The 288,358-nt window shown below is 42.3% G+C and overlaps 3 protein-coding genes and 2 long non-coding RNA genes across 9 annotated transcripts; 1 reads left to right on the top strand and 4 right to left on the bottom strand.

The window, feature by feature from the left end:
* Nucleotides 1-2,133: 2,133 nt before the first annotated feature.
* WDR36 (WD repeat domain 36) lies at nucleotides 2,134-35,171 on the bottom strand. The gene is made up of 23 exons (XM_083702312.1): nucleotides 34,910-35,171; nucleotides 31,540-31,567; nucleotides 30,908-31,008; nucleotides 30,243-30,360; nucleotides 30,008-30,140; nucleotides 28,206-28,260; nucleotides 26,043-26,175; nucleotides 25,424-25,599; nucleotides 24,389-24,509; nucleotides 23,303-23,368; nucleotides 22,810-22,893; nucleotides 20,988-21,142; nucleotides 20,026-20,140; nucleotides 18,478-18,643; nucleotides 17,258-17,366; nucleotides 15,381-15,460; nucleotides 11,900-12,007; nucleotides 10,959-11,056; nucleotides 7,772-7,914; nucleotides 7,342-7,461; nucleotides 5,919-6,000; nucleotides 4,154-4,341; nucleotides 2,134-3,149 (listed from the first exon to the last, which is right to left on the bottom strand). Exons 1-23 carry the CDS (start codon nucleotides 35,072-35,074, stop codon nucleotides 3,000-3,002), a joined length of 2,694 nt encoding a protein of 897 aa, XP_083558438.1. The 5' UTR covers nucleotides 35,075-35,171; the 3' UTR covers nucleotides 2,134-2,999.
* Nucleotides 35,172-38,137: 2,966 nt separating this feature from the next.
* Nucleotides 38,138-42,662, bottom strand: LOC310827266. The gene is made up of 2 exons (XR_014556266.1): nucleotides 42,355-42,662; nucleotides 38,138-38,877 (listed from the first exon to the last, which is right to left on the bottom strand). It is a non-coding gene; the product is annotated as an uncharacterized lncRNA (long non-coding RNA).
* A 23,939-nt stretch (nucleotides 42,663-66,601) lies between these two features.
* SLC25A46 (solute carrier family 25 member 46) lies at nucleotides 66,602-81,776 on the bottom strand. The gene is made up of 8 exons (XM_083702422.1): nucleotides 81,412-81,776; nucleotides 79,649-79,691; nucleotides 75,415-75,472; nucleotides 74,736-74,813; nucleotides 74,392-74,492; nucleotides 71,616-71,672; nucleotides 70,170-70,227; nucleotides 66,602-67,947 (listed from the first exon to the last, which is right to left on the bottom strand). Exons 1-8 carry the CDS (start codon nucleotides 81,647-81,649, stop codon nucleotides 67,369-67,371), a joined length of 1,212 nt encoding a protein of 403 aa, XP_083558548.1. The 5' UTR covers nucleotides 81,650-81,776; the 3' UTR covers nucleotides 66,602-67,368.
* Nucleotides 81,777-85,069: 3,293 nt separating this feature from the next.
* TMEM232 (transmembrane protein 232) lies at nucleotides 85,070-226,908 on the top strand. 5 transcript variants are annotated; one of them, XM_083702324.1, is made up of 15 exons: nucleotides 85,123-85,193; nucleotides 92,865-92,939; nucleotides 97,613-97,760; nucleotides 99,588-99,699; nucleotides 102,531-102,636; nucleotides 114,139-114,296; nucleotides 118,979-119,078; nucleotides 123,625-123,794; nucleotides 128,359-128,537; nucleotides 138,568-138,691; nucleotides 139,184-139,403; nucleotides 158,219-158,397; nucleotides 174,142-174,389; nucleotides 220,326-220,419; nucleotides 225,963-226,908. In XM_083702324.1, exons 3-15 carry the CDS (start codon nucleotides 97,627-97,629, stop codon nucleotides 226,218-226,220), a joined length of 2,082 nt encoding a protein of 693 aa, XP_083558450.1. In that variant the 5' UTR covers nucleotides 85,123-85,193; nucleotides 92,865-92,939; nucleotides 97,613-97,626; the 3' UTR covers nucleotides 226,221-226,908. The 5 variants fall into 5 exon arrangements, with proteins under 5 accessions (XP_083558448.1, XP_083558452.1, XP_083558451.1 ...); XM_083702322.1 differs by lacking the exon at nucleotides 92,865-92,939 and having other exon boundaries at nucleotides 85,070-85,193; XM_083702326.1 differs by lacking the exon at nucleotides 92,865-92,939 and having other exon boundaries at nucleotides 85,070-85,193; nucleotides 119,033-119,078.
* On the bottom strand, nucleotides 94,739-95,905 carry LOC310826987. The gene is made up of 2 exons (XR_014556096.1): nucleotides 95,611-95,905; nucleotides 94,739-95,061 (listed from the first exon to the last, which is right to left on the bottom strand). It is a non-coding gene; the product is annotated as an uncharacterized lncRNA (long non-coding RNA).
* Nucleotides 226,909-288,358: the final 61,450 nt, after the last annotated feature.

Raw genomic sequence — 288,358 nt, forward strand, 5'->3', positions numbered from 1 at the left:
TTTACCTCGATGAGCAAGCTTTTCTGCTTTCTCTAGTCTTTAATTGACAACGCTTCAAAGATTCCTTTTGTTCGATGGCGGTGCATTCTGGGATTCAGGGCAACGTTTTGTTTAGATTTATATTCCACCTTTCATCTTTTGTGATCCCAGAGTGGGTAACCATTTAAAAAGCTATAGCTAAAGAAAATAATTTACCATTAAGAGACATAAAGTAATACAGCAGCCAATGACAAAAGTATCTCCAGCAACATTACTCCCCACAACAATAAAAATGTTTTTAACTGGCATCAAAAGAGGGCCAAAGATGATGCAAATCATATTTTAGAACCCTCCATTACACATTATGGCTAAAGAGCAGAAAAAAGTGAAGCCCAGAGAAAGCAGCCATTTAAAATGCCCAAATCAATTGCTAGGTAAAACCAAATCACAAATTATTTCATTTTCTACATGGTTGGTGGAATTTTCAGATTTTTACACCAACTGCTTCACCCATCATGCAATACCAAACCATCGCTAAGCATGCAGGCTCCAAGAGAGACCATTGTGGCCACTTTGCTCCTTTCTCAATTGTGCTACTGATGTGCTGCACTAAATCAAAGTATGGCTTAGTGTGTGGACTAAATCTGGGCTCACGGTTTAGTTTTCCCAAATCGTGAGTCATAAACCACAGGACAAACCTTGGCTACTGCTCACAATTAGTCTGGAGAGAGCTGAACCACAAGGTTGGGCTAGAGTGAAACACTAAGCCAAGTGATGCAGGGCTATCCATCCCCACCCCCAAAAAACATATACTGATGCCAATGTTATTTTTATGTTCAAAAGTCACTCTGGGCATGCCAACCTATGCCTTGAGATGATCAGGCTGTCTTTCAGGATTTACAAATGTTTTTGCATCCCTGCCTAGACACAGTATTATGAACTGGCAACCAAGTGAAAAAAACAACCAAAATATTATTTCCCTGAAGGGAAATACCACATTATGGTTTTTATAAATACCTTATTAGGTTCAGATCTGGTTAACTGCAATAGCAATTTCCCCCCTTTTTGTAATGTATACATTATCCTTTTGTTTGTTCTATTTTGGTTTCTACATGGCTACTATTTCTTGTTTCTTCTTCTTCGTGTCTTCTCTGTGCACTTGCAATTTTGTACTTTTTATAAAGAATATAAAATTAAAAAACCAAAATATCATTTTCCTGAGCCATTCATCCCTTGGACAAGATTTCACATATTTCTTCATAAAATGTTGAGTAGGACCACCAACACGCGTTGAGCATTGAAGCTGCTGTGCTCCTGATGTTTATCACTGACATATAGTTGAACACAGGACACTGAACCAAAATTGTAGCTAAAAGGATAGTCTACGAAAGTCTTGGCACTTCAACTGTAACAAAATGGCACAAAATGTAACAATTTCTAGTTACGAGTTTCACAAAGGCCTATTTCCAAGTTACTATTCTGAAGGTAAAGTATTAAAATAATGGCCCTCACCACGTACTTCCTAGAACAAGTGCCTAAATATGATTAAAGTTTATTCAAAGAATTATGCACAAGTTTTTCTTCTTTATTCAACATTCGTCTTATCAGCTTACTACAATTTGTAACCATTGGCTTAGATCCAAACTTGGTCCAGTTTAGAAAACAGCCCTTGAAATTAAGCCTTGACTAACAAGACCCATTTATTTCCAGGTTCTATTCACAAGCATGACAATCCAATTTGTTAGGTGCAAAAAGATCTAAAGACATTTGATCAAAGTTTGTGGCTACTCTAATCTGGTTAGTATTGGCCCTGCCTGAGAAGGCTCTTCCCATGGTGTCTGGATTATAATCAGTGCTTAAACTTAGGGAAAATGCCCTGGGCTCCACACTTTTAAGGACCCCCCCAAATCTTGCACAAAATCCTGTCTGCCTTGCCATTAAATGTTAAATGCAGCAAAAGTTGTTTTTCCACTGTAAATAAAATTCTGTGTAATTCTAGAGCTGGGTTTTCAATATTGTTTCCAAACAGTATTTTTGTATTACTAAATCAATATCCAGTGAAAAGTTTAAAAAGGCAAAGTACCTTCCATGGTTGAAATTCTAATGGCCTTTTTAGTTTGTGAATAATGGACTGAATTAGTAAACACACAAGAATAATAAGAATAATAATTTTATTATTCGTACCCTGCCCATCAGAATGGGTTGCCTCAGCCACTCTGGGTGGCTTCCAACAAATATAAAAACAAAACAAAACATCGAACATTAAAAACTTCCCCCGTACAGGGCTGCCTTCAGATGTCTTTTAAAAGTTGCAGTTATTTAGCTCCCAGACATCTGTTGGGAGGGTGTTTCCACAGGGTGGGTGCCACTACTGAGAAGGTCCTCTGCCTAGTTCCCAGTAACCTAACTTCTTGCAATTATGTAACATTTAATTGAAACTTGCATAATATAGCTTACATGGCAAGTTTATGCTGCATTCTGTGATGTCTACAATTCATGAAAACATCCAAATTGGTTTAAGGTGATATACAACATTATATTTGTTAGTCATTAAAGAAATTTAAATTTTGCAGCTATTGCAGACATCTGTTCAATATACGAAAAGTGTTTTTCAGCACACAGAATTTTGCATCTTTACCATTTTTATTATCCTACTCTTACATGGTCTACCGCTAGGTAGTGACTAGGACCACACCTGTGCAGCATCAATGTTCCCAAATAATTCACCAGACATCACCTCTTAAAATTTATTTAGATTTATAACTGCATATTGAGTGTTTTACCATATTGAATATAACTTAATTTTTGACAGGGAACTTTACTGTTTCAGCAGTCATTTACACAATAATAAAAGCACACTTTATCTGTGAAGGTAGCACAGATTCGTGTTTGAATTTGTACAAAATAAAGTTATCAAGTCAAGCTGTACAGTTACCTTTTTGAAACTTAAGAGAGAAAATATCCATTATTAAACTTGATTTGTACATTAAACTGGGCATTCTTATAGAACAAAAGGAATGTTACAACAAAGCAGTCTTCATGTAATTTAAAATGCAAAGGCTTTGGTTGAAAAGAGTCTGTAAATGCACCCAAATTTCTTCAAGCTGGGGTGACAGTCTGGATAGTTCTGCCAGCAGATCTGGTTCTGATGAAAGGATTTTTAAGTGCAACTGAAATGGAAGCATAAAATGAATTACATAAATACATGAATCAAATTTGATGGAACTCATTTCTTAAATGTCTTGATTAGTGTGTTAAACCACCACATCACTTTTTTATTAGTTAATAAAAGTTGGGAAATATCCACCATAACACGATGCCAATGTTTCACAAACTGATCAAAGTTTTTTAAAAAAATTCCTTCCAGTAGCACCTTAAAGGTAAAGGTACCATTAGATCCAGTCATGACCGACTCTGGGATTGCAGCACTCATCTTGCTTTACTGGCTGAGGGAGCCGGCGTACAGCTTCTGGGTCATGTGGCCAGCATGACTAAGCCACTTCTGGTGTACCAGACCAGCGCACGGAAATGCTCCCGCCAGAGCAGTACCTATTTATCTACTTGCACTTTGACGTGCTTTCGAACTGCTAGGTTGGCAGGAGCAGGGACCGAGCAACGGGAGCTCACCCCGTCGCGGGGATTCGAACCGCCGACCTTCTGATCGGAAAGTCCCAGGCTCTGTGGTTTAACCCACAGCGCCACCCGCGTCCCTAAGTAGCACCTTAGAGACCAACTAAGTTTGTTATTGGTATGAGCTTTCGTGTGCATGCACACTTCTTCAGACGAAAGCTCATACCATGCACAGGAAAGCTCATACCAATAACAAACTTAGTTGGTCTCTAAGGTGCTGCTGGAAGGAATTTTGTTTGTTTCTTTGTTTGTTTCGACTACGGCAGACCAACACGGCTACCTACCTGTGATCAAAGTAAGTAACTCACATTAATAACTCCCCTCAGATGAGCACTGTAAGGCCAAGAAGGGCTATCACACAGCAATAATGAAAGTTTCAGCAGGGGGAAATGCTATTGCAAAAAGGAACGGATGCTGTCAATCATTCTTTATTCAGTGCCGTGTGTCTCCCCCCCCCCCAGCGCATTCAAATTGGGGGCTTCTACGGTAAGCAAACTGTGCTGCACAGAATGTCACTAGCAATTGTATCAAATGATACACTTACCTTCAGAAACAACGCAAGGTATGCCTGAGCCAGTTCAAAGTCACATTTTGTAGTCAGCATGGCCTCAATCATTCTAAGGAAGCTTTGCATCACCCTAACAGAGCCACCGCCATCGGGGGACAAGCCTCTCAGTTCCGCCTCTGTGTTAGATGGCCCCATGTCCTTCAGAATACGGAGTGGAGATTTATCTGTCAAAACAGGAAGAGTATGGCTACAAGTTCTAGAAAGTGTTACAGAAATGGGGTGGGGGGGTATGTGTGCGTGTGTGTATCTATATATCTATATCTATATCTATATCTATCTACCTATCTATCTATCTATCTATCATCATCTATCTATCTATGTTTTAAACAGTTATCTTATACCCTGCACCATTCAACAATTTGGTCATAGTCCAAATCGTTCATTGGTTGCTGCCACAAGTTGGAGATTGTCAGTGGCTATTTGGCGTGTTATTGGTGGCTGCGGCAAGGGCTGGGATTGATTGGCTGTTGCTGCACAATATGGAAAAACAATGGAGAAACTAGCCCGTTAAACATCTGGCTAGTTCAGATGACAACCTTGAGCTAGGTTAAGAGCTTTGAGAACTTAAAGAAGGAAAGTCACTTGATCCAGGGACAGCCCACATATATATATTGGCCTATTCCAACCTCTTTTTCTTAATGGTGACTGCTCCTGCTCAGCCTGCACAGAATAAAAAGCAACTGGGTTCCAGAAATCCATTCCGATTGTGCAGATAAAAAAATATATCTGATACAATTCTACAGGATGGGGTATTAGTGTGTGAAAACAGTCCAGATCCAATGATCTCAAGATGGTGGAGACAGCCCAGGCATTTTCTCTTGGTTGCAAGTGGTCAAAAGCCAAGTGCAAAATGAGCCTGGGACCAAGCTGATTTCAAACACTGGTCAGAACAGTAGTAGTGGAGTAGTTCCAAATTGATCACTGACCAAAGAATCTTGGTTTGCAAACTGCCCTAAATAAAAAAGTTTTATGAATTTATTCTCTGCCATGTCATAGTAACCTGGGTTTTCCTTCCTATCTGGCTTTCTTGATTAACCCTTTAAAACCAGAGCACTTTACACATTCCAGTTCCCTGCTATTGCTTGCCTGCATTTTTTATAAAAGGCCTTCAGCTAACCTTTCATCAGGGCAGATGTTCTGACATAAACAATGTCAGATCTATACAATGGAATTCTGATATGCCCTAAAGGAATTTCCTAAAGGACTGAATGCTTCAAAAAGTCGAATTATTGTGAAATTGGCTCTGGGGTATGCTAGGTGTGTATTGCTTTGAAAGACTTCTGTAACTAGCTCGACTGTTACCACAATTAACAGGTCAACTCTTTCCCAAGGCATCCCAGGAACCGATGATTTAATAAGGATCAAAAGCATAGTAGCAGCACCATCACAACTTAATGGGAGTAATGGGGGTTAAGAGGACACAAGACATTTAACCTTTTCCTAATGTGTAATACCGAGTTCAACTATTGGGAGAATTTGTAAAGCTGATGTCCCCTTAGGGGAATGCTCTTTTAAAGAAGCTAGAGTGTTCTACACACACTGTACCATACTGAAACTGCATCCCCCAACAAGCCAAGATAAGGTATCCTTTCTCCCAATATCTATTTTGAAGACACGTTATTCCAGCCTTAAGAAGCCCAATTCACTACCACTACAATATATGGAGAAAAAGGAAATAAAGTACACCTTCTCCCTCCACCTTGTCAGGATGCAAATTTATTAATTTCATAGTATAACTTACAGTCACTGTTTATCAGAGCTTCTTCAAGCTTCAGGTAGAACTCAGATTTTTGTGCCAGCACTCCAAGGTTTACTACTTTTGACTGAAACATAAAAAAAAGGTTGTCAATTGAATTGCATGAGAGACAACTTTTACAAATATATGTAGATGAAATTTTAAATGTAACACCCTTACGAGAATTAAAAGGGGGGATTTTGAATGTTGAATTAATTTAGTTCTGTACTCTAACTTACAATGCCATATTGAAGAATGGCATAATTAGGAGGAATCTCACCCAGTAAGATGAATATCCTTACACAGGCACTTCTCCTTTGAAGACATGCATTTAAGGTGCTGCTTTTGACCTTTAAAGCCCTTCACGGCCTAGGACCCTCGTACCTACGGGACCGCCTCTCCTGGTATGCCCCACGGAGAGCCTAGCAACACCCTAGTGGTCCCAGGCCCTAAGGAAGTTAGATTGGCTTCAACCAGAGCCAGGGCCTTTTCAACTCTGGCTCCGGCCTGGTGGAACGCTCTGCCTCATGAGACCAGGGCCCTGCAGGATCTGATTTCTTTCCGCAGGGCCTGTAAGACAGAGTGGTTCCGCCTGGCCTTTGGCTTGGAGCCCATTTGATTCCCTCCTCCTCTCTTTTTCCCCCCCTTTCTTTTCCTTCTCCTCCTGCGACGAGGCTACATTTTAATATTTTAATGTTTCAATATTTTAATGTTGTATTTTATTTTTGTTTTTAAGTTGTAATCATTCATCTTGTTTTTATTATTGCTTGTAAGCCGCTCTGAGCCCGGCCTTGGCTGGGGAGGGCGGGGTACAAATAAAATTATTATTATTATTATTATTATTATTATTATTATTATTATTATTACATGCATGCACATGGCAAAACATGCATCACATAAAAACAATGGAAGAAAGGGCATCTGGAGAAATCAAAACAAGGATTTCTACGAGGACTCTTCAGAAAGCTAAAGACATATGAGGACTAGAGCTTAATCTATGTAATATTCAACAATGTATTTAGGATTAAATCTCAGTGAGAAAGCGGTCTTAGATATGACAGAACAGCAAGTTCTTTCTATATATGATGAAGCTGCCCAATATTTAAGTACCAGTTTCAAGTATTAGATTGCAGATAATTATCTACATCATCACTTTAATACCCAGTAATTGTGCAGTTGAGGTGCCAAAACTCTGTGCTTTTATCAAAGATGTTGTAAGTGGGAATAGAGAATCGAAGGGGGGAAAATGTTATAAAATACAGTAGGACCAAGATCAGTTACTGCAATTCACCAGTGATTTAGCACCCATTACATAAGAAATTACTTCCAAGAGGCAGTCATAAATCCAGAGAGAGAGAGAGAGAGAGAGAGAGAGAGAGAGAGAGAAGTACTACATGCAGATGTTTTGTATCATCAGCTTTCTCTTTACCTGTTGTCCACCATTTTCATGTTCAATGGAAGCATATTGTGGTATGAGGCCAGGAATTGTGGGGATGAAGAACGGTGCAGATTTTGGGGCTTTTGGTGGCTCTTTGGGTTTGTTCTTTTGCTGTGGATGGGAGATTTTATATCATCAGACAATTTCCATATTCACACCGTAACCCTAAGAACACCAAATGTATTAACTTTCTATCTGTGAAAGCGTTAGAATCTCAGCTGGTGTGTTAAATCTAGGTTGACTATGTGTAAAATAGTTCTGATATTTGTATACTCTACAAACAACCTAGATGTTATCCCAAACTATGAAGACATTTTGTCAAGTCTTTGTTGCATTCAACATAACACAACCACGTAATATGTAAAATGAGAGCAACAGGTCCTGGTCATAAACCTTTTAAAAAATAGCATGAACGTGCTACCTTTATAATATCAAGATTGAGGAGGTTCTTCCATCTAGATTTTGGCAACATAGAAAGGGTCACTAATGCTTCTCCCAGCTGTTCTGGAGAATCGTATTCTATCATCTCATCACTTATTTCTTCTTCTTCTGTGACATCTACATCTTTAAAAATGGTAACAGACAGGGGGGGAAAGTTTAGCAACGTTGGGAAATGTTCGAATGACAGTAGATCCTGAATGACATTCAGATAAACACAGCTGGTTAATTACACAAGCATATTGGGATGATATTAGATTCTGGTAGGCAGCCGTGTTGGTCTGATGCAGTCGAAATATAGAAAAAAATTGTCCAGTAGCACCTTAGAGACCAACTAAGTTTATTCTTGGTATAAGCTTTCGTGTGCATGCACAAAATTGCAGTGTATCTGAAGAAGTGTGCATGCACATGAAAGCTTATACCAAGGTCTACTGGACAGTTTTATATATATATATCTATGTATATATATCTATGTATATCTATGTATGCATATATATATATATATGCATACATAGATATACATAGATATATATACATAGATATATATATATAAAATATATATATCGATTGAGATATGATAATGATAAATCTGTGAAGTGAAGAAAATAAAACAGAAACAATTCAGATACAGTTGAACATAACAAGATGAACACAGCCAGAGGAGGCACATTCCTGTAGCATAAATGGAAAGCCATGCTTGAAATTCCTCACAATGGATGGTGCCTCCTTGGCTAAGGGTTTCATACCTGCAATATGTATCTGGTTGTCTAACTAACTTTTCTCCTACCCCCAATCTGTCAAAGTTGGCCTTTCAGAGGCCAAGGAGATAAGGATCGGGTCTTCTTGTAAGAAAAGGTTGATCCCCTCTCTTTAAGAGGCACAAGTTATTCAATTTTACAAGAACTAGAATGCATATGTGGGGGCCGGCAAAGGGTATCTCATCTGATTTAGCTGCTAAATCTTAGCTGTGGGAGCTCCCCCAGTGCTCTGAACGACACAGAATCGGCAGCAACGAATACGTCATTTTCATGCCTCTTTTGAAAGGTATTACTCACAGAACATACAGGTGCCAATCTGCTTCAGGGAATGAATCAAAAGTAGTGCCTACACTTGAATCTGCAGGATAGATAGGAAACTGGATTGCTTCCAGTTTCATTACATATTTTGTTTGTGTCATTTTCTCACCATTACACAAAGTCAGATGATTCAGGAGAAATCATCTAAGTTATCGGAATGCTGACTGCACCATCAGCAACTGGAAGCACTGCCAGACATCTGCATGGACTCTAGACACCAGTGTCTCACCAGTGTCTCGCCTAATGCATGGGAACGCCTCTTGCAGAATGTAGTTTCTGTAGTGTTTTGTACCAAATAAATATCTAAATGTGGCTCATTTTGTCCATATGTTAGAAATATACTTAAAAGCAGGGCCTGGATCGCTGCAAGACTGAAGTGCTGAGTTGACAGATCCTCTGACTAGTGGAAGGGAAGCCCCGTAAGTTTGCACTCTTAGCATGCTCTTGGATCTGCAGCTGGGCCTGGAAAAACAGCCTGTGACAGGTTCAAAAATACCCTCTGCTAACATCAGCAGCTGAGGACTGTGTCGTCGTTTTCTTTTATCTGATCTGAAAGCTTACACACATAACTGCTTAAGACTAGATTACTGCAATGCACTCTCAGAGGAGGCTGGCCTTCGTGGCTGTGAGCTGGTACAGCTGGCTAGCTCAGTTGGTTAGAGCGTGGTGCTAACAATGCAAGGTTGCAAGTTCGATCTCTGGGTGGGACAGCTATGTATTCCTGCATTGCGGGGGTTGGACTAGATGATCCTCAGGATCCCATCCAACTCTATGGGTCCCTGATTCTATGTTCTGCTTATGAGCTTCCCATAAACATCTGGCTGGCCACTTTGGGAATCCGGGTGCTCAGCCAGATAAGCCTTTGGTATGATTCAACAGGGCTGCCTGCCATAGAATGGACACCAAACATACAGTACATCAGTGTTGATGCCAGCTCTCCATCATCTTCCTAACACAATCCCATGCATGGTTTTAATCTAACAGCTGGAACCTTCATGGTTCAGACGATGCCTGTTATCATAATCGACAAGAGTAAATGAGAGCACCACCTTGACTGCATCTCTGCCAAATTCCAAGACAAGTTCCTTTCTCTAGACGGTTGCCTATATAGCCTAACATAAAATATATATACTGCTGTTTCTCTGTGTTGATTTTCAGGTTGTAGGCCTGTCCTATATTCTGTGAAGTGCCAACTGATGGCTATATTATATTCGGGCTGGCCTTTTGACAGTCGAGGCTGAGAAGATGTGGACCAATCAATTTTATAGCACATTTTACTTGGCTATTTTCAACTCGTTTGTTTCAAATTATTATCTGCCCCATCCTAGTTGATGGAGAAAGATAAGGCATAATGAAGCAGATAATACTTCACAAGTTATTGTGATTTTTTAAAAATATTGGATCAGATAGTTGCTGTTAATTTCTGATATGTTTTATCATGTTTTTATGTGTGCTGGAAACCGCCCAGAGTGGCTGGGGAAACCCAACCAGATGGGCAGGGTATAATTTTTTTTAAAAATATATATATATTATTTATCATGATGCTACTCACTATCTGGAGTGAAAGGTCTTTAGATAAAGAGGTCACCAAACAAATCGCATCATGCACTCTGTGAAATTGGCTCTATGCAGGTTGGAACACCCCCCCCCCCCCCAGAACAGAACATATGGGGAGGGCTTGATATACTGACATGCTTGCAAACAGAATGTTAAACATAGCATGACATTAGATCCCACCCACGGCTTCAAATATATGGTCATTAGTACGGACAACTGGTTACACACTCTAGGCAGGGGGTGAGGAACCAGTGGTTCTCCAGATGTTGCTGGATGCCAAGTCCCATCAGCCTCTGCAGTCCTGGCGGCTGGTCAAGACTGGTGGGAGTTGTAGTCTAGCAGCATCTAGGAAGCCATAGGATTTTCAAGTTGAACAATATGTCAGAACACAAGGGAGCGTAGAATCTTTCGCAAATTCAACTTTGCACTGGCCTAGGAGCAGTATGCAAGCCGTTACTTTGCGATTACACAAACAAGAGATTCAGAAAAAGTACACTAACGGCCAAAAAAACCCTCAGCGACTCCCTTCTCTAGTACCTTGAGCTGGACATGTTCCAGGAAGCGTTACTACAGAAGGCTCATAATCCGGTGGAAGCGGACGCAAAGAGACAAGTGAATACAGCGAACGGTTAGACCTGTAAAATCCAAGATGGAAGACATTGTTATTTTGGCTTGGGGGTGGGGGCAGAGAAGAAAGAAAGCACACCATGTTCTTTTTGGGTCTATCTGCTATAACTATGAGCGATTAATGTAAGCTATAGAACTAAGTTGTTAAGAGTGAGAGATGGCAGACCAGAAAGAGAACATTTTCAAGTTAAATGCAATCGTCATACTGATATTTATGTAGAATATAATGCAAATGTTGATTAATATAACAGCTTTTTCTATGTTGTAAAATATTAATTTATGTATACTGTATTTATTATGTATTTAGCTATTTGGTATGATTACTGTTTTCGATTTAATGTAGTTTAAATTAAAGTTTTTTGGGTTTTTTTAAGAACTAAATTGTTCGCAGTCCTAAGAATATTGACTGGGATCCAAAGAACAACTACTACCCCGATGCCCCTAATAACGTTTTGAGCTTACTTTCTGGACAGCAGAGCCCCACCATGTCATAAGGCAAGCTGGTTTTGAAGATAAATACAATTTCAGAACCGTTTTTTACATAGGATAAAAGATTACAGTTTAAAAGTGGAGGAGGGAAAATCTTACTTGATGTAAAGCAAGTTCAACTGACATAAACAGAACGCGCTTCCAAGCAAACGTGTCTAGAATTTCATTATATTAGGAAAACAGTCCCAGTACACTTAACTGATTGGGAGGCAGGGGCAGTCACAGAGGAATTTTCCAAAGGGCAGAACTTGCACCTTTTACGCAAGTGCCATGGAACAATGCAGCAATAGAAATGGGCAGTCTGATGTCTTATAGTTCTGCTCTAAAAATGGACGTGCTCAGAAGACCACTGGAAGACTTACCACAGGTAAATTCCAAGATCATCTACATGGGAAGAAGCTAAGAAGTCCCCCGTAGGAGACATAGTAATGCTTACTGCTGCTGAATCTAGTAGGAAACAGTCGACAAGGCTGCAAAGAGAAAAACAATTCATCACATAACAGATGATATACAGTTCAAGTTACCAGTTATTAAATGCATGAAACCACTACCAGTCATTATATTATTAGTCTTCTTATTCTGCTTTTCAGACAAATATATAGTCTTCCCAAAGACGTTCACTTCAACGTTTTAAAAAAGAAGACAGGGCAAGTTCTTGTGTTCAGGATTACAAACCAGGGGGTGGGGGGGGGGGAGAAGCTATATTAGGGAGCAAGAGTGTGGGGGAAAGGGAGAGATGGGAAATCAATTTGAAAATGTCAGAATAAAGGGGCATTTAAATCTAGCTGGGCCAGGTTTGATCTGATGCTGGTGATCTCGCTTGGACAGAGGTGAGGCAACTGATCCAGCAGCCCTTAGTGCTCTGCATGATATCAGGTGCCAGAACATTATTCCCTTCAGTTTCCCAGACAGTTGGAGCAGAGCGTTCAGAGGATTAGATTTAAGAAACATGGACATCTACAAAAAACATACAAGGATTAACACATATGGTCTTTTTTAAGTACAACTGGGTTGACGGTCCTACATCACGGTTAACAAAACAAAAATAAAATATAATGGTTAAATTCAAAACCCTGTAAAAATGACTTATAACTTCAAAAAAAAAAGTTATCCGGTGTTTCTCTTTTCTTTTGCTTTTATACAATGCTTTAATTTAGCTACAAGCATCCCCATAGTTTTTACTCATTGTGGGGATAGTTTGTAATGTTTGATTTTTAGCATACAGAAATCAATCTGTAGTGTTTGTGATGAATCACAATTCGTTCCCTTATGTTCCCAATAGACTAAACTGGCCATGTAATGTGATGACAAAAATATTGGGTGGGGGGGGGAATACTGGGTGGCATTCAACGCAGGAGACTTTTATCTCCTCTTCCCTGCAGCTCCCCAGGGAAATCACCTCTGTACGGTTGGGGGACCCCCTGGAGCATGTTTTGGGGACACAGAGGAGGAGAATATTGCAGGAGCAGAGTTCTGCCCATGGAGCATTGGATACACTGGGTCTAGTGGAGCCTCATAACTCAACTTTATCAGACGTGCATTGCCCATTATGAGTAGGATGAACACAGGACTGCATGACTGGCAGCTACAACTTTTATTGCTTGGCAGGGGGTTGGACTCGATGGCCCTAGTGGTCTCTTCCAACTCAATGATTTTATGATTCTAACTGTATTCCAGACAATCTAGAACCAAAGCTACCCCTTTACCCTTTGTCGCTATGGCAGATGCCTCAAAGGAAGAAAACAAAGAACCGACTGTTGTAAGACCAAATGAAAGCAAATCATAGTAAAACAGTTTAAAGTGTGTCCACTTGGTGGGCACGCACGCCCAATCTGTCAACTCAAAAAGTGTGCAATTGCGGTCAAGAATCAAATCTGCAACTGCTCATCAATCCTATTCTTCCTGCAAATCGGCTAAAGTTCCGTTTGAACTTTAAAACATCTATCCTTTTTCATTCCTGCCCTAGTTAGCCACAGAGCATCAAATACAAGGGTGAAGGGAGAACCAACTCAGACTGGACTCTTCAGCAGGGAGACACACACAATAAATCTGAATGAAAGCTACACTGGAAGTCCAAGTACAGGTAAATTAAAAAAAACACTGCAATGTGTGTGTGGTTGTGTGCTCTGGATATTATTATTTTATTTAATTTATGAAATGCCTTTTACATATGTCTCAAGGCAATGTACTGTGAAGGCATAAGAAACCTTAAATGTTAGTCCAATTATGTCATGCTAGTTAACATAATTGGTTTAGTATTGCAGTACATTCCTATTGACCAAACTGCGGGAGGCAGTGGAGGACAGAGGTGCCTGGCGTTCTCTGGTCCATGGGGTCACGAAGAGTCGGACACGACTAAACAACAACAACACATTCCTATTAAAATTGAAGTGCTATCAAACTAAATCAAGAGTTGCATCATCAGACCGTATAGTTTCAATGTATGCATAAGGAAATGGAAAAACAAGTACATTATGTACTAATCTGCATATGGACAACTCCTCTGACGTATGAGAACCATTTTGTCATTTCCATTTGACATCCATACTGCTATCTGGAAAACGTTATGATAACAAGAAACTCTGAGACTTTTTTGGTGGGGCAATGTTGCAACATTTAAATGTCAGTGCATTCTAAGGTGAATGAGAAGAAACACAAGTTCAAACAAGGCAGCCTGACATAAAAAGTAATGGCTCAGATGGCTAATTACTTCAAAGAAATCTGACAAGTCTAGGTTATGCTCATAGGCAAGATTTCAAAAAGGCAACAACACAGGAAATTTGAAATGGAAATGGGATTTAATACATCTGACAGAGGAAATTAAAGGAATACGAGACATGAGAAATTACACAATCTTGGGGCACCTAAACTGGGATTGCCAAGTAGACAAGAGAAACCATTTTAACGCAAATGCTTCATTCGACTGAAGTCTGTCCTGTTCCAGTAAAAAGGATGGAGACGCATTACAGGTTGTATACAGAAGAACTACAAAAACTAGTCAAAGACTACTAGCCATTAAATCTAAGCCATTTAAAAAGTCAAAGACTACTAGCCATCATCTAAGCCATTAAAAATTCACTTTCAATTAAAGAAAGGGATTTTAAAAATGAAACATGTATTAGTTAGCATGATTAAAGTCAAGTTCTGCTGAAATTCAGGGGCTGGCCCTTCTAACTTTAGTTAGAACCTTTACCATATAACATAAGACATAATATTCTGTTTGGTCGAGTGGGCTGGGTGCCCCTTCTCCTCCCCGCACTCGGAGCCTACACGTGATTAGCATCATGATAGAATTTTTCTTCTGAAAGGGGGCACTGTATTACATCTAGGTGCCACTTCCCTACAGCAGATGAAGCACTGGTGGGTGGGGAGTCCCCAGCTCACATGACTTCTCTTGCAAACTGCATCAGTCATTGCAAGAACCATTTTCTATTAAAAATAAAAATTTAAGGAACTCAAGCCCTCATCTTCCTATGAAGCAAAGAAGTGCCTCAATATATTGCCAGCTGAGACTGGAAACTGAGTATGACAAGATATCATTCTTGTGTACTTTTGGAAGGCCGATTCAACCCTCAGGCATAAAGGCAATAAAACACAAATGAAGATATTTGCAAGTAGACCAGTTCATTTCTGCTCTTGCTTATTATGTATTTTGTGTTTTCATTTTCTATTTTTATGTTGTGAACCACCCAGTGATCTTTGGATGAAGGCTGCTATACAAATTTAATACATAGTAAGAATAAGATAGAAAGGTGTGTTTTAAAACTGATTGTGCTCTTTTGTCAGTACACACATGTAACATATCAAAGTAGCAGTTTCTCTGCAATCTCTAAATTTACTTACCACCCAGATGGCAGATCCCAGGTTCTAATGGTGCAGTCCATAGCTGCCGTTATTAGCCAGCGGCCATCAGAACTGAAAGCCTACAAAAAAATATGATTTCTCTTTTGAGTAACAGCTGCACAGATTCCCCTGACAATGTTAGTAGGATATTTGGATGAATGGGTCAAGCGTAAGGAGCTAATATGGAATTTATCACTTGTTGCTAGTACAGTGGTACCTCGGGTTAAGAACTTAATTTGTTCCGGAGGTCCGTTCTTAACCTGAAACTGTTCTTAACCTGAAGCACCACTTTAGCTAATGGGGCCTCCTGCTGCCGCCGCACTGCCAGAGCACGATTTTTGTTCTCATCCTGAAGCAAAGTTCTTAAGCCGAGGTACTATTTCTGGGTTAGTGGAGTTTGTAACCTGAAGCGTCTGTAACCTGAAGTGTATGTAACCCAAGGTACCACTGTATGCTTGTTGTGTTGCAAAAATGTAATAATAAAGCCACCAGCAGCAGGGAAAGAAAGCCTGGCAAAAAAGCGAAGTTGGCACAAAGAATTAATATGGCTGAAATATGGTAAAAAAGAGAGAAAACTTGAATATAAATGGAAGCCCTTAATTGAATTCATGAAGACTAGATACAATATGATACAGTCATACCTCGGGTTACAGGTGCTTCAGGTTGCGCCAAAAGTACCAGAACGGGTTACTTCCGGGTTTTGGCAGGCGTACATGTGCAGAAGCGCCAAATCGCAACCCGCGCGTGTGCAGACATGGCGCTGCAGGTTGCGAACGTGCCTCCCACACGGATCACGTTCACAACCCAAGCGTCCACTGTATTGATTACAACCATTTATCTATGCAGTATATTAATGTGTTATAATTTTTGGATTTATAATATTGGTATTTGTAGCTGCATGATACCCACAAACTTACACACATATATATGGTGTTACAGGAACAGGTATTTACTTGATATATCCTTGCAATCATTGTATTTTATATTTTATAAATTATAATGAATATTTTTAAAAAATACAGTGATGCCCCGCAAGACGAACGCCTCGCAAGACGGAAAACCCGCTAGACGAAAGGGTTTTCCGTTTTGGAGGCGCTTCGCAAAACGAATTTCCCTATGGGCTTGCTTCGCAAGACGAAAATGTCTTGCGAGTTCCTGCGGGTTTTTTTCCCTTTCCCCCCCTTTTCCTAAGCTGCTTATCAGCTGATCCGCTGATAAGCCGCTTAACAGCTGATCGCTAATAGCGCTAATCCGCTAAGCTGTCAATGGGCTTGCTTCGCAAGACGAAAAAACCGCTATACGAAGAGCCTCATGGAACGGATTAATTTCGTCTTGCGAGGCACCACTGTAATTGGGATGATACTCTAGCTACACTAGCAACAAAAAAGCATTTCGAAGTTGAGTTGTTGAAACATTGGATATATTCAAAGCTGAAGAATACTTAGGAAAATGTTTAAGTTAGCACATAGTAACTGTATCCATTCACATCATTTATTACAATTCATATTCCTGTTCTTCTTTTAGAAAGCTCAGTGTCTTCCATGGGACTCCCAGTGGTCTTCCATTCAGGTCCACATGCCCTTAGCTTTACTCTTGCTAAAGGATTAGGCGACCCCAAATCAACTGACCCACATACAAGAATATGCATTTGTTTCGGCACAAACCTCAAAGATCTAACATGATGATAGGCAACATGGTACCCTGTTGATACTGTGGGCTGCAACTTCCATTCTCCCTAACCATTCGCTATGTTGCCTGGGGATGATGGGAATTACAGTCTACAAAATCTGGAGGTCACTACGTTGCCTGCCCAATGTAGATGAACTCTGGCGGTATGTAACCTCTACGCAATTGATAGTAAATAGATACAAACTTACCAGGTCATTTATCTGGCCTTGGTGCCCTGAAAACTTCCTCACGATTTTTCGTGTTTCTATATCCAGGACGCTGATGGTGAAGTCATCCGTAACAATTCCCAGAATGCAACTGGTAAAATCAAGAAGAATATAAAGTAGAATATCAAACACATGTTAAGGAAGAGGCAAAAAAATCCCTTCTTTGTTATTGATATTCTTGGAACACAAACTTCAGGGGAAACTCTCAATAGATGTTTAAGGCTACCCTAAATGTTTTGACAGGGGAAAGGAAAGGCAAAAGCTGGATATGAGCAGGGCATAATGAGCAAAATGGACACGTGACTCTAGTGGGTTGGATGTGTAAAGGGTAAGAACCAAATTACAACAATAATTTTGATATTTTCATCAGTTAAGATTATTCCAGTTATTTATTTGTTGCTTTTTACAAAGTAGCATAGGGAGAAATAAAAACAATGGAACATAAGGCAAAATACTAAGCACTGAATGCATACAGACAATGAAAATGGGACCCTTTCTCTTAAGGAAAGGCCACAGTAAAGATTTTAAGGCAGGAGTGGCTCCAGATCCAGCCTGCCAAGCCAATGCCAGTTGTCTGCCAGCCCCTGGCAGACTCAGGCACCTCTTCACTTTGCAAACGTGTCTCCTCTTCTTCTGGCATCACTGTTAGGTCTTACAGGCCAGTGGGGCGGGGACAGGGAAGGAAGGAGCACACTCTCCTGCTCATGACTGGCAAGATCTCCTAATAGCAGTGCCATGCCAGCGGGAAAAGAGCCATCTCTGAAAGATAAGCTGCATCACAGCAAAGGAAATGGTTCTATTTATCACCTGTGTGCATGTGGTGTGTGTGCATGGATGTCTGGTCTGGATGTCTGGGTTGTTGTGTATTGTATCTGCATGCATGCATATGCTTGTGTGAATGACTAACCTTCAATGCAGCCCTTGGACCAGAAAAGGTTAGCCACCCTCTTTCTAAAGCCTTCTTGAATGTCAAAACTGAAGAGGCCAAGTGAATTTTAATTGGAAGGGAGGCCTGCAGCTGCAGGGCCACCCTCAAGAAGACCCTGTTTAAATGAAGAAACTAGGGAGGCGGCACGTATTTCAGAAATTAGGAGGGGTAAAATTATTTTAGTACAACTGTGTTCTGCAAATATGAATAATGAAAATATCACCGCTGAAGTAAGAGAACTTATTAAAAACAATATATCTTGAAATAATCCCACCTGTCTCTATGAAGCAACATTTTACTTGGAGAAGAAGGGAGGTTAATAGAGTGAACAAATTTTGTGCTCTTGAAGTTCCAGAACTTGATCAATCCTTCACTTCCTGCTGTGGTTGTCAGCTGGTTTAATCCATCCACGGCTACTCCTCTTATGGAGCCTTCATGAGCTTTAATTGCAGAGAAAAAGAGTCAATTAATAGTCCACCACCTTAATTTCGCGTCTTCCAACTATTTGTCATTATAAATTTACATACAGATCCTTAGCACAGCTCACAATCTAAGCACAATATAACATCCTTCAGGAATAGATAGATACCATACCACGGTTAATCATATTCACTTTCTGTCATATTTTTCCTGTAGTGCAGTACATTGTGTCCACCGTGGAACTGAGATCCAGAGTAAAGCTTCCTTCCTCATTCTGCATGGCTAAACCATGCCACCAAATGCACACGGGACACACTATCTTATGAAATTGGAACCCCAAATTTGTTAATGCAAAGACGACTTAACAACTCACTGTGCATGCAGAAGGCAGGCATGTGTATCAGAAGCATCTCCCTACTCCAGCGTGAAGTAACAATATGCACCTTTGTTATTGCTGGTTTATTGCCATCATAATATACAGGCCTGCAATGATCCATCTAGTTGTTGTCTGATCATAGCAGGGTTATTTAACCTGTGGGCCTCCAAATTTTGCTAAACTACAACTTGCTCCATCCTTGACCAGTGGCCATAAGAGTTGGGGCTGATGAGAGTTGGAGTTCAACAGTATCTGGAAGGTGACAGGATACCCACCCCTGAGCTAAGGTCAGTGTTGTGCTAAAGCTTCCTGCCTCTTCTCTGCAGCACATCAAATCCAAAGGCTCAATTTAATCTGCTGGCAACATTCATACATTTGAAAATGCAGCAGGAAATTTGTCACACAGTATGTGCCGAAGAGGGCTCATTGGCTTATGCTCACCCCCTGCCATACAAAATAAAGACAGCTGGACATGTTCTCCTACATCCCTATATGCATATGCTTTCCTCATGTACAAGCGCATTCCCAATCACATGGCAAATACTACAAATGATGTTCAGCGTAGGTGTGCGCAAACACAAGCCAGCACATCCCATTCTCTGTATAGCAGTAATAGCCATATTGTTACAGGAGAGCATTCTGAGGGTGTATTTCCGATCCAGAGTCTCAACAACACTGAAACTGTTGTTAAGAGGGTAAACTCCAATGCAGCTGTCCGCTCATGGAACAGCTTTTGATTCAGCTGAGGCACCCACTAATTTAAGATATGGGGAGGGAAATTTCACTGACACCCTGCCTCTCACTTATGTGATCTTCCAAACTGTTGTATAGGGTCCTCCAGCCTTCTAGAGCAGACTTTTGGTGGCCACAGAGTGTTGCAGCAGAGAGAAGGGATTGACAAAAATCTCTGCCTTCCCCCCATTTTTGTACATTAGCAGATGCCTTGGCTGGATCAAAAGACATTCTGCAACAGAAAAGGCAGCACTGGATTTCAACCAGAATGTTTTCTAAGTGCCCAATTTTCACCTTTTTCTTTGCCATAACGCCCTCTGTGAATGCCAGACTGCATGTTGTATACATCCACATGTCCTGTTGAAAGTCCAATTACAGCAAAGTTTCCGCAGGAACTGATATCTACTGCCTTTTGGGGAAAGAGAAAGAAACAAGTTTTTTTATAGAAGCAAATATTTGAAATCTTACTTCCAATATTTGTGATTAACAATGCCAGCTTCTTAACTGTTTAAACAAACACCATTCAATACAATCTGATTCTACTTTCAAAAAAGTACTGAGATGTTCAGATAAATAATAATTCTTGCTATTATTGTGATTTAGAATACAGTGGAGCCTTGGTGTCCGAACTTAATCCATTCCGGAAGACCGTTTCGGCTTCTGAAAAGTTCAAAAACCAAGGATCAATGGGCTGGCTGCAAAGTCAATGGGAAAAAATGAGCTGTAGTTAAGCCAGGCTCCCTGGTGTGCACGAAGACCAGAAAGAGAACCCTTCTTGTCAGTTAATACTTGCTTTCTTTGTATTTATGTACTTAAACCTAGATTGCTTTTTTCCTTGTAATACCGAATTTAACAATCAAACAGCAGCAAATTGTTGATTTTTGTCATTTCTGAATTTACTGACATGCTCTCTGTATTTCGTATGCTTGCATTTTGACATTTTGGATGTTTCCTGTAAGCCGCTTTGTGGAAAAGTGGCATATAAGTACACTCAACCAACCAACCAACCAACCAACCAACCAACCACAGACATACCTAACTGCCCTCCAATTAAGCCCTAAAGTCTTAGGTAAACAATAATGGGCCCTTTCAGTGATGGCTCTCTGGTTTATTAAATATATTATTGCTTTTAACAACAACATCAACCTATCTTGGTTATGTCATTCTGAATTATGAGCGGGTTTTTCTGTACACTTAAAAAACAACAATAGAACTATATCCTTCAATCAGTTTTTTTTTTTTAAAAAAACCCTTACTGTTGCATATACACCAAGAGGTCTATTTTTGCTGAAGTCTTGTGGCGTCAGTTTATGAATTCCCATTGACCCTTTCTGATAATTCCAGGTAGTACAGGTTACAAATCCTTGATGGCAAGCAATGATCCCATCCCAGTCACTTTGACGGGCCACCTCTGTAACACAATCAAAATAGGTTAAAAGGCACAACTCTTAATCAAGAAGCAACTGTCCCATGGAAAAATGGCTTTGAACACATTTTATAACAATTGTTTAGCAGTTGTTTAATTTAATACAGTGGTACCTCGGGTTAAGTACTTAATTCGTTCCGGAGGTCCGTACTTAACCTGAAACTGTTCTTAACCTGAAGCACCACTTTAGCTAATGGGGCCTCCTGCTGCCGCCGCGCCACCAGAGCACGATTTCTGTTCTCACCCTGAAGCAAAGTTCTTAACTTGAAGCACTATTTCTGGGTTAGCGGAGTCTGTAACCTGAAGCGTATGTAACCCGAGGTACCACTATACAGTACAAGGGTTCCATGTCTGCCATTATCCTAACTGTAAAGAGTCCGCCCAGCACAAGGAAGTCCGTCAAACGATGGAAGTTGCTCCCCAGGAGGCCACCAACTATGGATGGCTTTAAAGGAGGACTGTACAAATTCATGGTGGACTAGCCAGGACGACTATGCTCTATCCCCTGCAGCTAGAGGCAGCAATGCTTCTGAATACCAATTGCTGGAAACCACATGGGGGGGGGAGTGCATGAGTGCTCTGCTCCCTAGTTTCCCACGGGCATCTGCTTCGCCCCTGTAAGAGCAGCATGCTGGACCAGATGGGCCACTGGACTGATTCAGCCGGCCCTTCTTATGGGAAACTACCCACTTAACGTTGAACAGAATAAATATTGTAAGAACAACCTATAGTAGTAGTAGTAGTAGTAGTAGTAGTAATAATAATATTAATATTTTTTATTTATACCCCGCCCTCCCCAGCCAAGGCCAGGCTCAGGGCAGCTAACAAGCAATAATAAAAACAAGTTGAATGAATACAACTTAAAAACAAGATTAAAATACAAGATTAAAATATTGAAACATTAAAATATTAAAATGCAGCCTCATCACAGGAGGAGAAAGGAAAAAGAAAAAAGAGGGGGAGGGAATAAAATTGGCTCCAAGCCAAAGGCCAGGTGGAACAACTCTGTCTTACAGGCCCTGCGGAAAGAAATCAGATCCCGCAGGGCCCTGGTCTCATGAGGTACAGCGTTCCACCAGGCCAGAGGAACTTGTTGCACTGAGAGTAGAAAAAACAACTTAAGAGCAGCGCTGTGGAATCAGACTAGTAGTCTGTGCAGTCCAGTGTCCGGCTTCCAACATCTAATTGCAGCACACTGCCACTAAGTCTAGAAGTCCCATTTCATTGTCATAGCCAACAGCCCTAGATAGTTCCGCCCTCCGTGAATTGGTCTATGCTGCTTTGAATGTGAGGTCAGCCAGCACCCATCACAACACAACGTGGCAGCAAAAATATACAAATAGGCCGATAGGAATTGCACTGTAGATTTCTGTACATAGCCATTATTAGAGGAGCCTTTCATTTTCAATCTCTTCTCTATAATCACCTCCAACATGGGATTTGACCTTTTCAACCCAACTGCACAGTGAGTTAGTGTTTTCACTGAGCCATCCACCAATTACTTTTCTGGATAGTCACAGCCACTTTGGTTCTAGATTTACTTGGAATCTCATCAGCCACGTAAGATGCTATTCAATGGGGGCAGGGGAAGGGGGGGGAAGACTTGATGTCGTATTACCTCATTCATTCAAGACAAGCGAAGAATTACGCACCTGTAGCAAATGTTGTAATAGGTGGAAGAGCCATTGTATCATACCGGAGTCCTTTCCTTTTTGATTTCTTTTTATTTATGGAACCTTCAAGAGATGAGAAACATGACACAAATGTACGGCAGGCACTGACAGTTTGAACATATTAAGTCTTAGGGAAGGCTGTTTCCTAACTCTGCCACGACACCACCCAATACTACGTCAAAAGAAAAATTACACTGAAATTAGGATCAGGTGTTAAGTTTCAAAAGCACAAACAAACAATAATTATCATAAGAAATCTCACTCATTTCAATAGAACTTTCTTTACAGAATATTATTTCCTCTGGTTCAGGATTGTTTACCAGTCACTAAACAACAAGAGTCTGAGCACAACGAAGAGCAGCTAGAAAATGGGTGAACTGAGCAGCTACACAATATTTTAGCTCTCATACAGGTTCAATACACCAAAATACCTTCACAGACATTTGATTATGCATTGCGTAGTCCCACTCACCGCGTCCTAAGCTTTTATTAAATCGCTCATGCACCGTGGAAAATGATTGCAAGGTACTATCTTGTCCTACAGGAGAACATAAAAATAATAATGTAGGTATACCTATGCATCAGTTCATTTTAGGCAACTTTTAAATGTAAACCGTTATAGAAATTGTTGGAGAAAACCTTGCTTTTGCATCCAACGTCTCACTACTGACTTGCCTCCCCCTCCTCTCTTCTCTGGAGGATCGTCTAACCCTTCTGAGTATATTTTTTTGGGGAGGAGATGGGCTGCAGAGGAGAGGGAGGAATTCATTCCGCCAGCAGTGTGTCCTATTGGTTAATAACCAATCAACAAAGCTTGAAATTATCTCCTAATGCAGTGTTAAATTACATGGGCCCACTACTTACACAATGGTTCAGTTCCGGGGGTCTGAACACAAAGGCAAAATCGCACAAAGTCAGGAACGCCCCCCCCTCCCCCCGCAGGCGGAGAGCTGCTTACTAGGGTCTGCGAAGGTCGTGGGAGGGTCCTGAGTGTGAGTAGGGTGCCTTCCTTACTGGCCTCTGGGATGCTCCCAAAGCTTACACACCTCTTTCCCAGAGGCTGGTAAGGAAGGTGTGACTATGCTTACTGGACTTTGGCGAGTTGGTATGAGGGTTCTGGGATGCTTGTAAGAGAGGAATATATAGCTGGGTGTGCTGGTGCTGGTGGGGAAATAAATAAATGAAAGATCAGAGAATGGTGGGTTTCCATGGCTCGCTCTTTCTTTCTTTCTTTCTTTATTCATTCATTCATTCATTCCCCCCTGCACAATGTTCTAATCACATTAAGTATTGCATGCACAACTTGTGGGCTTATTGTATTACGTTATTTTGGACAGGGGCCAACTTTTACAAGAAAACCAAGACTTCAATTTGAAATCGAAAAAGGTAAAACTATGTTCAAGATCCAACCTGCATACTGGACCAAAACCAAACAAGTCAGAGATAAATTGGCTGGCCTATGACTAATCCTTAATCACGAGAAACTGAACTTCACATGACTTGATCCAAAAACAGTATTACTCATTTCAACATAACTGGAAGCTGGTAGAATTCCTACCGGCACTGAGAATTTGCTGCCCATTTTGCCCATGATATCTGATTTTTGTTGGAGGTGCACTGTGGCCCATTCGGAATCTCAGCAATCTACCACTTCCTCCAGGGCCATCAAAGATCCATACCTATTCAACAAGTAAACAAACACAAGAAAACAAGTGTAAAGGAAAGCAAGACTTGAAAATAAGCTTGAAGCAAAATAAATGCACAGTAATAAACCAATAAAGTAGTAATATTCAGAAGCTCTGTATGTGGCCACACTCATGTTTCATTCAAGGACATACAAAACCTTCTCCGTTATTTTTGCAAATTATAGATACTTCATGCTTCCAAATACCTGATTTTAGCAAAGAAGTATTTCCTAACGTAAGTACTTGGATCCTAATCTTTGTGTTTTTTATAAGAACAGGGAACAATGCACACTAAGTGATTTTTAAAATTTTATCCAAGAGCACAAATATGCCTTTTCTTGTTAAAAGAAAACTTGTAAAAAGACTGTTCTAGATTGGGGAGAGAAGGAGGAAGTGATTTAACGGTACATGATTGCTCATTCAAATCCTCAACCAGATTAGTGACAGTTATATCGCTAGTAATGACTGGCTTAGCAGAACTGTGCAGATTGCCTGCTGTTTCTCAACAAATGAAATCTAATTATGCAACAACGAACATAAGAGGGCATCTTACAGAAGCACCATAATGCTCTACCCGGAACAGTTTTGCACAACTACACAATATTTTTGTTCCCAAGAACAAAAAGAAGGAGTATACATTGTGTTTCTAGGTGCATGAATTAAGTAATTAAGTATTCTATGTATATGTTTAAATCTACGTTTGGTTTTTGCTCCTATTTATTTAATAATTATTCGCTTAGATTTATACTGTTATGCTATTTATTCAGATGTTTTGCTTATGCTGGTCTATGACCGTAATAAAATAAAGTACTTGACTAGGTGCATGAATCATCTTAGGATCATCAGAAAGGTGCAGGGGAAATCACTTTGGAAACGGAATATTAATTAGTTAAAGCCATATAACTTACCCTTATTGCATTGTCCGAACCATTGGTAATAAGAAGTGGTTCCCCTTGGACAAATGTCATACCCGAAATTGCTGTAGAATGGGCACCTCTCATCTGGCCCTGAAGTTTCTTTTCTTCTAGATCCCACAACCCAATATGCCCAACAGGACTTCCAGCAGCCATAACTGGGTGTCCATCTGATCACATGCAGAAAATAAACAAAACATAAATACAGATACCTTAAATCAAAACAAGTAAGACTGAAGAGCATACAACTGGGAAAGAAAGCCAACTAACATTAAAATAGATTGGGAGAGGGTGGAGAGGGTGAGTGATTAAATCACTCACGCCACAATTTTCCTGTTCAGACATAACAATAAACTATCGTTTGATTAGACCAGAAAAATTTCCATAAAAACTGTGCATGCAAGGGGAGAATAGAACGTTCAGAATCTGTGATCTTCAAGCCATCGACTGGAGGACTGTCTAAATGCAACTACAGCAAGACCAATTACCTGTACATTTCAGTCCTGGCCTTATGATAGCTTGCAACAGGTGACAAGTAGCTTATACTTAAATTTGTATTTCAACTTAAGGCTTTAACTCATGTCTGAGGTTTCTAATAAGTGCTGAAGTGTACCTGTACGGAATGATATCGCTGTTATGGGACCCCAGTCTTGTTGAAATTTCATCAGCGTTTCATCAAATTTAATATTGTGCACTACGATGTAACCAGACACAAGACCTACTGCAATGACATCCACTGCTGGGGCCTGCAAAGAAAGTTGTATTATTAAACAACAGCAACTTTTGATATTTTGCAACTGAGCATAAATAACCTATTAAGATTGGTAAGATTGGTAATGGTAAGATTCCATTAGAAACTTTTCCTGGGCACACCTGAATGAAATCACCAAGTTCTGAGTAAGCACACAAGTTCATTCTAATGAGGCTTTTGTTACTTTTTAGACAAGAATGAGCTTGCTGCATCAAATACATGCTTTTTCCAATTTCAAAGCTTGTTTACTGTCATGCATTTTTATTATTGCATACTGAATAGAATGAGATGCATTTAATCATTATTCCATGGCGTTATTTCCCAGTCATCTTCTAATATTTCCAAAATGGAAGGAGCCTCAGAGTTCAGACTAGGTGAGATGCCATCTCCAAGATCTTGCCTGTTTCCTTCCAGCTCCACAGAAGCAGCAAGAGAGGCTATTGGAGACTTCGGGTGATACAGTAGGTTTGGTCAGCTTTCATCAAAATGTTGCCATTGTGGAGGAGGGGCAAACAAATTAGTTCTACACATTTTTACACCTACTTACAGCTTTATTTGGAGTGTGCTTCACCATCTGAAGCCAGGGCAAAAGAAACTGCGGAAGCTGTAGACTAATACTCTATAATAATACTCTCTTTAGTAAACTTTCACTTGGATTCAATGGTGATCTGTGCACATACGCTGTACTCGTTTGGAGCGTGGGGGGGGGGAGAGATTTAATTTGATTCCCCCTCCCAACTACAGCCCACCACTCCAGAGGGTCGTTCAGAGGTCTTGATCCATGAGCATAAGTTTGCTTGTTTCATATGATTCAACCCTCTACCTCTAACTTAACACATTCTTTGATTATAACAGGCCACAGAACTTACTGTATTAACACTAAAGCCCAGTTTCCAACACCTTGCAAGCCTTTGAGCAAACCTTATTGTCGTTCGTATCAAATACATGAATGCACAGCAAGGGAACATACATTCAGGGCCACACCACTCACAGAACACATAATATTTTAATTACAACTCTTCCACCTAAGAGTGGACGTTTGGATGAAATCAAATTTTGGATGCATATATTTAGCACTAACCTCACTGGGGCTTACTTCCAAACAAGTGTGCTTAAGGATTACAGCCTTGCGTAAAACCTACTAGTATATAATTTGGGACACTGACATCATTCTAATTATGTTCAAATAGAAGTGTTTAGAAGAAGAGCACAAGTAATGAGCTCCATACTGGTTGAATTCTTAAAAAAAACACCCAGCTACAATACATGGTCTCAAGATTACTACATTTTAAGAATATGTGATTTGTGGACCATGGTTTAACAGTCTAAACCCAAACATACTGCATTAATTTAAAAAAATCCATTAAATGGAACAGAACTTACTTCTAGATGTGTAGACTGAAGCCTGCATGTGATCGTTCCATTGCTATTCTAGTGCTAATTTTTAGCATAGACTTTTTGAATGAATTTCAGGTTCGCAAGAGCTAGGCTCATTTATTTAAAGACAAATCCCCTGCATATATATTATTTTTGCAACGCCACTAGCAATATAATACATCCCAAGTATACAGTGTTTTCAAGAATACTGACATGTACATTGACTTTGCTTACTGAAGTCTGTCATTCAGAATCCTGCAAAAGTAGTAGTAGATCTGCTAATATGAACTAGAAATTAAGGGACAGGCTTAGCATTGTGGGCAATACCTATTTGATCTAGCAGTGAACATTAATAAAGCAATCTGAAAATAACTATCAAGGAACAGTATATAATTGTGGCTGGGTTGAAACCAGAGATGAGCCTGCAGAAGGTAATTGAAGCTGCCACTCACATAAGGTGTTTTCACTTGATTTTCCATCACCTTCCCCCTCGGTCCAAACTATTTAGCAGGGTTCCCCAAACCTAGGAAAAGCCTTTTTAGAAGGGCAGACTGGCAGGAAGAGGAGGTGCCAGGAAACTCATTTTTTGCCCACCACCTTCTGCAGACTGATCTCTGGATCCAACCCTCTATATATTCACACACTTACCTGTTGAAGGACTGTCACTCCTGCTCCCCAGCCAGGAAATGTATATAAAAGTTTGCTTTGGTGGGGGGGAGAGAAAGAGGTTAGTGAATTTTAATGCCACGAAACAAAACTACATCAGAATGGATGTTAAACACAAAACCAGCATTTGCAGAAAAAAATTCTTAAAACTTCTGGGATGCTATTTATTGGGGTGGGGAGGAATACTACTAGCATTGTCTTAGGTCCCAAGAACTAAAAGCAGGAGGAAACTCCACTCATGCAAAGTGCCTCTGCCCAATCTTAGCCAATTCCCACTTCCCCAGGATCCCTCTGTCCTCATAGCATTTCTTTCAGGAGAGCTCCTTTCTGGTAGAGACCCAGGAGCCTGCATTGGGAAACAAGGGAGAGGAAAGCTACGGCGGTTCAATCTTCTCACAGTTAGAATCATAGAATCATAGATTCATAGAGTTGGAAGAGACCACAAGGGCCATCGAGTCCAACCCCCTGCCAAGCAGGAAACACCATCAGAGCACTCCTGACATATGGTTGTCAAGCCTCTGCTTAAAGACCTTCAAAGAAGGAGACTCCACCACACTCCTTGGCAGCAAATTCCACTGTCAAACATCTCTTACTGTCAGGAAGTTCTTCCTAATGTTTAGGTGGAATCTTCTTTCTTGAAGTTTGTAACCATTGCTCCGTGTCCGCTTCTCTGGAGCAGCAGAAAACAACCTTTCTCTCTCCTCTATGTGACATCCTTTTATATATTTGAACATGGCTATCATATCACCCCTTAACCTCCTCTTCTCCAGGCTAAACATGCCCAGCTCCCTTAGCCGTTCCTCATAAGGCATCGTTTCCAGGCCTTTGACCATTTTGGTTGCCCTCCTCTGGACACGTTCCAGTTTGTCAGGGTCCTTCTTGAACTGTGGTGCCCAGAACTGGACACAGTACTCCAGGTGAGGTCTGACCAGAGCAGAATACAGTGGCACTATTACTTCCCTTGATCTAGATGCAATACTCCTATTGATACAGCCCAGAATTGCATTGGCTTTTTTAGCTGCCGCGTCACACTGTTGGCTCATGTCAAGTTTGTGGTCAACCAAGACTCCTAGATCCTTTTCACATGTACTGCTCTCAAGCCAGGTGTCACCCATCTTGTATTTGTGCCTCTCATTTTTTTTGCCCAAGTGCAATACTTTACATTTCTCCCTGTTAAAATTCATCTTGTTTGTTTTGGCCCAGTTCTCTAATCTGTCAAGGTCGTTTTGAAGTGTGATCCTGTCCTCTGGGGTGTTAGCCACCCATCCCAGTTTGGTGTCATCTGCAAATTTGATCAGGATGCCCTTGAGTTCTCAGGGCCATTGTCTCTATGCAAAGACACCCCTAAGACAATACTCATCAATGTCACCAATAGGTGCATAGTGCACGTCTCATTTAAATAAAACTAAACAAGGAAAATTGTGCTCGTGACTTTGGCCCATATTTTTAGATCAAACCCTTCTACTGTCTTAGAAACATAACAAAATTCATGGTCACTTCAAATATTCTCAGTTATTTCCTATGTAATTTGAACAGGCTCGTTGCTAAACAAGTCCTTCAGTATAGCTTTAGTTTGAGAACCACTAGCATGTGATTGTTTCACTTATGGCCATATTTACAATTTAGTCTGTTAGAATCAAACAACACTGGAAAATTGTCCCCCTCCAATCCATCAGCGCTCTGCATTAATTCCACATTTTACGGGAGTAAATGACTGATAACCAGGCTAATACATTTGTAATTTGGGTCAGGAAGTTGGGTGGGGGAGAGAGACATGTTCTTACTTGGATTTTACATTCCACAACTGTAGATTTCCTTGTTCACTACCAAGAAGAATTTTGTTCAAATAGGTACTTGGGTGCATAATTGCAGAAACAGCAAACACTGTCTTATCAAAATTCATCTGCAAGTATTCTTCTGCAGGAGAAAGAAGAGCATTAGCTGCCATATATGCTACAAATATGTTTTAAAAATTTATTTCTCTGAAAAGTTATTACTTTAAAAAGGGTCAAATATTACCTTCTGACTGTACATCCCAAATAATGAGAATGTTATCACGATCAACAGATATCAAATGATCCCCAAATGGCAGTATAAGGTGAACATCTGCTCTGTGACCTTTGTAAGTGTGAACCACCTGCAATTCAAAGTATCTCAGTTATTTCCTTAGAGGTATGAAATCATATCTGGACACGAAGTGCCTTCAGCACTATTTAGCACAGGTATAGGAAGCCCGCGGCCCTCCAGATGTTATTACTTCAACTCTGATCAGTTCCAGCCAGAGTGAGGGATGAAAGGAGAGGCACAGGTTTCTTGACATTGATTAGGTGGAAAGGCAGAATACAAGCATAACATACAGCCCAAACTAGATTCAAGTCGTAATATGACCCATACAACATCCCAGCTGTACCAATTTCAGAATTAATATTTTAAACAATTCCAAACGTAAACCAGATATTGACTGTAACATCATACTAAGGTTTCAGAGCAACTCCAGCCCACCTTTGGCAAATCACCCATACATTAATAGTACAGCACCCATATCCTGAATACAAATGTATACTCAAAAGCAAGTTCTATAGAATTCTGTGAACTACTCCCAGGTTTGTGGATACAGGTTTGCAGCCTAAACACTTTCAGGATCAGATACAAATTGGTATATCTTGCATAATAATTATACAAACCTCTTTGTTCCGAGCAAAAGCATGGAGAAGACTGCCACAAGATGCAAAGACCAACATTCTGTCGGCTGCCAAACAGGTAATGTCCTGTGGCAAAGCATTGCCTAAAAGATAAGGGAAACAAAAAGAGCAAGCTCTGTCAATTTTAAAGTACATACAGTAAAGAAGACACATTGTGATGGATTGATAATTTCCCTCAACGTTGCAGTATACTGAATATCAATTGCTACTAGAAATACACACACAAAATGTTGACACATGCTTAGAACTAAAACACACAATTTACTGTGTGCTCCATCAGTAAGAATGACCAGAAGGCACATTCATTTGAATGCTCTAAGATAAACAGGACTTAAAACACAAAGATTACTTGGACACAAGTTCCTCCAGTGCATGGTGGAAGGGCAAGAAGTTTTAATTTATTATTATTACTCCCAAGTAGAGTCAGGTAAGAGATTTTCTGCCTCAGATGTCCAATTAAACTTGGGTACAAAACACCCCATTTTGTAGTGGATTTTACAACTTTTAGCACAATTTTTGTACATAAACAGTATTCACCGCAACTTACAATTTGTAAAGAAAGATACAAAACTAAACCGCATATTAAATGCACATACATAGAACAATATACTTACTAACAGCAACTAAGCCTAGTCTCTTCACCTGCAATAAAAGCATAATATTTTTTAGAAAAATAGTTCAGTATTACAATTATTAGACAAGCTATAAATGTTTCTGGAGAAAGAGACTAATGTGCATGGAAGATGGGCATAGTTATTCATGAAATAACTGCTGTAGTTAGAAAAGTTATAATAGTAATGGAACTGGCCTCTTGTTAAATCTGTGGAAAAACACCCCTTTAATGAAATTCAGCTGCACTCTTTCAGATTTACACGCGCCATGATATGAAAACATTTTATGTTACACAACAGCTGCAGTCCCATTCATTTTGGAAAGGATGTGAAAATGAGGATTATCTTGAGTGATATAGAATAAATTATTTTGTATAGCTGCAAGTCAAATGTTATGCAACAGCACAAGCCCCACTCCTTCCGTAAAGGATGTGAAAATGAGGATTATATTGAGCAGCACAACAACAAAAATCCAAGTCACATTTCTCGCTTCCTTTCTCAGTAATGTATTTATGTTCCCAGTCCCACTCCTTCCTCTTCATTTAGAAATTACAGCCAATTTGGAAGTTCATCAAGTTGCTATGAATGAATTAATCTTTATTTGCGTCAGCCATCGGCCATAGCAATAAAAGAACAATGCAATATACAAAGAACAGAAATAAAAGTCAATTATATAAAACACACATTATGGTCCTGAATCAACAGTGAAAGAGTGGACCTTATTTTGATTGCCCTAGCTAAAAACCTTGCAACCTTTGCTGTCATCTGCTCATCTTGATCTGCCAAAAGAAAGGACACTGCGGCAGTGGTTGGGCGACCCAGAATGAACAATAAAAGAGGGGTGATAATCTCATTCTTCAAGTCTTTATAAAAAGTGCAAGTGCCACTGATTCAGTACTGCCATCTCCAAAGGGACATAAGCGTTTTTCATGTGGAATCTGTTGGAATCGTTCCACAAGAACTGCCGAGGGCTATATTTTGGAATTGCTAGGTTATGCAGATAGGGTGCCCGAAAGTCGAAATGGGAAGGTGGAAAATAGTCATACCATGGGCAAAATTTCCTTACTGTGGCCAAGTTGTTCTGACACTTGATATCATTAGGCACTGACAGATTAGACTGTTTGCTTTACTAAAACCCAAGGTGAGCGAGTAGCTATTGTGGTGATAAACCACAAGAGTGAAGTTTTTGACAGACAATTTTAGACCAGGCACTCTTGTGACAATCTTGTAGCACTAGGGATATTAGACGGGGGATTTTAGTGTCCTATGCCAGATCCGTAATTCTACCGATGGAAGATTAGCTTCTAGGCCAGGGGTCAGCAAACTTTCTGCAGGGGGCCAGTCCACTGTCCCTCAGACCTTGTGGGGGGCCGGACTATACTGGGGGGGGGGGAATGAACGAATTCCTATGTCCCACAAATAACCCAGAGATGCATTTTAAACAAAAGGACACATTCTACTCATGTAAAAAAAAAAAAAAAGCTGATTCCTGGACCATCCGCGGGCCAGATTTAGAAGGTGATTGGGCTGGATCTAGCTCCCAGGCCTTAGTTTGCCTACCCATGCTCTAGGCGCAATGATGCATTTGGGACACAGGGTGGAACAGAAAAAAATTGCCTTAAGAACTTTTGATTGGACAGCTTCCGTAGAACCAAGGTAAGTGCCAGTCCAATTCTGAGCCCCATATAATAAATGTGCTAGGGGTTTAGCTTGGAACACTTCAAGGACTGTTTGCTCCTTTTGTGTGGAAAAAACGTGTCAGAATTTTGGTCTCTTTCTTTTGTACATTTCTGGTTGCTAATGAAGAATGGCATGATATAACAGCCTTTCACTATGGTTTGTCCTTTATTAAGAGGTATGCAGCATCCAAACATGGAGGTTCCGTGTAGCCATAACCACTTTCACACTTTTCTCCTTTATGATTTTGTCTAACCTTCCATAAAGTTGTCAGCTGAACGACACCATGCTTTGAGCGGACTACTACAAGTAGAACAAAACCCTTTCACGCCTGGGATGCTGAACCACGAAGCTCATTTATAGCATAGCATTGGGTGACCTTAGGTCACACGCAGCTGCTTCGTGTAGCCTACCTTACAAGGCTGTCATGAAGGTAAAACGGGGAGGGGGAAGAACCGTGAGAAGCCACCTCAAGCTTCTTAAGTGGAAAGGTATGATGCAAATATTTTATTTTTAAAAAAGTTTCCCCTACAAATCTCCCTCATTTGAGGCTTTACTTGGAAGTTTCCAATTCTCTTATGAAGCTACTGAAGATAAGGACCGCCACATTCAGTGGCAGTGAACCCCATAAGGTAAATCGGCATTGGGTGACAAAGAAACTCTCATTTTTTAAGCTTCCCTTATAGCTGAACTCGAAGGGATGCAGGTGGCGCTGTGGGTTAAACCACTGAGCCTAGGGCTTGCCGATCAGAAGGTCGGTGGTTCGAATTCTCGCAAAGGGGTGAGCTCCCATTGTTCGGTCCCAGCTCCTGCCAACCTAGCAGTTCGAAAGCACATCAAAGTGCAAGTAGATAAATAGGTACCACTCCAGTGGGAAGGTAAACGGTGTTTCCGTGCGCTGCTCTGGTTCGCCAGAAGCAGCTTAGTCATGATGGCCGAATGACCTGGAAGCTGTACGCCGGCTCCCTCGGCCAATGAAGCGAGATGAGCGCTGCAACCCCAGAGTTGGCCACGACTGGACCTAATGGTCAAGGGTCCCTTTACCTTTATAGCTGAACTCAGTTGTTTGACTTTAAACCAGTGTTTCCCAACCTTTCGGGGGGGCCTATGCCCAACCTAAGCATCTCTAAAACCCATTTCACTGGGTGCCCAAGAAACTCTCCTCATTTTTTAAGCTTCCGTACGGCTGAACTCAGTTGTCTGGGCCTAACCAGTGTTTCCCAACCTTTTTTTTTCTTCTGGCCATGCCCCACGTAAGCATCTCTAAAACCCTGATGCACACATACACCTGGTGACATATAATTCCTATTGTTCAAAAAGCAAACTCCTATTCTCGTGAAGCCTAAAAGGCCACCATTCACTGTTAATAACTCATTCTCGAATTGCCACCAGACCCCCCGCCCTTAAATATCAAATCCCCCCCCCTCTGCGGGGCGTGTGCCCCACGTTGGGAACCACGGGCAGCCTAAACAAAACACCTGCAATTCTTTCAGCCTCTCAACGAATGGTTTTTTTTTTAGGGGGGGGTTAAGGGAAGCATGTTCAATTTATGCCCATCGACCCCGCCCCACCCTCCCCACGCTTTCTGCACTTTCTGCTTTCTGCACGCAGCAAGCAGGTTGAAACACGAAAGATACCCCCCGTGACCGGTGTCTTGGAGTGGGACTTGTCATAAGAGAATCAGGGTCAGACTCACGTTGTACGTGTGGAAGCTCTTCCCCACCGCGGTGACCAGGTAGAACTCCCGGTGGCGGCGGTGGAAGCGCACCACGTGCGCCAAGTGGTTGGAGTAGAGGCCGAGCGCGCGGAAGCCCGCGAACAGAGCGCTGCCCCCCTCGCGGCTGCTGCCCTCCGACGACATCGCCTTCCTCCTTTGCGGGGGGGGGGGACGGGGAGGACGACCACCGGCACGCGACCTCCAAGCGCCCCGGACCAAGTTCCCCGCTGCGCGTGTCGGACGCTCGGCGCGGAAAAAAAAAAACAAACCGGCGTCCTCCGCTGCTTCCGGCCCTTGTGTGCGTTTGCAAAAGTGGCTCGGCTTGGCATCACGCGCTGGGCACTTTAGTTCCCGCCGGGGTCCCCTCCTCGCTACCACACGGAGCACCGCTTTCCTAGGCAGTGCTGGGCAAGGATGCAGGGCAGACACGTTGCGTTTGAGTCCCGATGGCTTTTCCAATAAAAGGGGGGGGGGGAGGAGAGCCATTTACGTATAAGCTAAACAAGCTATAGCTTAGGGCCCCACTCTCTTGGGGGCCCCAAAAAAAATTAAAGGGGGAAAAACTGGGTGTACATTTCGAAAATATAAGATTAAAAAACAAATAAAATAAAACCTACATGCAAGCAACAGTGTTTGGTGTTGTGTAGGCTCCTATGATGTACATATTTAGTTATGTACAAATGGCTTTAGATACCTATTAAAGGTAAAGGGACCCCTGACCATTAGGTCCAGTCGTGGCCAACTCTGGAGTTGCGGTGCTCATCTCGATTTATTGGCCAAGGGAGCCCAGCGTACAGCTTCCGGGTCATGTAGCCAGCATGACTAAGCTGCTCCTAGCGAACCAGAGCAGCGCACAGAAACACCGTTTACCTTCCCGCCAGAACGGTACCTATTTATCTACTTGCACTTTGACGTGCTTTCAAACTGCTAGGTGGGCAGGAGCAGGGACTGAGCAACGGGAGCTCACCCCGTCACGGGGATTCGAACGGCCGACCTTCTGATCGGCAAGTCCTAGGCTCTGTGGTTTAACCCACAGCGCCACCCGCGTCCCTAGATACCTATTATAGGTCCATAAATTACCATATAGCATATATTCAACACAAAAAAATCAGTGGCAATTTGTTGTTGCCAAAGGACAGCTGGACATATAAAGTGCCCCATTACCTTCAGTAGCTTAGGGACTCATCAAATCTTAATCTGGCCCTGAAAATGACCATTCAGTCTTTCCAATGAGTTTTCTCTCTTTCATTAGAATAATGCAGCCCATTGATTACTGAGTCAATATGTACTTATGAGCATAGAATAGGTTTTATGCCGTTTTAAACTGCTGTGACTTTTTCCCTAAGAAAAGGGGGTTGTAATATTGTGGGGGAAGGGACGCGGGTGGCGCTGTGGGTAAAACCTCAGCGCCTAGGACTTGCCGATCGCATGGTCGGCGGTTCGAATCCCCGCGGCGGGGTGTGCTCCCGTCATTCGGTCCCAGCGCCTGCCAACCTAGCAGTTTGAAAGCACCCTTAAGTGCAAGTAGATAAATAGGGACCGCTTACCAGCGGGAAGGTAAACGGCGTTCCGTGTGCTGCGCTGCCTCGCCAGATGCAGCTTGTCGCGCTGGCTCCCGGCCTATAGAGTGAGATGAGTGCACAACCCTAGAGTCTGGCAAGACTGGCCCGAACGGGTAGGGGTACCTTTACCTTTACCTTTAATATTGTGGGGGAGCTTGCCATTGATTGATTGATTGATTGAATTTAAGGTATATACTGCCCTATACCAAGAGGTCTCAGGGCGGTTCATAGAAAAGATCATGGCAATTCCTTTTATTTGTTGTCAACCTCATAGCCTCCGATGAAAATAGGGACATCCCAACATTTTTCTGATGAAAATAGGGACGTCCTAAGGATAAAGCGGGATATACTGGGATCAAATCAGAAACTGGGATGGTGTACCTGGAAAACAGTGTAAATCCAGGAGTGTAGCTGGACAATAAAATAAATTTAAAAAATTTCTTACCTCCAATGATGATATTGTTTGGATGGGGGGGGGGCTTTTATCCATTTCCGCAGTCACACAATCAATCAAGCAGTAGCTGAGCTGAGTTCCACACAGTCACAAAAACAAATTAACCAAAAAACCCTCAAAAACAAAAAGCAAAATAAATAGCAAAGACGAAAGCGCCAAACTTAATCCATTCCGGAAGTCCATTTGACTTCTGAAATGTTCGAAAAGCAAGGTGCGGCTTCTGATTGGTCCAGGTGCCCCGGAAACGATAGCCGACGGCTGCATCGGACGTTCAGCTTCTTAAAAGCATTTGAAAACCAGAACACTTTCTTCCGGGTTTTCAGCATTTGAGAACCAAAGTGTTTGAGAACCAAGGTACCACTCTACTGGTTTAAAGCCCTATATGGCTCAGGACTGAATCTCCCCATATGAACCAATCTGCATCCTGTGCGCTTCACCAGAGGACTTTCTCCATGTGCCCCTCTTTAAAGGAGTTGTGGAGGGTGCCATATTACAGCAGGGCTTTTCACCCGTGCTCAGCCCATCTGTGGAACGATCTCTGTGGAAAGATGTGTCTGGCACCACTTTTTCTTCACTGAGACTTTGGTAATTAAGTTACCTCCTACACTGATGTTCATCTTTTAATGGGGTGAGTAGGGCTTATCCTTAGTAAATTGTTGGATGAACATTTTATTCATTTTGCATTGTTCATTGTTTTACATTTTTCAAAAAAAAAGGCTTTTATTTATTGCATTTTATCTTGTTAAATTGTTTTGAGATGTTGTATAAAGAAACTGACAAATGTAATAGCAATAACAACAACAACAACAGAGTCCAAGAATAGTTGAGTTGGGATCCCAAGGGTCATCTAGTCCAACCCCCTGCAATGCAGGAATAACAGCTAACAATAATAAGACAGATCACATGCACCGTCATCTAGCATGGAGAATACTACTACTAAACTCAGTGCTGGATTTAGGCATCTAAGCAGAAGCTCTATTCAAAGCACACTGTTTCATGCTGATGTCCACTATTTGATCACAAAGACTAACCTGTAAATTTGTTTATTTGTTTTACCTTCAATGGGAAGAAGCTGGTTTTAAAAAGGTAAATACAGGCAAAGTGGTTTGATTGACTCCATGGGTTTCCTTATTCCCTGACACAAATTGCACAAGATTGTTCACAACTCAGTGTACTGTACATTGCAAAACATTTCATCAAAGCATTTTTATTTATAAAAATATAGACCTCTGACTCATACAGAAAACATATAAGCAGTGTACAGCAAATATAAAACCACAACATAAGGCAAATATAAAAGCAATAAACAAAAACAGAAGGAGCTGGACACTCACATAGAGGTTATCCCACTGAATTGGTTGTTGTAACAGTAAGTTATCAAAAGACATCGAAAAATGGGTAACAATGGTGCCTGGAAAATTTCTATTAGCAGGCATTCCAGGTGTGGTAAATGCTCAATTTCTCACAGATATCATTTGGACCTCATTCACACATGGGTAAATTAACAGCATTGCTCCAGTAGATCTCAGTGATCAAGCTGTTGTTAAGGGCTTTGCACATTGATACAAGGACCTTGAACCTAGCCAGTAATTTATTGTTTGAAATATTACTATAAAATAAATTAACACCATATATGAGCCTTGTAAAATTTATGCTGTCTATAAAAAAAACCCACAGTTTGAAATGTTCACAAATAATAAATTAACAGCATTAAAAAAATAAACCTTTATAATGCATAAAGTCTGAAAGCTTGCAGAGTTTAGTACTGATTCATTCACTCAAGGTGATGTATTAACATTTCAAATCCGCATATAGCTGTTCCACATTTCCTCAAGTTCCTTGGATGTGTGAGTCCCACATTTCTCTTTTCTCTGCATGATACACTTTGTGGTGTTCCGAAATCTGACTTCAACATTCCGAGATCCATTGTTCTGTTGGGCAAAAAATCATATAGTATTAATTACTCATTTTTAATGACAAATGTAGTTCTTAGTGAACAAGTAGAACTGGATCCAGGAAGTGCTAATTTCTTCTTGATTCAGTAATGATTGATGGTGTACTGGAATTACATCATTGCTCTATCAGGTTCTCTTTGAAACCTTAATTGGTATTATCCCCCTGTCAGTTTATTGTTAATTTAATAAAACATTGAGTAAGCAGCACATTCTTTTCTCCCTGGATATAAAATTATATATACAGTCGTACCTCGGGTTACATATGCTTCAGGTTACATACGCTTCAGGTTACAGACTCCGCTAACCCAGAAATATTGCCTCAGGTTAAGAACTTTGCTTCAGGATGAGAACAGAAATCGTGCAGCGGTGGCGCAGTGGCAGCAGGAGGCCCCATTAGTTAAAATGACGCTTCAGGTTAAGAACAGTTTCAGGTTAAGAACGGACCTCCGGTACGAATTAAGTACGTAACCAAAGGTACCACCGTATCAACTTCGTCACAGTTTCTATGTTACAAACTCTTTCGACTAATGGCCATTCAACTATGGTTTGTGCTATTCTTTCTGGTGGCTAATATACAGTACAGTATACAGAAAAAAGGCATCTCAAGTCCTTTACACTTTAATGTACACTCACTGAACAAAGAAGAGGGGAAATGAAGTGAAGGAGGGTGCTGTCAAGTTTGTATATGACTTTTTTACCAAGATGAGCACAATGACCCTTGTGGCACCTTAAAAGGTAAAGGTACCCCTGACCGTTAAGTCCAGTCGTGTTTGCGGCGCTCTTCTCGCTTTACTGGCCAAGGGAACCGGCGTTTGCCCGCAGACAGTTTCCGGGTCATGAGGCCAGCATGACTATGCCACTTCTGGTGAACCAGAGCAGCACATGGAAACGCTGTTTACCTTTCCACTGGAGCGGTACCTTATTTATCTACTTGCATTTGATGTGCTTTCGAACTGCTAGGTTGGCAGGAGCTGGGACTGAAGAACGGAAACTCACCCCGTCGCGGGGATTCGAACAGCCGACCTTCCGATCGGGAAGCCCTAGAGGGTTTAGATCACAGTGCCACCCGCATCCCTGTGGCACTTTGAAGACTACCAATTTTATTATGGCCTAAGTTTTCATAATCATTATTCATTAATTTATATCACAATGCCAAAATAGGCTTCTAGGCATTTACAAGGCAACGTGCTCAGGTGTTCCTTGACGACACTTCATCAGATGCATAAAGTATTACCCAGGTTTGCAAACAGTAGTAGTGTAGTTAGCAAGAAGGAATGTTCACCTGGCTTTCCATCGGTGAGCATCATTGCCAGTTACCAAGAGGGAAAGGCAGCCAAGAGCTCAGCATGGTTTGGGTGCAGCAGTGAAGCCAATCCAATGTTCCCGCTGCCACACCCATGCTGCATTGAGCTCCCTGCTTCCTCCTTCTCAGTAACCAGCTGTGACGCTCAACATAAGGAAGCCACTTGAGCAACACGATACCACTGACAGCTACTGGTTGCAGGTATCATTCCTGATAGATAATGCTGGAGAGGAAGCAGTGGTTGTGGAGCATGTTGGCACCAATGACATGGGGAAGGTTTGGGAAGTAAAATTTACGTTACTAGAGAGAATGTCGTCAGCCAGGACTTTCAAGGCAGCTTTCTCTGGAATGCTACTGGATTTAGAAAGGTGCAGTAGTGTAGTCTCAATACATGGATGAAACAGTGGCGTTGAGTCTAGAGGGCACTGAGTCCAGCAATCTAGAAATTCAAAAAGGGGCAGACTTCTCCACTTAATTGTTGTGGGTGGTCATAATTTAGTACTGGGAGCATGCTATCATCCAGCTAACCAAAATGTTCAGGGGAGATTCTGAGAGGAAGAATGGAACCAAGGAAGCATCCAAAAGAGGAAATGTAGGAATAGGTGATTTCACATAGTGTGTGCAAATCACCACAAAGAGGTAAAATGTCTACATATCCACAGTGCTGTGCCCTAGAACTGACTAGCAAGCTGTAGGTGCTTTAGAACTGATTGGGAACAATGAACAGATTGCTATTAAACTCAGTTGTATATGTAAATGGACAATTGTCCCCAAAATCAAACATAGCCACTTTTGACTTTAAAAGCAGAAACTTCCCCCTTTGACTTTAAAAGCGGAAACTTCCCCCAAAGGGCAGGCCATTATGCCCTCCAGGTTGCCATAAAACACAATACAGTATTAGATTTGCAAGCTGCATTTAACATAGAGAATAGGCTTGGGCAGGCCGTGTCGTCCTCTTATATACCTTCTGGGATTGACAAAGCTGCCTCTGATTGGTTATCATTTAACTCTCATGGGAAATAATTAGCATCACCCGTCATGTGCATGGATGTTGCCGAACCAATTAACCAACTAGAAGGATTACTGTTAATAGCACCAGTTTTCCTATACTGTAACTTTATATTGCTGAATATGGGCAGGCCTATTCACTATGATGCAGTGGCGTAGCGTGGGGGGTGCAGGGGGGGGCCGGCCGCACCGGGCGCAACATCTGGGGGTTAGGGTTAGGGGGTGCAAATCCATGGGTTAGGGGGCACAAATTACTTGCCTTGCCCCGGGTGCTGACAACCCACGCTACGCCACTGCTATGATGTGAGTGAATAGGTGCCAATGCCCAGGATGCTCGATCACCCACACAATTTCCCATGTGAAGGGGCCAGGCAGCCACAAATTTTGGTGCCAGGGCCATGCACGCTACATGGCACCCACGCATGCAGAGCCAAGCTGGCACTCTTGTGTGAGTGTATCACAAGCATACACACACTTGCGTTTTTTAAAAGAGCAATCTAAGAATTAGTAGTTGATCAAAGCAGAAATTATAGAACACCAATCACACTCGTAGCTGTCAACTTTTCCTTTTTTTTAAGGGAAATTTCCTTATTCCGAATAGGATTCCTCGCAAGAAAAGAGAAAAGTTGACAGCTATGCACACTAGATTAGAAAAGTAGTCTGTCGCTGTTGCGTGATTGTCCCTGGAGGGCTTTAACGCTCCTCCACCGCAGTGTATTTGCCCAAGGCAATCGCCGGATCATGCATGAGCAAACGTGGGTTAGCACATTTCTGTGGACTTTATTTCCACGATTGGCATCAGTTACGCCCGGGCTCGGCCCTAACGCACGCAAGCACAGCTCCAAGCATCTTTGAAAAGAGACAGCTTCTCTTTTTTTCCCTTCCTCACCACAAATATTCCCTTTCCATCTGGGATTAGGAAGCACGGCTCCTAGATCACACACCGTCACTTCCACGCAAGCCTTGCGCCAGCCAATCTTAAGTTCCAGCCAAAGCCCGGTCTGGTGCCAAGTGCCGTCTAAGCAGGGGGAAACTGCGAAGAACCACGCGCTAAGGAGCGCAAACTGCAGCCCTGCACACCTGCTTGCCCCAAGCGGTGTGTGTGTGTGTGTCTGTCTGTCTGTCCCGTCCCCTGTTCTTACCTCGGAGTAGCCTCCGCAGTTTCCCTCCAGGAGCGCAACAGTCCCTTTCCAGAGAACTAGGTGCTGCTTGGAGACGCACGATTTCGTAAAGCTGTGGATGCAAGCCAGCATCGCGCCCCGCTGCTTCCAGCGGCAGGAGAGAAAGCAAAAGGGAGAAAATTTGGCACGTTAGTGACGCAACGCCTTGTCGGGAGAAGGGAAACGGCTCATAGCTGCCAGCCGGCACCGCCTCCCGTCCGCGCCCTGGGTGCAGATCCTGCCAACAACTGCGAAGAGAGGTCCTTTCCCGGCGCGCATTGGAAGAGAGGGCGTCGAGGGCGCGTCATTCTGCGGGTTCAGGAAGAGGTCGGCGGTTTCTGGGCAAGGAGGGGATGCTTAGGGAATGCGGAGAAATGTAGACCATTTCCCCCCGGTTTCTGAAGCTCGCATTTATTGCTCAGGTATTATTTCTGTTCTTAGAGGACCATCGAGGTGCGAAACTAATCTGGATACTTAAAGATGATGGCTGGGTTTACCGAACTGAAATCACAAGGATGGAGCACGTGTTTTTCCTGCAGAGGATCCCAGGTGCAAGCCCGGGCATCGGGTGCAGTACGAGGACGATATTGAACAAGACTAGACGGACCAGTGAAGAAGTCTAGGCGTTCATAAGGCTATGCTTTTATCTTCGTGAAATGAAAACGTCATGCTGCTGAACTCTGGAATTTTCCTGTTTCTGTATCTTCTGCTCTATCGCATTGAGAGTGCAAGGAGGGGAGAGCTCTGATTCATTATAAATCTCATGCTTTTAAGATTATTTTGAGATTTTTTTTTTTTAAAAAATGTTTGACAGGGACTTTAATACTGAACCAGATAGACCAGGTTTGGCTCTTGCTGCAACCTTTTGGACTTTTTACTCAACGAATATAAATACAGTAATACTTTCAACATAAAAAATTCCTTCCAGAAGCACCTTAGAATCCAACTAAGTTTGTTATTGGTATGAGCTTTCGTGTGCATGCACACTTTTTCAGATACACATGAAAGCTCATACCAATAACAAACTTAGTTGGTCTCTAAGGTGCTGCTGGAATAATTTTTTTTATTTTGTTTCGACTACGGCAGACCAACCCGGCTACCTACCTGTTACTTCCAACATATATAGTCTATTGTGCCTTGAGGCATAGTTGGAAGGAGAAGAAAGGAACAAATGCAGTATGTGTGTGGAGTCTCGATGGTTAGCAGTGTCATTTTCCACTTTGCCATTATGCCCTCCAGGTTGCCATAAAACAATACAGTATTAGATTTGAAAGCTACATCTAAACATAGAGAACTACTCACCTCCAGCTCTGGGCAGCAATTCATAATGCGACCTGCCTGGAGAGAAATGATAGACCAATTTTGGCATTTGGAACAGCCTTAAAGTAGACTTTAAAAAGAGACAATTTTGCATGCACATTATAAAAGTTTACAGACACATAACTTCACCCTAAAATATGAAAGTATCCTGTCAATCTAGGTCATGGGGAGCCTTCTGAAACATTTTAGCTCAAAATTATTAATAATTAAATGATAAGATGCAATCAGAATTAATTTATTCATAGTTAACACTTCTATTAAATTGTGAATACAATGCATATGCATGAAAAAGTTTTATCTTGTTAGCCGCTTCTGTCCCTTCTTCTCCAGAAACAATTCCTTGCTCCCCCCCCCCATTCAAATGCTTTCTCAGAACAGTGGGTTCCATTGGATATTACACACACACACACACACACACACAAACACATTGCAAAATGCTCACATTACAACATTGCACCCATAGAATGTCCACTATAAATTTGATCCAATTTTTGAGGGGGTAGGAGAGAAAAAGGAACAAAAGAAAACAAACCTTTATTTTATTATTGTTTCCCTTCAAGATAGTCTGAACATCTTTCTGAAAGAAATTAGAGATGAGTTTTTTAAAAAAGAGATGCTTACTGAACAGGTTAGAAAATGTAATAAATTCAACGTACTACAACTGAATGCTTTAGTTCCTCAAACTCCATACTTGTTAATTAGGGAATAAGTCCCTTGGGTATTGATGAGACTTATTTCCAAGTAATATATATATAAGATTGGGCTGTTAGGCTGCAATCCTGTGCTCAATTCATAGGACTTACTTCTGAGTAAACATATGTAAGATCAAACTACATTTCCGGGTTAGGGAGTGAGGGATCCGTTTTCAGCCATCCAAAATTTTCTGTGTCCCTACAGAAATAAACTTACTACATTTGAGCATTATAGTTTCACAGTGCAACCTATATAAACAAGTCTAATAAAAAGTAAACCAGTTATCTTAGGTAAGTGAGTATAGGATTGCAGCCTAGTTTATTAAGAATTGATCAGTACATTTTCACTTCATAATAGGAAATGTCTTTGAGAGTAGAGGCATCGTTCTGTTCTTCTGAAAATACAACCTGAAGTTCAGAACTCTACAGTCTTTAATACGTTTCTGCCTTTTGGTTTATAATTACAGAGCTTGCCTAACACTAGATATTCTACTATCAAGCTCCCCCCCCCCCCCGCCATACACTTTACAATCAAATGCATTTTAGTGCAATGCTATACAATACCTGGAGCAGACTCCGGTAGCCTCTGATGATTTCCGTGTGGTTACATCTAGTAAAATTGTAAGCTCCAGTAATGTAGGAAGACAAATGTGCCAAGGCAGTGCATTGAAGAAAGAAAATAACCTTGGAAGAGCCTGTAAGGAAGTTGCAAAACATTAAAAGCTGTATCATGATGCTCTTTTGGCAGCTAAATTAAACTGAAATATCAGGCACTAAAAGCTTATCAGAGAGGGATGGAGGAATGAATGAATTGGTGCTCCGAGGGCTAACGCATTAGAAAAGCAAGTCCATATAGTTACCCATTATGTCCCTTGAGAACAGACCTTTGCTTCCGAGTTCCTTGCCTTGGTGTCTCCCTTTATATTTACCTTTTCACAAGCGTTTCCCCATTCCAAGCATGTCAGATTGAAAGGATGCATCACCTGTCTGTAAATAAGTTACAAATTTCCTAAGAAGGAGATGGGAAGTGGGAACCCTTTGAAAAACACTCCCAACCTTGGAATCTTATCAAACATTTAGATCAGACTATTTAAAAAATATTCCCCCAGGATCTAAGCATATATTGCCGAATTACATCACTAACTTAAAAAAAAAAAAAAGCTAGGCATCCCTACACCATAATGAAACCTCCATAAATTAGAGTAAAATGGCACACAAACAAAACCGACATATTGCATCACCTATTACTCATTTTGGATTTTCCTGTTAAAAGTGGGTTCAAAGTTCACTTTGTCACTGAATCATACATTTTACTACATTGTTGTGTGATCACTTAGCACATGGTTTCTCTTTTTCTTTAAAAAAAAATTGTTAACAATTTCAACATAACAAATTAGCAAAACGTATCATATTCATTATTTCCCCCTTTTTTCCCACCCCCATCAAACCCTCCCTCCCTCGCCACCCTAAGGCTTCCCTCAACCCCTCTCTCTGATTTCTCAGCACATATTATTCTCTGCATACTGTAAAGTTGTATAAATCCTTATATTATCTGTCTACTATGTTAACAATCAATAAATTTGTGTACGTTTATTCAAAACCTGCCAAGGAGTCCAATTCATTTTGTTTTCTTTTTAGGTAATTTATAAAAAGTTCCCATTCTTCTCTGAAGTCACAGTTGTCCTTATCTCACAGTTTGTATGTCAATTTAGCCAGATCTGCATAGTTCATCAATTTCTCTTGCCACTGTTCTTTTGTCAGGGTTTCCTCATTCTTCCATCCTTGTGCTATCAAGACTCTTGCCGCAGCGCATAGTTTCTAACATTTTCCCACGTGCTTCTTTAAAATGTACTTTCATGTTCTTTAAAATTACATATTGCATCCAGCTTTGCATGTGTCTATTAGTGGTCAATATACCATATCTTTCTTAAGAAATTAACTAGAAACCAGGAAGGCAAACAACTATTACAGAAATCATAATAATTACAAAAAGATAAAATTATCCACAAAAAGTGTCAACTAAGAACATTGATTACACTTCCATGCAAATTGTGCATGTTTTTATCACAGAACAAACTCCTGCATTCAGTAGCATAACCCTGTACTGCCTAATTGGTTATTTACCTATTTATTCCAGTTAGTCATATCTCTCAATAGGTTACGTCAGTTCAATTATAAATGTCAATAAGCATCGCATACGTTAGTCATGTTTTAAGCAGATGGAGACTTTCCCCTTTCACTATCTAGTGAAGCATGCCTCTCCAAAAGCACCAGCACCACAATGGCACACCACCAGGCACTCTCAGTTTCGATTAATAGCTGCTTTGTTTGCTACACAAATCAGTCTTCATGACAACACACTCCACCTGCTATTTTGCTCTTTAACTCAAGGCTAGCCACACCAGCACGACTGACATATGAGACAACTCAGACCACCAAGGATGGGTGAGTTAACAGAGATGCCTTTAGGGACCAACTCCCCCAACTCTTGGGTAGTTAAAAAGACAAAGTCCTAGTTGAGAGCAGAGAGTCAGAAAGCCGGGGAGCCACAGAAACAGAACAATGCTTGGATTGAAGGCTGCAGTTGTGGGGGAAGCAATAATGCTGTGAACCCATCCATCGTAGGCTCAGGTTGTATATATGTGTAAATAAGCCGTATATCCTAAAGACACTACAGTCTCCACTGGGCCTCATTCCGAAGGAAACACGAACTCTGGGCAAGTGCATGGAACCCCTGGAATCTCACACCCCTTGGAGGTTGGGATGGCATGCAACAATATACTGCTGTAAAAGAGGAGACCTTACTGAATAAATTATGTTAAGTGTCATGGCTATCATTCTGGGGAGCAGTGCTGTTTTTCTAGAAAAAGAGGTTCTGGAACTCACCATGAACACCTCCCTTGTTCTCTTATAATGACAATGGTACCCACCTGAGAAGGTGTTGGAACTGTGTTCCAGCGAGTTCTGGCTTAATACAAACCCTTCTAGGGAGGAGGTATATTACAGGCACAGGAATATGAGAATATAATTGGTTTCTGAAATATTGAGAAGGAATGGTAGAAGGATATAAGGGAATGACAATAGTAGTTGTGTATGCCCCAAATTTTTCACAGCGGGATTCCACTCCCCTGAAATTGGTCAAAGAGAGTGAAAAATTTAGGGAAGGGGAATTAATCCTTGCAGGAGGTTTTAACTCTGTGTTGGACCCCTATGTGGACAGCTCTACAGTAAGAGAAGTAAATATTAACAAGATTTCAAGGATTTTTAAAATTATGGTTAAATCGGTTTAGTGGATGTATGGAGATTTGTATATCATACTATAAGGGTTTACACTTGTAACTCCATAAATCGTAATAATCCATATTCTGCAATAACTATATATTTATATTTTTAAGGTTACAGTGGTGCCTCGGGTTACAGATGCTTCAGGTTACAGACTCCGCTAACCCAGAAATAGTACCTCGGTTAAGAACTTTGCTTCAGGATAAGAACAGAAATCGTGTGGCAGTGGCGCAGCGGCAGAGGGAGGCCCCATTAGCTAAAGTGGTACCTCAGGTTAAGAACAGTTTCAGGTTAAGAACGGACCTCTGGAACGAATTAAGTTCTTAACCCAAGGTACCACTATATATGATTTAGGTATATGGAAATATAGATGAAAAAGCTGTCTCAAAACATTCTCCAGTGAGTATTGTATACACACAAGCAGGTCAAACTAAGGAAGAAAATATGGTGACTATTATTTTACCAAAGAGTTAGTTATTCAGGATATAAAGGCTGATACTGAACAATGGAAGAAAAACATGGTCTTTGCTGGCCAGGATAAATCCAGTTAAAATGAACACCTTACCCATATTTTTGTTAATATTTATTGCATTGTCAGTGGTTTTTAGCAGAAAATTTTGGACTGTTTCATTGTACAAGATAAACATACAAGAAATGATGCAAGTACTATGTGGGCCCCAAAACCAACAGAGAATTTAATAATTTATCATGAAACATTTGTTAACTTGGCTGAGGTTTTGCCTTTAGCATGATGAAAACGAAAGGATACATTGTGGGGGGAAATAGCAAAGGACAAGCCAAAGTGAATTGTGGTGGGAAAATGCTATCATGTTGCGGGAAAGAGAATTGAGGGAACAACCTCTGAATGTCAGGGACTGGGCAGAGGAGGAATGATGGACACTTCCTCCCCACCCTGACCCTTCCAGAGAAGAGGAAGATAATTTAGAATTACAAAAGGGGTTTGAGGGAGGTCACACCTCAGAAGCAGATGAGGGGAGAAGTTGGGAAATATTGGGGGAGGAGGAGGAGGAGGAAGAAGAGGAAGCACCAGGCGGGTGACAGCTGACCGACACAGTGTCTTTAGAAAGCATTCCAGACCCTCCCTCTCCAGAACCCAGCAAGCCTTGAAAGTAGGAGAGCAAAGAGCTCAAAGACAGAGGGCACTCCTCAGCACCTGTAGGAGAGACGTTGAGCTTGACAAATGAGGAAGTGGGAGAGACGGGGGTGGGGGTGGAGATTCACTCGGGACAACGCCATTATCCAAGAGGCTGGGTTTTATAGCCTCTCTCTGTAAATATCGAATAAAAAGCGAACGGTAAGAACATTCCTTGTCTTTGTACGTTCCTGGGCATACAAAGTCGCTGGCAGCAGCCTGACACCGAATCGCAATGGTTGAAATATACCAGTTAAGTCTGACAGTATGAGTGGTTCAATATAATTTATTAGTATGATGGTATCTAAGTGCTATCGACTGGCCGGATGCAGAGGAGGGGTGGGAGGCAACAGCTGGGGAACCCCCAGGAGAAGACGACACAGAGCCAGGGAATTGGTGGTGGGACAATGATGAGTGGTCAGAGGGGGAAAGGTGCAGGCTGGAAGGAGGATGTGTCGGAACCAGAAGAGGTATCAGGGTTGAGTGAGCAGGAAGAGGCTATGGCAGAGAGCAGTTCAGACTCTAAGGCTGCAGCAGAGGCTAGAGAGGAGTGGAGCCAAGAAGTAGAGGTGTGACAGGCTGCTGAAGAATCCAGGGAGTCTTCCCCATTTGCTGTGACCAGCTCCCCTCTCCCCAGTCTCCTAGAACACGTAGAGAAATGAAAATAACAGAACAGATGTTGATTGTGCACAGACTCAGTTTTCAACTGCTTGGGGAAGACAGTGGTCGGAAGGCAGAGACCTTCAGTCCTCGTAGTTGCCTCACTATAGCGAGAACTACAGGGAAGAGTTGTGGAGATCACTAGGCCTGTGCTGGTTTGGTTTCTTTGAATAAAGAGTTAACAGCACTGACACCATGCAAGACTTAATAAACTCGGTTTAAATACTGGAAATGTTTGGCAGAGAATGTGGACATCTTGCACATGTAGTGGAACTGGTTTTAATTTCTAGAGGTGATTAGTATTTCTGTTAATATTTGGAATACTTTGAGTTTAATCCAAAATTCATCATGTTTCATCTGACTGAGGAGAACATTCCTTTGGATTCAGAATCATTGATTTCAGTGTTGTTGACAGCATAAAAAATTGTGTGGGCTAGGAAATGGCAACTAATCCCAACAAAATGGAAATATTCACTGAAAAGCCCAGAACTGTCAGTGACAAATAGCCTGACTGTATTGGTCCAAGGGAGAGAAGGAAGATTATGAAAGCCGAGAGCTGGACTTATTTTGTTAATTATTGGAATGTAAGAATGTAAGGCTGGAAAGAAACCCTTTGCGTAATGTTTAAGGAGGATGAATAAAATGAAACTAAGGGGAAATTCATGTATTTTGACGTTAGCTGAAATAAGTGATCAAATAAATTCAAGGGTATGTTCATAGAGATTTTACTTTCTTGGGCTCCATGATCACTGCAGATGGTGACAGCAGTCACGAAATTAAAAGACGCCTGCTCCTTGGGAGAAAGGCGATGGCAAACCTAGACAACATCTTAAAAAGCATAGACATCACCTTGCCAACAAAGGTTCGTATAGTAAAAGCCATGGTTTTCCCAGTAGTAATGTATGGAAGTGAGAGCTGGACCATAAAGAAGGCTGATCGCCGAAGAATTGATGCTTTTGAATTATGGTGCTGGAGGAGACTCTTGAGAGTCCCATGGACTGCAAGAAGATCAAACCTATCCATTCTTAAGGAAATCAGCCCTGAATGCTCACTGGAAGGACAGATCGTGAAGCTGAGGCTCCAATACTTTGGCCACCTCATGAGAAGAGAAGACTCCCTGGAAAAGACCCTGATGTTGGGAAAGGAGGGCCCAAGGAGAAGGGGAAGACAGAGGACGAGATGGTTGGACAGTGTTCTCGAAGCTACAAACATGAGTCTAACCAAACTGCAGGAGGCAGTGGAAGACAGGAGTGCCTGGCGTGCTCTGGTCCATGGGGTAACAAAGAGTTGGACACGACTAAACGACTAAACAACAACAATGTTCATAGAATTGTAGAGTTTCAATGCCCTGCAATGCAATAATCACAGCTAAAAATATTCCCTGACAGTCGACCATCCAACCTCTGTTTAAGAAACCTCCAGTGAAGGAAAGTCTACCACCTTCCAAGGGAGCCTGTTCCACTGTCAAACAGGTCTTAACATTAGAAAGTTCTTCCTAATGTTTAGTCAGAATCTCCTTTCTTGTAATTTGAATCCTAATCAAGACCTGCTCTCTGGAGCAGCAGAAAACAAGTTTGTTTCATCTTCCATGTGACAGCCTTCAAATATTTGAAGAAGGCTATTACATCATCCGCCTCAGCTGGATGAATCCCAAACCGGAATTAAGATTGCCGGAAAAAATATAAACAACCTCAGACATGCAGATGACACAACTTTGATGGCAGAAAGTGAGGAGGAATTAAATAATCTTTTAATGAGGGTGAAAGAGGAGAGCACAAAATATGGTCTGAAGCTCAACCTTAAAAAAACTAAGATCATGGGCTCTGGGCCCATCACCTCCTGGCAAATAGAAGGGGAAGCAATGAAGGCAGCGAGAGATTTTACCTTCTTGGGCTCCATGATCACTGCAGATGGTGACAGCAGTCACAAAATTAAAAGATGCCTGCTTTTTGGGAGAAAAGCAATGACAAACCTAGACAGCATCTTAAAAAGCAGAGACATCACCTTGCCAACAAAGGTCCATATAGTAAAAGCTATGGTTTTTCCAGCAGTGATGTATGGAAGAGAGAGCTGGACAATAAAGAAGGCTGATTGCCGAAGAATTGATGCTTTTGAATTATGGTGCTGGAGGAGACTCTTGAGAGTCCCATGGACTGCAAGAAGATCAAACCCATCCATTCTTAAGGAAATCAGCCCTGAGTGCTCACTGGAAGGACAGATCCTGAAGCTGAGGCTCCAATATTTTGGCCACCTCATGAGAAGAGAAGACTCCTTGGAAAAGACCCTGATGTTGGGAAAGATGGAGGGCACAAGGAGAAGGGGACGGCAGAGGACGAGATGGTTGGACAGTGTTCTCAAAGCTACCAGCATGAGTTTGACCAAACTGTGGGAGGCAGTGGATGACAGGAGTGCCTGGCGTGCTCTGGTCCATGGGGTCATGAAGAGGTGGACACGACCAAATGACTAAACAACAACATTACATCACCTCTCAGTCTTCTCTTCTCCAGGCTAAATATATCCAGCTCCCTCAACATTTCCTCATAAGGCTAGATTTTCCAACCATTTATCACTTTGGTTGCCCTCTGCACATGTTCCAGCTTGTCAACCCCCTTCTTAAATTGTGGTGCCCAGACCTGGGCACAGTATTCCAGATGTGGTGTGACCAAGACAGAATAGGGTGGTACTATTACTTCCCTTGAGCTATACATGAGACCTCTGTTGATGCAGCCTAGAATTGCATTAGATTTTTTTGGGGGTGGGGGTGGGGTAGCTGCTGCATCACACTGTTGTCTACTGTTAAGGTTGTGGTCTACAAAGACCACCTAGAACCTTTCCACGTGTACTGCTGCAAAGCCAGTTGTCCCCATTCTATATTTGTGCATCTGATTTTTCCTATTTAGAACTTTACATTTGTCCCCATTGGAATTCATGTTGTTAGTTTGGGCCGAGTTCTCTACTTGTTAAGGTTATATTGAATCCTAATTATATATTCTGAAGGATTAGCTACCCCTCCCAGTTTGGTATCATTTGCATACCTGATGAGCAACCCTTCAATTTCTTCATCCAAGTCATTTATGAAGATGATGAACAACGCTGGATCCAGGACAGAACCCTGCAGGATTCCACTAGTAATCTGGTGAACCGGGTTCGCGTCCCCACTCCTCCACATGGAGCTGCTGGGTGACTGCGCAGCCTGCATTTGCTCCATAAGACACACAAACATTTCCCCTTACTTTTTAGGAGGAAAAAGTGAGTCTTATAGAGCAAAAAATACGGTACTTTCTTTTCTCTGTCCTGAATATTCCAACGTTCAGCTTCATGGGTGGACTCAGAATGCTGACTGTTGTGTGGGTGTGCAGAATCAGGGAGAATAACGGAGTGGCGTTTCCTGTAAAAGGAAATGCCTGGAATTCTGGACAGGAGCACTCTGTCATGGCTAAAAATAGGCCGCTGTTTCTTTAATGTGAAAAGAACAAAGTCAGAATGAGTCCCAGGCCTACAATGACTCATGCAACCTTGCGCCTAATTGTACCTGTATATAAAGAGTGGTCAATGTTAGTGTTGGGTGGTGGGTTGCTGGATGGTAGAAAATTGGCTGAGTTTGGTGTGTGTAAAAGCTGTCAGTCATAATTGGAGGAGAAGATTATTTTATGAATAAAAGCAGTACAGTGGTACCTCAGGTTAAGTACTTAATTCGTTCCGGAGGTCTGTTCTTAACCTGAAACTGTTTTTAAGCTGAAGCACCACTTTAGCTAATGGTGCCTCCTCCTGCTGCTGTGCCGCCGGAGCCCGATTTCTGATCTTATCCTGAAGCATAGTTCTTAAACTGAAGCACTATTTCTGGGTTAGCAGACTGTGTAACCTGAAGCGTATGTAACCTGAAGCATATGTAACCCGAGGTACCACTGTATTCTGCAAAGTACTCTTTCTCAAGGACTCTTTGTGCTGACTAGGGTCCGAGGACCAGGCAAAGGAGATCAGAACCTTTTTCCTTTTCAAACACTGACACACTCTCTGCCACAACATATCTTGTAATGAATTGCAGCCGCTGATAGTTCTGTCCTCCGCCAGGTCATCCTCTCCTGAAGCTGCCGGAGTCAGCCTTCATTGCCACATTTTGTCACATCAGATTTTCAAAGTTTATTACGCACAGTATAATGAAGTACAATGGTACCTCTGGTTATGAACGTAATTCGTTCTGGAGGTCTGTTCTTAACCTGAAACAGTTCTTAACCTGAAGATCACTTTAGCTAATGGGGCTTCCCGCTGCCGCCGCGCGATTTCTGTTCTCATCCTGAGGTAAAGTTCTCAACCCGAGGTAACATTTCCGGGTTAGTGGAGTCTGTAACCTGAAGCGTATGTAACCCGAGGTACCACTGTACTTATGTGTTACGCAGAGAACCTGCTCGAGCAGTTCCTCACAACCGTACGCCTTCAGCATCCTCTTTGTTATAAACATTCTAGTAGGCAGTGCAGCTTATTATTATTAGCTTAATAATAAACACACAATAAAAGTTTCTGATCCCTTGTCTTCAATGTGGGATGAGCCGGCAGGTGGGTCTGGGGAGGTCTGCTGTGGGAAGGAGCTTGGAGTCTAAAATGTTCACAAAGTCTTGCATCTCCTCCCATCAGAACCCGGTTTTCCACCCCACATTGTTCAGCCCCCCCCCACTCCATGACCCCCCAGAGAGGCCTTTCAGGAGAGGCCTTTATAGGCAGCTGAGGGAGGAAGGAGAGGATAGGAAACCTTTCCCCCATTTGCCTTCTTAATATATATTAAGATTTCATTTCCTCAGTAATGGCATTCACAGGCCTGCCAAATAGCATGCTTTCTGAGGGTAGAACACAGGAAAAAGTAAAAAAAATTAATTGCAATACTTAAAAATGAAAAAAAAAACCTGTTCTTTCTGGCAGAGAAACATGTAAAATAATGGCACAGATTTACAGTAAAACATACACAGGGAGACCCAGATTATTTAAAAAAAAAAATGAATTGTTTAAAGGGCTGGGTGAATCAAATGGTTCTGTTATCAACGTTTGTCTTTCCATGCTTTCTTATTCTTTACTTGCAATCAATTGCTTCAATGCCGCCAGTGCTGAGAATCACAGAAGCTGAATTCTAGTTAAACATGACAAAGGGTGACTGGTGATACCAATTCTTGAAAAGAAATCAATATATTTGTTATTTAAAAAGTAACTTACCTTTGTAAAGATGCTTTTTTCCTTCATACAGGACTAAGGTTACCAGATTTTTTTCAATCAACCCGCGGACACTTTTCAACTTCAGTGGATTTTGTATGCTTTGTACATCCGACGACTGTCATGGAAACAGGGACATTTGGTACCGTAATGCAGGATATCTCGTGATTCTAACCACTTAGTCATTGGACAGTTGTGATTCCCAGCATTTTATTTTTAAAAAATGCATAGCAGTTGCTGTAGGGGATGTGAGTCAAGGAACGGCAGTGGGGCTTGGTGAGAGGTTGCTTAAATCTGCTCATTTCCCCACTCTAAAACACCCTCCTGTATTGCCTTTTCACCAGAAAGAGAGAATTGGGGAGATACAGAGACACTAGGCGGACCTTCTGGTTTTGAACTGAAATGTGCTCTGATCAATTTTCTGCAAAATATTGTTAGCTTGGAGCCTGGTCTTCCCCTTCCCATTAATGTCAGAGTCAGGATGAGGTCCAGTTATCCACCTGCAGCCTGGCCTCCTGCCTTCTACAGGTAGTTCTGGATCCCTCCGAGGATCCCTTCCCACTGCTGCCTTCCCTGATCCCAAAGGTCTCTCTCTGCCTGTGGGCAATCTGCAATGCATGTGAAGTCTGAAAGATAGACTTCCTCCTGGGAGGGGCAAGGCCAGTGCCAGTTCAAGCCAAGGAGAAGGGAAGGAATGGAAGAGACTTGGGAGAGCTTGCTTGCCTAGTCTATCTGCCCCAGCCGTCTCCCCCCCCCCCTCACTCACACTCTCCCGCTGATTAAAGTGCAGCCCGTACCACTACTGACCTGACCCTTGAGCTGGGGAAGGCTGTGCAACTGGTTGTTGACTCTGGGTCTGCTGGCTTTGGATTCTGAGATGGAAAATTCTGGGAAGTGAGGATACTCAACAGCCCAGCACGTCAGAAAGTCCCTGCAAGTCTCTGCAGTTAGCAGAAGAAGGAAGTTCCAGCCAAATACGTAGAGGAGCAAAACAGAGGTCAGTAGACCACAATCTTTATTGTTGCGCAACAGGTCTCCAAACAGAGTAAAAACCCTGAACATGGGTTACAAACTCTTTGAAGACCTTCCCTCCCTACCCAGAATACATTTCCAGAACCATCATTGATTCATCGCTGATACATCATCATGGTGTCACAAGGAGGGAGGGGTGTGCTGGTTCTGGGGGGAGGTTACCGTGGGGTGAGGTCCAGGACCTGAGTTGAGGGTTGGCAGACAGTCCTCCACGGGTGAAGCGGGGTCCAAAGCAAGGAGCCGGGCAAGGACAGGAACTCTGGAGGAACAGGACTGGGTGCTGGCCGAAATAGCTCTTCAACGACATTGCTCCCGCAACCTGGGCTGACTGGCCTTTATCTTCTCTGAGGCCAGGGGCGGTCCCGGCCCCCAGGAGACCCGCCTCTCCTGGCCTTAAGGCGAGCACTCCTCCTGGGAGAAACCAGTTCCCTCCTCCTCTCTGCCCTGAGCCTCTGCAGCTCAGGAGAGGCTGGAGGGTTACTGGACCCAGGGGGAGACTCACCTTCCCCTGACAGTGCTGGGGGAGGCGCACCTGTAGGCACTGTGTCCTCAACCACCTCCGGAGCCAGAGTGGATTCACCTGGTGCCTGCTCCTGAGGATCCGGCACAGGTGCAGGCGCTTCAGAATCAAGGCCCTGCCCCAGTTCAGCCGGCCCTGGAGGCGGGGACTCCTGTGCAGGCTGGGATTCCTCCGGTTCAGCCTCTGAATCGGATTCCCAAGCCATCACAAGGGGAGTCGTGAGGTTACCCAAGTTCATCAACTTGCCCCCGTTATCAGATCAAGTTCCTAACATCTTAAGTACCCGCCACCTAAATAACAATAAAACTATCTATGCATATCTTTGCCTTTTGGCCTTCCTGAAGATGGGCTGTGGGAACACCTGGCCTCAGGAAACCCATCAACAGATTTTCATTGTTCCCCTCAAGGGAGGGGGTGCTCTGTACTTGACTGTATATCTCAAGATTATGGAGGAGGGTGGTATCCAAGTTGAGTATGTGACCTCTCCCCTCGAGGATTATGGAGGAAGGCGATGTCCAAATCCGCCTTTCCTTTTGAAGCAAAATGTCATTGAAATGGGAGAATTGGTTATGGCATTGATTTTATGTGATTTTCAAAGGTTAGTAGTCCAGCATGGTCAAGTACAAGGGTATACAATTTTGACACTTTCTTACAACAATGCAACAAGTTTTGCCAATAGAAACCAGAAGGGATACAATTTGCCAACTTTCTACATCAACAGTGCAAAGGCTCATTGTCCTGGGGTTTTGAGGGAGGAAAGGTGTTGAGAGGTGACAAAAATGATTTTCAGTAAGTGCCCTCCCTTTATTCCCCTCCCCCTATTTCCATAACAAGTCCTTGAGTCTGTACAGTCATACCTTGGGTTGAAGTAGCTTCAAGTTAAGTATTTCCGGGTTGCGCTGGTATCCATGAGATAGTCAGACAGGCAAAGCTGGGGATGAAGTGGTTGCAGCACTATAGACAGCTCCCGGAGAACAACTTGCTCCAATGAAGACTGGAGGTGATGTGAGACCTCAAGAGCCAGCCTCTGCCTTAAGGTCTGTACCTTGCTTGAAAGGTGGAAATTCTTAAAGGGCCTCCTGGCTGGAAGATGCCAGTTCTCCTCTTTGTGTCCTCTCATCTGGAGTACTCTATGGGCAATAGGTAGACGCAAGAGTGCTGGAGGCACTTTATCTCTTAAGTGCAGGAGAAAGTGCTCACGAGGGTCCTGGATTTGGTTATTCAAGGCTTGGCGCTGGTTATGTGAGCACTGATTCTAGGGAAAGGACATTTTTTATTTTTAAAAAATATAGATACATATAAGTAGAATTGAGTTAGAAGTGCCTATACACACACAAGAACCATAGTCAATTTTGCCTTACAGTGTATGCACTCACACACTATAAGTCAAAATTGACTCTCTCTCTCTCTCTCTCTCTCTCTCTCTCTCTCTCTCTCTCCTCTCTCTCTGTATGTTTGTGTGTGTGATGTTGTACATTTTTGGTTCCTAACCAAATACTTAGTGTACTTAGTGGAGCAACAGTTGAACTGCTGTCTATAAATAAAACATCACTTTTTGCATTTGGCATCTTAAAAACTGTTCTTATCAATCCAAACCTAGTGAAAGGTTAAAGAGCACAAAACTGTGGTTAATTTGAGCCATTATTGACTACTGTATAATCATAAATACGGTAATTTCTCCAAGGGGCATGGTGAGAATCCCAAGTACGTTTTAGGAGACAGAGGCTTACCAGAGTGCATGGGGGGTGGTTTCTCTGCCTTTAATTCCCCCTACTACTCATTGCAGCAATAAAACAGCACAAAGGGGGTGCACAAAGGGGGAAAGCCTGATTGTGAAGCCACAGAAAGAGTGTTGTCAAGCTTTTTGTTGCAAAGGAATCAAATACCCTTCTTGCTGTTATTTGCAAAAGCAGCACTAATTCTTCTTTGACTGGCACTCAGGACAAGCTTCATGTTTTTGCAGACCTCCTTCCCCCACCTGCTCCAATAATATCAGAGCCAGCCTTCACAGCTCCTGCCAACGATTTCCAGACAGCTTGTAGTTCCTCCTTGCTGCTGCTGGGGAGGGGGCAGAAATGTATTCATCTTGCCTTTAAACCTACCTAATTCACACTCCCAAAGCCCTGAGTGCTCACTGGAAGGGCAGATCGTGAAGCTGAGGCTCCAGTACTTTGGCCACCTCATGAGAAGAGAAGACTCCCTGGAAAAGACCCTAATGTTGGGAAAGATTGAGGGCACAAGGAGAAGGGGACGACAGAGGACAAGATGGTTGGACAGTGTTCTCGAAGCTACCAACATGAGTTTGACCAAACTGCAGGAGGCAGTGGAAGACAGGAGTGCCTGGTGCGCTCCAGTCCAGGGGGTCACGAAGACTTGGACACGACTAAACGACTAAACAACAGCAAACAATGGTTTTCCCAGTAGTGATGTATGGAAGTGAGAGTTGGACCATAAAGAAGGCTGATCGCCAAATAATTGATGCTTTTGAATTATGGTGCTGGAGGAGAATCTTGAGAGTCCCATGGACTGCAAGAAGATCAAACCTATCCATTCTGAAGGAAATCAACCCCGAGCGCTCACTGGAAGGACAGATCATGAAGCTGAGGCTCCAATACTTTGGTCACCTCATGAGAAGAGAAGACTCCCTAGAAAAGACCCTGATGTTGGGAAAGATGGAGGGCACAAGAAGAAGGGGACGGCAGAGGATGAGATGTGTGGACAGTGTTCTCGAAGCTACCAGCATGAGTTTAACCAAACTGTGGGAGGCAGTGGAAGACAGGAGTGCCTGGCGTGCTCTGGTCCATGGGGTCACGAAGAGTCAGACACGACTAAACAACAACAACTTTGTTGCCAAGGGGCCAGTCATTGTTGGCAGTACTGAGCTATTTGGAACAATGGTCTGTCTTGCTGTAAGGCATCTTCCTGTGGTTCTTCCCTCTGGGAGTGATGGATAAGAGTTTTCCTGTATGAGTCAATTCCTCCCTCAGGATGCCTCTCTGCCCCTGTTCCCACTTGTTCCTGAGGCTGGATAAGTATTTGGAGAGGATAGAAAGTTTTCCTGGTTACTTGCCCAGTCTGTTGCTTATTGATGCTTGGTTTTTACCTCTCCATGACAGTTATTATTTATGTTCTACTCTGAGGAGAATGCAACACAAAGCAATGAGCATTCAGCAGAGTGGATGCAACCATCATTAAAACCAACTCACACTATCTTGGAATGCCTGGACACATGAAATATTAGGCTTGTTTGAAGAGCCACATAGACTGGTTGCCATTATGTACTAACTACTGACGCAAAAGAGGGAATGTATCCAAGAGGCAAATGTTTCATTTTTTACTATCACATGTGAGTAATAAACAAAATGAGAGGTGATTCCGGAACAATGGAAGTTTCCTTCTGCTGAGTCACTCCACTGGTTTATTTAACTCAGAATAAAAAACAGTTGCTCTCTAGGATTTCAGAAACGGGACATTGCCAGCTCTATTTGGAAATGTTTTGCGTCAAAACTAAAGCCCTTGGGTTTCCCTTGGGTTACAGACAGGAATGTTTGCTCCATTCTTCTGAAAAGTAACAAGGGTGTTTTCACATCCCAAGAATGCACAGCGACTGAGGACTCAACACCCTTGGCCGAAGACAAGAAGAGCTTATCAGTCTGGGACGCTGGAAAAGTACGGTCAGTGCAAGTGTGGTGGATAATGGTATGCTTTGTGGTGGGGGCCAAACTGCATGTGAGTATTAGCTGTGAGTATTATCACTCTTTCCATGCGTAACATTTCTTTGTCAGCCTTTATCAGCAGAGGGCATTGTTACAAAAGTTGGGTGCCACCCCCACTCTCTGATGAGAGATAGCAAGATCCCAGGGGATTCTTGGCACTTACCCAGGGTCTGTGTTCCTTTGGAGAATCGAGATACGATGGAGACTATCGTAACTTTAAGAAATATGATTTATTCACCTATTTACACCTTCGTTCTGCATGGAGGGAGTCCAGATCTTATAGCACGGTCATTTCAAGAGGAGCTTGTCCCCCACAGCTAACAAACTCTCTTTTCCTGCCACTTAAAGCACACACCCCATCACCTTGGCAAAATCTGTCTCCCCAGGCCATACAACACCTTTTGTCATGTTAACAGATGTGATCTTCACTAGGCTGGTTTGCATAAGCCAGCCCAGGTATTCCTTGTCCAGCACAGTTCTGCAGCTTGTGCTTTCATCCATATCCCAATTAATCAAAATCCTACCATTTATTAATTTCTAGGGTTTGGGGGGTCCCCTCAAATCTATAACAGTATTTTTCAGTGCAGAATCTGTCTGCAAATGGGGGGGGGGAGGCAGACAGACTGAGAGTATTGAGTAAATTTTGCTGTTTTCTCCACTGTTCTTCAGTGTAACAGCAAAGGTACTCTGCAGATGAAAAGGAGATACGTATAGTTTGGCTCAGAGGTGTCTAATACATTTGAAGCAAACGACTTCCTCTAAAAAATATTGGGATTTGTATTTTGTAAGGGTACTGGGAATTACAGTGGTACCTCTGGTTACATATGCTTCAGGTTACATACGCTTCAGGTTACAGACTCCGCTAACCCAGAAATAGTGCTTCAGGTTAAGAACTTTGCTTCAGGATAAGAACAGAAATTGTGCTCTGGCGGCGTTGCAGCAGCAGGAGGCCCCATTAGCTAAAGTGGTGCTTCAGGTTAAGAACAGTTTCATTTTAAGTACGGACCTCTGGAACGAATTAAGTACTTAACCCAAGGTACCACTATATAGCTCTATAAGGGGTAATTGACAGATCCTAGGATTTTGCAGGGGAAGCAATGAGCTTTAAATGCGCTTTAATCGTACTGTGTGTACGCAGCCTTAAAAACCGGGAGATGAGGGAACAGGTGTTTTCAAACATACTAAGGTGGCCTATAGTGGCATGGGGGGGGGGGAATTCTGACTGGGGGATGCAGAAGGGGCAAATTATATTTCTAGGTGGGTGAGCTGTGTCCCATGTGTTAAGATCTCTGGGGGGGAAAAATAGCAGGATATGTTAATGATAGGAGCCCAGGAATAGGTGGAGGGTGGGGAAAGCAAGTTCCATGTTGACAAGGGGCTTGACCGCATGCCCCCCTCCCTCTGGCACATGGTGGGTCATGGTGGCACATGGTGGTGGGTCATAATGTCACTGTTAAGGAACTGGGTGAATTGTCTATTGGCCTCAATCTTCATTAATCAGACATCCAAGCCCATCAGTATGATTAGTACAGTGGTACCTCGGGTTAGGGACGCGGGTGGCGCTGTGGGTTAAAGCCTCAGCGCCTAGGGCTTGCCGATCGAAAGGTCGGTGGTTCGAATCCCCGCTGCAGGGTGCGCTCCCATTGCTCGGTCCCAGCGCCTGCCAACCTAGCAGTTCGAAAGCACCCCCGGATGCAAGTAGATAAATAGGGACCGCTTACTGGCGGGAAGGTAAACGGCGTTTCCGTCTGCAGCTCTGGCTCGCCAGAGCAGCTTTGTCACGCTGGCCACGTGACCCGGAAGTGTCTTCGGACAGCGCTGGCCCCTGGCCTCTTGAGTGAGATGGGCGCACAACCCCAGAGTCTGTCAAGACTGCCCGTACGGGCAGGGGTACCTTTACCTTTACCTTTACCTCGGGTTAAGTACTTAATTCGTTCCAGAGGTCTGTACTTAACCTGAAACTGTTCTTAACCTGAAGCACCACTTTAGCTAATGGGGCCTCCTGCTGCTGCTGCGCCGCCGGAGCACAATTTCTGTTCTCATCCTGAAGCAAAGTTATTAACCTGAAGCACTATTTCTGGGTTAGCGGAGTCTGTAACCTGAAGCGTATGTAACCTGAAGCGTATGTAACCTGAGGTACAATTGTATTGATGAAAAGGGCAAAACTGAAAAACAGACCCTCACATGAGTCAATAACCTTTTATTATGCTGATTCATAAAGTTTGTTTTCCTGCTGACTAAGATGGTGATAAGCATGGGAGAAAAAGAATTCTTAGTGTGCAAGAGAACAATTGGCCTGTTTCATCAGCAGCTTAAGCAGGTGCATCACAGGTGCCGAGTGAAGGGTTTTTATTGTATCCTTTATGTACATCCTCTCAGTTATAACTTGGTACAAGGCATTGATGATCAATACTCAAGGTGCAGAGGACGGAAATGACGCAGTAATATGAAACAATGCTTTGTAACCTTTTCTGCCAGTCTCAGGAAAGGTGATTCATACTCCCACATGCTACTGATCAACTTTTTAAAAATAATAATATTGGAAACGCTAAACTTTCTGCTGAAAGCAATTTAGATCGCTATTTAGATCTATAGATACATATTATTTTACTGGGTCAAAGGCCCGGTTTGATTCATGTTGATTCATGTCCGCTCAGCTTATACAGTGGTACCTAGGGTTATGTACTTAATTCGTTCCGGAGGTCTGTTCTTAACCTGAAACTGTTCTTAACCTGAAGCACCACTTTAGCTAATGGGGCCTCCCGCTGCTGCCGCGCCGCCAGAGCACGATTTCTGTTCTCACCCTGAAGCAAAGTTCTTAACCCGAGGTTCTATTTCTGGGTTAGCGGAGTCTGTAACCTGAAGCATATGTAACCCGAGGTACCACTGTATTTCTTAGAGTACATATTTGTGGTTTTTTTATAAAATATTTATTAGGATTTTGCATAATAAAACAGGTATCACAATCAAATAAAACAGAAGAAAAAAAACAATCAAAAACAGCACAGTCCAACAAGAACAATAAAACACCATAGAAAGCATAAGCGAAAAAAGGAAAAAATAGTAAGAAAGAACAAAAAACAGAAAAATCTAGTTTTTTGCTTATTGTCTTTATAACCCTCTTTCCTGACTTCCTCACATCTCCCTTTTCTGTGTTTGAACCCCTAGTTTCTCTTACAAAGAAAAAAAAAAGGAATAATCTGTTACAATCTCATATTCTATCAATCATTTTAACAATTATGGTGCAGCAATAAAACTGTTAGCAACTTTGCAAAGTCAAGCAGGGTCTGGTATGGTTTCAAATTGGATGGGACACAGTGTGTTTGGATGGTTGGACGAGATGTCCCCTGGAGCCCCTTCTCTATACTGCCACACCTCAAGATTTAGTGGTCCCAGGGGTTGTGAATCACAGCCTTCCCTCTTCAATGAGAAATAGTTTGATGGTTGTCTGCTTTGTGTGTGTGTGTGTGTGTGTCTCATGGAGAAAGATTATTTCATAACCATTTTGACTTCAGAAAATCACACACCCATTCCATTTAATTACTGTTTCCAGGTCCCTTGCATCCCAACAGTATATATGTACAGAAAGTCCACTCACAATTAGTGCTTCCTTAGAAAACGAATGACAAGACAGAGCTGTCACATGAAAACCATGTGCCAATAAGACAAAAATATGTATATCTCCTGTTTCGGATGCTAGTCTCGTTCTGGTGATCGCTTTGTGATATTTTTCCAGTGTCTTGGAAACAAAGGTTGGGGACAGGGGGAGATCCATGTGACCATAGAAAGGTAAGACTTAACCACCACCACCACATCCTGTCCTGGCCTGAATATACAGCAAGAATTTCCTTGCTGGATGAGACCAAGAGTCTATATACCTAAATAAACCCACACACCAGAGTATTTTCAGCAACCGGCTCTCCCTCCTCTGGGAAGTGAATGAGGTGATAAAAAAGATGTGTCTGGCTGCTGCTGACAGTAACTGTGGGGAGAGGAGATGTGAAGCATCTGGCTCCTCATTCTTCACCTCTCACCCCCTTTCTCCACTAGCAAATCCATTGCTTTTCTTTCCAGCTGGCTAGGAACTCCAGCGAATCTCTTAGAGAGACCAACGCTCCAACAGGCAAGCTCAGTCTGTGGCTGAGTTTTTACAATTGTGGCCGAGTTTTTACAAAGAGGCTGAGCACTTGGTTAGCTGATTCCTATCCCTGACACTCATTTAAACATAGCTGCTGATCCTGAAGGAGAGAAACCAAAGGGTGTTGGTCCCTTTGGGGCTGTTAACTGTTGCTGGTTCCGTGAAGCTACTCCACCCAAACTCCAGACCAAAGTTATCAGAATCAGGCATGTAAGGTTGTTGGCTGTATCTGGTTGTTTCTCTGCTGATAGGCTATTTGATGCAGCAGGTTTCCATGAGCAGGTGGTATTTTTCACCAATTCTCCTCCCATCTGCTTTTCTCTCCCCATCTGTTTTCCAAAACATTGAGAGACTCTACAGAGCAGCATGAGGAGGCATGACAGAAAGGATTTTGCGTGTGTGCAGAAGTCACCTCCTTTTTGCTCACTGCATGTTCTACTGGATTAAGGAGATTTTCAATGGCAGGCCACAATATCATATGTTGTGTCTTCCACTGTTTGGATAATTCAAAATATTTCATTCTCATTGTTCTTCCTCTGTGAGCTGAGTGGACACATGTAGAACTGCCGTAATGTAGGCAGCCTAACAATTGTTTTGCTTCAAAGCACATGTATTTAGTTCAATATGGGACGTGGGTGGCGCTGTGGGTTAAACCACAGAGCCTAGGACTTGCCGATCAGGTCGGTGGTTCGAATCCCCGCGACGGGGTGAACTCCCGTTGCTCAGTCCCTGCTCCTGCCAACCTAGCAGTTTGAAAGCACGTCAAAGTGCAAGTAGATAAATAGGTACCGCTCCAGCGGGAAGGTAAACGGCGTTTCCGTGCGCTGCTCTGGTTCGCCAGAAGTGGCTTAGTCATGCTGGCCACATGACCCGGAAGCTGTATGCTGGCTCCCTCGGCCAATAAAGCGAGATGAGCGCCGCAACCCCAGAGTCAGTCACGACTGGACCTAATGGTCAGGGGTCCCTTTACCTTTATTTAGTTCAATACTGCCTTCAAATTCTTTTAAATAAAAATAAGGACTAAGTTTCCTGTCAGGGCTGTTTTATTTTATATTAAAAAATATTTACTGTTGATTCGCTTTAGCAATACTACCTTTTATTTTTATTTTTTTGCTCTTAAACAGCATTCCCCCCCCCCCAGGCATTTTGAGAATGCTGAATATAAACGCAATTTCTGAAACACCAACAGCTATAACAATGCTTGTATCCTGAGAGAACCTCTTATTGTACAAAACTGAGAAATTATTATGAACAAAAATCTGATTTCTGCATACAACCCCAGGAGTCAAATGTGTTCCTGTTGAACTTTAATTAGGGCTACCTCACATGTTGCAAAAGGCTAACATGCAAGAAAAAGTACTTCCCTCTCCAATGATGAACCCAAATTAGCCAAATATGAACTGCATTCTCAGCTTGGGACACCTCTAATATACACACAGTATATATCAAGTTTAAAAAGATGATATGGCTCTCAGCCAACTATTTTTCTGATTCCCCCCTAATGTCATTAGCATCCTGTCTAGGTGAAATAAATTTATTATGTTATTAGGACCCATGGCTCATCACAGTATTATGTTTTTAAAGTTTTATTTAGTGCTACTAGTGCACCATCCTTTAAAAGCATTCAAGATCCCTTTAAAAGCATGAAGATATTACAACATACATTTAAAAGTCAATTCCCCCCTAAAATTCTTCTTCTTGGGTAATTTGTTTGCAGTATTTGCTTTGTTCTGCCAAACAGTCCAGATGCAGAACAGCTGAAGTTTTCCTCTGTCTTCCATCCTAATATCCAAGGGCTTAAGACACCCCCAAATGTTTGCTAACAGTGAGCAGAACAAATGCTTTCTTTCAGTGCTATTTTCATGTGTGTCACAACAGTTCAATGTTTATGCAACATTTGCTTTCTATTAAATAAGAACATTTATACATAGCCTATATTTGCACATTTACTAGATTCATACAGCTATACCAATTCTCTAATACCACTTGTTAATTTATGAGGTAAGCAGGAACTTTTCAGAACTTGTTTTCAGCATGCTAGTGAATTAGAAACATCCTTCTAAATACTTCTATTATCAAAGCAAAATAAAACATTTAATGATTGGAATTGGTTTTTAATAAAGCCAAAGTTTTAAGTTTAGTGGTGGTATATTATACTGACAAGCAACAGAGTGCTGCTCTACAACTACAACCACCTTTCCCAGAAGAATAATTAAGCAAAGATTAAAAAGCTGAAGTCATAAGTGGAGAGGACACTGATTGATAAGACAGGCAGACCACCAATTTCAGCCAAAATTCTTTAAAAAGAACTTCACGCTTTGGGGAGCAGGGGATGAGCAATGTTAAAAGGCAAGCTTTTTTAGTATACTAGAATCAGAATAATCTTTATTTATTATTACTAGCCAAAGCAATTAAATAAGATACTTTTGACTGGTATTTGAAAACATGATCTAATTAGGGCCATGACTGTGCTAACATAGAAAAAATAATAAAGCATATCTTGGGATAAGACATATCTTATTTAGAACACATTTATTTAAAATAAAATCCATCAGACTTCAATGGAATTTGTTTTCAAGTGTTCTTATGGTGTTTGCCTAGTAGTGGTCAGGCAATGTATTTATAAACTGCTTATAATATTTTAGAATCTTCACACTTTTCATTACCATTAGCCTCATTGTCACATTTGTAAATTAACAAGAATACGATGTGGAAAAACTGGAATAGCAACCGCTTCTACATTCACACTCGTAACCATAGCAATTTTAATCCTTGTTACAGCAGTTATATGGCAAAACCCTTCAGCAGAGTTGTCAAAGTTCATTGGTTTTTGAGAGCATTCAAATGTAGTCAAAATAATTCTACGGACAGAAGCAAAGGCACACAGTCCTCAGTGCAAGTCCCTTTGAGAAGTGACAAGACTTCAAGAACAAGATCACAGCTATCATTCATTTCAAATTGAGTTTGTGCAGGATTTATCAGCAATCGGAAAATCACACTCTACACAGCAGATACAGATTTACAAAAGATGTTGCAATAGTTTATTTACATTTCAATATTGAAAAGCCCTGGCCTGTATAGACTTCCATGCTTCATTTCTCTCTCTCTCGCTCTCTGATTAAGTCTTTCATAAAGGCCTGGGACAACGCACATCTATTTACACAGGAACATTCTAGGTGGCTGGCAAGGAGAAAACCATTACTGTAGATTCTAAACGCGCAGCTTTCACTTGCTGACCTACTGCCTGAATACGTGGACTTTTGAGTGGCCACACCCATCACCTTCTAAGAAACATTCTGGAGCAGCGTCGAGTAAAGAATTTTAGTGAACTGCAGAACAGCAACATGCAAGGTGTACTGTACAACTACAGCCCCAAACCCTTTGTAAAACCCCAATATTCCTTCTTCGCGCTTTATGGTATTGATACAGTCTCTCATTCCTTCGTACTGGGTATTGATGGGGAGGACTTCGTATCCCAGGTCCGTATTGTCAATGATGGTGCGTGTTCCTTGGATATGAAGACGGTGCAAAACTGTCTCCAGAGGGTAGAGCATCACATCAGCGCAAAGGCTGGCAGCAAAGCTGGCAATAAGTTCCGGGAAATAAGCATCCAGGATGCTTTGCACAGAACTCGAGTTCTCAGCTGGAAGGCTGGGGGAATTCTCTTTCTTGAGGAGGAGCAGGACTAACTTTTGAACAATGGAACTGATCACATAATGAAGAACTCCGTGTAGAACAGTCGGAAAGGCCAGGGCCAGGAGAGGGAGGAGCCGCTTGCTATGGGGCACTCCAAAGCCCATTGCTCTGCCTATGCCCTCTTTCAGACAATCCAAAATCCCAGGATTATCCCGAATGATTTCGCTCTGTAAAAAGAAAAGAAAAAGCACCACAGTGTTTCCAATGAATAAACGTCCAGAAGTTGTGACTTTTGCCATTTTTAAAATTTTGTTACTTATAAACAAATTATGCATTACCAGCTTCAGCAACAGGATCATAACCCACATTTGCAGGGATACTCTCAGCATAGTCTCCCTGCAGCAAGAGGCAGGTGTTGTGCAGTCAGATCTCCTTTATGAATATTTCTTGCCACTACAGTTTAGTGCAGTGGCAGGAGGCCCATTTTTCTGTACTAACACTTACCTTCCACCAGCACGCACCTTAGACGTGGTGGTTAAGATTTGGACCGACCTAACAAGTCTAGACACCGTTTACTTTCCCGCTGGAGCGGTACCTATTTATCTGACGTGCTTTCGAACTGCTAGGTTGGCAGGAGCAGGGACCGAGCAACGGGAGCGTTTCCGTGCACTGCTCTGGTTCGCCAGAAGCGGCTTAGTCATGCTGGCCCCATGACCCAGAAGCTATAAGCCGGCTCCCTCGGCCAATAAAGCGAGATGAGCGCTACAACCCCAGAGTCGGTCACGACTGGACCTAATGGTCAGGGGTCCTTTCACCTTTAACAAGTCTAGACAGCATCTTAAAAAGCAGAGACATCACCTTGGCAACAAAGGTCCATATAGTTAAAACTATGGTTTTCCCAGTAGTGATGTATGGAAGTGAGAGCTGGACCATAAAGAAGGCTGATCGCCGAAGAATTGATGCTTTTGAATTATGGTGCTGGAGGAGACCTTGAGAGTCCCATGGACTGCAAGAAGATCAAACCTCTCCATTCTTAAGGAGGTCAGCCCTGAGTGCTCACTGGAAGGACAGATCCTGAAGCTGAGGCAGTGCATAGCCACATTCCCTTATCTCACTCACATGTAAATATACAGATACACGCTAACCTCTCCATATGTGTATTGAACAGAGCAAATTAGATCCCAAACAATTTAGGTCATTGGAAACAGTATGAACAAGCGTTTCCTTGGAAACCTTTGGGGATTTGCCAATACGTCAGTAGGTGTTTCCAATTATATCCTTGCTAAATGGCAAAGGAAAGTAGTGGTTTGAAGCTATTCCCACCAAGCTGACATTACGCCTCTAAAAGATATCACACCCATTTTGGAAAAGGAAGGGAGGGAGGGGAGGGCTGTTCCTCCCACTAGCTTCCTTGAACTCTACTAGGCTGTATAAAACACAAACAGAAATTCACCAGTATTAATAATTTTAAAAATCCATGGTCAGGATCCCAAGAACCTGACAACTAGTCCTGTGCATCTAAAGATGCTATGGGCATTTATCAAACAACACCACACCACACCACACGAAGGGCTATTTTAAAAAACCAATAGGAGTTTTCCATGTGGCACAGGGGGCTGCAGAAAAGATAGAGCATGTAGAACAAGTTGCACAGTTCTTGGTGTCCTGAGCTCCGATCCTGATCACAAGCATTTCTCATGATACCAAGAGCCATTTCATTCCTCGTTTAAGAGAACGCCAAGCAGAAAGAAATAAGCATGCGCAGGTTTTTAATTTCACGTTGTAGTAACAGGGAAGGTGATTTTTCAAAATATGCAGGTGAAAACCTCAAAGGATGTTTTGGAAGCATGAGGACACACACAGAGAGCTGCACTACTGTGGTTAATTGAACACAGGAATGAACCAAATCAGCTGCTCAATTTCATCCTATATTCTTCAAACCCCCAAGCCAAAAAACTTTGAAGTAACAAGTGCACCACCAAGTGGCTTGGAATGGCACAAACTGAAAAGCAGTAAACTAGAAAATAAACTTACTGAGCAATGAAACGTGCATGCCCAATCAAATCTGACAGGTAGTTCAATACATTAAGAGAGTTTTCCTCACCATATAGTTCAGATGTCATTCCCTGCCCATTGATACAGCTTTTGGCACCTGCTAAAAACCTTTGTGTTGGATTTTCCAGATCCAAATAAAACCATTTAAAGAAATTAGCTGAAATCAGCTCTTGAGAGGTAGGAATTATTTGCTGTGAATTTAAAAATAACTAGTAATACAAAGCATGATATTGCTTGTATCAAATACTTTTAATAAAGCAGAATATCTCTTCTTCTAGGGGCAATGCAAATAAAGACAGAATAGCAAAGCTCAGGCCAGCTGATGCTAGGATACTTTGACCTCTGATTCCCCAAATACTGTTACCTGATAGCAGACAAAAAGCATGTAACTTACCTGTACTGTTTCAATCAGACTTGCAGAATAAAAAGGCATTGCTATCAAGCAAGTCAGCCTAGAGGAAAGCACAGACATTTATCATTTTGATAATGACATGGGTTTTTTTTGCTACAGTCAACAGTCCATCTAAACCAGGGGTCAGCAATTTTTTTCAGCACGGGGCTGGTCCATTGTCCCCTCAGACCTTGTGAGGGGCTGGAGTATATTTTGGAGAGAAAAAAGAAGAACAAATTCCTATGCCCCCAAAATAACTCAGAGATGCATTTTAAATAAAAGGACACATTCTACTCATGTAGAAACACGCTTATTCCCGGATCATCCGTGGGCCGGATTTAGAAGGCTATTGGGCCGGATCTGTCCCCCGGGCCTTAGTTTGCCTACCCATGATCTAAACTGAGGCTTTAATTTAAATCAGTTTAGCCCTGTTTCTAAGATTTAAATTATTTGGCTTAGGTGGGGGAAGGTGCTATTAAAATCCTCCTAACGGTAAGATGAATCCACATCCAAGATTAATTTAGTAGATATGGATTCTTAAGTGAAATACATTCTGGAGCCCCATTCGCAACCTGAGCAGAATGCAACCCGCGTCTGCGCAGGTCACGATTCGCCGCTTCTGTGCATGTGCACGATGTCATTTTGAGCGTCTGTGCATGCGTGAGCGGCGAACCCCGGAAATAACCTGTTCCGTTACTTCCAGGTCGCCATGGGACGCAACCTGGAAAGATTTAGCCTGAAGCAAACGCAACAAGAGATATGACTGTAGATCATATTCTACAAAACCATTGGTATGATATTTCTGTGCAAATTCATTAGTGGGAGTCTTACAGAAATGACAGTTCAATTCCAAAGGCTTCATTTCTAGACATTAATGCAGCAATCTCTTTAGATGTACTCCTTGGAGCAAGATGGAGACACATGATAAGACTTACATATATAAAGATTAGGTGATTTGAGAGTCCTAAAATTTAACTCAATTTGAAGTTGTAGATTCAGGTATGCTAATAATCTGCATACTATCCCTTCCTTTTTCCTGTAGGACTAATTGCAGTCATTAATAGTTGTCAACAGGTTTGCCATACTCACTGAGTCAATCACCATCTCCTACTACCCTCCTGAGAAAAACCCCACCCCACCCTCCCACTATATATTCTGGTGACTTCTGTTTCAGTGTATCTAAAGAAGTGTGCATGCACACAAACGCTTATACCAAGAACAAACTTAGTTGGTCTCTAAGGTGCTACTGGACAATTTTTAAACTTTTTATATATTTCAATTTGCAGTTGACACTTCAGATTGCTAAAAAAAAAGTTATTGCCATATTGCTGATTAATCTTTTTTTTCATATTTGCACTATTAAGTTGCTCTTGGTTCTTTTTTCAAGCAGTATTATAACATCCTTCTGTACTAAAAAAAATTGGGAGTAAATTTAACACATATACGTACCCTTTCAGCATAAGATGTCCTCCTATTTGCTTGGGACTCCACTTATATGAAAGTTCTCTACAAAAAAAAGTAGTGATTGGCAATAAATGGTTACTAACCAAAATTCAAGGCATAGATACCGGTCCCTCCTTTATATCTTATGGTGAAATGACTTGCACAACAGGCAACACCCAATAGCACCAGTCTGCTTGCGGAACAGACTTCTGCTCACGTGATGGAAATTCTTCTCCTCTCCTGCCGGCAGGCCTCCCTATGCAATGGCAAAAATCTGATCCAGAGAGTGCAGGGGTGAAGGGGAGATGGCCAAGTTGTTTGTGCAGGGTTGGATATTGCTCATAATCTACAGGTTTTCAGAGACACTGGTGCCTACATAGCTCTGCCTGTACAGTGCTATGGTATGCATTTCTACATCAAAGATTACACCGCATATAGGAAAGCCACTGCATGTACAGAACATTTCTCACCAAAGAAGAAAATCTTTAATAAAAATACATTAAAAAAAGAAGAAGAAAGGAACAGAAGAACCTGTTTCTGGGCCTTTTTCAAGTTGAACCACGAAAGGCTACAGAACTTAAGAACTTTATTAAATTTAAACTTTTGTAATATAGTGGTTTTGTTCCATAAGTAATTTTGAACAGTTGTTTTGAATGACACCAAAACTATTAATACAGATTTCATAGATTTTTAACACACTATCAGTGTTAGCACCAGGTACGATCTAAAGACAAGATGTGTAGATCCTTATAACTAGCTGGGCAACTGTGACGGGGGCGCAAGGGAAGGGAAGAAACAAAGACGCAAACCTCTGCAAGGATATTTCATTACCTATTAGTGGTAACAGGCATTTATACCTTTTTGAAGAGTTTTATAGTTTCCTACTGAGGATTCATTTAAATCCAATCTAGTAAATTAACAACTAGAACAGTGCAACGACTGCGTCTTATGGCTATCAGAATTTTTTAAAAATGCAAAGTTTTTATTGTATTGACTTATTTTCATTCATTTTGCAATAATCAGCATGTCAATGAGTCTTCCTTTACTAACTACTGGCTAGTTACATTTAAAATATTGCTTTATGTTCCTTGAGGTCATGCAGAGCCAAGTAGTGACTCTGCTATACAGCGAAGCTCACACTCTCAAATGCTTTACATAGTTTGCAATGCCAATTTCCATTCAGTAGCAAAAAGGCAGAAGACTTGGCTTTCTACTTTCGCTAAAAAACTACAATTACTTTACTTTGGGCTTGTTCCTGGATTTCAAAATGCTACTGCCAAGATAACAAGCTTACTCTTTGAATGACACATATAGTAATCAGCTTGGATCTACTTAACAGCTAAAACAGCTCATCTTAACTGGAAGAGACAATGGCCAACAGGGGGAAAAAACTACTAAGAAATGGTATCAGCTGCTCAAGGTCAAATAGTCTTCAATCTGGAAACATAGGGAGCATCTGATACTCTTGAGGTGTATTTAGCTTCCAATAGGAGAGGAAAGCAAGTGTTTAAAAAGAGCTAATTCACAGGAAGACTCAGTTACTGTTTATATAATTAACTCCCTACCAGAAATATATCCAGTTTCTTAAAGAGGTACACAGATCAGTTTGCAGTGCAATCCTAACCGTGCCTGTTCAAAAGTCAGTTCCACTAAATTCAGTGGAGCTTACTCTCAGGATTGGGACCAGATAATGGGTCTACTGAAGACATCATAGTCTAATTTTGCGGCTCTTCAGCAACCATCTTCTATAGGCCCCTATTTACTAATGGCAAACGTATTCCACAGCTTCCTGGCTGTTGATCTCATCCATGTCATCATGCTCATTTCCTTTCCTGCTCTTTATGCCACTCTTTTCAACAATGCCTTCTGTAATTCTACAAGGAGGTTCTACTATTATTCCAGGGATATTCCCAAGTATAAGTTATCATCACCTCTGGCCATTCAGATTTGCTATAATAGAAGAAGAAGAAGAAGAGAAGAGTTTGGATTTGATATCCCGCCTTTGACTCCCCTTAAGGAGTCTCAAAGCGGCTAACATTCTCCTTTCCCTTCCTCCCCCACAACAAACACTCTGTGAGGTGAGTGGGGCTGAGAGACTTCAGAGAAGTGTGACTAGCCCAAGGTCACCCAGCAGCTGCATGTGGAGGAGTGGAGACGCGAACCCAGTTCCCCAGATTACGAGACTACCGCTCTTAACCACTACACCACACTGGCTCTCTAATAGGACTAATTCAAGCCAGCTTTTATATGTTCTTGGAAACCTAAGACTTTAAACAGAATTGAAATGCCATGTTCTTGGCACAAAACAGGTAACTGAGTATATTCCGCTGCACAGTTCTACTAATGCAAACGTTGCAGCAATTGGTCAGACCTAAGGTGGATGGATGAAATCCATCGGTGCCTGTCCACTAGTAGAACAGATACTGTTGGCAAGAACTGTGTGCCTTCCAGAGGGTTGGAACAAATACTGCCTGGAGCAGAAAGGGGGTTGCTGAGGGAAGAGAGGAAGGAAAAGGCTCCTGTGTGAGTGGAAGTCCACTTGCATGACATTAAGAACATAAAAAGAGAGCTGCTTGATCAGGCCAGAGGCCCTTATAGTCCAACATGTCATTCTCGCAGTGGCCAGCCAGAGGCCTATCAGAAGCATGCAGGTGGGACCTGACTGCAGTGTCGCCCATTGAGTTTTAATTTAAACTGATGCAATCAATTTCTGAGACTATCCCAAAGAGACACGATGGACAAATACTGCTTTTACTTAACGTAAGAGAAAAGTGAGAATTACCTGGGCAAGGGTGTGAATTCACTGATGATGCCCTCTGCTCCAAGGGTTATGCCTTGAACAATGAAAGTGCTCCCCATTCCTTTCCAAAGAGCTCTGGGCCCCTGAAATTTAAAACGATAGCTTGAAGAAAATAGCTACATAATCTAACTCAGTATTTGATGTTTTCCTGCAACTAGTATTTCTATACAGTGACTTCTATGCGTATATGCATTCATTATCTGCCATATTTTTATACTGGCCAACTGCATTTGGGGGACGGGGCAGGAATCAGACTTAAAGTAGTATATAACTGGTAGTTATATTTAATTTCTCTTTAAACAAATCTGTAGACACCAAATACCTACCTGGGCCTTATTGATGCTATACATAATGTTGACAATTGTAAATGGAGTGAGATGATAATTCCTGGCATGGTAATTAACCTGCAAAAACAAACATACATGCATACAGTTACAAACATTTGTAACTGGTATAATTAACACGTTATAATAACATATTGCAATTGACTCCACAACACTATCTCAATTGTTTCCCTAAAGACTTACAGGATCACTCAAATACAATCCATGCTGAAGTGCTATCCAAATATCATATTTTAACTGCAACTTGAAGGAAGTGTCTAATCCAGGAGAGGGTAACATGTTGGACTGTAAATCCCATTATCCTTGCCCACTGGCAGGAGTTGGAGTCCACATTTGGAGAGCGACTAGTTAGCCAATCAAATCCAGTATTTTCTGTGACATTAAAATTAAATGGGCTGTATCCAAAGATAGTCATACATCAGATAGATCCATTGAAATTAGTGCATATGACAAATGTAGGCCCAATAATTTCATCAGGTCTACTGTGAATAGAACTTAGTTGCATTCAGCATAACACTAAAAGCACAAGCCTATCCATGTTTACTTGGCAGTAAATCCCATTTCTGTTCAATGGTGCTTACTCACAGAAGCATATGCTGAGGACTGCAGCCCAAGTGAGGCCAACAAGACACATTTGAGAGAGCAACTCACAACAACTTACCTGGCACTGTCGACGAAGAACAATGCAAGGATGAGCCAGCACATTTTCTGTAAACAAACTTTGGAAAAACAATTATGTTAAACACAGAAGTTTCTCCCACTTATTGCTATTTATTTCATTTATGAACCGCTTCCTATGAAGCTCTTCAAAGCAATTTCACAATACAATAAAACATACATGAAACAACTGCATATCTAAAAACCACTATGTATATAAAAAATAATTTCAAATTCAGTACAGATACCAACTGGGATAAAAATCACTACTTAGAAAGCTTGTCAAAAGAAGCAAGTCTTCAACAGATGTGGAAAAGACAATTGAGATGGTACACTAAACAAGTATTATTATATTGTTTTAGTAATCAACATAACTCTGAAGTGTTATTAAGTTACAAAATGTTATTAAAATAATTTAGTACTCTAAAGCAAGGTGGTTATCTACCTGAATAATTTGTATAATAGCAAGAACTAAAAAGATAAACTTTACAGAATATCTTGAAATCACTCAGATCTCATGAGGTTGGATGTAGACATGCCCTTTCATTCATGGAAGTGATTTTTTATCAGTGGCCTGATGGAGAAACAAGAGGAGATCTTTGCTAAATTTCCCTTCCTCCTCTAGTCCACAGTGCTATCTCCCATGGTGTTCTAGAGGGCCCCACAATCCTCTGAAATAGATTTTCAGGGGGCTATGGGAGACTGCAGGGCAAACCACGGAAAAGAGCCTCCCGCTTTCTACCAAAAGAAGGGTCAAGTTAGCAGAGTTCTGTTCCTGGCAAGTCTGGATCCAACCCTCCAAGTTCACTCACAGCTTTTTATAATTAGCGTCTATGAGCTGCCCAAGCAACTGAGACAACTTGTAACAACACTGATACAATAAGTCATGTATGATACTTAAGCAGAAATTTAAACAGCCTAAAACCTCATTTAAAGCATTCCATTGATAAAAACAGAAATAAAAATGTATGTGTCTGAATAATAATAATAATAATAATAATAATAATAATAATAATACTCCTTGCATCTGGCTGAGGTAATAGGCAAGGGGGAAGGAAAATAGTAAAGGCAGCAGCACACCCAACAGCAGCAATACGAGCAACAAAACAGAACTGCTAAACTATATAATTCTACCCAACGTCAGCAAAAACCTTTTGAAGGAAAGTTGTAAAAAGCTGGTGGAAGACAAATTAAAGGCATGGCTAGGCAGGCTTCCTTGGCAATTAATTCCACTGTGTGGAGCATGGATGGGAAAGGACTTTTCCCTTCATACATCTTTTCGGGGCAAAGGGCAAAGCATGCCTCTTTTTCCATTCCCAAGGTATGCTGAACTCAGGTTATTCAGGACTTTAGAAAAGATCACCATCACCTTGAATTGGGTCTAGAAGCAAATAGGCAGCAAATGCAAGCAAGTTACAGCTCTCTATATAGCCCGGTCTTATCAATAAGATGAGCCACAAAATTCTGCATTAGATTAAGCTTTCAATCCATTTCCACATCTCCGATGTGGTGCATATAGTTGCAGTAATTTAGACAGGAAGTTAACAGTGCTTGGATAGTGGTGGCCAGATCCTTATCTGAGAGGAAGGGCATGAGTTCACCAACTGAAGCTCATAAAAAGCTCTCCTTGCCACTGTTATCACCTGAACACCAAGCAGCACACCCTAACACATAGTTCTGCTGCTGTAGCAGCTATTTAGTACAGAAGCCAAATTGTAGAGCGAAGTCTTCACTATATTTACTATAAAGGTAAAGGGACCCCTGACCATTAGGTCCAATCGCGTACGACTCTGGGGTTGCAGTGCTCATCTTGCTTTATTGGCCGAGGGAGCCGGCGTTCAGCTTCCGGGTCATGTGGCCAGCATGACTAAGCTGCTTCTGGTGAATCAGAGCAGCGCACGGAAACGCCACTTACCTTCCCGCCGGAGTGGTACCTATTGATCTACTTGCACTTTGACGTGCTTTCGAACTGCTAGGTTGGCAGGAGCAGGGACCGAGCAACGGGAGCTCACCCCGTCGCGGGGATTCAAACCGCCGACCTTCTGATCGGCAAGTCCTAGACTCTGTGGTTTAACCCACAGTGCCACCCATGTCCCCAATATTTACTATGCAAAACCCAAATCTGACAGATACACGTGGCTTGAGCTTGGACCTAGAGAAGATTCTGAAGACGTGACACATTCATTTCCCATGCAGCCTGCAGCAGTTATGCAATAAGTTATAAAGAGGAAACAAACAAATAGGCAGGAAACATTTAAGGCCTGGAGAGCAGACATTTTACATTAGGATCCGTTGCCGAAGCTTCATCAGTCACCCTTGCCCCTGAGAAGAACCAAGACCTGCGGAATGCCTTGACCAGTAGGGATCAAAACATCTTGTGTTACCTGATGCTGGTTGCTAGGCAGCACACTTTAAGGGGGAGGGGCTACTCTCCCTTAAGGTAATAGTAGAATCTTCAAGGAGCAGCAGTTTAAACAGCCACAATGATAGTGGGCAAATGGAAAGGCCCACCTCAGAGTGCTTGGTTTGCCAAGCTTCGCCAAAGAGGGAATTCTCCCGGGTTTTATTCACCAAATAACCAAAAATCCCCATACAATGAAAGGATTCTGCATCACAGTTCTATCGGACCAATATACTGGGTCCTTTGTAACTGTGTTTCAAATGAATGATACTGTTCTTGTTTGTACAGAAAATTCTGGCTACTGTATTTAGAGCTATACCGCCAAAGAAATAGAGTTATATAACATTGCAACTTTCTGTCCTTGTGCTTCATACAGCTGTCAGGTTTAGTTATAGGGGAAGCACATGGGGAGCCAACTTGAGAGTCGTGGCAGAAAACTTATGCTAAATCCGTCTGAGTGCACCATAAAGCTCATTTGCAGGCCTATGGGGAGGTGGTGGCGGTGGCAGCAAATAACTCTTTTTTCTCACCCTCCATTGAATTGAGAAGGGCCAATTAAGCCCTAAGGTAGAGTCTCTGGAATGCAAACCAACAGCGGTTCACAACAATGCCTCTGCCAGATGCTTTGCTAATAAAAGTTGCTCACATTTGGTCTGACTTAGACACAGTCACTAGGGAGAATCTAAACCGCAAGCATCAGATTCAACTGCATGTCACTACTGCTTGGATCATTTTGTTCTACCTTTCCTGTAAAAGCAACTGGAACTCTGTCCATTAAAGTCTGTTGCTTGTGGAAAAGAAAGCCTTTAACGCTTCTTTTCAGGAAAGTGAGATTCCTCCAGTTCCGAACAAAGTCTTGTGGCACCTTAAAGACTAAGTTATAACTGTTTAATTTTTTGTGATCAGGCTACAAATTTGCTTCTGTACTCATTTCAATGCACTGGCTTTCATTTATAAAGCCTTACTGAAACCCTCATATGACAATTACTCTCCCCACCTCCTATATATGCCCACATGTGTGACATGAACAAGTTGTAAGGCTTTGCTTCCTTTATAAGAAGTGTAAATACAGTGGTGCCTCGCTAGACGAAAAGAATTCGTTCCGCGATTCTCTTCGTCTAGCGGGTTTTTCGTCTTGCAAAGCAAGCCCATTGACAGCTTAGCGGATTAGCGCTACAGCTGTCAAGTGGCTTCCAGCGATCAGCTGTTAAGCGGCTTATCAGCGGAACAGCTGATAAGCGGCTTAGCGGCTTAAGAAAAGGGCGAAAAAAACGAAAAAACCCCGCGGGGGGATGCAAGATTTTTTTCGTCTTGCGAAGCAACCCCATAGGGAAATTCGTTTTGTGAAGCGCCTCCAAAACGGAAAACCCTTTCGTCTAGCGGGTTTTTCGTCTTGCGAGGCGTTCGTCTTGCGGGGTACCACTGTATTGATAGCTCAGAATAGAGATGTTGTACTTCCAAGTTATGGAACTTTCTATCAGTACAGGTTAGGACAACTCCCCTATACATTTCTTCTTGTAAGAGCTGCAACACCTTTTTTAAGAAGTTACCTTTTGGCTGAACTCTTTCGATGGCTACTGAGTTTGATAACTGGATGTTTCTGATGTTGCCTTTGTATTACAGTATTTGTTACTTGCTTGTAAACCACTTTGGAAAGTATATAAATATTGTAATGAATACATTTTTGAAAGGTGGTAGAAAACTCTGCTTACGCTGAATGAAAATATTAAAGCATTTAGGTGCATATGCAACCATAACACACGTACAGAGATATGGATTGGGAAAAGTGGTTTTGTGTTTATTAAAAATGCTATGAATTACATAATTGTGATATTACCTTGCCAGGCCAATCCCAAAGCCTGCAAATCTATTCAACTGTTCTGAAAGACAGAAAAACAACACAAACAACTGTTAGTTTTAATCAGCTACACGACAAAACACAGGGAGAAGGACCCTATCCAAAATTTGCATTAGTCTGGTAAAGGCACAAATACACACATAGATATTTACAAAATATAATAAATCAATGTTTGCCTTAAATTTCTCAAGTAAGCTAATATAATTTGTTCTAAAAAGTTAAGGTAAAGGACCCCCGGCAGTTAAGTCCAGTCACGAATGACTCTGGGGTTGCAGCACTCATCTCGCTTTACTGGGCAACAGAGCCGACAGTTGTCTGCAGACAGTTTTTCCGGGTCATGTGGCCAGCATGACTAAGCCGCTTCTGGCAAAACCAGAGCAGCACATGGAAACATCATTTACCTTCCCGCCGGAGTGATACTTTGACGTGCTTTTGAACTGCTAGGTTGGCAGGAGCTAGGACCAAGCAACGGGAGCTCACCCCGTTATGGGGATACGAACTGCTGACCTTCCAATCGGCAAGCCCTAGGCTCAGTGGTTTACACTGCGCCACCCACGTCCCTATAATTTGTTCTAGTCTATGACAAATTTGGGGCATACATTTGCTTAATTACAACTCTCACTGAGCCATGATCATTATTTGGTGACCTTGGGCCAACATTTCCTGGTTGGAGACATAGAGATATAAATAGACCTAGCATCATAGGGTCAACACTGCTGGACAGCTGCCAAGACCACAGTACCTTTACCCAGTTTCCCAAACAGAAAGGTGTCAATAAGCAAGAAGCAGCAGCAACAACAGCCTCTTCTTACAACTACCACTTGCCTAGTTCTTTGTGGTTGCACCACTAAGAGGTGTGGGATGAGTGATTATGCAAAGACTTCAGAGCATCTACCTCCTCATCTCGCTTATTGTCACTCTCACTCTAGGCTGTGTGACAACAAATATTGGGCCTACAGGGGACAAACCACAGGTGGGCCCAACCCCCACTGCTGCATCACCCAGAGGAAAAGTATAGGTAAGTAAGTGGACTAGCTGCTTTTCTGAGCAGCATTTGAGTGGGGTGGAGAATATATTGTTATAGATTACTAATGTTTTCCTAACAGGCACTATTTTTTCTAGAGAGTAAAAGGAACACGTACCACTCAAGAAAAGAAAAAACTGGTTCTAGTGAGACTGGCTTGCAAAAATTGGGTAAAGAGAAGAGATTGTACATCATGAGCTCTTATTGAACAACAGGTTAGGAAAACACTTGCTCTAGGACTCACACTGATTGCTTTAAAAACTCCAAATCGAAATACAGTATGAACCAACCGTAAGGAGGAAGAAAATGAAAAAGCATACAGCACTAAGCATTCCTCTGGCTCATCACGCTAGGAAGAGCCTCACTTGCAATCCAGCACCCTCGGAACAGTCCGAACTCCAAAGAATGCAGAGCACCAAATTGTTGCGGGTCCAAAATTTGCCAGGAAGAAGAGAATTCTGTTTCTACGACAGGCGGGGGGGAAAAACCACGTATAGGAACGTCCAGGAGCATAAGAATCTGCACGTTGGCCTTTGCAACCGTGGCCTTTTGCAAGCAGAAAAGGCGATTTTTGGGGGGTGGGGTGGGGACGGACATCCAGCGTGGGAAGCAAGAATATATGCGACCCACGGAAGATGCTGGGCGCTCCTGGGCCCCTTGGTTTTGGGGCCCAAGGCCCGTCTAACCGGCGTGTGCCTCTCCTCCTCCTTATACGTACCGGACCCGGCGGCCACGCTCCCCGCGTAAGAGTCCTCGTTGAAGCCCGCTGCCCCCAGCGGGGTCCCTGCCGCGAACTGCGGGGTCTTCTCCCCCCAGTGGAGGTTGCGGCTGCCGGGGATGTCCGGCGGGGTGCTGACCCAGTGGCCGAGGTCCGGCTTGGCCACGAAGCCCCCCGGCTCCTCTCGGCCGCCCCGGTAGCCCAGGCCGTCGAAGCCTTCGGGGCGCCGCGGATGCATCGGGCCACAAGCGAGGAGAGAGCCGGGAGACCCAGGAACGTCAAGAGGTTTTGACAGCAATAACAAGGAAGACCTCGCTGCTACGCCCTCAAGTTCCCCCCTCAGGCTTCACTTCCGGTGCTAACCGGAAGCAAACCCCGCCGCCCTGAAGCATACTCGTCTCCATGGCGGGTCACGTGACGCGGGCGGGTTCCCGCCCCTAAGCCTGATATTATTGAGGGGCGTGGCTCGTTCTGCCAGCCCCGCTTCCTTGCTAACCTAGAGATAAGAAAAATATAGAGCGGTTCGTTGTCCCTATATTCTCTATATTTACTGGGAAAAGCTGTTTTTAAATCCACCGGACAATATTAGGACCAACCAAAATATTTTTTATTATTTATTTATTTAATTTGTATACCGTCCAAACCCACAGGTCTCACCTGCTGGAAATGTAAAGAAAAAAGAAGGTACCTTTTACCATACGTGGCATTAGTGTAAGGTAGTAAAAGCATTCTGAAAAATGATATATAATGAATTGGGGGGGAATGTTTAAAATAACTTTTGTTTTTTTAAAAAAAGAAGCCTTTTTGTTAGGAATTGTAGGTACCGATATCCCAAAGGAGCAGACGTTTTATATATGCGACAACAGCCACATGGATGCTACTAGCCCAGAGATGGAAAGAAGAAAGAGTCCCTAACAGATAGGTAGCCGTGTTGGTCTGCCATAGTCAAAACAAAAAAATTCGGATTTTTTTTGTTTTGAGTCCCTAACAGAGAGGAATGGCAAAGCAAGCTGTTAGACTACACTGAAATGGCAAAACTGACTGGAAAACTCAGGAACCAAGAAGACAAAAACTTCAAGAAAGAATGGGGGAAATTTATAATTTATTTAGGAGACCACTGTAAGCAGATGAAAACATTAGCAGGATTCTAATAACACTTGTCATGTAACAAACACTATGGACAATATGGACGGATACAAAATATAGATTATGAAATAATATGCAGTTGAAAATGTTGACAATAGGACCCATGAAGGGGATGATGGGAAGTCTCAAGATTCAAAGAAATCTCTATGTATGGATATGCATTTGATATTGTTATAACTCTACAAATAAAAACGATTCCCAAAAAATAAAAAATAAATCCACAGGTCTCAGGGCTGTTACAACATAAAATCACAATATGAAAACAGCATCAACAAGACCTGCACCAGCAGTTGGTACTTCCAGGAGGCTAGAGCAGAGACTTGTCACCATTGCCCTCCCTGACATTTGGTGGTAACACTCAAAATGGACCATGGGAGGGAGGCAAGGAGGGAGCACAACTTGACCAGCACAAGATTTGCTGGATCCTGATCTTCCCCTGCTGATGTGTGACATGAAGGTAATCGTCCTGATCCACCCAGGCCACACTGCTACAGCAGCCTAGGAGTTGTATGGGGAAAAGGCATTTTTCCTGCCCCATACTTTTTGCCCTGGTTGGCATGAGAAATGGAGCTTTGGGTGTAGAGTGAACAACACCATTAAGCCCTGCTGCTTTGTGTGTCAGTGAAAGAGTCAACTGAAGCCAAATTGTGTAGTTTTTGGTTGGAGGGCAGTTAACCTTAAAAACACTATGTCACTGTTCAGGTGGTAGAAAATAATCTTCCCCTGGTTGTAGATTCCACCCTGAATGGCTAACTATGATATCTTCCAGGCTCAGAAGAAGAAAGAAGTTCAGAAGGCTGGCCATGTTAGTTTGTGTTATGTACTGAAGTTCTCACCCTGGGCCAGCAGGGGGATACTGTAGATAGTTTTGTGCAAATGAAGGATTGAAAGTGACATTCAGTGATTGGATAGTTTTAGAAAGTTGCTACAGTAACGTTGTACTGGAGCTCTTTATAAGCAGGCTGACTGAGCCCTTCAGTCAGTTCTGTTCTGGCCTCTGAATAAACAAGAGCTGTTTGAAGAATCGCTGTGTCGTCTGATATGTTCACCCACAACTTAACAGTTTGTTTCAGCAAAAACAATAATCTTGTGGCACCTAAAGTCTAGCAAATCTATTATTGTTTACTAAAGCTCGCACTAAAAACAAGCTAAACTAAACCAAACCAAAGCTTTTTGGTCCAAAATCCACAGATAAGTACAAACCAAAATGTTACAAGATAATGAGCACAACATTACAAATCCTCCAGAACACTTTTATCAGGCTAGACAGTACACAAAACGTGTTACAGGAGGGAAGAAAGGTGTCTAAAGAAATTAATGAAGAAACCCAATATTTTAGTTGGGGCAGAGGCAAGAGAAGGTTAAAGGACCACTGTGGTGCAGTGGCTACTGAAATCAGCTCTATTGCTGCACTCTGCATAAATTTAAAGCACAGCATAAATTTAAAGCACATGCAGACTCCTGGGTGTCATAATCCATTTCTATTCCCCCCCATTTTTTTTATTGCTTTTCCAAATTAATAACAAACACAAACAAACAAACAAAAATCCTAACAATAATAGTTCCACTTTTGTTAACATTGTTAAGCGACTTCCTCGAACCCCCTGGCTGAGTTTCAGTGTATATCATTGTAACAGTTTTCCAAAACTTAATTTCTCATACAATTTACTTACTCAGTTTACATCTTTCTTTCTTTTCTTTATTTAACTTTCACCATATTATTCTATATTATTCTATAACGTCACATATTTAAATCCTTAGCCAATCTGGTACTTGCAAGTATTTCTATCTAAGTTATCTTAGCATATTTAGCTGAAAAGTCTTTAAATTTCACCCATTCCTCGCCATCATCTACTTCTCACAGGGAGCTACAATTCCCGGCACCCTTAAACTACCATTCCCAGAATTATTTTGGTGCTTCACTGAGCGATAATTCGGAATCAGCTTAAATCACCTTCCAGGGTTGTTAAGAGGATGTAAAGGGGTGCAATGTGCTCCTTGTCCTGGGATGAAAAGCACCACAGTGCACCACAGCGGTCCTTTAACCTTCTCTTGCCTCTGCCCCAACTAAAATATTGGGTTTCTTCATTAATTTCTTTAGACACCTCTTTCTTCCCTCCTGTAACACGTTTTGTGTAATGTCTAGCCTGATAAAAGTGTTCTGAAGGATTTGTAATGTTGTGCTCATTATCTTGTTACATTTTGGTTTGTACTCATCTGTGGATTTTGGACCAAAAAGCTTTGGTTTAGTTTAGCTTGTTTTTAGTGCGAGCTTTAGTAAACAATAGTAGATTTGCTAGACTTTAGGTGCCATAAGACTATTGTTTTTGCTGACACAAACTAACATGGCTAGCTTTATAATGAATAAAGAAGGCGCTTTTAAAGCAACCCGCTTCTCCCCCAATTATTCAGCGCCTTTTCTTTTCCCCTTCTTTGGTCTTATGAAACGGGATGAGGCGGGAGCCACGGCATTATTGCAGCCCAGCCGAGGGGCCACTGGGTGGAATCCGGGCCTGGCCGCGTCCATAGCAACAGCTGCCAGTAGAAGCACTGAACGCCGAGAGAGAAAGAAGGCGGCCGAGGCGGGGAGGGCGCGCGCGCTGGGCACCCATTTGTCCTTCCATCCAGCAAGCAGGGTAAGCGCGGGGTTAAGGCTGCTTCAGGAGGCGAGGAGCAGAGAGAAGCCGAAGTATTATTCATTACACGGGAGTTTCTCAATCTTCTCAAGGGGCCCCTTATTTGTCTCGAGAAGCCGGGAAACAGGCCCTGACGGAGAGAGTTGGTTGGCTGCGCCTTCAGCTCGGGTTACTTAACAGTAGGAACTGCAATGGTTTAGCTGTAATGGAATTTGGGGACGAATTTCAAAAGGAAAAACTGGGAACATAAGAGCTGGATCAGGCTAAAGGCCCATCTACTTTCTCCTGTGTGTATGTGTGTAAAATGTTTAGGGATACTCTCATTTTGACTCAAGAAAATCACCATTTTATAGTTCATATCGGGGAAAATAAATACAGTAAATGGATAAAAGTACAAGGATTCACAAAATGTTTAGGGGTGTTTCCCCAGAAAAAAGCACTGTATATATGTTTGTGTGTGTGTGTGTTTTCTATTTCTGTTTAATCACTTTGTAATCACTATCTTTCCTATGTTTTTAGCTTTTTCTCCTTTTTATATTTTATTTATGATCTTCAGGTTTATACATTTCAATAATTTTACAGTCGTTTTTGCATTTCAAAACTTGACTTCCCTTTCCCTCTTTCTGTGGTGCCTTAAATTTATTTTTAATATTTTCTGCATATCCAAATCTACTTAATTTATTCATTCATTCAGTGCTTTTTTTCTTTTAAAATGTTTAGGGGTACTCTCATTTTGATTCAAGAAAATCGCCATTTTATAGTTCAAATCGGGAAAAATAAATACAGTAAATGGACAAAAGTACAAAGATTCACAAAATGTTTAGGGGTAGGTGTGCCCCTGCATCCTTCCAGAAAAAGCACTGCATTTATTTATCTACTCTAAATATATGCTCTTATAAAAATGTTGCAGGTTACTGTATTACAATAATCCTGCCAATGTTCTTACCTGTTTACAATTTGTTTGTAAACATTCAACAAACCATTTCCATTCTTTTATAAAAAGTTTGTTATCTTGATTGTTTATTTTTTGTCATTTCTGCGTATTCCATAAGTTTATGTATCCATTCTTCTTTTGCTGGGATTTCTTCTTCTTTCCATTTTTGGGCAAGTAACAGTATTCTTGCCGCTGTAGTACATACAGTTTGGGTAGTTCTGTCCCTATAATTCCCCAAAAGGAAGCTTCTGGGTTTTTCTTATAAGCGTTATTTTAAACATCTTTTTCAATTCATTCTATATCATTTCCCAGTAAGCTTTCACCAGTAGGCTGCCATGAATCCTGGGTGCTGGAAACTGTGGGATTGTGATGATGATGATGATGATGATAATAATAATATAGTTCAGCATCATGTTTTCACAGTGGCTAACCAGATGTCTATGAAACACCTACAAGGAAGACCTGAGAGCAAAAGCGAGTGTGGTTAGGGAGTAATGTTAATCTGGGGCCCACTTTCAGCCCAAAAAACTGTTTTGGAACCCAATCCTTTTTATTTTTATTAAATAAAAATGTATATTGATTATTGCTGCTATTGTGAGCGACTCAGGTAGATCGGCTGCAACCCTGTCATGGGGCTGGTCCTACTCCCATAGATGGATTGGCTAGGGTATATACAGGCAACCGCCCGCCCCCCCATTTATGTGTGTTGATTATGTATGTGACTGTGTATACCTTTCCTCGCATTTCCTTTCAAGCATTAAGCAGAGGTAGCCAATTATTCCCGAATTAATAATTGTCAGATGTGAATGTGGTTTTGTGTTTGTAGCACCCGAGAAAGACAGAGGCTCAAATCTCCATTTCTGAGTCCTTGGGGCCAATATTCCTTATCCTGCAAGGCATTTCAAGATTTAGTTTTTATTTTATTCAGTGAAATTTATATTTTGCTATTCTAAGAAAACCTTTGAGCAGTTTATAGAAAACTGACAAAAGGTATGTAATGTTACGCTAGCTTTAAAGTATTTTTCCTTTTCTCCCTGATGGGTTTGAACTGTGCAATGTAATCCATTTGGAAATGTTTCTTGCAGCGGCGTAGCTAGCCCGAGGTGTAGGGCGGCTGAGGGGAGGTGGCGGGCAGACACAAGCCCCACACTGCCGCTTTGGGCAGTGGGGAGCCTGTGGGGGCCTGAGCCACCGTGTCACTCCCAGTTACCAGGCCCCACAGTAAGCACCACCCTTGCAGTGTGGTACCCAATGTGTCCCACCCCCAACTCCCTAGCTACGCCTCTGGTTTGTTGGTTGTTTACAATTTTGCATGGATTTAAAAGATTCTTATATCAAATGACCAATTGAATCTTGTTCCCCTGCAAAAAAAGAAAAAGAAAAAGCCCTCTTATCCAAGCAACTCTCATTAGTTTTAGTGTAACTTGTGGACTTTTTGGTGGATAGTTCCCAGAGTCAAATAGGTTCTTTCAGTAAAATTGATTCATCCAGCTAATGAAATCTAACACAGCTTTCAAGCAAAGATAATTTGCTCTTTTTTCCATCTTCCTTTCTACTGAAAATGTCTTTCTGGCATTTTCAAAGTTTTTTCTAATTCATTTTTTTTTTTTGGGGGGGGGGGGTAAAGTTGCTTAAATGGAGCTAGTCCAAGTCTGCTGGGCTAAAACAAAAATGCAATCTTTTTTAAAAAAATCGTTCTGCAGTACACAGTGGTACCTCTGGTTAAGTACTTAATTCGTTCTGGAGGTCTGTACTTAACCTGAAACTGTTCTTAACCTGAAGCAGCATTTCTGCGTTAGCGGAGTCTGTAACCTGAAGCGTATGTATCCCGAGGTACCACTGTAGTGGCTTGGTAATAACGCATAAAGCTTCTGTCTTGCATCTTGTCTTACCAGAGCCACTGGATTGATGTACAGTGGTGCCCTGCAAGACGAATGCCTCGCAAAACGAAAAATGCGCAAGACGAAAGGGTTTTTCGGTTTTTGCGTCGCTTCGCAAGACGAATTTCCCTATGGGCTTGCTTCGCAAGACGAAAACGTCTTGCAAGTTTGTTCGCTTTTTTCCTAAAGCCGCTTGAAGAGGCGCAGTTGCGACGGACCGTGCTTCGCAAGACGAAAAACATCGCAAGACGAAAAGACTCGCTGAATGAATTAATTTCATCTTGCGAGGCACCACTGTATACAAATACTGTCATTAGGGAGGGCAGCCTATGATCAGTTATGTGAGGTTGTGTTTGTGAAACATGAATCTGGAAACACTTATGTGTCAAGTTCGCTTCATTATCTGATAAAATTGTGTCATTTGAAACCCCCCACCTCAATTATAAACTAGTGGACAGAGGGACTATTTCTGCCTTATTGTGTCATGGTTTCTGTACTATGAAAAGTTAAGCATAAAAAGTTTTGGGGAAGCTGGTGTAGCACAGTGGCTTAAGAGACTGAGCAACAAACCAGGGATTTCTTGGTTCAAATCTAATCTCTACCATGAACTGATTGAGGTGCCCTTACAAGGTGAACTCATTAGGTGGCCTGCAATATATGGGAAAATAAAACTAACCGTGCTTATTACAAGGCCGATACAATTGTTACTATTTTGAAGACAACAACACAAGCAATCTGTTTTCTTCTGCCTATACTAGGAGCTGATGCACAGCTTTTCTCATTACTGCAAGACAGTAGAAGTAGCATCTGTTGAGCTCACCCCATTACAAAAGTTATGAGAGCCACTGTTGCACTTCTTGGGGGTCATGAGTTGACATCTTTCCTAGCATGCCTTCCAGTGACATTGTCCATATATAATTTCCAGAGGGGCCAGCCACTCCTTATAGTTGCTCAAAAATTTGCAATATGGCAAAGACTTAACTATAAATGGACAGTAGATGGAGCACTCAGCCAAGCATATTGAGTCTTTCGTTTGGCAAATACAGATACGTATTGTGATATCTGTACGCATGCTGCATATGCTTCCATCTACTGTTACCCCTTAATCAAGAAGTGAAAATGCCATGCTTGTGTTTTAATTTGTTAGGAAACCTTGTTCTCTGCATAGTTCCTAGAGCAAAGAGCTATTAATTTTGGTATTTCGAGCTACTTACGTGGTTGTTATTTTACTTCTAGGAGCAATTAACTTATATACAGTGGTACCTCGGGTTACATACACTTCGGGTTACAGACTCCACTAACCCATAAATAGTACCTCGGGTTAAGAACTTTGCTTCAGGATGAGAACAGAAATCGTGCTCCGGCGGCACAGCGGCAGCGGGAGGCCCCATTAGCTAAAGTGGTGCTTCAGGTTAAGAACAGTTTCAGGTTAAGAATGGATCTCCGGAATGAATTAAGTACGCAACCCGAGGTCCCACTGTACATTTATAGACTTGGCCATTATGTACGGCTTTATATTTCAACAGGGTGTTAAATCCAGGTGAGAGGAGATAAGAAAGGGCTTGTGCTAGGGGTGAGAGCAACAGAAGGAGTGGCTATGCAGAACAAAGGGGATTCTCTTAGGAGGAATTTTGGAATTCAGACTTTGTCCCCATCACTGTGTGTGTGTGTATTTATCTGCATATCTCTGTGTATGCATATATATATATGCATATAGATACAGATATAATGTTACTTATTCAGATCTAGAAGGATGAGATATCAGACCCTTTCTATTGAGACAAACTTTAAAACATTTCACTATTTTTCAGTGGATGTAATTGCAAGCCAATTTATTTGTGACATTAATCATGTGATTTGCCCTTGAGTGATTTTTCTTTCACACATAGCCAGAGCAGGGCCCTGTTATGTACTGAAGTTCTCACCCTGGGCCAGCAGGGGGATACTGTAGATAGTTATGCAAATGAAGGATCGAAAGTGACGTTCAGTGATTGGATAGTTTTAGAAAGTTGCTACAGTAACGTTGTACCGGAGCTCTATATAAGCAGGCTGACTGAGCCCTTCAGCTCAGTTCTGTTCTGGCCCCTGAATAAACAAGAGCTGTTGAAGAATTGCTGTGTTGTCTGATATGTTCACCCACAACTTAACAGACCCCAATCCAGATCAGGACTCTAGTTTGGCAGGGGGATTCGTGACTCTAACCTTTTGTCTCTGCTGCATTCCCAGTCTTGATTGCTACCCCCCCCCCCCCGTGTCTGCTATTTGCATGGAGAGAAAAAAAGCTCCCATTAGCTTCAGTGCATTTGGGGGGCATTCTGGATTGGGATCACGGGGAGGGGGTTACAGACTCCTACTTTTACAACCAAAGTCCACCCACACCAGACTTGGTGGCAAGTATTGGTGGCTATTGGTGTACGAAAAATCCTGCATTTGAAGGTAAACCACATGCAGCTTGGCCCTGACTCTGCTTGAATATGAAGCAAAACCACTCTGTTTCCTTTTTTCTCCCACTTTGAGCACTGATCCATGCCAGCATTTGCTTATGTGCATATGTAATATTATTTCTCAGGCTCAGTTATGCATATATAAAATTGAAATAATAGTTGCCTCCTCACGGGAGTTTAGATGAAAGACTTGCAAAATGGTTTTATGTATAAATAAATACATGGTTCTTATTCATAATGTCGTCACTCCAGATGCCTCTCTGCAGGACATTCTTATTGCAGATACTATAATTTCCAGTGCTCAGATCACTGGGTACTGTTCCCCCTGCAGTTATCTTTACTGTTACGCTTGCTGTTGCAGCAGGCAGTGATCACACTCTAGGTATCAAGTTAGGGCTTGTATGTGTTTGTGGGAGAAATCCAGACTCTTATCAACTGGACAGACATTTAACATTGCAAAGAACTTTGCATAGCAAACATTTTGATTAAGGACCTTGTGACCCAGCCAAGTGAGCTACCATGGGCTCATGAGGGCATTCTCAGAGAGTTGCTGGTAGGAATTGTGGGGAGGGGAGAGATCCAGTTCAGTTCACATTTAACGGGCAAGCCCACCTAATTTGCTCATTTTGAAACCTTCCAAATTCACACCTGTCCCATGTTTGCAATGCAGCTCTCCGACCAGGGTTAGAGAAAATTGTGCATAAATTAAAACTGCATAAATTACTGAAAACAACATACAGAAATGCATTCTGTTGAGAGAAATTGCTTGCAAAAATGTGTTTATTAGAAATTCACCTGAAAAAGCTAAAAAAGTTCATGAAGATTATACAGTGTTTTCAAAAAGTGATTATACAGTCGTACTTTGGATCTCGAACACCTTGGCTCCCAAACAAATTGGTTCCCGAACGATCTAAACCTGGAAGTGAGTATTCCGGTTTTTGAACGTTCTTTTGGAAGCCGAATGTCCAACAGGGCTTCCACGACTTCCAATTGGCTGCAGGAGCTTTCTGCAGCCAATCAGAAGCCGCGCATTGGTTTTTGAACATTTTGGAAGTTGAATGGACTTCCGGGATGGATTCTGTTCGACTTCCAAGGTACGCCTGTACATCTATGGAAAATACCTATATTAGGTGTATAGTTACTTTTCGAACACCATAGGTGAACTGAAAAAACCTAGAGAACCAAAACGAACTGATCACTGCATTCCTAGTTGCTAGTGTTCCCAGTACCTTGGTAGAGCTTAAACATTCTCATATATCACCTGGACCTATGTGCCAGTGTTTTATATTTCCCACAGTACCCCTGATGTACTGTCAATCTGGAGCATTGTGGCAAATTTGAGACAACAATCTACTCCAGCTGTCAGATAAGTTTGTAATCTGCCAGTGTATAAGGGACATGGAGGGGGGGGGCTTTGAGTTGCATGGTCAGATGAGATATAAGAGGTTGCATATTCTCTCTCACCCCCCCCACCCTTGGTTTTAATGGATAAGCTGTACATTTTAGTGAAGGAGCAGGTCCATGGGGTCATGAAGAGTCGGACACGACTAAACAACAACAAAGTATGGGAGGAGATGGGGTTGCATCTTGTCTCTGCCAATGAAGATCCTGTTTTGCCAAGTTTGTGAGGTCCTTGAGCAAGATGCCCTCCACGAGCCCTACATACTGTCTGTCCGTTCCTTTCCCTGATGCCTGCCTGGCTGATCTCCTGACATCCCCTTCCCCATCTTTCTTACAAAGTGGGGAAGCAGTAGAAGTCTTCATGATTTTCTTTCTATTTTTCAAATTAATTTGAACTATTTTTACCCAGCTTTCATTGCAAATCAGTGCCAGTGCAAGATACAGAAAAATGAATAACTGTGCCCTGTGTAAAATGTGCAAATTTCAGGACAGTGGTTGTGGCACCATTGATACCCAACCCCAATGGCTGCAGGGCCCCTGACCTGCACCATTAGATGTTGGGATGGCTTGGACACAAACAACTCTCTTTATTGATACACTACGTCTTCTCACTGTTTCCCTCTTGCCATGTCTTCCTCTTCCTCTTATCTCTTTCCCCCAGGGTGCTCTGTGGACAAACTTGTAGGGGGGAAGAATAATATGGGAAAGGATTACAACTACAAGAATATGAGAACTGTGTAACTATAGGAATACAAAAAAAGGTCTTCACTATTTTTCACTTAAAATTCTCTCTCCCCCATATGCATTTTCTTCTGGAGGGAATAAGATATGGGTCCCTCTCAATATGGGGAAATAAAATTGGGGGATGATTTTTAGTGGGAAAACAGCCAGAAAAGAAAGGCAGTGCTCTATTCCTGAGAGTGGTATTGAAATTATTAATGATTTTCTGAATTAGGATGATAATCAGAAACAGCATGCCTGCATGAATAAAATATACATTTATGTTATTCAGATTCCATTGAAGTTCTTATAATCAAGGAGAAATACACAAGATTTTCGCAGGGACAAGAAGACAGAACTGAATGAGGTTTGCATGTGAAACAATGCTACAATTGTTCATTCATTATGCTTTTGTCAGAAGTGCAAAGATTTAGCTGATGGGAACCTCAGACCTGATTAAAAATTGTAAATTGCCACTCTACTGAAGCATTTTATAAGGAATAAAAAATTTAGATGTATTTGGAATTAACATAGGCAGAATGGTGATTCATCATCCTCACATTGCAAAGAAATCAGACTGATATTTTCAGAAACTCAAAGTAATCTGCTCTTTCATTATGTAGAGCTTTTCATTCCCATTTGCTTATGCTTACAATGGGTGAAGATGGATGGTAGATTAGATTTGGTAAAAATTTAGTCCTTGAATATCTTAACACCTAGATTATTCACCAGACTTGTTGGAGCAGCTCTGCCTTAACACAACGTCATAACCGCCAGAGCTCAAAGCACTATTCTTTTTGAGTTCTGTACTGCATTTGAACATGCTGCAGAATAAAATGATGAAACAAGCTTTGTTGTTGTTGTTAAGTGCCCTTAACTGTGAAAACATGATAGTTCAAGTAGTTCAAGAGTTGTGTGTGAGCTATAATCTGCATAAGAAATTGAAAAATATGAGAAACAACACCATTCTACAATTTCATCTATTTACTATTTCTGGGATGTTTCAACTATCTTACTATAAAAAGACACACCGGAGATAAGATATATTGATAGAGAACACAAATTGGCCCAGTTCAGACACAACAGAAAACCATGGTTTCCCGTGTTGTGAATTGGTTTGCTTGAGCCTTATTAGAAACCACAGTTTGATCTTGCCTTGTTCTTCCTAACTACCTTTATGCTACTGTATTGAACCAGGTTTGTGGCTTTACTGTTAGCATATAAACTCCTAAATGATTTGGAACCAAATTACCTGAAGGACTTCTACATTACCCCTGATGTAGCTGCCTTGTCTATACAATGACTAGGGATGCCCTTCTAGTAAGTACCACATGCTCCTGAGGTCTGCTCCATGTTTACCTGGAGCAGGGCCATTAGCTTTGCAGCACCATCCCTCTGGAACTTTCTTTTGCAGTAGTGGCCTGTGCAGTACATAATGTTGATGGATGTGGTCTATAAAAATTGGTTTTGTGATCGGGAGCCCTTCAGTACTTTATTGTACAGCAAGGAAGGGCCATGGGCTGGGGTATTTGTGTAGGGCAGACACGTTCAACTGGTCGACCGCAATTGACAGGTAGATCCCTGGTTGATCCTGGTCGATTGCGGGATCCTTATCGATCGTGGGATTAAAAAAAATGGCAGAATGAATGTCTTTTCTTTGGACATATCCAGTAGCTGTTATAGGCTGAAGGAACACTTTAACCAAAGCATTAAGTTGGAAAGACTATTATTTTAGCTAATATCAGTAGGAATTCACTTACCTAAGATAAAAAAATGTGGTGGGAAGCTGTTTAGAAAAAATATACTATTACCTTGATAAGGCTGAATTTGATCAGATTATAGAGCTTTATGTAATTATAAGTTTCATTTTCTCAAATTGGCTGTTTCTGTAACAAACTAAAATTTGTGAAATTATCTATACCTATATCTATCTACATATCAGCTGAGCTAATTATGATTTAAATGTGTTCTTAAAAAAATCATGGAAGACTGCTTATTGGCAGACATTAACACAGTCTTCTAATAGCCTTTTTGTTTGATGTATTATGGTAATTGTTTCATACATCACATTTATTCTCAAATCCTTTTTATTTATTTCGTTCCGAGGCAATTTATAAACCAGACAGGATGCCAAGAGTAATAAAAAAAGAATAGGTATAAATCAGCTGTTAAAACATATGGCTCTATTTCATCACAACAAGGTATTCATTATTTACCAGCTTTATCAGTTGTTACTGCAGTTTAAATGTCTTCAACTTCCTTCTTCCCGTCACTGGCATTCAGAATTGTTCTCTCCTCTTCAGGCTTCCTTGACATTTTCTCTAGTTTCTCCTTCTGGTTCTCTGATGGGCAGAGCAATCCAAACTCCTGATCTCATAGAGGTTGATATGGATGAGGTGCTGTCCCTCTGTCCAGCTCTGCCTGGCTTGGCTGCTCTCCACTGGTGGGGAGCTCCTCTACTGCAGAAGTCCTTAATGCGCCTGCCTAAACTGTAAAAATATAAGTTTTTTCCTTCTGTCCTGCTTCCCCCCCCCCGTCCCGAACAAGCAGTGGAATGAAGGAAGCTCCTCTGCTGCCCTGGCGGGGTTAGGATTGCATTCTAATTGTCTCTTTAAATAGATATTATTTTCCCATCTTCACAATTGGACCAAGCCTTAGACCTTTCTTACTCTGTATGCATATTCACTTGGGATAGTTTCCTTCAAAGGTCCAGTGCCGAGGGCCTTTTGGCGGTCCCCTCACTGTGAGATTATAGGGAACCAGGCAGAGGGCCTTCTTGGTAGTGGCGCCTGCCCTGTGGAACTCACTCCTACCAGATGTTGATGAAATACACAGCCAGCTGACTTTTAGAATACATCTGAAGGCAGCCCTGTTTAGGGAAGTTTTTAATGTTTGATATTGTCACTTTTTAAAAATTAATATTCTGTTGGGAGCTGCCCAGAGTGGCTGGGGAGGCCCGGCCAGATGGGCGGGGTATAAGTAATTTTATTATTATTATTATTATTATTATTATTATTATTATTACTGCACATCAATACCTACATTTATTTTTGCAGCTCAGAAGTTTTGCTTTCTGTCCTGCTGTCTAGGGCTGATATTTCCTGCTGGATGTCCTACCACTAGTGTGAACAATGGCAATTATAGCAACTGACCCATTATAGAAATGGGAGGCAAGCTTCTTCCCTTGCCTGTTCCTAGGTGTTTCTCTAGTTTGCAATCCTAAACACACTACCAAGGGAGTAAGCCCCACTGGATGGTACCTGCCCCATGTCACTAAGCAACACTGAATGATGCCTGCTTATGAGTAAATATGCATTCTGTTCTCACAGTGGCAAACAGATGCCCAAGGGCAGTCCACAGTGTGAATGCACTAGCACTGTCCCACTCATGACCACTAGCAACTGGGATTCATACTGCCTTTGATACTGGGGGTAAAATATAGTCTTCATGACTACTAACAATAGATAATTTTATCCTCCACACGTTTGTCTAATCCCCCTTTAAAGCTATCCAAGTTAGTAAATGTAAGGGTAAAGGGACCCCTGACCATTAGATCCAGTTGTGGCCAACTCTGGGGTTGCGGCGCTCATCTCGCTTTATTGGCCGAGGGAGCCGGCATACAGCTTCCGGGTCATGGGGCCAGCATGACTAAGCTGCTTCTGGTGAACCAGAGCAGCGCACAGAAACGCCGTTTACCCTCCCGCCAGAGCAGTACCTATTTATCTACTTGCGCTTTGACGTGCTTTCGAACTGCTAGGTTGGCAGGAAACCAAGTTAGTAGCCATCTTCTAATAGTGGCCACAAACTACTACTGTAAAGGTGTTATCCAAAACACATTTACTAGTGAGTAAGTCCTGTTGAATTCAGTGAGGGTTGCTTCTGAATAAGCATACTTGAGATCGCTTTGTACACCCTTAGATAATAACAGCCTATTAACAGATAAATGGAACATCTGTCATGCAGTGAGTTTCTATAACAACTGAACTTAACTAGAACCTGTAACTTCCTGCACTTTATAGTGATTTTTTCCATTTTCACATGATCCATTCTTATAGGAATGTTTGTAATTTTAAGTTTTATTACAGTATTCATTAAGAAGCCTTATGAAATGAAGCATGAACACTACATTGATTTGCTAAGGTTGTATGACTAGGAAGTCACAGTGGGACAACTTCTGTGTAAACAGTCTTAGGTTCCTGCTACATGAGCATGGAAAAGAGAACAATATTGAAAGCACCTGTGCTAATGAAAATTGACTAATTTCAATATATCCCTGCAACCAGGGCAGTTATGTTTCTTCATGCAGATTATGCCTACAGTATTCCCTTTAAAGAAAGCTATTGAGGAAGAGTGTAAGCCACATTTTCATCTTTGCTTCTGAACTTTCATTGGCCAATATCCCTACAGCTATTTACTGATATTTAGAATTTTAGTTCATAATTTCTCAGTTTTTATTGATGTTTCATTATCTTATTAATGCTATTTTAAGGTTACTATATGTTTTTGATTTCATATGGTCAACAGAATTCCAATAATTAATACAATTTGATTTGATAAACTTGGATTCGGCTACTCCAGGCTGTGAGTTTGGAGAACTGCTGCATAATTCCCTGATCGATAAGTAGTTACATTGAAGTAGTGGGAGTGAAATCAATGGAATAAATTGGCTTGAATCCAAGTGCTTTCACTTAACTGTGCTGAGGAATGGTGTGTAAATCAATAAGCTTAACCATACTGCAATTATACTTCAATTATTCTATTTTGATTTTATTTATAGCTTATTATTGTTATTCATTATTCTGATCTAATAGAAATGGACTTTCCCCAGTAGAACCATTTAGATTGCATATTCAAGGTTGTTACACAGAACTTACCATCCAAGGTCCTCCAGATTACTTTTTCCTGTAAGCTAGAAGAGAAAAACATGGCAGAACACACTTCATCTTGCATTTTGACTGTATATGGTAGCTTTCTGCCTAAGGTAAGAAAGACGTAAGATTACATTTCTATATGGCTGCAACATTCTGTCTTTTTTTTTAGATTGATTTTACAACATGCCCATCATAAAGGTGCCAGTGGTCCACAAATTTGGTATTGTATGCCATGATGAACATAAAAAACTTCAGCAGAGACTCTTGGCTAAATATCTGAAGGAAACATTACCTGCAACCAAGAAAAAGAAACACGTGTAAGTTTAAATAAACACAAAACAATATTATTATATAATGCATACTGGCAAGCGGACAAAGATTTTCAGTGTTTCTGGTGAAACCTGCAAACATGTTAATGAGAGACTTGGGAGCATGGAGGAAGATATAGATAGGAAAAAGTGGTTTATGGGGAACTCTAATGGAAATGACAGCAGGAAATAACCATTTGACTGGGTGGGCACACAAGGAGCCAAAGATGCCCCCCCAAATTAAAAGATTGTTAGACAGAACAACAGAACAAACAATACTTCTCTCAAGATAGTATGAGCTAGGTTACTACCTGCCATTCTGTGACTTACTGGAAACTGTTTGCTTAGTTGATAAAGGTAAACGTAAAGGACCCCAGGGTGGTTAAAGTCCAGTCAAAGGCAACTATGGGGTTGCGGCGCTCATCTTGCTTTTAGGCCGAGGGAGCTGGCGTTTGTCCACAGACAGCTTTCCGGTTCCAGTGGCCAGAATGAGTAAGCCGCTTCTGGTGCAATGGAACACCGTGATGGAAACTAGAGCCCATGGAAATGCCATTTATCTTCCTGCTGCAGCAGTACCTACTTATCTACTTGCATTGGTGTGCTTTCGAATTGCTAGGTTAGCAGGAGCTGGGACAGAGCAACAGGAGCTCACCCCGTCACGGGGATTCGAACCACTGACCTTCCGATCAGCAAGCCCAAGAGGCTCAGTGGTTTAGACCACAGCGCCACCTGCGTACCTTTTTTGCTTAGTAAGTGGAGATTAGATGTATCAAAGGTATCTGTCAACTTTGCCTTAGGCCTGCTGCTGACTAGCGTGATATCAATTGGTTGCTCAAACGGTATACTATTGTAAAAGTACAATCCATATTAAGTCTCTTTTAACTCAAATGCATATTTTTGGATGCAAAATTGAAGATGTGAAATAGTAGAAGTCATTTTTTAGTAGTATCTTATTTTAATTTAAAGAGATTATATCATTACTATTTTCCCTATTAATATTATTATTCCTTTCATCATGTCACATTAGGTTTTTCAGATGCATTAATGCTCTGATTGGGTTTCTTTCCTATGTTTAAGAGGCTAATTTAGAGAAATAACAGGTAGATTTCTATTTAAGTGAGGGGTAGCAATTTCACTTAAGTAATCAGTTCCAGCTCAGAATTTATGTTTACCTGCTAGTATGCATTGATTAGTCTAATTCAGGCATAGGCAAACTCCAGCCCTCCAGATGTTTGGGACTACAATTCCCATCATCTCTAGCTAACCGGCCAGTGGTCAGGGATGATGGGAATTGTAGTCACAAACATCTGGAGGGCCAGAGTTTGCCTATGCCTGGTCTAATTTCTTCACCAACAGTCATTCAAAGGGCTAATATTGTGAAGAGCTTTCCAACATGATGAAATTCTTATATGGAAATGTCTTGCAATGTGTTGTGTATTCAGTGAGTAAATACATGCAGATGTTTTTTGTAAAGCATGATGGTTTACACATAGATTATTGGCTGTTTCTTAAAAAAAACCTGCATTCCATGAAGAAATTTCAATAACTTGGAAACAGCATAATGATGAACCGTAAGTGCAGTGTTTAATAATCAATATATTTCTGTAATATTCATAGTCTATTGGCTGCTATTGAAACAGTCTTAATAGCATTATCCAACAGATAAAGTATTCTAAATTAGAAACACAGAACAATGATCTACACTGTACATTGAGTCAAATAGGAATTTAAAAATTAAATTAGCTGTCTATAGTTATCTTTTATACACAAAATTTTGATTTCATTTACTGATGATGTGCCAATTAAACTGAAATTCTTCACTGGATTCTTTATCAGAAACCCATATGAACTTACAGAACAATTCGTTGAGGATTTCAATTACTCACTACAAACAGAAAGTAAAGGAAAATTCATAGAGCTGGCTAAAAAAATGCTTGCAAGATGCAAGGTCTGTATACGTAAGGATTACTGGATTTCTAAAGAGACATTTCTAAAGGCCATCTCTTGATCTTAAATTTCTACAGTGGTGTTTAATAGTTAAGAATTAATTTAAATATTTCTGATGCAAAATGTTCATTATTTACTTTTTGAAAGTGACCTTTAAGTTACCATTTTCATAGTGTTTCTCCCCCCTGTTCATTTTGCAGAAATAACACATTTGCTGATATAAGTCAACAAATTCAACCTTGGCGCAGTTATATTGATACCACAGGCTCCTAGTGAGGGTTGGCAGATTTTGGATAGAGATTGTTGAGATTATTGATAACATCCAATATCTGTACTGATAAAAAGTCAATAATGAACACGTAAAAATGCAAAGGGCAATATAGTTATTTATGTTTAGTACCGTTGTTTATGTTTACATAACATGCCTTCAACAAATTCCAGAGTCTCACTGAAAGGTTGAGTGAAGAAGGTTTTGCAATATTTTGTAGAGGGAGCTTGGCTCAAGCTCATTTAGGCTGCCCTTGGGTACAGAACTGCATAATGTGAGAGATGTGACTGAAATGACCCTGCTATGCCACCTTGTATTATCTGAAGGTAATACCTTGTGAAGCTAAGCAGCTCTGGGTCTGGTTGGTATCTGGGATGGTAACTTGATGATGTCTTGGGTTCCATGAAAGGTGGAATAGAAATGTAAGAAAATGAAACAATAAATAAAGTTGTAACGCAGAAATCACAAATGGTCCTTTCTCATCATTTATCAGAGGAGGAGAAATATGTGGAAATATATGGCGATTTTCTCACATTTAAACTCCCATTACTGCTTGATTGTAAACCCCACTTCCACTTATCTTAAATATTTTTTCCAAATATTTTGTTCCAATGATAAGTTGGATGGAGATGAGAGATTCTACTGGGTGAAATCAGATACTAGAATACAAAAATCAACCAATGGATTAAGCATGTCCTATTACTCATACTGAGAAAAAAGGCCCTAAGCTCAGAGTTCTTTCGTAATGAAAGCAAACAACTTCATCGGAGGATTCTTGTAACAGAATCTCTTTAGGGCTGATATTCATCAAATGGTTTCTACAAGACATATAAAACCATTAAGAAATTATTAAATGAAAATGATTAAAGTATTTGATTTCTGGGCAGTTTTTGTGGCAATGGTAGGAGAATCAGACCTACAGACTTACAGTTTTCTAAAAAAAAGTTTAGGATTGGAAAGAACATCCTTTTTCCCCATGCGACCTTTGCTGTTTTTAATCTTGCTGTCTCTTCTGGTAAATTGGGGGAGGGGTGCACAGAATGACCTGACGGAAATGATGTAACTTTACAAGAGAATTTTCCATTGATCATTTGGCATATGCTAATTTGTTTAAATAAATAGAAATACCAATTAATAGTACAGAGTCCGAAAAAGAGTGTTTTGCGTGTCAAGGTCCCCAGGCCACCCCAAATAACTCACACAACACACAGAATTTTTGTTTAAGGTTTTTGGCATAATTTTGGTCACTTTATTAAAATACAAAAAATGTGACTGGTTGCTTAGGCATTGGTTGCGACTATCTGCCCCCCAGTGGGGGACAGACTGACATTTCGCAAGCCTGCGAAAGTCAGAAAAGGGGGATACATTTGGGGGTAGCGACGGAGCAGGGAACCTGCCCTCAGCCTTCCCCAAATGCAACCAGGGGCTCTTGCGTGGCCCTAGCCCCTTGACAGGGTTTGGACAAAAGCAATAGTGAGCCCCTGTATTCCTTTAACGGAATCCCTTGCAGCAGCAGCATTAGAGGGGCAGGCACAGCCAATTCATGCCCCTCAACCAACCAAACCCTGAACCAATGCCTAACCGCAACCTTACAAGTTGTGACGATTTGCTACGCAGTAGGCAAAAACCAAATGACCCCAACCAATCAGCCAGATGGACAAAATTCCTACCAGGCCCCTGCCCCAAGAGCAGACGACCCCATGACAGGCATAGCAAGGTCAAAGCGAACAACCCTAAATATAGGGAGGGGGGATGGGCAATCCGATGCACGGAGCGAAAAGAGGAAGCTCTACGCCTTGTGCAGGGAGTTTTAACATTTCTGGCTGTCAATCATCAAATGGCAACATTAACATCTTCCCAACAGCAAGGGAAGCCCAATCACAACAGTGGCCAATGATCAATTAGCCTGCCCCACAACTTTGGAGTGTCCTGTCGGCCCCCACTGCAACACGTGCTCTCCATGAAGGAGAACACGCTTTGTCTGATTGGTGAAATGCTGTGCATGTGACCAAAGAAGAGCATCTGTGAGTCCAACCAAATTCGTTTTGTAAGAGTTGCCTGTAGAACAGGCTTCCTCAACCTCGGCCCTTCAGATGTTTTGAGACTACAATTCCCATCATCCCTGACCAATGGTTCTGCTAGCTAAGGATCATGGGAGTTGTAGGGTCATTTGGAGGGCCGAAGTTGAGGAAGCCTGCTGTAGGACATGAGACACATTTTGTTGTGATTGACTAATTGGATTCCATCCTACTGAGATGCTAGCACAAGAGTTCTCTTCGCAACTTGGCTCAATTTATTACTGTGATGCGGAGCTAGTAATTAATTGTTTTTGTTGCAAAGTACTTCAGGTGGTAATAACAGTATAATTAGACCTAAGCATTCATCTTATTTAAGTGTTAACCTGAGGGATTAAACATTGCTACCTTGTTAGCTCCAGCTATTGTGTTTTGCACCAGCAATAACACTTTCTTTAAATATGTAGAAACGTCATTCTAAGTATATTGACATTTGAAAGGATTTTAAAATCTCAAGTTTTGTCTTATTATCCTTTATGTTCCAAACAGAGGCGATCAGGTCTTAGCACATTAGGTATTGGGAAGTATGTAAATCTCCCTGTGGCATGGGCTGAGGCAATTCTGTTATTACAGTGTAAAGGAGAAATTCATGAAGGTAGGTTTCTTTCACATTCTTTTTTTGCTGCCCCTTTCTCTAAGCAAGCACTGCAAAATTTATAGAAACTGAAAAGAAAATAAAGCTATTCTCACAAAGAGACTAATTACACAATATATATATAATACTATTTTTGTTTCTGCTTTGATGCCATTCTGTGTCAACTGACTTGGCTTTTGAAATTATTCTTATGGATACAGGCATGCAGGATATGAGAGAGCCAAAAGTCAAGTGCTTCAACGCATTAGGGACATAGAGTTGCAATGTCATATGGGCAAAATGGATAAACATGCCACAATTAGAGACTTTGGGAGAGGGTTTTCACCCGCAAATTATCTGGCTAATTTACAAATACCTAAGTACAGACACTCCTTTACCCTGGCCAGATTCAACGTTCTGCCCTCTGCCCTGCTGCTAGGCAGATATGAGGGCAAACCATATGAGTCACGTGTTTGCCCATGTGGCTCATCGGAAGTGGAAACAAGTCTGCATGTATTGCTGCACTGTAGTTACTACGAGGATTTACGCCTGACCTTTATTGCCCCAGTTCTACAAAAGCTTAAAAATGAACCAGAACTCCAACGTATGAGAGCCTTGGTAGAAGATAAGGTTCCTGAAATTACGATCAACGTTGCCAAATTCTGTGTAGCCGCTATTAGGCGTAGGAAACAAGAGCTTTCCAATGTCAATATGCAGGTGAAGGCAAATACTTAATTTTATTTATGCTGTCTAATTTTAAATTGCTGTTATGGCCTAATCTGTATTGAAATTGTCCTTTGTCCTTTGTTTTTTTCCGGTGTTATGCTTCGCTGTCTAGCTGTACGTGTTAATCTGGTCTGTGACCGTTTAATAAAATTTGATTTGATTTGATTTGGCATGCAATAACATTGGATGAGTATAGCTAAAGTTGAATATCCCTGTCCTATAAGACCATTAGTGCAGTGCTGTTGCAAAATTTTAGACCCAGCCTGGACATTTACAAGACAAAGCTGATAACTGCATGGTATTTCCATTTGACAGCTGTGATTAACATCCTGAAAGCTGAAGCCTCAGTATTGGAAAATCACAGATTTCTCTCTGGTTAGATAAAAGCAGGGTACCTCTGAAACTGAAGAGGCATGCTGGAAAGTAATGAACCAAACTGAATGTTCTTGTACTCGGAATCATCAAAAGAATGCAGAGAACAATTTTTGATGGGATTTTAAAACCAGAGATATTGGAGTACTTCTGTGTTTATCACGGCCATCAAAATAGTACTACTTGCATTTCAGCTTTCAATTCTAAATGTCTGGGAGAAATGCTCATTTCACAGTTTGTTCTAAACTGTTTTTAATGCTGTATTTTATATTGCTGTACCCTGCCCTGGGACCTTCTGATGATTATTAATAATAATAATAATTGCTCCTTTATATTTTATAACCTTGTTCATTTCACCTTATTAACTTTAGTCATATTGCGTAGACGGCAAGTCAGTTATCTAAATACCAAATTGCCAGATGATGAGTCATTTCCATGGTGCACAGTAGGAACCCAGACATGGCGCTGGAATATCTGGGATTCCAGGCCCCATTGGGATCTGAAGGTCTATATGCAAATGAGCAGAATGCAGGAGGGACCTCTGTTGAGCAGCTGAAGACCTAACAAGTCACCAGCCTGAGACAGCCAGGAAGCCCTGTTACCACTTGGCCCAAATCTACTTTTCTTTGTCCAAGACCGGTCCAGGAAGAAGAAGAAGAAGAAGAGGAGTTTGGATTTGATATCCCGCTTTATCACTACCCGAAGGAATCTCAAAGCGACTAACATTCTCCTTTCCTTTCCTCCCCCACAACAAACACTCTGTGAGGTGAGTGGGGTTGAGAGACTTCAGAGAAGTGTGACTAGCCCAGGGTCACTCAGCAGCTGCATGTGGAGGAGTGGAGACGCATACCTGGTTCCCCAGATTATGAGTCTACTGCTCTTAACCACTACACCACACTGACTCTCAGGAGAATATATAATGTGAAAGGAGTGCTAAACTCTGCCAAAGCATGTCTACTCTTCATGAAGAGGACAAAGCTGGAGGTAGTTTTCAGAGCTTGCTTTGTTATCTAGAGCCTACTCTTGTTCTAGAGATTATTATTGGAACAAATTACCTACCTGTGGGTTGTCCATAGGCCTGCAGATCATGTAGGTATCTGATGGGCACCTTAGCCCCATGCAGATGATTAAACTGGAAATGTGTGTGTATGTATCTGGAGAAGAAAACCAAAGATTATGAGAGGCATGAATATCAAAGTTCTGTGAAGAAAGGTTGAGGGACTTGGGCATGTCTAGCCTGAAGAAGAGGTGATTAAGAGGTGATACCATGCTATCTTCACATATTTGGAGAGCTTTCACATATATGATGGAGCAAATTTGTTTTCTGCTTTCCTCCAGAGGGGAGAACCTGAATCAATGGTTCAAATTACAGAACAGAAAAGAAAAAGATTTAGTCTAAAAATTAGAAGGACCCTCTGGATGGCATGAGCTCTTTGACAATGGTCACGCCATTACTGGTGTTGTAGTAGTGGATTTCCTACATTGGTAGGCAGTTGGAGTGGGTGACCTTTAGGTACCTTCAAACTCTGATTCTATACCTCCTGGTCCCACCCAACCTGCCACACATTAACTGTAATTTTTGCACAATTTACGTAGCTGTTGAAGGCACAATCTGTTCACTCCATTTTTGCAGTGTGTATATATAGATCCTTGTGTAGACAAAATGATCAGTGTGTGAAGGCTTGTGGGCACAACCCTGACCCCCCCCACTCTCAATTTCTATGCCATTTAACAGTTTTCACAGTCCTTTTGTCTTGCCTCTTGCTATTTCTGTTGGACCTCTGCTGTTGGCTGTTGTTTCCAGTTTGCAACTGCACGGCTGTGCCCTGTAGGCTTCAACTGAGCAAGACAGACAGAATTTGGCTGCTCAAATCATTCCAGAAACCACTTCACAGATGAAAAGCCTGCAATAGAATTAGCACTTCACCTAATGCCTTGCATTTCGATACTTAATTTTGTGCAATTACAAAACTATGTATATTCAGCATTCTCGTGATTTTTTTTCAAGTAGCACTGCTTTATAAGCTCTTTCTAAATTTAGACATTAATTGGGTGTAATTTAAAATGACATTTAAACTTGTGAAGTAATTTGCCTTCAATAACGCCATGTTTTAGGTTTCCCCAATTATTTCTATGAAAAAGCATGATATTGTTAGTTTCAAAGATTTAGGAATAATGGAACAAGGTTTAAAGTGTCCCTCCCCCAAATTACCCCCTCAAAAAAACCGAAGAATGAAATACCTTGCTTTATAAAATTTGATGAGGATAAAAGGATAAATGGACCTTGCATATTGTCAGGGCTTTTTTTCCAGCTAGAATTCAGTTCCAGCACCTCTCAGGTGGGTACCATTGCCATTCTAAGAGAACAAGGGAGGTGTCCATGGTGAGTTTTGGCACCTCTTTTTTTAGAAAAATAGCACTGCATTTATTATTATTCAATTGTTCATCAAATATCCTTTATTAGGCATAGCGAACAACACATTATCAAACAGACACCGTATACAAATTGTGCAAAATACAAGCTCATCATAACAAGGTTTGTCCCATATTCAAATATTATTATTCCTTTTTATCTTTTGACTTGAGTGAATGGCAAGTGGAATGATTATGGCAAGGGTCATACACGAAATAAATATGACAGACAAAGATCAGTGATCTGCAGATTAACATCACTGATCCAAAGGATGAAGCAAAGTCTTTTAACATATGCCCCATTTTATTATAATAATAATAATAATAATAATAATAATAATAATAATAATAATAATAATAAATTATTTATATCCCGCCCTCCCCAGCCGAAGTCGGGCTCAGGGCGGCTAACAACAATAAAACAGTACAAAAATACAGCACAAACAACACTCTAAAATCATTCATTATAAAATTAATTAAATTCAAGCCACTGGCCACCTTTGGGCCAGAGCTCCGCGAAGGTTGCCAAGGGAGGGAGTCAGGCTATGCCCTGGCCAAAGGCCTGGTGGAACAGCTCTGTCTTGCAAGCCCTGCGGAAAGATGTCAAGTCCCGCAGGGCCCTAGTCTCTTGTGACAGAGTGTTCCACCAGGTCGGAGCCAAAGCCGAAAAAGCCCTGGCTCTAGTTGAGGCCACCCTGACCTCTCTGTGGCCTGGGACCTTCAAGATGTTTTTATTTGAAGACCTAAGTTTCTCTGTGGGACATACCAAGAGAGGCGGTCCCGTAGGTACAAGGGTCCTAGGTCGTATAGGGCTTAAAAGGTTAAAACCAGCACCTTAAACCTGATCCTGTATTCCACCGGGAGCCAGTGCAGCTGGTATAGCACCGGGTGAATGTGATCTCGCAGCGAAGACCCCGTAAGGAGTCTCGCTGCAGCGTTCTGCACCCGCTGGAGTTTCTGGGTCAGTCTCAAGGGCATATGGATGCTACTTTAGTTCCCTTCAGCCATCATAATTGGCCATGTGAGTTTTCAACCAAGAGGCCCCCTCCCTCCTTTGTTGCCTCCCTGATTTACCAGGGCTCTAAATTTCATGGGAATTTACATGAGTACATAAGAAGCTACTTGTTTCAAGAAGTTATCCCTTGTACCCACCAAGGGTGATGGGGAGAGTGATGGGAGTTGGAACTAGTCTGCTTACCCCCCCCCCCCATATTTCCCTTTTGCATGTTGATATAAAACAGTAGTGTAACGTCTGAAGAGAGCTTAAGTTGATAGCCGCCAGACAACTTGTGGAAGCAAATTCCACAAGTTTAGATATATGAAGCAGTACCGTACTTCCTTTAGTCTGGATTTCCCACCATTCTGCTTCACTAGATTACGTTGGGTTCTAGTATTATGAGAGAAGGAAAAAACTCTGTTCCTTTTCTCCACAATGTACATAATTGTATACTTCTCCAGCGTGTCACCCTTTGGTTGTTGTTGTTTAGTCGTTTAGTCGTGTCTGACTCTTTGTGATCCCATGGACCAGAGCACGCTAGGCACTCCTGTCTTCCACTGCCTCCTGCAGTTTGGTTAAACTCATGTTGGTAGCTGCGAGAACACTGTCCAACCATCTTGTCATCTGTCGTCCCCTTCTCCTTGTGACCTCCATCTTTCCCAACATCAGGGTCTTTTCCAGGGAGTCTTCTCTTCTCATGAGGTGGCCAAAGTATTGGAGCCTCAGCTTCAGGATCTGTCCTTCCAGTGAGCACTAAGGGCTAATTTCCTTAAGAATGGATATGTTTGATCTTCTTGCAGTCCATGGGACTCTCAAGGTCTCCTCTAGAACCATAATTCAAAAGCATCAATTCTTCGGCGATCAGCCTTCCTTATGGTCCAGCTCTCACTTCCATACATCACTACTGGGAAAACCATAGCTTTAACTATACGGACCTTTGTTGCCAAGTTGATGTTTCTGCTTTTTAAGATGCTGTCTAGGTTTGTCATCGCTTTTCTCCCAAGAAGCACGCGTCTTTTAATTTCGTGACTGCTGTCACCATCTGCAGTGATCATGGAGCCCAAGAAAGTAAAATCTCCATAGGTAAATTTATCCAGAGCCCATATAATTTAGGTTGCCCTTTTCTGCCCCCTGTTATTATTGTAAAATGTACATGTTGGACAGGTACAGTGGTGCCTCGCAAGACGAAATTAATCCGTTCCGTGAGGCTCTTCGTATAGCGTTTTTTTCGTCTTGCGAAGCAAGCCCATTGACAGCTTAGCGGATTAGCGCTATTAGCGGTTTAGCGGCTTTTAGCGATCAGCTGTTAAGCGCTTATCAGCGGATCAGCTGATAAGCGGCTTAGCGGCTTAGGAAAAGGGGGGGAAGGGGGGAAAAACCCGCAGGAACTCGCAAGACATTTTCGTCTTGCGAAGCAAGCCCATAGGGAAATTCGTTTTGCGAAGCGCCTCCAAAATGTAAAACCCTTTCGTCTAGCGGGTTTTCCGTCTTGCGAGGCGTTCGTCTTGCGGGGCACCACTGTATTAGGAAAATTCAGCAGCAAATAGTATACACAAGCCAGATACACAATATCACTATCATATCCCAACATTCTTGTACAGCAAAATGCAGATTCTTTTTGGATGAGCCCTTTCCTCACTCCACCCTTAGTAATTTGGGCATGACATCTGGGTAAATCTCAGATAGCTGGCCTTTCAAATCTCATTGCACTGATTGCCTGCTAATTTGTATTCATTGTCGTTGTTAACCATAAGGTTATAAAAAAGAAGGTTGTCTCTCTGCTGTGCACAATGACTGTAACAGATGGAATAATAAGTTCAAAGGGTTTATTTGAATTTTAGTCCCATCAGTCTCCTCTGTATTGTTTTGTGAGTTCAGCTATGAGAATTTGTCCAAAACAAGCAGTTTGTGGTCAGTTAGCTCTTTTAGCCTTGATGTTGTTGTTTTTTGTTCTTGGTTTTGGGCCAGAAATGGTCCCTAATGGTTGGTTGTGCAAAATATTAAAACGTGCTGAAGAAACGCTTTAATTCCAGGCAGATGCCCATACCTGTAAATGACTCATTTGCATCCATGCAAACAAATCCATACTCCCAGCTTTTTATATCGAAGTCTGGTTGACCTGAATTAGTTTTCCACATCATTTTAGTTTGCTGGATAAATGTAATTCTCAGGGACAGGCCTAGTTCTGAACACCATAATGTTGCTCTTATTGATCATAGAGCTACATTTTGACTGCTTGGTATTGATAAACAAACCCTTTATAGATAACAGCCCTGTTTAGGGAAGTTTTTAATGTTTGATGTTTTATCACATTTTTAATATTCTCTTGGGAGCCACCCAGAGTGGCTGGGGAAACACAACCAGATGGGAGGAGTATAAATAAATTATTTATTATTATTATAATACACAGAGAAATACTGGGATAATATAACATCATTTTATCCAAAAATATGAATTCATGCTTTGTCAATCAAATTATCCCCAAATCAACAAAAATATTCCAATGTTACTAAAAACTAAGTCTGAGAATTTTGGGGGGGGGCCACTAGGGGGCGCATCGGAAGATGGCTGACAATAACATCTCTCCAACCCACACGAGGTAATTTGGAGGCTATGATGGGAGTAATTAGCCTCCCTACCCCCCCCAGGATGGTGGGGGGGGGACTGCCCTTGCCTGCTGTGCCCTATACCACCCCCGAATTTGTGGGGATGGGGGCACTAGGCACAAAGCCCTCCTGTGGGATTCCGGCACTCCTGGACGCCGTCCCTGATCCGCGCCACTAGCAGCAAGAACTTCAAAATAAACAATTTGGATGAAGGAATGCACATATTTCAAGGAAGGAGGGGGAGTAAAGACTGCTAACAGAAGAGATCTCTGATAAAACAAGACAAGAATAAAACATGAGAAGATACGCCAAGATACGGTATGGCAAATGACTGATGGGGGAGGGGGGAAAACTTTCCTTTCTTTCCTTATGTGATTAAACAAGAATCCCCTCCCCTCACGAGTCAGAAATGTCGTTTTAAGGACTTAAGCTGTGGATTTAAGGCTGTGTGGAGATAAACTTTCGAACCAAAGCATGTTTTAAGAAGCGCGTGGAATGTATAAGAGCTTTGGAATGACACAGTTAAAAATGCCGTCGCCATATTGGGAAGTTCTGTCGGAGGTCTTGAGTCTGGGAGGAGAAAGAGAGAAATAGAGCTGTTTATATATTGTGGGTGAAACTCCTCAGAGGGACTTAAGAGCGACAGTTTTATGAGATCAATGATGGAAAGAGTGATGTTATCTATGAAGGTGATGATATATGGAAACCATCTCGATTTGAGGATTGGAAGAACGGAAAATTCACACAGGATTATTATTGGTGTTTATTGGCTTGAGACTATCAGAAGAGATCATAAAGAAAAAAGAGAAAATATATGAACAAGATGTGATGTGGAAACAGCAAGATAAGACTGGATAGAATTATGAACTCTGTTTGGACTGATTTGGATTGATTTGGACATTAACGCAGTAGCAAGAAGATGATCAGAATCCCCCTTCGGATCTTGAAATATGCCCCCCCCCCCAAACAAAATTTAAAATTCGGCTTTGTAATTTGGAATTTATGTGATGTGATTTAATTTGATTTGATTGGCCGGTTAATAAAAATTATTTTTTTTTAAAAAAAGTCTGAGAATTTTTTATTTATTGTTTGTGTATTATAAACTTATGTTCAGAAAAGTTGTAATGACCACTTCATAATACAGTACATTATAGTACACTATGATGAGCTATGAGTATTATAGATAAATAATACAATTCTAATTTTTAAAAATTACCTAATGCGCTCTCTTTTTTCTGAATGTCATATAAAGTCTCTTCAAATATGCATGTTTGTGCTGCTTGCTTAGAGAAGTAATTTTCTCCTTTATTGTTTGCTAACATTTCCCCCATTCTTCCTACATGTTTTCTGATTAGTCATAAATTATTTAGTATGAGCCTAGGCTAATTCTCAATGAGTTCACAAGGCTAATTATCTGTGGCTTTTACTATATACTCTGGTTTTGAAATATGAGATTATCTACCTTCCATGTCAGTGGGCTAAACCTTCTGTCTTCAACTTCAGACTTCAGTGCTATATTGGAGAATGCTGTGCATATATTTTACAGTCAGCTAAAAGTTTTTTTAAAAAGGCAAAATATATTGTTGAGAATTTTTGAATGAAAATGTTTTTTTTTTAAAAAATCATCAATTCAGTTATCAAAATAGTTTGCAAGCTAATGCTGTAAACCTATACAAACTTAACTATTAAGTCCCACTGAACTTCGTGGGACTTATTTCTGAGCAGGCATGTAGGGTTGTATTGATCCATAATGGCACAAAAGTTTCCAACTAAGATTAAACTTAATTCTGTAGAAAATAATTTTTGTCCAAACTAGGAGCACTGATTGATGGTAAACGATTCGCTCTCCCGACTTATATTTCCATTTTGTCTTCATACATCTCTATGTACATGAAGCTACTTAGAGACTATTACTTGAAGCTTAATCCCTATTGTTAATTCCTCAAGTTTTTACAATTGGTGATGCAACATTAAGTTCCTACTTAATATTACTATCTGATTACCATATATGCCTGTCTTCTATATGCACATTTCTTGCAGAAATGTGTCACCTCTTAATTAAGAAAAATATAAGTATTTTTCCTGCCTTTTAATAGTTATATGCAGTCCATTTAACTGAGATTAATTTTAATAATGTTGTCATTCTTTATTTTAAGTATTACTAAAATTCAACCCACCTGTGAAATGGTTATCACCTACCATGAAAATGAAATTATGCAGTTATGTTAATAATTCTGTGTTAATTAGTTTAGAATTTTTGAGAATGAGGCCTGTGCATCAGGACTTTAATTACACTTGTGATTTCTTTAGCTTTCTCAACAGTTTTAACTTTATTTCCTTTTTTTCAATAGGTAAGTCATTCAAATGAGATAACCAATTCTCTTTATTTAAGCTTAACAGGAAAACTTGGAGCTAATTACATCATTATAGTAAACAAAGTATCTTGTGGCACCCTGAAAGACTTAACAAATTTATTATGGCATACGGTTTTGATAGTCTTTAAGGTAGGGCTTTCCAAACTTGGGTCTCCAGCTGTTTTTGGACTACAACTCCCATCATCCCTAGCTAGCAGGACGATGGGCAAGGATGATGGGAACTGTAGTCCAAAAACAGCTGGAGACCTCAGTTTGGAAAGCCCTGCTTTAAAGACTCTTTGGTTTTCTTGATTTTCGGCTACCCCTCTAGAAGTTATTACCGTATTGGAATATAAGCCACACCCACAAATAAGCCGCACTTTTAAAATTCAAGGGGATAAAAAGAAAAAAAGACGATACCCTTAAATTCTGCAGGCGCTCACACCGGTAAATGGCAAATGTAGAAGAAAATCCTTTGGATACACGAGGGGACTCCTGGCACTGTTTGCCTGCAATCCCAGCTGCATTCTGGGTGGGAGGAGCTGTGCTGCATTGCTATTGATCTGTATCCTCCTCCACGTTTTTTCCTACCCAGCTTTGGGGGAGACTGGGGGCGATATCGTAGAAGCCAGTTTTTATAAGGTCGTGAATTTAAGCCGCCCTTTAACTTTTCACGGTCGGAATTTGGGGAAATAGTGTGGCTTATATTCAGGCCAATACGGTATATCTTTACAGTAATCCCATTTACCATTAGCCACGCGGGTCCCTGATCAGAAGGTCGGCGGTTCGAATCCCCACAACGGGGTGAGCTCCCATTGCTCGGTCCCTGCTCCTGCCAACCTATCAGTTCTAAAGCACGTCAAAGTGCAAGTAGATAAGTAGGTACCACTCCTGCAGGAAGAGTAAACAGCATTTCCGTGTGCTGCTCTGGTTCGCCAGAAGAGGCTTAGTCATGCTGGCCACACGGAAACAGTGTCCCACGTCTTCCTATCCTGCCCCCTTTACAAAGACCTAAGGAATGAGATTATTACTCCACTCATTCTCTCCAACCCCGGCCGTTCACCAGACATCACACTGTATTTCCTCTTATCTGATACGGATAGTCAGATAACAGAGAAGGTCGCGAGGTACATCGAAAGAGCTATGAAATTGAGGGCCACCATCTGAGTGACAGACTTGTTCATCTGACGGACCTCCTTTTGCTTGTTCTTTTCTCCCTTTTATCCTTATTTCTATTTTTAATTCTTGTATAGCTGTGGCCTGTTGGCTTTGCTAATAAAGTTTTGATTGATTGATTGATGCTGGCCACATGACCCGGAAGCTGTACGCCGGCTCCCTCGGCCAATAAAGCAAGATGAGCGCCGCAACCCCAGAGTCGGCCATGACTGGACCTAATGGTCAGGGGTCCCTTTAGCTTTACCTTTAAACTGAATAAGCATGGGAGATTGAACTGGCAAGAGAGAACCTCTAAGCTTCCACCTCACCCCAAGCCTTAGAGATTTAATGCATCTTTGTCTAGATTCAGCTTCATTTGGTTTCTATGTTTCTTGGTAGTTGGAGACTGAGGATGCGCAGGGATTGTAGATTTGAAAAGCGCAGAATACAAAGAGACCCCAAACCTGCCTTGTACATCCTTCTTCAACTTGCAGTATGAAAAGCAAAACCATCAGTTGCACTAAGCAAAAAACTGGCAGGAGAACAAATGTTACAGATTACCTCCATCATCAGTGTACATTGCACATTCTTGGTAGCTTGTTTAATTTTATTAATTTAGATGGCTTTATTATGCAATAGGATTTAATTCATAGTCTAGCATAAACATTTCAGCAACTGTTGAACAAAATTATGAAAGAGACGAGCCTTAATTACTTTTTCATCAAAGTGATAATCAGAGAAGGCAAACAATCTGGGGAAAATTTGATGTAACACTTGTTTTATTTGTTCATAACTTGGCAAGCGTTGTGTTGCAGGTGCGATGAGAGTACCGTATGAAATATTAAGGCTCTGCAGAGGAAGCTGTTTATTGAATTTATCTGTCATTTTCTTTTCACTTCAGAAGCTGTTGAAATACTTTTAATTTCCTTGGACCATGCGCCTCTTGTTCCAGACCATATCCCAGTTTTATTTTTCCTCGCGGAATCTGTTTTGTATAGACTCTGTTATGATACAGTGGAGAAGCCGCATCTCTTCTCATGTGAAATCAAGTTGTCCAAGGTATGTTGTATTTTTTTTAAGAGTAGCTGTCCGCGTCCTGATACCCTGATATATATGTTGTTTCATTTCATGGCTACTTAAGTGCCACTCTAGGCCTTGTGTACCAATCTTGCTATACTGTGATCTTATGCCATGAGATTCTTTGCTCTCTTCTGACAGTCTGTGACCGCTCAAGGTTGTAGATGTGGAATGCTGTCCCATTGGAGGTCTTCTAGGCTACAGCTGCATCCATCTTGAGACAGCCATTAAAGATAGATTTTGTCATCCTTTTGGCCTTTAAGAATATGTTATTGTTTTTTTGGAAGGGGGGTTAAATGTTTGTATTGATTTTTGGTTTAGCTCAGGGGTCTGCAACCTTTAAGACAAAAAGAGCCACTTGGACCCATTTCCGAAGAAGAAAAAAAACTGGGAGCCGCAAAACCATTGCAACATTTAAAACAAATATATCTCCAGAGCCGCGATCTGACAGCGGGTGGGAAGGTGACGTCGGGACAGTGCGTGACTAACGCACGCACCGCCCCCATGCGACATCACAGCCAGTACAGCGCCCGTCACAGTGGGGAGTGTCAGGGCGCACAATGCGCCTCCTCCCCTCGCTAGTATCCGCCCCGGAGCCGCGGCAAAGGTGTAAAAGAGCCACATGCGGCTCCGGAGCCGCGGGTTGCAGACCCCTGGTTTAGCTTAATGGTGTATACTGCTTTTGGTGATGTATAGCATTAAGTTGATGGAGGGAGGGAATAGTCATAAAGGTAGTAACATTTAAATACTTCATTTATAAGATCCATAGGGGCGCTTTCAGATCTATGGCATTGTTGACAATTTACATTACCGCAAATAAAAGCAGATGTTCAGTTTGCTGGAATGCATGCCGTGACTGTACTAACGACAGACAGCTGTTTCTTCTAGATCCCAACTCATAATCTTTGCCATGGAAGCGAGTTATGGGAGCTGCAGTTTATATGGTCCACCTTTTATTGGAGAAAGTAATTTTCATCAACATGTTCAAGTGAAAGCAGTGCAGTCTTCTTTTATGCTATCCTCATTATAACTCATTTTATCTTGAATTTTTATCTCTCTGAATTCACTGGTTTTGAGTATTCCACAGTTCAGCTTTCAAGTGACATTTTAATGAGATGCTCTAAAATACATACAAAAATCATCAGGAGGTGTTTTTTTTTTTGTTCTCAATACATATGGATAGCTTGGATTTTCTAATAATTTCCATGATCATCTGGCATAATGTTCTTCTCACTGCTTAAATGATGTGACCTTTTTATTCTCCCATATGGATTATCATTAACTCAGATGTATTATGTTAGGTCACATAATCTTAAAGTACCAGCAAGAGATTTATGCATTCAAGAGAGAGGACGAAATTGAGGCCATGTAAATGAAAATGTCCAAATGAGAACCATTTGCTTCTGAAAGCTAAGTAAGACCTGCAAGATAAATGATGGTACCAAATTGGACTTCAATCTTGTACCTCTTTCCTATGATTCATAGATCCCTTTCAAACAACACATTTTTGTCTTGATCACAGTGATTTCTCTGCTAAAACTTTATGATCTCTTGCTAACCACTGAGCGCCATTTTTTTTACACAACACAAGCTGTCTATTACTAGGGTCCTCTTCCTCAGTTCCCTAAATTGACATGTGCACACACATGTGAGTGAAGTTGTTGCAGTGCAAATGCACCCGATGAGCCAATTCAGTGCACCCGCTGGTGTGTTTGCACCGCAGTGACCTTGCTGATGCATTGCCTATTCCTCTCTACCTTCCAGTAGGCAGCAGTGATGTGACTGAGCAGATTTTGGGTGAGTGGCGGTGCTCCATTAGGTCTTTCTCTACTGGGGAATTGAATCTGAGCCTCAGGAAATATGTGTTGTAGCTATTATAAAAGTTAGCATTGCGCAAAAGAAAAAATTAGCTGTATGTGAAGGAGTGTGAACAAGCACAATCTTTAACGGGTGCGGGATGAAATGATAGGGAGTTGTCCTCCTCCATTAACCTTGCACAAAAGTTGATAGAAGTTACTAGCCCACCAAACAAATTACTAGCATATCCATTCACATATAGTTAAATTAATCACTTGTGGCAAATCAATTTCCTGAAAGAAAAAGAAAAACCTTGTATCTTCCGATTTCCTTCCTTCCTTCCTTCCTTCCTTCCTTCCTTCCTTCCTTCCTTCCTTCCTTCCTTTTTTACCACGGACAAAGAAGCATTACTGGAGCAAACCTGCTCTAGTAATTTTTGCATAGGTTCTCTCCCCCCCCCCCCCCGGATTTAAAAAAAACACCTTTCTGTGTATTAAGAGAATATATTGTATTAAATATTTTCACTGCACTCAAGCCTGTTTCCAAGCAAAGCAAAGACGTTAAGTATTCCACCTAGTCTGGTGAGCCCAATTATTTTGACATCTCAAGTTCTAATATAGTCCCCAGGACTTCTGTTCTCTTGTTTACCACTTTATTTTCTTTAATGATGGCTGTATAGAGAATATTAACTTTCTCAGGCATTATTGGATTCTTTCCACCAGTTTTTCTGGTTTGGCTGGTATATTAAATAAGAGAAAAACAAAACAAAACTGATTTGCCAAGCAAAAGATTTGTTGAAAATTGGTTTTTGGTTAACGAGTGCATCATGGACAATATTAAAACACATTTCATATGAATATCTGGGATGCTTCCTTCAGCTGTATCTGTTTTCCAGCCTTCTTATTCCTCTGTAAGGTATACTGCAGCTCCTATAATTAACTTGGGTTGTTATTAGGTTTTCGGGTTCAAAGAGAAAGGACCCCCCCCCCCCACATGCCCCTTTCGCTATAAAGCTTGAGGCACACTGAGTTGGATCCAGACTTCAATTCACTTCGGTGCAAGGGAGCAAGCAGGCAATTTTCACTTTTTCCTTTCCTTTGCGGCTTCTGGTGCCTTCTGGAAATCTGCTCCAGAGAGTTGTGGGACAATGGGGCAATTGATGTTTATCGCCTCCCCTGTTCCTTCAGAGGGAGCCTCCTCCAGATTTTGTTGCCTGCCGTGAATGGTGTTAACGGAAAAATCCAAGGGCTCCCTCGGACAAAAACAAAGACACCAACCAGGATTACTTGGAGCAAAACAGCAGCCTGTAGGCTTGGCCTTTATTGATCTGTTGCAACAGGGTGCTCCCCTCACCTGCAGGAGAGAGGAGAGACCCAGAAAAATGGTGGGCAAGGCCTTATAATTGCCACCCTGTAGATCAAGACCACCCTTAGAAACATCATACATACATCACAGAAGGGGTGTAACCTAAGACCACCCCTCAGATACATCACACCTACATCACAGAAAAGGCGGTCTAAAACAGAAATTTGAATATTGTTTTTCTCCTGTTGTTGTTTATCTCCTGTCTGGCAGGTTACTTGATTGGATTGCCTGGGGAGCCTGGCCAGTCTTTTGTAGTGATAAATACTTAGTTCCTGGGCCATGTCACAGGCTCACACCCTATTCAAACACAGACATACCCTTAAGACAGGATTTGTGAAGGAAAAGACAATGGGGAGGCTTTTCCAGTTTGACCTTGCAGAGAAAACATTTGCTCAGTTTAGGAATCAAAATGGTTCCAGGTTGGCCTTCCTGTGCTGATCTATGTATGTGCTTGGTTGGTACACTTATGAACATGACCATATATCTAAGACCATAAAAGTCCTATCACAATGGAACTGGGCCCTTTCATTTGCCGAAAGAACCCCACCCTCTCATTCACCTCTTGTAAGAAATCTGGCAACTGGGACCAGCCACCTCTCACCCTGCACTACTATAGCAGCTTGCAAGCAGGGGACACTGTGGGGCTGAATGCTTCTGCAATGCAGTGCCAGTACTGTAAATAGCTGGAGAGTGTCCTGCAGTTCTCTGCCCAGCAGAGATCAAATGACACAAGAAGCCAATAAGATTCCATTTAGACCTGTAAAGCTACTGACTTTGACCTGGCCCCTAAGTTTGTTCAAGCTTAGTTTGAGTCCTTGCTTGATTCCCCACCAAACTTCTGCTTGCCTCTGTATTGAAACAAATGCTTGACTCCAGGCCACCAGTCCCGATAACTTGATTTTCACTCCCCACCCCTTGAGATGCATTTGGTAGTAACCCAAAACAGCACTGCTACTCTTTTCTCCCCATCTAAGTTTTTTTTTTAACCTGTCTCTATACATTTCCGCAAGCATGCAGCGTAAAATATTAGCTTTTAACAATGGCATCACCATGTGGTAAATGCAAGGGAGGCCTAATAGGTCATTGGTGCACATTCCCCTTTGTCAGGAAGGCAGCAATAACTAATGTTCAAAGGTGTTTAGTACAATTTCGTTTTTGAAAAAAGCTGGGAGATATCCAAAATGTTTAGATAATTGAGGTTTAAACCAGTAGAAGTGTCATATTTATACAAAACAATGCCTCTGAAACATTAAGGAATCTTGATTAGTATGTTACCTGATTGCAGGTTAAAAGTCTTAGGGAAAATGTTACAGAAAGTGTAGAAAGAAAATTGCCTTTCCGGGTCATAGATTTGAGGTAGAGACAACTTCTGGGTCCTGAGCATAAGCAAAGTTACGTTAATTGATAGAAAAATTTCAAGTTTTGCAAAAGTTTAGGGGGCAACAACAAATGAATGTAACAGACATGATACTAATGGACGTGTTTTGTGTTTCTTTTGCCAGCTTGGATTTTTGGTCTTTTTAAGGCTTCTCCTGTTCTATTTCTTTGGTTACCAGGGGTTTTCTGAAGAACACAGATCCAGGCTTCATGTTGGCTTGAAAGGTAGCAATTATTTCTTTCTAGTTATCTAGCTTTACATATTTTAGATTGTAAGCCTGAGGGCAGGGACTGCCTCACCACTGATCTGGGAGCTTTTTCAGTTAGAGAGCAGGGTAAAAATGTTTCGGATAAATGCACTCATAAAATATTTGTGACACAGTTGGGAATCCGGAGCATTTAGCCACCCCATTTAACTAACCACCCCAGGAGTGCTGTAGAAAAACCTGCGCTGGATGAGAGAGGCTGCATCCAGAGATACCTCTCATTCTGTTTCCCAGCTTTGCTGCTGGCTATGCACTAACTGTAGAGCAGCGCTGCCACTGTATTTATTTACCCTTTATTTTAAATCAGGACTTCTTGCTGTTCCTGAGTGTCACTTCTACGTTTGCAATCCCTCTTCAGTCTGAAAACAAGTATAACACCTCATATCATTAACTTTTAACACAAGATTCCAATTGTCAGAAACACTGTACTTAAATCAAGTGTTTGTTTTAGGGAACAATGTAATGGTTACTGGTGTGAAGCACAAGAAATCGTTATCTAGCTATTTTAAAGCTCTTTCCTCAGATGGTGTCTTAATTAAGAGCAGGCTGTTTAGCATCCTTGACTTATGTAAAGTTCACATGGACTGTTCTTCATAAGTAGTCTGGGGCTTGTGATAGGGGGCTGTGATGCCTTTTTTGTAGCTCAACATTTGTGGAAAATGTTAATTGTATTCCATTCCTAAGGAGAGAGAAGTACTTATATATCAAGCTACTCAGTACTTTTCCTGGTCATCTCCCGAATGCTATTAATGGGGAAGCTAAGACCAGAGGGTTCTCAAAATCAATTAGAAAATGTTTCTCAAGTATGCCCATAGGCAATCTTTCGTTTGCAGGGAGGGCTGGGTGAATAGGCAGAAGAACAGAGGGAAAGCCCTGTTGGATCACGTGAAAGGCCTCTCTAGGCTACGAGTTCTTACAGTGGCCAACCGGATGTCAGTGGGAAGCTCATGTTGTAAACAAAAATTTCCCTTTTCCCTTATGGGGTATCCAAGAGCCCATATAGAGTCCTTACATAGGTTCCCTATTGGTAGGGGAAGATAACAGAGGCCAACCAGAGAATATTGAGAAGCAAAGCAGCTAGTAAGCTTGATCTTTATTGAACTGTTGCAACAGGGTGCTCCCCTCACCTGCAGGAGAGGAAGAGGAACCCAGAAAAATGGCGTGCAAGGCCTTATAAAGACTTTTGAAATTGCCACCCTGTAGATCAAGACCACCCCCAGAACCATCATACATACATCACAGAAGGGGTATAACCTAAGACCACCCCTCAGATACATCATACCTACGTCACAGAAAAGGCGGTCTTAAAACAGAAATTTGAATGTTGTTTTTCTCCTGTCGTTGTTTATCTCCTGTCTGGCAGGTTACTTGATTGGATTGCCTGGGGAGGCTGGCCAGTCTTTTGTAATGATAAATACTTAGTTCCTGGGCCATGTCACAGGCTCACATCCTATTCATATCTTAAATGTGCCCTTAAGACAGGATTTGTGAGGAAAGAGACAATGGGAGGTTTCCCACTTTGACCTTGCAGAGAAAACATTTGCTCAGTTTAGGAATCAAAATGGTTCCAGGTCGGTCTTCCTGTGCTGATCTATGTATGTGCTTGGTTGGTACGCTTAGGAACATTACCATACATCTAAGACCTCAAAAGCGAGACATGACTATCACACTCACAAGCGAGACATGACTATAACACCACTCCCGGCACTTAGGGATCTCCGAAACAGTAGAAGTAGAATATAACCATTATGTAACCTTTCTTCATGGGGGAGTTGCTCAACCCCCTTGGTCATTTGGGCTGGCCTTTTCTGAACCTTTTCAAGCTTTACAATATCCCTTTTGAGGCGAGACTGCCAGGATTGTACATAGTATTCCAAGTGCAGTTGTATGGACTTGGGAGCATATCTCCTCTAAACTGGGTTCAGCGGAAACAGGTGTCTTTCATTTGGCGTTAGGCCACGAGAAACAAACTGGCTAGGTTTCTTGAGGGCTGGATAGCAGCCAATGCAACACCATTTTAAAAAAAAAGGATTCAGGGTGATCTGGAAAATTATAGGCCAGTAAAGCTTAACATCTGTTCTGGGGAAAGTAGTGGAAAACGTTGTTAAAATAGGGTCATTTGATCACTGTTTCTGTTTTTACATGCAACTACTCATTATGTTACAGACATCTGAACTAGGCAACAAGCAGTGTATACTTGAAACATGGAAATTTAGGTGAATAACACCTAATCACGAGTTTTTGGCGAAAGTAGATGGCATTTAACAAGCAAAACAAATACAGATGTGGTCTGTTCATCTTGGGTTAAATCCTACCTCAAAGGCAGTGGGATTGTGCCATTTCTTTTAATATGGTAGCAAAGCCAAGATGAGGAATCTTCACACTGCTTCTAATCCCCACCTGCAGTGGATTTCAGGGAGTTGTACTATGTCAAAAGTAAGCCTGTACTGCTTAGCCAAGCTTCTTCTATTTCCATTTGCCAAGGGCCTGCTGGTTCACATACCTTAACCCAACTACTGGAATAAATACCATCCAGAAAAATGTTGGAAGAACATTTCCGCTACAGAGTCTGGCTCTCATTGATTCGAAAGCCACCCGTTATTGTTCCTAGGCTCTTGACTAACTAGAAATAAAATTAGTGAGTGTTCAAAACATATGGCAGAATCTATAGAATCACTTCTAAATGGAGTTTGATTAATGCGAGTCATTCCTGGGGGTTTTACTTCACGCTGCCACGATTTAGTATGTGTTTCAATAGAAAGAGGTTGTTCCAACAAACAGAATGATTTGGCACTGCAAAATCTTCCTGAAGATTTCCCTCAAGCGTGGTTCCGATACACAGCCTGATTCTTCATCAGAATGCCTCACGCAGGCTATGATGTACAGAGAGTGAGACTGCAGAAGAAGACAAGAGTGCTTGATATAATCAGATCAGTTGTCACTCATTCACAAGTTTCTAGCAAACCAACCTAATGTCAAACGCCTTCCCAGCACACGCTTTTCAGCATATATGTACACGGTATGCAGTGACTCAGCAGGCTGTTGCTGTGGTGGTAAGACCGCAGAGGTATTGCAGTCTTGCTACTGTTATTGGTTGTCATGGCCACAAATTCATATACAGAATGAAGAAAACAGAACCAGACAATTAGAAAAATCTTGATATTATATCTGTATCCTTTCCTTTTTGAAAACATGACTCATCTGCCGCATCCAGATTTAGAAAATATATCAGCAGAGAGCTTCAGAAATAAAAGAGCCTCTCTGATTCTCATTCTTAAGGAATGCTGCAATAATATATTGTAAAACTGCAATGGAAAAAGCAACCTGATCCTCAAAATTATTTCATTGGCAATCCCAAATCACTCATTCCAGTGGGAGAAATAGGATGGGTTTCAGGCTTTGGCTGTTACTCTCCTGTTATTACACCTAGGGAATCGGTGGGAGATTGCTGTTAAAACAGTATAAGCTTGGAACACTTCACATCTTACAATGTTTTTCCAGTATAATACACGGAAAAGAAAATTCATATCCGCTTTGCAGAACAAATGATCAAAAGTGTGTGAAGTCTTTAGACATCTGGTGTTTAAGATGCATTAAGGAAGAGGCCATCAACCTTTTGGGGGGCTTGGGCATATTCGCAAACCAAGAGGAACTGTTTTGAGCACTGCATGCACTCCACAACCAAGTATGCACTGCAACCTATTCTATTAGCTACAATAGAATGCTTCTTTGAAGCCTAATTTCTGTGGGGAGAAGAGGACCTTTGGACCTGTATGTGCCCACCAGCACTATGTTCTTTACTTCCATTAAGGCACAGTAATCCCACAACTTACATGGAGGTTACATTCTGGGGATCACACCTAAAGCAAAAGTGTGTAGTCAAAATCCATTGGGTTCAATGTTGGGTGGATTGCCAAAGTCGTTTTTCCTGGAACCCTGCCCACTTCCCACCCCATTTTAATTTATTCCATTTTTTTTTTTACTGCGCATGGAAAGCTGAATGTGCACATTTAAATGTGCATGAGTTGCGGGTTTACTATATATAAAAAATATTTCTGTTTAAAGTTAACATAAATGTTTGTTAGATGAAATCAGCTGGCTTACTGATGGAATTCCTCCTAATTTTGTGCAAATATGCCTATATCTTCTTATAGCATCATGTTAGCCATCATGTTTGTATCTGTCAGGGATAGTTTATTTTTCATTTATTTAAGAACAGAAAATTAATTAATTGCACTTAATCAGGAATACAGCCACCACAGAAAACTTCTCCATACGTAGTGTATGGGTTACATCAGCTCTTGCCTTAGAATCATGCCTGTAGTCTTTTGTTACACCACAAGGGGTCACACAATATTTATAAATCTGCCCTGGAAAACTGCTCTGCTGAAGCTAAATAGTAACAGTAGACGTTGTGTAAAAAATGAAACAAAAACTGTACAGAACAAACTGTAAAACAGTATGATAAACGTAATAAATTTTTTTTGGGTGTGTGTGTGCCATAGCGCTAGCAGCTTCCGAGGTCAGCTACCAACCGTACCCAAACATCCTTTTCATGGTGCATTTTATGTTGAAGGCTGGAGAAGTCATCTGTGAAACATCTGTACTTTCTCAAACATCATTGGCCTCTGATGCAAGTTTGCAAGAAAAGCCGGCTAAGTCTTCTTCTGACACAGTAGGTAACACATGACTGAATTTTATATATAATACACCAAATAGTGTCCTGTTATTAAATAAGCATGCTTGGTGATTCAGGCATAATGACTAAAGTTGAATTGAACTAGATAGATTGACATGTGCTGTTGATAGTGGGTGTGGCAGCATTGCTTTAATGAATCACTTTCAGGGGGAGGGAATGTTAATTAGAACTGTAGCAACTTTTTCCTTTCAAGCAACCCTGTACCTTTCAACATTCTCAAACTTTGTTAAGGGAGTTGAATCCGACATTTTCCTTTCTCCAGCAGAAAAACCATAGCTCACTGATATAGCATATGCTTTGCATGCAAAATACCCCAGGTCCAGTCCCTGGTATCTGCAGCTGGAGTTTGGGAATCCTCTTGTCTGAAACCTTGCAGTGCTGCAGTCAGTCATTATAAACCAGGCATAGCCAAAGTGATACACCCCAGATGTTGATTCCAACTCCTATCAGCTCCAGCCAGCACGATCGGGAGTCAGGAATAGTGAATGTTTGTAGTCCAGTAACATTTCGAACGCGGGTGACACTGTGGGTTAAACCACAGAGCCTAGGACTTGCCAATCAGAAGGTCGTCAGTTCGAATCCCCGCGACTAGGTGAGCTCCCGTCGGTCCCTGCTCCTGCCAACCTAGCACTTTGAAAGCACTTCACAGTGCAAGTAGATAAATAGGTACTATTCCGGCGGGAAGGTAAACGGCGTTTCTGTGCGCTGCTCTGGTTCGCCAGAAGCGGCTTAGTCATGCTGGCCACATGACCCAGAAGCTGTATGCTGGCTCCCTCAGCCAATAAAGCGAGATGAGCGCGCAACCCCAGAGTCGGTCACGACTGGACCTAATGGCTCCCTTTACCTTTACCTTTAACATTTCGAAAGCATCGCTTTGGCTACCTTGATTGAGAGGGACAAATGGTCTGACTCAGTATACAGTAGCTTCTGCTGCTGGAACAAACAAACCTCTGGATCTAGCCTCATGCAGCTTCCCAAATTCCCAAGTATACCATAATGCTGGGTTGGCCAACTCCCAGGAGACTGCAGTCTACTCACAGTTATAAACTGGCAGTGATCTACCCCCTTTTAGGGAGGAGGAAAGCCCCCTTTTCAGGGGTGCAGAGCTTTTTTTAGGGCAGCAGAAGTTGTTTAGCTTCTTTGGGGGGAGCCAGTGATCTCCGTCCAGTGATCTACCTGTTGAACGTGCCTGCCATAATGGATGTTAATGATGATTATTGAAAAGTAGGACATACAGTTTCATCACCGGTGCATCTATCATCAATACAGCTGAAAAAGCATAGCTTTGATGGGGTAGGCCACCCTTTTAAACATTGCCAATGAACCATCCAGTTTGGTTGGAAGTTGAGGTACTCAGTGGAAGCAGGCAGTGTCATGTCAAAGTCAAGAGCAGATAAGGACAGGACCTTGGAGAGCTCCTAGGGGACAGTGCTGGCTGAAGCATTCTTGTCCTGAGGTATCTACATGAAGAGGCCTGGATCGAATTAACCCAGTAGATAAGCAAAAGCAGGGGCTCCCACTAGTGTAGTGAGGCTTCCTTCTCCTTCCCCTGCACTCCCTGTCCTCACCGCAAACCTGCTGTGGGGTGTTTGGCCCAGGAGAAGCCCCAGATTAGCACATCTCAGTGATGGCTGCTGCCAGAGGGGCTCCTGAAGAACTGTCCTACCCTGAGGTAAGTGGAGAAGAAGCAGATACGGATTATTCAAGGACAGCTGTTTGTCCTTTCTGTTTTATTGTACAGTTGATGCTTTTTAAAAAAATGTAGAAATGGTATAAACCACTTTGTGAGATCACCCCTCCTTGCTATACTCCTTGTGCACACTCTCACACAGTGTACTGGGCATTGAACAAGAATACTATATTTCAGGGGTGGCCAACTCTCAAGAGACTGCCATCTACTTTCAGAATTAAAAACTGGCAGCGATCTACCCCCATTTTGGGGGGTTCAGCTCAAAGTTGTAGAGTTTTTTTAGGGAGGAGAAAAGCCTCGTTGGGGGGGGAGTTCCATGGGGGGGGGGTTAACGGCAAGGGACAAAAGGGTAAAGTCACTCACAAAAATATCGCTATGGATCAAAACAGCAGCACAGAGAAAGCCCCCTCTTCCCTTCCAGAGATCATACAACAATGGAGGGTGGGGTGAGGGGGCGTGGCAGGAGTCAGTTTTAGCGACGCTAAGGAAAGGGAGCCAGAGATCGACTGCGATCTACCATAACCTCGCGTGGATCTACCAGTAGATCACGATCGACCTGTTGGACATCCCTGCAATATTTAACAAACACAGGCATTGCAACTAGCTTGTCCATTTCGTCAAGGCCATCCTGCCCTAAATATTTCCTTTTGGTAACTGAAGTGGGGATGGTGCGGAGGGTGCTACTCAGAGAGCAAAGAGTGAATGCTAATGGGCCAGCTTGTGCTCTTATTGTCCTCTCTGAGCCCCTTGAGTCTTCTCTTGGCCCCACTGTGCTGGAGTTAATGCAGCTCAAGGGCTGCAGCAACTCTCCTGCATATTCTGAGCATGAGCCAGAAAGAAAAGCTCAAGGGGGTAGGATATGGGCTGGAATTGATTTTGTTTTAAATTACCCAGGGCTCCTCTTAGAGAGCTTTCACTCATCTTGGTTTGCTGGAGGGTGCTATAGAGATGTACTCCTCAATTTAGAAAACCTTGAGGAATAATTTATTGCACGGCTCAATTAAATATATTATAGAGACTAAGCTCCATTAATAGTAATTGAATCACCACCCTGATATTTTTAGCTGTCTCTTCTATAATGTCTCTGAAATCTTTTTTTCTGCTCTGTTACTTTTTATGGAGAGATTCATAGCTATGCAACAGAATGGCAGCTCTTGAAATAAGGAAAATAAAAATAGGCATATAAGGAGAGACTGTAATGTGTGGCTGAAATGTGTAGGTGGATATCATCTATAATTTACTCAGCGTTGCTGTAAGGACATGCAAAAGCTTCAGAAGTAGCTGGGTTTGAGAAGACTTTCCTTTGTGTGCTGAGCATTAAAACTCTGTTAGAATCTCTTGTACAGGATATGTGTCAGCTTTCCAAATTCTAGCACTTTTTAAAAAAGAAATTGGTTTCATAGGACAAGGAGGAAGCCTTTGTATCAATTCAAAGGCCCTGTTTCCCCCTTAATTTCTTTTCTCCAGTGATTCAGACACACCTTGTTGTCTAGTAGACATCATTGTTATGACAAAGGCTCTATCTTCTTCTTGTCTCCCTACTTGAGGCGAGAACTTACTTAGAGTTAATGAGCCAAATTAAGAATTCTGGCATCATTTTCAATCACAGCTTTTCCATATGTTGGCTGTGGTCATGATGAAGTGAAGCCAGAGTCTGTTTTTCCCATTCATATTCAGCAGTGCTTCTGGAGCAGCATCATACACACACACACACACACACACACACCACCAGTATTCAGCAAACACATGAAAAATGTAGGGAGCAAGGCTGGACCACATAAGGGGGAAGGTCTACCACTGTGTGTGTGTGTGTGTGTGTGTGTGTGTGTGTGATTGCAGGTCTTTTATATTAGTTTAATTTCATTCATTATTTGTGTTGCACTTTTCTGTTGAAATAATAATTGAAGTGGCTTACAGCAAAATCAATACTGTCTGATTGTGCTGCTTGGTTTGAAATGCTTGCAGCTCAGAATTTGTCTTACATTATTTGTAAAAGGAATTGGGGGGAATTGTACCCATAATGTAAGATAAGTGAATATGTGATGTTGGAACTGTAAGACATACACTTGGCATATCTCGAACCCTCATATATAGCCTAAGTAGTTGCTTGGGGTGGCGTTGTGGGTTAAATCACAGAGCCTAGGACTTCCCAATCAGAAGGTGGGTGGTTTGAATCCCCCGGGGTGAGCTCCCGTTGCTCGGTCCCTGCTCCTGCCAACCTAGCAGTTCGAAAGCACATCAAAGTGCAAGTAGATAAATAGGTACCGCTCCAGCGGGAAGGTAAACGGCATTTCTGTGTGCAGCTCTGGTTCGCCAGAAGTGGCTGAGCCATGCTGGCCACATGACCCAGAAGCTGTACGCCAGCTCCCTCGGCCAATAAAGCGAGATGAGCGCCGCAACCCCAGAGTCGGTCACGACTGGACCGAATGGTCAGGTGTCCTTTTACCTTTACCTAGTTGCTTGGGGGTGCAATATATTTAGGGAAAGAAATGAAGTACAGGGTGTTCCGAGAGTTGTGCTCCAATAGCCATGCAATATTGCAAATATTGCCTAGGTTACACCATTCATCTGTTTAACATGGTACAGTATCTTAGGACAAAGATCTTGCAAGGATCTGTACAACAAAGCCACTTGTCAGCCATGGCTCTTGACTGTGTCCCAAAATGTTTTCCCCTTTTTAAAAAAACACATTGTGAGAGCAAAATGACATGTACTCTGCATGAAAATGTAAAGCTGATAAAGTCAAATATTATGATGGAAAATTTGAGATGCAAGTCTATGCAGAAAATTGCCAATTAACTTTGTATTCACAAGGTCTTATTAACGGATTTAACTTTTTTTTTTTTTTAGTCACCCATGGGTACTGGCGGATCAGTTGAATTAAATCCTGAACAAAAGCAGTTCAAAATTAAGCCATTTCTTTGGCACAGCCTTCTTGTTTGGGTTTGTGTACAGAACAGCTGCTCTAATATAGATGAAGTACTCAAGCATGTCCTATTCTATAAGGAAGAGCTTCATCAGGAAGACTGGTAAGGACAACCTCATAACTTGATATAATCTTTATGGAAATAACCTTTGTGCTTAAATGTTAAATAACCTTTATGTCTAAATGTTAATCACCCCAAAGTTGCCTGTCAATGAGATTTATATTTTTTGTACCAGAAGGAGAAGCAATTCATGTACTTTGTATCGCTTCACATTATCAATAATTGTTCTTACCTTTTTGGCAAGGAGCACATATCAGTTTACTTTTATTAAATTATGCCTGTTACGGATAGGAACTTCATTTCAGCATTTCAAGACAGAGTAATTTTCATATAACTAAACAGCTGCAATGAAGTGTGCCATCCTTTTGGGACAGGTACTTGGCTTAAATTTTGGGTGCTCTTTATATGCAAAGTGCAATACATTCTAATTTTGAATGCCTATAATTAATTTTACATTGGAGCTGTCTTCTTGATAGCTTATGCTAATTGAAGTTTCAACAGGTTTCAACTGCAGATTGTACTCATTGATGTTCTACAGTATACTTAATTTTAAGTAATTTTTGCCAGGAAGAAAGTTCTTGGATAGAGACAACATACATGCATTTAGATTACAGCTAATGATAGCCGTGTTAGTACTACAAATTTGGCCTGAAGATCAGATCAGGATCTTCTTGAGATTTGCAGAGGTTCAGCTTGTGTAATCCTATGGGTGACTAGAATAACAGTGAAAAAACAAGCAAAGTTTGGCATTATTATGTTTAGCAAATGAAATGATGTCAAGCCTGGGTTATAAGCTGATTGATGATCACTGGAATCTGGAGTTGACCATGGAAGAAATTAAGGCAGCCACTCATTGGCCCAGTTCTAAAGCTTTGATTAAATTATGGTTTGATGTGAACAAACAGCTTCCTTGTTCTAGCAGTGCTTTGGGGTGGGGATTGGGTTGGAAAACAGAGCCTGACTTACGGTTACTGTATGTGGAAACCAGTTCTTGTGGTTTGTTTCTCCATTAACAAACAATGGCTGTTGGTTCGCCTACAACGGAAAGCCAGTCTCTGGTTCGTTTCCTCCACAGCACCCTGAAGAAAGGAGCACCCTTTGAGTAGCATGTACCAACATGTTGCCCTTTCACTTTTAATTTAAACCATGGTTTAAAGTCACATGCAAACCAGGCCATTGTGTTGTTTTCATTTTAAAGCTTCCTTTAATGGGGAGGCTTATGGTTTCATCTGCACTGACACAGAAATGTGCAGCTCAAGTCCATTTTCACATGGTTAGAACCACCAGAGGAACTCTTCAAAGTGGCAACCATTTTTTCTATACTTGGTTTCAAGTCCAGTGTAAGGAAAGTGTAGAATGAGGTGAGCAGGTCTGTTGGAAACACCTCAGCTGTTTGACTCTCTCTAATCTCAAATTCTATAAATCTGCTTAATCTGTAGCATTGCACCTGGAAAGCTCAGTTGGCTCGAGTGTGGTGCTGATAACACCAAGGTTGCCGTTTCGATCCATATATGGGACACTTGTGTATTCCTGCATTATAGGGGGTTGGACTAGATGGACCTTCCAACTCTATGATTCTGTGATATCACCTGAAAGAAAGGACAGAGCTGGCCAGTTCATCTTTTAGGAAAGGCCGACTTGCTTCCTCGCTTCCAGTTTATGTAATACCCATCATCCCTGACCACTGATCCTGTTAGCTAGGGATGATGGGAGTTGTAGTCCCAAAACACCTGGAGGGCCAAGTTTGGCCATGCCTGTCCTAAACATTTGTGCCAATGCGTTTGCTTAGTGTTGATACAACACCAGTGTAATTTATGCTGTTCGTCAAGGTGAATAGTCACAAAGTATCATGGAGCAAGGGTAGAAGTGAGATGTGAAATCTTGTCCTGTCATTCCAGTTGTTCTGAAAATGCAGAATATTCTGACTTAAACTCTGGTTTAAGCTATCATGGAGAGACTATTCCTGAAACTGCCGTGTCTAACTTGGTGTAATGTATGAAATTTATGTAGTGATACGTTACCAGTGTATATTTAAGGCACTGTTGACTTGGACCAGAGACTCTGGAAGGACGCCCAGAGGCCTTAGTCACTATGTCAGTGTCTTGGCAATTTCATTGCAATGCAGCATCACCACTCTAGGTGATCAGAGGTCAGAACTACAGCTATCAGCCCAGCAGGGATAAAGTCACGCAAGAAACCGATAAGGTCCCATCTGTTCCTATAAAGCTGCCAATTCTCACAGAGCAACTTGTTGCTCTGGTACAGACAGCCTACCTCTGCTTGACCACCTGCTAAACCATCTGTTGCTTCTGGGCCACCTGCTCTATAGGGTCTTATGACAGTAACACCTAGGAATCCATAACAATAGTGAGCATTCTTAGTAAACACAGCTTCAAGATAATAAGGTAGTTCTCATGCTTCCCCCATATCATGTCTTATTAGACTGTAAGCTCTTGCCTTACAATCTTTTTTTGTTTGTTTTTTGCTTTGTAAAGCACAGTGAATACTGGTGGTGCTATATTCATATATTTATTTATCTATTGAGCTACATATGAGACATATTTTATATATAACAAACAATTCAGAGAGTTTTTATTTATGTTAATTTGGAATCTGTAAGAATGTACTCTCACTCATCCTGATCTGCTGCCTTATCAGTTCAATGTTATATCACTGGTATTTGGCTGAAATAAAAATGATGGACCTTGATCTGTTAATCTGCAGTCTTAAGATGATGATTCTGAAAATGATAATATTCATGTAGTGTTCTGAAATCAAGGGGTCTAACCACGAATGGATGTTTTCAGGATCTTGCGCCTAAGGATATCCTAGGGGTTATTAGATTATTAATAAAAATTCTTCTTATCTGGGGCAGTGAGCTTAACTGTAGGGAGCAGCATAATAGAGCAGATTTTTTATATATTTTTTGCTAAATACGTGAAATGAAATGAGCTTCAAAAATATAACCATTTCACTGCATGCCTCTTCTGTTTTTCTTTTTCTTTTTTTGTTTTGCTTTGCTGCCTTTCAGTAAGTGCTAAACCCTTAGGGACGGTGTTTGAGCTGTGGTACCCTTTTTTCTTCTATTCTGCTTGTGAAGCCCAACTTAAATCTGCTTTTTAGTGAAGACAGTGCTAAAACTTGCTTTTAATGTGAGGTTCACTAAATCAAACCATACTTCTGGTTTTTATTTAACTTTTAAAAGAGTATCGCTTTTGATATTTGAATAGGACAATGAATCGGCAAAGAAAGTGGAGAGCCTGCTCCAGACAGAACTGATGAAGGTTTAATAGAATGTATTTGCATTTTTCCTTAAGCGCTCTGCATAAATTATTTAAAAATTTTAATATTATGGAATGTCCCTTTGCCCAATCAGATGACATAGTGCTTGATGAAGCTATAATTGTGCAGTTCCCTTTTCCAAAACAGTTCAACAGTTATTTACAGTGGTACCTCAGGTTACATACGCTTCAGGTTACAGACTCCGCTAACCCAAAGATAGTGCTTCAGGTTAAGAACTTTGCTTCAGGATGAGAACAGAAATCATGCTCCAGCGGCACAGCAGCAGCAGGAGGCCCCATTAACTAAAGTGATGTCTCCAGTTAAGAACAGTTTCAGGTTAAGTACGGACCTCCAGAACGAATTAAGTACTTAACCCGAGGTACCACTGTACAGCTAATACACCATTAAACATAATGTCATTTCTAAATATGTTGTCTTTGGAAGTTGAGCAAAACTCAGTTGAATACCACCCATTATTTATTACTAAACAGTAAACTACTACAGTGGAACCTCGGTTTTGGAACACAATCTGTTCTGGAAGACTGCCCAACTTCTGAAACTTTCGAAAACCAAGGATCAATGGGTAGTCTGCAAAATCCATTGAAAAAATGGAAAAACACGCCTTGGAAGCTGTTGGACTTCCGAGGCGCGTTCGAAAATGAAAACATTCACTTCTGGGTTTTCAGTGTTTGGGTTCCGAATCGTTCGGCTTCTGAGATGCTCAAAAACTGAGGTTCCATTGTATATGGCTATGTGCACATGTAGCACTAAGCCAAACTATGCTTTACCACAAGTGTGTTGGTTCCCCAGGAGGAGATTGCAGCCGCTTTGCTCTACCCTGGTTCTTTTGGCAGAGGAGCCAAGGTTTGGCTTAGTGTGTTCTCCAAACACGGGGTCACGGTTCAACCCTTTCTGTGATACGCAGACCAGACCTGTATCTGTTGCTGTCATTTGTCTGAGGCTGAAACTTGGAACAAAGTGTTATGGTTCAGAATATGACGCGGGTCCTATAAGTTATATCATTAAATTCAGTTCTGATGTGGCAAGCTAAAATACAGGGGTTCTTGTTGGATTGGTAAATTAATGCAAGACAGGAAAACACACACAAATGCAAATCTGGCAGATATGGGCTGGGCTTTTTTTCTTCAGTCAGATAGGGTGTTTGTTTGTTTCTTTGTTTGAATTGAGAGATTGTCCTGTCCATTTTTAAAGAACCCAGTACTTTCCCCTCAATAATCAAAGCTAGCTGCGTATCTAAAATAGAATGTATTTACCCTCCTCAAGTGAAAAACACAAATGTGAAACACTGCTTTTATCCCTTGACTGAAATAATAAGGGAAATAGGGAAACGATCATTATACTTCCAGTGTAAACACCCTTATTCAATTCAAGTTTGAGTGATGCACAATTTTAACCTAGTGGTCTTGGCTCATACCGTATTGCCAATTTCAGCAAGCTGTGTTCTTATGTTAAACTACATTAAATGAATGCATCTAATTCTCTCTTAGAATTTGATGAGTGTTTTTCAGCTGGCTCTAAGAGCTTTTCAGGGGAATATGATACAACATTTTTGTGTCGCTTGTTACATTTTCCAGGACATTGGCTAAAGCTGTATCATATATCCATTGTTGTCAGCAAGCCCTCCTGGAATCATTTTTCATTTCTTCACACAGTCAGAGTTCTGTTATTTCTAAAACATTCCTTTCTTAAGTCTATATGTGAGCTAATGAGATCTGGTTACTATTTCTGAAAGGACATTTTCCCCCCTGGATTCTCAGCCATATAACTAAGTCTGAAAGAAGAGAAAATGTTGCCAAAGAACCAATAGTTTGACATAAGGTTGTTGACATTGATGAATCATTTTTATTCATATATCACAGAGGTAGCCTTGGGGTAAACTAGCAAAATGGAACTGAAAGTCGTTTAGAAAGAGGCCATTTTAGGGTTGCAGATAACGTCATAGCAATAAAGAATATCATCTGCATTTTCTTTGGGCTGACAAGATTTTTGAAGGCAGCTGTCCATAGAACTAACGTGCAAATTGGATATTTAAAGATCAGCTTTATTCTTCATAATGTCATGATTTTGTGAAACCCAAGACATCCCCTTGAACATAGTTTTAATGCCATTTTGCAGGAGTAGACAACTTATCTATTGTTTGCTTAAGAATCATTAACTTAGCTAATGCACAGTATTTTGAATAATTTTATTAAAGTCATGCGTTACTGCTATGCTCTGTCGATGTTTTGATGACATTTCTGTACAACTATATTACTGTATCTCGGGGTTTTTTTTTTAATTTGAAACCAAAAAAATGTATGTTAGAAAGAGTTCTGTTTTATAAATACCACAGACCATTGTTTGTTACAAGACTTACATGATTCGGATTGGCTGTAGCTTACATTATCCATTAAGATTTGAGTTTAATGTTCAAAATATGGATATCTGAAGAAAATTCTCATATATGGCCCGTCACCTGATTAAATAAATCTTAGTTGTTGTTTTTTGTCCAGGGGTTCCCAAACAGTGGGACAAGCTTCATTCATGTGGTCATTTGTGTGTCTCTGGATTTGTGGTTGAAGACAGGTGACGGCACATCCAGCGCATCAAATATTTATATTGATTTTTAATTGTGTTTATATTGCTTCTTTTATTTCTTACATTGTACATGCCAGTTTGAATTTTATGAAATTCATATTGCAATACAATAAACTATGATATATAAGAAATAAAAGAAGCAGTAAAAGATATAATTAAAAAGCATAATGCATCTAGCACAGTGCATTACAATTGCTCCAGCGGGTAGAAAAACATAAAGCTGTGAGCCGAGACCCTCAGGGATTTTCAAGTGGTCAGTGAGAAAAATTGTGGGTGAATCACTGTAGTAGAGAACTATTGGTGCCCCGCTTTCCACCGTAGTTATGTCTGTGAAACGCCCAAATGGTCCCCAGCTTGGAAGGATCCAATCTTTATTTTATTTTTCTACCTCATATTGCAGTCAATGGGAGGGAAGTTGTCTGTATTGTTTCCAGGCCTCATTTAGAATGTTTTTGCCACCTGCAGTTTTTATAAATACTCTTTTTTATTTAAAAAAAATCTGCAGCTTTTAAAGTTTGCAAAGGCCAAAGTTTCAAAAAAAAAAAAATCAAAGGCATGGAAAATTTGATCTAGCCAATTAATTTTAGTAAATGTTGTACTTAGTTATTTAAATGTTGTTACATAACTTTGACAAATTATAATTTTCATATCCTGCAGCCCACTGGTCACATAAAATTTGCCAGGAACTGCCTTAAGAGCAAATTAGATAGTCTAACACTTATATAAGCAAAACCAAGCATCTGCCATGAGTACAAAGATATGGAACTGGGGCAACTTCTTTGGCCCCATCTTTAATAAGACCATTGGCATCTCCAGCCTCTAATACTGTACTTGACTCTTGGCAGCTTTCCAGAGCTTCCAAGCACTGCTACCTGTGATCTTTTAACTGACAGTACCAGGGATTGAGGGACGCGGGTGGCGCTGTGGCTAGAAGCGGCTTAGTCATGCTGGCCACATGACCCAGAAGCTGTACACTGGCTCCCTTGGCCAATAAAGCAAGATGAGCGCCGCAACCCCAGAGTCGTCCACGACTGGACCTAATGGTCAGGGGTCCCTTTACCTTTACCTAGGCTACACTTTGCTTCTAGAATGTGTGGTTCCCTCCAACTAGGATGGAGACTAAAGCCTGCCCTTACCGGGGATTGAACTGGTGGGTGGGGTGCTTATACGTGAAACGAATGGCTGCTCACCCCTTCTCGGGTGGGTGGTAGTTGTGGACCTTACCCCTGTCCAGCAGCTAGGGCCTGGCAGAATGAAGGTGTGGGGATTCCCCACCCAATGCCAGCTTCAACTGGGCCAACCAGAGGCTCTGCTGGTTGAGCAGTGCCCTGCAGACTGGCTGGGCATTGTCTGCAGGCTGTCTCTGGTCAGCTGGCAGCCTATAAAAGCCACTTGAGCCTGCCCTCTGCAGCACAGTTGGCTGAAGAGTACTCTGTTGCTGAGTGTCAGCAGTCAGAAGGGAACACACTGAAACAAAGGTGAGGCTGGAAGACTGTTATTGTTCAGGCAAAGTCTCAGCCCTTGTCTAGGAGAGGCCATTGGGCAGCCTGAATCTTCTGGGCCACTCCATAGCACCAGAACTCTTCACCAACTTGAAAGGTGTTCCACCTCACACTTCTGATGGCTCACCACACAGGGCAGCTGCTCACAGAGCCAAGAGCCCCTGGTTAGCTCCAAAGGGTTCTGGCACCAACCATACTTTATAATGTTATCAATACAGAAACAGATGGAAACCAAACCATAGCATCTAGAACATAGCTCGGTATTATGCAATCTGCTTTTCTTATATTGCATTCTAAAATCATAATTACATTTGCTGATTTTCCTTTTCCCTCATTCCTTATAATAGCTCTCCCCCCAAACTCTGACCTTATTACCAAATGACTAAAATGTGTATTATGTGAATAGTCTTTCTATTAAGTGAATCTTTGCTGATGTTTTGTGAATTTATTAGCTTGGTGTGTAGTTTCCCCCTAATGGACAGGCGGAATTAAATGTAATAGCATTGATCCCACCAATGTCCTACTGGTCACCTTCTCCTGTGTTCTTCTCAGTGAGCACTAACTTTTGATTATACAATTATTCATTTAATTATGGCACATCCTCACTTTACTTCCCATCTAATTAGCTAGATAACTCCTCTGTCATCACATGAATAGTATTAGGGTTCATAGATATTTAACCTAATGTTTTCCATTGGCTCTAGTGTCTATATGACTGCCACATCACATTAATTAAAAAATAGCATTAGGCACACAGTAAGTAAAATGGAGCAAATAGACAGAAGTGAAAAATAAACAAGATTATTGAGAGCTGGATCAGACCAGAGATTAATGCAGTCCACCATTTTATTTCTAAGAAGAACCAGCCAGACGCTGGCTTGATAATAAGGCAGTTTAGCCCTACTAAACTACCTGCTTGCAGCAAAAGCCCACAAATACTTGTGATGGAGTATATCTTTTGTCAGTACAGTTTTGCAAAACATGACGCTATCCAATAAAGTTTTAGATAGAATATTCCAGTATGGCAGGCATTTACACTTGTACCATGATATGAATGAACCAAAATCCTTCTGTTGTGACATAACTGGTTTATCCCTCACAGTGTTAAGTTTCTGTTTTTTTGAACAAAACACAAATGGTTCAGATACAGCAGTGCCCCAACCGTCGAGTCTTTAGGAACAATATCATAGTTAAATAGAGCCAGTGAGGTAGTTCATCTGGAAGAATTTGTGCATATGCTATATATATTTTTTTCATTTCAGTGGAAACTTACCCCATCTAAGTGGCTTGGTGAGATGTTGTTACCAACATTTTAGAGCACAGAAGCACTTCTATATAATCCTATCTTTGGAGGGAAAGGACCAACTAAAATGCCACATGAAATTAAATGATACACTGAAATTGAGATCTTTTTCTAGATGCTGCCTTTTTCTTATTGGAGCACTACTTTACCACTACTCCACCCAAACAACCTCACCTTGCATCGCTGTCTGATTGTGGGTGAATTACTTTTTACCAGTGCTCAAACTTCTAACTGGAGTAGCTGATAAATATCACTTCTTGCCCCCAACAAGCACCAACAACTCCAAATGCCAGATTTCATAACCTTTGGTGTGCCTAAGTTTCACCAGCAGGGGTATAGGAGCAAGGGTCATCCATACACCATTTTGAATTACTTGTCCCAGTCCCACTTTTTTTTCCTTTTTGGAGGCTATTAACTCACTTACTCCATTACTCAAGCATCCACCTCCTACAGTTTTTTAAAAGAATGTTTTGCCCTACTCTTCCTAATAGGTTTTGTAATATTACTCTTCATTCATTCATTCATTCATTCATTCATACTCCACTTGTTATCCAAGGAGCTGAAGGTGACATACTTGTTTCTCCAGTATAGGCTGGAGCTGGGACAGAGCAATGGGAGCTCACTCTGTTGCGGTGATTCAGACCGCTGACCTTCTGATCGGCTAGCTCAAGAGGCTCAGTGGTTTAGACCACAGCGCCACCTGTGTCCTGCCAACCTAGCAGTTCGAAAGCACGCCAGTGCAAGTAGGTTAATAGGTACCGCTGCGGTGGGAAAGTAAACGGTGTTTCCGTGCTCTCTGGCTTCCGTCACGGTGTCCCATTGCACCAAAAATTGTTAAGTCATGCTGGCCACATGACTTGGAAAGCTGTCTGTGGACAAACACTGGCTCCCTCAGCCTGAAAGTGAGATGAGCGCTGCAACCCCATAGTTGCCTTTCACTGGACTTAACCATCCAGGGGTCCTTTACATTTAACCTAGGCTAAGAGATAGTGACCGGCCCAAGTTTTCCCAGTGAGCTTCTTAGCTGAGTGGTCCTAGTCCAACACTCTAAGCATTACACCACACTGGCTCTTGGCAAGCTCTGATGTAGTGGAGTGGCCTCTATGGAAAAGAACCCTTGCTCTGGCAATCTAAGTCTTTACATTTAATGCAGGTATCCGAGACCCGATTTAGCAGAAGCTATGCCACATGAAAATATACTCTCTATATGTTCATGTTACTGGTACCTCTCTGAAAGAAGTTAGCATTTATGAATAAAAAGTAGTTGGGAGTAAACACTGAAAACAACTGATCCTAATGTGAATATAGTTTTCCTGTTGGAAAAAAAATATCAATTTATTCTTCTAATTTGGACCAATGTTTTTCTTTCCTATCCCGAAACATCTAGGTTGGAATCAGTGTTGGGCCTGATGGTCCTTGGAGAGACTGCCAAATTAAACATGTCCTGCCTGAGAGTTTTAATGGACCTAGTGAGAGATTTTATTTCAAGCTCTCTGCCTCTTCAGAAGCAGGTAACACCCAAGCTAATTTAGATGCAGGGAGGGAATGTGTTGAAAACCCTAAATGGAATAGAAGCAAAGCATTTATTTTCTTTACTGTTTGTCTGTGAAGTTTATGTTGGCGCCAGTATTCCCGGTTGGGCAACTGACTAAGCAACCAGCTGTTCTAGTCGAATAAACCTGAAATCTGTAGCCCAAAACACCAGCAATGTCTGATATGTTCAACAGAGGAAGCCACTTGTAATACTTACTTGGGAATAAGCCCCATTGAACACGATAGGGTTATCTGAGTAAGCATATATAGAACTCAGCTGAGAGCTGCACTGTAAAAATTGCAGTGCATTTATCTGCCTGATGCATAAAATGTATTTGGTTGTTTAAATGTCTATCTACCACTGTTCCACCATGTTCGTGGATATATGTAGTTCCTTTCTTCCTTTAGAAATGTAATCTTAGTGTCACTGGAGTTGGTACATGATAGAAATTTCACATTTCCTTCTACAGAAAAAGATCTACAAGGGAAACTTCTCATGCTGGCTTTGGCCTGTGGGATACATATATACCAATCTACTCAAAGAAGTCTGTTTACATGGCACTAGTGCAGATTTGCAAAAAACGGCTTTTCTTGGATTCTGTGATTGTGTCAAGGAACATAAAGGTGACAAAAGATTAAGAGGGGCAGGTTTACTAGATCTCTTGAGCTACCGCTCTTCACCTGATGACCGTAAGTACCAAAGATTCAAATTTCCTCCTTCATGTTGAGTGTATGTAGACATAAGGAGCTGTATCCTTAAAGCATCATGTTTCAGTTGATCTAATATAAATGAGCAAAGTTACTGCATTTGCACTGAAACACCTAATTGTCACCTATGCATTTATGAGTGATAGTTCCTCCTTCAGAAAGTTCCAGAACAATGTCTTATTATAAGAAAGGTTAACTATAGAACTTTTAAACCAGAAGAAGCTGAGAAATTTCGTGATGTATCATACCACATGAATTATGAACAATGGCTTTTATTTTTCGTCTGTTAAATGTAAATACTGTGTTGTGTATATACCTTTGGCCTACATATTACTTGTAATTATAATGATAAAAATACATTTTTTAAAAAGTGCTCCAAATTTCAGGATTATAGTAAAAAGGTATTGGTCTTGTTGGAAATTAATATTACAATATTGAACACACTTACTAGAGATTTAATGGGGCTTGTTTCTAAATAAATATACTTATGATCAAAGGAATATTCAAATTACAGCCCATGCTACTTTCAGTCGGCACATAATAACTTCTAATTAAGCACTTTAAAATGTGCCCTTAAGTAACATGAAAAGTTGGTGTGTCATGTCTTCTGGAATAAAAGAAAATCCTCTCCATGCTTTTACATACTTAACAAATCTCAAGCACGCATTAATTGAACAGGAAATTTATGATGTTTACTAGTGCTACTAGACAGAAATAAAAGTCCAAGCATTTTAATGCACAGCTGACAAGACACTGATGGTACAATTTATTTTACAGGAAAAAGTTAAAGCATTTGTTAGATGATCAGCTGGGATCAGTATGTTTGGAAAACGATATGATTTGTCTGTAGTCAACTTTAGCTGTGGAACTGGTCTGGCTGTCAACTTGCAGTTCTCCCTTGGGTGCCATCTGACTAAGCAAACTATGAATTACTGCAGGGGTTTTGGCACTGTGAAAAAACATTCAGCTACATATCTTAAGTTACTGGGATGCGGTGGGTGGGTAGGGGAAGGAGCAGCTTCTCAAATATCCTATGAGATTTGTACAAGATCACAGGCAACAATCCAATCTTGAAGTTAAGTTTACTACTTGGGGGGGGGGGGAATTGTTTAAGCCACAAGAAAGTTTATTTTAAACTAGATGAGCACTGGCACAGAGTCATCTGGGATCACAATCAATCTATTTTTTTGTAATATCCATGGCACATTATTGATAAAGAAGATGTGATATTTGGAAAGTCATTTTAGCTTATGGAAGGCTAAAAAATAGGGACTTCAACACCTGTGATTTCAAGACAAAGGCTCACTTTTGATACTACTTGTCTCTATTTTTATTTTTAGGATTGCAGTAACAGTGACATCTGGACTGAAGCTGAAGTTCAGATGCACAATTATGTTATCAGCAACTTCTATATAGTGTGAAAATGTGCATGTTTTAAAGTCAGTAATACTAGATGTGGAATGACAAAATTTGATTCACTCAGTAACCTGGCAGTAAAGAGCTATTCATTACCGAAGCACTAAGCCAAGTTTGGCAATTTACTTTGTTCACATATGTTAAGTGATATGATGGCACTTGAAAGCATAATGAGCAATGGAAATGGAAGGAATACATGCTTGAAACCTGTTGAGTGAGGGGAAGTGATATGGTGGCCAAGTCAAGTGGTGCTGTTTGTTTCATTAAGGGTTCTGGCAATTTGACTATGGTAAGAAGGAAATGTGAGATTACTCATAGACTGTTTAACAACAAGCTAACTCTATGTAGTATTATGCTGGGCTCGCTCAAGCAGTCACAGCTTGAGGTCTTCCATGGAAGCCCATTTCTTGGATAACTGTGTAATGTTATATTTCATTTGGCTATTCAAAGCCTTTTGGTATCTTGAAGTGGAGGCCAATAACATCTACTTGTGAAAATACTTTAGGGAAGTTTCTCCACCCCTCCTTTTATGTATAATTTATTTATTTAGCATCTACAGTAAACATGCAAGAGTACAACGTGGCATAGCCGCCCCCCAAAGCCAGTATCACAAGGAAACTACAGTTTAAATTTTGTCTGTGCAGGGAGACAATAGAGGAACAAGGAATGGAAGGGATAGATTAGGGTAGCAGAGCAACCAGGATAGAGGAGGAATGGGGAAAGGTCAGGCAAACAAGGAAGGAATAAACACAAGTGAATGCAGTTCTATTTTAGACTTCTTTCATTTGTTGGCGTGGATTGTTGAGTTACATGGGAGAGGTAGCTGCTGGGGAACGGGGAGGGAGAGAGAGGTGGCACCACGCAGGTGAGAAGGACTTCCTGGGTTATGAAGCAGAAAGGGCAATGGGCAGAGTAAATTAAAGAAGGAGAACCCCAGAACTCATCTATTATTTCCCGTCACTTCAACACAGCCATTCTAATAGTTGATCAACTTGACAAAAACTGGTTTCAAGTAGCATGTGCTGAAACCGAGTCCATCATATCCTAAATGAACTCTATAATGTATGATTTGACATAGTAATAATAATAATAATAGTAATTTATTATTTATACCCCGCCTATCTGGCCAGGTTTCCCCAGCCACTCTGGAATGCTCCCAACAGAATTAATGATGATGATGATAATACGATAAAATGATAAAACATCATACATTAAAAACTGCCTAAACAGGGCTGCCTTCAGATGTCTTCTAAATGTTAGAGGGTTGTTTATTTCCTTGACATCTGATGGGAGGGCGTTCCACAGGGCAGGCGCCACTACTGGGAAGGCCCTCTGCCTGCTTCCCTGTAACCTCACTTCTCGCAGTGAGGGAACTGCCAGAAGGCTATCGGAGCTGGACCTCAGTGTACCTAAGCACCTTTTCTCCAAAGTGCACATTTCCTAATACCTTCCCAGGCATTCTCCCTTTAATCAGAAAATACTCATTTGCACAGGTAAATGCTACAATATCTTTGTGTGCCGTGAACATGAAAAGTGCAGTAATCGTACTAGAAATGTACCACCTTTGTGGTAGGGTATAGACATTTTCTGTGACCTGGATGGAATTGCAACAAGAACTTGGAAGCCAAGCTGACCTGAGAAAATCAATCTAGGATAAATTATCAGCTCCTTGTTACCTACACTGTAGTCAATAAGAGTGCAGTGACTACCTCACAAACCTCATTTAGGTACATGCAGACTGCCATAGCACTAAATATTTCCCAACCCTGCTCTGTGAACCCCCACTCTGCTGTAGCCATGGCAAACACTGGGATTGATTTAGCAAAGTTATTCTTGTTGGTATGTGCAGTTTAGTTATTTGCAAGTCAGGGTAAAAACCCTGTTCGCTAGACCTTTGGCTTGGGAATAACCTACCTGTTGTGCAGGAAAATCATGTTGGTCAACCCTTTCCTTTGGGGGTAAATAGCAACTTTGGGGGAAAGGAATGATTTTGCTGGGGTAGGGTGCATCACCACCTTCCTGGCAAAAATCAGTCCAGAAGTAAATGAAAGCTCTGAGGGAAAAGAGCTGTTGCCAGCCCAAGTACTTATGAGGTTCGAGAGGAGTTCACAGAGGTTACAAGCACACATACGCCACATCAGCTAGGAAGAGGCTGATCTCAAGGATACCATCAATTCAATGGAACCTATTCACTCATGGCTACAGGCATGCCTAGTGTCACGGTCTGGTTTATGTGTGATCGAAGTCCCGGTTGAGGACGTCGGGACCAGGGGCAAGATGGTGGGGTGGGAGCAGGAACGAAAGTCCAGAAACCAGGAGTCAGGAAGCCAGGAGTCCGAGGGTCAAGGAGCTGGGAGTCAAGAAGCCAAGGGTCTGAGGGTCAGGAAGCAGGAAGTCACAAAGTCAAGGGTCAGAGGATCAGGAAGCAGGGAGTCAAGAAGCCAAGGTCTGAGGATCAGGAAGCAAGAAGCCAAACACAGCAAGACAGGAAGCGTGTTGATGTGGCAAAGAGCCGAAGGGAAATGCTGACCTTATATCCCTTCCCGGCTCTTGCCACCAGGTGCTGTGAGTTACCAATCAGTCTCACCTGTGCGGCTGCACCTTGCCTCTTCAGAACAAACTTAGGAAGGCCCCAGTCCTACTGGTCACAGGGCCTGGCTCCTGCACGCACTTCTGACACCAAGATGCTCAGGAACAGAGGCAGCATCATTCCTATCTGGCAGCTCTCATTCATAAGTCTTAATCCAGAGGATCACAGATTCCTCATGTGCTCCGATGACATTCCAGGAATGGTTTGGATAGCAGAACCAGTTATAAATGTCAGTTGATGCCAAGCAAGCCAGTGCTAAAACAACATCTCGTGTTATGCTGTTTGCAACTCTTTGCTGGACAGTACCCCTGCTATGCAGGACCTCTCGATCTCTGAATCTTGGACAGCTCCTTTTGCCTTTCTGGTTAGGCAGAATTTTGGACCAAACATTAGGGTTGAGAATCAGTGCTCTCATCTAATTGGGATTCCCTTGCAGCTGCATTTTATTTAGTGTTGTTTGACCCTTAGATCAGGCTTCACTGCAATAATTAGGATATATGTCCAGGTCAGTAAAAAACATATCTCATTTTTGTCCTAAATAGATTTGGGGTCAGTTTTTGTTTGGGGTAGTTCAAATGAAGTCTACGAAGACACAATTAATCATGTTAATTCTTCCCATATGTAGTCCAGAGCACACATTTATTTTTATGTGTTGAGCTTGATTTTGTGCATAATACAGGAATACAGTCATTGCAAGTGAAAGATCATTATTGTTTTTTCCAGTCCATCTTAATATTTTGCTTGTGTACATATAGTCCATGGATAAGTGGGTCAAAATGCCCTTTACATGCTCTTTGTCTTTCATTTTTGGTAAGGTAACAGGCCCCTTGTTCTCCTTGTCAACGCTGAGATGAACTTTTCATCCTTTTCTTTTGCATCTTAACAAGATACATACTGCACGAAAAGCCTATTATTAACCTTCCTTTTCCCTCTAATAGTTGTGTGCATCTTAAATGATCTTCCCACATAGCAATGTCGATGACATCTGTCATAAAAGCTGAGACAAATATATGTATGCTTGATTTTAAAGGCTGCTTCTAAAAAGCATTGCCGCCGCCACTGTCAAACTTCAGAAATGTTATGGAAAACAATCAATGTCTTTGCTGTGCATCTGACCTCGATACATACAATTTTCATGTTTATCTTTTTGAGGCAGCCAGGAAACTTACCGTATTTTTCGTTCTATAAGACGCACCAAACCACAAGACGCACCTAGTTTTTGGAGGAGGAAAACAAGAAAAAAAATATTCTGAATCTCAGAAGCCAGAACAGCAAGAGGGTTCACTGCGCAGTGAAAGCAGCAATCCCTCTTGCTGTTCTGGCTTCTGGGATAGCTGCACAGCCTGCATTCGTTCCATAAGACGCGCACACATTTCCCCTTACTTTTTAGGAGGGAAAAAGTGAGTCTTATAGAACAAAAAATACAGTAAGTCTCAGCAGAGTTGAAGGGGAGCGGGGGTTTGGGAGCTTATCCAAACAATCCTACTAAACCCGTCCCATCTGCATTTCCCTTGAATTGAATGATCCTGCCAAATCTTTTGTCAGTGACAGCTGTGATGTTCCCCCTCCTTAGTAGACACAGACGAAGATATGCCTATATAGAAGGCAGCCCAGCTTTTGGAGGGAGGATAGTGCTGTGCTGTGTGTGCTCCTGCCCACTTTAAAAAATGGTGCCAGGTGTGTGTTTGCCTACTGCAAAGGGAGAGTACATTTTCTCATTCCCTGCTGTGCTGGAAGTAATCACAGAGCTGGGTAAGAACTTTGTCCCTTTCACTAGCACTATCAAATGCAAGGAAGTGAAATCAACCGAACTCACTCGGAGGGCTGTCACAGGGAACAGAAAAATCATCAAGCTTACAAGTGAGGAAGAAAGACTGGAGAGGTTTCATAAAATTGTGAGGTTCTGCTGCAGCTCACTACAGTTTCTCACTACAGTTGTTGTCGTTTGTCTAAAGACTATTAGATCAGTCTCATTTGTAAGGCTATCTTAGGATGTCGTTTAAAACAGAGCATCTTTGATTAGTGTTGGGAATGTTCTAATGTGTTATATCTGTCTTTCTAATTTAAAAGCCTGTGAGGCTGCAGCTAGGACTTCATTAAAGGGAATGGGGGGAAAGTACAAGGGAATTAAGAAACAGCTGTAGAACTATTTTTCCTTCTTCGTTAGAGATAGTTAATCAACTTGGACTAAGCCATTAAGTTATGAATTATGCACTTGCGATAAGTTGTGGGGGATGGTGAATAGGGATGGTTGTATCTTTCACTTTCTGTCAGTTTCATTTTTGGGGGGCTTCAGTTCTTCACATACCTGCATCTCATTTATTTGCATTTTTGTTTTAAATCCTCATGAAAATTCGTCAGCATTTTGGTGTGAATTTCTCCTAATAAACAGATTTTTGAATGCCGTTTTGCCTGATGTACACATTTCTGCCTGCAAATCCCCCTAATTACACACATTGTTACGTATCTTTAGGTGCCTGGCAAAAACATTCCTTTTTAATCATGCCTTTGGCTTTAAGCTATCTATGGCCTTTTCACATGGGTGCAATGTTTTAATGTAATAAAAATAAATAATAATGTAATAAAAATAAATAATAAAAACACACACACAGAATGATTGTTGAGATTGGGGTTGTCAACCTGGTCCCTACCACCCACTAGTGGGCATTTCAGGATTCTAGGTGGGCAGTAGGGGGTTCTACGGCACAAGGTGAATCCTCCTTCCATCGAGCATTGGTGGGTGGCAAGGAAATTTTACCATCAAGAAAGATGCATTAGTGGGTGATAGGTATAAAAAAGTTGACTATCCCTGTTTTAGATCCTCCACCTGCCCTTTATGCTGGCTTTAATATATGTATGTATTTGCTTTTTGCTTAAAATACTATAAGTCACTTTGAATTGCCGTGGCAAAAAAGTGACCAACAAATTTAATAAATAATGATACAGTGGTACCTCGGGATGCGAACGGGATCCGTTCCAGAGCCCCGTTCGCATCCAGAAGCAAACATAACTAGTGACAGCACGTCTGCGCATACACACGTCGCTTTTCGCTGCTTCTGTGCATGCGCGTGACATCATTTTGAGTGTCTGCGCATGCGTGAATGGCGAAATCCAGAAGGAACACACTCCATTACTTACGGGTTGCCGCGGATCGCAACTCAAACGTGCTCCACATGAAGCATATTCAACCCAAGGTATGACTGTAATAATTTATACATGTTACATTGATCAAATATATGCATTTCAATGCATACTTTCTCCTAATGTGTGCATTTTGGTACACATTATTTGCATCACAAAATTTGGAGAAACATGAATTTCGAAGGACAGCTGGGTTTTGCTTCATAAATGGTTTCAGAAAATGAGAATGATAGATTCACATGAAAATTCAAAATGAATTGAATTACTCGCCCCCCTCCATCCCTAGTGGCAAAATGTTTGGTTAGCATCTGTCTGTGTCTCAGGATACAATGGAAGAGTGCACCTTTGTGGGTGAAATCAAACCACTGGAGAGTTACAGCGCCTGCTGTGGCTGTAGAGATGGATATGGATGTGTTTTGTTGCAGCTGGGGCAGATGAAGGCATGGTGTTTCTTCTTTCTGTGCTCCTCCCAGCAGTCATTGCTCTTCTGGTCACTTGGATACACGGCCTGACTGTCTCCAGGTGCTATGGTCATCTGCAAGGAATTCCCATATGGCAGGACTAATCTTGCCAGCCCTTAATGTCACATTTGCAGGCATCTTTGTAAAGCAGAGTGGGTCTGCCAACAGGCCTGGTTGCCTGAAGCCAGCTCCCTGTAGAGCACATCCTTGGGGATCCCACCATCTTCCATTCTGTGGACACTTCCAAGCCAGCGTAGATATCGCCGAGCCAAATAACCTTAATACAACAACTGCTTTACATCCTATCTGTGCAGTGACATGCATGAAGGTCCCCAAGAGCACTCCAATAGCTCTTATGCTTACCTTCAGTAGTGATTCATAAAGGAAAGAAACTGACTCACCAGTATGCGCTTGGTTTTCCCTAAACAGATGCTGTCAAATTATTGACCACTTCTGACCTTGCTTAGCTAATTAGATCTGACAAGATCACAGCCCAGGATACTCTGTCTGGGGCTCATTGCGACAAAGATCTTTTTGGGTTGTCTGTTTACCTATGGCCATGCCATAGTGGGACCGAATAAAGCCTGTCAGAATTCCCATCACTCTACAAAATGCTTGTCTTGCTCCTACTTTGAAGAGTTCAGTTTTCAAATTTTGCTAAAAATGTCAGGTCTCTCTGCCATTATCACTGCCTCATCAATCACATCAACAAAAGCTGAGCTCCCATGGAGAGCTTATTAAAGTCTGGGTTCAATATATTTCTTCTGCATTTATGTTAAAGATATTTACGCACGTACACAAGTGTATGTGTATATGTATGTGTGTATGTGGACGGGAAAGAGTGTACGTGTACATGTGTGTGTCCGTATGTATATATATGAAAATACGAAGGAAAGCATTTGCAAAGCAGATAATAAATGTAGCTGTGCTTCCAATTTATGCGTTACCCACGGAAAGCCATTCACATAAAATGAACATATTAAACTTTAATGTATAATGTTACACAAACGGGAGCTCCTATTGGTGTCTGGAAGGTATTATTACTATTTTATTTCATTTATGAATTGCCATGAAGCATCTCGAAGCAATTTTGCAATACACTAAAAGCCACATACAAAACAACTGCACATATAAAAACAATTTCAAATAAATTCAGATAATGACTAGAAGAAAAGATTCCGCTCGCTGAAAGAGAAAATTCTTCAACAAATGCCTAAAAGGCAATAAAGACAGTCCTTGTGATAGGTAATGGGAGAAAGTTTCAGAGGGCAGGTGCTGCCACACTAACAGCTGAGTTCTGTCATTGTCAACCCTACAGGTTGTCCTGTCCTGCAAAATGTAGTGATTGGTTAGTTGCGGGTGGCGCTGTGGGTTAAACCACAGAGCCTAGGACTTGCTGATCAGAAGGTCGGCGGTTCGAATCCCCATGACGGGGTGAGCTCCCGTTGCTTGGTCCCTGCTCCTGCCAACCTATCAGTTCTAAAGTGCAAGTAGATAAATAGGTACCACTCCAGCAGGAAGGCAAATGGTATTTCCGTGCACTGCTCTGGTTTGCCAGAAGCGGCTTAGTCATGCTGGCCACATGACCTGGAAGCTGTACACCAGCTCCCTTGGCCAATAAAGCGAGATGAGTGCCGCAGCCCCAGAGTCGGCCACAACTGGACCTAATGGTCAGGGGTCCCTTTACCTTTAACTTTATAAGGGACGGGAAGATCTTTTAGGTATCCTGGCCGCAACTTTATAAGTCTGTGTACACTACAGCTAGCACCTTGAACTCAACCCAACAGCTAATTAGCAGACTCTACCATTCTTTCAGCTGGGCGATGATCGTATTCTGTCTCGGTGAAAAATCAACTAACCACAGTTTGCACTAGCTAAAGCTTCTGGGTCACCTTCGAAGTCAGTCCCACACAGAGTGCATTGCCGTGATCCAGACTGGAGGTTACTAGCCCATGTATGAGAGTGAATAGGTTGTTCCGGTCCAGAAATGGCCACAGCTGTTTTACCAGCCACAGCTGATAAGACACTCCTAGCCACTGAGATCACCTGGGTCTTTAGTGACAGAGATGGATCCAGGAGCACTTCCTGATGAGGACCCTGCTCCTTCTGGGAGTGTATGATCTCATAATTGCAGTTAACCAATTATCTGCACTCGGGACCAATCACACACAGCACCTCCATCTTGCTATGATTCAGAGTCAGCTTGTTAGCCCTCATCCAGCCCACAACCGAGTCCAGGTATCGGAGCTGTTAGAGGAATAGATCTGGGTCCCATCAGCATATTGATGACACCTTGCCCTACGGTCTGTACTGTATCTAAGGAATGCCTAAATAAGTGACCTATTTTTTTAAAAAAAAACCACAACACTGCCAGTTTATTCGAATAAGTATTCTCATATTTCAAGCCTCTGTTTCTGTTGAGCCAAGTAATGTATGATGGAATATTTCCTCGATCTAATTTTACTATCTAGGATCCTTCCTCCCTTTCTGTTTTCAATAAAGATTATTGACGCTACGGACTGATATCGGTACAAATATTTTTGTGACAGGACAGGAGCCATAAAGTTAGCTCATACAGAAGAGGCCACACAGCCGAAATATTGGGAAATACTAGAAAAAGATGGAGATAACTGGAGGTTGCAGAGTATGGAGAAAATAAAAGATAAAGTGCGAGATTGGCTACATTATGCTCAGATTAAAGAAGTTTTTAAGTCAGACAAAAAGATAGGATTCCAAGTGGAGAAATCAAAGTTAGAAACAGAACTGTTAGAACCCAGCTCTAAGATACTTTCAAGAATGTATAATTTGCTGCTAAAATGGAATACACAGGATGAAACGGTTAAAACAGCTATGATAAAATGGGCACAGGACATAGGGTATAACATTATGTTCGCTGACTGGGAAAAGTTATGGACCACCGGTATGAAGTTTACGGCATGTAATGCCCTGAAAGAAAACATTATGAAAATGATGTACAGGTGGTACATGACCCCAGTCAAGCTTGCAAAGATATGCCATTTGCCTGATAACAAATGTTGGAAGTGTAAAGAAGCTGAAGGAACATTCTTTCACCTCTGGTGGTCCTGTCCTAGGGTGAAGGCCTTCTGGGAAATGATATATAATGAGCTGAAAAAGGTATTTAAGTATACCTTCCCTAAGAAACCAGAGGCCTTCCTTTTGGGCATTGTCGGCCAGAGTGTGCAAAAGAAGGATCGAACTTTTTTTATGTATGCCACAAGAGCAGCAAGGATACTTATCGCTAAAGGCTGGAAAACTCAAGATTTGCCCACATTGGAAGAATGGCAGATGCAACTGATAGACTATATGGAACTGGCAGAGGTGACTGGCAGAATCCGAGACCTCGGAGAGGAACTGGTGGAGGAGGATTGGAAGAAATTTAAGGACTATTTACAAAAACATTGTAAACTGTACGAATGTTAAGAAAGATGTAAGATTTGTAATTATATGGCTCCAACAAATTAGTAATAAGGGATTAAATTTAAAGGTAACTGAAAGAAAAGACAAATTTTGGATAAATAATACGCCAGAATTAAATTTTAAAGAATAAGTGGGATTTAAATTCTAAAATTTGAGATTTAATATTGGACAATTACATAATATAAATTGAACTAAGTAAATAATTTGCTAGAAAAATTTATGCGTTCAGAGTGCAGCAACAAGAGATGAGAGGAAGTCCAAAGATGAGAATGAAATGTGGTTATTGGAAAATAATATGTTTTTATCTATGTTGTTTATTGTTTAAAAATTTAATAAAAATTATTATAAAAAAAGAGGCAGAATAATTGGGGAAGGCTGGGAGAACCGTCCGCGGGGAGTCTGGGGTGTGGGTGTGTGATTTTACAGTTTGTGAAAAATAAATGCACTTTATTCCAAAAAAAAAAAAAAAAGAAAAAAGAAAAAAGAAGAGGCCACACATTTCTGCTAGAGGTCCTGTTGCCTGTTGAAGATGGTTACACCGCGGCAACAAATTCATCCTTATTTATTTTAAGTTGGGTCCATGCATGGAAGGAATGCTTTATGTTCAAAACGTCTTAGTCCTGACGCTGGTGTTGGAGAGGTACGGGAGAGGTGGGACACCTGCAGCATTACTAAATACATTCTTGTTTCTCAGTGGTTACTCTATTAGCAGTGAGCAGAAAACTTGAATTAGAATATGAAAGGAATCATTTTCCTTTTCATATTCCTTGAATACCTAATGGATCTTTCTTCTTTAACTTTCTTTCTTTTCAAAGAGCTTTTGTTGCGGAGGCTTTTTATACCCTACCCTCCACCCCCAGCATATTCACTTGCTGAGCTGTCAAGGGCATATATGTCTTCCAATATATAAAGCAACATTTTTGATAGCTGTCACTAGGTCATGCAAAGCAGAACTGAAGAGAGAGCCTTGCAATACTGCTGGGGACCCTGGATGACTAGTTTCATAACAGATTTCTCTCAATGTCTAGACATTATTATTAGATTGCAGGGCCCCCCCCTTTTTATGACAGTCCTAACATATTGCCATCTGTTTGTCTCTGTAAGCAGGAATAGATGCCATTGATTGAGTGACTAATTGATTGCAATAAATACAAGCACTTCTATAGTATAGGCCCTCTTTGTCAATCTTTTCTATTCAGGAATAGGTGATGTAGCTTAATTCAAACGGGAAAAGAGCCGTATGGCTAATGATGAGTGGATTTATAAATTCATTTATGAGTGGCTAGAATATAGTAGGTTTGGTCTGCAATACTTGTAATTTCATTGCATGGATTTCGAGACAGGCTGTATGTAGGCTGACGATGTCACTGTTGTGCTTGCAATAACCTGACATTGACTCACCAAACTTCTTCTTCTTCTTTTTATTATTATTATTCCAAGGGCTGTATTTACCTTTAGCCAACCCACTGGAAGTCACATGCTAGGGTTGAGGGTGTCACCCGCACTCTTCAGCTGGCATACCGCCTTGTTTCTTTCTTTTAGCAGCTGCTTTCAAAATTGGTGAGATCATGAGCAAGGCATGAATTTGCTTTGGGACTCAGATCACAACTCCAAACTCCTTATTTAGAGTAAAGATGAATCGGGGATAGTTTGTAACATTTCACCATCTTTTGGGTGAAGCCTTGTTGGTAGGAACTCCATATTTCTCTGCTAGTTTTCAACATATAAAAGGAGTATTGGCATTCCAGGAAAATGAGATTCTAGCTCTGTATCTGCTGTAACTTAGAAGGGCAAGGAATTCCTCTAATGGGAACACTTCAAGGTAGGCATGTGCTGAAGCCTTCAGACTTCATCACATCTCAGAGTTTACATATTCCAGTCTATGTTATTAACATGATGGTTTCATCCTGTAACTAACTTGGCCCAGGGTTTTAAAAACGTCCTTACTTGAAGTTTTTTTTAAAAAAAACAACACCACAAGCTTCTCAGATAGACTTGACTTCATATCTGCCTCGGCATCTTGCTTATGACTTTCCATTACATTCCAGGTATAAACATAGCCTCATTTCTGCCCATTCGTTGATGTAACCTGGCTACCTCCGGTATGTAATTCTTACCTGAAACCTGGACAATCTTGGCTTCACTTCTGTGAAAACTGTATCCAAACAAACATACGGTTCCCTCTGCTTTGATTCATCATCTTGCTGTACTCACTCTTTAGATGCAATTTTAGGACTTCAATGCTTGTATCACAATGTCCAAAAGCATTTCAAGATTCAGTCTGGATGAAAGTAATTTGGATTGCCTGCCAGGCCTGTGTGGCGCCATTTCCTCATTCATATGCTCAGCATGAACTCATCCATTCTTGTCTAATTAATCTTCCACAATTTTTTTTTTAATCTGCCTATGGTTGTCAGTATTTCTATGCTTCCTTGTTCTCTGTATATTATCTTAAAAGTAAAATATCACCTCCTCAGCCAAAAGACTGATTAAATGCCATCTCTTAATAGTTCCCTATTAGGGCTGTGATCTGCAAACGAGTTGAGTGAAGATTTTCAGGAAAGTAAGCTGCTGTATAGCTTAAACCTATCCATTTTCACTCAGTCCCACTGAGTTCAAGATGTCTTCAAGTAATTACGCATTATATGCATTGTATTTAATGGAAGCCTTACATTTTGATTCTGTGCACGTTTACTTGGAAGTAATTCACGTTGCATTCAATTAGGCTTACTCCTAAGTAAGTGTACACATGGTTGCAACCGCAGAGCAAGTTTACTAGGAAGCAAATCCCATAGATTCTAACTGGACTTACTCCCTAGTAGTGCTTAGAATTGCAGCCTTGACATCTTTGGGTATGACCTACAATCTTTTCCTATAAGAAAAGATACCTGTTCCTTTCAAGCTTTCTCGGGATTTTCACCCCTGAAAGATAATTGAGAGAACCATTACTGAGAACTCCTGCTATGGAAGATGAGTCTGTGGTGATCATGACCAGTGACTTTTTAATGTAAGACACAGGCTTCATACATTTCTGAAGCAGCCAGCTAATGTATTTAATGTCTAAAGATTCACATGTAAATTGTGCAAGTAATTAATGCAGTTTCTCCGCAAGTTTTATCGGCTCTCACATGGTTCACAATGGAACTATTGTGTTCACAGTGGGTAAGAAATTGAAAAAAATGCTCAGTGATATTCTTTGGGCTTTTTGTTTGAGAACATTAACAGCTGTCAATTGCTTTCACACCTTGTTTCTGGGTTTCTTGTGGTCACAGGAGTGACTTATCCTCTGGAGCAGAGTCACAATAGTCTCCCAGCAGCAGAGTTGTTCCAGCTTACAGGGAGGGCCAAGGCGGTGAGAGCAGAGCTGCTGGGACACACTTGTGAGAGCCCTTGATTGGCTCAATGTGATCTGGAAAGCCGCAGTTGCAGTGATGCCATTGTTGTGGCTCTGCCTCACTGGGCAAGTCACTCCTGCTTGGTCATCTGGTTGGCCATTTGGAAAATAGTGGGTCGGACTCAGTAGGCATTGGGCTGACTATGGATTCATTTATGTCCTTATTTTAAACACAGTTTGCCTTCCTGCCTTTATTCTCATCCTCAAGCTATGGTCGAGTATGGCTTGTGAAATGATCAACAATCCCGAAGGGGGAGTTCTATGGAAGTAAAAGGCTTGTTAAAAAAAAAAAAAGATGGCGGCCCAATAAAATCCCACTTTTGGCAGAAGTGGTAGTGCCTCATATATTGCCTTGGGCATCAATGGGCCAGAACTCTGCTTCCTGGACTGTTGGCTTGATTGAGCAAGAATTCATATCTCCTGATCAGCTGTTGACCGGGCAGCCCTTTCTCCCTTGGAGTACTGCTAGCTGAAATATATTTACATGAAGGGTGTGTTTAAGGAGTGGTCAATTACTGCATACAAAGGTAGACTTCCTTTTCATTCCTATGAAGGGATTTTGCTACATACATGCATGCATGCGTAGGACTTCTTTGGACATAGAGGACATTTGCTTCCTGCAAGAAGAGGATTCCCTGCATGCAACTGGAGTATTGCATGTACATCAGAACAACTGGATTGCAGCCACTGCAGCCTAGTAGCTAGGAATTTAAGACTGTGCAATTTTTCATTTATCATATTTATAATGCAAACAAACGGTTGCCATTTTTAATGATTCTAGATCGGTGTTATTTTACTGAAATATTCTTTGTATCTGTGGATAGGATTTCCAAATATGGGTTATTACTCTTCAGTCATAACCAACAGCACTATCAGGAGAAGGCATTTTTTAAGTGATAGCAGGGCCCATATGACAAATATGGTAATGACAAATATGTGATACATATTTGTTGCATATAGTGGTTATTATTGCAGGAAGGTAGCCGTGTTGGTCTGCCGTAGTCGAAACAAAAGAAAAATTTAAAAAATCCTTCCAGTAGCACCTTAGAGACCAACTAAGTTTGTTATTGGTATGAGCTTTCGTGTGTATCTGAAGAAGTGTGCTTGCACATGAAAGCTCATACCAATAACAAACTTAGTTGGTCTCTAAGGTGCTACTGGAAGTGGTTATTATGTTTTTTGTATCGTCTGGGTGTAGATGCTCTAGCAAAAGAAGCAAAACTAAAATACCGCAATCCTCTATATTTTTTCTCTTGTACAACCTCAACTGAGTGCAGGACAACCCTGTACATGTCTGTGCAGAAGTAATCCACATTGAATTGCACCAGGTTTTCAGGTTCAATCTCTGGATTGGACAGATTCCTGCATTTCAGGGGATTGGACTACATAATCCTAAGGGTCCCTCGCAGCTCTATCATTCTATGAATTTAGCTGCTTACTTCCAGGCAGGTTTGCAACCGGCGTTGTCTATATACGTTTTAGAATGTATCTAATCGCCTGATTCAGTATGGTGAGGAGAACTTCCTCCTAGCGAAGGGGCATGCTTTAAATTGCCATTGACATTCATAAGAATGAAAGATGTGGAGCTCCATTTCTGGAGACAGTCAGCACATTAGAGTAGCAGGCCTCTAAAGAGATGACTGATGTTTCCTCAACATTTGTTATATTCCCTGTTCTAATTAGGAGGGCATGTCGGGAATACTGCTAATGACAAGGTAACATGATGTAAGGCAGGAGGAGAAAATATTTTAAGGATGAGCACAGTCATTTAACATGCTCTCATCTTTTTGACACTTCAAATATTGTTACATTTGTGTGTGTGTGTTTGTAGCATTTCTGTTTTCAGCTGGAAAGGGAAGAGCTATATTTTCCTCTACAAACGGAACAATTGCATCCTGAGAAGGCCTGGGATCAAACCACTTTCACAAGCCTAGCATATTCTTCACACCTAATATAATAGCTGCATAAACATAAATATTGTGTACAAGCATCTTTTCATGAAAAAATAAGCCAAGGCAGCTTTTTTTTATATCCTCCTAATCTTCTTTCTCCTTCAGCTACTTATTTATCTTTTGACAATTCCTTTGTGCCACCTTCAGCAAACAAAATCCACGAACTGAAAGATTTTATTATTATGTTTCAGAATTAAACACCTGGCAGCATGAATTCAATAAGCCTCTGTTCTCTGTATCCAGGGCTGGCTCTACCATTTGGCAGTGTGAAGCAACCACCTCAGTCACTTGATTTTGGGTACAGTGGTACCTTGGGTTAAAAGCACCTCAGGTTACAAACACTTTGGGTTACAGACTCCGCTTAACCCAGAAGTAGTACCTCGGGTTAAGAACTTTGCTTCAGGATGAGAACAGAAATTGTGTGGTGGCAGTGCGGCAGCAACGGGAGGCCCCATTAGCTAAAGTGGTACCTCAGGTTAAGAACGGTTTCAGGTTAAGAATGGACCTCCGGAACGAATTAAGTTCGTAACCAGAGGTACCACTGTATTATAAAAAGGCAGTTAATATCAGTTATTCAATTTAAGGTTCTTAAGTTTTTACTCTCAGGGAGAGAGGGACTTGTGGAATTTTCTGTCTCAGGTGTTAAAATGGCCAGCTTTATGGACTGTGCACCTTGGCTTCAAAATGGAGAAGCCGTTTGTTGGTCTGATTCAGGCAGCAAAATATATTAGGCTGGCCCTGTCTCTGTCTATGTGAAGACCTAAGCCATGGAGGGGGAACCTGTGAACCTCCAGAAGTTGTTGGGTTCTAGCTTCCATCAGCCGCAGCCAACATGACCCGTTGTCATGGATGATCAGAGCTGGAGCTCAACAACATCTGGAGGACTAAGGTTCCCCATCCCTGATGTGTGTTTTGACATTACGTCCACAATACATAGATAAAGCACATAGCTTTCCCCAAAGAATCCTGGGGGTTGTTTGTTAAGGCAGCTGGGAATTGTAGTTTTGTGAGGGATAAACTATAGTTTCCAAGATCTTTTGGGGAAGCCATGTGCTTTAGACGTGATCTGGGTCACCTCATAAAGCCAATGAGCAAGTACAGAAGCAGTCTGCTATTCAATATCAAATTCTGGGGACAAACAAGTTTCTTCCACACTATTGCTTTTTAGCGCTGCTGAGGCATTGCTTGCTCACAGTCAGCTGAAAATTAAAAGAGTGGTCCCAAACAGAACTGAGTAGAATACTTCAGTCCAGCAATGCTTCTCTCAGTGGACATGTGTCAAGTGTGTCACTCAAGTGTGTCACTTTCTTGTTTTTCTGTGGTGTCTCATGAAGTGTGTTTGAGAAAACCCAATAACACAGAATCAAAAAGCACTTATTCAGAGGACATAGTATTTTTTTTTCCTGTTCAGTAAACCTTTGGTCCTGCATATTGATGGTGGTTTTGGTGATGGTGGTGATAACAGTAATAATAATATGGTTTTTATTTTCAATGAGAAACAGTAAAATCATATTTAAAAGTAAAAATCCTGTTAAAATTTTGTAGAAGTAAATATCGGGGAAAAGCTGCTATCTTCCCCCCTATTAACTTTAAATCATACAACTAAAAACTAACATTATTGGTTTATGGGATGTTTTTCTTACCCCATCAAAAAGCTTGCAAGAACACTATCCATAATTATAAAAATGTCCCAAAACATTACATGTATTGTGCCAACCTACTCACACTTCCTTGATGTTCCTTTACCATTTGTGAGAAATTTATGGATTTTTTTACTACCGCAATCCACTAACATTGGTTGGGTTCAATAGTATACCACAAAGGTATTTCTGGGGGCATTTTATGTCTTGTTTCCAACCCCGAATCAAAATGGTAAGTGGTAACTGGCTGGAATTTGGGGATGTGGTACAGGCGACAATTTGTAACGTCATTGATGGACTACCCTGTGGGCGTACTTATGCATCAATTCTGCAATGAAAAGTGTGCATGCAGGATGATTCCCCCCCCCCCCGAAGTTGGATGGTTAAAAAGACACATATTATATACACAGGGGCATTTGGTTCAGCGATAGCAGTGACACCCCAACAGTGTATGGTCCATGAGAATGGGTTGCTGAGTTGCTAACACCGCATGCATATGGTCCATTGCACATAGTAAATGCCTTTTAAATGAGATGACCTCTGAGTGGAACCACAGACATGGGCAAGGGCTATCCACACCTTGTTTAAAAGGCCTTGCCATGTTTGAATCGGGCCCGAGCTTTCAGAGGCATTAGCTGCCTGCTATTTGGAAAAAATATATATGATAAAGACTACATAGATCTGGTTGTGATCCAGCAAAGCATTCCTTATGTTCTTGTAGCAAAGGCATAAAATGCTCATGGGACACTGAAATATTTTTTGCAGGTCACGATCCATTCTGGGTTATTCGTTATGGTGTGGTCTACAATCTAGTTGTCCTGCGCAGTGAACTCGCTGGGGATGTGACTCGAGAAGGATTAAGGAATGCTGTATGGAGATCTTTACAGAAACAAAAGAACATTGAAAAGGACAGCCATGTCCTGGAAGCTCTAAGAATAGCAGAGGTAGGTATGGAACCTAGTAGTCAATATATGCCATTGCTCAAATGAGATTGTTACCATAATATCATTAATTACTTTTAGGAAAGGACCCTGGTTAATATTGGCATTCTCCAATACTCTTCTAGCTTGGCTTGTATTCTGTGTTGAGGTTAGTTCGAAGGCAGCAGCTAGTGCAGAATGTGGTGGCCAGGTTGCCTGTTGGAGCAAACCGCTGCCAGCAAATAACACCTTGCTTGTGCATTTTGCACTGGCTGCCACTGAGACAGGGCAAAATTTAAGGTTTGGTACTAACACAGAAGGGATGCGGGTGGCGCTGTGGGTTAAACCACAGAGCCTAGGACTTGCTGATCAGAAGGTCGGCGGTTCAAATCCCTGTGACGGGGTGAGCTTCCGTTGCTCGGTCCCTGCTCCTGCTAACCTATCAGTTCTAAAGCACGTCAAAGTGCAAGTAGATAAATAGGTACCGCTCCAGTGGGAAGGTAAATGGTGCTTCTGTGTGCTCTGGTTCGCCAGAAGCGGCTTAGTCATGCTGGCCACATGACCCGGAAGCTGTACACCGGCTCCCTCGGCCAATAAAGCGAGATGAGCGCCGCAACCCCAGAGTCGGCCACAACTGGACCTAATGGTCAGGGGTCCCTTTAACTTTACCTTACTAACACAGAAGGTTCCATACAGTTTGGAACCAGGTTTCTTGAGAGACTGCCTCATCTCTTATACCCCAGTGGGTCACTTTGTTTGGTAAGAGAGTTCTAAGATACTCCACAGTAACTTAGAGAAGCACTTTTATAATAAATGTCATAATAATTAAATTTATTTTATAACAACAACAACAACTACTACTACTACTACTACTACTACTACTACTACTACTACGACGACGACTTTTCATATGATGCATTATGTAGTTTACTGTTATTTGTAAGTCACCGAGACAGGGAGAAGAAAAGAAAGTTCACAGGTGAGACCTGGGAGGGTCCAACACTTTCTGTGGGTGACAAAGATAAAGAGTTACTCTCAGAGTTACCTTTGAGAGAGGCCTCTGTGTTTTCTCTTTCTTTCTGTTTTTTTGTTTGTTTGTTCTATTTTCTATTTCATCATGAAAAAGCTTTAATAACATCTTATGAAAAGAAAGAAGATGTTCAGGAATGCAAATCTGCTGCTATTTCCTTGAAGTTAGAATATTTAGTATTTTCAGAAGTTGGCATTATTTAGATATGTCTATAATGATAGATGAAAGCACATAAATATTAATAATATTGCTGTTTGTGCATACCTTGATTTTTTTTCATGCCTGGTACATGGACAGATGTTCTAAAGAATGCTTTAACTTGTCCAATAACCATTTTGTTTCTTTGAGAGCCTCTCCAATAACTTAAATTGAGTTGACCCCAACCCTACAATAATATTCCAGCCAATTGACTGAATGTTCAGAGTTTGGATTTCAAATAACGTAGGGAGTAATCCAGGATTACTGTTACTGTCAGTGAAGTCAGTAACAAATTACTGATTTCAGTACATCTGGGTTATATAAATGCAAAAGTGGAACAATGAGAGGACATTGGTACATGTCATAGCTCGTATACTATGACGCATTATGTCTTGCAAATAGCTTACATTGGGTCATATGCAGCTAAGTAACTGCTCAAGCATGAGGACTTCCTCCCTTCTTGTCTCCCTGCAGCACCCCCAAATTTACTTGGAATAGTTGAGGGAGCCCCAAGTATTTAGGGGGAGCATGGGGGTGGGATGGAGAACACTCCATTGTACAAAGAGAAATCCTTGTGCCACATTGATTACAACCCAGTGTAAATCACTTTTTGGGGGGTGTAGAAACATATACGTATACATATAGACACACAATACGAGGGTTGCCATATGCCTTCTTTTTCCAGGACACATCCTCTTTTACATGGATGTGTAAAATGAGAGTCTTCACAGCAATCCATAGTTAAAAGTAGAAGTTGGCAAATGCGTCCTCTTTTTTTGCTCTTCAAAATATGGCAACCCTAACACACACACACACACACACACACACACACACACACACACAACATCTGCATCAAGTACAGCATACAAGCTAAGACAGGGGTTGCCCACTTTTTGGACCAGTGGGTAAATTTTGAATTTTGAGAAAGTGTTATGGATGCCATTCTGATTATTTATTTTAACGCTAGATTTATTCTACATAAAGAGTCATCAATGGATACATGACTAATAATGTAACGGCAAGGGGAAACAGTGCATAGTTGATAGAGGGGCTACATTTTCTTCCCCCAGAGCTGGGTAGTGTCTCCGGGTTTAAAATGTCTGGCATTTTGAAAGCATATAAATATTCTTTGAAATTAGATTCCATTCTTCATATTGCAGAACAGGATTACAGAAATAGGCTTTAGAATTCAGACAGGTAAGGAAGATGAATTTGGTATAAGCAGTGTCTGCAGCAAAGTTAAATTATACATTAAACACTCTGTCCATTCTTATTATCTTAGGAAATTAGATAAGAAAGCCTGATTTATTTAACTGAGTTGGAAATAAGCTTAGGAGATTTAAAATGCAGTTCTGTGATAGCCTAGGGAACGGGGGGGGGGGGGGAATTTTGCCGGTGAGCGTAGTAGGTATTCTTGTGTAAATATCCCTGGTTGTTTGCCTTTGGCCAATTGAATAAGTGCAAATCAAGAGCTGAACCACAGCTTATGCTATACAGTAGTACCTCGGGTTACAGACGCTTCATGTTACAAACGCTTCAGGTTACAGACTCCGCTAACCCAGAAGAAATTTGCTTCAGGATGAAAACAGAAATCACACAGCGGCAGCAGCAGGAGGCCCCATTAGCTAAAGTGGTACCTCAGGTTAAGAACAGTTTCAGGTTAAGAATGGACCTCCAGAACGAATTAAGTTCTTAACCCGAGGTACCACTGTATAGGTCTCTATTAGAGAAGGGGAGAGAGAAAATGTTGAGAAGATACTAGGGGTTTTGCCTATCCAGTTTCAAGGGAAGAGTACCACTGAGGAGTCAGCTGAGACATAGTAGGCTCAGTGGTTGGGAACCTTTTTGGCCCAATGGATCAGATTGTCATCGGTGCCCACCCCGTGGGACAACCTACCTGTCAGTCACCTGGTGCCAGATTATTGACAGGTGTGTTTTCCTGTCCACGTGTCCAAGTCCCTTGCTCAGTGCTTCTCAAGCTCCGAGTATAGGACTGACAAAGTTGAGGAAAATGTCTTTGTGGGTCAAATTTGACCCATGAAGCAGAGGTTCTCCACCCCGGTCTAGGAGGTAGGTTACTCTCAGTGAACCTAACGTGGCATGGTCTTGGTCACTCCCTGGGTGGGAGACCATCTGAGAACTTCATCCACCCAAGAAACCCAAGAGGAAAAGGTGGGATATGAAAAGGAATACTATTTTGTGTTCATGGATTTACTTCCTGAAGCAATCTCATGAATGCCTACTCATTTGGATGTTACATGGGAATCATAACACTTCCCAGATCTCATTAGCAGGCTCCCTAGGTCCTGTCTGGTGGTTTTCGCAAAGCATCTGCAGAAAAATATATGGGTATAAATTCTTCTTTCTTGGGTTTGTGATAGTGTTTTGAAAATTGTCATAACCACATGTGGAGTTATTTCATGTACATAGTGTTTCCTGGGGTGATGCATTTTAAGTGGCTGTCTGCCTCTTGAGTAAGGCAGTAAGATATAAATTATCATGCCACAAAAAGGGACATTTTATGGTGTGTTAATAGTTCTGTTTGAGGTGTCAGGCTCTTTAGCAAGATTTTGAACAAAGCATTGAAAGGGATGGAAGGCCAGCATAAAGGAAAAACAAACTTCTACCTCTACCATATTATTACACAAAAAATATCCAATTATTATATTGTTAGAAAGTGTATGCAGTTGTCCAGGGGGTTTCAAGTTTTCCCCATGACTCTTCTTAATGAATGCCTTTATTATGCTGGAAAGAAGGACCCTGTCTTCTCTCTGCCAGTCCATATAATATGGGAGCCCTTGTGTTGTCTATCCATGTTGGGTCCATTGGTCATATCAGTGTGATTCCAATCAGTTTCCCCACCCAAGCCTTTTAAATGTGATAACAATACAACCTAATTTAGACATGGGTGCAATTCTTTCTTACCAGTTTTGAGTCTTATCTTTTCTGGTTCCTTTCCTTTACTGCTGCACTGAATACATTTATACATTCACACAAATTAATACACACACAGTTTTTCAAAAACCCAGAGGTTAAAAATGGCATGCATCTCTAACAAATGTCTTATTCTGGTACACGGAAATCTTGTATTTTAGCAGCACTAGTGAATATTCATGTATATTTAACATTTAAAAGCCACTTTGAAATACTTCAACGTATCAGGGACTGTGTAGCTCCTAAATACATAAGATCCTCCTGAGAAAAGAGGGCAAGCACATCTATTCTGAATTGTTAGCATTTTATGCCATAAATTTAATACTACTTTGGAGGTTTTAAAGCAGCAGATTCCAGCTGAGCACATTCTGGCATATATTGTAATGTAGAAAGGAGACAGTCTGCTGCTATTAGAATATATATATATACACACACACACACACTATTCTGAATTAATAGAGAAGATGCAACAATATTTTTTTTACACACAATTTGATAATGTGAGAATGGGAATTTTATTTCCACCCTCTCTTTTTCATTGCTTTTGTAGCTATTCTCTATAATATGCCAGATTATATATATCCTATATATGTAAGATGAGATATATTAAGTGGATTCCAGCATAAACATGGAAGTGCCTTGGGCAAGAAAGCATCACTGTTATTGACAGCTGTTTTATCTCTTCATGGAAACTGGGAACATGTCTAATACGAAGAGAAAGTTCACATTAGTGCCAATCCTTAAGAGTTGAACAAGATATTGTAGCAGTTATGGTGGCGCTTCTGAAAGCACCTTTCTCATGAAACCTCTCCTTCTCCTACTGTCACATCTGGGGAACTCAACAACTGATAAGACATTCTTGTACTGCAAGCTCCCCAACCCCACTCCACCAATGTGGCTGCTGTACACAGAGAACATGCCACACCATGACCTGATTGACACATCTTTCTAAACCAAATCATGGCTTACATCAGTGATGGCCAAATTGGCCATCCAGCTGTTTTTGGACTACAATTTCCATCATCCCTGATCACTGGTCCTGTTAGCTTGGGATGATGGGAGTTGTAGTCCCAAAACAGCTGGAGGGCCAAGTTTGGCCATCACTGGCTTACATGAATGAGCTCCCAGAGTGATGCTGATTCCTTTGCTCCTCCCTGATCATTTTGCTGCTCTTACAAGTTTTTCCAATCTTGGGCTCATCGTTTAGCTCTCTCCGCACAAACCAGGATCTGTAACCAAGGTTTGTCCTATGTTTTTTACAGCTTGTGGTTTGTCTCTGGGATTGCTGGGCCACAAGCCTGGGTTTGAACCATGGCTTAGCTCAGTGCAACACAGCAGCAAAATGATCACGAAGAAGCAAAGTGGATGCAATCTTCTGTACTGGAGACTGCTTGCTTGCTCATGGTAAGTCAAGTTTTGGTTTAGTGTTATGTGCAAACAAGGGCACTGAGTATCCCTAGGAGAGAAGATATAGGGTTACTCTTATTATCAGTACTCTTATCATCAGTATGTCCTGTAATATAACCTAAGCGAAAAGGAGTTATTCCAGACTATATAAATTCTTTTAATAATAAATAAATAAGCTCTGGCTCGTTAATGTATTTGCTTGCAGGTAAGTCTCACCTATTTAACTAGAATTTCTATTGCGTGGACAGGCGGAGTCCCCAGATCCCGCACGGCCCCCCCCGTCATGTGGAATAACGACTCAAGACAACGTGCTATGGGATTAAATTGGCCACAACTTTATTAAATTTCAAATGTGGGTAGACCTTGGCTCAGGCATTGGGCGTTCTCCCTCCCCAGTCCCCAGCCGGGGACCTAGGGAGCATCAGGGTTATCCAGTGTGTGTGTGGGGGGATGGGCCGGCTCTGGAGAACATATGTTCAAGCAGAGATAGCCGCCCCCGTAACGCCGCCGCCGCAGGGGAGAGCAATGACGACCTTCCGGCGTACGGTCAAAGCCTCCCTTCAGAAAACCCCTTTAACGGGGAACCCTGGTATCGCCGCTGCAAAGAGGAAGATGGACAAAAGGATTCCGCCCAAGGCCTGATACCGCCAAAGTTGTGACGTTTTGCTACGGGAAAGGCGAAACCTGCCAATGCAGGGAAATTCCTTTCCGGCCCTTTAACAGCGACCTTAACGTAGCAGCGCCCGCATACCTGTGAAGAAAAGTTAACCTGCAAAACCTGTGAGGAAAATTAACCTGCAACATAAGACATTGACTGAGGGTGGGTAGGGTGGGAGAAGCTCTGGAGCCAAGTGAGAATTCCCAGGTAAGATCCTCCCTCCTTTGTGTGGGCAGGTAATCCCTCCCCTACCTGGCCTGGTCTCCTTGGCAACTCTTCCCCCAGGTGGGATTGGACAACTGACTGAGGTAGGCGGAGACCTCCAGGTATCCCACCTGAGGGAAGGCAAAGCCTAGCCTATGCTGTTGGAGCCGCTCCAGATCTAGGGGCTGCACGCGTCCACGCAAAGGGCGCCCCCGTTTCAAGTGGGGAGCGGTCATTTTAACAAGCTTAGGTTATCAGCCATCCAGTTCAAACCCAAATCTGGGGGTTGGGGGAAAGCAATTAACCTGACATTTCAAAAACATGGTAAGGTTGGTCAAAATCTCTTTGAGTTTACATATAGCCACGTGTCTACTCACATTGTATGATGTGCATAACTTTGCTACATGTTGGCTGCCTGATTAAACATAACTGACCAGAAGCACAAAATGAATAGCAAGAATTCATCAAAGTAAAAAGGCTGGAAACAACTTATGACATATCTAAAAAAAACCCAAAACATTCATGGTGTGATAAAAGAGCATTTGTGACTTGTTTTGTGCAGGGGTTGCAGGAGTATCTTTTGTCAAGGAAATGGTTTTTTGTTGCAGTAGCATCCAGCATTCAAAATACAGTACCTTGGTTGACAAATGGCTTAGTCGCCGAACATTTTGGTTTCCGAATGGTCAAAAACTGGAAGTGAGTGTTCTGGTTTTCAAATGATTTTCGGAAGCCGAACGTGCAGCGCGGATTCCGATTGGCTGCAGCAGCTTCCTGCAGCCAATTGGAAGCCACGCTTTGGCTTCCGAACGTTTTGGAAGTTGAACGGACTTCTAGAATGGATTCTGTTCGACTTCCAAGGTACGACTGTATCTGGAAAGGGTCTCTGAGCAAAGAACTGTGTTGGAATGCTCTTAACTGTCTCTCAACATAGTTGATTCCAGCATTTTAATGAGTCTTTTCTTAGCAAACCTCTATCAGAAATGCAACTGTTTACTGGTCAGCGCACCTCAGGCACTTGCAAAGGTTTGAAATCAGGTCTGCATAGTCTTCAAAATTGTGCAGTGAAATTAAGCTGCTCTGAGTAATTAAATTTTGTGGATATTAAGCTGTGATAATACAGCATTTCAGACTTAATTTGGTTAATGAGACTGAAGGCTTATTTCCTCCCCAACTAATTTCTCTGGAGGTTGTATATTTTTATGATTTATTTTTCATCTCTATTGAAGATTAATGTTCTGATATATCAATGCCTAATTCACTGGAACAGTGACTCCAGATATCTGGGATATTTCCAAGCAAGTCCAGTCGATGTGCCTCTTGTGCAAAGGTTACATTCCAGAAATGACACATAAACGCAAAACAATGTACAATCAACACAAACACCCAAGACACACAAACTTGCAACCACCCCTGTATGAGGAGGTGCACCTTTCTAGAGCCGTGTTTCCCAAGCAAGGCAGAAAGCTTTTAAGATCTCCACCTTGCTGGAAGGATCTTGCAGGGCTGTTCCAAGTTTTTGCGAGATCTTGCCAGAGCCTCCCAGAGCCTGATAAGCAAGGTGGAAAACCCTGTGCAAAAAGAGCTTTTAAGCTCTCCACCTTCCATGCATTTAATTTGTATGATTTCAACCGGTCAGCCACCAAGCGTGAAAAGTTCAAATTGTGCAGGTTAAACACAAGTCAATTGTATATGGAAAATTGCACCCTTTTTGATGAGTCTCCACCAGCATAAGGGAGAATTCTTTAAAAGTCATCCCTCACTAGTATTTTACCCTGATGCCCTGATCTCTGGTTACATGATCAGGATCTCTCTTCTGCAGGCAGGACTGTGGGGAGCGGGGATCTTATTGGCACATGTGGTGGAGTTGTGTTGAAGTTCATAAATTTTGGAAATAAGTGATTACATAAATATTACAAACTCCTTCCAGTAGCACCTTAAAGACCAACTAAGTCAGTTCTTGGTATGAGCTTTCGTGTGCATGCACACTTCTTCAGATACACTGAAACAGAAGTTTCCAGACCCTTCTATATAGTGAGAAGGTGGGGAGGGGTATTACTCAGAAGGCTGGTGGGAATGGGTGATTGGCAGATAGCTGTGATGAGCTGACCCACCACCCTTCTGCTACTGGAAGGAATTTTTTTTGTTTTGACTATGGCAGACCAACACGGCTACCTATCTGTAACTATAAATATTACAGTTATAGGTAAATATGTGACCCTGGACCGTAAATCATGCATTTTGTCTATTTTTGATAAATTCAGGTTTGATATGTAAACAACTGTTTATTTTCTGGTTAGTAATCACTGAGGGATAGAAAGACTCTTCATTTTATATCCTATGTAAGTGGTTCAAGAAAGTTATGTTTATTGCTATTTCAGAGAAATTGACATGTCATATTTGAATAGCTGGGGTGACATTGATCTTTCTGATTTCATCTCCATTTAGGGTTTATTTATTAGATAGATGACATTGCAGTCACACAAGTGGCAAATCCCTTCGAAATAATGATTTTATTTGACGGCATCTATAGGAAAGTCTTTTTTCTTTTTCTCTACTTGATTGTACGGTGCAAATTGTGTTTTTATACCGCATTTAAAATTTTATAATTGTATCCATTTCATTCATTCCTGATTGTTAAATTTCCCTTTGACTTGATTATCAAAAGCTCCTGGTATTGAACTTACCTTATTTTGTTGTCAATGTCTGTTTTTCTCTTTGTGTGCATTGTCCGTTTTTGTCGTTCAGTGGAATAAAAAACAAAACAAAATTGCACGGCTCATTTGTCATGGAATATTTTGCACTTCCATGTCGGTTTAAAGCTCCATTTTTTTCCTAATAAGAATTGACACAGTCTCTGATTAAGGAAAGGATATGGCTGTCATGTACCTTGGCCTCCAAAGTGTGATGATTCAAATGCATGTACACTATTCACAAGTGGGGTGAGACAGGCGCATATTGTATTTTGTTACTGGGGTAGAACAAAATATTCTGCAAGAAATGCTTTTGAGTCAGTCATTAAAAGGACCTCTGACTGATAGAACCCATTAATTCTTTAAGGTGAAATAATGTGGTCTAAGCAGTGGGGGTTCAGATGAAAAAGTCTGTCCAGCTCTCTCCTCAGTACTTATGTGCTATAACCCATTTTAATATCCTCGCCATATAAAGAAGAGCACTGATTTGTATTACAGAGCTGTGAGTGATCCAGAATGCCACAGGATGCCACCTAAAATCCCAGCATAGTGTGGTAAATAAGAGCTACAAAGCAACTGAAATATGCTCTGCCACATTCTCATTGAGAAAAACAGCAGGGCTGTTGTTATTGAGGCACAGAGATAGCAAAGCCCCAATGCCCAGGTACACAAAAGAGACAGCAAATGACAAAACAGTAAGAAACAGTTTGCTTTAAGAAACAGGCTTTTAGATTCCTGTTGACTTGTCATATAGGACGCAAAAGCAACATTAAAGACCTGACTTTGCATCACAACTACTAAATGTATCTCCTTTTTGGATTGTAAACATTTTCAAGAGATAGTATATTTTAGCACCATTTTGTTCGTTTGTTTACAGCCTCCCTAAATTATTTATTTATTAATGTGTGGCTCTATTAATTCAAGTAATTGTCGTCATCATCATCTGCTCAAATGTTGCCTATATGCTACTGTGTTTTTTGTATGCTGATGGAATCTGAAGCTGGTACAGAATGCACTGGCAGTACTGGGAGCACATTGTAGCAATACAATTTGCAGTGTCTTCCTATAATCTTCCAGACTGGGTATTTCCATTGATCTATAAAGTCCTGAAAAACATGAGCCATCTATGTTCATTTATCCTCCTCATCATCTAGGCCACATCATGAACACAAAGATCATCTGATGATGATAATATCCTCTTTGCTGTGGTAGTCACAGTTGGGGCCAATTTAAATCTATATGAAAGATGATTTAAGTTCCATTGAGTTAATGGGAACTAGGTGGAAGTAGCTTGCATCTGTACCCAACCCTAGGTTTTTTGTGCTCATGCAGTTTTGCATGCAGTGGAACCAAGGTTAAAGTATATCTACCTTGCAGTTATCTGAAAAAGGTTCTTCATTTAGGCATGCGCTCTTGAATATATGAGTTTGATGTCTTTGCCAAAGTTCAGGTGCTGAATTGGTAGCTTGAGTTAACTCAGTGCAGTCTTTGACGCATAAGTGGCTAACGTGTAATTCTCCAAATGTTGTTGGACTCCAATTCCCATCAGCCCCAGCCAGTGTTCAAGGGCAAAATTCAAGGGTGCTGGGAGCAACAACTGGAGGGACACAGGTTAGCCACCTCTGCTCTAATATGTTTCTGGGGGTGACCAGAAGCCATAGCTGTCAACTTTTCCCTTTTCTTGCGAGGAATCCTATTTGGAATAAGGGAATTTCCCTTAAAAAAAGGAAAACGTTGACAGCTATGCCAGAAGCTGAACAGAGCGGAGAGTGAGGAAATGAACCCTGGCATAAGTAGGCTAGCCATTTTACATGGAAAAGATCCCTATCTCTTTAGGTGCAATAAGAATCCACACCCCTACATTTGCCCCCTAGTCATAATAGTCTAATAAACATTATTAGTTAGGGATGGTTCCTTGGAGATTGTCAACAAGAATGACTCCCTTTCGGCTGCCCTAACGTATATGCTGGCAAACAGAAGGAGAAGCTTCATTTTAAGTCCATTCTGCCATCTGCCTTGCAAAACATGAAAGATTTAAAAAAAATAAAAATCTCACATTTTTGCTTCAGTGTAAGAGTTCATTCCTTCCATATTTGAGCTCCTGCTTTTCTTATTGTGTAGAGCTTCTTTTCAAGCAAACCCTTTCACTCTTTCATCCTTCCACCCACGGTCACTGGTGAAATATATTTTGGTAGTCGTTTTTTTTTAATTGAAAGAAAGGTATCCTAATATGCTCTTTGCACTATGTTCATGACTTTATAGTTTGTCTTCCCTAAGTCAAGACATGTCAGCCATATTCTGTCTTAATATAACAAAGTCTGCAGTAGCATGTAGCTCTGCTACAGATTTCTTAAACTTGCTAGTCTTGAACACTCGGACTGGTTGTATGCTAAAGCCCAGATTGTTTTGAATATGAAGCAGAGAGTAGCAGCTTTCTAGTGTGCTTAATTTCAATAAAGAATATGCCTGCTTGCCACGTTGTCTGCTTCTGTACAGGCCACCATCTGTGAGCTTGCAATATTGGGAATATTTCCCATTTACTTCTATGTACAGAAAAGATACAAAATGCTGTCTTCTGGTGTGTGAGATCCACATTCAAGAATTGGTGCCCTCTCTGATGCGTGTGCTTGCGTTGTGGACATAACAACAAGAAGGAGCACTATATTTATATTTGGCATAGATCTACTTCAATGGAATAGCAGGAGGGCTGGTCCAGATGTTACACTCAACATGTGGCCCACCATCCTAACACTCCCAGCCACACAGATGATAACAATTCATCATGTGATGCTGATGAGACTTTCATGTGTTGACTTACCCCATTCTTCATGGGTAAAAAAAACACCATTGATGTGGACCACTGGCAGGAGACTGTTCTGTTCCTGGTGGGGGTTGCAGCCAGCTGGTTGTTCCAGCCCAAACAGAAGTTTCACCAGGAATCCTGGTTTAAGGCATGAGTTCAAGGCAGCATCCCAAGCAGTTCAAAGTGATGCACAGGCTGGAGATTTATGCAAGCAGGTTCATATGTTAGTTCAGCAGCAGACAGCCTTAGGCGGAGACTTAAATAGAGCTGCAGCTCAGTTTGCCTAGGTAGCTCCACTTCTAGCTGCCGGAACCCTTATCTGTTTTAGCTGTACCTGGATCTTAACTGTATTGACCAGGCTGTAGCCCTGCTGTGGTTTCCAAGGACGGCAGCACAACCTCTTTATTCTGGGGAGCTGGTGGCAACATAGATGTGAATAGCTTTGATGGCATAGGTTGGTGGGCATTGAGCCAAAGGCATTTTCTTATATAAGGGGATGCTTGCACCAATTTAAGCTGCTACTGGAGGAGTCAGGATGTGAAATTTTAAGCTTCTGCAACAGGAAATTCTGGGAAAGTAGCACAGTGAGCCACTGAGTCCTTGTGAGCAAAGTGACTTTTGGACTTCATTCACATGCTATTTTATCCAGCAGAGGTAATGTTCGTGCCAGGAAAATTATGTAAAAATCCATTTTGTCTGCTGCACATCTATCTTGTTCTCTAATGTATATTTTTGATAGCTGTTGCCACATCTTTAGGAGGGGAAACAGACCTTACATTTGACACTCTTTTCTGGTCTTGGGTTGGAAAAATAAAACATGTGAGCTAGCCTTTTATTTTTTGTAATTTCCTCTCTTCGGAGGCTGAATTAAGGCTGAGATTAATGTCTTGATAAACCATTCTAATTCATGGAGCTGTACCCAAACACTCTTATGTCCTTCAGGTCCACAATTCCAAACAGTCTCAGATCTGGTACAGTTCTTGATCCTCCCCTGATCTATCAGAAGATTCATTCACCCTCCTGAACTCCACACCATTGCCTTTTTATGGGAAGGGAACATAGCTCAGTGGTGGAACATTTCCCTTGCATGCAGAACGTCCCAGATTTCAATCCCTCATCTCTCCAAGTAGGGCTGGAATTATATCCCATCTAAAACCTTGGAGAGTTACTGCCAGCCTGTGTAGACAGCACTGAGCTAAATAGGGGTCTGCTTCTATATAACACAGATTCGAAGGGACGTGGGTGGCGCTGTGGTCTAAACCACTGAGCCTCTTGGGCTTGCTGATCGGAAGGTCGGTGGTTCGAATCCCCATGATGGGGTGAATTCCCGTTGCTCTGTCCCAGCTCCTGCCAACCTAGCAGTTTGAAAGCACACCAGTGCGAGTAGATAAATAGGTACTGCTGCGTCAGGAAGATAAATGGAGCTTCTGTGCGCTCTGGCTTCCGTCATGGTGTACCGTTGTGCCAGAAGTGGTTTAGTCATGCTGGCCACACGACCCAGAAAGCTGTCTGTGGGCAAACGCCAGCTCCCTCAGCCTGAAAGCAAGATGAGCGCCGCAACCCTATAGTCGCTTTTGACTGGACTTAACTTCCAGGGGTCCTTTACCTTTTACCTTTTGCCTCTGAGGGCTGGATTCAACTACCGTATTTTTTACCCCATAGGACGCACCGGCCCATAGAACGCACCTAGTTTTTTTTTGGGGGGGGGAAATAAACAAAAAAAATATTTCCCCCCCAGGCACGGGGCTGGGTCGGGGGAAGCCGGAGCTTCCCCAGCCCCCAGAACAGGCTGATCTCCGCAAGCCGTGGGAGGGGTCCCGTGGCTTGCGCAGAGCTACCTGAAGCCCCGGCATGACTGCTCAGCGCGCCTGGGCTTCGGGTGTAGAGGCAGCTCTGCGCAAGCCGTGGGAGCCCCAGCGGGAACTTCCGCAGGCTCCCAAGGCTTGTGGATAGCTTCCTGAAGCCTGGAGAGTGAGAGGGGTCAGTGCGCACCGACCCCTCTCGCTCTCCAGGCTTCAGCGAAAGCCTGCATTCGCCCCATGGGACGCACACACATTTCCCCTTCATTTTTGGAGGAGAAAAAGTGTGTCCTATAGGGCGAAAAATACCGTAACAGGTCCTGCTTGTGGAAGCCTGCACAAAGACTTCCACTATCACAACAGGCGTCCCCCACCCTCACACCTCTTAAATTGGTTGTGGGATGGGGGAGGGCAGGAAAACACCCCAGAATAGCAAGTGGAGGGATGAGAGAGGAGATTGTTTCACCAGGCATGCAGAACTACTTGCAACAAAGCATGGTAGATTGTTAAGGTTTGCTGGCATGTCGTAACTCTGTGAGGGGTAAATCGCAGTGCCCAGAATTCTTTGAGAGAATGCTCTCTTTCTCTCTGCGATTTCACCTGGCGACATTATTATTACCCCATAGTTGCTTTTGACTGGACTTAACCGTCCAGGGGTCCTTTACCTTTTACCTTTAACACAGATTTGTATATGGCAAGGCCTCTTCTCATCCCAAACAACCACCTCCTGTTTCCCTGCTGGATCTTAGTTTGGCATCCAAACCCATGTGACCGGCCTTCACCATTTTAAAGTCTGAGGTACGTTCTATAATAAGATGAAATCTGAAATGTTTTGAGCGTTATGCATGTGGGGTACGTGGAGTTTTCCTTTCTTCCGCATTTGAAAAGCACATTCTGCTGTGGAGATGAAAAGGCACAGGGCTAAGCCAGGAGGGTGTTCCCCTGCCATCTCACTTAAACCTCTGAAAAGCAGGTTTTAAAGGGAATGGAACAAAGCCATCGCTGAGCAATGACACAAGCAGAAGTTGCAACAGCAAAGATTAAAGATGTTACTACATCTGGCTAATTAAAACAGGGGATACACAGTGTATCTGCCTGATGTCATTAATAAACATGCTGCACATATTCAGATCTCATTAATACATTTGACATTCAGGTTTCTCCCCCTTTATTTAAGAATCTCCTGTTCCATCTGTGTGCTGTTACAAGTACTAATGGGCTTATAAAATGTAGTCGGGCTAGTAAAGGGTTGCTTGAAGATTAACTGTATTCACCAGTTGTCATTGATATTTTATAGCAAGATCGAAAGGATTCAATATCCTCTTCACTTCCAAGAAAGAAAAATTGTCTTATGAACATAAAGGTGGTCAATTGTGACCTTACGTGGCACTGTTTTGAGGCATATGGGTTAAGTGTGGACTGAAAGCTTTGAGAATGCCTGCTTGTGAAAGTGTTGGATTTTTCCAAGCTCCTTAATGTTTCTATCCATTAATATTTCAATGGGCGTTTCAATTATTAGCACTTGAAATCTTGTTTGTGTTCCAAAGAAGGGAAACGGTGCCAAAGCCATCTTCTGTCCAACATTTCATTCACAACCTTGTTTGCAGATTTCCTGACTACAGAAGGATCAGTGGAGAGCAGAAATAAGCACGATAATGTCTTACCGTATTTTTTGCTCTATAAGACTCACTTTTTCCCTCCTAAAAAGTAAGGGGAAATGTGTGTGCGTCTTATGGAGTGAATGCAGGCTGCGCAGCTATCCCAGAAGCCAGAACAGCAAGAGGGATCGCTGCTTTCGCTGCGCAGCGATCCCTCTTGCTGTTCTGGCTTCTGGGATTCAGAATATTTTTTTCTTGTTTTCCTCCTCCAAAAACTAGGTGCGTCTTATGGTCTGGTGCGTCTTATAGCGTGAAAAATACGGTATTTATAATTTCCTCTGTTGAAGTTTTATAGAATGGTTCTGTCATTACCTTGTTTTAGGTAGTAGATCATGCATACTTGGCTTTTGTCCCCCCCCTTTCCCCCCTTTTCCATTCATTTCTTAGGCTGAATCCGAAGGCCCCAAGGACCCATTCACTGCATCCAAAGAAAAAGGTTCATCAAATCCCAGCAAAGCGCCTTCTTTTCAGAGCATTGGGTGGAGAGTCGCCACTTCCATGTGCCATCACTTCCTGCCACCAATCGGTCCAGACATCCCCTTGCCACGTCCGCCTGTACAAAAACCACCATTGATCCCGCGTCGAGAATCAGAACTGTCTGTTAAAGAGAAGAAAGCCAAACGCCTGACTTTAAGGTACTCGATTCCTAGGTCTGCATATTGTTTAGTGCGATTTACTTTAATGTTCTTATAAGGCTTGTAAGCCTTTCTCCTGCCATCATTCCCATGTCTGATAAAGTTTGGTACACACACAAAATATTTGGAAATGATTTAATTTATCTGAATTCTGATCTTCGGGATGAAACGTTTTCTTCTCCGTTCTGCATCAATACTCCTCTCTGTTTCTCCCTCCCTCTCTCCCTCCTTCCTTCATGCCCTCTTTCTCTCTGTGATTTCACCTGGCTACATTATTATTACCAAGTTAAAAATAAGCCTTTTGATAAGGAAATACCTTGCACAGCAATGTCATAAGATTAAACCTTTGGAAATTTCTGTTGAGTCGGGTGCTATAGCTAGCCCAGCTCCCAGAAAAGGTGTTAATCAAAGGTAAATGAGAAGATTCAGTAGTATACACTGGGTGTAAATGAAGTATTCACAACTCAGCTCTGGTCCCCAAACGAGGTTCAGATTTACCATTGTGTGTCTGTTAGCTGTCTGTTAGCCTTGGAACTCCCAGTTCATCTTCATGGTACCCTTTATTTCCCCCCCCCCCATCTCTAACCAGCTCAAAACCCACCCTTTCTGTAAAGCAAGTGCGGTACATTTTTAGCCCTCCAGATATGGATGAACCTTCAACCCCAGCAAACATAGCCGATGGCCAGGGATGATGGTGTTCAGTAATGTCTAGTAGAACAAAGGTCCCTCACTTTCTCAGGCAACAACAACAACAACAACAATAAAATATTATTTATATGCTGCCCATCTTATTGTGTTGTCCCAGCCACTCTGGACAGCTCCCAACAAAAAATAGTGAAAGCACAATACAACATTACATGCTAAAAACTTCTCTTAAAACTTTAACTATTTAGCACCATCTCCAATCAAAATCAAACTCATTTGTTCAAATTGCCTCATATTTCTGCTGCTTTGTTACCTCCACTAAGTATCACCCCCCCAGCTGCTTTTACTCTAGTGGGGAAAAGATACAGGTCTTCATGCTCATTTGCCTTCAGTAGCAGTAAAGCTCTGCTGGATGAAGTCCAACTGGTCTATTTCGGGGGGAACTCTGCATTGTGTTTAAGCACTCACACTGGGCACTGCATTGTGCCCAGCACTCACACTGTCTCTTCTGCGGCAGGTGTGTCGGCACTGCCACAGGTCCCACTGCTGCCACACCCATGTCCCCGCGGCAGTGGGAGCATGTTGGTGGAGGTGACAGTGAAGATGTGGCCGTAGAGTGGGAGGGGATGTGGCAGCATTGTGGCATGCCTGCAGAGGAGGTGGTGGTGTGGCAGTGGCAGGCAGCGACGGGTTTTTTGCCTCAAGGAACCAATCCTACCAAGCCGGCCCAGCTGAGAGTGAGATAAGACAGGTTTGAATGTTTGTCGAACAACAAACTAGCCGAGGATGAGTTTTCAGTATGACTGCAACTTCAGCTGAGGTACTAGCCCTATCCTGGACTGTTATGTGCCGGCGTGGTTGCTCGAGAGCGAACAGGCAAGACTCCCACTGGTCTTTTCCAGACTTTACTATCTGTACAAAAACATTTACAGTGCAGAGCGTCTCAAGTCTGTCTCTGCTCAGTCACTAGCAGAATCTGGGAGTGGGCAGCCCTTAAACCTTCCCCAGCATAACAGTCTTTTGACCCCCATCCTTCTCCTCCCGTCTCTGCGCGCAAACCGACTACACAACGCGGGTGCTGGCAAAGGGGGACTTGCCTCCCCTCCCCTTTGCTCAGGCTCGGTGTTGCGGCTCTCTCTAGCATCTTCTGATCCCTGCATCCCTTCCCCACTGGAGGCAGGGCTCCCCTCCTCCCCAGAGGAAGAGCTGCTTTGCACGATCTGCAGAGGCTCCATGTAACACAACTGCCCTTCTACCTGAGCTGATGGCAGTTCCCTGACATGGATGAATGGAGCCTCTTACTCATAAAAGGGCTTGGCCTGTTTTAAGAGCTATTGGCTCCAGCAGCATGAGATATGCTTGCTTGGGTTCTACTGGAGTCCTTGAGGCAATGCAACATCTTCAGGCCAGAGAGGCAATGAGATCATCAGCTCCTCTGATGCTGGGATTCCTGAAGGAGCAGACATATCGAAGGCTGGTTCTGGCTAATCATCCTCATGGTTGGTGATGTTCTCAGAGTCTGTGGCCTCTTCCCTTGAGGCTGAGAAGTCAGAGCCTTGGCTCATGACACTCTGTAAGGTAGGTCAGTATTATTACGTCCATGCTACAGGTGGAAAGTTGAGGCTGAGACATAATGGCCTGCTTAGGGCCACATAGTGAGCCCTAGTCAGAAGCAAGATTTTGAACCAACAACTTTGCACATAGCACTTCTTGCTGCATTATGGCCTTTGGCTTATGAAACAATTGAATGAAAGATGGATTACAATGTTAACATCAGATAGAATAGTGCAATATATTCTTGAGGACTTCAGAAAACATTCTCAAAGCTATAAATATTCTTGACAGCCTCTGCTTTCCCCCCAGGAAATGTATGATTGACCAACAGGGGATAATGGGAGGGAAGAGAAGGGAAGGGAAGGAGATGAGATAGTTAAACATAAAATAAATCTAATATCCTGGAGTCATATTAAAAATATTGATGTATGTCAACAGGCAGAACATGTTTGTGCGCACGTATATACAACAGCTTCTAAATAGTGTTATTTTGGTTTTTCTAATACTGCCCTTTGAAGCATCTCTAGAAAACTCCTAGGCACTGCTTCTCTCTCTCTCTCTCTCTCTCTCTCTCTCTCTCTCTCACACACACACACACACACACATATTGGCTCTGTCTTCTTTTGGAAATAGCAATTTTTATATGCCAACCTGAGATTCTGCCAACTGTGCAAATAAATGATATCAGAGAAAACTCAGGAGAAACAAACAGATTTATACTTATTTACAGTAAATGAAGATCTGGCCCAGTGGCTTAGGTATCATAAGCACTCCAATAATGACTTAATGAAGAACTAGCATGCATGGTAAAATACACTTCAGATACAATACTGGGAATATGTGAAACTATTGTATGCTGATGATGAATACTATATATATGAAGCTTGAGATGCAATTGCTGCATGTCATGGTCTTTGACTGGCTTCTCAGTTAAGTGAAAGACATATTAACTCCCTGATCTCTTCTCCCACCCAATGAATTATGCCTAAGTAAAACAATAAGTCTCTGCCAAAGAACGGTAGTTAGTGAGACATTCTCTTCATGGCACATCCCCCAAATGGCAAAATACTGCAGTATGTATACATCAAGCCTACAGTCTACAGCCTTTTTTTTAAAAAAAAAACTGCTTGTTAATTCTTTCATTTCTGACCATAATTTGGCTTATGCCCTCCATTACATTATGCCTCTAGAAATCCAATTTCATGCACTCACTTCTGGCATGGTACGTTTCTGTGCTAGTACAATGTGGTGCCAGTTATACTATCACAGATTCAAGCCTCTTTGAATTCTTATTTGCTCCAGATTTCCCCTTCCTTCCAGCCTTCTAGACCAGGCTTCCTCTAACTCGGCCCTCCAGATGTTTTGAGACTACAATTCCCATCATCCCTGACCACTGGTCCTGCTAGCTAGGGATCATGGAAGTTGTAGGCCAAAAACATCTGGAGGGCCGAGTTTGAGGAAGCCTGGTCTAGATAATGAGGTTGTTCAGTCAGTCTAGATATCGGGATCTAGATATCTTCACTTGGGAGCTTTTCCTATGACTGGGATGTCACATTTCCTCAGCACTTGAAAAAATGTAGATCCTGCGAGGGGAAGAATGCTCCTGGAAGGAACTTCTGAAAGGGCCTTTTCCTGTTCCCCTTTGACTCCCAGGGCGTTAGGAACTGCAGTAGGCAGAGGGGGATTTGCCACAATTAGGTGGAGGTGCATTGTGCGTGGAGCTTCTGCCTGATGTTGGCCAGTTGGCATATAGGGCCAAAAAAGGCATGGCATAAAAGGGCTTGCTCAGATATGTAGTCCTTGGGCACATACAAATCTCATATCTGTGGTGGCTCCCTGATTGCGGAATGCTCTCCCCAGGGAGGCTTGTCTGGGACCTTCGTTATATATCTTTAGGTGCCAGGTAAAAACATTCTTTTGGTTAATTAAGCAATCTATGGCTAGAACCAAACATTCTTTTGGTTAATTAAGCAATCTGTGGGGGGTGGGGCGGTATTGTTTGTGTTTTTGTTATTATGATATGTATGTTTGCGTTTTTATATTGTAAACCACCCTGTGATATTCGGATGAAAGGGAGTATAGAATAATAATGATAATGATGATAATGATAGCAGTTACCGGGGCCACTAGGGGGCGCATCGGAAGATGGCTGACAATAACATCTCTCCGACCCACACGAGGTAATTTGGAGGCTATGATGGGGGTAATTAGCCTCCTTAACCCCCCCAGGATTGTGTGGGGGGGCGGCCCTTGCCTGCTGTGCCCTATACCACCCCCGAATTTGTGGGGATGGGGGCACTAGGCACAAAGCCCTCCTGTGGGATTTCGGCACTCCTGGACGCCGTCTCTGATTTGCGTCACTAGCTGCAAGAACTTCAAAAGAAACAATTTGGACGAGATGAATTGCACATACTTCAAGGAAGGAGGGGGAGTAAAGACTGCTGACAGAAGAGATCTCTGATAAAACAAGACAAGAATAAAACATGAGAAGATACGTCAAGATACGGTATGGCAAATGACTGAGGGGGGAGGGGGAAAAAGTTTTCCTTTCTTTTTATGTGATTAAACAAGAATCCCCTCCCCTAATGAGTCAGAAATGTCGTTTTAAGGACTTAAGCTGTGGATTTAAGGCTGTGTGGAGATAAACTTTTGAACCAAAGCAATGTTTCAAGACGAATCTGGAAGGCATAAGAGTTTTGGAATGACGCAGTTAAAAATGCCGTCGCCATTTTGGGAAGCTCTGTCGGAGGTGGCTTATTCTGGGAGGAGAAAGAGAGAAACAAAGCTGTTTATATATCATGGATTAAACTCCTCAGTGGGACTTAAGAGAGACAACTTCGTAATATTATGATGGAAAGAGCGATGTTATCTATGAAGGAGATGATATGTGGAAACCATCTGGACTTGGATTGAAAGAATGGGAAATTCACACAGCTTTATTATATTTGTGTTTATCGGCTTAAGGAGACTATCAGAAGAGATCATAAATAAAAAAGAGAAATTATATGAACAAGATATGATGTGGAAACAGCAAGATAAGACTGGATAGAATTATGAACTCTGTTTGGACTGATTGGGACTGATTTGGACATTAACGCAGTAGCAAGAAGATGATTAGAATCCCCATTTGGATCTTGAAGTATGGGTCCCCCCAACAAAATTCAAAATTTGGCTTTGTAATTCGGAATTTATGTGATGTGATTTAATTTGATGTGATTGGTCAGTTAATAATTTTTTTTTTTAAAAAAAGATAATGATAGCAGTTATGTCTCATGTGAGTTGGCATCTTAACGCATAGGTGTCAGGGACGTGGCTGAATCGAACGCCTGGGAAGAGTCTGACTCTGGAAGTGAGAGATCACAGCCACAGACCGGGGAAGGAGGGGGTTAGTGTGGCCCCCCTTTATCAAGAGTTCCCAGACTCAGAGAGCTCACAGGCAAGAGGGAGGGGAGGAGATAGAAGACATTGAGGGGGTTGCTATGCAACCAGGAGAGAGACAGTGTTCAGAGGAAGTGTCATTTGAAAGCGGGGGGGGGGGGAGTTCACCCACTATCGCCCTGAACCAGGAGAGCAGACATGGTTAAGATGCTACGGAAGTGCAAGAGAGGAAGGACTGGACTTTGGCGCCCTACGTGTTGCGATAGGGGCGGAGACTCAGAGTGCCCAACTTGTAGCAAAGGGCCACAGGCTCGGAGCCACATTCTGGATGTAATTTGTAAATAAACGAACCATAAAACTGCCAGAGAGTTGTTAATTCGTATCAGGGCTTGCTTGCCTGCCTGAGATATTACAATAGAGTTAGCATGCCAGTGATTAGTGGACTTCATAGGTGTGTTGCTGGTTCATCAGCTCTGACTCCTCCTAGCAGTAAAAAGGGAGTTGTGGGGTGCACATTATTATATAGGCAAGTACTTATCTGTGGTCATCATTGCATATGCTTTGGCCCTAAGCAGACAAAGAATTAGCAAATGAAATGTGGAGGCTGAAAGATGTTCTTGTTATCCCTTCCATTATGTAAGAGCTTTTAGCATCCAATTTCCTCTCATTCACTTATTCATTGCTGCTGAATCAAATGGAGATGTATGGCTAACCAGAGAAAACACTTCTTGGATTTCGCCATTGATGAAATGCTTTGTGTGTTTGCTAAAGCTTCATGTAAGATCATTATTCACAAAAGGAAATTCTCTTTGAAGCCAGACATGTGCTGCACCCCAGAGTAAAAAGGTACCCCTGCCCATATGGGCCAGTCGTGTCCGACTCTAGGGTTGTGCGCCCATCTCACTTAAGAGGCCGGGGGCCAGCGCTGTCCGGAGACACTTCTGGGTCACGTGGCCAGCGTGATGAAGCTGCTCTGGCGAGCCAGCACCAGCGCAGCACATGGAAACGCCGTTTACCTTCCCGCTATAAAGCGGCACCTATTTATCTACTTGCACTTAGGGGTGCTTTCAAACTGCTAGGTGGGCAGGAGCTGGGACTGAAAGACGGGAGCTCACCCCACTGCAGGGATTCGAACCGCTGACCATACAATTGGCAAGTCCTAGGCACTGAGGTTTTACCCACAGCGCCACCCGCGTCCCTGCACCCCAGAGTAGGGCTTGTTAATTTTTTCTACTTTCAAATTCCAAAAATGAGGAGTGCAAAAAAGTTGTGACATGACTTGGGAATTCAAAATATATTTTGGTCAAATTTATATAATTTAGTTTTGCTTGGTACATGAAAATAATGATTTTCTGTGTTTTGTGGAACATTCAATAGTTTTAAACTTGTCTAATTAAAAAAATGTGTGCATACATGTGCTATTACAACCAACATCATAACCTGTGGGATTTACCAAGCTCAATGATTTACCAAGCTCAATGTTGTCTAATCACAAAAATAATAGCAGATTTGAATTCCTCACCTCCAAAAAACATATTTTTAAGACTCCCTTACTGAAGAAATTCACAAAAATTAAGTTTCACCCCCTAAAATTTAAATATATTTGGAATTCATTTTTATGAATAATAGATTACGGTCTGATTAACTACAATAACAAGTCCCCCTCCCCTTTTTTGTAATGTACACACACAAAAATTTTGTTTTGTTTCCTACATTTGTACTATTTATTGTTTCTTCTTTTTGTCTCTGACACTTGTAGTTTTGTACTTTGAATTTTTCAATAAAGAATATATGTTTCACCTCCTAAAATGGCACACCCTAATGCCAGAGCTCTAAACCAGAACAAAAACCAAGTACAATTCAAAACTTGCTAATGGAGACATGGTCGTGCCCCAGTTGTCTTCTGAGATGATCCTGTTCCTCTAATGCAGGGATGGGGATCCATCAGCCTATGGGGCATCTTCTTCCAAGCCTTGCCCAATATCCTGAGCCCTTCCACAGCCCCATTTCTTCCTAAAAGGTAAAGGTACCCCTGACAGGCCCGGTCATGGACGACTCTGGGGTTGCATGCTCATCTTGCTCTGTAGGCCAAGGGAGCTGGCGTTTGTCGGCAGACAGCTTCCGGGTCATGTGGCCAGCAAGACTAAGCTGCTTCTGGTGAACCATAGCAGCACACAGAAACGCCATTTACCTTCCTGCCAGAGCAGTACCTATTTATCTACTTGCATTTGGTGTGCTTTTGAACTGCTAGGTGGGCAGGAGCTGGGACTGAACAACGGGAGCTCACCCTGTCATGGGGATTTGAAACGCCGACCTTCTGATTGGCAAGCCCTAGGCTCAGTGGTTCAGGCCAGAGTGCCACCCGTATCTTCTTTGTTGTTGTTGTTTAGTCGTGTCCGACTCTTCGTGACCCCATGGACTAGAGCACACCAGGCACTCCTGTCTTCCACTGCCTCCCGCAGTTTGGTCAAACTCATGCTGGTAGCTTCGAAGACACTATCCAACCATCTCGTCCTCTGTCGTCCCCTTCTCCTTGTGCCCTCAATCTTTCCCAACATTAGGGTCTTTTCCAGGGAGTCTTCTCTTCTCATGAGGTGGCTAAAGTATTGGAGCCTCAGCTTCACGATCTGCCCTTCCAGTGTGCACTCAGGGCACACTTTCCTTAAGAATGGAGAGGTTTGATCTTCTTGCAGTCCATGGGACTCTCAAGGTCTCCTCCAGCACCATAATTCAAAAGCATCAATTCTTTGGTGATCAGCTTTCTTTATGGTCTACTGTTTAGCTAACTCCTAGCCAACCAGCTGAGCTGTGCAGTGGGGGAGATCACAAGGGAAGGAACTTGGTTTCAACCTCACCTCCTCACTATTGTCTTCTTATCCAACATACTGCTCAATTGACTGGAAGAAAACATCAGTGCAGTTTATAGCTACTGCAAGTCTCGGGAAAACACAAGATGGGTGAAGGAAGGAGATGACAGGAGACATTTGCTCAAATGGCACATTTTCCTGCACACCCTGCCTTTACAGAATCTGGCTTCCTTTTCCTGACATTAGAATCCTTAAACAGTCAATTTGTTTAATTGGATCGCTGTGCTTGGAACACTTTCCCCTTGAAATACAGATACAGTAATTGAATATGTCTTCTGGAGATAAACCACAATAGGAATTTAGGAATACAGTGCTGCGTTACTTTCCCTAAATAGAAAAAGATGATTTCCATAAACTCCCTTTCCCCTCTCCGTCTGATATTTTAATCATATTTTTCAATTGTTAATGCACCCAGGCACTTTGTCAAAGTGATATACCCAAAGCCTGCATTTTCAAAGATGTTCAGCTTCCATTATGCCTGGGTAAACTGCTCTTCAGAAAATCTGGCTGTAAGTTGAAACCATTTGAAATTCTGGATGCTCAGTCCTTTTCAAACACGGGCCTCAATCCAGAGAACTGCATGACTAACTCTACATACCCAGGGAGCTTTTGACATCTTTATAAACAGCAGCTTCTCTGCATTGTGTGGCACATCTCAGAGGGAGCTCCGTGGTCCATGGCCATTGCCCCAAGTTCTGAAAGGAAAGCTGTGTTTTTGGAATACCTTTCTCTGAAACCAAGAGGGCTTCCTTCATTGATGTTGCCCCATAAGCCTGCCCCACCTTGCCACACACACATTATTTGCCTTCACAGACTTCGCTGCTAACCCCAGTGTTGTCTACAATATATCCTCTGAACAGTGCGGCCCTAATTGATATTTATTGATAACATTTTAATAACACTTCATATAATAAAAAACCTTGGTTTACATAAAAACAAATTAATAACATTCAATAAAAAATTCTAAAAGCAAGATAAAAACAGAACACCAATAAAACTGAGCAATATACAAAACCAGAAAATTAAGAACCAGAGTCCAGGAAAGCTTCGGTAAACATAAAAGTTTGTAAGAGGTGTTTAAAGGTCATGACTGTCTCTGCCTCACATATTACCTGGAGAGACCATTCCAGAGGGTGGCTGCTTTGACCGAAAAGGCCCGTTTCTGCATTGATGCCAAGTGACAATCTACTAGTCATGGCATGACCTACAAGGCCTTTGTAGAAGAGATCCACCTGGCCTGCTCTGGGAGAGGCGTTCTGCTAAGAATCCTGATCTCAAGTTAAGACTTTAAATGTCAGCAAAAAAACAAACCTACCCTTTCTTTTAGTTAGTAGCTCATTGGCAGCCAGTGCAGATTTTTCAAAACTGGTGTAATAAATGCAAAGTCCTATGCACGTTTACTCAGAAGTAAGTATAGATTGCAGCCTAAGGGCTCGTCCACACTTCCTTTTGTGCCATGCATTCTAGGCCCAGGTCTGGGATATCCAGGTCTGTGTCCAAGTAAGGTTTCTTTTCTTTTCTTTTCTTTTTTCCTAGCACACCCCCTGGGGAAAACCCAAATTTTACTGATGAATCAGAGCAAACAGCAAGTGGATTTTCAGTGTATTGCCATTTGCTCTGATTCAGTGGTAAAACACACACACAAAAACCCAGCCACCACCATCCTGAACACGGACTTAGAAATCCTGGACCTGTACTAGAAAGCATGGCACGAATGAATGACCCCTAAATATCTCCAGACTTTGCCTGTGTCCTTTTGCAGAACTTTCCCCCTTGTCCTCTCTGTGAAACCAAGTTGTTTTTTTAAATAGCAACATCAAGTGTCACCTTCCTTACCTCTAAAGCGAAGCATCTTTTCAAAGCAGTTCTTCATTCCAATGGCATGCCAGCATTACCCATTTCCAGCTAAAATGTTCTGTATATTGTCGCTCCCCTCCTGCACTTTGGCACTCTATTACTTGTCTCCTCTTTTCAAAGTCACGCTAATCCATTGCTTCTTGCTTAGAGAGCACCGCAGCATCAAGCACTAACCATGTATCTTTAATAAATTGTCATATTCATTTATCTTCTCGGGCAGCCTCCACATCCCTCTCCAGCTGTGCAGCTGCAATTTAAGATTAGTAATTGTTTAACATCCATCATATGTAAAGAGAATTGTTTTTGCACACTTAATTCTTGACCAGAGAGTAGTAGCCGGGCCTTGTCACTTTCTTTGTGTTTCAGTCGATGTTTTGTGGATGTGTGAGAGCAGATAAAGAATGTTCAGGCAGAGGACCCCCTTTCTTTTTTTAACGAAGGAAGCAAGCCATACCTGATAGTACCTAGTCAAATATACAGACAGAAACAAGCTAGACACAGAGATAAGGAAATCCAAAGCATGCACAGTGTCAGAAATGGATTGAAGAGTCCTAAATTGCTTATCTGCTGTTTCACTGGGCTGCCTTGTTAATTTCCAATGCTCGGCATCATTTTGCTGTCTGCTCAGTTCTTAAGAAATTGATGTAGTACTTCTCATAAATGCTTCATGTGTACTACATTCTTAGTAATTCTTACAAGAACATTGTAAGAAATGGAGGCCAGTATATTATCCCCATATTGAGCTGGGGGAACAACAGTGGGAGAGGCCTGTTGGCTTTGTTTTCCAGTTGTGGACTTCTTAAAAGCATCTCGTTGGCCACTGTAGGAAACAGGACACTGGTCTCGACAGGCCTTTGGTCTGATCCAGCAAGGCCCTTCTTATCTTCTGTCAAGGAGTTGTCAACGAGCCCGCTCAACCACAGGGCAGGCACACACATGGAAGGCACAGAATGCACTTAGCTCTTTATTAACAGAAAACAACAGCACAGCAGAGTCCTCTGGTTTGCCTTAATCCAGTTAAGACATTGCTGAAACTGACCACTAGCTCCGCTTCCCCCCTCTGGCCTTTCACTCTGGATCCCTCCCAAGCAAACAAAGGCTGTGTCGAGGGGGCGAGCTCCTAATCTGGGCCTTTCTTGCCTGTTGCTCAGCAACGTGTAGGACTCTCCTTGATAGAAGAGTCAGAGGCGAACCATCAGGACTGGGACTGTCCTTCTGATGCGTAGCAGGGCGTAGCAGGCACACTGTGATTCTCAGCCTCTACCCTGTACTGGGAGGCCCTCCTTCTCCTGACCCTCCTTGATCACTCAACCCCCCTGTTTCTAGCACCTCCCAGCTTGTCCCAGCTTGTCTCTTCAGTGTCCCACCACCAGGATCCAAGATCTAAGTTGTCATCTTCTGTGTTCTCCCTGGGGGCTCTTGGGCAGGAGGCTCCCACCACTTTTCCTCATCCAGCCAGTCCCTGACATCTTCTTATGGTAATATTGCAGCTTACTCAGTTCATAGCTCATGTGACCAATTGAGCATATGGCACAAATAACTCTGGTCTACTCAAGCCTGGTCTTCTCTGAGGAGGCCTAGAAAGGCTTGTAGTCTGAATAGCTATCAGCAAGGTAGAAAAAGGCTGTAAAGAGATGGTGTTGTTCACCAGCTGGAAAAGCTGCTAGTCCCTCACTTGGCTGTGGATGATTTCAAGAAAAGGTTGGGCAAGTATCTGCTGAAAATGCTTCAAAAGATCTAGGATGCTATCCTTCAGTAGAAACAGATTAAGGGCGGTGAAGAAATTTAATAAACAAAATAATAATAATAAACAGCATTTTCTTCTGCTCTCATTGTTTACAATCTCTGTCTTCTGCATCTTGTGTATATGTATCTGAAACTTAGGATAAAACCTCATAAATCTGATGAAGTGGACTGTAGTCTTGAAAGCGTATGCCATAATCAGTTCATTAGTCTTTAAGGTGTCATGAGACTTTGAGGTTATGCACCCTTCCTCTTGTCCCGCTGTTTCCCCCTGGGGAAAACGTCTCTTTAGCGCTCAGTCGGAGTAAACAGCAATTGGGTTTTGCACGGATTGCCATTTGTTCCAATCTCTCACTAAAGAGCAGGTTTTCCTTTGGAAAGGAGCGGGACAAGGGGGAAACTGCTCAGACCCTTGCTTTCTAGATACAGCACAAGTGGAAGTTTAGATAAACCCCCTTGTTATTCTAATCTTGGCTATCCAATTAAAAATAGAAATGTCCAATGTCAAAATAGAAAATAATAATAATCGGATTGTGTTCTGCACCAGCTCACTTTTGCAATGGGTGGGGTTGATTCAATCTGTACATTATCCTGTTTCTCTCACAGATTAATATTAGTGTCAGCTAGCCCCCCCACTCCCGATGCTTGCTTTCTGTGAAAGCCAGGATTTGGCCAGATGGTAGTTTTGCTCATGGCTGTTTTTCTCTCTCTCCATCTCTCTCATACAGAGAGACAGCATCCAGCATGGAGTTTGAAGGCAGCAGTTGCTGTTTTATATCCTCCCCTCAGCGCTGATCCCAATAGCACCGAGACAACAATTTGGACTATCAGGATCAGCACGGAGATTGTGTTTCATGTCTTACAGTTGGTGCATCCCCCCACCTCCATTATGACTAGTGAAGAAACATTGCTTCTCATTCTTCCCTCTGACATTGTTGTTTTCAATATACATTTGTAGATCATTGCATGACAAAACACTGGTTTTCACTGATGCTACAAGAGGACAACGCTATCAAATAGCAGAGTAGTAGCCAGCCTTTGGCATAGCTGTTCTGAAAGTGCAGTTGGCTTGTGATGCTGCTGGAAGTGTACCAGTTGTGGCTCATTTACACTGGGATCATTAAACTGAGTCCTTGTTGTTGTTTAGTCATTTAGTCGTGTCCGACCCTTCGTGACCCCATGGACCAGAGCACGCCAGGCACTTCTGTCTTCCACTGCCTCCCGCAGTTTGGTCAAACTCATGCTGGTAGCTTCACGAACACTATCCAACCATCTCGTTCTCTGTTGTCCCCTTCTCCTTGTGCCCTCCATCTTTCCCAACATTAGGGTCTTCTCCAGGGAGTCTTCTCTTCTCATGAGGTGGCCAAAGTATTGGAGCCTCAGCTTCACGATCTGTCCTTCCAGTGATCACTCAGGGCTGATTTCCTTCAGAATGGATAGGTTTGATCTTCTTGCAGTCCATGGGACTCTCAAGAGTCTCCTCCAGCACCATAATTCAAAAGCATCAATTCTTCGGCGATCAGCCTTCTTTATGGTCCAGCTCTCACTTCCATACATCACTACTGGGAAACCCATAGCTTTTACTATTTGATAGCGTTATCCTCTTGTAGCATCAGTGAAAACTGAGTCCTAGGGATCATTAAACCCAATTCCACCCTTTTCCAACAGCCCTCCTGTACAAGGTCCAGGACCTTCTCCCTCCACCAATGAAGCTTTCAGGGGTGCAGATGGCAGGAGATTGGAGAGAGGGAGAAATGCTTCTTATACGAACAAACATGTGCAAACATTAGAATGCGGGCTCCCAGAGAGACCATGTATGTCCTGTCCCCCCAAGTTATTCTGCTGCTGCACTAAACTGAGCTACGTCATGGTATCTTGCTCTGCTGGACAAACCATGAGCTGAATGCCATAGGTCAAATCTTGGTTACAGCTCATGGTTAGTCTGGAGAGAGCAAAACCACAAGCTTGGGTTTGGACAACATGCTAAGCCAACCCATAGCTTAGCTCATTGCAACAGCAAATTGGCTGGGGAGGAAGGAGAAATGTGACTGCAAATTCCTCTCAGAGCTCACCAGGCAATTTTCTATAAACCACATGCAGTGATAGGACATTGCTATTCAACTTTGGGAGGACTACCACTCAAGTTTTGTGCTCAGTTAGGCACAAAGGTTTGTGCTCAGTTAGTAATTAACATTTGCATGAGAACAATAAGGGGAAAATATGAATAATGGTTTCGAACAGAAAAGGAAGAAGCAATGAAGGCTCCTGAATTTAGCGAAAATATTAAGTGGGGAGCAGTTTAAATACAGGTTTCGTTTAGGTACCTGGAATAACATCCTGCTGTAAGAAAATGGGCAGCAGAGCTGCTCAACCAGTCAGTATAGAAACTAAAAAATGTTAAACAAGAGTTAATGAGATTGGTTGGCATCCATCTGTCTTAGGAGACAATGGAGGAGTGCTCCTTTGGGGTTGAGGTCAAGCTTACAGCACCTGCAGTGGCTGTAGAGACTGATGCAGGAGAGACATGTTTTGTTGAAGAAGAAGAAGAAGAGTTTGGATTTGATATCCCGCCTTTCACTCCCTTTAAGGAGTCTCAAAGCGGCTAACATTCTCCTTTCCCTTCTTCCCCAACAACAAACACTCTGTGAGGTGAGTGGGGCTGAGAGACTTCAGAGAAGTGTGACTGGCCCAAGGTCACCCAGCAGCTGCATGTGGAGGAGCGGAGACGCGAACCCGGTTCCCCAGATTATGAGACTACCGCTCTTAACCACTACACCACACTGGCTCTCCAGTTGCAACTGGGACAGATGAAGGTGTCCTGTTGTGCTACTGCAGATGCTCCTCTGGTCATTGCTATGGATACACGACTTGACTGCCCGTCTCCAGGCACTGCAGTCTTCTGCAAAGGATTCCCACTTGGCAGAGATGATGTTGCCAGCCTCTGTGTCCCATTTGCAGACATCTTTGTAACACAGAGTTGGTCTGCCAACTGGCCTGGTTCCAGAAACCAGCTCTCTGTAGAGCACATCCTTGAGGATCTTGCCACCTTCCATACTGTGGTAATGAGGTTTCAGTTCTATAACTACCTAAAATACAGCCAGGTTAGTTGTCATGGCAGAGAAGTCACAAGGTGTTCATTGTGCAGGAATAAGCTGAATGTGGATATATTGTCTATTTGCGCACCTCCAGCTCTGTAACGAAAAGTGGTATGCTGTCAGTATGTTACTTTCCGAACCTCAAAACCAAGATGCCAGTGACTGGAGTCTTATGAGGAAGTTATTTTAATTAGCAGCAGGAAACCAAACAACCATGCTGTGTTCATCAGGGCCAAGAATATGAGGGGCTAATAATGAGGAAAGGCTGCATTTAGTAAAACCAATCACGGTATTCTCTCCCACACCCCCTTCTGCTATAGGACTTCACACAATCTGAGAGGAGTTAGCATGCGCAGGACCAAATTATTTTCTCACTTCCACAGTTGTATTCATTTCGCTCACAGTAACCTGGGGTCTGTCAGCATACCAGCCATAAAGCTGCTAATGTTAGGAGGTGATAACATTTACTGGAGGCTGAAAACATGGTATATGAAACTTGTTCTCAGGAAAAGAGATTGGTTGTGCTTTCATTTCACAGCATTTCCAGTTACATTCATGCAGCACTTTTTGAGCCTTAAGAATATATAGCCATTAGAAGCAATTTGAGATGATTACTTTTTCTTCTTTCCATTACGTCAATAACAGCTTAGTAACTGATATTTCATTTTTAGTTTAAGTCAGGTACATTTCTCCTATGCACTTTAATGTTTCCTATTCCATTTACATTTATCTTTGGCACAGGAGGGGAAAAAAGTAAACATGTAATAAAAACAGCTTAGACGGAAGGGGGAAGGGGCTGAGTAAAGCAAGCATTCATTTGGTGATCTAAGCCAGCTCCTTGGTTGACTCAGAACATTTTGATCTGAATTGCTTTTTGTTTTGTTTTTTGTTTTGTAATGTTAATGCTGGAGCAGTATTTGGAGAGGAGGAAAGAATTGCAGGATGCAGCAGTGCTGAAATAACAAGGCACCACTCTTTTAATAACTCAAGATGGCAAGCAGATTTCAAGGGGTAGTTTTAATTAAAATGAAGTCAAGTTTTTTCTACAGAGGAAGTTCCAGGCATAAGTCCTGAAGAAAAGTAAGAACAAAGTCATATCCAGGCTCCATGAGCCAAATAATAAATGTTTGATCTCTTTTTGTGCCACATAGTCTATCTTTTGAAAACTTTCAAGGTTGTGCCCTGTGGATATTTATTTATTCATATTATTTCTTACCTGTCCTTCTCCATAAAGTTCCAGGGTGGGTTACAATAATATATAATACAGTTATTAAAACAAGTGCATTGGTTTATACTAGTGGTTCCCAACTGGTGGTCTGTGGATCTCATTGGGTCTGTGTAACCAATCCAGGGAGCCCATTCACATAACAAAAACTACCATGGAGATATCAAGATTTTCAAAAGTAAGGGGTTCCTGGCTTGGCTTTTGAAAAATGGGGTTTCTGCAATACTTAGCTAACTGGGAACTACTGGTTTATACAATTAAAAAACACACAAATTAACGCATTCAACCAAAACAGAGCAATATAAATTCAACAAAAGAGGTGGGCCCCACCAAGTCCTGAAAGATCTACGTTGGTTCCCAGTATGTTTCTGATGGTGATGTCAGCTGATGGTTTAATCCTGCATTGAGTGCACCAATCAGGAGAGACCAGGACCACGCAGCCTAGGTAGCAGGGTTTAATCTCTGCTCATTAGCAGCCCTGCCCACCTGTCAAATCTAGCCTGCAGAGCCAAAAAGTTTTCCCAGCCTTGATCTAGAGCAACAACAGTGCCAGAGTTGTTCGTTCCACCTATGTCAGCAGCTTCCTTCACTCCATGCAGCATCTTGTTTATGAGGGGTTAACATTTGAGTTTGACAATCTTGACAGAATTAATTTAGGAGGACACTTAAATGTGTCTCTAATAGCTGTGTATTTTTTCTCTGCTGCATTTTTTTATTATTAAAAAAAAGAAGATTTACATGACATGGAATTTAATTTGTTACACCAGCCATAGGGGAGCCCAGCATGATAAATCACTAAATAGCTATTAAGGCAGAGCAGAATCTGGTTTGCATGTGGGATTTCGGGATGTCAGTATCCAACAGCAGGCCCAGAAATGTCCATCAAGGGAATGCCATTGGTTTCTGCGCTCCCTTCCAAGTGAAGGGCGCTTGACAGTAGAAAATGACTTGTTGATTAATTTAGGTGCTGGTTTAAATCTGTCTGTATTTGAGCCAAGACATCAATCTGTCATGGAGTTGACCACGTGAGCTGATAACAGGAGTGGAAAAATAGAAACATAAAACCTTGCTCAGGTGGCTCTGGAATCACTATAGATAAAATAGGAAAAGAACAGTAGATTTCCTATTGAGAAGATGGTAAGATAGAACCTACATTTCAGTCTTTGGTAAGAACACAAAAAGTAATCCTGATCTGTTAATTCATTATATAGAGAGAAAATGGAAAACCTGATTTATTTATGTTTTAATGTGATCAGCAACCATTGCATGATGAAACAGGAATAGTGTGGTATGCCTGTCCTCAGAAAGGATTGGTGGTGTTAAGATTCAAGCTAGAGAAGAGTCCAAGAGGAGGCGTGATTAGGACTATATGGAACTGGCGGAAATGAATCCGAGACCAGGGAGAAGAGTCAGTAGAAGAAGATTGGAAGAAATTTAAAGACTATCTACAGAAACACTGTAAAATTAAGGAATGCTAAAAGGATGTTGGAATGATGTAATGTGGCTTTTGCAGTAATGTTATATAAGGTTAGGAAAGAATGGATTGTTAACAGGTCAGAATGTAAAGTTACAATATATTAAGATAAATTAGTAAGATAAAAACAAGAATGGAAAGGATTTGCTGAAATAATCAATTGAACTAGAATACAAAAAAGGGAGGTGTGAGGAGGTCAAGGAAACAAGTAAATGAAAGACAAGATTTGGAAAGATGGATTTCTTTTTAATTGTTTTTACTTTTTCTGTATTTTGTATTTTCTGTTTTTTTTCTTCTTTATTTCTGTAATTTTTTTTAAAAAAACTTTAATAAATATTATTTTTTAAAAAAAGAGGAGGCGTGATTAGGTGAAGTGTCAGAAGAAGTACAAAGCAATGCAGCAGCCAACGTATTATCTGCAACATGTAGACACAGAGAAGCAACTACTTCCTTCCTGATAGCAGTGTTTGTTTCTGACACGCTGGGTCATGCGTTACCATTCTCCATGCCAGTGTGTCATCAGCAAGTGTCAGAGACCCTGATATGCAAAAGCTTTCAAAGATACGGACAACTGCGGATTTCTTGAGACGCCCCTGTTGTGAATGTTCTCTTTCGTTGGTCGAGAGAGTTAGGAAGTACACTATAATCATCCAATGTACATGATAAGAGCATGGAAAGGATAAAGGGACCAGCTTTTAAACTGCACCTTTTACTCTGTCCTCATTCTATAAAAACTCTGCTGCTTTTTACTGAAAGGTCTTTTGTAGAATCTTTAATTTTAGAATTGGTGTTGTGGGTGGCTCCTAGATGTACATGAAGATTGAAGGGTTTTCTGCACATTTACAGGGCAATTCTAAGCATGGTTACTCAAAATAAAGCCCAACTGAATTAAAACGTTATGACCCCCTACTAAAAATTCATAGGAGTACAGTCTAAATGGCTCAAATGAAATATTATTGCTTTCTTAAGTAATCAGTACTCCCCCCACCCCGGCCTTGATTCGCTACGACATTATGTGACAAATTGGAATAGGCTTCCTTCGGACCCCCACCCCATTAATCTGGATTTGTGGTGTTTACATGATCATTTACATAGGCTTCCCCTCATCCTGCCTCACCTTAGAGTAGGGGAGATTCCTCTTCCGTTGGCAGAAAATAGCATATCCTAGTGTGATACTTCTCTTTCCTTCGCGGCTTTGGAGAGCACCATTCATAAAATGATTGTAATCTTTCCACTGACATTCTGCCCCCCGCCACTGGGAGTCTTAGAAATGAAAAAAGAAAAGGAAAAAAACCTCCAAGAGGCACTGGCGCTCTACCACGCAACATAACAAATGCATTTCATGCACACTCTTTGGATCTGCACATTCAGGCTACAATCACTGGAAGAGTTTAAGTCCCATTGAATTCACTGGAACTTGCTTCAGTGTTTAGGCTTTCCCTGCAACTGATTCTGCTAGTTAGAGCCAATGACACGCTAAAATATGAAGCCTTAATGATTGTCCTTGAATACTGGCAGACTTTGAACAGGGGTGGAAGAGTTCCTGAGGCTTACCATTAAGCAACTGCTCACTACTTTTGTGCATTCCCCCTCCCCCTTGAATCTTTTAGGGTGTTTCTAACCTTCCTTCAGTTAATTTGCTCTGTTCAAAATGCAGGGAACATTTAATACAGCAGCCATTTAATAAAGGACACTGTTTCAAATGACATAGGCTGATTCAGGCGCATGAATCACTTTTCATGCTTCTGAATCTCTTAAAATAATATGCAATGGCATTGATCTTTCAGCAAGATCCATTTGTTCTAGGAGGACTGTGGGTGACAAATCGTTAATACTGTTCTGAATTTAACTTTGAATAACAGAATTCTGTGACACAACAAGTGAAGAAGTCCTTTGAAACGTCCCATTGAAAATAACATCCAGCTCAGCACCCTAATTTTATTGATAGGTGATTATTGTTTCTCACCCTACTTCCATACTTTCAGAAACACTGTAATTCCAGCATTTCTTAATGACTATTGCTGGTATTCAACTAAACTGTATTCAGAGTAGACCTATTGAAAGTGATGGTCTTAACTTGATTGTATTCATTAATCAGGTCTACTTTGAGTAAAACATAGTTGCATACTACCTTAACAGTGCAATCTTAACCATGTCTTCTCAGAAATATGTCCTATTGAATTCAGTGGGGCTTTATCAGGGTTAGGACTGCAGTCTTAGGTTTATGCTGAAACTGTGTAACATTGCATACCATGAATTCTGAATGTCTAATACTCCTATAAAGCAAGCATGTAGAAATGCTGGAGGTGACAGTCACCCTTTCTCAACATTTTTGCAACCAAATTAATTTTAGAAGTTTAGCTCACCTATCTTTAAAGCTCACAGCATATGATGCAAATCCTGGCTTTGTGGTCAAATCCACACCATATATTTAAAGCACATTGTTTCCCATAAAGTAACAGTGGTTTATTTAGGGTGCTTGGAATTTTAGCTTTCTGGGAAGTGAATTACAATTCCCAGGATTCTCTGGGTGTAGCCATGTGCTTTCGATGTATGGTTTGTGATTCCCTCTTTACAAGTGGACTATTAAATTGCTCAAAGCTACCCTTTCGCTCTATAGTTGAGTTTGTATTTGGACCCTAATGCTAAGCTCAGAGAATCCAGATAACTGAGCCTATGGCGAGGCTCACATTCACTTTGAATGTGGACCAGTGAGAGCTCTTAAGGCTATAGTTGTTTTTTGTTTCATAGATCAGGTTGTATCAACTACTAAGTATTTTTATGACAATGGTGATCACCTCTGGGTATTCCCATCCTTCTACAAACTCATCACTTTACCCTTGCTTTAAAAAATGAACACTGTGTGATACACAACTAGTATGTTAAGCCAATACTATATAAAGCTTTTCCCACCTTGGAATTTAATAATTCTGTTGAATCGTTGGCGGTATACTTGCTTACTGTGAAAGTATATTGCTTTTTGAAGAAATTCCACTGTTGCTGTCGCCTCCTCTCTGTATCATTCACAACCAATTCTTGGTGCCTAGCTAAGGGAACATTTTATGTGCGAGACTCTATGAATGTACCTCTGAAGACAGTGCTTAGTGAATCATAAGCCTTTATTATAGATTGCCTGAGCCATTGTGTAGAAAAGTTCTAAACCTGGTATTCAGACTAATGTGCTCTCTCTCTCTCTCTCTCTCTCTCTCTCTCTCTCTCTCTCTCTCCTCTCTCTCTCTCTCTCACACACACACAAACACACACACACACATTTATATATATGTAATGTTTCTCTGACCGAATAAAATTAAGTATGAGCTATGAACTATCGGATGTAGGTGGTGCTTAATCGCAGAAGACCAGTGAGAAAATAACGAGAGAATGAAAAAGAGCATTATATACACATTGCAGTAAATCCTCTGAAAGGGCAAATTAGCTCACAGCTAAAGGGTAAGATGCATTTCATGTTAATGTACCCTCCTTTCTTCAACTATCAAAAAAGGAATTATTTAAGAATATATAAAAAAAACACCTTCCTGGTTGCTTTAACACTGACTCTCCCCCATCCCAATTGCTACCCTTTATTCCCTCACTTGTTATGGAGAATCCAGACAACTTCGTTGCAGCCAGTCCACTGCAGTCTGCCTTCATTTTCTTTCTGAAAGAAACAGACACCTGGTTCTTTGGCTTTTAAACACAACTGGAAAGCTGCTCTGCCTGGAGTGGAAAGGTGTCAAGATGTTCCTTCCTACATTACTTCTCAGCAAACATTTGCTGATGCCAAGGAGCTGCTGGGTGGGAAGGGGGGGGAGATGCCTGGTGGCGGCTTGGTGTGCTTTTTTAAAAAAAAATATGTGGAAGCAACCTGTTAATTGCCCATTTAGGCTGCAGTCCTATACAGTGGTACCTCAGGTTACATACGCTTCAGGTTACAGACTCCGCTAACCCAGAAATATTACCTCAGGTTAAGAACTTTGATTCAGAATGAGAACAGAAATCACGCGGCGGCAGCAGGAGGCCCCATTAGCTAAAGTGGTGCTTCAGGGTAAGAATAGTTTCAGGTTAAGTACAGACCTCTGGAACGAACTAAGTACTTAACCTGAGGTACCACTGTATTCGTTTAGGACTGAAAGTAAACCCCATTGAACTCAGTGGAATTTTATTTTGAGTAGAGATATGTAGGATTTCAGTGTTTATCTAGCATTGGGTCTACACCATTGGTCATCTAATAATTTCCTTTGCTCCAGTTTTGATAATAGTCTTTTTAATGGCACCTATTCCATTCAAGTAATACCCCTTCTGTCCAAGACAGATAATGAATGAGAAACAGATTGTTTATACATAAAATAATAAAAAGATACTGACTGTACAAAGCAGATCATCAACATCTTCACATTAAGTAGATTTAAAGAAACCAAACACACAGATCCCAACAAAAATCTTTACAAAATGCAAGCATCTTCAGGCTCCAAAGGCTGCTTATCTTAAAAAACAAAACAAAACCATTTTCTAAATACCCACAGGGAAGTATTCTAGTATACTTCCTCAGGGAGGATATTCTTTCAGTATAAGTGACATTGTCAGGAGTAAGATTCCCCGTTACCTGTGTTGTTCTTCAGAAAAGTGGGTATTTGCTACAAGATTCTGGTTGTTACAAGAACCTTGCAGCTAGTGTTTTGGGATGTTTCATCCCTCCCAGTCCCTTTCTTTTTGTGTTGGGTCTTTGGTTTGTAATCCTGAGGGCAGGGAACTGTCTGACTGATATTTGTCAGTTTCTCTGATCAGGGTAAATTCTTAAAAGATAATGATAATGATGATGATGGTTTAACACCCCCGCCCAGGTGATATCTTAATTCTCATTTACTTCAGTATGATGGGGATTCCACCTGTCATTAGGTGACAGGTTGTTGTTTTTTAAATGAATATTAGGGAGATGGATGTTTGCCAGTAGCTATAAATTCACATTCAGTAATGAACACTTCTCTATCAATTAAACCAGGGCCATAATATTTTGTTTATTCTGAGCTAGAGCTAATCCTCAACAGATACAGCTAGAGCTGACATTTCATATTTTTGCAGAAGAATATTTTAGTGATTTACATTTATCTTAATCTCCCTGAAAGATTATGAGTCTTGTATCTTATGGCAGATCAATTACAGAGAGCACAGTGGAAGCAAATTAAGTTCACATCAGAACCTGCATCAGGAAAGCTCAAAACACAGTTGATCTCGCAACAAGCTTTGCCTAAATGTTGTCTAATCTACATATTCATTTATCATAGTAGCGGGGTAGCAACAACAATAATAACTAGCATAGTTGTATTATTTACAATCCTTCCAATGCTAATCCACTGATACAGTACATATGAGAGGAAAGGAGCTGAATGCGGGTGTAAAAGAGGGGAAAAAAAGGAAGAGAGAGTCCATGCTTAGCTAAAATGACTCTCTTTAAAAGAGTTCAGGATCAATAGCAAGTACCCTGTGTAGAGATGATGCAGCCTTGACAGTGCACTCCAGGGAAACTCTGTAAAGACTCATCTACCTGGGTTCCACTATAATCAGCAACCTCTCCATTGATGCTGAGATGAACAAATGTCACAGCTACATCAATGGCTCACCTCTCCAAAAGGTATGGGGAGAATGTGATGTTAATGATCAATACCAAGATGAAGGTCTACCAGGCTTGTGTGATGAACATGCTGTTTTATGGAAATGAATTGTGAACAGCTTCCATCCACCAGGAGCAATGCCTCAATGCCTTCACAGTGCGCTGCATCAGAAAGATTTTGGGCATCATATGGCAGGACAGAGTCTGAAATACAGATGTGCTGTCCTAAGCCCACATTCTCAGCATGTCCACACTCCTTTCTCGGTGATGTCTACACTAGCTTGGTCATGACCATAGAATGGAAGATGGTAGGACATGCTCTATAGGGAGCTGACTTCAGGCACAAGGCCTGTTGGCAGACCAACTCTGTGCTCCAAATATGTCTGCAAACAAGACATGAAGGTTGGCAACATGAATCCTATGATGTGGAAATCCCTTGCAGATAACCACAGTGCCTGGAGACAGTGAGGTTGTGTGTCCACAGCAGTGACCAGAGGAGGAACGGCCATTGAGAGGAGCACGGAGAGAAGAATCACCATGGTGCACCTGTAGCAGCACAACCGGATGTCTTCATCTGCCCTAGCTTCAACAAAGCGTCTCTTCTGTATTGGTCTCTACAGCCACAGCAAGCGCTGTAACTCTCCAATGGTTTGACTTCACTCTCAAAGGTGCACCCTTCCAATGTCTCCCAAGACAGATGGACTGAGGCCAACGGCAACTCTACCCAAAGGACAAGAAAAGCCGCTGTCTGTTTGAAGTGTTTTCTTGGGGGAGGGGGGTTGCACTTATTTCCAGCAGCCTTCACAAGAAAGAAACTCAAAGGAATTCAAACAGATATACTGATAGTGCAAATTTCCAACTATAAAGCATGTGGGAGGATTCCTTTCTTACGCTGTCTGTAGCTGTTCTGCAGCTCGGAGCTGGATCAGGGCAGTTGCTCATGTAGTCCAGTGTCTTGTTCTCACAGGGGACACCCAGATGCTTGTGGGCGACCCCAAAACACTGCAACACTGCAAAACACTGGTCCAACTTTCGATTCTGGTATTCAGGGGCATACTGCCTCTGAGGGCTGGGCTATGGGACACGGGTGGTGCTGTGGTCTAAACCACTGAGCCTCTTGGGCTTGCTGATTGGAAGGTCTGCGTTTCGAATTCCCGCGATGGGCTGAGCGTTGCTCTGTCCCAGCTCCTGCCAACCTAGCAGTTCAAAAGCACACAAGTGCAAGTAGAAAAATAGGTACTGCTGCGTTGGGAAGGTAAACGGCGTTTCCGTGTGCTCTGGCTTCCGTCACGGTGTCCTGTTGCATCAGAAGCAGTTTAGTCATGCTGGCCACATGACCTGGAAAGCTGTCTGTGGACAAACACCGGCTCCCTCGGCCTGAAAGCAGATGAGCGCTGCAACCCTATAGTTTCCTTTGACTGGACTTAACTGTCCAGGGGTCCTTTACCTTTTACCTTTTGCCTCTGAGGGCTGGATTCAACTAACAGGTCCCACTTGTGGAAGCCTGCACAAAGACTTCCACTATCACAACAGGCTTTCCCCACCCTCATACCTCCTAAATTGGTTGTGGGATGGGGGAGGGCAGGAAAAAAACCCCAGTATAGCATGTGGGGGGATGAGAGAGGAGATTGTTTCACCAGGCAAGCAGAAATACCTGCAACAAAGCATGGTAGATTGTTAGGGTTTGCTGGGATGTCGTAACTCTGTGAGGGGTAAACCACAGCGCCCAGAATTCTTTGAGAGAAACAGTGTGTTTTGAATATGCTTTATAGTGTGTACACAGCAGTCCCTCCTTTCCACATTCTCCCCAGATAGTTCTGTATCTTTTTCCATCTTCATCCTGACAGATTCAAATTCTGTAATCATGAAGGTTCTCACTTTCATGAGAGGTATATTTTAATCAATGGCAGGGTGCTGAATTTCTCAGAGTTCCTATTCCTGCAGTGAATTTACCTCAGTAACCATCCACAATATTAATTGAAAAAAATAAATCGTGAGTCTTTATGCTTATGCGGCTGCATGAAGTCCCCCTCCCTTAAGAAACAGAGAAATGTGCAGAAATATTCGTGAATTAATCATCAAGGGTGAATCTTATGCTTGTTTGCACTAAAGATAAAAGTGAAACCAAAATCATATTATCTAGAGAAGCTTATCTGTTGACTTTGGTATCTTTTTATTTACCCAGGGATGTGTGTGTGTGTGTGTGTGTGTGTGTGTGGTATTGTAGCCTAGGGGGCAGTTCTATGCACACTTACCTAGGATTAAATTAGTGGAACTAATTTCTGAGTAAACTTGCTTAAAATCGTGCCGCATGGCAGCCATCCTAAACAAAGTTAACTGGAAGTGGTGCCATTGCAATAATGAGATTTACCTCCAGGTAAATATGTTTAAGATTGTGGTGCAAGATATCCAAGACTATTAAAGATTATTTGCCAACAAGACTAAAGAGAATAATTGTGATTAGTACATACATGTCAGAAAATTAAGAACAAGCAATTGTTAATGGAACCCCTCCCAATAAATCAGGCTCAGCTCTTCGAATTAATCCTGTGAATATCTTTGTAGAGTGGGTAAATACTGCAAGTCTCATTTGCAGATGATATGAATTAGATAAAAAGAAATTAAATTATTTCTCTAAGGTCAGATCTGTTGAGCTGAATTACAAAGGCGCCATTGTCATTAATTTAACCCCCTGCTTAGCAATTTTTACTGATTTTTTGTTTAGCCATGTTAATTACCTTGAGATCTGCAGATCACATCTTGTTTTGTCATATCATAGTCAATAATTCACCATATGCCATTATTGTTTTTCACAGTGTAACAAATGACTTCACTGTAAAAATTTCTCCTAACTGAATTAGAGTTGCAAAATCAGTTTTGTGTGTGCTCTGAGTACATCATACACAGATTGAAATACTTGTTTGCAGCCTTCCTAAAAGGGACATGGATACACTAGGAAAATTCCTATTGCCATTGTTAACATTGTTGAAATGCTAGAAGACTTCTCTGTCTCTTGCCTCCTGCACATTCTGTTGTCCCAGAGAACTGCAGTCCCCCCCCCCCTTCATTCTCCTATGAATAGAGTTGTCACCTTTTCTTCTGTCAGGGTTCATGACTGTGTCTTCAACAGTAGCATGGCAGCCAGGACTTTCCATCATCATATGACAGTTATGGGGCTATTAAATTTATATGGAGGGTTACTGTTTGAGAAGCATGTGTCCAAAACACCTGTCACTCAAGGAATTAATTCTGTGGCTCTTTGGATCCATTCCATACACAGTTGTGAAGATTCTTGACACTAACAGTTGCTTTTAATGATAAATTCTTTGTTAGGATTCTTGCTCCGTGCTTGCAGTCATGGGATTGTTTTCTATCACATGATGGTGTATGTTTTCATTCCACAGTGTGGGAAGTGACGGAGACAGGATGTTTGTGTTACTGTGTTCTGTGATGTGGGACTATTGTCCTTTGTTCTTTCTCTTTGCTGTCTGACGAGAAAGAGGAAGGAGCTGAGTCAGAATGCTCCAAGTGTATTATATGTAAAGAAAGTAGATTAGCCAAAATGCTGTGCTACTGAGTTTGTTACGCGAACTGCCAGGTTCCTAAGCATGCTAATGCCTCTTGGTATTATTCACTGTGATGTTCGGGCTGGAGAAAGCTTTTGAAGCTCCCGAATGACTGACCAGGAGGGAGAGAACATGCCAGTCAGGCATGTGTCTCTGCCAGGGTTCTACATGTGAGTAGGACGATCCTAACATTCTTAACATGGCCATCTTATAATCTAAACTATACATTGTTAGAAAGCCAGCATGTTGATATGATTTAATTCATTTTGTTCCATCCTTCATCTAAATAGCTCAGGGTGGCTCCTCCATCACAGCAACCCAGTCGAGAGATCATGACTCACCTAGATTGGCCAAGTGAGCTTCATGGCTGAGTAGAAATTTAAACCCTAGTTGGCTGTTAATAAATTCAAATGATGATAAATACCTTTTTTCACATACCCCTAAACATTTTGTGAATCTAAGTTTGGCCTCATTGAGGGGCAGTATTTCAATATGCGTGGGAAAATGAGAGTACCCCTAAACATTTTTTTAGAAAAAAAGCACTGCCTTTACCCTAATGAATTAGGAATCCAGTTTATAATCTGAGGTCATGACTCTTCCTGAAAGACCACTTGAGGTAAAATAACCCTACAATCTACAGTGTTGGAATATTTTGAAATAGGAGATTCATGAATGCATGTGACAATACCACAATACTACAAATAGAAACGTCTTAGAAGGTCAGTGCAATTAAGGTAATTCAGGCTATGTCTCTAGTTCAAACTGAAAGCATTGCACAACCATCTTCTCATGCAACTGAGGTCTAAGGTGGTGTATTAAATGCATTCGTCTGGCTTCTTATATACAAAATTAAAGCACCTGTCTTAGTTAATCATAATGAACTATTCAATAACAGTGATGATAATAGACAGTAGGTGTATATAAATAGATAGCTAAGAAGCAAAACTGTGTTGTCGTGGTGGTAAAATTATATGCCTAACGAGGACTCCCTAATCTGCTGTTTCACAGAGAGAGAAAAGAGAGAAAACCATTTTTTTAAAGGAAAACTTTGTACAGTATTAACTATTTTTTTCGTAAATTCTTGTTTACAAAGCAGTGTCTTAATCCATGCCAGGTACAATAAAATCTACTCACTGACCTAACTCCCTGCCATTCTACTACCCAACCATATATAAATATGTCTTACAGTTTAGAGTTACATTTCATGCATCTGATGGAGAGGAATTGCCATATTAAATTGGTTAAACTTTAAGGTGCCACAGTACTCTTTTTGTTGCTTGATGGCCTAGAGCAGAGTTGGGTTTGGGTGGGGACTAATGCAGCCTGTAGGTGTCTTTCTTTTATCTGTAGGAATCTCGCATGAGAGCCAGTATGGTGTAGTGGTTAAGAGCGGTAGACTCGTAATCTGGTGAACCGGGTTCGCTTCCCCGCTCCACCACATGCAGCTGCTGGGTGACCTTGGGCTAGTCACACTTCTCTGAAGTCTCTCAGCCTCACGCACCTCACAGAGTGTTTGTTGTGGGGGAGGAAGGGAAAAGGAGAATGTTAGTCGCTTTGAGACTCCTTAGGGTAGTGATAAAGCGGGATATCAAATCCAAACTCCTCCTCCTCCAGAAATACCAGATTACTTGCTCTGCCAGCTAGCTTTTGTGGATGTACCGTCCGTCATTGTATACCTTCTTGCTGTTAATGAACAAGTTAAAATGAACAAGTTAAAAGAACTGTGCTCATAAGATCTCAGAAACCGCCAGATATATTTTAGTCTTTTTGATCTCAGTTCAAGGGAGAGAGTTGCCTATCCTGGTTTTTTTATGTGCATGGCAGCGGCTATTGTTTGTATAGTTTCACAGCTATTTTACAGAATAGGGGCTCAGATATTGCTTCCAATACATTCATATTCACAAATTACAGTTTTAACAGATACTCTTATGCAGGTTATTATGTTTATTTACAAGATACTAGGGGATCCATAGCAATTCATGCTATTTATTCTGTTGCACGCTTCTGAAAGATCATTTACATGCAGCAGAGAAATGCACGTTCTGCTTCAAAAGCATGTGAAACAAAGCAGTTGCTGATGATCTTTAATAGTCCTGGTTCTGTTGGTAGAGATGCACAAGTGTTCAAGCTTCTGTAATCAAATATGTTTGCATACCAAAGGAAGTTCAGTACAGTGGTACCTCGGGATAAGTACTTAATTCGTTCCAGAGGTCCGTTCTTAACCTGAAACTGTTCTTAACCTGAAGCACCACTTTAGCTAATGGGGCCTCCGCTGCCGCCACACCGCTGGAGTACGATTTCTGTTCTCATCCTGAAGCAAAGTTCTTAACCTGAAGTACTATTTCTGGGTTAGCGTAGTCTGTAACCTGAAGCATATGTAACCTGAAGCGTATGTAACCTGAGGTACCACTGTATAAGATCATTGGCAACCTCCTTTACCCCACAAAAATTACATACTTCTGCTAAAAATAATTTCTTAATCAAATGTGTGAAAATGTTATAGTTAGAAAATATTATTTCTTCCTGCTTTGTAATGTGAGAAAATAATAATAATAATAATGACTGCTCCCCACATTAAATGGGGCGCCCTTTGCGTGGTCGCGCACAGCCCCCTGGACCCTATGCAGTACCATTAGCACATGCTTGGCTTCGCCTTCCCCAGGTGGGATACCTGGAGGTCTCAGCCCACCTCAGCCAGTTGCCCAATCCCTCCTGGGGAGGTGTTGCCAAGGTGATCAGGCCAGGTAGGGGGAGGGACCACCCTGCCCACACAATAGGGGGAGGATCTTACCTGGGAATCGTCAATTGGCTCCAGAGCTTCTCCCACCCTACTCACCCTCAGTTAAGACTTCTTTTGCAGGTTAACCTTTTCTCCACAGGTACACGGGTGCTGCTACATCAAGGTCACTGTTGAAGGGCCAGAAAGGAATTCTCCTGCATTGGCAGGTTTGCTTTTCCCGTAGCATAACGTCACAACTTTGGTGGTATCAGGCCTTGGGTGGAATCCTTTAGTCTATCTTCCCTAAATTGGGGGTGGGCATGTAGCGGTGACTCATGCCCCCCTTCTCTTTGTGGCGGCAATACCAGGGTTCCCCGTTAAAGGGGTTGTTTTGAGGGGAGGCTTTGGCCGTACGCTGAGAGGTTGTCATCGCTCTCCCCTGCGACGGCGGCATAATAGTGGCAGGCTTCCTCTGCTTGAACATATGTTCTCCAGAGCCAGCCCACACACCCCCACACACTCTGGATAACCCTGATGTTCCCCAGATCCCCGGTGGGGGACTGGGAGGGATAAACACCCAATGCCTGAGCCAAGGTCTACCCACATCTGAAACATAATAAAGTTGTGGCCAATTTTAATCCCATATCACATTGTCTTGAGTCGTTATTCCACACGGGGGCTGCCCAGGGTTTTGGGGGACTCTGCCTGTCCACGAAATAATAATTCATTTGGATACAGCCTATGATGCAGTTTTATAAAGTAAGTTACAGTACTTACATTGGGAGTGGGGGAGAGACAATCTAGCATCGGGGTGTTGTTGTTTTTGCCAGTTTGAATGGTGTTTTATTTCACATTCGGTGGAAGTGTAGCATGAATAAACAACAGAGTGTGAAATGTGTTCTCCAAATCTTACATTACGCCAAGATCTTTATAGTCTCTGCCACGTCCCATAAATTGTGTAAATAAAGACATTTTAATCTGAGCACAGAATAATTAATTCTGTGCCTTGCTTCAAAACAGAATGCAAAATTCCATTTTTGTGTCTGCAAGGAGACTTTTTAAATTACAGCAATAGGAAGATTTGTCTAAGGAGGAAGAGGAAAGGGTGGGTGCTGCATTCAAATAGGATTGTTTGAAAGCAAGACTGTGAATTTCAATTGTATCTGTTTAATGGCATTTTTGAAGACCATGTTAGCACCTGCCTGGTAGAGGAAAAGCAAATTCTATTATAGGAAAGTTTGAAAACAGTTCATGAAGGGAATGTTAAAGGCATCAAGGGGGGGGGGGTAGGAAGAATGGCGTTATTACATACATACTCCCCCAAACGTGACAAATAATCTGTCGGCTCAGTTGTGCATCATGTGTAATTTAATTGCTTATAGAACAGTATCTTTCTATTATCTATCTATCATCTATATCTATCTATCTATCTATCTATCATCTATCTATCTATCTATCTATCATCTATCTATCTATCTATCATCTATCATATATCTATCTCTATCTATCCTTTGTGATTCATTGATGAAGCACTGTGGATCAGGTGCAAGGATTCTGTCTGTACCAATGCAGTACAACAGCTGCTGATTTTACACTGGTGGCTTGGTTCAACTCTGAAAATTGTGCTGGTGCTGTTTTTAGGGCATCTAGGCAGCCTTTTGGCTAAGAGGCCCTGCAACCCCAAGGTTGCATAGGTGTATTGGAAGCATACTTGTTGTATGGTACTATCTCTTCTTACTTTGCCTGGCATTCTAGTGGCCAACAAGACATGGAACCCTGGCTGCTTTCATTTGGGGCAAAGAGAAGCTTTGAGGGGATTTTTTGATGAGGCTGTGCAGGGCTTTTCCCCCACCGGAACTCACTGCAAATCAGTTCCAGCACCTCTCATGTGGGTGTCATTGCCATTATAAGAGAATAAGGGAGGTGCTCATGGTGAGTTCTGGCACATCTTTTTCTAGAAAAATAGCACTGGAGCTGTTGTGTGGGAGGAAATGGTTGTGGCCCTTCCATAAACACCACATTCCCAGTCCTGTTCCCCCTCATTGCTGCCTTTTTTTTTGGAGGGTGGATAACTAATTACCCAGAAACACTAAATGTGCTCACACTTAATTTAGTATAAGTTTTGACCCTCCAAGGAAAGGTAAAGTAACAATCAAATGGTTCTATGACCTCAACATTTCACAGAAGGACAATCTTCAGAAGGTTCCAGGTAGAGGTTGAAGGTTGTAAATAGGTTTTCCAGATATTGCAAACAGATCCTTGGCAACAGTTCCTCCCCCCTCTCCTCAATTTACCAGATTTTTTTCCAGAAAACGATAAATCTGGATTAAATGGGGTTGAAGGAGAGATAAGGGATGGCGATGGCAACATGTTGTGGATGCTTCAGATAATTTGCGAGCATACGGAGTCCCCATCCAACAATAAACATTGGGCAGGATTCAACAAATGAATCTTGTCAGCGGAAGCCCTGGAAAGGGGTTTCTGACTTCTGCAGTGGGGCTTTCTTCCCACTCCTGAAATTGAAGAAGGGTTGGGGGAACCCCTAGAACAGCACATGGCAGGAGGAGAAGGGGGATCATTCCACCTGGTAAGCTGAATTGGCAATTGCCTTAGTGCAACGATGAATTCCTCCCACTATCTTGAAGCATCCCCAGTAATACTCCTGCCTTCACCCCACAAAATGCTGCCTGACCCGCCCGCACTCACCATAACTGTAGAACTTAAGAATTCTTAATAGAATGTTTAATCTTGTTCTGATTTTATGTATTATATAATAGTTGCAGCTTCAGCATGTTCAGGGATAGCTCAGGTAGCAGAACATGAGACTCTTAATCTCAGGGTTGTGTGTTCGAGTCCCACGTTGGGTTGGACTAGATGATCCCTCGGTCCCTTCCAACTCAACTATTATGTGATTGTGTTCCAGGACTTATTGGGCTTTTGTGAATGTTCATTATCTGGACATGTGGTTGTGGGGCAGACGAGTAAAAACCAGCACAGGATACAGTGTCAATCTCTGTCATTTGTTTGGCGTCTCCATATTCTGTGTAGATATATTTGCATTTATAATCATCTGCCTTCAGAGGTTTTTGCAGGATTCTATACATACATAGGACGCGGGTGGCGCTGTGGGTAAAACCTCAGCGCCTAGGACTTGCCGATCGCATGGTCGGCGGTTTGAATCCCCGTGGCGGGGTGCGCTCCCGTCTTTCGGTCCCAGCTCCTGCCCACCTAGCAGTTCGAAAGCACCCCTAAGTGCAAGTAGATAAATAGGTACCGCTTACCAGCGGGAAGGTAAATGGCGTTTCCGTGTGCTGCGCTGGTGCTGGCTCGCCAGAGCAGCTTCGTCACGCTGGCCACGTGACCCGGAAGTGTCTCCGGACAGCGCTGGCCCCCGGCCTCTTAAGTGAGATGGGCACACAACCCTAGACTCTGGCAAGACTGGCCCGTACGGGCAGGGGTACCTTTACCTTTACCTTTATACATACATACTCAGAAGTAAGGCCTATTGAGTTCAGTGGACCTTTATCCTAGGTAAGTGGGTGCCAGATGCCAGCTTTATAGGCACAGTGATTCTGTCTGGGCTTGATGGGAGTTGTCGTCTAAAACATCTGGATGGCACCATGTTAGGGAAGACTGCTCTAGATTTTAATTCAAGGGTGCAATCATTATCTCAGTGAATGCAGTCTGTGCAAAGTTCAGTGGGAGTTATATAAATGTCCATTGATACAAAGACTGGCTTTGAAAGAAATGGTGGAATGGGGACAGTTTATGCAGCAATTTCCATTGATTTACAAATAGAGCTAGTCATTTTAACAGTGCAATCCTTCAGTGTGTTCACTGCTGCTTACTCCCATGTAAATGGTTAAAGAATTGCAGCCTAAAGTGTCATTTTTGCATTGGAAAATCTATCCCCAAGGAAATGAAAGCATGCTTTTTGGTATGCTTGTTTTTTAACCAGTTTCTGTGACCCCCCCCCCCCCGGATTATTCTGTCTCTAAAAGAGAAAAGCACATACTGTTTAAAGCAAGCCAGAAATTACTCATTTGCAAATAATCCCTTGGATACTAGTGAGGCTGCTCGTGAGTAGTCATAGGATTTAGATGCAAATGCATACTTAAGTGAATAGTGCATGACAATGACGTTAATGTAGAAAAACTCAGATATCCATTTTTCAAGAAGTTTTCGAAAGGAAGATGTCCAAAAGCATATAAAGTGGGTAGCAATTGCTGTTCGGATCTCTTTAGACTTGCAAATGGGTCTCTGCTTCTTTATTCTTTGCTCGTTGGAAAAGATAGCGACAATATTTGTACTGCTCTTGAATTGTGAAGAAGAAGCTTTACCATGAAGCAACAACTGTGCCAGGGAAAATGGAATGGAATGACCATAACATGCGCTAACTTGGCTCCCAAATCTTCCCTGGAACATTTGCAGGTTTTAAGTGACCTTTTCAGCTTAGATCATAGAAGCATAGAATTGTTCAGTCCTGCAATGCAGGAAACTCAACTAGATCATGCATGACAGGTGGCCATCCAACCTCTGCTTAAAATCTCTGAGGAAGGAGAGTCCATCACAGCTAGTGGGAGGCTGTTCCACTGTCAAAACAGCTCTTACTGTCTGAAAGTTCTTCCAGATGTTTAGTCGGAATCTCCTTTCATGTAATGAGGTCATTACTTCGGGCCCTACCCATTGGAGCAGGAGAAAACAAGCTAGCTCCATCCTCCATGTGACAGCCCTTGAGATATTTGAAGATCATATCTCCTCTCAGGCTCCTCTTTTCCAGGCTAAACATACCCAGTTCTCTCAACCATTCCTCATAAGGCTTGGTTTCCATATCCTTTAATCAAAGCAAGAAGATAAGCAGGTGAAAGGCACTTTTAGCCCCTGAGGCTACCTGAGTCTCCAGTGTCTAATTTCTTGGACATGAGGACCACTCTCTCACAGTGCCTCTGCCTTGCCAAGATTCAAGCTCAGAGTACTTTCCCTCATCCATCCCACCGCTGTGCCCAGGCAACAGTTCAGGGTCTGCCCAGCTTCTCCTGACTCAGGTGCTATGGAGAAACAGAGCTGGTGGCATCTTATCCCAAAACTCCTAATCACCACTTCCAGCAACTTCATGTACATATTAAATAGCATTGGGGATACAATAGGACTTCACCCTGGTCAATCTGTCATACCTGTAGAAGTTTTCAGTAGAAAAGCAAAAAGTACAAATCGCGTATGGTGAATCCCAGTTTGCTGCGGCATAAAGCTAAATTATATCCTGAAATAAGCACAGATGTGTAGCTAGAAGTGAAAACATTTAATTTTTTTATGAGGGTTTTTAATGTTGAAGACACTGCAGTGTAGTTTTAAAGCCCTTATTTTTTTTATGTGTGATTTTTCTTACATTCTTTACAACATACATGCAGGCATATTTTTAGAATTTGGCGAGAATACGCACCTAACTTCTACTCACAAGCAAAGGATTGCAGCAGGAAGTTACAACCTATCAAGGCATGATATAGCCCAGTCCCTGTTCATTGCAAGCCCCGTTTGCATCAGAGGAGGTCAAAGAGTGCCAGTGTTTCTTGAGCTGCACCTTTTGTTATTATGCAGCACGATTACTTATTATTCCTGCCCAACAAAGCCGAAAATGTGGTTATTGTATAAGCATTTGTTTATCACAGTTTAGCCCATTAATCGGAACAATGCTTGGAATAAAATCTGCATCAGCTAATTGTATTCCTTAGTGACGAACCATTCATCATGTTTTTAAGTATGAGTTTCTTCATCATCCCCACCTACTTAATTTGATACCTAATTATTTGTGGGAGTAGTACGTTCACTTTCTGCTTTATATTTAAGGGGCAAATCTGCTTGTTCTTCATTGAAATGCATTGCAAATCTGTATTTTTTTTAACATAAGAGAGAGTGAGTTTGTTCTTTAACTAGAAAAATACCAACAAAATTGTTGATCTTCGGCTAACTGTGCTACAAAGGCTACATGCAGTCAGCCTTTTATGTGTTCTTGCCCGGCTGGCCAGCAACAAATTTTCCCATAACTTGGGCCCTGATTGGCCCATTTGAGCCCAGCTTACTGGCCAGGCAGTCACGCCCCCATGGCTGTGACAGCCAGGGGAATTCCCCATCAGCCAGCAACCATGGGGTCCAGCTGCCAAGAAGGAGGCGGGCAGTGATGATCTGCAATCGACACCCAACTGGGAAACGGTGAGTGTCCTAAAATGTGAAACAGCACAGCAGAGATAAAACTGAGAAAACAAACAGGTCTTTGCCTGCCACAGAAATGGCATCAAGGAAGATGGCATGTGAGCTTTTCTGGGAAGGGCATTCCAAAGTCTAGGCCCCAACATTGAAAGCTCACCACTCTCCGCCAACCTGCTACGTTTTCCTTGTCTGGGGCACACAAGAAAAGGCCTCTGATGAAGTCATCTTAGGTAGCATCCATTGATAGCCTTATCAGTTATGCCAACATGAGTGCAATTGTTATATCGATGCCACCATAGTGTTAGCAGTTGACTTAAAGTTTTATTGGTATAATGAAACCATTGTAGTCTTAACTTCACAACCCCAATATTATTTGGACGTATGCTAGCTGCAGCCCTATCCTTGACCTTGTCTAGCTAGTGTAATGTGAGGATATCACTGTACCGTAAGATGTGAACACACTTGTTAGGGGCCACAGAAGGCTAAATATCCATGTTTTCATGTCAAGAAAGATTAAATGGTTTTGCAGAAAGGGAGAATACCATTTTGATAAGGACGGTCTTCTCTAAAGTGAGTGCAAGACCCTGAGAATTGATTCTCTCCAGCCATCAGTAAATCACCAACCTGCTGCTCAGGGGAAATACCTGTAAGAACAAAACAGACCGCATATCCCTAAACTGGTAATGGGAACTTCTTGATCTATGAAGCAACAATTGAAGATACAAATTCTTGTATTTCACATTCCCTGTAGCAGCCGCTACTCACAGTTTGCAAAGGAATGGAAAGGATCCTGTATTCTACTGGGTAAAACTGAATAGACAAAGTCATATCAGAACAATTTTCCTCTAAGGGGCTGAAAACTGTTTGTCTACAATATCTGCATGCCCTTGAAAATCTTTTATATTTGTACTAAGAAATTAGGAAATGAATGCTGTGGGAGTATGGAGTATTGGCATTTTGTCAAACGGGAAAAAATCCTGTGAAAATGCAATGAAGTCCCATTGAAATATTTCAAAATACATTTGAAACTTGGAAAATGTAGCAGTTCAGTTTTAGTTCCATTGAACTAAATGGATTTGATACATTTAAGAATTGAGGCACTTGCTCAGAATAATCACACTGTAGCTTTTTCTGGACCAGGCTGTACATAGGGCATTGCTTAGTGCCACACATATAGAAAATTCAGGCTGAAAAGGTCCAAACATGCCATCAGTCAGCAAAAGTTCAGGAAAGTGCACTTAAAGATTTAAGACGCTAAAAATCCATTTGAATTTAAAATCATTAAACTAAGAAGTTGAAATATGTTGGCTGAATAGAGATCACACTGTGAATACAATAAATATTTTAAAGTTGTTCTAATGCTTTCCATTGAAGTTACTGTCCTGTTTTTTCACAGTCTGTAACAAATATAAAAGTGTTGGCATCTGTCTGTCTCAAGACACAAAGGAGTGTGCTTCTGGGGGGTGACATCGCTGTGTTAGCAGACCTAAGTAACCTCCCTGGGGAGCAAGCCTGGGCAATGTGTATGGAGGTGCGTAGTCTGTCTAGACGACAAATAAATAATAGTAGCCACTATATTAGAAGGATGGGACACGGGTGGCGCTGTGGGTTAAACCCCAGAGCCTAGGACTTGCCGATCAGAAGGTCGGCGGTTTGAATCCCCGTGACAGGGTGAGCTCCCGTTGTTCGGTCCCTGCTCCTGCCAACCTAGCAGTTCGAAAGAACGTCAAAGTGCAAGTAGATAAATAGGTGCCGCTCCGGCGGGAAGGTAAACGGTGTTTCCGTGCGCTGCTCTGGTTCGCCAGAAGCGGCTTAGTCATGCTGGCCACATGACCCAGAAGCTGTATGCCGGCTCCCTCGGCCAATAAAGTGAGATGAGCACCGCAACCCCAGAGTCGGTCACGACTGGACCTAATGGTCAGGGGTCCCTTTACCTTTATTTTAGAAGGAAGAGTTGCAAACAGTGGTGGAGGAAGCTGCTTGGGTGCCTGGTGCGGCGTGCCCAGGGGCGGGGTGAGCCGCCCATAGGGATGGGGTACACCGCAGGGCCTCTGTAGTATGCCTGCCTGCTCCCACTCAGCCAGCCTACAGCTGGGGGGGGGCAGCAGGCAGACAGTTTGGGCAGGAGAGACATGGCTTGGGCGTGCTGCAGCTCCCACAGTGAATGCCACCCGGCATTTTGTCACCCCCCCCCCTCAGTGTTGACACTCGGATCGGCCTGCACTCACCACACCCTCTTACTCCGCCCCGGTTGCAAGATACTGGATAACAAGGACTTAATAGCAAAAGAGCAATATACGTTTGTAAAGGTCTTTCACTGACAGCGCATAGTACCAGCCCATTCTCAAATAGGCAGAAACCTCTGCAAGGCACTTCTGTATAGTGAAAGCCTTTAGCTAACCAGAGTCCCATAACAGCTAAGATGCAGCTGGGAAACAACTGAACCTGCAATTAAGGCTGAGGTAAACATGACAGTGCTGGTATCAGGTATTGTGACCTAAATAGCATTTCCCAGTGGTAGACCATGTGGGAAATTGCAGAAAAGTTAGCAATGCTTCAGTAGCTTATTACTTATGGGCTGTTTTATGCAAGGTTAAGTGACAAAAATGCCATGGGTTACAGCTATCTGCTCCTGTCCATTAAAAGCAAACTGTAATTTATTTATTTATTTAAAAAATGCAATATTAGTAGTGAGGCATGCATCACTTTACATTAGGCGATGTCAAGCCTCATCACCCCCATATTGTTTAATGTACATTAGCCTCATACTGTGTATCCATAGTGCCGTAGTACAGATTGAAGGAGTTATTATCTGACACTTTCAGCATAAATAAAATGACTTCAATTACCAGCCTAGCAGGAAGTCAATATCAAGTCCTTCCTTGAAATTAAAAAATTACAATTCAGCACATCTCTTGGTATTAAGAAAAAAAACACACCCTCTCATACACTGAAATTCAGCTACAACAAGCAATCACGAGGGGCTCAGGGAAGCATTAATCTGCAGGCACAAGCCCAGATGAAACAATCAAGTATCTGAATCCAGAAACTAGAAGCATAACATATACTAGTTGATGGTGTGGAATTGAGATCATTAGAAAGATTCCAGCATGAAAAAATAACAAATGTATTTGACAAAAACAAAGCCCAAAGCCTATCTAAGAAAACAAAGTGTAACAAGGAACAGAAAGGAAACAGAACTAGTTGCAAACAATAGGGATGTCCAAGAGTCTTTTGCTGATGTTAACAGTTGCTGCGAAAGGAATTCCTGATCTAGACTTTGTGCAGAGCAGAAATGAATTTGAGCTCCACCACAAGAATCAAGTTTCAAAGCTTTACTGCAGAACAGTCTTAAAACAGTAAAGGTTACAAAAACGAAGTACAGTGACACATTGCTCTTAAACAACAAGTAGTGCAGTCTCTTCTTTAAGTTCAGTAATACAATTCAGTGACCTTTCTCTCTGGGTCTAGAGAGAAATCCTATGTAAGCATCTTGCTTGTTCATCATCACTGAGCTTTGATGACCATCAGAGACAATGAGTTCTCAGGTTTCATTTCATGCTAAGAGAGATCTCTGCTTGGGTTTCTGGGAGATGTCAGTTAATCTGAACATAAACATTCAATTTCTTCTCACTGCATTTGCTATAGACAGACCTCCTGTCTGATGCAAAGCTCTCTGCATAGCATTTTAAGTACAATGCATTCAAGCACAATGGTTTATTTTTATTAAACTTCTTTATTTAACATAGCAGCCTTGGAATGCATTTATTTATTTATTTATTTATTATAAATATTTTATTAAGATTTTTAAATAAAAATGCAAAGATAAAGAAACAGAATAACATATATCATGACATACTTTCTTAACATCTTTGGACTCCCTCACACCTCCCGCTCCCATTTGCATCATTGTCAATTCTTGCCCGCAATTTATCATCTTGTTTACAGTCTTGTGTCAAGTTCATTTAAATATAATCTGTTAGTTCTCCAATAAATTTATAATTTTTCCTCAAGCTTACTTATCCTCTTAATTCCATCTAATTTAGTGGTGCACAGTTATTTATGATCTAGCATCCTTTCTTAACATTCAACCAAATTACAATGTTTTTTTAAATAAGTCTTGAATTTCTTCCAATCTTCTTCGACCCTCTCCTCTCCCAGGTCTCGGATTCTGCCAGTCATCTCAGCTAGTTCCATATAGTCCATCAGTTGCATCTGCCATTCTTCCAGCGTGTGTAGATCTTGAGTTTTCCAATTCTTAGCGATAAGTATCCTTGCTGCCGTTGTTGCATACGTAAAGAATGTTCGGTCCTTCTTTAACACCTTCTGGCCGACAATGCCCAGAAGGAAGGCCTCTGTTTCTTAGTAAAGGTATACTTGAACACCTTTTTCAACTCATTATATATCATTTCCCAGAAGGCCTTCACTTTAGGGCAGGTCCACCAGAGGTGAAAGAATGTTCCTTCATTTTCTTTACATTTCCAACATTTATTGTCAGACAAATGGTATATTTTGGCAAGTTTAACTGGGGTCATGTATCATCTATATATCATTTTCATTACATTTTCCTTCAGAGCATTACATGCAGTGAAGTTCAGCCCAGTGGTCCACAACCTTTCCCAGTCCTCAAACATAATGTTATGCCCAATGTCCTGAGCCCACTTTATCATAGCCGATTTAACCATTTCGTCTTGTGTATTCCATTTTAACAGCAGGTTATACATTCTTGATAATACCTTAGTCTTTGGTTCTAACAATTCTGTTTCCAACTTCGATTTCTCCACCTGGAACCCTAACTTTTTATCATTTTTAAAGACTTCTTTAATCTGAGCGTAATGTAACCAGTCTCGCACTTTATCCTTCATTTTCTCCAAACTCTGCAATTTCCAATTGTCTCCATCTTTTTCTAATATTTCCCAATATTTTGGCCATTTGGCCTCCATATTGGGTCTTTTTCGGGCCTTAGCTTCCAGAGGTGAAAGCCACCTTGGAGTTTTGTTTTCCAATAAGTCTTTGTATTTTGTCCAGACATTAAACACTGCTTTCCTGACAATATGGTTCTTGAAGGCCTTATTGCTCTTAACCTTATCATACCATAAGTATGCATGCCAACCAAAAGCATTATTAAAACCTTCCAGGTCCAGTACATCAGTGTCTTCGAGAAGTAGCCAGTCTTTTAGCCAGCAGAAAGTTGCGGCTTCATAGTACAACTTTAAGTCTGGCAGGGCAAAGCCCCCTGGAATGCATTTAAACCAGGGGAAAGTTGATAGACAACAAGAAGTTCTGGTGGGCTCAGACAGGATGAGAAAGTGGAAGCACAGAAGGAGAAAGTTTTAGGGTGAAGGGGAGTCTATGGGTCTGGGATATAAGGCAGCTGAGGTTCGTGGGGAAGAAGGAAGAGAGGAAGAAGAATGGAAGTCATTTGAGGAGGAATGTGAAGGCATCAGCCAAGAGTTGAAGGTAGCAAAGCAACTCACAGCAATGGTTAAATCCCCAATGTGAACCATTAGCAGGAAGAAAGGGTTCAAAGTTACAAGAGATCAGATGCTGCGAAGCCCAAGGTTTAAGGAAATGTAAGGTAAAGAGGTGACTTGGCTGGTGGGATAAATCCATTGAGACCTGAGAAAGTAACCCAACTGACTCAACAAAGGGACTGTTTCAGTTCAGACCTGGTGCAACTGTGTTTGTTTGAACAGGAGACTGAAACATGGAGCCTACAATGTCGAGGGCCTACAATGCCCCTAGGGTAGCCCTGGCACGACAGTAACCAGTATTTAGAATAATTATGATTATAGTTTCCATTTCTATATTATATTATTCTCATAAAACAAATGATTTGGTATTTGACTGGGTTTTCTTGAACATTGCACTGCTTTCCTACTTTTTCAGCATTGAGAAACAATACCAGATTTAGCCTGGTACAAAACAAAAGGTACACAAGCTGGATAGAGGAATGAGAGGAAGTCGGATTTTTAGTGAGGAATGAGAAGAAGCTGTAGCATCTTCTCCTTCTAGGTCAGGAATAGCAATCATAGGACCCAGCCCCAGTGGTCAAGGATAGGCTCTGCCTATTCTAAGTCTTGGATAGGAGAAAAGCCCTCCATAAGGAAGGTGCAGAAAGTGTAGCATAGATGTGGAAGTTGTTTATCCCTTGTGTTGATCCGTGATAGTAGTGCACTTACAACACCAAGCAAAAGTTTATGGATTAATTGTTTAAAATGGCAACTCCAGAAGAGGTTTTAACTGGAGATACAAAGCCCCCCCTTTTTTTGCTTCACTTGAAATACTGCAGTTCTCCCCTAGTTCCATGCATGGGTCGTGATGTACTGGATCAGTTTGTGCTTGCCAGTCTCACTTTAAATCAATTCAAAGCTATTTTTGTGTGCACACTTAGCAAACTGCCGATTGCACTCCAGGTGCCGCAAAATCAATGCCAAGGAAAAGCTAAGCGATTTAGATGGCTTCTCCTGCCGAAATGATATTGCACAAAATTCAGAGGGAGCTGACACGAACTAAGAGGCTGAAAGGAATTTAACCAACCAAGTAGTCAAAAACTCTGAAACGCTGGCAAGATCAGATGCCATACATGACACAAGTGTTGGGTTAGGTTTTAATTCCAGTGCTTCTCTTTCTGTAAAAAAGGTTTTACTTGAATGTTGAAGAAAGTAGACAAAATTCAAAAGCTTTTTCCTGCAGAGCCTTTTGGATTTCTTTTCTTTCTTTGTGTGTGTGTGTGTGTGTTAAAATAGTTTTTATGGAACTGTTTTGTGTTACAAAACAAACAGATAAACAGGGAAAGGTAATCTATTGTCTCCACTTTTAATTCACAGCCCTTTTCACAGCCTGTTTACATATAGTGAGAGACACTTTTGTCAAAGACATCTTGCAGTTGGGGGGAAGAGTGGCAGGGAGAGAAAAGGGCGTATTGTTATTTTGTCCAATTCCTGTTATTAGTGTAAGGTCTGTGTCAACATCATGTTGGTAGATCCTTTGTTTATATATTTATTTATTTTTATTGATCATGTGAGAGATTGGGGGGTCCCAAGCCTGGTTGGTTGCATTCAGTTAATTGCAGTGTGACTTGTTTATATGTGTTTGTGGGGGCGGGGTTAGGTTGTTGGGTCAGATTAGCCATATCAATTCATATGCAGTTGGGGGTGGGAATAGGTCCTTGTCCTGTTGTGCTGTGTATGTGATAAAGGGGAACCATACTGGCATGAAAGTGTCCTCAGTGGGCCGGCAGCTGTAACTACTTTGCTTTCATCATTATAATCTTGCTATCACACATGGAGGGGTAAAGTGCAATGCAAACTCAGAAAATAAAAGATACAATAAAATGGCTCCCCCTTCAAAATGGACATGACGAAGCAGTGGTGCCTCTCCCCAGGGCTCTTCATGCAGATTAAACAAGTACCGTATTTTTTGCTCTATAAGACTCACTTTTTCCCTCCTAAAAAGTAAGGGGAAATTTGTGTGCGTCTAATGGAGCGAATTCAGGCTGCGTAGCTATCCCAGAAGCCAGAACAGCGAGAGGGATTGCTGCTTTTACTGCGCAGCGATCCCTCTTGCTGTTCTGGCTTCTGAGATTCAGAATATTTTTTTCCTTGTTTTCCTCCTCCAAAAACTAGGTGCGTCTTGTGGTCTGGTGCATCTTATAGAGTGAAAAATACGGTAATCTGTGCACAAAGCCCTAGGACAGGCATCCCCAAACTCGGCCCTCCACAACAACTCCCATCATCCCTAGCTAACAGGACCAGTGGTCAGGGATGATGGGAACTGTAGTCCCAAAACATCTGGAGGGCCGAGTCTGGGCATGCCTGCCCTAGGATGAGCAAGGCCTACCTTTAAAGCCCCAAACAACCCGGGGCTAGGATGCCTAAAGCAGGGGCGGGGAATCCCCCAAGCCTCTCTCTCAGGCCCTTAGGAACAACCTATTCCTCTTCTCTGGCCATGCCTCTTACTGTCTCTAGTATAGCGTACTGGTTAGCATATTGGAGTAGGATCTGGGAGACCAGGGGTTCAAATCCCCGCTCAGTGATGAAGCTCCCTGCATGCCCTTGGGCCTGTCATTGCCTCTCTGCTTAACATACCTCATGGGGTTGTTGTGAGGATAAAATAAGGAGAAAGAGAACTATATATGCCACCTTGGAGCAACGGTGGGATATAAATCACTGTGAGAAGTGACGTTACAGGGAACCAGGCAGAGGACCTTCTTGGTAGTGGGGCCGGCCCTGTGGAACGTCCTCCCATCAGATGTCAAGGCAATAAGCAATTATCTTACTTTTAAAAGACACCTGAAGGCAGCCCTGTTTAGGGATGTTTTCAATGTTGAACGCTGTATTGTGTATTTAATATTTGGTTGGAAGCTGCCCATCTTGGCTGGGGAAACCCAGCCAAGATGGGCAGGGTATAAATAAATTATTATTATTATTATTATTATTATTATTATTATTATTATTAAGCTTTTGCCTGGCTGGAATGTGTGGTGATGTTGCTTGCTTGCCTAGATGGTGTGCGTGTGCAGAAACCTCTGGCTTGTCTGTGTGTGACTGGCATGTAGCTTACTATACAAAGGTAAGAGGCATGTTGGTTGCGCTGTTTGCTTTTGCTTCTGGTATGACCCACCACTGGTATGTGGCCCAGGTTTCTCCAGGAAGGATTGCAGTCCTTAAGATGAAAAAGGTTCCCAACTCCTGAGCTGAAGCATGGTCTCCTCCCATATTATTGTGCTTGGCCACTGAGAAAATAAAGAGAGACCTAAAGTGTACTGAGCTCCATTCAGAGGCATGGCTAGTGGGAACAGATCAGAGGGCTTTCTCAGTGATGGCACCCACTTTCTGGAAGTTCCTGCCTGTCAGATGCTGGTGGTGGTTCCTCGTGAGTAACCAGGCAGGACTCCAACCTGGCTTTTACAGGTTTTCTTGTACAAACTATTTACAGTGCAGATCTACCAAGTTCATGTCCATCTCAGTCACTTGCAGAATCCGGGAGTGGCCCCTTCTGGCTTCTCCCCCAATATAAGAACTTCGGCATCCCAAGCCTCCTCCTCCCCTCCTTGGGTTTCACCCCTCTGTGCAAGCTGGGCGACGGAGGTGGCGTGTGTCCCTCCTGGCCAGCCTGGCGAGGTGAGGCGCTGGGGCTCTCAGCAGCATCCTCGAGCCCTTTCCTCGCTTGGCTGGCCCCTTCCCTCTCTTCTCCACTGGAGGTGTGGCTTTTCCCACCGCTGGAAGAGGAAGTGCTCCTCAGGAGTTTCGGAGGCTCTCTCTATCCCAACGGCCCCCCTGCCTCCCTTCCCTTTTCCGATGGCAGTCCCCTGACACTGCCTGAAGAGGTCCACATGATGGCACAAAACCTTTTTTGCTTGCCCTGCATGTTGGTTTATTTGTCTGAATCTCTTCTTTAGTTTTTCTGGTTTTGATGTTTAAGCTTGTAGTCCTGTAAGCACTTTCATGGGAGTAAGCCCCACTGAGCTTACTTCAGAGTAGAAATGCATAGGTCAGAGATGCAGTTTAAGGTTTTTTCCCCTTTCCCCTTTGAAAATTAAACACCTCGCACATGTTTGGCAGGAGAAGACCTCCGGAATACACCTACCATGCGCATGTGATTTATTTTAGTCACAAAGCTGCAGCATCTAATGATCTTTATGATTATAATTATAACCTGCACTCAGCGTAATTATAGAGCCAAGCATAACTGCTGAAATAAATAAGTGATAATAGAGTAGAACGGCTTTTTAAAAAACTGAACATAGCAACCAAGAACTACATGGAACAGTGTAAAGCTGTGGAAACCTAAGTCAGATTTAAATCTTCTGCAGGACAACTCTAAGCTGACCTTCCGGAAAGGCCTTAAATAAGCCTAACCCGTTGCTGTCAGGATTTTTCAAGCCAATGGGAGACTTGGCATCATTCATTATTTCCATAAGGTTCCTTTTGTAGGGGGCGCATTCCTACAAAGTTACAGAACTAAAATCTAACAGTTTTCTCATTTCTTTCCTAAAGGGAAGAGCTTTTGCTAGCTGGTGTACCAAAATATCCATATCCAGATTACTTGACCCGCACAGAAATAGCTCTAAGGAGAATAATTGAGACTCAGGTAAGAACAATTATTAAAATAAGTATTTGCTTAAGTATAATTCTGTGTACAACACACCCAGGATTTGCTGTTATAGACCTTCATTATAATAATCTGCTATTTTTAATTAATACTCTAACCAAATTGATAAAGACCTGGTGTACATGTTGAAGTCCTGATTAATTTTATGTATATTTCTTAGAACTCGATCCAGGTCCTAGGATTGTCCCAAATTTATTTATTTAAGATATTTGTATCCCATCTTTCTAATAGCCATGTGGGTCTTCAAGGTAGCTCATAGCAACAATAACAAGAATCAACCCTCCTTGTCATGTAAGGCTTCTCCAAACATGACTGCTAGCTGTGATCTCATCTTCTCCATCACCAATAGTGTTTCGCTCCCTGAAATAGTCTCTAAAAGACAAGCATGCATTCAAGCAAGCTGTCTATTAGCCAGTTTAAAATTGGAATATGGTCCCAGCCACTGGAACAACTGCCTCCTGGGCAGTGCTATTTTTCTAGAAAAAGAGGTGCTGGAACTCACCATCAGTCCCTCCCTTGTTCTCTTATAATGGCAATGGTCCCCACTGGAAAAAGCCCTTCTCCTGGGGAATATTTCTTCCATCACTGACTGAGTGACTTCTATCTGCTCAACCCCACACTCTTGATTTAGGGCACTTGTGGGGGAGGGGGGAGCAGCTGTGTGGTTTGACCGCACAGAACAAGAACAGGAAGCACAGCTTAAATAATTCTGGTTCTGCATGGCCGCCATGTAATTTCTGATCCACATGATTCTATAATGAGGATATTTTGCAAGCCACTTTAAGGATGCTTCCTGAAGACCTGCTTATTGAACCTTTATCTTGATATGTTTGCAGAGGGGTTAGATGACATTGGCTATGAGCATTCGTTCCAATTTGTGTGCAATGAGCTTTTTTCAGTGCATTTTCCCACCCCTTTCCTTATTGCTACAAGTCCAATTGTGTGTGTGTGTGTGGCAGGGGGAGTGGGTTTGTTGTGTTGAGAGCTCCAACTTTAATTGCACAACCTGAATTTGCCAATATGTGATTAAATCCCACCTGAAAATAACAACGGTCTCAAAGTGCCCTGGGAGCCACTTGGGGCTATAAAGGGTATCCTAAAAAATATTAATAAGAGTGCCCTTGTTTCCAGTGTAGAGGAAGAATGCTTGTTTACTGAGCAGATGAAAAAATCTGGTTCACGTTATTCAGGTATCACAGCCATTTGCTAAAAATACACTAGTAGACTTCACATTTTTAGAAGTGAAAAATAAGCAACATGCCCTTGTTACTTTCACACAACTTGTTAAAAGGGTCAGCATTACTGCCCTAACACTAGAATTTATAAGGTAATTTGTTGTGTATGCAATTAAACCACCTCTCAGGCCTATGCAGTCCAAACTTATTCTCACACAACCAGTTAAGTGATTTGTTAATCACAGTTTTCTGCACATTTGCACTGAGAGCTTTAAAAAAAAAATTCTCACAAAATTATCCTCAAAAGTGCCCCCCGTAAATTTTATTGGTGAATATTCTCAGGGTACTTGCCGAATATTCTCCAGGTGTGTATATTCAGCACTATCATCTGACAGCCAAATATTTTGTAGCTGGGCTCAACATTTTGAAGTATCTGACAGCTGGCATGGAGAAATAGCCATCATTGTTGGAAAAATCAGTACTTGACAGTCTTTCACAGCTGACATGTGTTAATAATCAACATTACAGAACTACTGACAGTTGACACCTGGAAGCAGTCGGCTGCTATGGGGTTGCAGTATGTGGCAGCGTTTGACAGATGACTAGCAACAGAATTCAGAAAATTTTATATGAATGTTATTCATTCATGTAACCCATAAAACAATTTGAATTTTGCCATTAAATTTTAATTTCAACCATTACACACACACACACACAATTGAGGCCAAATTTCAGCATCAATTTCATTGGACTTTGAAACCATGCTTGTTAATTTCCACTACAAATTTCTTAACCGGCACGTGCAAATAAGAGACCTACTGGTATATTAAATATTGATATTATATATTCTGCAGTTTAAATAGGTTCCCTACTGTATGCGTAGCCTCACTTTGTCCCAGAACATTTGCCACTATCTGAACCACTTAGGGTTTCCTGGTGCTGCTTATTTTAAGAGACACATTTGAACTCACTGCTCCAGAGCCTGCAGCTGCCACCCTCTATTTCAGAGTTCCTTCGCTTCAAAGTATTGGAGATTTCCACATCATATTTTATTTTTAAAATTTTAATCTGGCAGCCCTCGAAGCAATCGGGGTAGAAGGTAGTAGTGCTGCTTCTTTATAAGTGTTACGTTAAGCCATTTCTCTTTCTGACTCTAATCTTATGGGAATAGGATGTTGGATGGAGAAAAGAGTCCAATTTTATTGTGGAGCCAAAGACCTTCAATTCCCCTTTCAGCTCTGAATTTAACTCACTGGTTTGCCTAGGGCAAGTTGCTCACATTCTGCCTTACCAACTTCCTAGCACTGTGGTGAGGAAAGAGTAATCAGCATTATCATTAATGATTAGAGTCCTTCAGAACTTGGAGATGTTCCATAAACATTTGGGTCTTGAGGTTTTCTTCTTCCCATCTTTTGCATAACTGGCTGGAACATTCTTTCTGAAAGTGTTTAAAATCTGCTATTATTAAGCCAGTTTGGGGAATGAAAGGAAAGGAATATACGTTTTCTGATACATTAAACAAGCTTTTAGAGTTAATTCACCATTGAGTTCTGACTCTGGAGGCAGTGAAAATACTAAGTGCACTGAAATATATTTTATAACTCAGAGCAGTTCTGCCAGCTGATAATAATCATAACCATAGCAAAAATGCCCACAAGCTACTAGTTTGCTTACAATACTCTGTTAGAAGGAAGGCATTTTATTATTTAAGGTTAGCCAGCCCATAATGTAATTGGGGGCATCCCATAAAAGCAATCATCCCCCCCTAAAAAAAACAACACCAGTTTTCTCAGACTCTGAAATCTTTCCCCCCATGTTTAAAAGTCTTATCACTTCTTTTTAATGCAGTGATTATTTCTAAACCCTTTCTTCTTTTCCCTTTTTTAAATCCAAACTGCCCTTCTCTTTAATAAACGACACATTTTTATTGCTGTTTTATTCTAAGCTGCAGTAACTACGCATAAGACCATACCTTCAGGGCCTCCATTAATGCAGTAAGGATGTTATCATCGAGGCTCAAAACAAGATGCGAACTTTTCCTTGACTACAGTTATAAACAGTTTTAGTCTTTCTGGTACATCATTTGTACCCCTGACATTGTCTATTTTCCTTTGTAGAGGCTGTACTTTATTCCATACGCACACCCATTTTCTTGTGCTGGACACGTGGTCAAACAGTGAGCTTAGGCTGAGAAGATCAGTGCAAATATTGCTCCTTTACAGAGTCCGTCTTCAATGCAAAGTTTCATGATAAAAACTTAAGCTAGGCTAAGGTCTTGCCACTGATCCATCTTCTAACACAGCAGCTTCTTCACACAGCTAGTGCAATTCTTCCGCCTTTCCCATCCATTGTCGTTGCTTCTTTTTCTTCCCTCCTGCTATTTCATCTCTCACACTCTGATAAAATCATTCCTATCCCTTTTCATATTTCTTTGGCCTTCAAATACACCGCTGCATCCATCTTTCTGTCTCTTGTGAGGAAGATTAATTCTCATATCATTTTCTCGAGTGGGCTACTTTTTTGTGAGGTGATTTCACCGCACTATTTCTATGTGGTGACCATGTCATATGAATGCAGCTTTTTCAGGTACTAGAGGGGCATGGTTTTTTCTACATGAGGGGAATGTCTCATTCATAGCTTTCCTTCGCTTTATATGTACTACAATTCACTATGTGATCATCTCAAGATCACCTCATGAAGTGAGGATGACAGAAGGGAACAGGAGGCGGGCAATGGAAGCCCAAAAGCCAATATGGTGACCAAGTAGGGTGCTAGTGGGTTTCTGATATAAGTTGTCTATCTCTGCTCAGAGCCACTTCTCATATTACAAAAATTCCTACATGATTTTTTTTTTTGGGGGGGGATTAATATGGAACCTGCTTAGAGATTATCATGTGAGGTTTTTCACTGGCTAGCTGTGAATATACATGTGTTTGTGTTGATTGTACATACATACAAACATTGAAAAACTCACAGATGTGATCATCATATATGAAATTAACACATACAGTGTTAATATGTGTAAATTTCTACAAGGGACTTCTAAAACACTTGAGATTACTATATAGAGTTTTGGCAAGTCAATAGCTCTCAGTGCAATCTGCCTCACACAACTGTTGTGAGGACAAACGAGAAAAGAATGGAAAACATGCTTTCAACATATGAAATAATACAAGCGGTTATTAGAGAAGGATGAGATGAGAGGTTAGTATGCAATGTACTGTTATTTCCAGAACATGTGGAATATACTATTATTGATTTTAAAATGTGAGACAAAGCTTGCCCTCCCCCAGAATTCACACTGCTTTTTCTCCATACCCCAACCTCAATTTCCCCCCTAATGCTGACAGTGTTAATAAGACCCCATGCTGAACTTCTCATTTATTAATATCCTTAAGAGTTGGATGGGATTCTCAAGTCGTAGTTTCTGCTATTTGAGATTTAAGCAGGATAATTTCATTTCAGAGTCTGTATCAGTGAACGATTCCTTTTCTTTCAGAAAAGTAACATATTTCTTGCTTGGAAAACAATAAGAATTGAGCAGGGCAGGAGTTTGCCTTTTGGGAGATGCATTCTGAACTGGATCATGGCGGATGATTTACACATTTTAATGTGCATAAAATTAATGTACAACTTTCATGCGATATGCATATCTATGGTCCTTGCCAGCATTTGTGACATTGATAGCACCCACATTGTGTGCCTTTTGATGTGGTGTGTTTTGACATTTCACTTTCAGGTAACAGATCCTGGTATGTTGGAAAGTGTGGACATTCCTCTGTATCAGCTGAGGCTCCTGCTAGCTGGTTTTACCAAGACCCTGATATTGCTAGCCATATGAATTCCATGTGTGTGCATTTTCTAATATTACAAAAAATAATGATATGAAATTATATCTGAAGATGTGTGGTACTCACACCTGCTTTTAAAATATGTGATCTTCACATTGTCAGTGAATTCTGCAATTTGCTTGAGACGGGCATTGAAACTTGCCATTCTGAGCACCTGAGGATCCTGTCATGAACCTGTAAACCCCACAACAGCACCATAGGAAATGAATACACTTTGTAGGGTATACCTTGGCCAGACCAGTGCCCCCCAGATGTTGTTGGACTACAACCATACTGACGGGCTGATGGGAATTGCAGTCCAGAATCTGAAAGCACCAGTCCAGTGCCTGTTACTCCTTTGAATGAAGTTGCATGATCCATCACTGACTCTCCCAATGCCCAGTTCCTAAATTCCTGCCTTTAAATTATCTGCATTTCCTGCCACTGAATTGAAGTGTTTTGTTTTTGCACACACCAATATCACTACTAAAGCCACTTTTTCTTTCCTTTGCAACAGTGGGAGAGGGAATTGGAGATGAGGCTGAAACTTGAAGAAAAACTCCTGGCGCTGGAGCTTAAAGAAAAACAGAAGTTGGAAGAAGAACGCTTCAAGAAAATAATGAAATGGCGATTAGAAAAGCTGAATAAGACAACTAAGCCCTATGAGCTTCCTCAGAAACAAGTAGAAGAGGAGCAGGAGGAAGAAGAAGATGAAGAACTGACAGAGTCATGCAGCAGCACTCAACTGTCAAGTGCACAACTGTCACGAGCCTGAAGACCAGCCCGCTAAGGGGTTAACTTACACATTACAGGCAAATGCATGCAATGAAGCCCAGGACTTTAGAATGAAAAGCCTAAGTGGAGGAGTAGGGAAGTGTGTGTGCTCTTAAACCATTTCCTGCTGATGGTTTTCTGCTCAAAATTGCTCCCACCTACTTTTTTCATCCACGGTGTACCAGGTGTTTATTAGGCTAAACCATGCGGCAGCTTAGGACCAATTTTGAGGGAGTGGGGAATGCCTGATATGAAGACTTTAAGCTCCCCTTCCCACCCCACTGCTTCTCTGCTCAAAACTGTGGCCTCCTGCAGCAAAGTGCCATGGGGGAGGAGTAGAGCAGCCCTCCCACCCATTGGTGGTGCTGTGTTTGCCAGGGTGATGTGGCGGTGAGGTTTCAAGAGCTCTGTGTTGGTGGCGTTGGCACCTTAGGAGCCACCAGCACCAACCTAGAGCTCCCTCATCCTCGCAACCACCTCACCTGTGCAGTATCTTAGGGTGTGGCTGCCCTGCTGCCAGGAAGATGCTGGTGCTGCTCTATCCCACCTCTTCTTCTGCTGCTGGTCTCCTGGGATTGCTTTTCATGAAAAGAACAAGGCTGAGTTTCATAGCACTCATTTCCGTGTAATGTGTCATCTGCTCTTATATCAAATTTCCTCGCCTGAAATACAATGGTTATGGGAAAGCATTTTCTGAATTTTGTCTTGTTTCTTAGCACACTCAGGTGTTCTATGCGAGGTCAAGAGAAGCACACCGAAGATGCTCAGGGACAGTGAACCCTCTCATTCTTGTTCTCTTTATTCCACCTAATCATCTGTTTGTGCCTTGCAGAGTTCCCCCAAAGTTTGTCTACACCCAGAGGAGCCAACGTGGTGCCCTACAGGTGTTGTCGACTACAACTCCCATCAACTCCAACCAGTATAGCCGCTGGTTAAGGATGATGGAACTGGAGTCTGCAGCATCTGAAGGGCATAATGTTACTATCTGTGGTCTACATCAATACCTCCCGTCCATTCCCATTCCCTCCCTGGTTGCTTGTTTTGCTACTGGTTCTGCCTCTTTCCTCAAACCTGTTCCTGCTTAGTCTTTCTGTTGATATTTAGGCCTTGCTTACTGCCTTACTCACTTGTGCACATTGCCACATCTCCTGCTGTTTGATTTACTTATTTAAAAATAACACAGTGGCTCTTGACTTGCTGTGACTTTTGAGCATACGGTTGATGCAGTCCTTGACTACTTTGAATTCTTGGTTCCACAATTGCATGGCTATTTCCCTCAATGCAGATCCGCATGTTAAAAGCTACCTGTGACCTCCATCATTCACTGTGTGTCGATGTCTGATAACTGTAATGTTGAAACCTTAACCCTCTACTATAAGCATTCTATAACTAGCTAATACAGCTGAAGAAACACAGCCCACAATCAGACCCCCTAACTCCAAGGTTGAAATATGCTGCTTCTCTTTGAGTGTGTCTACACGTGAGATGGTTGAGGTTCAGCTGCTGTACCTAAAGCAGATGGTTGAGAAGTGGTCTTTGCAAAAGTGCAGACAATGTGATGCAGAAGAACCTGATCTTTACCGGGCACCACCAAGTGCCTCACATGGGCACTGCAGTTCCCTCAACTGATGTTTACAGTTCCATTGTGGCATGGATTGTGGTTTACTCAGTAGGGATTGAGTAAACAGAAAACAGCCGTACAATTGCTCCGTTGTGGCCAATTCCGTTCAACCCACATTGCTAGTCCATCAGTTTATGGGGAAGGTGGGGAGCCCCATAAAGGTAGCAGAAGTCCTTGCGTGGTCTTCCACTAGCAGGGCTTGTTAGTTGAATCACTCCCTATGACTTCTACAAGCCTTCACTCCAACCTTACCTATTCCCTTCTCCATCCTCCTGGCAGTTTCACACTTTCTTCCACACTTCTTCATTCAAATAACTCCTCCTCTTCCCTTGCTATGGCTGGAAACGTGGAGCTGTAATATGAAAAACCAATGTGTCGAAGGTCTTTGTGGAAAACTTAGCCCCATGGCTTTTTTCTCTGGTCAAGGAAGTCTAATCTGATCTAGGTCACATCCTCTTTATTGGGTGGAGGATTTTGAAGTCCCAAGGCTCTAAAATGCCTCCATACCCGTTTTCTCTTTCTTTTCCAGAAAGGTGAGAGCAGGCTAGTCCTTTGATCACTGGCCAGTTATGTCCCAAAGTGGTGTTCCATCACTGTGTGTCATCACTTCAATTAGGACTTACTTCCTTGAACAACTTTTGAACTATCTGGGCTGACTCTTACATATGAAAAGTACAAGGCAGTGGGGGAGGATCTCCTGGGTTCCCAAGTCATCATTGTTCTTCTTGCTCCTCTTCACCACATACCAAGCATTTCCATACTTATCAAGATACCACACTAACACCATTTATTATTACACATTATTCCATTGTGAATCACTTCCTATGATTTCTGTCTCTCTCTCACACACACAAGCATCCCTAAGGCATCTTCCTGGCAAACAACTTGCCAGTGAGGACAGCTACATCTCTGATCAGAATTTTGTGCAAGTTTTCACAGTGGAAAAGCTGCCACAGTCTTCGCCCTTCCTTCTTTGACTATTTTGAGGGATGATTTGAGGAAAAGGTGATTATACCCATATCCTCTAGCAGTCCCACTTGAGTAAATTTTTAAAAAATGGTTTGATTTGCACTGTTCCCAATTAAGCTGACATATATGACCACAAAGCACTTTTTTAAAAAAACTTTCTAAACAAGTAGTTGAGATTCATTACTCAACAATGAAATATGAATTAGTGGTAAATAATTGATGAGAACAGTTATGAACCACCCATTGGAAAAAAGAGAATAGGCGTCAGCTCTAGTTGTGCGAGAGAGAAATCTGGAAATAAACATGAGGATAGAGCTGTTTTCATACCGGAATAATTAACATCAGCATAATCTTCTCAACAGACGGGTATTAAAAATGCATATACAGTCAGCGAATGTAGATCTCTAGAAACATTGAATCTCATATTAATATCTTTGCTTCATTTTTGGAAGTAGCTCCTCAATATGTGGTAGATTTTTGCGTCTACTGCATTGCAACTTTACCATGAAAGAACATCCTTAACTTTTCTGCACTTACCTTGTCATAATTGAGCCTCAGAGTCAGCTTATGTATGGGGTCATCAGATCCTACCCAAATCAAGGCTTGATGCAGAAAGATTTAAATGAGTCACAGCCCTAACACCCATCTGTGGAACATGTGGACTCACCATTTAATTACCTTTTAAAAGTGATCGGATAAATCACTCCATATTTTTACCAGGCTACCAGAAACATACTTGATTTTAATGTTTAGGCGTTGTGTAAATCTTGAAATTGCTGTACCCTGAAATTATAGGACTGCATCCATTTAGAGATTTAGAGACTGGACTTTTCCCACTTGGGAAAACAGCAGTTAGATGCTCCTGCAGTGTTTTGTGAAAAAAATATCTGATTGTACCAGCCTTTCAAAGTTCCTTGAAAGTTGTTTTTAACATGGTTACCTTTAGTTATGTTCTCAGCAGTTGTCCTGAAGGTTTGACCAAGCTTCTTCCAACTAGTCGTAGATTAACTTAGAGCTGGCTTGCAGAGTTGAGGACCTGCCAGACCTGTGTACAGTTTCCAATATGTTGTAGGTTTGAAATTCTTATGGTGCTACAGATCTGCCATCAAAATTTGGCTGAAAAGAGAATTTGGAAGCATCTTTAGGTGTGGTGCTGAACATCTCTAGTGGCCCCATGATGGCTGAACCCAAAAACAGACTTCTTAGAAATGAGTACTAGATCTTGGTCACTTATTGGAGACAAGTCCATTCAGATTGGCTTTTGGTGTGGTAAGTGAAAGAAATACATCTCAACCGGCTCTAAATAAGAGGTCTATTGGACCAACACAGTATTTTTCTACTCTTCCTAGTCTTATATATAAAGGAGAAAGTACGATGTGTGGTCATATATGTTAATAATTCAATTGGAAAGAATACTATTCAAAGGAAATTTTAATAAGACTTTAATATTTGTGTGCTCATATTGATAGTCTCTCTATCACCACTGGAGGACATCTTTATCAACTTAATAGGTACAATTGTCTCCTGTGCAGGCATCAGACCTCAACCAAAAGGGTTTAAAAGGAATAACAAACCTCACTCAGTCACATGTCAAAGTCTCATGTTCTAGCTGTTGAAGCTCACTCCAGCAAGGGAAGTAAGCCCTTCTGCTATTTTAATGAAAACTATTATTTCTACATTGATTTATAGGCTATTTTACAGAGAATCTTGCCTACTAGCCAATGACTAGTTGCCCTCTGAAGTTCTTTAATCCTGTGCTCCACACAACAAGAGATCAGAGTTTTAAGATGAATCCAAAAGAATTCCATTATGTTTGACTGGTACTTCCTGTAAAGGGGCTTTTGCAGGATTAATAGGGTATTAAAAATATAGGAATGGCCCTACTGCTCCAGCTTAGGTGTGTTCCAATAAGAGTATTAGAATGGTGACTAAAATGGAAATGGTTATCCTTAAAAAAATGGAATATGATGCAAGAGAAATTAAGATTAGGATGCATAGGAAGAAGGCATCCTTCCTGAAAAAGCTGGTTCATGTTTTGGTATAACTAGCCTTTCCTGGGGGAAGGTATTCTGTAGTTTAACTGATAGGATCCAATCCCCTACTCATGTTTTACACTTGTGTATCCAATACGCTTATTTATTTATTTTTTTTGCATGAGTGAGAAGATTATCATAGGGGTAAACTGCCTTCAAATTGAGCTGCTGCTCATCTCTTTCTTGGGGGACATGAAAAGCAAGTGAACCAACAACCATATTATACAAATTACTCATTTATGAGCCCACTGCCATCTGTTAAAAACAGGAGAAACACTTATTAAACTTGGAATATTTTGTCAGAGTACAGTGTTGGCTGCAATACACTTCACTGTATCAGCTCCTTGAGAAAGAATTAAGCTGGTAAATATATGTGCACTACATACGAGGAAAGGATTTCTGATGGATTGAGCCCACGTCCCCCCTATGTAAGCCATAGGTTGGTCACCTGAGACTTAAAGGCATTTGGTAGAATCATTACTAATTCCAAACATCTTCCCTGATATACTGAGTATGTTTAGAGCTTTATTTATAAACTGCAAAGCTAATTTGGAAATGTCAGGTTCTCTAACACAAATTCAAATATTTACATAGTTTGGCAAGTTTCATTGACAACTCTGTTACTTTTGAGCAATGTGCATTTTTCACAGTAACAACAGATTTTACAGATAATTTAGCATAATGCTATAATGCTATTCCCTTGCTTAACTGTGAGGCTATTTTCCGTATTACCCGCCACAGTATTGATTTCATATTCCTACTTTGTTGGAAAAAAAATTGTATCCCCCAGATTGTTATTGTTGCCACTGTTGTTGTTGTAAATTATTGTTATCTATCTCAGAGGAAAGAAACATGGTGGATCTTTGGACACCTAGAAAACTAGACTGTGGCTTTGAACCATTATCTCTGAGGTAGGAGTATGTAAAATATGGTTTGATAAATACTTTTTAAAGTGAGGTGAAGTGTTATGTCATTGTGCTATTCTGGGATGGGAACATCTATGACATTCTCTGGAACAATGTCATTTATAGTTTATGGGAATACGGGATTTTTCCCACAGAACTGAGGGTGCCTAGGGCTAGCCTGAGAGCTATGGTGCCTGAGCTAAAACATGCCACTAACACAGGCCCACATCCCAGTGGGTTGGGAAGAGCATGCCGCCTGAGGCAGATTGCCTCAAGTCACTTAACTGGCACACCAGCCATGCTGGGGCAGCAAGCTACCTTAGGGGTTGCAATGCAGACCAAATGGTGCACCCTTCCAACCACTTTCCACCAATTATTATTATTATTATTATTATTATTATTATTATTATTATTTATTCATACCCCGCCCATATGGCTGGGTTCCCCCAGCCACTCTGGGCTGTCCCCCACAGAATATTAAAACTATAATAAAACATCAAACATTAAAAACTTCCCTAAACAGGGCTGCCTTCAGATGTCTTCTAAAAGTTGGATAATTGCTTCTTTCCTTGACATCTGATGGGAGGGCGTTCCACAGGGTGGGCGCCACAACCAAGAAGGCCCTCTGCCTGGTTCCCTGTAACCTCGCAGTGAGAGAACCGCCAGAAGGCCCTCGGAGCTGGACCTCAGTGTCCGGGCTAAATGATGGGAGTGGAGACGCTTCTTCAGGTATACTGGACTTAGATTGGCCCTCTAAGCAGCTACCTCACTCTGCTTCATGGTAGGGCCGGCCCTGAGCTTTGTCGTCATTTACAGTGACATTACAGTGTGGAGAAATACCTAATTGGTACAAAAGGGCCAATTCAAACTCAGTTCTCTAATGATTGACTTTTCCACAACTCCTTGCAAGTTCCCACCTGTCTGTACTAACATAACTGCAAAACACTGGCTTCTTTAGACAGAGGGGCTAGAAATAGACAGCTACATCTCTTCAGAAAGGGGCAGTGATTTGTTCTTGTCATCTGAAATGAAAGAAACACACTGTGCTCAGTCTGTCACATCCTCTAAGGTGTCTGATATGTGCAAAAACATGCTTTCTGCCTGGCATCACAGATGTAATGCCATTGACAAAATCTGGACACGTTCACTGTGGCTGCTGTGATTTTCTACAGAGATAAAATCAACACACACTTTCCTCCTATTCCTAGCTGATATTTATTTGTGGATCCGCAACACGGGAAAGGAAGAAATACAAATTAATATTTGTTTCACAGGCAGCACTAGCAAGTACATCAGTAGCGTGAGCTTGGGGTCTGGGCAAAATCTGTTAGCTCTCATTGCCTGTTTCAAACATTTCTACACATTTCTATTCATTATGTAGGGAAGCAATGTTTGTACACTGTGCAGAGAAGATTGCCATTGATCTTTTTTCCGACAAATAACCAGTGTAGGGCATATGTGTCCTGACCTAGATTGGGACTGACATGTCAGGAGAGGTTATTTAACCCTTTGCTCCCACTATGGTCCAGATTGCACACCCTGCAACATGTCTCTGATGAAAATTGTTGTTGTTGTTGTTGTTGTTGTTACCCTGCCCATCTGACTAGGTTGCCCCACCCACTCTGGCCGGCTTCCAGCATACACAAAACCATAATGAAACAACATTAAACACTAAAAAAAGCTTCTCTATACAGGGCTGCCTTCAGATGTCTTCTAAAGGTTATACAGTTAACTCCTTTTCTCTGATGAAAATAGCGATGTCCTAAGGAAAAGTGGGACATTCTGGGACCAAATCAGACACCAGGACAGCTTCTGCAAATCTGGGACTGTCAATGAAAAATAGGGACATTTGGAGGGTCTGAGATTGGGATTGGCCTTCCCTCCCAATACCTGGTATTTGCAATGGGAGTAAAGCTACCATTAAGCACAAATGGGAGCTTTCCTCCCATTTTACCCCCCCCCCATAGACTTTACTTCATTATGAATAGCAGACTCGTGAAGGATTTTGATAGGGACCATGGGCTCTTCCCAAGCTTCACCTCTCCCCTGTGCTGGCTATTTGTTTAAGAAGAGTCGAGCTACATCTAAAGGTAAAGGGACCCCTGACCATTAGGTCCAGTTGTGATTCGAGGACCCGATCCCCCCTTGGGGATTCCCCAATACACGTGGACACAGAATGTAAGGTTAATGGGTAAGGTAAGGCCACAACTTTGTTGATTACAGCATGTGAGAAGGTATTGGCTTAGGCATTGGACCACAGAACATTAGACTCCACCTACTCGTAGAGGGGTGAGTCTGAGGAGGGGTTAACCACCATAGGGGAAGCCTGTTGTTGCTAATCCAACTATAGGCTCTCTTCCTGATGTCACCGAGCGTCGTGCCATGGCCCCCCGCCACACGGGCATCGGACAGGATCCACGACCGCCAGATTCCTTTAGCGGAATACCCAAAATTGCCGGGGAAGGCGATGGCCACACCTTGCCCCCCGAAACACCAACAACACATTCCAATGCCTAACCGCCAAATACCACGAAAGTTGTGACGGTTGCTACGAGGTAGGTGAAAAAAACCAAGAGGCTGGGCCAATTTAGCCAATTGGAAAAAACTCCTACCAGGCCCCCTGGTTAAACAGGGCGACCAACCAGAAGTCCACAGCAAAGTCTCAGGAACAGCTAATCTAAAGGGAGTGGAGGGTGAGTGACTCGAAGAAAATGTGTGTGCAATGGTGGGGATGGCTGGCGCAGCTGCGTTTGAGCAGCAAGCCACGCCCCCGCCGAGCTTCCCTATTGGGTGCCCAATCTGGGAGGGGCGTGGCCCGCCAGCCCTGGAGTTGAAGCAGTTATCAGTAATCAATATATTCTTATATGCTCACACATAATCAGGGCTTACAGTATTTTATAATCCATTTTGAATCAAAGGGAAGCCGTGCCTTAGCTAATTGCATACTGCTTGAAACAGCAAAATTAGGAGCCGACCTTTCCCCTACAAACATCCGTGTACCCTGGACAAGGGGAAGACGTGAATCAGAGATTCTGGTACAAAATCCCCTCAGATACAGGCTAAATTAATCCACAGAACAGGAAGAGCAAAACCACAAAATCTCCAAACTCCCTGTCCTGTCATAACTAGGGGAGAGGTTAGACAGAGCGTCACTGCAAGCATCGGAAAGCAGAACTAGAACTCCGTGCTTGACCAGTGCTTGACCAGGAGCTGGTAGCATGGCAAGAAGCTTGCTAATTGGCTAATTTTCACTGACAATATCGTGACTGCCTCATGGTTGTCTCATGATCTATGATTTGCTGTGATCTGCTCAGGTATAAGACCTCTGGATTTCTATCAATCGGGGTCCCAGTTCCTTTTGGAAGAGATTCCAAACTGGGTCCTTATTGCCTGGCAATAAACTTCACCTTCTTATTCTCCATTGCTGAGTCTGCCTGATCCTTATTTAACACCAAGCAAGTACCTGCTTATGTTCACGTGCTTCAATCTGAGGGACTTCCTTTCCTTTCCAAGGAAAAATGTAATGCTAGTAAGCCCCCTTAAGTCAGTTCAGGGGCCCCCATAAAGCCTTGTGTTGCTCTTTTACTCCATTTCTGTACCATATGGTTCTGTCTTCTTATATATCTCTGTGTTCCTCAAATGTTGCCTGCAGAGCAATGAAGAGCTCTTCTTTCTTGTCAAAAAACAGCAGCTAAACTCAAAAGCGTCGTCTATGTGTTCTACAAGAAAAGCAACATATATTGCTGCGCTCTGACAAAAACAAGCAAACAAACCTCAGAGCTCTTAGCAATTCCACAGGCAGCATTGTAGACAGCCTCACATTGTAAAGGCCTTTTAGATAGCACAAGTACACACCAGATAAGAATGGCCACTATGAAGCTGCACAATTAAGGGGGGGAAAAATCTAGAGGTAATAATAAACACCACTTGGCCACTTCTTAATTATGTTAAAGTATGAAAGAGAAAGAAACAAACCCCTCTGTTTAAGAAAGCTCTAAGGAAGATCATGATCATGGATTCATGTAAGAGGAGTCAATTTCTCAGGTAGCTGAGTCCAAAGCTGTTTAGAGCTTCATAGGCTGATGCCAGCATACTTTCAAATGTGTCCAGAAATGGCTGAGAACCAGTGTGTTCCATTTACTGGTCCCAGTTAGTAGCTACATTTTCTGAACAGCCTTCATTAATATAGTTCATAACTTATTCACTTGACATAAATCGAAGTAACTTTGGGAATATCTGCCACTTCAATCAAGCTAAGCACTTGATATAGATGCAAAGAGGCTAGACTGAAAGTCCAGATTGAGATCATGAGAGTCCGAAAGTGAATTATGTGAGAATAGTGTAGTCAGTTGTAAAATACATCTTGGGTGCATAACAAGAAACAATTTCTGTCATCGCTGTCTGCACAACTCTACTCTTGGTGTGTTCAGCTTTGTGTTATGGCATTTTGAAATGTCTTCAGCATAGGAAGATCAGTATAAAGCCAAATTCACGTCACTTTAAGTTTAGCTGCATTAGCATAATTCTCTGTGACATCCTATTATAATTCTTTCCTTCAGCAGAAACACTTGCTTTCAAAAGCAAACTTCACAGCAAAGTTGCAAAGTAAGAGATGTGAAATGTTCAAGAAGCTGATGGTCCCTATATTCTTTCTGAAAAATTGGATATCTAGATGTCAAGAGCTCACTGACAGAAGGCGCTGGACAGATCAGAGAACAAATATGTGTTCCGGCAAAAATTACAGTTAGCCAGAAAAAAATGGAGGAGGAAAGGGCCTTCTATATTTGGATTTTCTGGATTTGAAGTATTTAGCAGCCAGTTCTGTGTCAGCTAGTTACTTTCACACTTGTGATCCACTTTTCTTTACATTTAAAGAAAATGAATAGAATCCCTGTCCATATATGTTTTTTAAAAGTGTGTGTGTGTTTATGCATGCATGAATTTAGTAAGCATGCTGTAACATACTTAAAGCAAGAGTGTGCTGCTGTGCTCATGTTCAGCTTGTGGCTTCCTATAGGCTTCTGGTTGACTACTGAAAACAAAATGCTTGTGTAGATACGTCTGTTGTCTGATACAGAAGAGCTCTCCTTATGTTCTTATGTGAAATACTAAAGACATACAAGCCCTTTGCTGAAATTATCCTCAACTTATTCAGTGAATGGGCGCCTTCTGGCCTGCACCTCCTGGCCCTGGCCCTGATGTTGCACAACCTGCTAGTTCTGCTCCCAACATCCCGACATCTGCATACCCTCCAACATAGTGAGTCTTAAAACCAGAATTGAATTTATTATTTCGGTTACAGACCAGTTCCAGCTCACATACAATATCAAGGAAGTCATAAAACACGAAAGGGATACATTTGAATTTGCAATTAGGTATAACAGGGACAATACAGATATAGGAACAGTTTAAAAATATATAAATTAAAACTTAGTCAAAACCAGAATTGAATTGAATTGAATGCACATCTTTCCATCTGTGCTCCCAGCTGAGTCATGTGACCCATGTGAGATCACAGAGTCCGGAAAAAGTGTTGTTTTTCTAGGGTTGTGCTTTCATGGTAGCCAAAAATGCAAGTTTTGGGGCGTCTCATGAGACTGCGGCACTGAAAAAAAGTGCTTTTTTAAAGGGCAAGATCTTGGAACGAAATTGCACAATATCACACTGCCCAAATGACTACTGTGCTCTCACGGGGGAAACAAAATGTCCCAGTTTTTCTGGGGTATGCAAAGGGGTACCAACTCACAATCAGCTGAATCTCACACACATGCTTTGTAGATGTTGGGCTGTGGCTAGCATCACTCTTCCCTCTGATATAAGAAATGTAAATCCAAATGCATATGCAAATTAGAGGAATGCTAATCTATTGCACAAACTACCTGTGTTACAAACATGCATTGGTTTCTACAAGTATTATTAATTTAATTTTAGCACTCATGTAGTTTTAGACGCTAAACTCAATAGTCTCCCCCCCCCTTTAGATGGTAATATGTATTACTTCACTTACTTTATGCCTCTGAAATACCATTTGCTGGGGAATCACAGGTGGGCAGAGAGCCATTGCACTCATGTTTGGCTTTCCAATCTAGTTGGCTGCTGTGAGAACAGGATTCTGGACTAGACGAGCTGCTGGCCTGATCCAGCAGGATCATTTTATTTTCTCATGTTCTTACTTCAAAATGTGGCAAACCAGCTCTACAAAGATCAAGAGGACCCTCTCGATCTTTCTGCTTGAGAAGACGCCCCAAAGCCCTGCTGACAAAATCATTGTTTTTTTTTAAGATTGCACGTGTTTTGCAACGCAATGCTGTGCTAAACTCTGCCAGAGAAGAATGTTTCATTTTCTCCCAGCTGAAAGGCACATTTGATAGCAGGCAACCCCCAGCTTGCTAGGCACAGAGGATGGAGGAAAATGCAGTATCCTTTGCCCACAAAAAGAAAGCATCAGAGAAGAGACTCCGCCATGCAGAAAGGGCACTGAGGAGCAACACAGTTCCTGAATCCTTAGCTTGGGGTCACTGTTAATCCTATACATTCTTCACTCTTGTTATTACACATGACAAGACTAGTAGCCCTCTCTGAAAACTAGAACTCCTGGCCTAAGATAGACATCATTGCTCAGACTTGTTAGTCAGGCTTCAGTCGCTCTGGACAGGTACCGTATTTTTTGCTCTATAAGACTCACTTTTTCCCTCCTAAAAAGTAAGGGGAAATGTGTGTGTGTCTTATGGAGCGAATGCAGGCTGCACAGCTATCCCAGAAGCCAGAACAGCAAGAGGGATTGCTGCTTTCACTGCGCAGCGATCCCTCTTGCTGTTCTGGCTTCTGAGATTCAGAATTTTTTTCTTCTTGTTTTCCTCCTCCAAAAACTAGGTGCATCTTATGGTCTGGTGCGTCTTATAGAGCGAAAAATACGGCAGTTGCAGAATACATCAGCTGCATTTAGATCCAGTAGACGGGGACAGAGAAGTGCCGCCCCCCTCACATTGTAACTGCGCTCAAAGTTTCCATAGTGCTAAACTGGGACTTTTATCGACACGATTTCTGCTAACAAGATATAGAAGGGAAACGAATATAATGAATGCCTCAGGTGCTTTTCTTGGCCCTTCTTGGTTTTATGCCAATAACTGGGGGGGTTTCTTGAGCTCTCCACCATGGGAGGCCTGGCTAAGTCCCACCCCGGAGGAACTATTTTGTGAATAGTCACATTCACTCTGTAATTAGATTTCACAACCTAAAGCTGCTCGTATGCCGTGGATGTTTTCTCCCTTGGAGATGTGCACAGCAACAAATTAGCATTTGTATTGGTTATCCAGTTCAATGGGCTGTTTTATGTTCATTTAGTATGCTGCACATCAGAAATAGTCCAAACAATTTTAAACACATTTTGAGTAAGGCATTGCAAAAAAAGAAAGAAAGAAAGAAAGAAAAAGTCGCACACATACACACAAACACTCTGATGCCTTTTAACTAACCAGGCAGCACACCCATTAAATACTTCTCATCCTTTAATCTAAAATAAAACAGCACTGTATTCATTAGGTGCATATTAAGGTAGGCATGTTTCATAGGATGCAATAAATGAAGCTCAGTCTGGACCATTTTAACTTCCCTTTCACTCCCTCAAGGCAGAGTTCATATTGGCGACCGCTGGCAATCTTGGACTTGTTTGAATGATGGAGAGAGGATGGTGAACAGGTTGCAATGAAGCTACATTTCAGCTCATGAAGAAGTGGGTGGGGTACAGGGAAGCAATGCTTTATTATCGGTCGCTGTGTTAGGAAACTTTCGTCCTAGGCCAAAGAACGGTAATATGCAACCATAGTAAAGATAAGAAATTGGCACTCAAAGAAACCAGTGAGCTGCAGTGGGTAGAATATTGGATTTAGGAGCACAGGAGGTTTCCTTATACTGAATCCAAACCTGGGACCATCTAGACCAGAATGGTCTATTCTGAATGGCAGAAGTGTCTCTCCAAGCTAGGGATGTGGGTGGCGCTGTAGTCTAAACCACTGAGCCTCTTGGGCTTGCTGATCAGAAGGCCAGCGGTTCAATTCCCCATGATGGGGTGAGCTCCCATTGCTCTGTCCCAGGTCCTAGCAGTTTGAAAATACACCAGTGCAAGTAGATAAATAGGTACTGCTGCGGCAGGAAGGTAAATGGCGTTTCCGTGTGCTCTGGTTTCCGTCACAGTGTTCCGTTGTGCCAGAAGCGGTTTAGTCATGCTGGCCACATGACCTGGAAAGCTGCATGTGGACAAACACCTGCTCCCTCAGCCTGAAAGCGAGATGAGGGCCACAACCCCATCGTCACCTTTGACTGGACTTAGCCGTCCGGGAGTCCTTTACCTCTCCCAGCCTGACCTGATGCTGAGGATTAAACCAGGGACCTTCTGTATGCAAATGTTCTATCACTGATGTAAAAGATGTGTAGCTATTTATTTCCTTGTCACCTGGTGGGAGGGTGTTCCACAGGGTGGGCACCACTGCTGATAAGGCTCTCTCCCTGGTTCCCTGCAAGTGCACTTCTCACAATGAGGAAGCCACCAGAAGGCTGTTAGAGCTAAGCCTCAGTGTCTGGGTTGAATGATGGGGGTACACAGGACCGAAGCCATTTAGGGCTTTAAAGGTCAACACCAACACATTGAATTGTGCTCAGAAACGTACTTTGAGCCAATGTAGGTTTTTCAGGACTGGTGGTATATGGTCCCAGCAGCCACTTCCAGTCGCCAGTCCAGCTGCTGCATTCTGGGTTAGTTGTATCTGGATTAGTTGCTTCACCTCAGTGGGATAGTATTGCCCCGAAATAAATGGAAGCATGGTTTTTTATGGGAGTTACAATCTCAAAACCTCTTGAGGTCATCACTCTGGCTATCTTTTCCATAGAAAGCACTGAGATAGATGCTCCATTTGCCTGACTTCCTCGTGTTCCTGTGGTCTTACCACCAAAGCTGCAACGTTATGCTCCGGCAAACCCTGAACACCAGCCTTCAATGCCTGTTATGGTGTGTTGCTGTGAGCCCGGCTTCAAATTTACCAAAACAACAACAAAAAACCCCACTTACTACTGATCATTTGTTTGTTTAACACAGAGGGAAAAGGGATATCAAGAGAACAAGGCGTATTCATATAAATGGTTGATTTAACACACAGTGAACAAATAGATGTATAAATTGGCTGTGATAAATGTGTGCATTCGTTGTGGTTATTTATTATGTGTTCCATTACATAAATTGGTTGCAGAATTATAACAAATGTTCTTTATTAATCTTACCTTCCCTGTGGCTGGAGAATGACTTCAGGCAATTATCTACAGCGTGGAACTCAATTCCATTATTGCTGATGGGCAAAGCTAGGCGGGCATCTTCTCAGCTCTGCACCGACAGCTGAAATTATCCTGCATCGGCTTTGCAATGTCCTGCTTCAACCCCCTCCCCCCCTTTTTTGTCCTGGTGTGATATATCACTGCTTATACAGCCCAAAGCATTCATGCTTATATCAAGAAATCTGATTCTTTCATATCAAGTCATCTCAGTCTTTAATCTCCAGACACGAGAGCTACTTTTAACTATTTTGTGTTCCACCCCCCCCCATTCCGGATCTGTGTTTGTATTTCTCACTCTGGGAGTGCTTCCCAGCCTCCTTTGGCTAAAATCCACAAAGCAGTAGCTTAAACCCTTTTTCCTCCAACATTCTTACATTATTTTGATTTGATTTTAATTTAGGCCACATCCTCACCATCCAGCTAGAGCACTATTACACAACTTCAACAATCAGGCTTCCTTCAAGACCCCTGGGGCTGTTAAGGGTGCTCCTAAGACCCCGTAGAGGGACGTGGGTGGCGCTGTGGGTTAAACCACAGAGCCTAGGACTTTCTGATCAGAAGGTCGGCGGTTTGAATCCCTGTGACGGGGTGAGCTCCCGTTGCTCAGTCCCTGCTCCTGCCAACCTAGCAGTTCGAAAGCATGTCAAAGTGCAAGTAGATAAATAGGTACTGCTCCGGCGGGAAGGTAAACGGTGTTTCCGTGCACTGCTCTGGATCGCCAGAAGCGGCTTAGTCATGCTGGCCACGTGACCCGGAAGCTGTACACCGGCTCCCTCGGCCAATAAAGCGAGATGAGCGCCGCAACCCCAGAGTTGGTCACGACTGGACCTAATGGTCAGGGGTCCCTTTACCTTTACCTTTAAGACCCCGTAGAACTGCAACTCTCAGAGCAGCATAACAATCCTTCTCCCCAGGGAACTCTAGAAACTGTAGCTCTGTGTGGGGAATAGGAGATCTCTTAACAACTTTCAGCACCTACTGTAGTTCCCAGGATGCTTTGAGACAGGCATGACTGTTAAAGCACTATAACATTTCTTTAATTTCATGGTGCAGGTGTTACATTATTCCATTTACATATGACTAGTCCTGTGTTTGAAAATTTGTAGGAACGAGGGCTTAGTTGCTTGCACTAGGCTCTAGGGATGGGCAAATTGTCGTTTTTTGTTCCACTCAGTTTCATATTTTTCAGTTTGCCACATTTCCAAATAAGTTTGTATTTTTTTTTAATTACAAAAAAGTCCTCACGAAAATGTGTGCTTGGTTGTGTGTGTGTTGCCCATGATAGTTTCTCTGGTTTGCCGATGGGGCCCTGGGGCCCTGTATTTAGTTATTTATCACTTAGCATTTAGGTAAAGGTAAAGGACCCCTGGATGATTAACTCCAGTCAAAGACAACTAAGGGATGCAGCGCTCATCTTGCTTTAGGCCGAGGGAGCTGGCGTTTTTCCATAGACAGTTTTCTGGGTCATGTGGCCAGCATGACTAAACCGCTTCTGGTGCAACAGAACACCGTGATGGAAGTCAGAGTGCACGGAAACGCTGTTTACCTTCCCGCCACAGTGGTACCTATTTATCTACTTCCACTGGCATGCTTTCAAATTGCCAGGTTGGCAGAAGCGGGGACGGAGTAACAGGAGCGCACACTGTTGCGGGGATCCAAACCACAGACCTTCTGATCGGCAAGCCCAAGAGGCTCAGTGGTTTAGACCACAGTGCCACCCGTGTGCCATGTGCCGATCAGAGTTCTTTATGTTTATCAATAATTGAACAGTTACAGTCAAGGAAGTTGAATCATTTTGTGGGAAGTGGAGGATATTCCTTTACCTTATTAGGTGAAAGTTGCAGGGCTTCCACTCAGGCTCAGATTTAAATAGTGCCTCAAGCCATCAAAGATGCTCCAGATATACAGCTCAGCTTGATAAGACTCCACTATTTTAATGCCAAGAAAGAAAGAACAAAATCGCAGTATCAAGAAACTGATCAATGTCAGTAACACTTCTCATTGTGCCAGCACATATGCCTATCCAGATGTTTGCAGTTAATATCCTGAAACCCTTTCTAATTACCAGTGCAGACACCGCTCCCCTTACTTTACACATATATAGTGACATTTATATACTGGAAAAAATGAAGCAAAGTAATGGTTTTATAAAATGCCAGCATATGGCGAGAGATCACAAAGCAGGAGTAAGGAAGCAGAATCTCTTCTTATTCCTGAGCACGAAAATGCTTACGTGATTTCATTTCGTCATTAGATTAGATTATAGATTTGAAACAAAGTTTGATTTGATAACCGCGTGCAAAAATAAAAATGGGAAACTTTTTGCAAATTTGCACGCGGCATTCAATTCTTTTTTGAAAATTGTGTCCTGGGGATTAAAGTTAATTTTTAGTTTTTAAAAAAGTCATTTTTCAACAGAAATGTGTAAAACGTATGTGCTAAACTAATCCAGGTGACTATTATAAGGTTGGTGTTTTTTTACAAAGGTTTTAAAAGATGGCCAAATTTTTGTGATCCCTTTTGACCCAACTATCTTTAGAAAAACATTTGCACTTTGCAAGCATTCCAGCTTCCTTCATTAGTATCACATGACTCTTGTTTGAGCTACTTGATTTCATGACTAGCAACATGCCTGTTGATGAGAGAGGTGGTCTTTGGCTCTTCAAGGTAGAAAAGATGAAAACTAGAGTTGGGCCTTTTTCTCTCCCCGCCCCCAGGTCCACCCTTCAATCCATCTAACATGCAGAGTTTATAGAGATACATCTTCTTCCCCATTCCCAACCCCATTCCCACAGAAAAGGAAGATCTCTGTCAACCACCAACCTGAAGGAAACGAACAGAACAAGAACTGTTCATTATTTCGTATAAAATATTGATTGCATATGTTTCATTGCAATAGGAATCCCAAAGCAGATTATATAAAAATTTAAAATACATCATATGCAATAACACATCATAAATACAACAAAGAATCTTGCGGCACATTTATTAGGGCATAAGTATTCGCGGGCTCAAGCCCATTTGTCAGTTTCAAGCTTATGCTGTAATAAATTTGTTAGCCCTTAAGGTGCCACAAAACATTTTATTAGTTTTGCTGTGAGAGACACACACAGCTACTCCTAGCAAAATCATAACTAAAAATACTGTATCATTTTCAACAGCCAGAAACTTAAACTAATAAAACAAACTTGCACTAATGTCCAGCAAATGCCTGAGCAAAGAGGTGGGGTTTTGTTGTTGTTGTTTAGTCATTTAGTCGTGTCCGACTCTTCGTGACCCCATGGACCAGAGCACGCCAGGCACTCCTGTCTTCCACTGCCTCCCGCAATTTGGTCAAACTCACATTGGTAGCTTCGAGAACACTGTCCAACCATCTCGTCCTCTGTTGTCCCCTTCTCCTTGTGCCCTCAATCTTTCCCAACATCAGGGTCTTCTCCAGGGGGTTTTCTCTTCTCATGAGGTGGCCAAAGTATTGGAGCCTTAGCTTTAGGATCTGTCCTTCCAGTGAGCACTCAGGGCTGATTTCCTTAAGAATGGAGAGGTTTGATCTTCTTGCAGTCCATGGGACTCTCAAGAGTCTTCTCCAGCACCATAATTCAAAAGCATCAATTCTTCAGCGATCAGCCTTCTTTATGGTCCACCTCTCACTTCTATACATCACTACTGGCAAAGGTGGGTTTTATCTGGTGCCAAAAACTGGTAAAGGTTGGTGCCAGCTGTGCCTCAGAGAAGAAGGAGTTCAAATATTGAAGTGCCATTACTGAGAAGTTTGAGTATTTTTGGTGGTGGCAGCCTGGAACCTTAACATTTTGTGTTCTCTTTCCCCACAGACTTCCCAGTGCTTGGAATTTTTGAACGATAACTGAATCTAGTCCTCATAATTGCCAAGTGAACTAAAGATGTATTAAGTTCATTGAAGTGTAGAATTTTGAATGATTTCTAATTCATCTTCACATTTATCCCCTACACACCTCAGCCCCCCAAAGCATGAAGTCCAGACTTACTTTCTTTCTTTCTTTCTTTCTTTCTTTCTTTCTTTCTTTCTTTCAACATGGAATTACAGGTATGGGGCAAGGTTCTCCTGTCAACATTCTGTCTGTAAGATGTGTTTTTACTTGTGACCCCTGATTATACTTCATCTCAGCAGCCTGTAACATTTGAATGTGGTTTTTCTTCTTTTTTTAAACCAAGGCTAAACTTAAAATGAACTAACCTATTTTGTAGAAGACCAAACTTGAACTAGTACCTTTTAGGACAGGATGAACTAGAACTAGAACTAGTTTCTTTTCAAAATGAACTTTATGAGCACCAATTCAGGACAGAATGAACTAGAACTAGTTCCTTTTCAAAATGAACTTTCTGATCACCAAATCGGAGACAGGGTGGTGGAGGAAGGAATAGAAGGAAACCTCTAAAAGGACCTAATTATAATTTGGCATTGGCTATAAAGACAGACTCATATCCCTTTATCATTTTACTCCCACATTTTCTCACAAGTTTTCTTTCTCCTTTCTTTTCATTTGCACAATTATAGAACTAATGTACAGTACACAAAATGTCATAGGAAACTGTTGTGTATCCCCCGATGTCAGGGGTTCAGAAGGAGAGACACAGGAGGGGGAGCAAATGGAGAGTGAGGAGGAGGAGTACGAGGGGGGCGCAGGCAGTGACAGTGGCCAGAGTTATTCCACAAGCCTCTCTAGCGAATCGGAGGACTCACAGAAGGGAGCGCCGGTGGCCAGAGCAAGGGAGATTCCAAGGGAGAAACCTCAAGAGGGAGGGGCCAGCGGGGAGTCTCTGAACAGCAGCTGGAGATCAGGGCCAGCGTCTCCACCAGAGCGCAGTGGGGAGGGGGAGTCCCAGGAGTCGGGACCAGTGTCCTCACCACCAGAGGGAGGAGAGGAGTCAGGTTTGGCAACACCCACATCAGGAAGCGGGGAAACGGTCAGAAGGAAAGTCACCGGCTGGGCGCGCGCGCCAAGTTCAAATGTACAGGAGCGCGGCACAGCGGGGAGCCCGGGAAGGGAGCCAGGTCCTAAAGCCCGCCGGAGGGAGGGGCAAGACTCAGGAGGCTCCGCGTCAGAGGAGTCCAGGAAGGAGGGAACCCCAGAGGGCAGAAGGACCCAACGCAGGAAAGAGCAGCGCAAGAGGTGGAGCCAGGCTAGAATCTTAAACTGGTGTGGGTGGAGCAGTGAGTCAGAGGGGACTTAGCCGGTCTAGCGTTAAGACGTGGGCCTGCGCGCCCAGAGCTTGGAAATGGAAACCAAACTTCAATAAAGACTTTTGTATATAATATCCACTGGGCGTTGGTCCTCTGTGAGCTGGGACCTAGCGGCAGTCCTGACAGTAAGTCCCCTCACCATTTTCACCAATTTTGCAACCTCGTGGAGTGCGGGAAAGCAGCGAGGGGTGAAGATTGGTGCTTCGCGAGCTCACGAAAAACAGGGAAATGACTACCGAAGAGAGGATAGCGAGTTTGCAAAACGCAGTGACGCAGTTGACTGCAGAAATTGCGGCTTCCAGAAAGAAAGAACAGGAAGCAGCTGCTGCCTGCCAGGATCTGCGAACCAGGTTAGAAGTGCTAAGTACACAGAGGCTACCAGCCACCAGACCAGAAGGGATTGGGCTGGGAAACAGAGGAGGGAGCCTGGTATCTCACTTCAATGGGGACCTGCAGGAGTATCCTAACTTCAGAGCAGATGTGATTTATACATTGCAGCTGCTTGACAAAGACTTTAAAAATGAGGGAGAGAAAGTGGGATTTATTATTTCGCATTTGCGGGGGGAGGCAAAATCGTGGCTGCGCAATCTATGGAGAGACAAGGATCCAGCCCTCCAAAATGCGGCTGCCTTCATTAAAGTGATGGATGCGTGTTTTTTATCTGAGATTGATGTGGATATCGCTAGGAGGGAGATTCACGGACTAAGACAAGGTAAAGCCACTGTGAGGCAATATCATGCACGTTTTTTCGGATTGGTGAATGTACTAGCCTGGGAGAAAGAATCGCCTGCCGTCAGAGACCTGTTCTGGGAGGGGTTGAGCGGAGCTGTGAAAGATGAGATCGCAAGGGGGGGAAGACCCCAAACCACCAAGGAAGTGGTGGAACGGGCACTCTCCATTGGGGTTCGGTTGGAAGGACGCCCTTGGGGCAGGGAGGAAGGGCATTTGGGACGCACGCCAGCGAAAGGACTGCCTCCCTTCCCCAAGGAGGCGGCGCGCGCTCGATCCATGCCTCCGCTGGGAGGGGGAGAGGAGCCGATGGAGATAGGTGGTGCTAAGGCTCACTCCACAGTCGGAGCCCTAACTCCGGGAGCAGTCAAGATGAAGCCTCCTAGAGGAACCAGGAAGTGCTACATCTGCGACAGTGCTCAGCATATGGCAAAAGAGTGTCCCCAGCGGTTTCACAAGCATACTGCAGCCGCAGCGACAGTAACAGACGCAATTCAGCAGAGGGAGTCGCAGCAGGAAAACTCCACTGTCTGGCTGGAGATGGCGTCTCTGGGGACCAGCCAGACAAGTCAGTGAAGCAATCCCCAGGGATCTTACAGCCCACCGACCCCCTCCCACCCAAACCAGTAGTGCAGCTCACCGCATCCCTTCAGCTCCCCAATGGGCTACTGGTGGAAATTCCCATCACCGTAGACTCGGGGAGCAATGCAGATTTTATAGACATGCAGTTCCTCCAGCAACATGGCATAGCCCTTCTGCCAGCGGCGGTACCTCTGAAAGTCGTCACAGTGGACGGCAGGGAGCTACTGGGAGGGCAAGTGCTACAGCAGACGCCGCCAATGGTGATGCGCATTGGAAACCACCGTGAGGTCATCAGCTTCAACGTCACCCGCCTGTCAGACACGCCCATAGTGTTGGGAATGAGTTGGCTGGATAGGCACAGCCCGGCATTAGCTTGGTACCAGCGGCAACTGACCTTCGGCTCCTCTTACTGCGCAGAACACTGCATCCTGGCGGACTTGGAAGATGAGGGGCACGAGGATGGACCACAGCTGAACTTGGGCATGTTGCAAGCGGTGCCTAACAAATACAAGGAGTTTTTGGAGGTCTTCTGCGAGAAAGAGGCGGATAAGCTGCCACCCCACAGACCCTACGACTGCAAGATCGACCTCCTGCCCGGGGCGACGCTCCCGACGGGGAAACTGTACTCCATGTCTGAGGATGAATTGCAAGAGCTCAGGGAGTTCATAGATCACAACCTGAAGCGGGGATTCATCCGGGAGTCCAAGGCGGCAGGAGGCAGTCCCGTGTTCTTTGTAAAGAAGCGGGACACGCCCCAAAAGAGGCTGGTCGTTGATTTCCGCTTCTTGAACCTCAAGACCAAGCCCTCAGCATTCCCTATGCCCAAGATCGATGACCTGCTGGCGACGGTGAGGAAGGGTCGCATCTTTACCAAGTTGGATCTGCGCGGAGCGTACAATCTCATTCGCGTACGGGAAGGCGACGAGTGGAAAACAACCATGTTTACGCCGCTGGGCACTTATGAATACAGAGTTATGCCTTTTGGATTAAAAAATGGTTCCCACTGCTTTCAAGCCTTCATGCATCATGTCTTGGCGGGTCTCCTCTACAAGAAGTGCGTCTGCTTCCTGGATGACATCCTAATCTTCTCGGAATCGCCGGAGGCTCACGAGAGAGATGTTAGGGAAGTTCTGCAGAGGCTGCGGGAGCACAGGCTGTACGCCAAGCTGGAGAAGTGCCAGTTCGACAAGACGGAGGTGGATTTCTTGGGCTACAAACTGTCCGACAAGGGACTGGCTATGGACGGTGCCAAGGTACGTGCAGTACTGGATTGGAAGAGCCCACGCAATAGGAAGGAAGTACAGAGGTTTGTCGGTTTTGCCAACTTTTATCGCAAGTTCATCAAGGGTTTCGCCATGCAGACAGCGGCCATCACCGACACCCTCAGTTCCAAGAAGAAGAGGTTCATCTGGACGGAGCAGGCAGAGCAGTCCTTTCAGAAGCTCAAGCAGCTCTTCGCTTCCGAAGAGAACCTACTGCACGTAAATCCCAGCAGGCCCATGAGAGTGGAGACGGACGCCTCAGACAGGGCCGTGGGAGCAGTTCTGTTGCAGCAAGACCACCAGGGGGACTGGAGGCCGTGCGCTTTCTACTCCAGAAAACTCAGCAAAGCGGAGCAGAACTACACCATTTGGGACAGGGAGTTGCTGGCCATACATGCAGCCTTCAAGGCGTGGCGGCACTTCCTCGTCGGAGCCAAGCACACGGTGCAGGTCCGCACAGACCATAAGAACTTGGAGTACTGGCGCACGGCGAGGTTCCTGAACCAGCGACACATCCGCTGGGCGGAGTTCTTTGCAGATTTCGACTTCAGAATTGAGTACATCCCAGGAAACAGCAACGTCTTGGCGGACGCGCTGTCCAGAAAACCGCAGTATCTGGAGGCAGAGGCACCGGCGGCGGCCAAGCACATTTTCACACCACAGGCGTGGGCATGCGCGTCAGCCACGGTGGACCTGGACGCGGTGCGCCGCGCGCTGCGAACAGACTCGTTCACCCGAGCCAAGATGGAGGAGGTGTGCAGTGGCAAGGCGAGGGGCGACGAATTCCAAGTGCGAGACGGCCTGCTCCTACGCAAGGGAGTCCTCTACGTACCAGGAGACAGCCTCCGCGCGAAGGTCCTGCAACAGCTGCACGACGCGCCCAGCGCGGGGCACTTCGGCAAGGAGAAGACGGTGGACTTAGTAGCCAGAGACTTTTGGTGGCCTAAGATGCGGGGGGATGTCGCGGACTATGTCAATAGGTGCGACACCTGCCAAAGGGCTAAGCCTGTGCACCAGCCGCCGGCGGGCCTGTTGGAACTGCTACAGACACCGTTCGTACCGTGGGAGAGGGTAGCCCTGGACTTTGTCACAGATCTACCCAGCTCAAGGGGCAAGACGGCAGTGCTCGTGGTAGTGGACCTGTTCACCAAGATGGCCCACTTCATTCCGTGCGCGAAGGTGGCCACGGCCGAGCAGACCGCTAAGATGTTCATAGACCACGTGTTCAAGGTGCACGGCCTACCACGGTCTATTTTGTCCGACCGGGGGCGCCAGTTCATCTCCAACTTCTGGCAAAAGCTGATGGGATTCCTGAACGTCAAGGTCAGCCTGGCGTCGGCGAGACACCCGCAAACTAACGGGCAGGCGGAAAGGGTCAACGCCATCATGCAGCAGTACCTGAGATGCTACGCGAACCAGCAGCCATCGACCTGGGTGGACTATCTACCGTTGGCCGAGTTTGCCTACAACAACACGAAGCACGGGTCCACGGGGGTGACCCCATTTTTTGCCAACTACGGGAGGCATCCCAGAACCTTCCCGGGTCTGGACACAGTGCGGGAGGGGGAGCCACAGGGAGCAGAGGAAGTGGCAGCGGAGTTGCAGGAGATCCACGAGCAGCTCAGGAGGCAGTTAGAGTTGGCAAAACAGGCTTACAAAGTGCAGGCAGATCGACACAGGAGGGTTGGGGAGGACATCCAGGTGGGAGACTGGGTCTGGTTGGCAGCACAAGCAGTTCCAGCCAGATCGTTAGCCAAGAAGAAACTAGGGCACAAGCAGCTAGGGCCTTACCAAGTAGAGGCGCAGATCAACCCAGTGGCCTTCCGGTTGACACTCCCGGAGGGTTCCAGAATGCACCCGGTCTTTCATAGATCAGTGCTCACGCCCTACAGAGAGCCCCACAGGTTTCAAGCACCGGGGAAGGCGCCAGACCCGCTCAGAGAAGCGCCCAAAAAAGGGGGGTCGCCGAAAGGGGAGCCACTTAATGAAGCCACTGAGATTTTAGACTCAAGGTGGGGGGAGGACGGGATTGAATATCTTCTCGCCACGGAGGACACCCCGGCCAGCGCCAACAGGTGGGTGCCGGATTACGCAGTGGAAGAGCAGTTGCTCAAGGAAGAATTCCACACACTTTTCCCGCACAAGCCTATGCCGGCGGGCTTTTTCGAGGATTGTTTGTTCACACCCACACTCTCGGCCAGCACTTTCCGGGGTTTCTCGTCAGCTGAGGACTCGGCTCCGGGAGGCAGCTCTCCGGAGGGATCACTTTCAGGTTTTGGCACGGGGGGATCTTATTGGTGGGAGGACCAACCCGAGGTGGGCTGGCGCAGAGACATGCCGAAGGGGCCCTGGGAGGTGGACCCCCATCAAACAACAGGGGGAGGAGGGCTCTTGGGTGATTTGGGGTCGAGCGCAGATTTCGAGCACACCGCGCAGGAGATGGAAGCGGAGGAGGTCGTCGTCGACGAGCCCATGGGGGACTTCCCGGACTTATCTCGATGGTTGCAAGCCTCAGGGGACGAGCTGTATCCTGGACTCACCCCTACAACAATGGAGCACCCGGAACCCGCACCGGAAGAGGGGGAGGGGGGAAGGGGGGGCTTCGAGGGGGGGATGGATGTCAGGGGTTCAGAAGGAGAGACACAGGAGGGGGAGCAAATGGAGAGTGAGGAGGAGGAGTACGAGGGGGGCGCAGGCAGTGACAGTGGCCAGAGTTATTCCACAAGCCTCTCTAGCGAATCGGAGGACTCACAGAAGGGAGCGCCGGTGGCCAGAGCAAGGGAGATTCCAAGGGAGAAACCTCAAGAGGGAGGGGCCAGCGGGGAGTCTCTGAACAGCAGCTGGAGATCAGGGCCAGCGTCTCCACCAGAGCGCAGTGGGGAGGGGGAGTCCCAGGAGTCGGGACCAGTGTCCTCACCACCAGAGGGAGGAGAGGAGTCAGGTTTGGCAACACCCACATCAGGAAGCGGGGAAACGGTCAGAAGGAAAGTCACCGGCTGGGCGCGCGCGCCAAGTTCAAATGTACAGGAGCGCGGCACAGCGGGGAGCCCGGGAAGGGAGCCAGGTCCTAAAGCCCGCCGGAGGGAGGGGCAAGACTCAGGAGGCTCCGCGTCAGAGGAGTCCAGGAAGGAGGGAACCCCAGAGGGCAGAAGGACCCAACGCAGGAAAGAGCAGCGCAAGAGGTGGAGCCAGGCTAGAATCTTAAACTGGTGTGGGTGGAGCAGTGAGTCAGAGGGGACTTAGCCGGTCTAGCGTTAAGACGTGGGCCTGCGCGCCCAGAGCTTGGAAATGGAAACTAAACTTCAATAAAGACTTTTGTATATAATATCCACTGGGCGTTGGTCCTCTGTGAGCTGGGACCTAGCGGCAGTCCTGACACCCGATATTCATTTATATTCCTTCCATGAAACAAAACTTGTACTGTTCATAGGATTAATCTTAGATTCTTCCAGTTCCCCAGAGTGATTTACTAAGTTCATAACCTAGACTCACCTTGCTGATATTGCCCTGCAGTTTGCCCCTTTGCTTTATTATCTTGTAGTGAAGCAATACCTTAGCCAGACCCTGGCAATTTCAGGGATGTTCAGTGAACAGTATTCTATTCTTCTTAGTGAGAGGTGATAAAAAAGCGGGAAGGCTGTGATAATTCTCATGTATAAACTCTTCCCCGCTCCTCCAGAGGAGCCCACTAGTTTGGTATCTTCATATAAACCTCACATAAGCGAAATGTATTCCCTCATTAAAGAAACCTGAAGTTTAGCGAGGAGACACGAGACAGTGCAATATCATTTACCCAGCTACCTCAGGAGTTATGCAAGATGCCCATAAAAAAAGAGGAGTATGCGGCTTGGAGAGGGTATGCAATAAATAGTTGTTTAGCAATAATCAGCTTTCTTGTGTTAATCAGCTGTTTGTGTCATACTCCTCTATGTCTTCCCCACAACTGGATAATTAGCTGTTTAGTGCTAACAACTGATCTTCTTGAACATTACATTCTCTTGCATGCAAAAGTGCTAAACAGCTAATTAGATGCTGGTGGAATATACAGCCAGCTTGGCAATTAGAAGCATCTGCACAAGAGATGCTCATCTAAATGAGCTTATATTTAGATCATTTTCTTTCTTTCTTTCTCTCTTCCTTCCCCCTCCTCCTCCTCTTCTTTTTAAAATCAGACTGAGCATGAAACAGGGTGAGTCAAATTCAATTATAGCAGTGGAGTTCAAACTTTCCTATCCTCGGAGATTACTTTCCACAATTTCCCACAAAACCTGTGTGGTCCCTGGGAAACAACTATGTACCTCAGAAGATTTAGGGCCATCTTCAAGGCCAGAGCTGGGGCAGACATAAGGCTTGCGGTGAGCCTCCTTTGTTGTTGTTTCTCACTGGGTCCCTGTGATCCACAAACTGGGGCCAAATGACTGTATAATGGCTCAGTGGGGCAGACATGCCCGTTGAATCAAAGAAGGGTAAAGGCTACATATACACAGAGCTTGTTTTCAGCTGGAACTTAGTTCCGGCACCTCGCAGGTGGGCGCCATTGGCATTATAAGAGAACAAGCGTGTTTGCAGTGAGTTCTAGCACCTCTTTTTCTAGAAAAATAGCACTGCATATACACATGTGCTCAGCCTGGGAATTTATATTCAGTATCAGAAGAGAGTTATTAGCCTTTCCATACAAAAATCAGAGAGAGAGAGAGAGAGAGAGAGAGAGAGAGAGAGAAGGGGATGATGATGTAAACACCATACATTTAAATCATATGCGTTCCCCAAATATTCCTAGAGACTGTAGTTTGTTAATTGTGAAGGAAATTGTAGTTCTGTGAACTATAGTCACCAATATTCTTTGGGGGAAGCTATGTGCTTTAACTGTATGCTGTATATGCAACGAGAGAGCGAGAGAGACTTTTAGTTGTTGCTAACTGGTGTTTAATTGTAGCTTTATTCTACAACCTGTTCCTGACACAATATTAGCACATTAGTGGTGGATTTATTGTTCTTTGGCTTGCTCTGCATTGGTCTCCAATTTTACCACATTAAGGATGTCAGGAGGGGTTATAGCACAACGAAAGCAGGACAAAAAGAAACCGGAACATTTGCGCTATAAAGAGTGTTTCAGCAGGAAGTTATCGGATAGGCACTGATTGGAAATTGTTATGTACTGAAGTTCTCATCCTGGACCAGTAGGGCGATACTGTAGATAGTTTTCACTCAGGTCCACATATGCAAATAAGGGATTGAAAGTGACGTTCAGTGATTGGATAGTTACAGAAAATAGTTACTGTTGCGTTCTAGTGGAGCTCTATATAAGCAGGCTGGCTGAACCCTTCAGTTCTGTTCTGTTCTGGCCTGTGAATAAACAAGAGCTGTTTGAAGAATCGCTGTGTTGTCTGATATGGTCACCCAAAACCTAACAGAAATGAAACAGTGTGACTGAAACAGCATTGAAAGTGAGATCACATACAATTGCCCTGTTAGCATCATGAGCACAAATCAGCATGAAAGCACGATGAAAAGAATATATGGAAGGGCCCCCATAACGGTTCGAAGTCTGGAAGCAAGCTGGTCTACTGCAAGTGACCTGGAGAGATCTACCTTCCCATTTGATTTTTGCCCACCCTTGTCCTATGGCACACACAGTTGGTGACAGAAATATATTTTGGGCTGAGCCATTGTCCTGCATGCTCTGTTTCCTATAATCATACAACTTAGATTTCCCCCAGCTCCACTGAGGCTGAATATGGCTGGAGAAGATTGCTTATGTGGAATGCATAGCTTGTCTTCCTGGACTGATCTTCTCACTGCAGCACCTTAGAGATCCCTAGAACACAGTTTGAAAGCTACTGACATTCATTTAGGTGGATTTTCCTCTGTCAAGAGAAATGATTACGATTCTCTTCCGTTTTCTGGAGCCATACACACACAGCAAGCGACAGACACATCCTAGTCTGAAAAGCACCCTTAATTTCACTTGTGAAACATTTTCTTATCACTTTTTCACACATAAGCGGGGAAGAGGTTACTAAAAATGCATGAGTAACTTACATATCCTCTTCCTACCCTTGTGCATCATATGTAAATCCTCCCCGAGGCTGTGTATATTGTTATGTACTGAAGTTCTCACCCTGGGCCAGCAGAGGGATACTGTAGATAGTTTTCACTCAGGTCCACATATGCAAATAAGGAATTGAAAGTGATGTTGAGTGATTGGATAGCTACAGAAAGTTGTTACTGTTGAGTTGTAGTGGAGCTCTATATAAGCAGGCTGGCTGAACCCTTCAGTTCAGTTCTTTTCTGGGTCTCTGAATAAACAGCTGTTTGAAGAATCGCTGTGTCATCTGATATGTTCACCCACAACTTAACATATATAGAGGGCTGTTTTTCTTCTTCTGGGGAATGGCCCTTTTCTATGGCTGTCCATTTTTTGGCAGGTAGTTTCTACTGTCATGGGTGGGACACAGGTGGCGCTGTGGGTTAAACCACAGAGCCTAGGACTTGCCGATCAGAAGGTTGGCAGTTCGAATCCCCACAACAGGGTGAGCTCCCGTTGCCTGGTCCCTGCTCCTGCCAACCTAGCAGTTTGAAAGCACGTCAAAGTGCAAGTAGATAAATAGGTACCGCTCTGGCGGGTAGGTAAACGGCATTTCCATGCGCTGCTCTGGTTCGCTAGGAGCGGCTTATGCTGGCCACATGACCCGGAAGCTGTACGCCGGCTCCCTCGGCGATTAAAGCAAGATGATCGGCGCAACCCCAGAGTTGGCCATGATTGGACATAATGGTCAAGGGTCCCATTACCTTTACCTTCTACCGTCACAAAGATGGGGCTGAGGTGGGGAGAAACATGGAGAATCACCTTCCTGCCTTACTGTGAGGTCTTCTTCTGGAGAGAATAGGAAAATAAGACAAGAATGTTGAAACCATGGGTAGCTTAACTGGTGCTCATCTTTTTGTTGGGTGGGACAGGATATGACCTTTTTATTTTCCTGCATTTTATGTATGACATTGTATCAAAGATACATAGCAGCAACTTCAAGGGGAGTACAATCCTGCAGGCCACAATTCTAGTTTTGTAAGACCCCTTTTCCTTTTCCTTTCAGACACACAAACACACACATACACACACCTCCTCCCCTTTCTTTTTAAAGATGAATCTTCCATTTACATGACTAAGTCTGTGTTTCCCCATTTGTTTTCTGTATCCCATTCTGGTCTATTGCTTTGCTGACTTCTTCTTATTGTAGGGGTTTTTTCACTCATTAAGTTTGGGTATTAGGGGGCTAAGTAATTCTATGGCTAACTGAGCATGTATGTTCCGCTATCCACAGCCTGAGGGGAAGGCAAACATTATTTGCTCTTGTTTAATGGTCAAGCAGTCACTTGTAGCTATTGTCATCATTCCTCATCAGGAAAAAGAAATTGCATTCATGAGAATTGAAATAAAAAGGCAGCATTTATTTAAAATGAGAGAAAGAGCTGCAGTGCTGATGAACACATTGTTATGCAGAGTTTTTCATATCTGAAAGAAATTTATTGTGATATTGAGATTAATATCTGTGAAAGCACTTATGCGTATATGATATTGATCAAGATAAGATGAGGATTTTTTTTCGCTTGGTCTTTCTTTCGTGACCTTGGTTTAGCTGAATGTCATACTTGGAGTCAAGAAGGAATTGTTAGACTTAATTGGCTGGCAGTTCTGACTGTGTTTCTCAGTCTTTTTCACTCCCCATTCATTTCCTATTGTGGCTGGTTGTATACCCTTTTTGATTTTTTCCCCTGGAACCATTCAATGAGGTGCCGTTAATTAATTACTTTTATGCCATATTGGTCTAAACCCAAGGCCAAAGATACTTTGCGATACAAAAATAAAATAAAAAATACGCCCCCTTTTAAAAAAAATCTAATATTTTTTTAACCAAGATAAAAATGTTCCCCAGAAATACAGTTTAACAGCCCCTATAACATACCACTCAGCATTAACCCTCTGTTCCCAAGTTTACCTTGTTTTATTAAACACATCCCTCAGTGTGCTTGTAGCAAGTAGTCATTTATGTTTAACTTCTTTGACGTGTGGCACTCAGTTTTGATTGTGTTGAATTTCTCAGAAAAAGTTTAGATATGGGAATTAGCTTCAGTATAAAAGCACAATACAACATCTCCCTTATTTTTATCATGGACTATGTGCCTCCTTAACACAAAGGATATCACGTAGGGCACCATTTTGTACTAGATCATTGAAAAACAAATGAAGAATGCATGTGAATGGGTGGCCTCAGGGCTTTTTTTCCCACCTGGAACTCAGTTCTGGCACCTCTCAGGTGAGCACCATTGCCATTTCTAGAGAACAAAGGAGGTGTTCATGGTGAGTTCTGGCACCTCTTTTCCTAGAAAAATAACACTGGCCCTTTTCTATGCTGCACCTAAGATCGGTGCAACTGTGCTGCTGCCTTTAACTGGGCAAGCTCCAAGGTGTCCAATCCTCTGACCATCTTGGTTCCCATATTATCCTTTAGTTTCTGCATGGCTCCTTTGTCATGCTCTGTTTCTTTGCTCGTTCCTCTACTTGCTACAGCAGCATTTCTATCGCACTGCCAAAGACCTCTCAAAAAATGTCCAATGGTCAACATTAGTTGAGACACAAAGGTTATACACTGGCAGCACCATTAATTTTTCAGTTTGAGGTGAAGTGTTTACTTTAAAGGCTATTTATTCATGTGACCTTCACTTGTGTGTTCAGCTTCACTGAGATCTAGTTCTGTTCACAGGTCTCTTATTGTTTATTGGTTGTACTATATAGTAGCATTACATTGTATTATATTACACTATGTTGGAGGTTGGAGTCCTCTCCTGTATACATGTCTGATCACTTAATTTATTGTTCTAGTTATTTAGTGATCTGTTGGCTTGGTGGTTCTGCCTTTACCTTGCCTTCATGCCCCTCTCTGTCCATCCCACAATGTCTAGGCATCAGTCCACTTCTTCTCCTGATTTGGGGCAACTTGTTCTTGAGCTTTAGCCTTCCCATTTCAGAATCCAGAATGTGATCTCAGAATCATGATTCCCTTTGCTTTTCCTGTCACTCCTTCAGGCTTGAAAAATCACTCTGCATGATACTTTTTCGCTTGTCAATCAGTTTCTGTCTGGTATTGATAAACCTTAAACATTTCCATGTCCACAGCGGGAATATGAATCATACAGTATTCACAAAGAAAACATCTGAAGAATATGGAGATGGTTGGTTAAGGAGAAGACTCAGCAACCAAGCTTTAGTAGCTTGTAAGCAATGTACATTAAACCCCTGGTCAACAAAGCCTTTAAAAAAATCCTTATAAGCTTTTAAGCACAAGGCTGCTCTCATGGGTCTCAATGAGATCAAAGCCAGAGGTTGAAATGTTCTTCCTATGCAGGATGATTTGTACTTGAGAATCACATATGTTTTAACTTCTTGTTAATATACCGTATTTTTCATTCTATAAGATGCACTTTTCCCCTCCCAAGTAAGGGGAAATGTGTGTGCATCTTATGGAGCGAATGCAGGCTGCGCAGCTTTCGCTGAAGACAGGAGAGCAAGAGGGATCGGTGCGCACCGATCCCTCTTGCTCTCCTGGCTTCAGGGATAGTAGTCCGAGGCCTCCTGAGCACAGGGATAGCCATTCTCAGTGCTATTCAACATCTATGTGAGTCTTCTGGGAGCAGTCATTAAGGGATTTGGATCACAATGTCATCAATATGTTGATGACACACAGTTCTATTTTTCTGGAGCCATCCAAATCTGGAGTCATCCAAATCCTACTGAACCACTGCCTGACCAAATTATGGTAAATTGTCATGTGGTTCCATTCATAGACTCATCCTCCACTTTCTGTATTCTAGCCCCATGTGCTGACATAAGTCAATTGGTTTTAAAAGCTCCTTTCTCAAAAATAGTTTCAAATGCATACGTTCTATAGTCTACAACCATTTGTTTTAACCTAGGCACAAATTTGGGAATAGCCAAAGTTTGCTAAACTTTTATCTCTGCCAGTCTGAATCAATAGTGCATGCTCATCAAATTAAAGCATCATCAGAGATATTTGCAATTAGGAAGACTTTTTAAATCCTATTAACTTAGTACTTGATGAGCCAGAACAGAAGTTCCCTGCATCCTGGTGGATGAATGGAAACTGCTGTAAGTGAATCAATCAGCTTTAGGAAGATTCTAAGCCACCATTCCCAAACCAGAGGGAAATAGCCAGCCAGATGCTCTGCTTGTGTTAAAAAGGGAATTGCTCATTTATCTGACGGCATCCAAATTTATAGGAAAGGAGTAAAGATGTTGATCATGATATATCAACTTTGATCAAAAGTGAGGTTGCTTTACATCATCCAAATAAGCTCTCCTTCACTCAGATGACTTCGTTTGCAAATTGTGTAGATTTCTGGTGCTCTAAGTATAGAGTTGGAATTAGTAATAATAATAATAATAATAATAATAATAATAATAATAATTTATTTGTACCCCGCCCATCAGCCACTCTGGGCGGCTTCCAACCGAATATTACAAACAACACAGCGTCAGACATTAAAAACCTCCCTAATCAGGGATGTCTTCAGTTGTCTTTTAAAAGTAAAATAGTTGTTTATTGCCTTCACATCTGCTGGGAGGGCGTTCCACAGGGCAGGTGCCACTACCGAGAAGGCCCTCTGCCTGGTTCCCTGCAACCTCACTTCTTGCAGCGAGGGACCACCAGAAGGCTCTCGGCACTGGACCTCAGTATCCGGGCTGGATGATGGGGGTGGAGACGCTCCTTCAGGTATACAGGACCGAGGATCAAATCAAAAGCTAGAATGGCATTCATAATTCTGGAAATGTCCCTGGAAAATTGGGCCACTTGAAGGGTATGCAATTCATTGATGGAAAAAGCCAAACAATGCAGATATGTAGCTGCAGCAGCCCATGTGGTGTTGCTGAAGGATAGAGCTTCCTTCCTAAAACTGGCCTTGCTGCAGTTTAGCTGGACAGGCCTGGGGCCGGATGGGGTTGTGCTGGTGGGAGAACCCAACTGGCTCCACTGGTGCAGTCCCAACCCCAGCCCTGTCCTGACCCAACCTTCTGCAGTTCAAAGTACACCTCCACCCTGCACCATGGGGTTCCAACTTGAATAAAATATTGTGGGGCCCCAGGTAAGACCTGGTCCACATAATCAATCACATGATGCAGTGCACACACAGCATTTGAATGAGAATGTCCATCAACTTAGTGGGGGCTTGGCCCCCTCAAATATTTTATTGTGGGGGACAAAGCCTCCATGGCCGTTAGGAGTTAGCTCCTATGGCTGCTCCTAATACAGTGGTACCTTGGGTTAAGTACTTAATTCGTTCCGGAGGTCCATACTTAACCTGAAACTGTTCTTAACCTGAAGCACCACTTTAGCTAATGGGGCCTCCTGCTGTCGCGCTGCCGGCGCACAATTTCTGTTCTTATCCTGAAGCAAAGTTCTTAACCTGAAGCACTATTTCTGGGTTAGGGGAGTCTGCAACCTGAAGCGTATGTAACCCGAGGTACCACTGTATATGGTGTGTGTGTGTGTGGGGTAAAATGGTGTGGTTTCTAAATCCAATGAGCTCTTGGGGGAAACCAGCCATCTTTCAAAAAGAGAACGCCAAGGAGAACAGTATTATGCAGATGCAGATTATGCAGAGGAACTGTTGTCGTCTGGGAATCCTGTATTGTTTTCAATTAAAGGAGACCTCGGGAAATGATACTGAAATGTCTGCAGCTAACATCTACTCAATTAATAAAGGAAAGCACTCTGCAAAATTAAAAAAAAAGTCATCCATCTGAGTTTGTTATGACTTGTTTCAAGTACAGGATGTCTTAATTAAGGATGAGGTAACTTCTTTAAAAATTAAATTAAATTCATTAGAAATCCTGTGCCGTTTTCCAGACTGCTTTCAGCCAATATCTGAAATGTTTTAGTTACTGATTCATCTCACATCTGTTGGATTAATGTTGTCTTACAAAAACAACACACCTTTTTGCTATTTACCATGCACTTGTCTCATGTTAAACAGGATAAAGCTGATACTGACAAACCGATACGTATGTTTATATTGTTCGATATAAGAGATTCATAATGAAGCCTAACTTAGATTTTATAACAACAGCAGCTTGTAGATTTGCCCAAAGTTTAGCAGACTCTGAATAATTTTTGAAAATCCAAAAGAGGATGTTGGCTCCTTTCCCAACCTATAAAATACAATCAAAAATATCAGAGTTGCTATTCTGAATGCTTTTTATAGGGCAGGTTAGGGGGCACAGAGGATGAAAGGTTTGGGAGCCACTGATTTAGATCATAGGCCTAAAAGCCATATTTAGTTGTTCAGAAACATGTAATGATAATTGCACGAGGGATAAGAGTGTGTCAGACCCTAAATAGACTGTAGGTTGATCTCTCTGTTTCTCTGTATGTGTAATAAGGTGACTTTCTGAGATTAGGGCATTATTGAGGTATGTAGAAATGCACTGGTGGTTGGTATTCCTTTGAGCAGCTGATTGCCAGCAACCATATTTTTATTTCCCTGAATGCTCCTTTGAAGAAAGGTACGCTACACAGAGCTCTCTTCTAATGGGTGTTTTGGGAAATGGAAAATCGCAACACCGTGACACAAATTGATGTATGCAAGAGCCTCTTCTGTATAGAATTTAGTAATTATTTTTATTGATTTGGCAAATTATAGGCCGATTACAACAATTGTCCTCAAAGCTGGTTACAATTAACTATAGCATGTTGGATGGAAGTCAGAAAGAGAAACAGAATTGGGTCAAGGAAAGATTTAAAATGCAGAATGAACACCTTAAATGACGAGACAAGAGAACAAGCACGTCGATGAAGGCGATGCTTTCAGCTCTACTGTAGAGCCTTTTAATTGTGGAATTTCATAGAAGTCAAATGTACACCTTGGGAACTGATCCTGATGAGAAACCCATTATATCCCCTTGACAGATTTTTAATCACATCATATTTATGTTAATATTTTGGATCAAATTGGTTTTATGGCTTGTGTCTGCAGCTGGATTAATGTTTCATCCTGTCATATTAACATTATAAAGGGAAGCTACTGATGCAGCAAGACTTTGAAACGGAATTAGTCTGTTTGTGTGTCCTTAATTTGACAATATTGTAGTGACATGAAATATATGAAAGTTTGCTCCTCTAACACAGCGGACTGTACAGGTCAAGGCTGGCATATATTCCACATTTTCTCACTCCCACCCATCTCAACCCTTCAAGTTGGCTACTGCTTGTTTTTACATCGAACTGGACTGAAGCTTGATGAAATGTTTGGTTGTTAAACCCATTTGTCTGTAGGTAAGACCGTACTTTCAGTACTATGAAACAGACTCACCCCAGTGATACACCTTGTCCTTTATCTCTGAAACTGACTCAAATTCTACCAGGCTACATTTAACGAGCTATTTCTGCTGTATAAAGGCCTATACAACTTGGAGTCAGGATAGATGTCCAACTCCTTATATACTGAATTGATCACTGTGCTCTGCAGGTGAGAGTTGCCTTTAGTGTTGTGGAATCTACTCTGTGGAATTCCTTTGTCTTCCAACAAACTTTTTAGGTACAAATCTTTCCTAGTCTGTATTTTGAATGGAATTGTTTTTAAGGTGTCTTGTTATATCACATAACCTGCAACTGTCCTGGAAAAACCGAGACATCCCGGTTTTCCCCTCAGAGAGCACGGTGGCCATTTTTTTGAGCTGTGTTCCCTCATGATTTTGGTATGTGATCTCACCCGCAAAAAGCCCTTTTTTCAGGGCAGCAATCTCACACAGGTCATGTGACTCACATGGGAGTGTGAGTCTCAGAAAATGGTGTTCCAGTTTTCCCCCTGCATCACATTGGAGGGTATGACATCATTTGTATGTTTGCTGCCTTGGGCTCCTTTGGAAGGAAGGAATAAAAATGTAATAAATACATACAACTAATTATTTTGCTACAGTGACTGGGACCCTTGTGCAGGAGAATTAAAGCTCTCTCTCTCTCTCTCTCTCTCTCTCTCTCTCTCTCTGTGTGTGTGTGTGTGTGTGTATTCATATATTCATGATTGCATGGGGCTGTATAAGTGGGTACAGTGGTACCTCGGGTTACAGACGCTTCAGGTTACAGACCCTGCTAACCCAGAAATAGTACCTCGGGTTAAGAACTTTGCTTCAGGATGAGAACAGAAATCGCGCGGCGGCGGGAGGCCCCATTAGCTAAAGTGGTGCTTCAGGTTAAGAAGAGTTTCAAGTTAAGAACGGACCTCCAGAACGAATTAAGTTCTTAACCCAAGGTACCACTGTACAATTTTTGAGCTTTACAAAAACCTGTTCTTATTTAGGTCAAATGTTTCTGACACTTAACAAGCACTCAATATATTTATATATATACGTAGGAGTTTGACTTGGCAGCAGGGTTATACAGGTTTCTTGTTAGTTATGAGGAAATTATTGATTTTCTATTCATTTCTTTGACATCCCATCTGGATATATGGCAGCCCTTCCTAACAAGGAAGGCTGGCTATCAACCAGGACCCTACAATCAGCAAATGAGGCCTTGTAGGTAGTGCCACAAAATATTTATTTATCTGCATTAGTATCCTGCTTTTTTATCCAAAGATTCCAAAGCGGTGTACATGGTTCTCCCCCTCCTTGTTTAATACTCACAACAACCCTGTGAGGTAGGTTAGGCTGAGAGACAGTGACTAGTCTGGGCTTCCCAGATCCTAGTCCTACACCAGACCCTCCAAGTGTCCCTATTTTCCAGAGACAGTTCCAGACTTACAGAAGCCGTCCCAGTTTCTGATTTGATCTCGGAACGTCCTGCTTTTCCTTAAATGTAAAGATAAAGGGACCCCTGACCATTAGGTCCAGTCGTGACCGACTCTGGGGTTGCGGCGCTCATCTCGCTTTATTGGCTGAGGGAGCTGGCGTACAGCTTCCGGGTCACGTGGCCAGCATGACTAAGCCGCTTCTGGCGAACCAGAGCAGTGCACGGAAACGCCATTTACCTTCCCGCTGGAGCGGTACCTATTTATCTACTTGCACTTTGACGTGCTTTCGAACTGCTAGGTTGGCAGGAGCAGGGACCAAGCAACGGGAGCTCACCCCATCACGGGGATTCAAACCGCTGACCTTCTGATCGGCAAGCCCTAGGCTCTGTGGTTTAACCCACAGCGCCACCTGCACCACCCCGCTTTTCCTTAGGACATCCCTATTCTCATCCGAGAAATGTTGGAAGGCATGGTAGGAAGTCGCAGCTGGGCTGTTATAGCCAGCAAGTTGCAAAAGGTCTGTCTAAACAGCTCTGTGGATTGAAAGCTGCCATTCGGACTGCTGGAAGCCATCCCTCTTTGCTTGCACATTCAAAGTAACTGTCAAACATAGTTTCATCCATCAAACCAAATTCGATTCAATATAATCCTTGCTTGAAAATTGATATGAGTGATATTTGGTCCTTTGAAACTCAAAGGATGATGTCTTATTCCATATGAAAGTTGTTGGGGGTTTTTTGCCAGGATCTCTTCACAAAGGATATATATTTCCACTGTTTTATATAGCCCTGACAAACAGAAACGCCGAGCCATTCAATTATAGATCTTGTCTGCAGCAGCCAGGGCTTTGAATATTTTGGCTACTGAGATAGAGGAAGGGACAGGGGAACAAATCTGAATGCCACAACCGCCGCATTGTGAATTATAAGAAGGGAGGAAGCTAGTAAATAACCTGATTAGTTCAGCAACTGATGTAACAGCTTTGCCGGAATGGCTTAAACTCTCCATGCGGGAGTCATTCACTCTTCTTACATACTGATATTTGCAACTTATATTTATGATACATCGCTGAGATGAAAAAGTCAGAGAGAGAGAGAAACTGCACTGAAAGCAAAAGAAAAGCCATCCTGCTATGCTCACAGATTGATCACTTGCACCACAGGCTCTCAGTGCAAATGTGCAGGGAGATACCTTGAAAGCCACCATGCTATGGGCTTTCTCAAGGAGAAAGAAGGTTTGGATTGATTGTGGGGGGTGTTAACTGTCTACTTCCTGCGTGGGGAACCTCTGGCCCTCACTTGTACAACAACCCCTGGTGGGATTGATGGGAGCTGTAGTTCAGCAACATCTGGAGAGGCAATCTGGTTCCCCACACCTTGTCTACTGCCTGCAGATATATGCTGAAATGCTAAGTGGTTGAGATAATCTTTCACTCATAGGGCATGCTCACTTCAGCCATGGGACATGCCTCTCATTTATAGGCTCTCGTGCCAAGTATTATATACTACAAGGGTGATGGGAGGCAGGTGGCGCTGTGGTCTAAACCACGGAGCCTCTTGGGCTTGCTGATCAGAAGGTCAGCAGTTTGAATCCCCACGACAGGGTGAGGTCCCGTTGCTCTGTCCCAGCTCCTGCCAACCTAGCAGTTTGAAAGCACGCCTGTGCAAGTAGATAAATAGGTACCGCTGCGGCAGGAAGGTAAATGGCGTTTCCGTGTGCTCTGGTTTCCGTCACAGTGTCCTGTTGCACCAGAAGCAGTTTAGTCATGCTTGCAACATGAGCTGGAAAGCTGTTTGCAGACAAACACAGGCTCCCTTGGCCTGAAAGCGAGATGAGCGCCGTAACTCCATAGTTGCCTTTGACTGGACTTAACCATCCAGGGGTCCTTTACCTTTTTAACTTTATATGTAAATCCTCCATTTCTCAAAAGTGGGCTCCTCTCCAGATGCAGCCTCTTGCTTCCATCTCCCTGGCAGCACCACGCCATGGTGTTCTGTGTGTGCGTGTGTGTGTCTGTGTGTGTTTACTACAAGGGGGGTCAATCCCCAGTTCAGGAGCCTGATCCTCCCTCTGGAAAAATGTCTCTGCCCCCGCCCCCCGCATGATTTTGGTGACAATAGCAGGTTGTTTTGGGGGTTTTTTTGTTTGTTCAATCTCAGCCTTCCATTTCAAGCATTAGACACTCAAACAGCTTGGAGGGATTAGCTGGAATTGCTTCCCCTGACACCCCTGACATTCATGTGTTCAGTGAAGCATTGGAAGATGCCTTGTTTAGAGTAAGCTCATCTAGCTCAGTAGCATCTACTCTGATTGGCGGCAACTCTCCTAAAACTCTGCTGGCTTGTGGGATATGTTCAGGAGAAGAAAAGGCTAAGGCGTAAACCCTACACAATTCCAGAGTTAAGTCCCTAGGATGGTTGGATGGTGTCTTGTTTGTATAGTTAAAGCTATGGTTCTCCCAGTAGTGATGTATGGAAGTGAGAGCTGGGCCATAAAGGCAGCTGATTGCCGAAGAACTGATGCTTTTGAATTATGGTGCTGGAGGAGACTCTTGAGAGTCCCGTGGACTGCAAGAAGATCAAACCTATCCATTCTGAAGGAAATCAGCCCTGAGTGCTCACTGGAAGGACAGATCCTGAAGCTGAGGCTCCAATACTTTGGCCACCTCATGAGAAGAGAAGACTCCCTGGAAAAGACCCTGATGTTGGGAAAGATGGAGGGCACAAGGAGAAGGGGACGACCGAGGACGAGATGGTTGGACAGTGTTCTTGAAGCTACCAGCATGAGTTTGACCAAACTGCGGGAGGCAGTGGATGACAGGAGTGCCTGGCGTGCTCTGGTCCGTTGGGTCACAAAGAGTCAGAAATGATTAAACAACTAAACAACAACAACATACTTCCTTCTGTCAACACCTGCAGCCAAGCTGGTGCCAAATATGTTGCTCTGCTTTCCTTTGGACCACATCAGCGAGGCTAAGATGGGGGTCTTGTCGTCTGAGCAGCCCAGGACCTCCGTACACACTGCCCAGGCTTACACCCCAGGGAGGTAACTTCAGTGCTGCTAGCGCAGAGGTTTGACCACTCCTGGAGGTGCACGCTATTGTCTCCCAATAGACAGATGCCAGCAGGATTACTGACAGACACCAGCCCTCTTCAGCTGATCAGCCTGGGCATGGGAAGACAAAAAGTATGTTGAGGTCAGGAATGCACACTGATCCCAAGCTAGTGTCTCCAGACATGAAAGATGATGATGATGGTGATGATGATTTATTGAATTCATATAACGCCCTATACCCAGAGGTCTCAGGGCGGTTCACATTTAAAACAAAAAAAATACATGATCAAAATAACAACAACCCAATAACCCCATTCCCCCCAAACCCCACATTTTAAAAGGGCATAGGTGTATGCACTCCACACCTAGCCTTGCTGCAATTGGTGGGGAAATGTGAAGGAAGCGTCTAAGTGCATTTGGATGAATGTGCTTAAAAACTTTCCCAAGATCAGGAACACTGACCAGGTATGAGGCCATCGCAGCTTACCCTTGGCAATTTGTTGTTGTTGTTGTTGTTGTTGTTGTGTGTTCAGACTAAACAACGTCATAGGGCTACTGCAGTACAGTGCAGTTTAACTGAGTGCATTCTCCTCTGACATTCTGTGGCCAGTCTAATATGTTCCTTACTGGAACACAGTCTGCTTTTGCAGTATTGCATTCATGTAGATCTCCCCTTCAGGAATATTTATTTAGATTTCTCACTCTGAATGTTGTACAGCTAAAGAAGGAAACCTTTATTTTTGTGTGTGAGTGTTTTTGCTACCGTATTCCAATTTTGGTAGTTGCACCAATTTCCCAAAGGCAAGTTTGTCACAATCTTGGTGATATACAGAGACCCACGACCTCTCAGCTCTGAGTCTTGCCATTCTGTATGCTGTGCAGGAAGAAGGGTTACCATGACTGCATTCCCATAATGGTAACTGCTGAAGTTCTGTTCCCTGAAAAACACACCATGCCACTATCTCGGCAAAGTGCAGGAAGAGGATTGCACAGATTGTTGATCAGTAGGAACTGAAAGCAGAGAATGAATGAATGGTCAGACAAATAAATATGTATATACATAGGTAAAGGTAAAGGTACCCCTGCCCGTACGGGCCAGTCTTGACAGACTCTAGGGTTGTGCGCTCATCTCACTCTATAGGCCGGGAGCCAGCGCTGTCCGCAGACACTTCCGGGTCACGTGGCCAGTGTGACAAGCTGCATCTGGCGAGCCAGCGCAGCACACTGAACGCTGTTTACCATCCCGCTGGTAAGCGGTCCCTATTTATCTACTTGCACCCGGGGGTGCTTTCGAGCTGCTAGGTTGGCAGGCGCTGGGACTGAACGACGGGAGCGCACCCTGCCGCGGGGATTCAAACCGCCGATCATGCGATTGGCAAGTCCTAGGGGCTGAGGTTTTACTCACAGCGCCACCCGCGTCCCTATGTATATACATACCCATTTGCAAACTAAGCAGGCTAAACTTGTAACCTTAACTTTCTTCAGCATAAATGTAAACTAAGCATTCCTAGACCAAACACATTTTATAACAACAGTAATATAACTTCATATCCATTTCAAGAGATAATTACTGAAACCCCATAAGAGATGGGAGCAATTTAGCTGTAGTTGAAGTCTGGGAGCACCACAATCTTCCCTTCCTAATCGCTGCTCGTTCATGCATTATAGTCTAATTTTTGTGTTGCCCCAGTAAACTGTAATTACATAATGTCATTAATGCCTAACTTTCAAATGTATCATCACTGATTAGAAACAAGAATCCAGGGCACAGAAGAAAGAGTCATAATAAATCTAGCATTGATGGACAACATTTCCATATGCCGTTAATTATCAAGAAACTTGCTATCCAGCATGTCAAGTGAGTGAGGAAAGCACTGTATGGCTGAGGTCTAAAGCAAGTCCCATGCTCATGCAGGAGGGAGACCATGGCTTTGTTTCCTGGAACGTCCCACTCATACAGGGGTGCCAGAGGGTGTCGAACCCACCCACCCCCAATCTTTTGTGATAGCCCCTTTAGCAACAATTTTTAGACATTTAAGAGGAGCATTGATTTGACTGAAAACCAAACTAGGTGTGGCATTTGTCATGTGAGATTTAAAAAAGAAAGAGAGCTGGATCAGACCATGGCGTGGACAGGGCTGTAACTAGGGGGTGGTGAGGTGGGCCCCCGCCAGGGGTGCAGGTGATGGGGGGGAGCCACAAAAATATGTCCATAAATATAAATATTGATTATTGCCTCGTAAGAAATGGTTTTAAATAGAGGGTGAATTGAATGGGGGGGGGGGGAGTTGGAGGAGAAGCAGAAAGAAGAGTTAAATTGTCTGTGACTAGGGGGCACAATCTGGATGGTTCTTCCAGGGGCGCAAGATCACCTAGCTACAGCTCTGGGCATGGAAGAGCTTTAAACCACAGAATTGGGGGCCCATGTCTGCTAGTCACAGTGGCCCCAGTTTTGCATACCAGGGATAACCTCATGGCAAATGCCACAGTAGATGCAAAATTGCATCTATCTCAGGTAGTTTGGTTCATATGGTTGCAGTATACAGTGGTACCTCGGGTTAAGTACTTAATTTGTTCCGGAGGTCCGTACTTAACCTGAAACTGTTCTTAACCTGAAGCACCACTTTAGCTAATGGGGCCTCCTGCTGCCACTGTGCCACAAGAGCACAACTTCTGTTCTCATCCTGAAGGAAAGTTCTTAACCTGAAGCACTATTTCTGGGTTAGTGGAGTCTGTAACCTGCAGCGTATGTAACCTGCAGCGTATGTAACCCAAGGTACCACTGTAATCATTTTATATATATATATATATATATATGCAGGTTTTGGTGTCCTCGGGTGTCTTCCCGTGTAAAAGTTGGGGTGTCTAGGCGACGTTTCGACGAGGTCTCACTCGTCATCTTCAGGCTGGTGCTTTCGGCTTCTTGTTACTGGAACAGTAACAAGAAGCCGAAAGCACCAGCCTGAAGATGACGAGTGAGACCTCGTCGAAACGTCGCCTAGACACCCCAACTTTTACACGGGAAGACACCCGAGGACACCAAAACCTGCATTCCTGTACCCGTGAAAATCTACGAAAGCATATATATATATATATATATATATATATATATATATATATATATTCTCAGTCCTTTCCCTCCTTTAATGTTGCTTTTCATCAACCCATTTCCCCCTTTCTCTAGCAGCTCATGCTATATAACAGCCGCATTCAGTTCTTCATTACAGCTGCAAAATTAAAGTTGGCTTAGATTAGTTTCTCAGCACAAAAGTGAAATCTGAAACCGGTGGCTAAGTCACTGGGAATCAGGGACAAATTTGTTTTTGTTCGTGTTTGAAGGAGAACCCACATAAATTGCACTTTCTGAAGCAGTATGTGAACCTAAACGCAGCCACCTGACAAAATTCGCACTTCTCCAAATTCTGCTGAGCAGTCCTCCAGCCAAGGAATGTGTACAGAAAATGCACATAGCAAAGTGTGCATAAAAATATTTAGGTTAATGAAAACAACAAAGAAAAATGCTTTAAATTCAGGGAAATTGCTTTGCTGGGTTGTGTAATTAGGGTAAATAGCATACAAAAAATGTGACTATTAGGAGATGTTCATGCCAGAATGTTGATGAATTTTCACTATATATATATATATATATATATTTGCTTTCGTAGATTTTCACGGGTACAGGAATGCAGGTTTTGGTGTCCTCGGGTGTCTTCCCGTGTAAAAGTTGGGGTGTCTAGGCGACGTTTCGACGAGGTCTCACTCGTCATCTTCAGGCTGGTGCTTTCGGCTTCTTGTTACTGGAACAGAGCGGGATCTCAATGTTTGAGTTCCTATAAATACTGTAGAGGGGGTGTGGTGTCTAGCCTCCAATGTTCTGGGCAGAGAGGAAGTTCCCAGGCTAGTGTGCCTTTTCTTCTTTTGTTCCTTAATTACTTGAGAGATACCTTGAGTGATTTCTTGAGTGATATCCTGAGTACCACTTAGGTGGGTCATTAGGTGTGGATTAGTTGCTAAAGTCTTTGTGTCTTGACCTCTTGAACTTTGTGAAGAGTTTTCCTGAGAAGATGGCTGTATTGCACTTAGTTGTGCTTTGGCTTGGCTTCGTGTATAGGGGCGAGCTGTGGTTTTGTGGCTTGTGTCAGCCAGATCTGTGTAGGGATTGCAGGGGGGTGCAGCATCCGGAGGTGCCACCATGGATTGGCTACTGGATGGTGTCAGTAATTCATCTGTGGAGAGGGTCTGGGTTTGGGTCTGGTGTGGTTGATTGGTGTTGGCGTTCTGTGTGCCTCTGGATCTGGTGTCAGTTTTTGTGGGGAGGGCTAATTTCCAGATGTCTGGCAAGCGGGATGTGTCGTCACGCTTGTTCATGTTGTGAGGGTGTTTCTCTATCTCGATGGCTTCCATGATTATTCTCTTGTGGTGATGTTCCGTGTTAAAGAGCAATTTGGAATCTGCAAAATTAATTTCGTGTCCTGTTTCTTTCATGTGTTGGAAAAGAGAGGAAGTTTTTTCTTCTTTTTTGACGGCATTCTTGTGTTCTGCGATACGTGCATTTATTCGTCTGTTTGTTTGTCCAATGTACGTGGCTGGGCAGACTTTGCAGGGTATTTCATAGATCCCTTGGTTTTCCAACTGGATTTTATCCTTGGGGTTTCTGAGGATATTGGCTATTTTTTGGTTGGTGCAAAAGGCTGTTTTGATATTGTGTTTATGGAGGATTTTGCTAATTTTATCTGTAGTGCCCTTGATATAAGGAAGGAGGGCCATGCCATTGTTTTCTTCTGTGTCTTGGTTTTTGGGGGGTGTTTCCTTTTGGATTAGCTTCGTAATCCTGTTTTGCTGGTATCCATTGGCAATTAACACATTTGAGAGATTCTGTAACTCAGTTGTCAAGTGGTCTTTGTCAGCCAGGCGTTTGGTTCTGGAGATGAGAGTCTTGGCTACGGAGTTTATTTGTGCAGGGTGGTGGTGTGATTGTGCATGTAAGTAGCGGTTGGTGTGTGTTTTTTTCTGGTAGATAGTGTGTCCTAGGGAGCCATCAGGTTTTTTGTAGATTAGGACGTCAAGGAAGGGAAGTTGGTTGTTGGCTTCTATTTCCATAGTGAATTGTATTTTGGGGTGTAAGTTGTTGAGATGTGTGAGGAAGCTATCCATTTGGCCACACGGGAAGGAAAAACTGGATAGCTTCCTCACACATCTCAACAACTTACACCCCAAAATACAATTCACTATGGAAATAGAAGCCAACAACCAACTTCCCTTCCTTGACGTCCTAATCTACAAAAAACCTGATGGCTCCCTAGGACACACTATCTACCAGAAAAAAACACACACCAACCGCTACTTACATGCACAATCACACCACCACCCTGCACAAATAAACTCCGTAGCCAAGACTCTCATCTCCAGAACCAAACGCCTGGCTGACAAAGACCACTTGACAACTGAGTTACAGAATCTCTCAAATGTGTTAATTGCCAATGGATACCAGCAAAACAGGATTACGAAGCTAATCCAAAAGGAAACACCCCCCAAAAACCAAGACACAGAAGAAAACAATGGCATGGCCCTCCTTCCTTATATCAAGGGCACTACAGATAAAATTAGCAAAATCCTCCATAAACACAATATCAAAACAGCCTTTTGCACCAACCAAAAAATAGCCAATATCCTCAGAAACCCCAAGGATAAAATCCAGTTGGAAAACCAAGGGATCTATGAAATACCCTGCAAAGTCTGCCCAGCCACGTACATTGGACAAACAAACAGACGAATAAATGCACGTATCGCAGAACACAAGAATGCCGTCAAAAAAGAAGAAAAAACTTCCTCTCTTTTCCAACACATGAAAGAAACAGGACACGAAATTAATTTTGCAGATTCCAAATTGCTCTTTAACACGGAACATCACCACAAGAGAATAATCATGGAAGCCATCGAGATAGAGAAACACCCTCACAACATGAACAAGCGTGACGACACATCCCGCTTGCCAGACATCTGGAAATTAGCCCTCCCCACAAAAACTGACACCAGATCCAGAGGCACACAGAACGCCAACACCAATCAACCACACCAGACCCAAACCCAGACCCTCTCCACAGATGAATTACTGACACCATCCAGTAGCCAATCCATGGTGGCACCTCCGGATGCTGCACCCCCCTGCAATCCCTACACAGATCTGGCTGACACAAGCCACAAAACCACAGCTCGCCCCTATACACGAAGCCAAGCCAAAGCACAACTAAGTGCAATACAGCCATCTTCTCAGGAAAACTCTTCACAAAGTTCAAGAGGTCAAGACACAAAGACTTTAGCAACTAATCCACACCTAATGACCCACCTAAGTGGTACTCAGGATATCACTCAAGAAATCACTCAAGGTATCTCTCAAGTAATTAAGGAACAAAAGAAGAAAAGGCACACTAGCCTGGGAACTTCCTCTCTGCCCAGAACATTGGAGGCTAGACACCACACCCCCTCTACAGTATTTATAGGAACTCAAACATTGAGATCCCGCTCTGTTCCAGTAACAAGAAGCCGAAAGCACCAGCCTGAAGATGACGAGTGAGACCTCGTCGAAACGTCGCCTAGACACCCCAACTTTTACACGGGAAGACACCCGAGGACACCAAAACCTGCATATATATATATATATATATATATATATATATATATATATATTTGCTTTCGTAGATTTTCACGGGTACAGGAATGCAGGTTCAAGGAACAAAAGAAGAAAAGGCACACTAGCCTGGGAACTTCCTCTCTGCCCAGAACATTGGAGGCTAGACACCACACCCCCTCTACAGTATTTATAGGAACTCAAACATTGAGATCCCGCTCTGTTCCAGTAACAAGAAGCCGAAAGCACCAGCCTGAAGATGACGAGTGAGACCTCGTCGAAACGTCGCCTAGACACCCCAACTTTTACACGGGAAGACACCCGAGGACACCAAAACCTGCATATATATATATATATATATAAAATCACAAACTGATGGGGAAATGTGGCAAATTGAATTTGAGATTGGGGAAAAAATGGAAACTGAGGGGAAACAAAATTGAGAGATTTGCCCATCCCTAGGAGTCTCTGACTTGAAAGTCACAGTTCAGCTACAACAGCTGTCATTTTCTCTATACTCTCTTCCCACCCATGGTTCCTTCCTCTTCCCAAACACCCCTATCTGCTCTCATTTCTCTTGCATCCTTAGGAGGCTGGTTCTGCTGCTGACTTAAATAACAGGTATAAAGTAATTGCTCAATTTGAGGGGGCAGTGATGTCTTTTTGCCGTCTTGCTAATGGTTTTATTTCTTGGTAGTCTTCAATATCGGAATGCTCCCTCAAGACTCACAAGTCATTTCAGTTTCTGAAAACGTGGTAAACCGAATGATGAATACACAAAAGTATCTCGGAGAAAGTTGTGCAGACTGCAGTAGTTACTTATATTACGCATTCCTTTCTGACATGAGAGTAATTTTGAAAACTATTTCTTGATAATGAAATAGTGTGTGATGCAGAGAGCAGCTTTAACTTTCATTGCTTCTCAAGAAACTGAATTTCCCATTACCATGCTGGCATCATCTTGGACTTGTTCTTAGCTTTCCTAGTCTGTGGAATACATTTTTTTTCTAAAGTTTTGTTATAATTGTTTTCAATAACCTTCAAGCATTGGGGGGGGGGATTTGATCTCCCTTACTTTCCCTTTCATTGTCCTTTTAAAAGGTTCACTCTAAAGAATTCACTTTTTCTTCTTCCTTCTGGAAGATCCTTTCTTGAAATTAAGTGGCACCATGTTACATTACAGGGCAGCTTGAATAAGTTGAATATGACAGCACCATAGTCACTATTCCTGGGTGGTTCAACAAAATTTACATTTCCTACCATGTCCTGGGTACCACAAAGGATGATTTGTGGTAAGAAGAGTCAGAGGTCACTATCAGCACAGTTGACTTGCATGCAGAAAGCTCCAGGTTTGATCTCTGCAATATCCAGTTAGAGAGATCAGGTATCAGGTGATTTGAAAGACCTTTCCCTGAAACCTTGGAGAGCAGCTGCCAATCAGAGAAGAAATTAATGGAGGAAATGTACAAGCCATTTCACATGCCAGTGCTTTTAGCCTCTCTCCTGCTGCTGATGTGCATGTGACAAAAAGAAATATCACCCCCCAAAAAATAACACTGGGCAACAATTTTTTACTTTTTGAATGTTGTCTAGATTTCTACAAATGATTTAGAGTATTTTTGCACTGCTGAATCAGGAAATGGCATCCGTTTCTCTCCATCAGGTCAGGTTTTTGTTCTATGTTGATTTGAAGAAAAAAAACATCTTGTGACAAAATCGATTACATTTTTGTGGCATTATCAGCTGATTTTTGTCAACACATATCATCCTAAATATGTTTTTAAGACTTGCTCGTCACTCATTGAACCCAGGTTCTCAGGAAACCGGTCCATATGTGAAAATAGGTAGTGCATCTTGACGCTCATGTTGCAGCCCAGGTTTCTGAAAGCAGTCAGCATGTTGTTGACAAGTTCTTGTAGTTTCTGGCCTTATTGTTGCCCAGAAAGTTCTACACTACCAGAACAAATGCCTTCCACGCTTCCAGTTCCACTTTGTTCATTGAGTTTCCAAACTCTGGATCTCTGATGAGCTGACAGATCTGAGGACCGTCAAAGATGCCAGCTTTCAACTTCTCCATGGTCAATCCTGGAAAAGCCTGGCACAAGTAAGTGAAGTAGTCACCATCCTTGTCCAGAGCCTTAGTGAACTGCTTGATTAAGCAGAGCTTGATGTGCAGCGGTGGGAAGAGTTTCTTTTTTTAAAAAAATATAATATTTATTAAATTTTTGTTTGACAATAAAGATATATAAAAAAAACATACCAAATTCAGATATCCTCATTTCATAAACATCCTTGGACTTCCTCACACCTCTTGTTCCTACTCTCTAAACTCATAAGTTTTACCAGCAAATTATTAACTTAATTTAAATTGTCTATTAAAATTTCCCAATATTCAAATCTCAAATTTAATCTTTTAAATTTCTCTTGTCAAAGGTTAATTATAGAGTACCATTTATCCACAATTTATCTTATTTTTCAATTGCATTAACTTTTACACATATAGATTATTAATTTGTTGGAGCCCTGATGTTGCAGATCTTACATTTTTCTTAACATTCATACAGTTTACAATGCTTTTGTAGATAGTCTTTAAACTTCTTCCAGTTCTCCTCCTCCAATTCTTCTCCCTGGTTTCGGATTCTGCCGGTCATCTCATCCAGTTCCATATAGTCCATCAGTTGCATCTGCCATTCTTCCAGTGTGGGCAAATCTTGAGTTTTCCAGCCCTTAGCAATGAGTATCCTTGCTGCTGTTGTGGCATACATAAAAAAAGTTTGATCCTTCTTTTGCACACTTTGGCCGACAATGCCCAGGAGGAAGGCCTCTGGTTTCTTAAGAAAGGTGTACTTAAATACCTTTTTCAGCTCGTTATATATCATTTCCCAGAAAGCCTTCACTCTAGGGCACGTCCACCAGAGGTGAAAGAATGTTCCTTCAGCCTCTTTACACTTCCAACATTTATTATCAGGCAAATGATATATCTTTGCAAGCTTGACTGGGGTCATGTACCACCTGTATATCATTTTCATAATGTTTTCTTTCAGGGTATTACATGCCGTAAATTTCATACCGGTGGTCCATAACTTTTCCCAGTCAGCAAACATGATGTTGTACCCTATGTCCTGTGCCCATTTTATCATAGCTGATTTGACCGTTTCATCCTGTGTATTCCATTTTAGCAGCAAATTATACATTCTTGAAAGTGTCTTAGAGCTGGGTTCTAACAGTTCTGTTTCTAACTTTGATTTTTCCACCTGGAATCCTAATTTTTTATCTGACTTAAAAACTTCTTTAATCTGAGCGTAATGTAACCAATTTCGCACTTTCCCCTTTAGTTTCTCCATACTCTGCAGTCTCCAGTTGTCACCATCTTTTTCTATTATTTCCCAATATTTCGGCCATTTGGCCTCCATATTGAGTCTTTTCGGGGCCTTAGCCTCCATTGGTGATAGCCACCTTGGGGTTTTATTTTTCAATAAGTCCTTATATTTTAACCAGACATTAAACACTGCTTTTCTGACAACATGGTTCTTGAAAGCCTTATGTATTTTAACCTTGTCATACCACAGATATGCATGCCAACCAAACGCATTATTAAATCCTTCCAAATCTAAAACATCAGTGTTTTCAAGAAGTAGCCAATCTTTCAACCACTAAAGAGTTTCTGTCTCTGTCCACCAGAGGGTTGTTGATGACGTTCCTTTCTTTGCAAGGCACCAATTTCTCCTGCACAGGCCAGACCTTCTTCGTGTAATGCTGAGCACGGTCCCTACTATCCCACATGCACAGAAAACATGGGTACTTGGTGAAGCCAGACTGTTGTCCCAAGAAAAAGTTCACCATCTTCAGGTCAACACAAATAAACCACTTATGCTGATCATAACCAAATTTCTCCAGCACATACTTCACCGCTTCATAGTTCTCCTTCAGTGTAGTTGAGTGAGCCAGGGGTATAGAGGCAAACTGGTTGCCGTTGTGTAGCAGAACACATTTCAGTGATCGCTTGCTGCTGTCAATGAACAGTCTCCAATCTTTGGGTTCATACTGTGGCACTCCAAGCTTGAGCAGAAGCTGCGCAATATCTGCAGAGTAAACCAAGTCCTTCTCTTCCGAGAAAAAACGGAGGTACTCTTGATGCCTGTTGCGGAAGAAGCTGATGCGAGCATTGTCAGAGAGGAGGTTTTTTTCCTTCAATCTGGATGCCAACAGTTCGGCAGAGTCCTTTGACAAGCTGAGGTCGCGAACTAGATCATTCAACTCCTTTTGGGAAAATGGATGCGGAGCATCATCTTCAAGAACTACTTCTTCTTCTTCATGTCCTTCAACACTGGAGGCATCTTCGTCACTAATGTCAGGAAGTTCTCCGAAGATAGGCACTGGAATTTCATCACAATGAGCTACAGGATGACGTGCTGATTGAAGATCAGGATACTTGAGGCTGCTCCGGTTCTTTCTGTTGATCCCAGTCACATCAACAGTGCAGAAGTAGCAGTCAGTGACATGGTTTGTTGGCTCCCTCCAAACCATGGGAATTCCAAAGTTCAGACTCCTCTTGCCATTGGTCCACCCACGTAGAGTCTCGGTGCATGCCTTGCACACCATGTGTGGTGCCAAAGCTTTATCCTGGTCACTAAGTTTAATACCAAAATAAGCATGGTAAGCACGCCTTATGAAACTTGTGCACCAATTTATGGAAGATTTCGAGGTTTTATGACTTTAAACTGATCTCTTTTCAATATAATCACCCCGAACTATCGGACCTGAATACTTCTTGTCATTAAAATAATCATTTCCAATCAAAACAATTATTCGACATGGCATTTTACCCCCACCAACTTCTTCTAAAATGCTCCACACAAGCGCACATGTGAACAAAAACGTTAAAAAACGACATGTGGCCATAGCTCAAAAACTTGACCTGATTGAGCAAAACCAATGTGATTTTTGGATTCAGCGCATCAGATTCGTCCTAAATCAACTGAAAAAACGCAGACAACAAATTTGTTGTTGACCAGTGTAATCAAATAATCAATCGATTGCTGTACAATTGTTGGTCATTTCAATTCTTCTGCATTTTTGGTCACCTATGAACGTATTCATTATATCTGAAGTGCATTTTTAATCATCTATCCAATGTTTTCCCCATAAAATAGGCCACATTTGAAAATGGCTCCCCCAATGTGTGAAAATGACACTTTGTTCCGTGTTTACAGGGACAGCACAACTCCCTTAACCCAAAACCTTTGTCATGGCCACCCTGAGGAATGGCCATTTCCTTTACTGTTGCACGACCGACCCCACAATTCCTGCTAAAACTGAGAAGACGAAGGGAGGATCCCTGTCAATGTCACTTTAAAAGCCAACCAACCAAAGAACTGCGTAGATCAACCTTTATTGTGTAAGTAGAAATTTACTTAATTTCATACTAGTAATTGGTTAATGCTGCAAGTTGAAAGGGACTGTTCATTGAATTTCCAAATGTGGTAGCAAAATAGTAATAATTGCAAGCATTGCAAATGCATATTAGTGCTGTTAAACACATAAACACCATTTTCAAGAGGGGGGAGTTTGTACACGCACAAACATACCTTCTCTGCAGTGGCTCCCTGTCTGTTGAATGCTCTCCCCAGGGAAGTTCCTCTGGTGCCTTCACTATACACCTTTAGGCGGCAGGCAGAAACGTTCTTTTTCAAGCAGGCCTTTGCCTGACTTGATCTACATCCTATACCCTTTTCAAAAAGGCTGGCTCTTTTGAGGGTTTTTTTAATTGGGTTGTTGGTTTTGTTTTGATTTTATGTATTTTATATTTTATGTGAACTGTCCTGAGACCTTCGTGGAATAGGACGGTATAGAAATTAAATAAATTAACAACAACAACAGGTGAAATGCACAAATTTATATTTGGCCCATTGTAAGGTCATCCCCCCCCCACACCTATGCAATAAATTAGCATTGATTGGTGAATAGTTGGAATAATGTTTCTCCTCCCAAGTCCACTTGTCTGGATGAAATCGATAAGCACTTCCACAGACATTACACTTTTCAGTGTGTGTGTGTTAGAGAGAGAGAGAGAGAGAGAGAGAGAGAGAGAGAGAGAGATATGGCAGGAGGTTGCAGCAGCCAGGAAGAGGCTTGCACCAGTGCGACTATGGGGTTGTGGTGCTCATCTTTCTTTCAGGCTGGCGGAGCTTTCCACAGGCAGCTTTCCGGGTCATGTGGCCAGCATGACTAAACCGCTTCTGGTGCAATGAAACACAGTGATGGAAACCAGAGCGCACGGAAATGCCGTTTACCTTCCCGCTGCAGCGGTACCTATGTAGAGCCAGTGTGGTGTAGTGATTAAGAGCGATAGATTCGTAATCTGGGGAACCGGGTTCGTGTCCCTGCTCCTCCACATGAAGCTGCTGGGTGACATTGGGCCTGTCACACTTCTCTGAAGTCTCTCAGCCTCACTCACCTCACAGAGTGTTTGTTGTGGGGGAGGAAGGGAAAGGAGATTGTTAGCCGCTTTGAGACTCCTTAGGGTAGTGATAAAGCGGTATATCAAATCCAAACTCCTCCTCCTCCTCCTCCTCCTCCTCCTCCTCCTCTTCTTCTTCTTCTTCTTCTTCTTCTTCTTCTTCTTCTTCTTCTTCTTCTTCCACCCTGTCACTGTCTCCCCAACCATGCCATGATAGGACTGCATTGAAGTCTAGGCATAGGGCAACATGGGCCATAATGACAGCATGACCAAGAGAACAAGGCCAGCAGGCAGGGAGCTTGATGTGTAAGTGGCCAGAGAGGTAAGGAGCTGCTGCTGCAGGATGCTTGTGGAGCATGTCCTGGTGGCAGGAGGGGTTCTGCTGCCTAAGGTGAGTCCCTGAGCCTTTTCCCTTTTTGATGTGGCCTTTTCTGGTTATTTGTCTTTCTAAAAATGTTTCCCTCCCAATGAGAGCTAAATAAACCACACCAAGGCCAGTGTAGTTTTCCCCTGGTTCTGTGGGAGGTGTGTTGGGAAAACCTGAGGAGTTTGCATCCCATAGATTCAGAGCTTCTCCTGGCATGCCTCCATTTTGTCTCTTTCAGTGTCAGAGATCCAAAAAGTCCTATGTTCTCTGAGACACCGAGGTTTTTGACTTCCTTCCTTTCTTCCTCCCTCCCTTCCTGCTGGCTAATTTTATTTCATGGTAAATTTACACAAAATTCCAACATAAATTTTAAACTTATATTTATGCCATTTCTACTACTCAGAGCTTTATTTATGTGTTTTTAAGAATTAATTCTGCAACAGACATTCTTCTGTCTTTTCATTTTCTTTTTTTTTCCCCGGCAAAAAATATATTTCTTTTTGAATTTTTTTTTAATGCAGTAGATATATTCCTTTTCACTGACCCCTTTTAAAACCCATTATCTTTTCCAAGTTGCTGCTATGTTTTCTTCCATGCCTCCACCTCACTTCTTAGTAACTGAAGCGCTGCACCATCAAGGATGCTGCGTCTTGATGCTGGCGTAATGAACATCCACAGTTTTGTATTCTTTCCAGCATTAAGTTGACAAAGCCTTATTTTTCCTTTGCTTCTTTATCACTGTCCTTGCAAAGTGCAGCTGGCATGACCTTCATCTTGCCTATTGAAAACAGTGCAGTCAATATACAAGAATTTTGTTCTTTTTCTTTTCACTTTAATTATTTACCAGTAAAATAGTTTGCATACTCCTTTCATTGATGACAATTAACTATGGTTGACGTATCAATGGGACGTGTAGTCTGTCTATCTGTGGGAGATGAAATTGTATGTTCAGCAGGAAACCCTGCTATCCCATGCCCCTGGATAAAATCAGTCATTTTATGCTTTGTTTTCCCCTTTATCCTGCCATATTTGATGCCTGTATGGTTATGGGTATTTTTTCCCTTTGAGTCCCAAGAAGGAGGAGAGACAATAGTTTCAACCTAGGCGTTGGGTAAGATTATCCAGCTGTCCCTTCCTGTTAATTTCTGAAATTGGGGGTAATATGCATGTACCTACCTGTTGGATTACTGGAGGAGACAAGGTAAGATCAATTACTGCCTCAGCCTCTTGGGCTTGCCGATCAGAAGGTCGGTGGTTTGAATCCCTGCAATGGAGTTCCCCACTTTCTTTTTGTGTGGGGTCCTTGATTCCATTTACAATGGTACCTCAATTTTCGAATGCAATCTGTTCTGGAAGACAAGTTCTGAAACATTTGAAAACTGAAAACTCAATATGGAAGCCTCAATATGAAAAACTCAATCTGGAAGCCTCATGGCATGTTCGACTTCTGAGGCGTGTTCGAAAACCGAAGCATTTACTTCCGGGCATTTGAAAACCAAAATGTTCATCAACAGAGATGTTTGAAAACTGAGGTACAACTGTATCTTGTATGTTTTACTCTTTCCAATTTGGTGGAATGATGGCACAGCAATGCCTAGCCCACCTGGCTCTGGAAAAAACATCAGAGTCTGTGCCAGTTGAGTCTGAGAGTGAATTGAGCTGAAATTTCACATAAAAGTTTTTTTCCTTTTCTTTTTCTTTTTCAAGCTCCTCCAGAAGCAGTTCAGTTTTTCCCTGTGGAATACTGAGGGAAATGGCCTGCCCAATTTCACCATGTATGAATTTGTGGCTCCAGTTTTAAACTAATTTTGATATTGTTGAAGGAAGAAATGAGGTTTGCTTTTCTTTTTCTTCCAGTCCTCTCTTAGGTGGAGTCTAGACAAACAAACAAAAACAAACAAACAAACAAACAAACGCTGTGAAAATGCTTTTTAAAAAGTGTTTTGAAAAATATATTGAATTTGCCATAAGCTCACCATCACTGTCTTATGTCACATTTGTATAATACACTTAAAAGGCACTTAAAACATTGTATTTGCAGCTGTATAGCTGAGCCCTTAGTCCATTGCTTCCATCTTCCACCTCTATAAACTAATAATAGTTTCCTTCAACATGAAGTGAGCTGAAATTTTTCAGAAGACATTTTTCCAAGAAAACTGTGGGAGAATATCACCTCTCCCACAGAATTTCATCCAGGGATATCATGCAAAATGCCCCCTCCCCATTTTTGATAAGCATTATCTGAGGAGATAATTTCAGAATGAATGTGATGCAGCCCAAAAGGCCTTTGAGAGGTCACCTCTGAAGAGAAAGAGATTCAAATAAGGACCTCGCAGGAGGATATTAGTAATTAGGTGTTGTTGTTGTTGTTGTTGTTGTTGTTGTTGTTGTTAAGTCATTTAGTTGTGTCTGACTCATTGTGACCCCTTGGACCAGAGCACACCAGGTTCTGTAATTAGGTAGCAGGAAGATCTCAGTAATTAGGTAACCTCATTCATTAAACCATGAATGGTTTAATGTTAATGCTCCTTAATTCACAATAGCCCTCCCTTTGAATAGGAACTTAGTTCTGTTGGGTATATCATTGTTCCCCCTCATCATTTGATCAACACTGGAATAGGCTCCACATGGCCTTTCCATTTTTGAAATGATGTTATTAATATTGTCCAAGTATTCAGTTTTTTGTTTTTTTGTAGAGATGGAATGTGCAGGAACAGTTTCTTGCTCATGTGCTGCACGTACCATATCAGATGTTAAACAAGTTACAGGAACTCTTGCTGCCTTGTTTGATATTGATCTGTTTATAGTCACGCTTTCATTTCCTACTGCAATGAGATATTCTGCAAATCTTTTGTCAGAATCTGTATTTATATTTTCTGCCAATTTGTATATTTTGAAAGTTAGCCCTGTTTTTCCCCACCTCAGACAATTGTTGATTGTGTGGCCTGACATAAAGAATAAGGTACAAGTACACTTGGCAATATTTTCTGTACTTTGTAATAACTGAATGTGTGCGTCAAACATTTTCTAATTGCTAGAGAGCCATTATTGGTGTCCCATTTAGAGATATTTCTTCTGGTCTCCCACACTCTTCTTTAACCAACCCCATACTCAGAAGTATCCCCACCCCCCCACCCCAGTACAGAGCTTTCCAAACTTTTCATGTTGGTGACACACTTTTTAGACATCCATCATTTTGCAACATAGTAATTCAGTTTTACTAACAAATCAGAGGTTAAACTAATCCCTTTCCAGCCCCAGGAGGAGCACAGGCAGCGTTCGCGTGACACACCTACACTCTACAGCCGACACACTAATGTGTCACGACATATAATAATAATATAATAATTCATTATTTATACCCCACCCATCTGGCTGGGTTTCCCCAGCCACTCTGGACGGCTTCCAGCAGAATATTAAAATACAATGATTCATCAAATGTTAAAAGCGTCCCTAAACATAGGTTTGACATACAGTTTGGAAAGCTCTGCCCTAGTATGTATGTTAAGGATTGCAGCCTAGTGCAGATGGCACCTTAGTGAAGTGGCTGCAGCACCACGTTCTGCTGTGTGATGCTGAAATGCAAGCTAAACAGAGTACAGTCGTACCTTGGTTCTTGAACGGAATCCATTCTGGAAGTCCGTTCGACTTCCGAAAATGTTCTGAAACCAAGGCACTGCTTCCGATTGACTGCAGGAGCTTCCTGCATTCAGTAGGAAGCTGTGCCAGATATCTGGCATCCAAAAAATGTTCGCAAATTCACTTTCAGGTTTGCGGCATTTGGGAGCCAAAACATTCGAGTTGCAAGGCGTTCGAGAACCAAGGTACGATTGTACAGATAAAACCAGCAAGTGAGTGCGCAATTGGTGAGCGAATCTAGAGAAAATTGAAAGTACGAAGTGTGCAAGAGGTCAGTCTAATTTGGAAAGAGGCAAAGAACAAATGTGACCATGGCACCTTCGAATATGCCAGAAGTTTACAGCCCTACGTTGAAAGCTACACCTCTCCCCGGGACCCCCTGCTTAATTTATTGCTAATAAAGGTCATTGTGGAAATGACATTTGCTCTTTTCATAAAATACGAAACCCATGAAGGGAAAATAAACATGATTAGTTGTGTTTATGAGCGTGGAGGGGAGGCATTGAAATGGCAAGTTCCTTTCAAGGGTGACAGAGCCCCCACAGCTATGTTATTACAGAATATACTGAACTGGGCTCAAATAATATAAACATAGCGATTTAGCTTTTTTTTTTTTTGGTGCTACTCTTAAAGTGTTAGGTCTGCTGTGCTCTGCTAGCAAGAGACCAAACACTCCAAACTGACTTAAATCAATCACTTCAGACACTTGTTCACGCACTGAAATGGCTGCAAGTGTGACAATCACACCATCACAGACAAGACTCAAACAGGGACCTTCAGAGACCGCGGGAAGCAAATCTATACAATGAGGCAAAAGAGATTTCTGGCGGCAGAGCAGAACTGGTAGGAGTTCCACAAAGCTTGTCTCAGCAAGAAGCCACCGCCACACAGACGTGCTATCAGAGCGAAAGCTTTTAATGAGCTGCCCTTTTAGCACTCCTAGGCTCCGGCCCTTTGATACTTACTGTTTTCAGGATGCCGTGCTGCCTCCCCACCCCCAAAAAAAATGTCCCCCAGCTTTCCTCTCACATTAGGAGAAAGGCAGGTGCTTCACTTCAGAGGGAAAACAAAAACACAAACAAAAATACACACTGAGAACAAATTATGAGGAAAGGACAGATCTGCTGGGACCAAGGGAGGAATTCAAATGTTTTTCCTCTCCCTGCCCACCCAAAGGGAAGACAGGGGCTACCAAATGAATCGGCAGATATGAAATATACATTTTATTAAATGTGAGATAGGCGGAAAGCTACAGAGCGATGCTATGGATTAAGCCTGCTTCAGACAAGTTCTCTGACCTGAAAGCAGCATTTACTGCTTGGAAAGCAGCTACAGTTACTCAAGTGTTGAGGAAAAATGACTCCAAATGTAGAATCACAGAGTTGGAATTAATCTATTCCTACCACCCTACTTCTACCACCCATTCTACATTCTACTTCTACCACCCATTCCTACTACACCCTAGGGACGCGGGTGGCGCTGTGGGTTAAACCTCAGTGCCTAGGACTTGCTGATCGTATGGTCGGCGGTTCGAATCCCCGCGGCGGGGTGAGCTCCCGTCATTCGGTCCCAGCTCCTGCCCACCTAGCAGTTCAAAAGCACTCCTAAGTGCAAGTAGATAAATAGGTACCGCATTATAGCAGGAAGGTAAACGGCGTTTCCGTGTGCTGCGCTGGTGCTGGCTCACTAGCTGCAGCTTCGTCACGCTGGCCACGTGACCCGGAAGTGTCTTCGGACGGTGCCGGCTCACGGCCTCTAGAGCGAGATGAGCACGCAACCCTGGAGTCAGCCACGACTGGCCCATACGGGCAGGGGTACCTTTACCTTTACCACCCTACTTCTCTGGCATCCCTGAGAGGTGGCTTTCCAGCCTCTGTTCAAAAACTTACAATGAAGGAGAGTTTGCTACCTTTCTAAGCAGCCTTCTCCACTGCTTGTTTTGTCAGAAAGTTCGTCCTAACTCTTAGTCCAAAACAGTTTCCTGTATTTTGAACCCATCGGTTTGGCGCCCACCCTCTGGAGCAACGGCAAGGAACCTTTTTCAGACCAAGGGCCACAATTGCATCTAGGCAACCTTCTGAGGGGCCACACACCAGTGGTAGGCGGGACCAGAAGCAAATTTGGGCAGAACAAGAAATAGAAATGTGACCTTTGACCAACAGCCTAGTTCCCAAGCAAACTCACATTCCCTTCTCTATCCTCTAAGCAAGGAAAAATCACCAGAGTTTGACACATTTCAGCTATGCAAAAACACTTGGGGGGCAAAGCAGCACCAGGGATGTGGCCTGGGGAGAGTTTTGAGGGCAGACATGGAGGGCCATACTTAGCCCCCAGACCAGAGGTTCTCCAACCTTCATCCAGAGCAGCAGAAAACAAACTTGTTCCATTTTCTCTGTGGCAATCCTTGGAAGATGGTTGCCACATTGGTTCTTAGCACGTTTTCTCCAAACAAAATATACCCAGCTCCTTTAACCTTCCCTTTATAGCACTTAGTCTTCAGCTGTCTCACCACCTTCACTGCCCCCAACTGGACATACTCCCCTATGCCAATATCCTTCTAAAACTGTTGTAGCCAGAAATGGACACATTTAAATCAGCCTTCACTAACTTGGCACCAGTGTGGTGTAGTGGTTAAGAGCAGTGGACTCATAATCTGGTGAACCGGGTTCGCTTCCCCGCTCCTCCACATGCAGCTGCTGGGTGACCTTGGGCCAGTCCCACTTCTCTGAAGTCTCTCAGCCTCACTCACCTCACAGAGTGTTTGTTGTGGGGGAGGAAGGGAAAGGAGATTGTTAGCCGCTTTGAGACTCCTTAGGGTAGCGATAAAGCGGGATATCAAATCCAAACTCTTCTTCTTCTCCATTTATTTTGGACTACAACCTCTGCAAGCCCTGGTCAACACAGCTGGCAGGGGATGGCAGGACTCTGAAAAGTCTGTGGCACAGACAGGGGACCAGAGGAATGAACCCAGGAGAGGGGTTCAGTGATTTATGGGGTGTTACGCCACCCACAAGGCAGGAGCCAGGGAGGAGGGAGAATCAGGGCAGTCTGAGGTGGAGAAAGGTATGCAGGATTTGGCAGAGGAAGATGGGAAGGTTGAGGTGAGGGGTGGGTCAGTAGATTCTCCGTCTTCCCATGCCCCACTGTCTCCTAGAACCAGAAAGGGCTTGAAAGGGGAAAAGCAGCAGTGACTTCCGTGCAGGAGAAGTCTCAGGTTGCAGGAACACAATGTGTCAGAGGATGGTATATAAGTTGGAAGATGGTAGGGCCTCCATTGTTGTTGCAAATGCTCCATAGAGCCCAGACTTGTGGACCACTGCCTAGAGGCTAGAAGTGTGTTTGTGTGTTTATCCGTAGCACCATGTAAGCTGCTGTGTTTCTTTTGCCAGTAAAGAGTTAACTATCAGACATGTGTCTTCCTTACCTGGGACCAGCCATGACAACAGCTATGTTGGCTGGGACTAAGGGGAATTTTAGGCCAACACATCTAGGTGGCATCAGCTTAGCAAGAGCTGATTTAGAATTTCACTTGCGTATTGTTTGTACAGTTCAGCCAGTTGAATTACCTCAAAGCACTTATCCAACTGAAATACACAAAACAGGGGGAACAGTGCACATAAAAGCCCTGAATATCCAACGACTTTGTTCGCCACAGCTTTTCATTCACTCTCTTGGTAAGATATATTTTCGTAAATTGCTGAGTGGCCTTTTTAAAAGAAGATTCCTAGGTTTTACTGCAGGGAAAGGCAAGTGCATCTCCTCTCAGTACACAAATGACTAATTCCCTAATGAGCTGTGTAGATAATACCTTGCTAAATGTTTTCCCAACAGACCAAAATGAGGTGTTAATAGCAAAAGAGATTATCGCTTTCGGTCTTATGCAAAACAAAAGGCAGCGCTTGGATGGAAGAATGTAGAAGTGCACTGTTTGCAAACTGTATAATTAAATATCGGATGATCATGAAGGTGGTAGCTGTGTAAAGCATGTAGATAATATCTCCATTTTAGGACGGGGGTGGGAGAAAATGGATTGAAATACTATGAAAGACATGCCTGTAATATAAGGCAAAACCCATTGTCAATTTAATGAATGACGGCGAGTTAATGCTTCATCACACTAATTGCCTGTATTCCCAATGCTCAATTCCTCTTCTGTTCAAAATTAGGTAGAGTTGTGATAAAATGCCGCATCTACGCCAAAAAGTGCCTATGTCCCACCCACCCCAATAAACAAGTGGAATAGGGACAACAGCTGTAGACACACAACCTACACATTGGACATTTTTCTGCTGCACAGAACCGATTGAAATGAATGGTTTGGTTTTTTTTAACAGCAGCTCTAAGGTATGTCAACGCTTAGGGGCCATTTCTTGTTGATTGCGATTATTGAATTTTTGTCTATATGTAGCCGTGCTGTGGGAGGGCTGGAGACCTAATGTACGGACACTGGCACAGAAGGCAGAATTGCAACTCCATTCCTGCCACCAAAAAATAAATAAAAACAAGAACACTCAAAAGGATGTTACAATCAAAGGACAGA

Source organism: Podarcis gaigeae, assembly GCF_964106915.1.
Source record: "Podarcis gaigeae genome assembly, chromosome: 11".
In the NCBI taxonomy this organism is placed as follows: Eukaryota; Metazoa; Chordata; class Lepidosauria; order Squamata; family Lacertidae; genus Podarcis; species Podarcis gaigeae.

Excerpts from the sequence above, each read along its gene's own strand:
- WDR36 (XM_083702312.1), bottom strand. The coding sequence starts at position 35,074 with ATGTCGTCGGAGGGCAGCAGCCGCGAGGGGGGCAGCGCTCTGTTCGCG. Across the intron at positions 22,894-23,302 it reads TAATAAAAGCTTAGGACGCG|GTTCCATAAATAAAAAGAAA; the intron begins GTGAGTGGGACT and ends CATCTCTTGAAG. Across the intron at positions 17,367-18,477 it reads ATGTTGCTTCATAGAGACAG|TTGCATTCTGGGAATTGTTA; the intron begins GTGGGATTATTT and ends TGATTTTACCAG.
- SLC25A46 (XM_083702422.1), bottom strand. The coding sequence starts at position 81,649 with ATGCATCCGCGGCGCCCCGAAGGCTTCGACGGCCTGGGCTACCGGGGC. Across the intron at positions 74,814-75,414 it reads TTCTTCGTCGACAGTGCCAG|GTTAATTACCATGCCAGGAA; the intron begins GTAAGTTGTTGT and ends TTGTTTTTGCAG. Across the intron at positions 74,493-74,735 it reads ATAGCATCAATAAGGCCCAG|GGGCCCAGAGCTCTTTGGAA; the intron begins GTAGGTATTTGG and ends TTTAAATTTCAG.
- TMEM232 (XM_083702322.1), top strand. The coding sequence starts at position 97,627 with ATGCCCATCATAAAGGTGCCAGTGGTCCACAAATTTGGTATTGTATGC. Across the intron at positions 97,761-99,587 it reads ACCAAGAAAAAGAAACACGT|AAACCCATATGAACTTACAG; the intron begins GTAAGTTTAAAT and ends ATTCTTTATCAG. Across the intron at positions 220,420-225,962 it reads GGAGAATAATTGAGACTCAG|TGGGAGAGGGAATTGGAGAT; the intron begins GTAAGAACAATT and ends CCTTTGCAACAG.